The 254626-nt window shown below is 39.4% G+C and overlaps 4 protein-coding genes across 5 annotated transcripts; 1 reads left to right on the top strand and 3 right to left on the bottom strand.

The window, feature by feature from the left end:
* Positions 1-10851: 10851 nt before the first annotated feature.
* Positions 10852-25616, bottom strand: LOC131561050 (pancreatic triacylglycerol lipase-like). The gene is made up of 14 exons (XM_058810135.1): positions 25545-25616; positions 22236-22315; positions 21816-21864; positions 20900-21054; positions 20328-20453; positions 18545-18679; positions 17418-17526; positions 16171-16290; positions 15803-15922; positions 14024-14142; positions 13762-13891; positions 12671-12782; positions 12174-12341; positions 10852-10953 (listed from the first exon to the last, which is right to left on the bottom strand). The coding sequence occupies exons 3-14, from the start codon at positions 21862-21864 to the stop codon at positions 10890-10892; spliced, it is 1407 nt and encodes a 468-aa protein (XP_058666118.1). The 5' UTR covers positions 22236-22315; positions 25545-25616; the 3' UTR covers positions 10852-10889.
* Positions 25617-48550: 22934 nt separating this feature from the next.
* On the bottom strand, positions 48551-60615 carry LOC131561622 (pancreatic lipase-related protein 2-like). Its single transcript, XM_058810984.1, has 12 exons — positions 60567-60615; positions 59275-59429; positions 58177-58302; positions 57178-57312; positions 56577-56685; positions 55722-55841; positions 55485-55601; positions 53145-53260; positions 52083-52212; positions 51358-51469; positions 50168-50332; positions 48551-48842 (listed from the first exon to the last, which is right to left on the bottom strand). Exons 1-12 carry the CDS (start codon positions 60613-60615, stop codon positions 48779-48781), a joined length of 1398 nt encoding a protein of 465 aa, XP_058666967.1. The 3' UTR covers positions 48551-48778.
* Positions 60616-81850: 21235 nt separating this feature from the next.
* Positions 81851-100091, bottom strand: CCDC172 (coiled-coil domain containing 172). The gene is made up of 8 exons (XM_058810885.1): positions 100013-100091; positions 99748-99833; positions 96459-96575; positions 94899-95064; positions 92900-93001; positions 92098-92200; positions 82720-82807; positions 81851-81883 (listed from the first exon to the last, which is right to left on the bottom strand). Exons 1-8 carry the CDS (start codon positions 100089-100091, stop codon positions 81851-81853), a joined length of 774 nt encoding a protein of 257 aa, XP_058666868.1.
* A 19231-nt stretch (positions 100092-119322) lies between these two features.
* Positions 119323-252751, top strand: GFRA1 (GDNF family receptor alpha 1). 2 transcript variants are annotated; one of them, XM_058810560.1, is made up of 9 exons: positions 119323-119521; positions 120626-120910; positions 122386-122469; positions 201810-202149; positions 218478-218587; positions 224275-224409; positions 227481-227659; positions 249707-249757; positions 250470-252751. In XM_058810560.1, the coding sequence occupies exons 1-9, from the start codon at positions 119482-119484 to the stop codon at positions 250629-250631; spliced, it is 1386 nt and encodes a 461-aa protein (XP_058666543.1). In that variant the 5' UTR covers positions 119323-119481; the 3' UTR covers positions 250632-252751. The 2 variants fall into 2 exon arrangements, with proteins under 2 accessions (XP_058666543.1, XP_058666542.1); XM_058810559.1 differs by having other exon boundaries at positions 249701-249757.
* Positions 252752-254626: the final 1875 nt, after the last annotated feature.

Below are 254626 nucleotides of genomic sequence, written 5' to 3'. Positions count from 1 at the left end.
GCTGCATATTTATGATATGAAGTGGCTTAAGCGGATGAATAGTATAAAAGTTGTTGGGCATAATGTCACAGTACTCACCTGCTTGAAATAGTCTTAAACTATATTATAAAACCAACCATTGTGGTCTTGTTCACCTCTGTGCAAGATAAATTCAGATTTCACTGATACTTGGAGCTGTTCACAACTTGTCTGGATTGTATCTTGAGTGTTCTTGTGTCTTCAATCATGTCAAATAAAATACCTTAAAACTAATTTCTCTTTTTGGGTGCTACTATTCTTACGAAAATGGCTATAAAAAGAAACCTAATTTATTATGAAAGTGAGGCAGGCCAAGTTGTTGTGCTTGAATTTGGGTGCTCCTTCATGTGTGTGACTGAGCAGAAGTGACACCAGCCATCTGTATGGCTTTAGTTCACTTGTGTGCCCAAGGTGGAGCTTCGCTGCTGCTCATGGCTCAGCTTCCAGCAAAGCTGGTGTAGCTCTCTGGGTAAGCTGTTTGTTGGAGTTCAGGCAGAAAGACTTTGGGCAATACCAAAAGCAGATCAGGCGTTTTCTGTAATGATGCTGTCAGCCAGAAAATTAAATACAAAATCTGATATATCAAAGAGAGGTGTAATCTCTTAGGTTTTGTATTTTTAAAAGCTGTTTTATTGTTAAAAATTCATTATCAGGCCAATAAGCTGGCCAATATCCAGGTATATTTGCATGAGAATGTGTGTATTTATAGATCTAGGGTTCAGTAAGGTCCAGCTGCCCTGCAAAAACCCTTGCACAGCAGTTTGTGCAGTATAACATTTTCTGCTAACAGCTGTAGCCCGTGTCCCTCTGAAATTCAGCAGTGTTGGCACAGGCTCTGGAGGTGATTCAGTGGCACAGGTGACCTTGGTCCATGATGCTGCAAAGATGCAGAGGGTGAACTGAGAGGCTTCAGCAGCCACTACACCCAACTTCCACCTATTTGCTGCAATGAAGGTGTTTTACAAGTGCTTTATGACTATAATTATAAACACCATCCTAATAGGCTAGGTACTGTATTTAACTTGTAATGAACTTGATTTCAGCTAAACATTCAATTAATGTTACTAGTACAATGGGAAATATAATTACAGTCTTCAGAGACACATTAAGAACCAAATTTTGCTTTCGTTGTTCTACCACAGTGCTGAAGATTCCAGTGGAGTTTCATGTGTGTGCATGCAGAATTTGGTCCTTACTCTGGACTTTTCTAAATCTTAGGGCTTTCTCATAGGAGTGTGTTTAGATTTAAAGCTACAGCCTCATCTTGAGAGAAGGGATTTTGTGTAAGTTGTTGGTTCTGCAAAATCACCTAAGTCCTTACTGAAATTTGCAGATTTTGTATTCATGTGAATAGTTATGGAATAAAACAAATTGTAAAAGGGCCTCCCTGACAGCACTGTCCAGCTCTCTGGCTTAGGGACAATGGGTTCAGAATTCCTTTACTCAGTGCAAGAACTGCTTGGTTTTCAAGAGAGGCAGCCTGGATAAATTAGTGGGAAGTGCAGATGCTTTGTGTGACTGGAATTCAGGCCTGGTTGTTGCCAGTCTTGTACTTCATTTTTTTTTTTTTAAGGAATAAATTCTATTTTATTAGTTCTCATTCATGCCTTGCTGTGTTCTAACATTCAAAAGCAATTTTGTGGTGGAATCAATGCAGAGTCACAATAAGGTATTGTGCTTTTTTCCTTCAAGTTAGAGACTTGAATGTGAGTATTTAAAAAAAGGAAGAAGTTTCCACCACAGGCTGTGCACAGATGCAAAGATCAATTTCTTCCAGCAAAAACTGTCTTATATGGCCATCATTATGCCATATATTGAGTCAGTTAAGTGCAAATATTTTTCTGTAAATGTTCTGTATTTTCTTTAGTTAATGTACAATGGATTAGGTCAAATGGCTATGATTTTAAAGTAGTACCTGTTGTCTAATTTTTCAGGGATTGTAATGCTAGGGAAAGGTTTACTGGATGCCATATCCCAGGAGCTCTGGCCTTGTGCCCAGAGCAGAAGTTACTGGATGAGGCCATGGTGTTCATTACCATGCAATGGCAAAAAATTTAAGAAGTTGGTAGATTGCAGCCACTATGACCCTTCTATCAGTGTCCACAGGTGAGCTGACACAGACATGGAGAAATGAAAAATAAATCTCAGCTTGCTCTGAGAGTGTTGTGAGTGCAGCAGAGCCAAGACACCAAAGGAGGACGATGCCAGACGGAGTGTGAGGATATGGGAATAAATCACATGGACTCCATTTTCTTCATGGTGGAGAAAAGCTCATTCTTTATTCATGTAACTAGTTTTTATGCAGTTTTGCAGACCTCATGTGTGACTCCAGTTGGTCAGTAGCTTTCTTGCCAATTACTTTCATTGGTTAGTAACAAACTGTTATCCTGTATTGATTGATCACTCAAACCCCAGTGTGTACGTGCAGGAAATGTTGTTTGTGAGAGATAAAAAAAATGAAAACTGTCTAACAATGTAAAAACAATTTATACAGGTGCAAGCTGGTCTTTTACCCAGGAATAGGTTGTTATGTTAATGTACTGCTCACACCAGGATTTCTTTCACTTGGGAACTTGCAGGGTGCTCGCTTCCCTTAGAGGAAATGACAGAACCAGCCAAAGCAGGCCTGATATTATGAGGCCTTTTTCTTATAATTTTTCCACTTCACTGCAAGGTAAGGAAAGAAAGGAATTGTCTGGAGAGAAGTGTGAGCAGGCCCTGGATGTGCTGGAACAGAGGCAGTGGAGTGCTCCAGCAGTTCTAGGGATGGTTTCAAAGCAGAGGGGTGAGACAGAGCTGTGGCTGCCAGGGTTTGTTCAACTGCAGCAATCTAAGCAGTGAGAAAGGTGACTCTCCCTTTCCTAAGGGCAACAAGGAGTATTTCCTTCCCTTTGAGGAGTATTCTCTGCACCTCCAGTGGGAACTTCCTTGTGCCATCAGCTGATAAGGGCAGACACCAGGCTGAGCACATCCTCTTCCTCTGCAGCCTCGGTGCTTCTCACACACTTGGTAACAGCACAGGGCTGCAGCTACAGCTCTGCGGGAATGCATTGCTCAGAAGGTTTGTTCTTCATCTGTGACAATCATAATGGATCTGTTTTCTCAGCCTGTGCCTCCCCACCAACACTTTGCCTGGAAAACTATTGACTCTTCAAAATGAGTGGAGTTGAAGGAAATTAGCTGTAAGTACAGCAGAATCAAGCCGGTTCTGCTTGATGTATGCAGGAATTGTATCTAAATGTGTTTTTTTCCCCACAAGCAACATTCCAGCATCCTCCTTCAGATGATTTTCCCCTGATATTCTTTGTGTTGGCAGAGGTCTGGATAGCAGCACTGTCTGCAGGGTGTTGTGAACACACAGCCTTGTCCATGAGAAATTCCTTACACAGTGGGCAGGAGAACTGATTTGTCTACTCAGGAAACAAAATCAACATTTCAGCCTGATAATTGTGTAAGGCAGCTGAACAAGCAGGTAGCATCACTGAGGATGTTCCAAAACAATTTAAGATTAGTGTTGCAGTTCTTCTGTTTTGTCTTATGGGTGCAACACATGAGACTGAAGATCAAAAAGTCCCACACACTGATTGAGGATGTTCCAGGACTGAGGAGATGTACAAACTAGGCTGACCATATCCCACCAAAGGAATTTTAATTTCTCCCTTCAGAGTCAAGTACCATATACTAATTCAATAGCATATAATAATTCAATAGCATATAATAATTCAATAATTCAAGTAGGATATCATAATTGTTTTTTTTTTTTTTTTTCAGATCCATCAAGTATTTTTGCTGACTGCAACTGCAGCTCTGTCAGAGCATCACAGGAGTTTCATGTAGCTGGAAAGGACTTCAGGTATCAATCATGTATCACCTTCTGATGCAAAACAATATTAGTTCTGCCTGAACTACTCCCAACTTTTGTTTAATCTGATTTTAAAACTTGTGACGTTTAAAACTTCTGACCATTCTGGAATGGTGTTACCTGCTCTGGCAGTTTGTTTGTTTCACTGTCCTCATCTGTCTGAAGTCTTACATAATGTCAGCTTTGACTCTCTGTGGTTGTCCTACCCCTAGAGAACATGGAACAATTCATCTCATTCCTGCCCTGACAGCTTTTGACATATCTGAAGACCAGTTTCATGCATGCCCTGAATCTAATTATTTAATTAAATCCCAGCTCCTTCCATCATGTTTTATAGACCTGTGATCTTTTTTATGGCTCTGTTGGGAGCTTTGAGGATTAGGCAGTGTGTGCTGGTTTCTGGCAGATAAGCATCTTATTGCTGGGAGGAGATTTGGAAGCTGATGTTGAAGTTGTTCTGTGGGAACACACGTGAAGGGCTCGTGTTGGGAGCATCCCTGTCCAAAACAGCCCTGGTGAAGCATCAACAACCAATCAAATGGGACTGGGGATTTGAGGCAGTTGTGGTTTTGTCTTTTGAAAACATTGATTAAAGGCCTTCCTGTGTTTAAGCTGAAAGGTATGTGTTTAAACCTTGGGAGCTTGTTGCAGGAGCTGATGTTATACTGGCTGGGTGTATTTTGGGTAAATGGCACTCAGGAGGCAGCCACCAGTCATGGTGTGAAGCAGACTTTGAGTTTTCAACTCAGAGTGCTTTTAGAATTTGCATCATTAAAGCATTTTCCTTGAACTCCTGCACTGTGGAGGCTCTGATGAACTGCTGGTGCTCTGCAGGCCTGAAGTGTTTTTCAGCTGCAGGAAAAGTGCTGCAGTGAAAACTTCAAAGAGGGTGAGAAATCTCTGACTTCATGAATGACTTGAGGGGGAGGTTTTGGCAGGGTACATTGAGCTTTTTACTCTGAATTTAAAATGCAGAAAAATAGTCCAAGCACAGGAAATCAGGTTCCACTCTGAATTAAATATTAATTTCATCTGGTAGTCAGATTAAAACCCCCTACTTTTGACTAGATGTCAGCACCTCTGGGGGTCTAAATCTCCCTCACACACCCCTGCTATTAAAATCCCGGGCTTTTCTCTGTGGCTGACCTTTGGAAAATGTAGATCTAAATGGAGAGTTTTGGAAGACAGTGCTTTAGACTCAATTATTTAATAGCTGTTTTACTCCAGTTGATGGCTGAGGAAGAATCGCATGGTCTCTTGGGAGATTCCCAATGCTCACCTAAAGCTGTGAATGGTTTGATGCCAACAGTGAGTGATAAATCTTGTGCATCACTATTTCCTCTCTGCTTAACCAGTGCAGAAAGCAGAGGCGCTGTAAACAAGAAAACAGCTCACTGTAGAGCAAACTCTGCACACAGGATTTGTTTCATCTGCTCTATTCTACTCCTCCAAAGCTGAAATAAAGCATTTTTTACAGTCTCCATGCCCAAAATACCTCACAGGAACAAAGAAGATTATGGGATTGGTATGGGCAATTTGGTGTGCCCAGAAAACCCCAAAAGATCTGCCCTGTAGATGAGCAGTCCTGGGAGCAGCTGGACCAGTTTTGGATACTAAAGCGAAGCAAAAGCAACTGGAGAAACTCCTCAAATTTACTGAACCTTCTGGGGGCTTTTTGTCTGTGAAGATATATTCATCTTCCCAGGGTACTATTAGCATATTCACCTACATTTAAATAATTAATTTCCTCGTTATACGCCAACACTTAATTTTTTGTTCTTTCAGAATTATTGAAATCTGTGACAAGAGGTAGTGATATGAGGAAATGCTTGGTTTCTGGTTTGTTAATCAATTCCATAATATCTCATTCATCACAATTGCTTTATTTAATAGCACCAATTTCTGCTTTCAGGTCTTGACTTCCCTGTTAAGCATTTAAGTTTCAGAATTTTTTTTAATCTTTTAACCTTTATCCCTTTGATTTTTTTTTCTCAGCCTATAATTTATTATACAGTCTCCTGTCAGAGGAGGAGGTAGACTAGGTGATTTTTACTGTATTGCAAATTATAATTATTATAGTTATTTGCATTAGTAATGGATTCATTCTTATCACTGAAAACAATTCCATTATCTGATCAGACAGTTATCTTCACACTGTCCGTGCTCATATACTTTTATTAGGCACCTCTTTCTCTGTGGGTCAAAAGGAGAATTATTCTTTGGTGCAGTCACTCTGCTCTCCACTTTTAACATCTTTTCCTGGTTAAAAGGAAGTTTTTTAGTACCTTATGCAATACAAATATGCTGCTTTCTGCTGCTGTGTTTCCATCCCTTCAGAGGCAGCCAGGGAGGGCACATGAGCAATGTCCCCTCTGTCACAGCCACCAGGAGAGGATTCCTAATTCAGGTTCTGTGGGAGGGAATGAGAGGCTGGTTTTCATGACCCAGCAAAGATATTTTGGCTCCTTTTGGAATTAAAGCAAAGGCTTGAGGATCTACAGGCCTTAACGAGGGGAGAATCCTCCTCTGCCAAGCCCTGGGTGATGGCACAGGGGCAAACACATCCTCTCTGACTCCTGCTGAATTTTCTTGCCTCTGCAGGGCTACAAAAGGGTCAGCTGCACTGATTTCCAAACTGCAGGCAAGGGGGAGATGAGGAAGGCTGGAAGGAAATGTGAGGTCAGGCCACAGAATCCCCCAGGGGACCGAGAGCACCTTGGTGGGAGCTGAGGGTGGTGGAGAACCCTTGCTCACTTCCCTCCTGATGATTTCTTTCCCCTCATCAAAAGAGAGGAGGCTGGGGTTTGGGTAAGGAATTAAAGGTTAGTCTGAACCAAGAGTTTGTTTAATTTCTTTTTGAGCAGCTCCTGTGGTAGTTTCTGGGCTGTAGGACAGAGTGCTTCGTGCTGGGAGAAGGAAGGGGTGGCTCCTGCTCTTCCACCACCCCAGGCAGGACAAGCTTATCCTGTGTTTTACATCCCACATAATTAAGGTGATGACTGTATATATTCCTCCTCCATGAAGAACCTCTTCTGAGTGAGAAATGGTGCTGCACTTAGGGCTGCACTCACCTTCCAAAGAGGATAATCGGGACTCCCAGAGAATCCATCCTCTGGAACTGCACAGCCCCAGCTCAGGCACCCAAGCCACCAGTAATGTTCATTGCTGTTATTTTTCATGCGGAATTGACTCTTAGGTTATATAAATTGTATGCTAAATTACACTAGTGTGAATTATGAGCTGAACTAATGCATTACTGTGGAGGTTTAGATCCCTTTTTTTCCCCTTCACCTCCCTAAGTGGTTGGATGTGAAGCCGTTATCTACTTAATGCAATTAAAGGTAATATCTTTCTTAGGATAAACACACAACAATAATTCCATGGGCCAGAGCACAAGGAGGGACTTCAATGCAACTTTTGTCTTTGGCTCTCACAAAATAGAGGTCATCAAAGTGATGGCAAGTTCAAATACACAGTTGTTCCTGTGTATTTGAACACAACATTTAGAATAATTTAAAGAGTACTTTGGTTCTTGTTTCTGTTTGTCTGCAAGCACAGTTCAGAAGCAAGTGTCACATAGGGCACTGTTGGTATTTTTTGATTTAGAGCTGTGGAGCATCACATCAACCCTCTCCTTTCTTCCTCTGCCCTCTGCTGACCTTTTTTAACTTACCTTTCTCTTGCCTTCAAATTTTAGAAGAAAAATCGTATCTGAACTTATTATATAATTTCTTTGGTATTTAGTTCCAGTGAACATCTCTTTTGTCAAAGAAACTGCTCCCAGTTTCTATCAGCAACAAGATGGTAACAAATTTAACCTTTTTTCCACACTTTTTTACAACCACACATGGTATATATTTCTGAAGGATGAAGGTGGGGCAAAACAATGTGGGAAATTACACTCCAATCAAGGAGAAACAGCCTTCAAGGCATAACATGATAAAATTCCTATTTGCAGCCTCTGAGGACACATCCCAGGAAGATATGGAAATAAATACACAGCCATAACACTGTCAGCTGGGGCTAGGTGATGAAAGCTCTAACATGACAAACTAGATTAAAAAAAACCCTCCAGAGATTCGGGAAGGAGAATTCATCAATGCCAAATTAAGATACGCTCAAATATTTCTTGAAAGATGGAACCTCATTATGCTATTGATTTATGGAGCAAAGTAATGACTGTGGACAGCATTGTCTAAAGACAACAATGAGCACTGCAGTAATAATTAGAGTCACATGAAATCTTCAATTTTTATTTTTTTTGTCTGTTTCTAAGATGATTTGTAATAAAGGGGGAAAATGCATCGCACGCAGCAGTCTAAAATGTAATGGAAATACGTGGCCCAAGTTGTTCCCATATTTAAAATATTTAAAATTCTTCTTGCAATGCTGCCCACCAACAAAATAATAGTAATTTCTGGCAGGAATTATAAAACCTTAACTATAGCACAAAGCGTTTTTCACCAAATTACTCACTCTATATCCACAATTACAGCCCATTTTTTTTTCCTTATGCTGATAACAAAAGATACATTTTAAGATCCTCGCTGTGCTACTCTTCCTTTAATAAATAAAGTGAGCTTTTCAAAAGCAGATAAAAATCAAAACATTTCTACATTTAAGGATGCAATCAAAGACTTGCCGTGAATGGTCTGATATTAAAGTTTAAAAAAAAAAAAATCAATTTGCTGTGTATTTTTGACCATAGTTTGTCACAAATACCATTCCCAATAGATAAGAATGATTATATGGTAAAGAGCATAATTTATATATCTCAAGCATTTTGCTTTTGTCACCGCCATCGTTAAGGAATTTGACACGTTTGCAGGAGAACAATATATGTCAACTGAAATATATACCAATTAGCCCTAAATGGGACACTGAAATGAATGATGCATGTGCATGCTATACTTACAAGTAATAACATGTGGTTTAAAGTCGCTCGCGTTTTCAAACAAGAATTCTTTTTATGTTGTCATTTAAAAAATCTAATATTTCAAAAGGTCAGGAATAAATAGCACCATTAGCATTAAAAGCTAGCTAAAGGGAAAGTAATTTGTTGTTCATTTAACATTGCATTTTATGTAATAGCTTTGTAAAGTGTTCGGGAGGGGGGGAGAGATTTTACTCTGCTGAAACAGGATGACGGCAGCTCCAGTTCATTATTAAAAGGAGATTTTTTTATTATGCTATTGTCAACTTTAACGTCTTGATTCTGTTGGGTGTTTGTTAAAATTACACGGGCTGCTGAAGTGGCTATGGCAGAGGATAATGCTGAGAATATCATAACTGTCAAAACAATTGTGTAGGCAAGAACCTGCTTATTCCAAGATAATGGAACAAAAGACAAAGGAGAAACTCTTCTGCAGTGTTAGGAAGTTAATAACCCTGATGAGGTTTCCTCAGCAGGAGGCACTGAGATCAGGACACCAAATCCTAGGAGACACAAACAGGGAAGGCAGAAGGAAGCAGGGGATGCCAGAGGGATGGGGGCTACATGAAAACCCAGCATCAGACACCGGCTCCCCTGTCCGTGGCTATTCATAAACCCAGAACTGTTTATCTTCCTGGAGAGGGTTTGTGTGCTCCTCCAAGGACTGGATGAAGTGTGAAACCTTCTGTTCCTGTGGCTGGATCCTCTTCCTCCTGCCCAACTGCAGCCATGGAAAGCCAAGGAAGGCATTGCAGGAGCAACCCAGAGCTGGACTTAGCAGAGCCTGATGCAGGACAAAGAACTCAAATCCTTGTATTTATTAGGCCTGACTCTATCATTCTATGACTATAAGACTGACCACTTTTGGGAAAAACTGGAGACAAAATAAATGTCAGCTTTTAAGAGTCCTTCAGGACAGCATTGGCTGGGAGGAAAGCACACAAAGAGAACTCTGCTGTGTGCTTGCTGCTGCACGGGGAGAGAAGGAATGTGACAGGGGGAATATTCCAGGAATTCAGCAAATTCAACCAGCCTGGTGTTGAACATTTCCAGAGATGGGGCACCTAACACCTCTCAGGGCAACCTGGGCCAGTTTTAACACTCCTGTTATACAGAACTCCTTCCATACATCTAATCTAAGTCAAATAGTACCTTTTAATCTGGGCAAGAAGCAGAAGTGCAATTTAGAAGGTTTTAAAGCATAAAAGGAAGCCTGCATGTCTCTGACTAAAACTGAAATTGCTGGAGGATATTCTCTTCAGTTGTGTCAAAGCAAGGAGCACTTTGGCTTTTATATAAAGTACTTACTTCAGCCCAGAGCATGCCCATAGGTTGTTAATCTTCAGTGCTGATGTTTCTTTGTCTATTATTCACATCCCCTATCTCCTTCCCATCACCCTGTGAGGGCTGGCAGAATGCACTCAATTAAAAAAACAAACAAACAACAACAACAACAAAAAAACACCACTGTTTTTTTCTATACTAGAAAAGTAGTGCTCCAACCCAAAATAAATTGGTTTCCACCTCCACCACTACACAGAATGTAAAGCCCTGCTGGGGGTTGATGTCCTTCAGGACAGGGTGTTTTGGGTGAGGAAAGCTCACCCAGAGAGACCCAGGAGAGGTCAGGAGATACTGAGAGAGGGTCCCCAGGAGCAGTAGATGTGTGGAGCAGCAGATCCCCAGCAGTTCTGTGAGGTTTTATCAGTGCAGATGAGATTCCTCTGGCAGCAGAGGAGACAAAGCCCCCTTGTCCAGCAGAATGCTGAGGGACACGAGGCAGGATTGCATGGGACAGAAATGAATTTGTTTCTGTTACCTGCCCCCTTTCCTCTTGCTTGAAATTGTTTTGAAACAGGCTGAAAGCAGCGGAATTCTTCAACAGGTTTTGGCACATTCACTCCTAAAGCCACTCTAAAAATTCTGTCTCTAGAGAGGCATCCACAGACTTAACCTCTGCCTCCCAAACCAGCCAAACCCCACCCCAAACAACACACACCATCAGTAACACACATTCCAGTGTTTTCTGCATGAGTAGCTTTTATTGGCAGCAGGATTTGGGATCTGAACATGCTGTTAGCAAGCAGTCAGAGTCTGCAGGACATCCTCCCTCACGGTCTCAGAGCCACAGAAATGGAACCTGGGGAGAAAGGAAAGGAGAGGACCATGAGCTGCTGAATTATACAGGTGGATTTACACTGATGGTAACACAACCTGATCTGTCATCTCAGACAAATGAACAGAACAAACTTTGAGCTTCCAAATTTGAAATATAACTGCTGGGGAAAGCATTGATAGACTCTATTCCTTCTGCTTCATTGCCCACCTTGCTTTAACGTTACAGTTTTGGGGTTTTTCCCCAGATTTTGTGCTACCATCTCCATAGAGATGACCACAACTATTTGTGCAAAGGCCATAAGTCAGTAGAAGGGTGAGTTCCTATTGCAATATATGTTACACTATCTACAGAAATACACTTTGTCAGCAATGTGCTTTGGTGACTGGAAATTACAACCTGACTTAGGACCTCTGCTTCAAGGTGAGTTCAAGTGCTGCTTGGCTGTAATAATTTCACTTTGCTTGAAACTGTTTCCACCTCCCATGTTGTCTTTTAAGAGATGGAATTTTAACTGCTCATTTGAAAATAGAATAAATAAAATTTAAACTGTACCTCCTGTTCTAGATACCAACTCATTATGTGGATAAAATAAAATAACTGATCAAGAAAATGAAGGAATTCATGTTTGAAAGTCCAGGAAAATTACTAAAACTGGATCAGTAAACCATGCTTCTATAATCTGAACATCCATGTTGTGCTTTACAAAGTCTACAGAATTCAATTTTGGCCTTTTTCCCTCAGCTTTATAGGTAGCTTTTCAGTAGGCTCTGTGTTACTGTTCCTCATTGGAAAGGTGGATTTTTTATCACCATCCTCTTTCGTCAGTCATGACCTTTAGGGGTCATCAATACCAATGGAATACTTGGCTGGTTCCAGCTGACAGTGAATCAGACCCACAAATAATCTGTTTTTATGGACAGAAGGAGTTTGGCAAGAATGATGCTGACAGTCCAAGCCAGCATTAATTTTTCTCACCCAAAGGGTTTTACAGAAAGTTTGCTCTTCTAAAGCCTGGAGAGATTTTCAGTTTTTCTTTGAGGTTATTTAAGGCAAAGGGTTGAAGTAGCAGTGAATAGAACTGTGGATGAACAGTGTCTTGAAAGGAAGGAAAGAAAAGGTTTCCTTGAGAATCTTCTCCTTTTAATGCATTAAATAACTTTTCTTGTGGAAAGGCTTCCACTCCACTTATAATTTTGTCACCTATCTTCTCCAGTAACTTTCAAGACTTTCACAATACTTACTCTCTTCTAGTTTGCCCAGCTTCCACTGTGATGGTTGCAGCTCCCAGTTTAGGAAGAGTTGGGTTGACCCAGTTGTTGTTCCAAAGGAATTTAACCTTGGTAACTTCTCCTACATTAACTTCTGCATCAATGTAGGCTGTGTAAGTGTTGCCTGGTTTGAGGTTACCCCTGTGAAAAACAGCATTTTATGGATGTGAGGCATGGCAACATTTACTGTTAATTACCAGTCTTGTCAAAGGCTCTGCTGTGGTGGCAAGAGGGTAGGAATTCAGCAGAGAGACAACATTTATCCCATTATATGGCAGCAACATTACTGCCAGATTTCTGATGTAATTCATCCTAAATCATTTATTCAGAGGCAGCAAAGGCAGGTGGGCCTGAAATGCTGCCTTTTTGTTTCTCTCTTCATAAGACCAATTAAAACAGAATTATTAATTACAAATACAAATTAAGGGTTCTAGAAGAAAAGTTTCTTTTCTATTGAATTTTTAACTTACTTGGTGATCTGGTGCTGCTTTGTGTTCCCACCTGTGCCATAGAGGGCCACATTTACGTATCCTTCTAATTTGCTCTTTCCAGAGAGGGTCACAGAAACTTTGTACCTCCAAACTATGCAGAAGAAATAGAATTAGTTTGACTGTACCCAGGGAGAAACAGTCCCCAAAACATCAAATTCTAGGGTTTTTTTTCTTGTGCGTCTGTACAGTATAGTTGAGAGCAGAAAATATAAAACACCAGTGAATCAAATCTGTTATGTCCTAATGAGATCAACATGAGAAACAGAAGATGTTTGTGTTACTTTCTGGGAGAGAAAAAAAGAGAAAACTAGTCCATATTGTAGTAAATACTATACAGATCTCAGCATTTTGACCATTAAGGTTTTCACACCGAGTGAAGCTGGAAATAAAGGGGTGTTAGGGATAAATACAGATACAGAATCTAAGCAGCATGAAAGAATTCTGAAGCTCCAGGAAAATAATTTTTGTTGGTGGGAACTTCCTTTTAGAGTGCAATTACCAAAAGGAGCTCAAGGAGATTCTGATTTGTGCTTACAAGAGCAAACTAAGCAGTGTGTTGTGAGAGCTGGCATTTAGGATAACTGAGGCTGTAAAGGAGCTCATCTTGTCCATCCAACAGCTGTGATCAGCTTGTTCTTGGCCTTTGTCAAATGGAGTTTTTGGTATCTCCAATGGTGGAGATTTCCCAGCTTCCCTGGACCCCTCTTCCTGCATTAACCATTGTGTGATTTGTTGTAATTTTCATACTATTGTATGTGCCATTGTGATGTAATTTTCATTCTATTCAACAAGAAATTTCCTTTCTGCAACTTCTGTTCATTGTCTCTCCTCCCTTCTCCTTGAACCTTGCAGTTCTCCAAACATGTCAGTAACCTCCACTAGACTCCAGAGTTTGTCAGTGTCTTGTCCTGTAGGGCCCCAAACTGGCATTAGTGATGGGGCAAAAGAAGAAAAAGCATGAAGAACAGAAGAGACTTTGCACTGTGATGAGATCTGCTAAAGCTAACTGTCAAACGGGAAAAGAAAATTTTTATGAGGAGTAGGTAGCAATGGAAGCATTCAAAACTCACGAGGAAAATCCTTGGCCTCTCTAGTATTCAGGTAAAGTTTTGTGAACTCATTTTTAACCTGGTCCTTGAATCTGTCTGCATAGTGACCCATAGTTGGGCATCCTGCTTCTGGGCATGGGAAACAGCTTCCCTAGTGAAAACAAATACATCTATTAATAACATTATCCAGCCAGACAAGGAAAAGGAAAAAAAATTAGTCAAAGGATTTATTTTTAATAATGCTCTCAATAGGATCCATCCTGAAGCTCTGAGAAATACTTACTTCTTTAAAAAGATCATATGAAGCACAAGCATAGCCTAAAAATCCGTCAGGGTAGACGATACTGTCCGAGTAGTACTTGTAACTCCTCAGGTGATTGCAAGCCACAAAGTCCCGAGTTCCTGTGAAAAGATGCCCCCAGGTTGGTTCTCCTTTTCTCTTCCCACTCAAGGAAAGAAACCCACGTCACCGGGATGCATTGTTCCTCCTCAAAAAGCATCACCGGGATGCATCGTTCCTCCTCAAAAAGCATCACCGGGATGCATCGTTCCTCCTCAAAAAGCATCACCGGGATGCATCGTTCCTCCTCAAAAAGCATCACCGGGATGCATCGTTCCTCCTCAAAAAGCATCACCGGGATGCATCGTTCCTCCTCAAAAAGCATCACCGGGATGCATCGTTCCTCCTCAAAAAGCATCACCGGGATGCATCGTTCCTCCTCAAAAGCTCATCTCAGTTCTTGGAGAATCAAACGTGAGGTTGGAACCTTTCTCGCTCCGGATGCGCTCACCCCAAGGGATGATTCCCTAAGGGATGTCACTGGCTCAACAGGTACAAAATGCGAACTTGAAACGCTTTGTGGAACCGACTGTGCAGCCCAGCCCAGCCCCTGCCCCTCAAAAAACCCTCTTATTCAAGCAATCTGACCGAGTTTAACAATAGAAACCAGAGCTGCCTGCAGCAGGTCTTTTGTAGGCAACAGTTTCATTACCATAACAAAAGAAAACCAAATGAAAAGTATTTAACAGTGAACTTCCTAGGGCAGTGCAGATTTGCTCCAGCTGAGGGCTTCAAAACAAAATTATTATTATTTGGGGGGTACTTAGGAAAGGGAAACTCTTAAAATTAAAATAATGAATATATTATTTTCCTTTGTGTTGCCTGTATTTTCCCGACTTCAGGTTAAAAAGAAGACCATATACTACGCAGTTATTTCTTTGTGCTTTAATTCCCCATTATGATAACAAGTTTAGTCTATTAAAAAAAAAAGGGGGGCAAGAATGAAAAAGTAATGCCTCCAGCTGCATTGAATGAAACCTGGAGTAAAAAGCTAGCGATCGCAAATCAGAAAATGGATTCCCAGAGTTTAAGTTGTTTGCAGTAGTGTAAGAAAGAGCTCAGAAAATGTACTCAAAAATCTCCACAGCAGAAATCTTTGGGGTTTTATTTTTTTTTTAATCTTATGTGCAATTTAATTTTAGAAATATTCATAGGAACCCTCTGATACTTAGAGATTTTATAAGAACCACATTAAACAACAAAGAACAGTGTATTTGAGCAACTACGTGCCAATCTTTTTTTAGCTGCCTAAAAATAGGCACAATGAGATCACTTCAATGCAACTCCGGTTGTAATCTGTAACTTAACAAGGAATCAAATTAATGCTCTGTCTCCGAAGAATTTCAGCCAAAGACACTCTCCGAGGAGAAGCTGTGAGCATCTTTGCTCAATTCCACCAGTGCTGCTGCTGGGCACTTAGGCACAAAATGCAATGTGCTCTTAAAAGACCCTGCAAATGTTTGGCACAGCTCCAACAACTTTTGTTTCTGATATTAGATCCTTTAGAGGAAACACATTTTCCAGAGGCAAACCCTTTGTCTTGTTTATTTTTTAATAAGCTCTGGAAAAGTGGCATGTTTTGAGCATTGTAACAGCTTCAGTGCAGCCTGCAGCTGGTGGATAATACACCAAAAGCTAATGTAAAACACCTGAATTAAGGCAAGATAAGTGCCTGCACTTTGAGGGCTCCCCCTGCATTCATAATGCAAACAACACCCTTACCTTCCCAGATGCCATCGAGATCTACGATCTGTGAAATGGGGTTCTTGTCACAGCCGGGCATCTCAACTCCTCCGTTTGGATAAAAGTCAAGATGTCCTACAGCTGGCGCCATGCCAAAACCTGGAGCATTAGAAACGGGGGTAAGCAAGTTTTAAATGAATGTTGTCTCATACCTGTAGCTGCTGGCTCCACGTTTGCCTGTGCACGGTGCTTTAGGACAGGAGCTGTTAGTGACTGAAGTGGTGAATTTGCTCTGTTCTGCCCCAGAACAGCCTTGGTGAACAATCAGGACACTGAAGTGCCACAGGGCATAGATAATTCAGTGCAGTAAATAATACATAATCAGTAGAGTAGAGCTGCATACACACCTAAGTTGGGGATTGTAGGAGCTGTGTCTGTGTGGATAACGTCAACAAATTCTGCATCAGATTTATCCAGTCTGACTTCAATTGGAGTGCCTTGAAAATAAGGTTGTGCAGGGTCCAGTCCTGAGAGAAAAAGAGTAGTGTTATGTATGAATAAAGAAATGTAGTGTAGAATCATTTTACATATTGATGGTATATAATGAATGTCACAAATATAGCTGCCTGTGGTTCTTATATCTAAGTAATATTGGCATTAATAAAATGAGAATATGTGCTCTCAACTTCCAAGTGGCTTTTCTCCCAGGAAGTCACCTGTGGAAAGCCTATTAAATTTCACTGCTTTACATACTTACAGCAATACTGAATGCCAACACTTAGAATTAACTTTTTTTTCTTTTAATTGAACTTCTCTTTAATAACCCTGCTCAAACTGAGGTTACTGTGTCTGCATCCCAAGGAACTGATCCATCTGGGTGGTTTCTAGAGTTCCTTGCTTGAGAGTACTCAGAGGAATTTGTGCTGATAGCACCCCCTGCTTGGAGGTGTTGAAATGTTGAAGCCTGCCTATGTCAGGCTCCAGATTTTGGGAAAAACATCTCGTTTTGAAGCAATGAGCTTTGCTTTTGAACCTAGCAGAAAATGGAATCAATTTGCTTCCCAAATTGCTGCAGCAATTTCAGGTGCTTGTAAACTCTTGCAAATTGCACAGCTTTTGCTGCCTTATACTTGCATCTCTTCTTGTCCCTGGGCAGCTTATTTTGGGTTTGCTTTTAAACTGAATTTTTTAGACTATTAGTCCAAGTTTCACCAAGCCTGAAATCCCCAAGGAAAAACAACAATTGAAAAGGGTTTTGTTAATAATGTCCAAAATTATCTTTTATCCATGAAAGGCCACTCTGCTTAATGCACAATGCCCTTGGCATTGCCTACATGATGAATAAGGAGCTCAAACCCACAGCTTTAACCTCTGGAAGTACTGAATTTAAAAAATCCCTTTGCTGTAACATGTGCAAGGAAAATAATAATCACACTCTTTCCCCCACTTAGCACAGCCCTGCTCCTTGGGGTACAGTGTGAAAGGAGCATAATATTCCAATTGCCCTGACTGTGCTGCAACCCAGAGAAGCAATCACAGTGGGATGATTCAGAATGAATGTCACAAATATAGCTGCCCATGATTCCTATATCTAAGTGATGCAGGCATTAATAAATTGAGGATGTGGGGTTTGGGAGGTGGCTGCAGCACTGACCTGTGATTCTGCTGATGCCCGGGGACCTGCGGCCGGCCTCGCCCGCAGCGTGCGCTCCCAGGCTGTGGCCAATGATGTGAACATCAGCTGGGGAGTACCCGTACTCCTCCTGACAAAACAGCAGAAAACACACATTGCCATGCCCCTCTGCATCAGCAGACAGCAACAGGGATGACTTGAAAGGGGCTGGGAAACTATAATTTTTCCTGTTGGCTCAGAATCTCCTCTAGAGTTTCAGCGTCTCTTTGCCAGTTAGTTCTGTCCAACACAGAGATTTTTCCAAACCTCCTTATTTAGCTGCTGCCCTGGCTTGGAGTTTGTTATAACTCCAGACAGCTCTACCAAGAGTCCTGAGGGACTCTGGATCCTTCCAGAGGGCCTATTAAGGTTCACAGAATAAACCAGGCAGGAACTCTTAGTTACACATGGCAGGTTAAAGCACCACTCCAAGCTGGAGGAGGCCATGAGATGAGAAATGCCTTCAGCCTTTTTGGACAGGAATTCAGTAGCTGCAATGCAGATGTGGAGAGTGAGAGGTGGGTCAGAGCACTGCTGGACCCAGCACACTCTCTGGTTTTAGTTATTTATAGTTCTTTTATGGGAAATTTGTGTTGAAAGCAATTAGATTAAGAGAAGGCTTCAGACCAAGGTTCACTTGCCATGTGAAGCTGGCTGCAAAAGGAGCCATTCCCTGTGGTTTGGGCACTGTCCACCACAGCTTTCCCTGGGGCAGCTGGTGGGTCCTGCTTGTCCCCAGCCAGTGCTGCCAGCTGGTTTTATGGTGTTCCTGTGAGCTCACTGGTTGTCTCCATGAAAAAGAAGTTTGCTAATCCATTATTTCTGCATATTTAGTTTTACACTGCATTGTTAATATCTACAGAATAACTCTTTGGCTGTACTATGAGAATTTCCTTTAGCATTTCCTCTCCTTAAGCTGGCATGCCTTTCTGCTATCACATAATATTCTCCTTTTAAACAAAAAATTGCGCTGCTTGCTTTCAGCACAACTGACAGTGGAGTAGAGGACAATATTTTCTGCTGGTTACACCCGCATTTGTGAAAGCTCCAGAGCTGTATTTCTTTGACATCAGTATTACAGAACAGCTTTAGGAGCAGCAGTCTCTTACCTTGAGGACGTTCACAAAATAAGCGATTTCAGCGCCCACGATGCGGACGTTGTTGGCAGCCTGGGTGTATGAACACATTGCACCTCTCTGCCAGTTCACACAGATGCAGTTCACATCTTCCACAGTAAGCATCCTCTGTTTTGTAAAACAAAAGGAAAATCCGTGGTAAATACCGTATGGGATCAGTTCATGTTGGTCATTGTGGCTCAGCTACTAAAGCTTGTGTGAACTTGTGTGAGAATGATTTGAAAACCAAAGCTGTAGCATGGATGTGTGCTCAGAGGGGTTTGTGTGATCACACAATGCTGGAAGAGGGTAATATGTAATGCAGTAATCATTTCAAATACCCACAGCAGTATTTTTTACAGAAAGGAGAACAATATCAATAATGAAATGTTCAATTTTTATTTTCAAACAAACTCGGTATGTAACACTAAATAAGAGCTCTACTTATGCACCCATTCACTTCAGTGATTTGAAAGTACTACTTTAACTCAAATTCAATTAGAATATTTTTGATAGTTAAAATCAATAGTGGTTTTCTGATGCAGATTTGTAAGAAAGAGAATGTGTTTTTATAACATGGTGTATAAAGTGTTGGTGTTCATTTCAGATTTATGGCTCTATCTGGAAATATGTATATGCAGGCAGAGACTTTGCCACAGAATGAGAAGCTTTACTCTTCTCCATTGAGCTGGATTGTTTGGCTAAAAGTATTTTGTTTTAGCAGCTGAAGTATATGGCAACAACAGACAAAGGACAAAAGAGGCAATAAAAGTGTGACCATACCAGAAGTGGTAAAAATCAATTTGCAGATAGGATTGTTGCTTAATGGGAAGGGAAGCAAGTAACAGATAGACATAGGAGGATTGATGTATTCACAGTCCCCTTTGCTCTGCTCTTTGTTGAAAAGATTCACTGAGACCAATTTGTTTCTAAATATGAACTAGAGTATTGTGATAAAACTCAGGCTACCATAATAGATGAAGAATTTAAGGATTTATCTCATGCCTCTACATCCTGGAAAATTGATCAAATGGATTTAAGGGACAAGCTGAAAAATATATTGTGAGCTGAGCTATCTCATTGATTGTGAAGTTCCAGGAACAAACCTCTATTTTAAAATGCAAAATGTAAGACAGAAAATTATAAAAGCATCAATCTGCTTCTGATACTTGAAACAAATTATTAACTGACAAATCCAACAATCATCCATCCTTTTTCTTTTGATCTGGCATCAAAAAGAAGCAGGCAGTGGGAATGCAATAAACATGAAATACCTTGATTTTAGTTTCACGTTGTTCCTCATAGTGTTCTCATAAGTAAAACAGGAATACATTATTTTTAAAAATTGTATTTCTGTTCATGATTGAAAAACCTTATCCTCTACGTGCCATCAACTGTTATTTTGCTCTGTGCTGCATGACTCTGGGGCCTTGATTAGCTCCAGCAGCAATTAAAAGCATGTTTGGAGGACTTGAGAAAACCACAAGCTGGAATTGCACTTTGCATAGGGACAGAGTTAGGAAATAATTTATGGAATTAGCACAAAACTCAATAAAGCAAAGTGCTTTACTACATCCAGTGCTCATAGCAAGTCCTGGATTGAAAGCTTTATTTGAAATGCTCCTCTTAAGATCCCTTTGGATGCACATTTTTATGAAATTTTTGCTTTCTTATCGCTACAAATACCATGAGAAAAATTGGTTAGAAATGGGGAAAACAAACAATTTATATGAATGTGTTTATAAATGTAAACTAAGGGTGTCCCTGTTGTACCTACCTTGCACATGTCTGCCAACCAGGTTTCTTCTCCATTGTCTACAAATCCATGTACAATAAATCTGGTCTTCCTGCTTGCCTTAAAATTTGAGGCCTTGATTGTTGAATTCTCAACAGCAGACAGCTCCTACATTAATGTAAATTAAAAAAAAAAATTAGCATAGCTAAGAACTTAATAAACCTTTAAACCTGCTTTCTGTAAATAAGTTCTCAACATTGCAAAGACCTGAACTGTGCTTATCTGTGCAGGTGTTTAAAAGTTTTGCAATGTTGAACTCATCTGCAAGAATTCACATGAAGGTTCACGTGAATTCAAACCAAGCTTTGACACCCATCTTAAAGCAAACAAGACTTCAGTGTGCTTTCACTTTATTTGTGGAAAAAAGTTACCCCAAAATGCTCAGTTTCCCAGTAGTTCTCAGTGGGGACCCTGCCAAGGAGCTGGAAGAGGTGTTCTTTTGAATAAAGTGGAAGTTTGGCCATTTTTAACACTTTTCAAGAACACAGCTGGAGTCTGTTTAATTACAAGTTTTGCATGTGATGCACCAATGTTTAAACCACAACAGTTCTTACCTGAAAGTTATCCATGTTCTCTTTAGTGTACAGGAGGAAGTGAGTGTCTACACTCTCTGGTTTCCAGGGCAATTTGTAGATTGGCCTTTCTGCAGTCCCAGACCATGGTATATCGTCTGTGAAGCACCCAAGCCTATCATAGCAAACTTCTTTGCCTGTAGCATGAAGACCAAAAACAAAAAAGTGTGGATGAGCAGAGAAATGGAGCAGTCAGAACTAATAGCATGGCTTGGGGGGGGTCTTTTTTTTTATTCTAGAAAATCCCACAGTTTACAGAAATCCAAGACCAGCAGTTGCCCTATCCTAGATCTTCAGGAGTTGCAGTTTATCCCAAGGAGAGAAGCCACCCTATTTCTCATCAACAAAGTCTTCAGAGGACTCCTTTGTGGTATCCTTGGGTACCCTCTCCCAGCTGTTTGCTTTGCCCAAGGCAGAGACAGCTGATGAGTTTCTCCTGATGCCAAGCCAAAATATTGCTGATAATCAGCAATAATTTGAGACAGTGCTGAACAGCTGAGTGCACGTGGGAAGTCTTATAGCACACAAGCCAGTGTCTTCTGCTGAATACAAAGCTATGCCCTCAGTAGACTGCCTCCCCCCTTGCCCTGGCTTTTTTTTCCCATTTCCATCATTAATAAGAGTACAAGAAAGAATTCCCTATGTTTAGTAGAGCAGTAGCTTTGTTCTGAGATAGGAAACATCAGCTTTTCTTGCTCACTCTTAGGGCAGAATTCCCAGAGTGGGGAAGAAAGACAACACTCACACTCTCATCTCATCATTCCTCTATGGAAAAGTGAACCACATTAACCTCAATAAATAAGTTTTAAGGCACCAGGGTGTAGAATAACACCTAGAAAATAGGTGGAAAATACAGCAGGATAGAGAGGCAATACAAACACTAACCCCATATGCTTACCTTCTGCTGCGCTGAGCAGAAACAGGGCAAGAATCCAAATTCCAAGCATCTGGAACAGTGGAAAAAGAAGCAGCTAGGATTTGCTAACCCCCTCGTTTAGCAAGCACACTCAGCCCCCTGGTGCTGAATTTTCTCGAGGTGAACAGAGTTCTGCGGGATGCATCCCTGACTGCTGTGTGCCAGACACACTCTGTGCCAGTCAGCTTTGCTCCATTAGATATTGGGGGCCATAAATATAAAAAAGCATAACTTAAATCCAGGCTAATTTTTTCCCCTTCTAATCAAATGTACAGGAGCTTCTTTAGAATTAGCATGAGGATTAGAGAACATGAGCTGCCATTGCCCTCCACGCTCCTCTGCTGTGAGAAGCCACAAATCTGACAAGGTACAAGGAAAAAACCCCAGACCTGAACTACTTACGATGGAGTCTTGGAGCTCCTGCCACTAATGTGTGAACATTGCATGTGCTTTTATAGTCCCCTTTATCCTTGGAAAGGTTCCTAGAAAGATAGGAATATTTGTTTCAGATGATAGTTTATAGATAAACTGGCAAACAACTTTATTGGTTGGTTTCTCTGATAGCTCCAATATCCATGGACATAGATTTCTGCAATCAGTGAGCTGGCTCCCACAATATGTTTGGAGGTCCAGAGGCTGGTAATTCCCAGGCAGAATTACCTCTCTGGGTAATTCCCAGAGAGGCCCATGAAAGATAATTATATGGATGTGTGTGTCTTGTCTTGGCTGGGAAGGCTTTTATTTTTGGTGTTGTATAGTTGGGGTGTAGGAGATCTGCTGGGGGAGTTAGTAGAGAACCACATCATTTTTAAGCTCCAGTCCTCACCCTGTATCAAGTGACTTCAGATGTGAAAAGCTCCTGTGTTTTCTGGGTCTTTTGAGGAAGGCTTATCCCTTTTGGAAAACTCTTAGTGGGCTTGGTACACTCTTTTCATAGTGAAAGAGTCTGACCTTCTCCAGGCATCCCTTTAATTTCCTTGCTGAATGAAGTAGATGCAGGACAGTTGTGTAACCACTGGGATCCTTTCTGTACTGCCCATGAAACACAAGATTTGAGAGAAGTTCTGAGAGATTACTGAGATTAACAGTTGTGTAACCACTGGGACCCTTTCTATACTACCCATGTAACACAAACTTTGAGAGAAGTTCAGAGTGGTAAACTGAGAGCAAACACACTGGAAATATATACAAATGACATGCAGAATTGCCCTGGACACTGGGGTATGGCTGGAATGTTACAAAGCGCTGTAGATTGTTCTAGTAGAAACATAACTAAAAGGTGAAAAGCAGCCTGTGCAAAATGCACAAGACAAGGTCTGGCAACCCCTTGGACCTGTTTGTCTCTAGGAGAAGGCCCTAAGTGACCTCAAGAAGAAATGACACCTGAGCTGACTCCACTTAGAGAGTTTCATCAGCTTGGCTCTGCTTTATGTCCTTATGTTTGCAGAGTTGATGTTCCCTGATCTCCACTCTGGGAATGACCAAATGGACACCAGGTGTTCCACTGCTATCATCAGTGATAATGGAGTTTATTTCTTTAAACAGCTACATTTCATTTTTATTAAGATACCACCTTTGCTACTGATTTAGGGCTCAGTGTTCCTGTCTTTAGTTGAAGTGGGATTTTGGTTTGTTAATAGGTTTGTGTCAGTGGAATCAGCATATGTCCCAGTGCACTAACAAGATTTAACTCTTGTTCAAAATGACGGGGGAACAGTTTTTCCCACTTAATTTAAGAGCTGGTGGAAAAGATTTGAGTTAGGATTTTATCCATTAGTCTGCTGCTCTTATTCAATACTGTAATAATACAGGAGATGCTCTGTTTCTTGTGGTCCCACACTTGAGGGCTTTGGGAGGAGGATGGATTTTGATTTAAGAAAAGAAAAAAAGTAATAAATTAAGGCACAGCTATGCTTCTCCAGTCCTGAAGAAGGTATAGTCTGGAATAGGAAGCAGGCAGAGGAGAGACTGGATTTCTGGTGTTCAGGATGCTGAGGCTCTCTCTTGGGACACTGTGGAGCTTCCCAGCATTGTTCACTTTTCCTTGCCATGTGTCAGTTGCCTTGCAGGACTCAGAACTGCAGAGCTCTCTGGCTGAACCTCAGTCTTGTGTTTAATTATGCTTTAATGTTTTTACGCTTGTGTTTAATCAAGGATACAACAGGGCTGGGGTTTTTCTTTAAAAAAAAAAATCATTCAGAAGTCTATACTCATAAGTGTTTTCTCATAGTATTTCTGCCTCTATTTCTTAGAACTTTATCTGTCCAAGTGCTTCTATGCAATTTATCAAACATGGGGGAATGGGAGTAAATAAATTATTAACTCCTTCTTCATTAGCTCAGAGTTTGGGTTTTATACTTGGAAAAATATCCACTGCCTTGGTCTCTTACAGCTGCAGGAGGCTCATCATGCTGTGCTTTGCAGAGCAGTAATGGTCATTTTAAATGTGAAATGGTCACTGCCAGGTTTTGCAAAGCTGGTTACTCTAAGTTTCTCTTCAGGACTCTCAGTGGCCACTGCAAATGTTTGTGTTTGAAATTAAACAGCATCCAGGAGCTGGGATTCAGCGTTCAGTTCCTTCCAAAGAGGGGAGCAGTTGAGGTTTGCCTTGTCTGCCTTTCCAGGCAGGTGCAGTACAAAGGGCTGTGCTCACCTGCTGCAGGAATCACCTTGTGCTGCTCCTTGTGCTGCTCCTGCCCCATCCCAGAGCCTCTTCTGGAGGCAGGGCTCCTGTGTGGGGCTGCAAAACCCTCAACAGCAGCACAGGCTGCAGAAATGAGCTGTTTCAGACCTGCAGGGCTGCTCTCAGGACGTGCTGCCTCGAGAGTGTTTGATAATATCCCAGATTTATCTTTCAGTGTGGAAGGACTCAGCTCTTGCCTTGAGGAACAGGCATAGTGAGCCTGTGCACTGTTTGAATTGGATTTTAGTATCTGTGATTTCTGGTTGCTTCATAGTTACAAGCACAATAAACGTGGCTCAAACAGGAGAAACATTGACACGTGTGTTTGCAAAGAACTAAAAAAAACCCAAAGGGAACAACAATTTATTTTTTTTTAAGTTGCTTTAATTGTGTTTTGTGCCAAGATCTCCATGCACAAGGCTGAGGGTTTACTCAGCTGCCATGTACAGACCTTGGGCACCTCTAGCAAGGTGTGAGTAACTGAGGCTCTCCATATGCCACAGTTCCATGGCCACAAAGAGTTGACCTAGGTAGAAAAAAAACCAAAGCTTGAATCAAGATTTATCTCTTTTTGCCCAATGAAAAATGAAAGGGTGCCAGCTGTCACCTTGAGGGTTGTTAGCCCAACCCATAATCCCACTGAAGGCTTCCTAATAGCCTGCTGTAAAGATTATTAATATCTGCTATGAATAGCAACAAGGTGAATTTCCTTCTTTTGGGGAGCAGCTGTAAAATTTGAGGTTTAATATGCTTTGTCTCGGTTTGTAATTGTTTTGCTGTAGAAAAGCTAAACATTTCAAATTATTCATTGCTGTACTCTTTCCCAAACAGCTATTCCCTGGTGCATAGTCAAACATCTGATTTTTCTGATTTTTTTCTGTCTGAAGTGCAATGCCTTGTATTTTTCCTCATTGAAATTCACATTGTTGATTACAAACCACGTGTGAAATTTAAGACCATTTCTCCATCTTTTCTCACAGGGTTTTTTCAGGGTTTTGCCTTCTGACCTCTAAATGGGATACACTCACCTATGCCCATCTGCTCCATGTATTATATTGACTGTTTCTGCCCCCAGTCTTGCCCAGAGCAGAGAGAATATGGCTTTATTCCAGAGAAATTCAATTTTTGTAGTATTTCTGGGGTTGATTTCAACATCAAGATACTGTGTGTAAACATCATCTTGAGAGAGGTCTCCACTGCAAATAGAAGGAAAAAATGGCATCACTAAGTTTAACAGTTCAGAGATCAGTGAAATAAATCATATGCTCCATGTATTTTCACAATAGAAATTTTTTAACAATAGAAATTTTCATTTTTGGTGTTCTTTGGAAGAGCACAGGGCACTGGACCAGGGCTCTGATTGAGGAGAGGATGAAAAGCAGCACTGAACACTTTAAATGTGGCCATGGGGAGGTGACAGGAGTGAGACTGGGGCTGTCCCCAGAGCCACTGTGTCCTGAGTTTGCAGGGATCACTCACACAGAACTCATGGAAATGGAGTTGCCTTCCACTCCCTTTTTACAACCATCCATCTGCCTTCATGGTTCTTACTTAAGTAATAACTTCTTTCTTATCTGATGTGAAGCAGAGTATTTGCAATGCAGGATGAGTGTTAACACTGCTTAAATGTGTGGAAAGTATGTAGATTAATGATAGCAGCACTAAATACTGCAGAAAAATATTAATTTAATTTACCTGGCAACTTCATATTCTTTTGAGTTCCCCTGTGTGTCGTAGTAAACCAGGTTTATGTCTCCCCTCGTTTTCTTTACACCAGACAATTTGACAAATACTTTTTGTCTCCAAGCTGCATAAATAAAAACAAAAATAAATCCAGACTACCATTGGTGAGCTTGGCTGCTACACTGCACAAGTCATGCAGCATTTTCTGTCAGGCTATTAGCAGTTATTTACAGAAGCAGCACAGGTGCAGGGCTGTAAATCACATCAAGGCACTTTTCAAACTGGAGAACAACTGTAACAAACCTTCCCCACTTACTAGCAAAAGGCTCATCTGCTGCTGTATTTAAAAAATACTTTTGGTCTATCCTCTTCAATTTTTCTGGAAATCTGTCAGCATAGTGCCCCATCATTGGACATCCCTCCTGTGGGCATGGGAAACAGTTTCCCTAGGTAAAATAAGAGCATCAGTTAATGAGGAATATTGTTTTTCATGCTAGATCTTACGAAATTAAGGCTCCAGATGCTGTCCTGATCTTGCAAAGCTGTGGCAGTACTGTGTGTTTTCAAAACTTAGCACCAAAACCTGACAAACTTGTTTTAGATAATGGCTCCTGCACCCAAGAGGGTGCAGAATGAGAAGGTTTGGTAATAATGACCCTGTGTATGGTAATAGCTTGAACTTTGTTAGCTCAAATGTTTTTCAGTTGGATTCTAGTGCAAAATACAGGTCAGTTTTACCCTCCTAGTCAAGGGGGACTTGCCTGCATTCACAAATGGGGGAAAATGAAAGGAGCAATGTTCATAAATGTGTTTAGGTGCTCTAATCTAATTGGGCATTAGTGCCTAACACAAACTAGAGAGCAGCCAAGGATTCTGGAGGCTCTAAATGTAGAAATTAGTAGGATACATCTACCTAACTTCCATTCCCATTGCATAAAGGTTTGGGGTGGGAATTCCACAAGCTTTTATTTCTGTTCCCAGTATTTGGAGACACCATTTATGCCTCAGGATTCCTTCTCCAGGGTGGAATAGTGGAACTGCTGTGTGCTGTGCTCCCTCCCTCCCAGCCACTGAATGGGACCCCAGCCACCAGCATCCAAGTGCTGGCTACTCCACAGACCTGGAATATTTGCTTTGCACCTCAGCCCTTCCAGGGCTGAAACACTTACTTTGTTAAAAGCTTCATAGGAGTCACAGGGATATGCAAGGTACCCAGTGGGGTAGAGGACACTTGCAAAATAATACTCGTGGCTGCGTGAGTGGTGGCACCCCCCAAAGAGTGTAGCATCTGTTGGAAAAAAAGTTTAAAGTTTATGAGCTTTGATAAAACAACCTCCCCTTATCTTCTGCAAGAGTTGCCCTTGGCTCACCATGGACACAGCTCAGGCACAGAACGGAACAGCAGCATGGGCCTGTAATAATTTCTTTTTTGGTCTGAATTTCTAGTTGCAGGAGAAATTGCTGGTTTTTTGTGTTTTTTTTCTGGAGAATGGTGTACCATTATCCTAAGATTTCAAGTGAGGTGCATACTGGTTTGCTATGATGTAATAGTCCCTTTTAAGAAGACAGTCATATGTCATATATATACATATATATATACACATATGTATATATATATATATATATATATATATACATACACATATTATATATACATATATGTATATATATATATATATATATATATATATATATATATATATATATATATATATATGTGAGATGTCATAGCAATATACCATTTATTACATTTTAAGGGCTTAACAGAGCATAAAGAATCCACCCAACTGTCCAAAATCTCTGAAAACAGAGAAGTTCAGAGGTGAGGCATGTACAGTCCCTGGGAACACTCACTGCTTTTACATAATCCATGCCTTAGAGGTGTTGGATGTCCTTTACAGCACCTGCAAGAAACCAGAGGTGGTGCTGTCACGCTGCTGATTTGGCCTTTCTCAGCCTGGAAAGTCTCCTGCTGGAGTTGTTGGATCTGCAGACCCCCTCCTTCCTGCCTTTTTGGGGTTTGCATCTGATTTCAAATTAGAGAAGCAAAGCTTAGGCATGTATGACACCTCCTCTCCCTGCAGAGCTCTCTGTGGAGCACTGTTCTGCTCCAGCCTTTGTTGTTTCTTACTTGCTTTTAACTTAGGAGCAAACAGGCAAAAAGCAATTTTGTTTTCCTGTTTTCTCCCAGAGGGCAATTTTCACCATTCATGTTTCAGAAGTGAACAAAAATAAAATAATAGGTGTGTTGGAATTGCATGTTTACCTGCAATGATGGCTTCAAAATCACTTTGTTTCATCTCCGGAATCAAATCGGCGCATCCAGGCATCACAGTTCCTCCATTTGGGTAGAAGTCCAGGTGCCCAGTGGTGTTATACATTCCAAACCCTAAGACATGCATGGGAAGGTGTCAGTGCCTTGGTGCCCACCCCTGCAGGTGCCCCCTGGCACAGGAGCACTCACCTGCTGCAGGGAAGTGAGCAGCGTTGCTGTGGATCACATCAACAAAGTTGGCATCTGTGGGATCCAGTCTCACCTCGGGGGGAGTACCTTCAAAATAGGGCCCAGCAGGGTCTAAACCTAAAAAAAACACCCCAAATTTATTGGTTGAGGGAGAGAGAGAAGTGTTGTACATGTTAATAAATCTTTTGCCATGAAATCAGATGTTTCGTTTTGCAAAAGGCAAGCCCAATAATGATGTGAATTCCAAGCTATTTGATGTGAATTCCAAGCTATTTTTAATAGTGTTGGAATTGCATGTTTACCTGCAATGATGGTTTCAAAATCACTTTGTTGATTAAAAAAACAAAAAAAAAAGGGCAAACAGTATGGTTTTGTGAACCTTTCTGAAAACTTATTTCAAGAGAAGTAAAATTTTTTTTCAATAGATTATATAATGGCATATTATATTACTAGGAAGGAGGCATTTATTACCCATGGAGTTATTACTGGGCTCTAAAGCTGTAAATAGGGAAAACTAAGGGTAAAAACCACTGAATGATGGTAATGCTACAAACATGTTAGCTATGCCTGTCCTTCCACTAAAGAGTATTTCATTTAAACACAGAAAGATGTAATAATTACTCTGTTTCTGAGAAGCATAAATTTGGTCTGCTCTCATGACAGGTATCTCCAGCACTGCCAGTAATTTAATTCTAGTCTACAGACCAGTGTGTTGCAAGTTTTTTTCCCTTTAAACACACGCTGCCAGCTCTGCATCTTGGTGAGCAGAGTTGCCATTACCTGTTATCCGTCGGATGCCCCGGATCCTTCTTCCTGCCTCTCCTGCAGTGTGTGCTCCCAGGCTGTGGCCAATTAAATGGATTTCATAAGGGGAGTACCCGAACATTTTCTGAGCATTAAAGTGGTGGTGGTAGGAGATAAGAACACAGGCTTTGAATAACAAGCAAAGAGAAGCTCTGACATTATGGGCCTCTGGGAACATCTAGGCCGACTTTCTGCATAGCAAACAGAGGGGGAGTTCCTTGAGTTAATTGCTGTTTAAATCACACTAAGAATTGACAGAAAAATGATCCCATCTGGAATTTTACATGCATAGTGATGAAGGGTTCACTGCTGCAGTGTTGGCATATGCTTGCTGTACTCCATCACCCTGTGTGACAAAATATGGACCATCTTTCCCATTTGGATCAATGCCTAATGTCATCTTCCATAAAAAATTATCTTACTTTTTTCTTTTTTTATTCTACTTTGCAGCCCTTTTTTGTGACATATCTATTCTCCATGTCTATTTAGAATATATGAGCATATAAAGAGAAAGATTTTCACTGCCAAGCTCAGGTGGGGTAACACCCATTCTCCTCTTAGCCAGGCCTCAGCTCTACAAGGTCTCAAGATACACAAGCTGTACAACATCTCACTGCTGAGATACTACACTTGCATTGAAGGTGGAAAGAGAGACAGAGAGGACACATTCACTGAGTTTTGTAGCAATCAAAACCAACAAAATTGCTAATTGCTCCCATTTTTACATTAAGTTTTGTAATGCGTGTAACAGAATTAAAGCAGATCTGGAGAATGGGTCTGCCTTTATTGTTAGATGGCAGACTCCTCTGAGAACATTTTACTGCAGTGCTTCCATTTACAATGTAGCTGAATCTTTCTGACAATGAAACTCCTGACATTTTTAAATTAGGGAAAAGAAAAGGAAGCCTAAGCATAATTTATGCATTTTTTTAAGGGAAGAAAGGGTGCCCTAGACTGCACATGATGCAGAAACAGACACAGTAAAATAAGAAACTGAACACATCTTCAAATGACCTGATATTTACACACAGAGGAGAAAGATCCAGAAGCCAAATGTGTAAGGCCACACATGATTTTCCTGGGAAGGAACAGTAGATTTTGGTAAAGTGGTCTTTGAGCCTCAGGTTCTTGCAAGGTTGTCACTTTGCCTCACGGGCTCTGAACTTCCTCCTGCTGCACTTTAAGCTGAACAACTCCTGGCCAGGGTCAAGTCCAGTGCCAGGCAAAATTCTGATTTTCAGCAGCTCCAAGTACCCCTGAGTGTTTCTGAAATCAGTGGGAAATGCTGCTGCACAAACCTCGCAAGTGTTCTGCACTCTGCGTGCACAAGTGAACACCTGCCTTTGGGAGCATGAGGCTCACAGCCAGGAGGAAACTGCACAGTTTATGGTGCCTGCAGACAGCAAACATGGAATTATTATGTAAGGCAGCTCGTTTTGGTGGTGCTAAGCTGAGATATTAATGCACTTCTGGCACAGGTATATAATGCTGGGGAACTCTGGTTAGCGCTGAACTCGCCTCATTTCCGCAGCTTGCTGTAACATCATATGGAGATGTTGCCACCTACTGTCCCTAATTAATAGGCACAACTCCTCGGTCCCAACTTCCTCTGTGTCCTTTGAGGCTGTGGGAAGTCCTCACAGGGCTGATAATTAGTATAATTAGCTGGATCTCAGCTGTACAGCCCTGCCTGACCGTTCTGGCCAAGGTTCAAAGCCCAGGCAGCAGTGTCACAGCCCCAGCACTGCACTGGGAATGGCAGGAGCTGAAGCAGGGAACTGCACCAGGGTCGTTACCTGCAGAGCTGTTATGAAATAATAAAGGTGAAGGGTCCTTTACCTGCAGAGCTGTTATGAAATAATAAAGGTGAAGGGTCCTTTACCTGCAGAGCTGTTATGAAATAATAAAGGTGAAGGGTCCTTTACCTGCAGAGCTGTTATGAAATAAGCAACCTCAGCCCCCAGCACACGGATGTTGTTCACTGCACTGATGTAGGTGCCTTTTGCTCCCTCTTTCCAATCCACAGCAATGCAGTTGATGTTTTCCACCTCCAGTAATAACTGATGTGGGAACACACAAAGCAAAGTATTTAAAGAAACAAAATAGCAATCAGAGATTCAACTTCAACTGGACTAAGGATTAAAATGCAACATAATAATGAAGTTTCTCATTCTTTACTAAATGGGACTCTTCACTGTAGCCTGTACCACACTGAAATGATCTTCTTACAAGACAGAATGTAACAAGCCATTCCTCAAAAAAAATACCAATTATGAAAACTGTAATGAAAATATTTTACTCTGTATACCATTTTAATATTTGAAATACTTCTGAAATGCCATACAGCTGCACAGTAGATTCTATGTACAGTACTGTGGCTTTCTTTGAGGGATGTTGGTAGTTTAACTGAATTGTATAAGAAGTATACTGTCTTATTTACCAACTGGGATTAAAACTGTTAAAGTCATGTCACTCAAAAAAATTTGGAGGAGAGAAGGAAGGTTCTATTTCAGCAAAGCAAGCATTGGTCACTTTGGTACTGGACACAGTCCTGCAGAGATAGTGATTTTTCCAGTGGAAGAATCACATTATTCTGCAGTTACAGTTTTCTGTGAATAAGGTTCACTTAAGGTTTGAGATAGAACAAGGAGTGGTAACAAAAATTAATCCATGAAAACAGCCAAAGGTGAATGGCAAGGAAAAGAGAAGTGAAACTATAATGCATCCTGGACTCGCTCCTCTCCTGTGGGGACCATAAGTTTGTAGTGTAGAGAGCCAGAAAGAATTCTGCTTCTTTTCAATTGAAAAAAAGAGAAAAAGGAAATTTAGTATTTGAGATTAAAAGTGTTCAGAGATTTATGAACAGAAGTAGTGCTGTCAATTTGTGACTTAGAATCCAGTGGTGTCTTTCCCAACTTGGCCTTTTCCCTGCCAGCACAGAAGCAGCAGCAGGTAGAGCAGATCTTGCTTGTCTGCCAGAGCCAAGGTACACTCTGCTGGTTTTGTGGGAGCTTCCACATTTCACATTTGAAATGGTTTTTCCATCGGAGTCTGTAACCAAACAAAAAGCAAAAATTTTGGTGGTGTTCAGGTTGGTTTTGTTTTTCTCTAAGAACAAATAGTGGTGAGCCAGGGTTGTATTTATAGACTGAAATTTGAGCTTTACAGTCAGGAGGGCCCTTGGACTGAAGGAAGTTTCTGCCACCGGGAGCAGCTGTGATTTGGTGTCTGCACATGGGTAAGAGGCTGGGGACAGCTCTGCTCAGTTATTGCCTTGATCTGATCTGCAGGGTTTGTAAATGGAAACTCTAGAGGAAAACAATATCAGAGAGGACCAAGGGACCTTGATATGAGTGGGAACACTGGTGTGTGTGAAATTTAATTCTTGGTTTGTATCTTCTACAGCCTAATGAACTGTAAAATGCATGGTGGGCATTAATGCCTAAAGGATGCCAGGAGAGCTGATGGGAACCAGAGGATACTGTCTCATACCAAGCACATTTCTACCACCCAGCCTGTTTTTCCAGTGCTGCCAAATCCATGAATGATGAAGGAGGTTTTCCTATGTGAGGAAAAATGTGACTTCGGGATGGTCGAGGAGTTTATCGCCGAGATCACCTATAGGTTAAAAAAAATAGAAAGGTTTTATCTGTTCCTACTTTCAAATATTAAAAGAAGTCAGCTAGGCCATAGGCTCAGGACTAAAGGGACTCTACTTTGACAGGACAAAGTCCATGGTTTTTGGAACTCAGGGACCAAAAATCTCGTATTTCACAGTTCCACTATGGTTTCCACAGAAATTGAGCTCTTGTGGTTTTTGCTGCTCCCATACTCTGCATGCAGAACCCCCTTTTGCAGGATATGAAGCAACCTAAAAGTGCCACATGGCCACAGGGTGTCTCCTGGCCTGAGGTGATGAGTTTCTGCAGGGAGCAGCCCACCAGCTCCACAATTCCTGCTCAGCTTGTCCTTTGCTGACCTGACCTTTGATTCAGTGCTGCTGTTTCCAAGCTGCAGCCCGTTTTCCTCATTAGCCACTCCAGAAAAGCTGGAAGGGCTTCATGCAAGGGCTGCATGCAGCAGGGGTGGGGCTGATCTTCACACACCGCTGCAAGCTACCTAATTATCTATTTTTTTCTTGAGAATGTTATCTGTCTGTATTGTTTTCAGACAAATACAGGGGCTGTGATGTGAGCTCAGGGAGTTTGGGTGTGGAAGGGCTGTGTCCTAGATCACAGATATGCTAAAGTTTAATGGGAAGTAGTGGATGCTGTATTTTGATTTATTTTATCTGCACCAGAAGTGCTGAGGAACCTGCTGTTGAGTGTATCCCATGTACTTCAACCTTCCTCAGAGACTCAAATACATGCAAAAGGTAGTCTGCCATAACCTCTATCCTAAATTTCAGGAAAATACCAGGAAATTTCTTCTTCATTCATAACACTTTTTTTGTGTTTTACCCCAAAGTATATTCATTATTGTACCTTCAAACTAACTTCTGATTCTCACTTGTTTGCCTATGGTGACTGACACAGATTTTGTAACAAGTTAAACCAGCATTTTTAGGTTCAGTCAGCTTTCGATGTTAAAAATAAATGTCACCTGTGAGTTGTTTCCTGTTTCTCTGGTGTAGAGAGAGAAGCTGATGTTCATCTCTTCTGGGGGATCAGGCAAACCTGTCAGAAGCCTCCCTGGTACCCCAGACCAGGGTGGGTCATCTGTAAAACAGCCAAGCCTGGGGTAGCAAACTTCTTTACCTAGAGCAGAAGAAACAACTTGTTTATATGAATGACCCTCTTCTTGATGATGTATTTGAGACTAAAGCAGTTTGAAGAGCAAAAAAACTAAGGATTTATTTTCATGATTGATTTTGAAATTAATTTTTAAAGGTCATTTATGTGTCATTTGTGTGTATTGCCTCAAGTGGGAACACAAGCAGAGCTAAATAAACCAAGTAAAGAAGGATAAACCAAGTAAAGACCCACAAAGTGTTTTGGCACCACTTTCTAGGCTTGTAAAAGATTCAGTTCCTTTTTAAAAACAGCCTAGTAAGAAATGCTTGTTAGAGTTTCTCCTGCATACCTTCTACTCCAAAGCATTGTGTCTCTGTCATGGGAATGAAGGTAACCTTGTACAAAGAATGATGTGAATATTTCCTTCAATATAGTAATTTTTTCTAGATCAAGAGGGTCTTGTGCTCACTTAGACTCAACTTTTATGCTTTAGCATTGGTGTGCTGAGCACCCTCTTGCTGGTCAGCTCTTTGTATAGAGCAGCAATATAAAAACAAATCTTGCATTGCCTTGATAGAAGTAGGACATACAACTCTGAATTTCTCTGTGGATTTTCAGCACACAGTTATGTCTCTTGCACTCTTAAAAATAAATTTTAAACATAGCAGAGCCTTTTAGCATTAGTTCCATGCACTGTAACAGACATTGCCCTACAATGACCCACAAATCATTGAACAATTTCAATGTAAAGGGAAATAACAGTTATCATCTGCTATGTACCACTTCATCTGAATTCACCTTCTAGTGGCAGTATTTAAAGATACAATTTCTCACCTGCTACTGTGCCAAGGAGATAAAATGCAACAATCCACATTCCAATAACCTAAAGCAAATTGAATACACAGGTTAAGCAGTTGATTTCGAGTGTTTTATCCTTTTTAAAAAGAGTGTAACACAAAGAGAAATGCAAAGACCTTCACGTGAAGAGGGATAACCCCACACATTGGTCTGTGCACATCAGCCAGAAGGAGGCCTGGGGGTCCTGGCAGACACCAACTGACCATAAAAAATGTGCCTCACAGCCAGCAGCATCCTGGGCTGCTTAGGGGGAGTGTTCCCAGCAGGATGAGGGAAGGGATGTGGACGCCATGGGATAGAGAGAGAGGAGCAGCAAGCGTTTCTCACAGCAGCTTGTGAGAAGTTTTAAATAGTTGTAAGGGTGTGATAACTTGTTAAGCATAAACAATCTGCAAGTGGTGTTTTTCTACTTGTCTATTCTTCTCAAAGACTGTGTGAAGAAGATGTTTTTGTTAGTTAGCCAATCAAGTAGAATCTATCACATCACTCTACAAAAACTGCACAGTGCTCTTTAATAAACCTTCTTTACCCTTTCTACAGTAGTGCCTCCCACCTGTTCCTGTGCCATTCTCAGCACAGGAGTAACAAAGGGATCCTTCCCCACCACTCAGATTTGCTGTTCTCTGCACTTCCTGCACAGACAATACTGCATGCCTGCTGCTGCTGGCATCAATCAAATCACAGCACCCTGATTTTTTTTTCCTGCTGTGGTGGGAAGGATGAGAGGTGTGGTACAACAAGCACAGTGGTACATGTAACTTGTTGAAGTCTGCAGTCTTGGCAGCTTAGGCTCCTCAATGCAAGATAAACTTTGATCAGATTCCTTTTCTCTACACTTTCCTTACTGGTCTTTTCCATGGCAGAACTTCCATTAATTTCACCTCCTCCCCTCTCGTTTGCCTCAGTCACTTCTCAATTTCCTCTTTTAGGTGTTTCCTATGGCACCCACATCCCATTTCCAACATACTGCCTTACTTTTAAACCAAAAATCTGAGTTGGCACCCCTGGCCACTGGGATAGCTCATTAGAAATATTAAGAAAAAGTGGTAAATTCAGTAGTTATAACCTCACTATGTGCATAGCACTCTCCCAGGGATGTTTTTACAGATGTGAGAAAGGCAGAAACACCCCAGAGGTCCCTGACACTACAAGATGCTTTCAGAAACAAAGAAGAAACAATTGGGAATTTTACAGAATTTGTCCTTGAAGCTTGTGTGACACGTGTCAACAGGAGGAACGTGTGATCCACCTCTGTGCTTGTTTTTGATGGAAGTGGGATTACCTGGCTGTAATGACATGGTTTCCTAACAAAGCCAAACAGGATAGGTCAGAGCACTCTCTAATAAACTCTGAAGTCCCTGTTTGGTAAGAGCTTGTTTTGTTTGTGTGTTAGGGCAGAGGAGTGAGGATGAGTATCTCAGCAGTGAGCAGGAGCTGCAGAGAGCAGAGCTGAGAGGAATCATGACATTTCCTCAGAAATACAGTCCTAAACCTCATTTATTGGTGTAGTTGCCAGAGAGGAGAGTGGAAAGCAGAGAGGAAGTCTGGCAGTAAAACAGGAGGGAAAAGGGTCAGGAGCTATTCTAAGCAGCTGGTGAAGGGCAGGAACAGAGAGGTCCCAGCTGTTAGGCAAAAGGAGCAGCTCCATTCAGCTGGAATGTCTGTCAAGGTGCCCATCATCCTGACGAGAACCTGGTGACAGTGCAGAAAGTCACAGCTGATGTGGCTCATCAAATGAACTGGAGAGCTCCACAGGATTTGTAAATATTAATGGACAGCCCTCACTGAACCCAGGAGATGGTCAGTCCCTGTCAGGAACACTGCAGCAGGAGGGAGAGTAGAATTTCTTTTCAGACCCAAAATCTGGAAGTCAAGTAATGATTTAAGGAGATGTGGGAGATCATTGCCAAATAAAAGGGATCAGTAATTTCCTTTAAAGGATCTTCCTTTGAAGGCAGAAAATAGAAATGAACATGTGGCCAGGGAAATAAAAGGAGTAGCAGAAATTTTATCATCTGTGGAATGTTGATACATTCTGTAATTAAGAGAGATGTAGTTCGGGTAGAAGATAATTTTTTAGTGGGAAGCCTTTCTGTATCAGTCAACATTAATGACAAAAAATGATTGCAAAGAGGTTAAAAACCTATGCAAAAAGAGTTCAGGCAGCATGCAATTTGGAAATTCTTTCACTGGGCATTTGGGAGGCGTAGTGCTGAACAAGAGGAACTGGAAGGACTTGTTTGTGAATGAGAGCTCAGCCTGCCCAGGGCTGCTGGCAGGAGGCTGCTCTGTGCTGAGCTCAGGTGGCATCTCAGTGCACAGACAACATGCTAAACCTGCACTAAATATTCTTAAATTGATGTTCAGCCTAAGAAAAAAATAATTGCAAATATTGCTAGCCTGCCATCCTATTGTATAAAAGCTGCACTGGAGCAGTGGTGGCTCCTCACTCAGGACATCAAGGCACCTTCAGGACACTGTTGCTCAATCAGTGACTCATGGGCACAGCTGGGGCTGGGGAGATATGAGAAAGTCTGCACAAGGAGTGTCTGCAGTGCATTTTTCAGTCCCACTCATGTACCCACACACCTTCCTGAGGACATGCACACAAGCAGGCACACAGAGCCTTAGTGAGAAGCAAGGCCAAACATCAGGAGTTCTCTTTATCAGCATTTTAACCCAATGATTTCACTGCCATAAATGGATTTTTAAAAACATTTTAAACAACAGTTGTTATGTGTTGAATTGCTAAGAATTTTACTCACCATCCTCTTATAACACTTGTAATCTCTTTTTCTGGTGGGCAGTACCAGGGTACAAAAATGGCTGATGTTTTCTTTAATGAAAATTGGAGAGCTTTATGCTGAAATAAAAGGAATAGAAAAAAAATTAAAAGCCCATGGGTAACTTGGTAAAGTGGAAGAAATTAGAAGAAAACAGGGGGGCAAAAATTAGCAATATTGGTAACTGGGAATTAATGGCTAAAAGTTACACAGATTTCATAGGGAAAATAACAATATCAACATGTATAATGGACACTGGAATTAAGGAAAAATATTTGATGCATGAAAAAATTAAGAACATCTATTACCGCACCTGTGTGGGCGCAGCTGGTGAGAGAGAGACGGTGAATCTTGTATCTTGATCAGAAGGCATATTTATTAATATATGATATAATACATTATAGTTATACTAAAAAGAATACAGAGAGAAGTTTGCAGAGCTGCTTGCTAAGCTAAGAATAGATAGAAAAGAATCCCCAACAAAGCTGTGGCCAAGGACTCAGTCCCTGGGCTTGCACTGGTGATTGGCTCTTAATTATAAACATAGAAAATGAGCCAATCAAGGTGTTCCTGTTGCATTCCCCAGCAGCTGATAATAATTGTTTACCTTCTCTTCAGGGGCCTCTGGCCTCCCGAAGACGCAGAAATCTGAAAGAAAGGATTTCTGTGGAGAAATGTCTGCAACAAACATCCAATTTTTTTGTCTATCTTTACCAAAACCAGGTGAAATTCACAGCAGGGAAAAAAAGAATTCACAGTGATTCTCTGTTCAGACAATTGTTTTAGATCTGATGTAGAATAGCTGTTGGAGCTGGAAATTCAAAAATCACTGGACTTAAGTAACTCATAGCTGAGATTCTTTAAAAAAAGAAACTATTAAAAAAATTGGTAATTTTTTAAAGTTATTGATCTGTAGGAAAAGTCCAGATATATATTTTGAAGGAAATTAATATGCTATTAGGTAAAAAATTAGGATGAATGACCTGAGGAATTTCAGACCTATGGAATTTCAGTCTAGCATCATCCCGAGGCAGAATAATGAAATTCTCCATAGGTGAGTTTCTCCACTCACCCATGACAGAAAAATTGTAAAGAACTGTTAAAAGAGTAAGCTGTGTAATTGAATTCACTTACATGAATTCATGACAAACTCACTGACAGTCTTAGAAGATCAACATTTTAAGCCACATGATACTTGGATTGTAGGAAGATCTCTGCCACTTGATATTTTGATTAAGTAAAATTATATACACGCAACAATACAACAGTTAAGTAGATTAAAATTAAACGCATGGATTAAGTAGATTAAAAATTGAGTAATTATTGCATTTCAGGCTTTAGTTGGAAGAACTAGAAGGCAGCTCCTGGGTTTACAAGTACAGTTTTTGCTGCTGTGAACCATCATGTCATATAACTTATCATATGTCATATCATTATCATATCATATATCAGAGCTTACCATGATCAAGGTGTGATTTTGGTTCTTTAGCTTTTTAGCTTCAGGGGTTTTTTTACTCACTGCTCAGGCTGGATCATCGCTGCCAAAGGTTTCAGAGCAATCATTTTCTGGCATTACACTGAATTCCAGCTTTCAGCACTGATGTTACTGGATATGAGCTCAGACTGAAACAATGCTGACATGTAGGCTAAAGTGTAGTAAAAATGTACAGTTTTTGGATGTAGGATTGTTTTAGGAGTTTGGGGAATTAAATGCTGTCACTCTGCGTATCATGTCTGCAGATCTCAGGCGAACATTTGAGGAAGCTCTAGCTCAAAAGACCTTTGAAGCCTTGCTTGTGTTAGCAGTGACTTTTGAAGCGCCAAGGAACTTGTTATTCTTTGTTTCCACACATAAAACTGGGAGAGTACTACTTTCCAATTTTCAGGTCTGCTTTATCTCCTTCAATACTGAAGTTTAAGTTCTCTGCCTCCTTTCAGGTCCTTTTGATGTGTGGCGGGTTTTTTTTTTTCAATTTTTTTCTTGCCTTACCACTGCAACCACACTTCCTATATTCCCTGCACTGGCACCGTCCTTAAGCAGAGAAAATCTTTGCAGTTCTGTCTTTTCTGTTTTATTTCTTTCTTATTTTTCAGCAGTTTGGCTTAGCGTTCAGTTAAAATTGTAAATCAATACAAAGGAGGAGAAACCATCCAGAGTTTAACATATAAGCTTTGGATATAGGAGTTGTCGGTTAAATTTTTATTCTCACAGAAAATTCTTGCAAGGCTTTGAGTGTGAGGCATTTAGAGAACTACTTGCACACCCAAGTATATTGAACATTATTTTAAATTTTAAATGGTAAAAGAAAGAAAATTAAAAAAAATTACAATAGTATCTTTAGGCCTCATAATGGGGATCATGTACATATTTATCCTTTATTATATATGTGAATACCTGAATGTACAGTATAATTTTTTTAGCTGTTGAAAGTAATTTTGTTGTTCAGCCCACTCTATACAGGCACAGAAACAATACAATTTTTCCAAGGCACATCCCACAGTCAGTGGCTCAGGCACTCTGCTTGAGCAGACTATCAAATAACTATTAAATACTCAAAACTGGTGTGCAGAGTACTAAGGAAAATGCTGGTGGTATGGTGTGATAACTCAGGTAGCAGAGTAATTGGCATAATTGTTAAAGACTGAATTTCCTCTCCAGCTCCTCCCCATGGACCCAATGCAGGGTTCTGGATGAAGGTTCTGAAACTGTTTCAGTACAAATGAGCAAAAACAAGTAAAAATCATCTTGGCATTGGTCAGCCTCCCTTCCTGCTTGCTCACCAGCTTTTAGGTACAGTGAAGTTCTGCAGGATACTGGCCTTAATTGCACCCACAAATTTAATACTAGAGAAATCAATTTTGTAGCAGAGCAAAGATGTGCAGAACCTTTTGCAAATTTTCTTCCTCCAAAGCACCCAATACAAAGTAATAACCATGGCAAGGCAGGGCTCACACACATTGTCTGCTCTGGGTAGGAGATTTTTCTGAGTGCCAATTGACCTCTTAAACTGAATCTGAAACCGTGGACTGGGACATTGACCTGAATGACTCAGAATAGTGATGCAAATTATTTTCTTGAGGCATTTAATGCGGGAAGAGCTCCAATAAAAGGTTAGGTAGGTAAGTTGGAGGGTGCAGTAAGATTTAAGTTGTTTAGGTCGGTTGCTTAGAACTGGTGAACAACTTAGGAAATTGTAGAATAACAGTGAAGAAAACATATTTAATAACAAGTCTGGCTCCCTACTGTGCAGTATTTGCTCAGATTTCCTAAATAATAGGGTTCTCACCTTGACCCTACATGGTATTCATACATTCAAGTTTACAGAGGCAATTATGATAATTTAATCTAACTACAAGCATCATAAAAAACCCAAAACAAACCAACAACACAAGTGATTCAGTTTGGGGAAGTGGCTGTGCCAATTCTGAGCAGCCAGGGAGCCTTCAGCCACCACTGGCCATTTGTCTGTCCTGCCAGGGCGATCTCCACTGTCCATCTCCATGATCAGGCTGCTTTTAAACTCAGTCAGCTCCAAGACTGACACTGTTGTCCTTCTGTTGTCCATTTTTGAAGTGCAGAATAACCCTTGTCAATTACTAGTTCAAGTTCCCGTGTGTGCACAATAGTCTACCAAAAAAATTCTCATTTTTCACATTCTTCCACAAAACAGCTCTAGAATTCTTCCCCATTTCTATTCTCCCTTTAAATTTTCAGTGGTCCTAATAATGCTTAAATATGTAGCCTGTTTTATCCTCCTTTTTAATTTCTGTTGTTAATTGTGTTTTGATGCAGTTTCCCTTAAAAATGAAAGAAGCCCAGCCACCATCTGCAAATACTGTCATTTTGCTCTTCCTTTAAAAACAGGGATATATTGAGTCTCAGATTACCTTAGCCCCACTGAACCCACCCTGTTTTCCTAGCTGCACTGCATTGTCACAGCCCAGCAATTCTCATCCCCTACTGGGATTTCCTGGAATTGAAAAGTTTTAACCCTCCTAGCTGCTGCCCAGGCCCCTGTCTGAGTGCCGCTGTTTGCTTTTTGCATGTTCACCGAGTCCACACCACTCAGCCTGGCTCTTTTTAAAATAAGGAATCCTTGAAATCCCGACCTAGAGCTTGTACAGACGCTCATCCCCAAAGCCCAGGGATTTTTCAGCACTTACCACGGTGAATGCAGGAGGGGTTGGTGCTCTGCAGGCTCTGCTCAGCTCCCTGTCAAATCCTGGTGGCTGCTGGCCTTTTTCACTCGGAATCGGTGCCACGACAGGAGGTGCAGGCCTGCCCACACGGTGTCTAATTACAGGTTTGGGGTGGGTGAGTGAGAGCCTTGTAAGAGTGATCCCCTCAGTGCTGCCTATAACAGATGTTGCCTTTTCTTGTCTCTCCTTGTGTGTAATTCAGCAAGATTTTCCCCTCCTGAAGTTTTGTTAGTTTGAGGAAAAGCAGAACGAGGCTGTTTGAGGCCCCTCAGAGGGGTTGTTGTGTGTGACACTGATCCACCATGGAATTCTCTCCTGAGTTACCTGGTTATTGAGAGCTGGTGCTGCAGGTAATGACTGACCCTGCACTGCTGGGCAGGTCAGAGCAGGAGCTTTATTTCCTTCCTCTGGGTCCCCCCCAGCAGCCACCAGCTGTGTTTTTGTTATCTGCCTGGTGGACAGGCCTTGTCGAAGCAAACCCTTGTACATTTTCATACAATCAAACCTCTTTCTATATTTTTTACATTTATTTATTGTAATCAAGGGAAGACTAGCTTCTTTTAAAAGAAAAAAATAGGAAAAATAGTCTTAGAACTTAGGGGCAATATAAGTGTCTCAGTTTTTACTAGTGAAGTTCCTCTAGTTCTGTGTACCCACTACCATTTTGTCCTCTTAGGCCATGTGGGATTTACACTTTAGGTGTCTCTGTACCAAGTTCTCTTTTCAGCTGGCATGCTCTGGATATAACTGGTGTAAACTGACATTATTGTGATCCACCTAGATCAGAGAAACCACAAGCACTTTCATTCAGAGTCATTCCAGGAGAAGGATAGGGTGATGATAATCATGCCATTCATCTTTTCATGCCTTGTCCATCATATAAATCCCAGATTCTCCTCTGTGCTCTGCAGACTGTGAGTCACAGCCATGTCAGAGCCCAGTTCTTTCAGTTCCTGAGCCAGGCCTCAGGTCCCCACAGTGCTGTCTGCAGGATGAGTGCTGCCATCATCACCTGGCTAGGAAGGACTGTCACCCTTCACCAGGGAGTGGTGCAAGTGCCTGAGGGCAGGAAGCAGCTTGGGCTGGGTCTGTGGTTCACATAAGGAGCCAATTTGTGGTCCTGAGAAATGTGCATTGCCTGAAAGAAGATATTTCAGAAATTACACCAAAGAAAAAAAGTGTTTCTCCATATCCTGAATTGTATGTAAGGCAATCAGCCTGCCAGACATTGGAAAAACTGAGTCAGGAGTGTCTGTCAGTCCCTGTGGCACAGGGCACCCACAGGAGGGTTTGGGTCTGGCTCTGGGTCTTGGTAGAGTGGAGAAAGGCAGTGCCATATATGAAAATAATCATTAGAAGGAACTCTGAGAGGAATGTGGAGGGACCACTGGCCAGTAAGGGACTGCATCTCATATTTAATTTCTGCTTACACTGACAGTGTGTGTGTAATTTCAGATGAGACAGAAGAGATCCAGCTAATAAGAAATTCTTGATGCTTGAGTCTACCTTCACTGACTGGAAGATGGAGAATGGCAGCAGTTATGGGACACATTAATTGTTGTGCTCAGAACAATGCAGCTCATTCGATAGGTCTGGGATAGTGAGTTTGGGGAGCCCAGGAGAAGAGATAAGGAATGTCATGTGCCCTCGTGTGCCTCTTGTCAAAACTCAGGCATGAAACTCAAATGCAAAGCAGCCACTGAAACTGGTGCCTGTGTTCATGAGGAGACACCTTCAGAATCTGATGGACATCTTTGTGTGGTGATCAGACCCCTCTGAAACATTTTTTAGGGGACCAGGACTTCTGGATATGCTCAAATATTTTGCTGTTATTTCCACAGAGTCAGTCTTTGTGTGTGAGTGCTGAAACAGTGCCACTGAGTTTCACTGTCTGTGTGTTTCAGAGAGTATCTGAATCACACTGGTGTGATTAAATTAATGTAGGCTACAACAAATCAGAATTAATAGCAAAAGTAATTTCTAACCCATATTGTAGGCTTTTGAGGTGTAGCTCCTTTTAGGAGTGGTAATTTTTTCTGGGCCTGTTTCTATGTCTTAAAACAGATTTTAGTAGGCAGGAAGAAAAGTCTGGCTTTTGCAGCTGCCTCTGACAATGGGCAAGTGAACACATCCAGTGGTTTTATAAATACCAGCTTGAGAATTATCAAGGACATAAATCCTTTTTGGTAGCAGTGGCATTCACATGGGTAGGTAAAAGAGAATCAAAACACTCACTGAGAATCATGTTCTCTAAAGGAATCTCAGATACTGTGCTTCAAGTGCAGCAATATATAAATTACCATGGCTTTCATAGAAGGGTAAGTATATAAAACTGTGAAAGCAACTTTTTTTTGCTCTCATTTCAATTTTAGGTTGAAGATGGTTAATGAATTTCTTAGCTTGGATGGAGGTCATCTGGGAGCAGATTTGTGTATTCAATCCTCTAGAGAATTGCTAATATGTGTAAAAAAAGACCACTCAGCTCATTGGAGAATCTTACCTGCAGTATTTGAGTGGCAGAGCCAAGAATAAGAGATGTGCTTCATATTTCTATTGTTTAACTCCAGTGTTTTCTTTCTGGTCAAGTGAAAATCAAATTTTAAATTGAATTGAGACAAACTCAATTTACCTTAGTGTATCCTTTCCAGTATCACACAGCAGCAAATAAAAGAATGTTTTGGAACTTATAAATATTTATGATTTTCCATAATACATGCTGGCTGTTAATTAAATCACTCAAAGCAAGCAAAGCTAATATTAACTATTGGTTTTGTGAGCTGGAGATTTATGGAGTGTAGTATTTGAAGCAAATAGCACTAGAAAAGGGAGTTTTAGAGGCAGATGATGAAAGTGACCCAAGGCAGAGAGGAGTCCTTAGGGACAGCCAGATTTTCTTCACAAGTAATGGGCAGAATTAAAGGGAAGAGGGTGAAGTTCATTATTCTGAATGCTGTATCTCCTATTAATGCTAGAGTATTGAACTTATCTGAACAAATCAGGTGAGATAAAGGGAATAACTATAGATTTGCCTTGGAAATTGAGAGGCAGATGCAATTCTTGAATATGCATTTTGATAGAAGCATGGCTCTGAGCAGCTCACCTACAGCCCAGTGGCTCAGAACAAAGCTAATCCTCTGAACATCCACTCTTGGCCCCAAGCTTTCCTAGTGTCACAAAAAAAGGAAAAATCTCTGGGATGACTGTATTATATGCACTGCCAGCCTGTATTTGCACATATTGCTTGTGCTTCCTGTGTTGCAAGACCCTTGTGGCAGCTGGGAGAGGTTTGTGCTCCTCACACAGCCCCGTGGGCGTGCTCTGTTTGTGCAAGGGCTGGTGATGAGCCATGTTCTTTCTGGAAGTTTTTATATCCTTGATATTTGAAGATAAAGATTATTGGCTCTGTTTTGTGCTGGAAATATGCCACAGGAATAGATTTGGGCGTGCTAGCAACTTCTGCTCCCTGATTACTGGAAACAGAGCAACTTAAAGCAGCTTGGAGGCTACTTGAAATTACAAAGTCCCTGATACTGTGTAATGGCAAAAGGACAATGGGAAAGCCCCGAGTTTTGTAGAGACTCCACCAGATAGACTTACTGATAGGTCAGAGATAGGTCAGTTGTTTTGTGGCAACTCCAACTCCGCTCAGTTTTGGTTAGGGAAGAATAACTCAAATAAATATTGGGCACGTGCAAAGGTTTTTGGTTTTGCTTCTGTCCCAGCAGCCTATCAAACAACTGTGAGACCCAGGGGCTTCACAAAGTACCCTGACTGCATTAAAGTCTCAGAAAAAATACCTTCCAAAGGTTTTTTTTTTTTTTTTTTTTTCCGATCTTCTGTATAACAGACAGGTATTTGAGGACTGGAACATGTAGGAAAAAAAAACCAAAACAAAGATGAAAGACCAGAAGACCATGGAAGGCTTATTCCTGCAAAATTCTGGTTATTTTGCAAGGATTTTATCAATTTATTGTAGTGGATTACAGTAGCATGAAAAAAATCTGAAAAGTCACAGATTAAGATAGGATCAAAAGTAGGAAAAGATAAACTGCCCAATCTGAATGCTGAGGTCTCTGTCTATTATTCCTATTTAGTTAATTTCTATTATTGTTGTTATTTTAGTTCTGGACTCACAAACATTTGGGAGGGTCATTTTGATAGGCTGTGATTTTGGAAAGAAGAGAAACTGCTGTGCTATGCAGTAGAGTATTTTATTTTTGTTATCAGAGAATTCTGACAAAAATGGTCCTTGTTGTCTCTTCAGCACACCTGCACATATGCCTTTATGACAAATGTGTTTTCTTTTCTTTCAAAATTGTTTTTCTGTCACATATAAATGACATAAAGATAATGTAAGTGGACCAGATAGTTGATATTTTGGATTGCTAACTGTTGCTGTCCCTTTTTCTAGAAAAGGCTTAAGAGGTTTTTTTGTGTAGTTGTTTTTTGTTACCCCATTGTCCAAAAAGTGCCATGAGACAGCAAAGTGTCTGGGGCTGAAAGCTTCATAATGGCTTTCTTATAAATTTACCTTTGGCATAATTTTTGTAGTAAACACACGTTTAAGGAGTACAAAATTAAATTTGTATTGTAATTCTGAAGCATTTATAATTTGTCAAAATATTTAAATGATGTAAAAGACAGAATGCAAATCATAGTATGTCCTTTGAATCCCTGGAGAAATGAGGCATGTTTGATTTTAAAAAGCACTACCTTTCCACATGACATATGGAGTGGTGTGTCTCGCTTGACATTTTAAAGATTCAATTTAAATTGTTCTGAAAAGATGGCTTACCTTATTTTAAAGATATGAAAGAATTGCCTATCCAGAGCTTTGTCAAAGGCAGATTTTCTCATGAAATATCAAATCCTTGCATTATTTGGACTGGCACCATTAATATGAAGTGATAATATCCAAAAGTTTCATACTAGGAAGAATTTTAAATTTTGTATACAAGAAACAAGGAGGAAGATTATTTGCCACCAGCAACACACAGGTGCTGTCAGTGTGGGTTTTTTCACCTTTATCTCATTAAAAAAACCTCTCCTGTTCTGTCTAAAAATATATTAAACAAAGAAGGGCAGTGTTGATGTCTACTACACCAAAGAATAAAAATTAACTCAAGAAATAGCATATGACAAGAATGAAAACAGAACACAAGGGGAAGAAATTAATGCAATGTTCTAGTTTTAGCTGAAAAAGTTGGGTGACAAAATGCATCTTTTTAAGTGGTCTAATCAGCTGTGCCACACTTGTAGCACAAGTCAGCAGCCAAAATGTTCTCACATTTTGTCAGAACACAGTTGAAATCTATAGCTTAAAATTAAACAATATTAAACTTGTATTTTTGAAAGAATATTATTTATTATTCATAAAAACATCAAATTAGTTTTAGAATTGCAAAAGGGGCACAGTCAGGTATGGAGGTAGGAGAGGATGGGCTTTAAAGAAGTCTTGAGTCCAACAGGACTTTGTTTTCTTCCTGTGAGGAGTGATGCCTTACATGGCACTGATCCCACTCCTGTTTGTGCCATAAAACCCAGGGTTTTGTGATCCTGAGGAAAATATTTACATTTATTTTGCTTCAGTTCCTGACTGTAAGAAAGGCAAAAAATAGAGTCTCCTTAATTTGTGCAATTCTGGGGCAGAGAGCCATGCGTGGTTTATGGAGGATGTTCAAGATGTTGTAATTACCAGTTACAGATATTTCCAAACTGTGTAGAAGTACCTGGGGCTTTTTTATATCTCCAGGGGAGCACAGGAGAGGGAAGCCCCTTCTTGCTCAAGAAGAGAATGTTGCCAAGAAGTTTCCTTAAAGGGTACAGAAGGATGAATTTCCTGCTGAGGATGGTTTCTGGTCCCACCCTGCTCGTGGGGAGATGATAAATAAAGGGTACTTTGAGAAAGCAGACACCTGATTTATCAAATATCCTGAGCAAGCTCCTTCAGCAAACTGCACAGGAGGTGACAGGGTTGTGACATCTCAGGAGTATTGCTGCATCACACCTGATCATCAGGCACGTTCAGCCTTGTGTAACACCCCAAAACTTCTGGGGAACCTCACTGGGAGTGTTCTGCAAGAGCTGGCTGCCAGCATGGGACACCACAGAATTGCCCAATGTGATTGATACCCTCAATTTCTGCCCCCAAATGATAAACCTCGCATCAGAGGCAGAAATCTGTTGCGTGTGCCTCAGACAGCAGCCGGTAATTAAAAAATGAAAGAATTTTTGTGGGTAGCCTGTGTGGAAACAAAGGAACTTTAGCTTATTTTAGCTGATGCTGATAACTCTTAGTGGTCTGGTTTTGCTGACCAGTACAATCAAAGTGCTGACAAATTCGGAGTGGCAATGCTAATCCAAATGATGTAGCTCAAGTCTGACTTCAGCATTTTCACAAAGGCAAAGTAGAGGTGGAAAATTCAGTTTCACTGGCAAAGAGAAAATAGTTTCTTATTGAAAGCTGCCAGAAAATTCAAGTTCCTCAGTAGTACAGTACAGTTTTGATAAGGAGATGCCTGATTCAGGTATAGAAAAGAGTCCAGCTGATTATTAGTAACATACGTGTTTTCACAGGAATGTAGCTGCCCTGCATGGAGAAAAGGTGTCAGCACTAACTTGGAAATTGAGCTTTTATGGAGGGCTGGACTCAAAGTCTGTTGAAGGAGCCTCGTTAACCCTTTGTTGTTGCCTGCAGGGTCCTCTTGCAGCTGGTGAGGGTTGGGCATTCCTGGCCCTCAGCAAAGAGCCAGGGCTTGCCACATGCTGGGCTGCACAGTCCCACACCCACAGAACACTGACCTGGGAAGGGGAGAGAGTTTAAGGAAATACTTGTCAGTAAAATGGGACATTTTCAAGGCAGCTAGCCAAGATAATCAATATAAACCCTGATTTTATTTCATGTTAGGCCAAAGAATAAGTTTCAGTAGACTGAGGACAAAGAGTATGTTATCTTCTTTTTTTTTAATTGACTAATTATTAACTTTTAGGATGTGTTTGCCTTTTTGGTCAGGCTCCCTTAGCATCAGGAACAGGAGGGTGCTTTTGAAGGGAATTGCTCCCTCCATTTCTCCCACTTACCACACTTTGGTTTACACGGCAGAGTGGGATGTGTTGGAACCCTGGATGCTGAGAATTTTAGACTTTCTGTGCTGACAGGCACTGACTCCCAAAAGAACACTGCATTTGACCTGAGGCCATGGAGAAGCTTCCAAAATGGAATGACAGAACTGGGATTGTGGGTGTGGAGTTTGAATAGAAGTGTGTGATATCACATGGAGGAAAACTTAGAGTTTAAGGTTTTAGAATATGGTAACATATGTAAAGCAAGATGGAGGTTTTAGGGTGGAGGCTGGTCCTTCTTTTTCTTTCTTCTTATTCTTTATCTTCTTCTTCTTTCTTCTTCTTCTTTCTTCTTCTTCTTCTTTCTTCTTTCTTCTTCTTCTTTCTTCTTCTTCTTCTTTCTTCTTCTTCTTTCTTCTTTCTTCTTTTTTCTTCTTCTTCTTCTTCTTTCTTCTTTCTTCTTCTTCTTCTTCTTCCTTCTTCTTCTTCTCCTTCTTCTCCATGGATTTGGGTGGTTTTGTGTAATTGGATGGAAAAGTTTGCATTGTGGGCCATGGGTGATTGGTTATTGATTAAAAATAATTTAGGTGTAATTTCTTAATTGGACAGTTTATCCTTAAAATACCTTGTAGGGAGAGCTACACTGCCATTTTTTACCTTGTTAAAGTACTGTAGAAGTCACAGCTTGTGAGACTGTAACATAGATGAGAACGTATAAACATCTAAATCCAAACAAGAAATCCCATCTAGTGATTTAATCCTGACCTTGGCAGAAAAGGGGCAAAGAATCCATTAAGGTGAATGCATAAAGTGCATTAATTTTGGTTACAACTAAACAAGAGTTATGTTCCAAAAGTGTATCTAAAGTCCTGCAGATGGCAGTGGCAGCCAGGCCCGTTGGCTCAGGCTGGAGTCAGCATGAAGCACCTGCCCAGGCAGGTACAGGGCTGAACCCTGCAGAGCTGTTTCTGTGTGCTGGGCTATGTGCCATGGAGAGCCGGGCACATGAAATTGCAATTTAAGAGAAAAACTTCTACCTTTACATCATTAGATTATGTACTTACATATTCCCGTTTTCCCCAGATATTATTCTGACTTCTTCAGCTCCCATGCAGCCTCTGTCTGCATGACCCAGTTGCTTTTTCCAGAGGAACTCAACTTTTGAAATGTTCCCAGAAATTTCTGTATCAATGTAGTTCAAGTATGTGTTGCCTGGTTTGAAAGTTCCCCTGCCAAAAGAAAAGCACAGAAGTGATGCTCAATGTTCTACACAAATGAGGGGGAAAAGAAAATTTGACTATAGGGAATAAGGGAGATGAGCTGAGGGGTACCATGGGAGTTGGGGCTTTGAATGCTACTGCTGGAAAATTATGAGTTTTTTTAATAGTTTTGCTGAAATTCCTGTGCCTTTCAGGATGAAAACACTTATCATTTAGCACAGCCTTTGTCAGTATCACTGTGATTTATTCTATACATTGCTTTTGAAAAATAAGATCTATCTTCAAATAAATCCAAGTCAAAAACTTCTCTCAGTGTTTCTGGTTGCTCTCAACCATGAAGGAAATTGAAAATTATAGTTTACATTTGTGCCTTCTGTGCTATCTCTGTTCACTCTAACAAAACACAAATTGCAATGTGATATTAACATTGAAATTATCTGTGAGTTTATTGCTGCAGTGGTGTATTTATAAGCAAAGGTACTCCTGGTACAGACCAGTAATGAGGCTGTGTTCAAACACAGAGGAGGTTGGTTTTGTAATATTGAAGCTGGGTTGCTGACCAGCATCTGTTTATTGGGATTTAAATTCCCATTTACTGGAAAAGGCCAGGCTGAGTGGACAGGAATCCCATATTCCAGCACAATTCATGGGTGAGCTGCAACTTTCTAATTCACATATCCCCCAGAGGAGGGGATAATTGGATGACTGTAGATCTCTGAGCTCTTTGTATTCTCAGAGATCACCAAATCATGTTTGAGTCCCGCAGCAGCCACAGAGCTCTTGCCCACTTTGCTGGGCTAACATCAACCTCAGAAAACAAAAGAAAATACACAAAGCAAGAGGGACCAGCAATCAGATTTTTACCACAGTCTGCAGCACAGGGAAATTCCATCATTTATCAGGTACAAGTCTGTAATTTACAGTGTAAATCACAGACCACACAGAACAAGGTGACACGTGTAAGAAAAGCTGTGTGTACATTCCATGTGCTAACAGGGATAGAGCCACGTCTCCAACAGCCACATTAAACTTACTTGTCAATGGTATATTTTTTTCTGGAGCCATTAGTTCCAGTCAAGGCTACATCTATATTTCCCTTCATGGTTTCTGTTGCACATACTTTGACGTGTATCTCTTTTCGCCAGCCTTGGGAAGCAAAATCAAATGGATTACAGTTGTAAGGAGATTTCTTTCCTAAGGGTTAAATTTCTTATATGTTTCAGTGTCTCTAAGAGAGAGAAAAGGATTGCACAAACATGCTTATGAGCAAAAAACACCTCTGACAAATTGAAGTTCATTTATTAATTTTCCTACTTCCCCAGTCCTGTGGCTGTTTCTACATTAATCACAACTAAAACTGTATTTCTTATTGCTCCCTGCCATTTTGACTTGATGAGCTTGGCAAAAATATCATTAAATGCTCCAGTTTTATAAATTTTGCCAATAAAAACAATGCCGCATTTTAAAATTTGAAATTATGCACTTCCAGTATAAAATTCCTCCCAATTGCAGCTTTATAGAATTTTTGAGTCATCACGTAATAACCAAGTTTAACCCAAAGGTGAGCATCATTTGATCTGTTTTTACAATTATCTCAGCTTTCCAAAATAATGCTGGTATTGCATGTTCCTAACACCTAAAATTCTGGATGTTTTATTGAGTGCAACTCATTAACTGCAGCAGCTCTGCAGAAGTGTAAGGTCCTTTTACACACATAATTCATTGCCATTTTAGAATAAACCACAAAATGAGCACTTACGAGCATATGGAGGGGAGGGCCCGGTGTTTAAATAAACCTTTTGCTCTTCTTTTTCGGTTTTATGTAAAAACTTATCAGCATAATGACCCATCAGTGGGCATCCTTCTTTTGGACATGGAAAGCACTCTCCCTGGGGGGAAAATAAAAATGTGTGTTATAAGACATCATCTATTTAAATCTCACTTCTTAAATTTTAGGAAATATAATATAATATATAGGAAATATAATTTTAGGATATTTCAGCTTTTTCCCAGTTTGTTTGTTTGTTTGGGTTTTTTGTAGGTCTTTATTCTCAGTTCAGATCATATCTTCAATATTTATCACTGTGGTTTGAAAAGGAGTTGAGGTGGTCAGTCATCTTATTTCATCTTGTTGAAAATAATGAGAGAAACAGGTTGGACATCTGGCCTAATTCCTTGCAGGGACCATAAGTAAATACCACAAAAAGTGTTGTGCCTTGCTACCTGATCTGTAAAATCCAGGTAATATATTCATTTTTCATAGGGTCCACTGGGAGGTTTTCTGCTGGTTATAGGATGGAAAACCACATTTCCAAGTGTTGCTGGCCGAATATCTCACTCATACGGAAAAAAATATTTATGTTTAGGAATACTGGAATATAGGAAGGTTGGGCTTTCCATTTGGGATTGGTTCTGTCAGCTCTTTATCCTTTATTCCCATGCAGAGCCTTAATGAATTTAATCTACCTAGACAGATCAGACAATCAGATCAAGACCTTGACATCCATTAAAAGAAGGTAAAACAAGATAAGCATGAAAGCAGATTCATTGCAGTGGGAAAAAACAGCTCTGCTGTGTTTAGGCAGTTCAGTTTTGATATGTGGGAGGTTCTGTTCAAACTGGTATTTGTGGACCTTTGGCTATTTGTGTATTTGATGGAAAAAAGGCAAAATCATCATCACTTCTTTATTGTGAAATTGCTTGGGTTTGGGTATGATCTGGTTCTGAATGTCCCCTGTTCCCATATCCCATAGAAGTTGTTCCAGGAATTATTAAAAGAAATAATTAGATAAATCCAGATAAATCCAGACCTGGCGCTTACCAACACAAACTCTTGGTATGTGTCACACTGGTACCCAACAAATCCATTTGGAGTGATGATGCTCTCAGCATAATACCTGAGACTTCTTTTGTGTCCACATCCAAAAGATCTGTATGCTGGGGAAAAAAACAAACGAACAAAAACGCCAACAGGTAAAAAGTGATTAAAGCAATACACTAACATAAAGTCCATGCCAAAGAAACATTTTGGGGTCTCTTTTCCTCAAAAGCACTTGCACATATAGTGATGTCTCAGGTAAAAGAAGTAGCAATGATTAAAATATATTTACATTGGGAATTATTTGGTTTTCTAATAAGACAGCGTACTTATGCCTAAATATATTATTTTCTGTTGGAAAGAGGTAGTTTTTAACAGAGGTGGAGATGCACAAGGTGAAACAAGAAATATTTGGGAGTGTTCCTCTTTGATATTTCAAAGACTGGAATATTTCATAGCTACAGTTTTTGTAAAGCATACAGTAGTTACAGTGAAGTAGTTTCCCTTTTCTTACAGTTATCACAACATGCTATTCTGTAAAATCACAGTTTCCACTAATTTCTAGAATTAAAGGTAATTTTAGCAATTATTATAAATTCAGTGGCTTTTTGGTTTTTTTAAGCACTAGAAAATGTGCAGTCATTTGATAGCAATTCTGTGAAATCCTCTGAAAAGCAGGATATTTGGCAGCGTGTCCTTGATTTTTGTCAGAACTCTTACAAACAAGTACTTTTCCCCATCAGACTGAAATTTATAAGCAGCCAGTAAGGAAAGAAGGAAGTGCTATTTGGGCTGTATTTACACATCCCTTATAGCAAATGTTGTCTTCCTTGATTCCGAGGTCTCTCCTATATCAAAAATCCATATACTACAGTTAGGTTGTTTGTATAAAAATGGGTTTTATTCCACTTCAGCATGTGGTGGGGGCTCACCAAAGCACAGGGGCAAGTCTGGGAGGCACTGAAGTGGTTGCAGACTAGCAGAGGTTGTAGTGAAATCAAAATTTCCCCCAACTGCAATGTTTATGCATCTTAAAGATAGACCAGCTGGCGCTGACCAGTTGACACATTGTTCCTTCCATAAGAAAAGAAAAGAAACCTCACACTAAAATCTCTTTGAAAAGTCCTTGTTGTCTGTTTTTCTTGGAAATAATCTGCATCATCAAGGCTTCCTGAGTATGTTTTCTTAGTAGCTCCTTCTTTAATTCAGAAGGGTTTGTGCTTTTAAACCCTCAGCTCTTACAGCTGGCTCAATTTATGTTAGTGGCAAATTCACTTAACACCTATAGTCTTTCCACTGCATCAAAAACTGAAGGGAAAAAGTCACTAAATATTATTTCTAAAGCACTTCATGCATAAAAACACTACATAAATGTAAACATTAGCAAACAATAGAGAGGTTACCAAACAAAGTAAGGTTTAGCCAAGAAGAGGGAGTTAAGGCTGTCTCTATTTTTTAAGAGCTCCTTGAACAACCAACGCCATCTGCTCGTGTTCAATGAAGTTGGGTTTCTCCTTCATGACAAAACATTGCAAAGAGCCTTTTGAAATGTCTCTGGAAAAATATTGAATTTTTTTTATTTAAATGCAGACATTTTTATGCATTCCAGTTGGAAAGTGTTTTTGTTGCAAGTGACTTTGAGCACAGCCAGATTTCAGTTCTCTTTGTTACTAAGTTCTCAACCAGTTCTAAGGGACAGCATTTTTGAAAGCAAATTATTTAACTAGTGGTAGGGATTTCAAACCATTTAGCTGTGAATAACAGATGTTCTCATTTCTGTAGGTTAGGATCAGAAGACAGGATTTTGTGGATCTATTGTACTGGATCCCAGGGTAATTCTGATTAATGGTCCAACTCTCTTTGAAGAACTACTAATGGAGCAGTCATTTTATCATCTTTTATTTTTCTGACCTTGGACTGTTCTCTTTGAAGAGACTAAAGCTTGATGGCATGCATGAATCCCAGTATTATTGGGAGTAATATCTTCTTAGGAAGAAGGAGAGCTCAGATTTAAAAATACTCATTTTTGGATTATCCATGGATGAAATTTTACCAGTCCTTCATATGAAGAATTCCCACTGAGTTCAGCCTGTCAGCACAGTGGCAGGCTCTTAGAGAGCTTGTGATGCACAATTTTGCATGTTTTAACTGAAGTTTTCATCTAGAATTTGCCTTGTTTAGTGTAAAAGAAAATTGGAGGGTATTTCAGAGGCAGCTTTAAATGTTCCATTTTTGAGCATTGTATCCCTATCCCAAATATGAAGTATATAAAGGTCTTACCTTATCCTAGCCTTTGTTTCTTCCTGTAACTTATAATGAGGTATTACTTTAACATGTATTTACCTCTCATCAGGTCATTGATATCCCGAGTTGCAGGAGGCACACGAAGCTGCTTGCATCCTGGCATCTTCTTCCCACCATTTGGGTAAAAATCCAGGTGGCCACAAGTCTGAAGAATCCCTGGAGCTGAAATGCACAATGGATCCTGGCAGATCAGTCCCAGGTGTTCTGTAGCCAACCTGTGTGCCAATGGCATCCTTTCAATGAAAACTTACCAAATGAAAACTTACCAAAACTTACCAAAGTCAAAGAAAAGATGACCAGCATGAGTGTGAATTATATCAACAAATTTTGCATCTGAAGGATCCAGCCTAACCATTGTGGGGGTGTACTGGAAAAGGGGCCCAGCTGGATCCAAACCTAAATGAATGGAGATACATCTGATTGAGTAAATAATATTATCTGTATATCACCACACACTGGTCATGTATGCTATATATGTGATTACATTTCTGCCTTTACATTAAAAAATCCATTTTGAGACCCACAGCTAGAAAAACAGGCAGGGTATTAATAGAAAGCTGACTGAAGGCATTGCAGTATAGTAAAATGCTGATGGCAGCTTGGTTTACTTTTGGGAACAATGATATAAGAAGAGATTTGGCTTATTGGGTTTTTTTCCATCATTTTATTGAAAAATATGAAATCTTCATACGTTACTCTGAACATGGTAGATTTATTTATGAACTTTTATTTGGCAAGAAGTCTGTTTTTATTTCCAGAATATTTGTTGAAAATGGTATCCCTTCACTTCAGTGTCAGTGAAGTCTCTTTGGAGATATGAAAAACACAGCTCTGAGCCCAGTTTCCCTGAATTGCTCATGTGGCTGCTCACTGTGTGCATGGCTTAGACATAGCAATGCCTATGCAGAGAAAAGAGCTGACTGGGAGAGAAGGAAAGCAGAAATTAGTGAGTTTTTAGAAGAAAGCAAAGTGTGTCTCTGTCATGACTTGTGTGCCACCATGCTGGCTGGACACTTATTTATGACAAAGCAGCACATTGCATTCTGTGTTGTATTTTTATAAAGCAGCAATGATTCTTCAGCTCTCTTGAGTGAAAATATAAAGTTTTATCAGCTGATAAAACTGCAGTACCTGTTATTCTTCCAATGCCAGGCTTCCTCCTGCCTGCCTCCCCTGCAACGTGTGCTCCAAGGCTGTGGCCGATGAAATGGATGTTGGCAGGAGAGTAGCCATACTCCTTCTGTGAAGGTTTATGGAAAGGAGAAAAAAAACAGTGTGGGCATGCAAGTGACACTGCAGCATGTCCCCATGCAGGGCCAGGACATGGCCAGGTCACTGAGAGATGAGTGTTCTGGTGGAAAGTCACAGTTCTGGGTGATGAGATCTCTACCTAAAGAGAAGTAATTTCCCAATCATCCCACCCCTCTTCATTTTCAGGGTGCTCATGGCTATTTACCATCTTATCCTCATACACTAAATCTAGGGGATTTAGTTTTTCATTTCAGATTTTCAAACCTTTTGAACTGCTGAAAATTCATGTTAGTTTTTCAAAGTCAATTATGACACTAAAGCAGGTATTTTCATTTGTGTGGGATTAAAGCCCTTCTATAACATTTGGACCTGCTTTACTGGGTGCTTCTTGTTCTTCCTGGCTCTATTGAATCAAACCTAAAGGTGCCACCCTGAGCACAATGTTTATGTGGGCTGTGCACATTCCAGGGATATTTTTTACCTCGAGGAAGTTCACCAGGTACTCCAGCTCGGCCCCCACAATGCGCACGTTGTTGACGGCGTCCGTGTACAGACCACTGGAGCCGCCCCTCCAGTCTGTCAGAATGCAGTTCACATCCTCAGAGTGAAACATGAACTGGTGGAGAACAGGAAAAGAACAGAGGAGAAGGGAACAGCCATTAATCACAGCGGTAGCAGGGCATTTGTAAACTGTATTTTGTTATGTTTGTGTGATTGGTGATGACACATCTCCAGTAATTCCTACTGATGCTGAAGATCAACACAAGGAGGCAGAGTGGAACCAGTGATTAGAGGGCACCCACAAGCTTCCTTCAGCTCTTGTTCCGTTCTAGATGCCTTGGTTGGCTCTGAGGTACCAACTTCTCTTAATGACAGTACCCCTGTTACCAAAATAGGTCCAAGCTTTCTTCTTCAAAATTTTTATGCTTGGATCATCTAAAAGAATTCTCAAATTTGTTCTTGTTCAGCCCTGAAGTTCATAGATTATAACCAAAATATTCTATTTAGACATGTCTGCCAACAGAACTTTCTGATTTTGTATTTTATTCTGAAACAATTTCATTTTTGGAATGTGCCAGAGTAGAATGAAACCAATCTGCTGAACAAAGCCTTTTGGTTTTATTAGATCAAATGTGTCACTCAAACTGACACGTTTATTGTGACCTTTTGCTGAGGTGAGAAAACTCACTCTTTTTTTTCCCCTTTGTTATTGGCAAGGAATTGAAAAATCAATTTATTATAGCTTTCCCTGTGGAGGTGAATGCAGCAAAAGGGCATTAAGGAGAAGGCTGAGGTGCGCTGTACTCCTAGCCAGGAACAAGACAGTGGTCATGTGGAACCAGGCTTCATGCTGACTTTTGTGCTCCCTGAATTAACAAGAGAACAGAGGTGCAAATTTTACACAGGAATTTTAAGCCAGATGTGGATATTTAGGCTTTCAAATACAAGCAATATGACTATTAAAAATAGTTGTACCTACCCTGCAGATGCTTGTTATCCAGGGGAGATCTGCTCCAGCAAGGTGGCCGTGGATAATGAAACGAGTTTTCCTGTGCGCTTGGAAATTCGAAGCTTTTATAGTTGAAGGATTTGTAGCTGAAATTTTCTGTGCCAAGAGAACCAAACAACCAGCAAACACAACAAGGATATGACTGTTCCATCCCACTGTACATTTTGATAAAGGGCAGAGTGCCCCAATGGTTAAGGCATAGTTCTAGACCTGGAAAAGATGGGTCTTACTCCTCATTCCTAAACTGCCTTTCAAGTCTCGTTTAATCAATTAATCACTTCAACAAATGCTTCACTTCCTCTGGTTAATTGAATTAATGATACTGGCATCTTCTGCACAATTCTTTGTGATATGCTGGTACAACATGCCCTGTAAGATTTTATCAAACTTGGCAATGGAAATGCAAAGATAGCATCTTCTGAAAGGCATTATGTGGTTGACTTTGAAATTATACCTATTGTTCTTTCTTTTTTCCTTTGAAGATAAGACCTCAATTGCTTCATTTTTATTTGATGGGAAATCCCACCAGGCTTACAAATTGAGAGACTGTAGGTATTTTGGTGTGTATTGAGAAAGAAGACATTATTTTCTTTAAAAGAAGATCTGAGTACTAGCTCTGACATAATTTTTGTTATGATTTTGTTGACTTAAAAGGGGGATGTCATGCACTAATTAGCAGACATCTCACCTTCAGTGAAAGACTGATTTGTCAAAACCCCATAGGCCCTCAGCTGGAGGAGTTGGACTTGTTCTGAAGTGACTTAATAAACACCTCCATTGATTGTGACTGCCATTTACATAAAACCCCTTAATTCTGGAGCCTTTTACCTGTAATAACTTGTGTTAGAGGGCTGTGATTAATGTATGTTGTAAATATACCTGGCTGTTCAGGGAGCTGAAATGAGGAAAAAGGAAAAAAAGATAGAAGAAAATTATCATGTGTCTAATATACAATTTGAGGTTCTCCCAGGAGTCTTATGAGCAAAATATGTGAGAAAAGAAACTGTCCCTACAATTTATTGAATGTATTGTACACTGTCAGTATTTATAAACAAAGCATTTTCTTACTTGGTATTTCACCATGTTATCTCTGGTGTAGAGAAGGAAATTTGTGTTCACAGCATCTGGAGAGCTGGGCAAGCCTGCCAGTTGTCTCCCTGGGATCCCAGCCCATGGGGGGCTGTCTGAAAAGCATCCAAGCCTTTGGTAGCAAACTTCCCTTCCTGGGGTGCACAAAGAAAGAAATACTCGTGTTTGGGAATGTCACAGGTCCTGCACACGAAGCTGGCAGGAGAGGGTTTACACCAGGAAAGCCCAACAAGCCTGATTTGGATTGGGAGGGCACTTGTGAGCATTTTTCATTAAGGGGCTCAGTTGTGCTTGGGTGTTTGAGGTGAGGACTTGAACTTCAGGAGTGGTTCCTGCTGCAGACAGAGCCTGGAGCTCAGCCTGGTGAGCTCAGGATAAGTTTGGTTCAACATATTGTTAACACAGCCCTTGGAACAAGACAATAAAATCTTGATCCAGGGAAGAAGAAATCAGCTTTTGCTGTCAGCACAGGGTAGTCCTTTAGATCAGTTCTAAACTCCAGGGATTATCTAAATTGTTATTTCTTGTGCAACAGCTCATGAGGGAGCAAAAAGAAACCAAAACATTAAAATAGATACTACTTCTTGCTCCACAACAGACATTAAACATCTTCCTCATTGTTTTCATCACCATAAGATTTTAGTGGAAGCAATAAAGTGTAATTTGAGTGGAAGCCTAGAGCAAAGCACAGCCTCAGGATGTGTGGTCTGTGCCTGAAGGACCGGTTTCACAATTTCTTTTGTGCCTTTAATACAGTAATGGTGCAAATATGACATGCGGGTGTTGCCATTAATTGTCACCCTTCCACACTGTTATAGCACAACAGTTGTGAAATCCCAAGAAATTTTTATTGCTATTGAAAAGTTCATTATTTCCTGTCATTGAAGAGGTATTTTGGACATTGAAGAGGTATTTTGGACAATGACTATTTTCTTGTTCTCTGCATAGCACTGTGAAGAGTAGGTGCCTAGACTCTCATTACCAGGGTTGTAGTGATTTCAGGGTAGGAAATGTTCTGGAAGAATTTCAGTATCAATTTGCATCTAAAAATACCTTTCTGATTCCCATTCTGTTTACTAGCTGCAAAAACCTTTACAGAATTAACAAGTAATGAGTTAAATGTGGGAAAGACGTGACATGACTCAGTGGTCCTAATGAAGAATTATGTTAAATCCATTCCAATGAACAGGTTTTTTCTAGAATATAGATATCCTGGTGTAAGCTGCACATCATTTTTACTCTTTATAGAATTTATTAATGATATGTCTCACCTCTGGCTGCATTGAGAAGAAAAAGAGTAGTGATCCATACTGCATGCATCTGAAGTGAATAAGAACACAATTCAAACATAATTGAAATTAGAATCTGGAATTCACCCAAGGGTTCCCTTAACCCATTAAAACCCCTTGAAATTCAGTACTTCAGTCAATTACTAAGATCCAAAAAAGCAACTCCTCCTCAAAAATAGTGAGGTTTCAAAAAAATAGCTTTGGGATTATTTTTGTTTGCCATGGGAATTTTGCATGATCAGGATATCCTCTAGGAATCCTTAAAGATCATCTTCCTGTTCTTGACAAACAGAAACTTTTTTTCTCTGTACAGGTGCACTTTATGGGCATGCAAATTAAATTCTAACAAGACTTGCAACAACATATTACAGACTGAAATTTGTCCTAGGATTTCATAGAAAAGTTACTCACAGAACTGCCATCAATGATTACATTAAAACAAACAACCCAAGAACAAACTTAGTTTGTGCTTGTAAATCATACAGATGGTCTTGAAACTCATTTTGATCACTGCTATCAGCCATGCATGCTTATCAGCCCTCATCTGCCTGATCACTTAATCACCAGCTGATAGGTAAGCACAGGGGTAAATGGAACCCATCATTTACTCCAAGGTGAAGAGGGAATGTGCATTCTCACTACTACCATGAGCAACTTATCTTCAAAGGAAAATAGATAATTCTTAAAAAATCTAATGTCATGCCCACATCATCCAACCAGAGCCCTGCATCCTCTGAAATCCATAAAACACTGTTAGGAGCAAAGAGTTCATCCCTGTGAAGCCAAGGGCAGGTTCAAGCACGTCCTGCTTCCATCTCCTGTCATCCAGCCACTCACCAAACACCCTGCCCCTCATCACCACGATCCTTATTTCAGTCCCTTAGATGTCCTTGGCTCCAGTGCATTCCCATTTTACCTTGGCAAGGCTCACAGCAAGTTCTCAGGGTCAGCCTCTCTGCTGCTCGTGGCAAACCTTGCAGAAGCTCTTTGAGGAGCCTGGAGAGAAGCAGAACAGCTCCGTGCCTGCCCTCCAAGGGCACGTGGCACAGGGATGCTCACCCTCTGCTGCTCCACAATGCTTGCATTCCACACAGCTGCACCTGTGGCTGTGTTGGGTAATGCCAAAAGATATCTCCCCCTGTCAGCCTTTATCTGAGATAACACCAACCAGGTCCGACCAGTTGCTGCATGACCCCACCCACTTAATGCAAAGTTTCAAACAGGCTGTTATTGCCCTCCATTGGTTATTATTTTCCAAGCTAAAAATTGCTGGGAAGTGTGATGTAAATATTGAACAAACACAGGGCCTTTCAGGATTAGTGGGGCTGCTCATCTTGGTGTAAGACTGAGCTGAAATTGTGATTTAACATCCCGCTGATGGCAGTGGCAGAGCCCCCATCCATTGCATTCCACCCCTCAGTTTTGATAGCAAAACTGTTCTTCCTGGAGCTGATCCCTCTCTTAAATAACTTACAGTCTTAGGCAAAATGTTTAAATTTGTGTTTGATATCTAGGTCTACTGTTGCAACATGAAGACACAAACAAGATGTTTTAGGATGAGCTAGCATATGTTTGCCAGGTTCAAACTGTCACTTGAGAAAATGCAGAAAGAAGTATGAAAAATGATAAAAAAATTAAATGGCTTAGTCTGTCACTTGTTATTTGTTCATCTTGTAGATCTCTTATCTCTAATTTTGCTACCAGATGAAATACCTGACTTTTCTTTGAAAAGGTGACAAAAATGCTTTTAAAGAGAAGAGAATAGTTCCTGGGGCAGATTGTCACCACATTCAATCACCATGAATCTTCATAATTAAATTGTATTAATTGCAGTAATTTTATTTTTTAGTGTTTTGATAATGATGTCATTTCACATAGTACTATATTGTTGTTATACTATTATGTTCAGGTTTCTGATGAGACTTTCCTAGAAATCTTTGTTCCTGCAGGTGCATGTGGGGCTTCTCCAACCTAAATGATTCTATAATTTTGTGTAGATACAAATGAGAAACCTGCATCTCCACATTTTAGTGTTAAACCCTTTAAGTCAAAGGGTGACTACTGACACCTCCTATGACAAGGAAGGGGAGACTCCCTTTTGGTATAATCCTTTCCACTGACTGATGAGTTATTCCATATCTAGCACACACAAATATGAACTGGGTTAAAGTGGATCTTAAAAATGCTAGGTACAAAAGCATTTTCAAGGTTTTCCTTTTCTTTTTATAAAGCTAGCCTTGAAAGGGTGATTTCTTCAGCGGTATATTGTAGAAGAAAATATAGGTTCCAACTCTCTGTCCCTAAGAGAAAATTAAGAATCAAGGCTAGTATGGAGTTCATGGAGTTCCTATTAATCTCTTCAAGACTAAGTTAGTCCAGTAAAGTGTTGAATAATCATTAATTATGAAGAGTTATCCTCCACTCACATCATTCAAGTCTGTTGTTGGGTTGCAAATTCATCAGTTAGCCAGTTACCCACAGAAGTTAAGATGACAAAAATGAAGAAGTGCTTAAAAGCTGCACACACACAAAAAAATCTGCTTCCAAGTTATCCTAGGTCATCCTGAACAAAACTGGCTTCAGTGATGGGTTATAGAACTCAGAACTGTGATGTGTGGTATACTCAGATCTCTGATAAAGCATCACATTTGGAAGTACTTCATGCTTGCTTTTTTATATAATTAAGAATTCATTAGAATTTAAGGGCCCCACAGAAAATTAGTATTTAATCTTACCTTCTGATATAATATTGGCCCAAACTCTCATTTCATTCTATCCTCACCATTTCTTCACACTTCAGAGGGAAAGTTTACTGCACAAACATCTTGCTCAAACTTCTAAGTGAATCTAGTTGATTCAGTGAATTATTCTTGAATAATTTGAATTCATAGATTTTGCCTATGCAGTGTATTTTGGTGTCTATGTTCTCAGGGGAGCTCAAGGAATGTGAATAACTCATTACATTAAAAAGACTTTCTCAAATCTGGTATTATAGTCCCAAACCATACCTGAGCCCTCTGCTGCAGCATGGACTCAGCTCAATCTGGTGGTGCAGATTTCAGATCACTTACAAGATGCACTGACTTTGCCAAGTTAAAATTAAAGCGACAAAATATTAAAGGGTTTTTGATTTTACCCAAGATGAGGACATTACTGTCTCACATTCTAGATGTAAATGTGTGCTATGCAATTTTTACAGATCAATTGAGAACATTGAGAATCCAATGAAGCTTGACTTACCCAGGCTTTTCTCAGAACACATGAAGTGACTCTAGGAAGGTTCTTGCTGCCTCTCAGCAGCCAGGGAGACACCACAGCTCTCCTCCAGTGTTCAAGACAAGGTTACTGGGAGAGCAAGGTATCCTCATATATGTAACAAATTACTCAGAAGATTTGCTCCAGCTGACAGGCATGAAATGGGTTTTCTATGCTAGTTTGCTAATACCAGGAAAGCTCATAGCTCAGCAGCATTGTCAGACGTCAGCACTTCTGTGCTGGCTTCTAGAAATCTTTGCACTTTAATGGGGTTAGCTGCTTTGGTATTATCTGGGGCCTGGGGAGGAGGCAGCAAGCAACAAAATGCTGACTCTCCATCCCTGAGAAGGGCCTGAGGGTTTCTCATCCCTGAGCTTGTCCAAGCTGAACTCATGCACAGCTCTAGCACACCCAGCATCCTGTATCAAGCACTTTGGAATCATACAAATGTGAGGAGAACCATCTCCTTCCCTTTCTCTTCAGGGGTGCAGTGCCAGCTTCATTTCATGTCCCCTGTAGGGTAGAAAGAAAGGAACAAGGCATTTTCTGTTTGCTTTCTCCGTGATCCTCTTCTTTTCATCGATGACATTCAGACCTTCATCTCTGCTCTTGGCTGACTTCTTATATTTAATATTTTTTCTTATAACATGGGAAAATGATTGCTTATTCCATCAGGCTGGATAAGATGGACTTTAGTCTTTTGTTCTCCATTATCAAAAGCAGCAAGGAAAATTCCTTCTATCCTGAAGTTTTATCAATGAATGTGTTTTTGTGAGGGATAAAGTGGCCAAATGTGGAAGAAGGTTCTTTCTGCACCTAAAACACAGCTTTGTGCATTCTCTCCTAAAATCTCTCTTCTTTAGCAACATCTGTAATCTTACATGATGAGGTGCAGTGCATATAATATCCTACAATTCAAAAAAGGCCTAATAGGGATAATTCAGGCAAGTTATTGTTCAGGGCTGGTTATTTTATTTACTTTTTTCCTTTCTCTCAATATTAATTGCACCACTGTGAAGTCTTGATCTAGAAAATAAATTTTCTGGGCAGGGACCTGCCTATCTATGCACATTGCAGGGTGTATAATTCAGTTTTGTGTTTATGAATAATGTGTGAATATTATAGATAGCAATAGTAATGTAAAGGTCATCTTTTCCAATGTATCAGTTGTAACAAATTTGAATTTAAAAACTCTTAAATTCCAGCAACTATTTTTCTATTCATTCCAGCCTGCTTGGCTGCTGAAAAAGATATAAAGGGATTGTTATTTATATCTGCTGTGCCATTCTTATGATCGGACTTCTAATACTTTTATTGATGGCAATCCCAATGGGATGACTCATAAAATAAAATACTTCTTAGCTAAAGAAAGAGTATCAAATGTTAAGTTCCATTTACTTTGTATTTTAATCCCATCTAAACTAACAGTTGTTGCATGATTTATTTGTAACTTTCGTGTAAGCCCAAGTCTTTTTCTGATTTACATGGGGTAAGATCTGAAGTTTGTATCTTAATGAAGAAAATATATTTATTCCAGCAGTTATCATATATTTATATGTATTATAAATTATATATTTATACCAGCCTTAGTTTTCATCAAAGAGAATTCCAGGTGAATTACCTGGTCATCATTTTCTGTGATAAAACACTCTGGTGTTCAGTGCATGTTCTGAGGGCAATATTGAATTAAAAAGTACAAAATAGGGATCTAAGGAATATGATATAACAGAAAATTTTAAATCTGCAGCAAGGTATTTTAAGCCCTATGGGCACTATGTGCATTGATTTAATTTTTTGGGGTGCAAATTGCTAAATTACAGTGCAAAAAATGAAAATAAGAAATTACATTAATTTATACAACCTGTTAGTCACTATTAAATGGAAACACATAAGAAAAACCCCAGATGGTTCCATATCAGACCTTGGATGTGATATGGGGCCTGGTGTTTTTGGGTTTAATTGTCATTTTGCAGGTGCTGGCTCTGTTCCATCACAATCCCATTTCCAACACTGTTATGTTTGTACCAGTATAAATATATTCTTAAGTGCTTGTGGTGTGGCAACACCTGTGTTGCTTTCATAAAACCTTGTGTTGTTTTGTGGTGGCCTCTCCCCTTGTGACCACAGGTTTGTGTTTGTGCCCCACTGGTGTCGTGCCTGGCAAGGAGGGTTCAGTTTGGAGCTGTGATTTAGAGATTTGTTCCTCAGAAAGCTCCTGGAAATGCTGGCATGAGGAGAAGCAGCCCATGGATGGTTCCCAAAGTCTGCTTGGTGCCTCTCACTGGCTTTGCCACTCCCTGCACAAAAGGATGGCTTGCACAGGGAACACTCTTTTGTCATATTTGCTGATAAGAGCAGCAAGGCTGACTGTAAGCAGGAGGGCTTCTTTATTTTCCTTCTGAGTACTGTTTCTTCAGGCAACTTGAGTTTTTAGTATGCTTTGAGAAAACTATCATAATTTTATGAATTTGTTGGCCACTACTGGAATTAAATCCAGCAGGTTGGTTTCAATGAAACACTACCTTTGCCCTCTGCTATTTTTGGAAGGTCTTGCAAAACTCCTTTGAGAGAGGCCAGCTAATACAGGGTAGACTGTTGAAAAGTATCTAGTTTATAGCATCTTTCTGTAAATAATGTAATGAAAAGTATCTAGTTTATAGCCTCTTTGTAAATAAATTAATGAAAAGCTACAAGATGACATCCACTTATTTTGCAGGCCAATTAAATCACGTTCAAAATGTCTTCAGAAAAATTGAGCATCATCATTTTGATTTTAAGCCTTTTGGCTTTGAAGTTAAGAAACATTGCTTTTTAAAAAGAATTGAAGAAATCAATCATGAGGAACAGTGAAAGGTTTTTAAAGGGCTTCCCTAAATAAGAGTTATGAGGCAGGGCTGCAAAGCATGAAGTCATTTAAGCCTAAGGAATGTGGGAGTGGGATGTTGTAACCAGCACAGCACTCAACATTACCACACCAATTAGACTTAATAAGTTTAACTGGAGTGTTTCACAATGTGAGTCCAACCCAGCCTCTTTTTAAGTGAGCTGAAGTGATTGCCATTGTTTTCAACAAGCAAGGGTACAAGGCTGCACTGCAGTATTGCTTCCAGGGTTATGCAGCTGTTTCAAGGTGTGTGTAGCTGAACCTGAGTGCATGCAAATGCCTGAAAAAGCTGTCAGATTTCAGGGATATTTCAGTGATCTGGAACTGGACAGGCACTAAATGCTAAGGGTGAACAACTGGAGAATGAAAAGCTTTAGGGCTGGTTTTTGTGTGAGCTTCCTGCTTCTGAAAACCAGTTGGGTTGTTTGTGAACACATCACTTGTGGGTGATTGCAGCATGCAAGCCTTGATTTTTCAAGGAGCTGTGCCTGTTTTGGGATTATTCAACACTTACATCTTATGAAAAGAAATTACATCACCCTCCTAAAGTGCATTATAACAACAATGTGACATGCTGTGGAGTTGGTAACCATGAAGTGATTTCAGCAATGCTGCTGTGTGCAAAGGAGGAAGTACTGATTATTTGGGAATTTGCAACACCAGTTATGCACAATGTATGTAAGTGTTTTAAGCAACTATCATCTGCTTTTCTACCAGCTAGACTGCAGTTTAATTTTGTTGAGATTAATGAAAAACACCTAATGATCAAAGCTGGAATTCTTGACAGTTACCAGAGGTGAGAGTCCAATGACACCTGGGCTGTCAAATGGCACGGGGAGCCTTGAACACTGATTTGGGATGAGAACATCCCAAATGTTAGCCAGGATTTGGGAGCCAGGGGTTGCCAAAATCCTGGGGGCTACTGGCTATATGAAAAGCAGTCAGAGCCTGCATCAGAGGTAATAAAAAGTAAGGGGTCTGCAGACAGTTTGTGCCACTGCCTCCAGATATGAGCCTGGGCATCAGAGCCTGGCCCATAAAGATGCAGGATTTGGACAAGAAATCAAAGGCCACCCTAATCTCAGTTGAGGCTGTTTCATGGGTTGATTCTGAGAAAACGAGCTCTTTTTTTCTCTGAAAAACTTCCTGCCAGCCTTGAAAACACATCAAAGGGATTGTTCTTTATGTACTTGATGTCTCTTCTTTAAGTAATAATTCCCTCTTTGCTTTAAAATAGAAAATTTACCAGATGGCATAAGCTAATACTTCATTTAATTTGCAATTTATAACACAGAATAAAGGCAACATGGAACATAAAGGCCTTTTTAGTATAACACTGCTTTTAAAATAACTAGAAGTGCATTCACTGGCACGAAATCTTAAATACAGTAAAAATGTCAGTTCAGGATTCTTTGGTTTGGCCTTTAGAAATTTTCTCTGCTTTTCTCCCTTTATACCAGAAAGATTTCATGTTGAAGCTTTTCTTTTATCCTGCAGCAATACTCTATAGACAGTAGATATTTAATAAACTAAATTATTACTTCTTATGCACTGTCTACATGGGTGCTTTTTAACTCGTTTGCTGCACTCTGTGAGTCTGTATGATAGTCAGATATTTACTGGGCATACTTTTTAATGCCATTGAAATTAAGTTGTTCAAGTGATAAAAGAGAGAACTGTCTTCAGACAAGCACAGAATCCATAGACAGAGAGTGAGTTAGGCATGTGTTTTCAAGATTTGCACAATCCTCCTCTCCATTGTGTAAGTGCTGATTACAGGGAGCTCTGGCTCTCAAATAGAAGCAATTACAGCCCTCCCCATCTGCAAGGAGCACTTGCAAGATTGTCATTCACAAAGGCCAAAAAGTCATGGCATGTTTGGTATCCCATTATAAGATAAAATTATTTATTTCATTAATGATTCATTCCCCCTACCCTATTCATAAAGAAAAAGTACAGCAATGAACAACTTCAGGACAGTGAGCAGCAGGGGAGTGGCCATCTCAGTTACTGAACTGGGAGAGGGAACAAGCCCTGAGTTCTGCCTTTCTGGGCCATAAATGTTCATAAGTCTCAAACTGATGCAATATATATATATCTAGAGAATTGATAAGGAATGATAACATATCTCAAAAAATGATTACTTTGTAAAAAGAATCAGGGTCTCATGTTATTGGAGGGCTCCCTGAATAGCTGAAGTGTCCTTCCACAATCAGCCAGGTGTGGATGTGTAAATACCAGAATCTCTGTCCACCTCTGTTTTCAGTTGATTTGCAGAGACACTCTGGTTCCTAATTATGTCTGGTGATTCATCTGCTCCATCAGCCCCAGGAAGGAACATTTTCTGGTTCTCAGGCTGGGGTCTGTGCCCTGACAAAGCTCTCATTGTACAAGGGGTGAGACCCAACCTGCACCACCCCCTTCACTCTGCACTCAGCTGGGACAGGGAGCTGTGTGGGCACCACCCCTCCCCAGCCCTTCAACCTAAATGAAAAAACCCAGCCTACATTGCATTGCTGAGCACTTCATTACTGCCTAGAAATAGCATAGCCTCTAAACAACACATTAATTATCAGCTTGTCTCATTAGTTAATCCCATTAGACTGATATATGCAGGCATTTTATCAGTAGAATTGAAAGTAAATTCCTAGGAACATCACTTTTCTGGTTACATTTCCTGTTGTACAGTAGATCAAGAGATAAACTGAAAACACTCTTGCTTTGGTGTAGGGCAAACTTGGTGTCATTTCTTGTGTTCAGATCAAAGGGCATCTGGTGATGTTCAGGGTAGGATAAATGAAGTGTGTGAGATGATAGCACACAGAGCATGTTCTACTTCTACAACCAATTTGCATTACCAGTGTTCCTGGGAAGCCTTGCACGAACCAGGAATGCAAAATGCCAGGCACTGCACAAGAATCATGTCAAGATACTTGCAGCTAATCTTAAATTAGAGCAAGAACAGAACAACAAAGTGAGCAATTCTTCCCTCTGGAGTTTGCATTAGCTCTGAGATCCCCACCTGAGACACGACGGCACTCCATGGGGCTCAGATGCTGTGACTGCCACAGAAGTATCACTTTACTAACCCTGGCATTGCCACATCAATTCACCACCTGCCTAAAGGGAAAAGACTTTAAAATATCTACTTCAAATAAATTCCAAGTAGATTTAATTATCAGTTATTAATCTCCAAACTTATCTAAGGTCTTGAAGTACTGCAACACTCCATGACAGTTTAGAAATGATAAAAGATTATAACAGGCATGTATTAATCAGAGAATGAAACTCTTGAATTGAACTTTAACATCCGGGTCTCAAATGTGCTTGGAGTTTCCCATGAAGCTAATAAGTATGATTACAGTTGTAAAGCACCTGAACAGTGCAAGCATTTTATTACTCAGGACAGGATCAAATGCAGATATTTTATGCAGCACAAAAATGCTCAGAAGTTAATAGAGAGGGTTGTGAAATTGAGGGCCGTTTTGCATGCACCTTTTAACTCCACTTCAGAGTCATGTCCATCACCCTTACTGACAGAGGCATCACTGCAATACCCAGAGGGACATGGAGACAAAAGGGGATGATCCTGATCCTGATCCTGATCCTGATCCTGATCCTGATCCTGATCCTGATCCTGGTCCTGGTCCTGGTCCTGGTCCTGGTCCTGGTCCTGATGAGGAGCAGCTGGAAGGAGCAGGAGGGCTGGAGGCAGCAGAGCCTGACAGAGATGAACAAGCAAAGACTGAGACAGCTGGCAGCAGTCATTGCTGCCTCCCCACAGCTGCCAGGAGTTAATGGCATTCTCCAGGTAAAACCATGCTGCAGCATCCCTTAGAAGGATTTAAAGGAAGCAGACATGACAACTATTCTGATATTTTTGTCCTTTCATATTTACTGCTTCATGACATTCCTTCTGTGAAGTTTATTCTAGTTTATATCTGTGTTTTATTTATTAAATGTTAGAGCTGGTTGAATTTGTTATATTCGATGAACTGCATCTCCCTGCCCTCCATGAGTGAATAAAAACATGATGACTTATTTCCTTGCAGGAATCACAGTGAGAAACTACTTTTCCAGTAGTGAATCAGATACTGCTTGAAAATATCTTGGTGCTGCTCAGTAGAGCTCACATTCTACTGAAGCACCATGAACAAAATAAAATCTGGGAGTTTTGGTGAGTGGATGGCAGTATTTGCATGCAACCATACATCTACAACGTCAGCTGCATGTTTTTATTAGAGTTTAGTATATAAGGGTGTATCAGTGCATTCCTAAAGTGTATCCACACAGTTGGCATATTCCAGGATCTTCTGTCAGGCAGAGAGTTGCAATTTATGTTATTTGAATCCTTGAAGGGTATAAAAGATCTATTTATGTACATTCAATTCCACAGGAATAAACCAGACATGGAATAATAGGATATTTGAATATATCTGATGTCCTATATCATATTTGCTTGAATATCTTCCGAGAAGCTCAAAACTGAACATTTAGTTCAAATAATTGCATTGAAGCTACAGTTGGAGATAGCTATTTTAAAAGGATTTAACAGTAATTTAAATTTGTTACTTTTTGAAAGTAGCCTAGTAGTTGAGATAGTTTCTCTGGAGACTTGAGAATGATTATACACACTACACTTTATTTTTTTAAAATTTGTGCTATTTTGTGTTATAAAATAGAAGGAATATACACTGATTAAGTGAGTGCTTTCACTGGTCATAGCATAATTAGAGCCAGGAGTCAGAGTTAAAATTTCTGAGTGTTACAGAGAAGTAGATAACAGCTGATACTCCTACATATCCTTCAGTGAAAGCCAAGTAATTAGGATTTTTTTATTGATGCTTTTTTATTTTTTAATGCTAGGTTACCTCAGGGAAGTGAATTAACAGAACTCTTTATTTAGTTTCACAGCTTTGTTGTGCTCTTTGCACCGCCCCAATCCCTGCTGAGCCAATAATGCCAGCCTTGGTTTGTTTGTTCACCTCTCCTCTGGCGGATGTACATCCTCTGCTAAGCCACTCCTAGTCCTACAACTTGAGCCCAGCTTGCTCTCACCTCTTCTCTCCTTCCTACACATCACCTGCAAAACATTCCTGAGCTTGTGTTCCTGTGCTGAGCATCACAAGAATGCCCTCAGCTCTTCCCAGGGCAGCTGCAGCCTCACTGCAGGTGATCCTTGCTCCTGCCTTCATCAGGCTCTTGCTCTTCCTGCTGGGCCTGAAATGGGATTTTTAGCTCTTCTCTGAGGCCCTGTAATTTGTCTGTGCCATGAGACACCTGTTCACTGCCAGGTGCCATAAATAAACACCAATGCTTGCAGTGAGCTCTAATGGAGTATTTTAGCTGAAAAGTCTCTGAGCCTCCAAGAGAAGTGCTGTAAGGAGTTGCTGGAACTGAACCACCATCACAGAGGTAAATTTGAGCCAATTGGTGACTGTGAATTTTTGAAAATCATTGGATTTTCAAAATCTTGTGTGTTCTTCTGAACTTGGTGATGGTCTCTAGCTGACAAGTTGGAAAAACTTGGATGAGCACCTGGAAGATGGTACTGATGATACAGGTACATAAGGCAAACAGGAAAACAATCCCTAGAATTAGTGATCAAAATGAGAAAACTCAGATTGAAAATGTCTTTCTGAGGGAGTAAAAAAAGGATTAAAGGTTTGAAAAAAAGAACAGATCCTGTTGTTTTGGTCTCCTTTTTGTAACCAAGCAATAAGCTATATGTATGTGTTTGGTTATAGAGGTACAGGCATGAATATGAGACAAGGTGAAGTTGTGCGGGTTTTTTGGAAGTTCATTCTGAAAAGTCTCTCAATTTCTTGATATTTGCTACTGCATTTAGCTTAGTAATGTCTCCCAGGTAAAGTATGTGTGGTGGTAGAAAGCAGCAGATTTTTTCAATGAGCATCCCAACCATCACTGTTAATCCTCAGCCACTTTCTCATGAGGAGCAAGTTCACACTACCACCTAGTGCAATTCCTGTTCCAGTGCAGCAGCATTATTCTGTCTGCTGCCTTTCTTATTTATAGACTCTTGTGAATAATTAATCTATCTGGGGGATTTATTGACTGTAACATTAACTTTATTTTAATGAAAGAAACAGACACAGAACACATTGAATTTTCTTCCTGTAAGTTCTCTGTAAATAGTACCCTGACTTCCATGCTTTATCTGCCTATTTTCTCTCATGTATATAGCAATTTTAAGACAGTAATCATTCTGTACCACAACAGTACACGCCTACACCCCTGCTGAATTATGCAGCTGTGGGTTTATATGAATGAACAGGGGTTGCTTTGTACAAATACCCTGTTAATATTTGAAGTGTGATTTGGAAAAGGAGGGTAGATTGCCTTGATCTCATGTGCTATGGTATGTAAACCTCCAGTAAATCTCTAAGTTCACAAGAATTAGCATTCTGGTTTTAAAAAAGAACAATATAGATTACGCAGCTAATGTTGCTAATTCCTAGTGTGTACCTATTACTTTGGTGCTATTCTACTTCTTTCATGAAATATATAATTTTAAAAGCTATGTCCAATGGAAATTCTCAAATGATAAAGGAATTATTTAAATGAAATTCTTAAGGGCAAAAAATAATGTTGCTCCTTGCTATGGCAATGTAATAATACATAAAATAATAATAATGTAAAAAGAACAGACAAGCCTATTGTCCATTTACAAGGGACTTTGGTGTTTGAGTTTTCTTTATATTGGAATCCTCATTTGTCTCAATGAATTATTTTGTATCACAATTGGATATGATTACTTTTTAAAAAGAAGCTATACAAATTAATATTTTATTTTTATGTTTAATTCCCCAGTATTACTTAATGCTTTATCAGTAGGAAAAATATAGAGAATATAAGAGAAATTAAATATAGAGAATTAGTGTTCAGCAGAACTTTTGGAAAAACGCTTTCTTTAATACTAGCTATATTTGTCCTTGCTCAGAAATATAGAATATATATTTATTTCATATAAAGAATTAAAACAAATCTGTTCACAGTAAGTTCTGGACTAACTAAACTCTAAGGGAGCTACATACACTTTAATTCAATAAGCAAGTCTTTTTTTCATACCTCCCTCTTTTGTATCCCTTTCATTTGAAAGTCAGATCTATGGAGACCAGAAGCATCAATCTCCCCATAAGCACATAAATAGCTGAGGAAATTCACTAATCTGGAATTCCAGTGTGATTTGGGCAAAGGGATCTTACCTCCATGCAAAGCTAAATGTTCAAAGCTTAGGCCACAGGCTTAAAGGGACAAATTGCTACTTGATGGATAATTCCTTGGGTTTTAGCATGACTGGAAGGGGCTCAAATATGAGCAGAATGTAATCAGTTTATTTAATAATTTTAAGCTGTAGTATTGCAAGTATATCACTAGAAGCTGTATCGACCATTTCTGACAGAGTGAATGTTTCTAAGGGAAACATCAGCTGTGGTTTGCCCACCACGCCAGCAGTGGCTCTTTCTGTAATGTGCTATCTCTGATTTTGTTTTCCCTATCATGCTTCCATGGCAAGCAGGTGTGCCAGGGCTTAACCATGGGGGCTTTAAAGGAGTGACAGTTTGTGATTGATGGCCATAGAGCTCAGGTGAATTTTCTTTGAGCTGTTGGGCCATGCTCCCAAACAAGTTTCAAGTGGACTCCTCAGAGAGATTTGTGTTACAGCTAATTAGAAGAATGCAAAAAGGGCAAAGAGCTTCAGTATATTTTTCCTTTCTTGTGTTTGGAACAAAATGTGCTAATGCATAAATTCTACTGAATTCATTGATATGTAAGGAGGAAGTTTAGCATCTGCTTGGGATGATTTCTCTTAAATGATCAAATCTGGATTATTCATACCTGAAAGTCCGTAAAGAAAACACATTTGGCTGAGGCACTTCATGTACACCAACAGCATTTGAGATGAATTTTGGAGTGCTGAGGAACTTGGAGAGGCATGAATAACTTATGAGCATTTAAAAAGGACTTGTAGATAACCTGATATGATCCAGCTGAAATAGTGGAGAAGGGCAGAGGACTTTGGTGACAAAGATTTGAACTGTAGGAATACAATTTATAGGCTTGATTTAGGTCTTTGAGAGATTACAGATGTAATCGTACATGCTGATATTGTATGCTTTAACTGCTAGAGGACATTGAGCAAGCACAATATGCTGCTGTTCATTTAAAATAGCTGCCACTGTAGCACCTACAGTCTGAAACTGATGGGTTAGAAAAATAATGCCAGTGAGAAATAATCCTTCAGTGAGGCTGTTTAAAACTGTGTCTTCCAAAGATAAATGCTCAAAGGAAAGTGATGCTAGTTTTATGCATAACCTGATTTAGATCTAAAATCACCACAGATAAAATATGCAGATGACACAGAGGTTGACAGCATGACAAATATTGATGCTGAAGTTGCACAGAGTAACATGGATAGTTTGGTAAAGAGAATGAACCCATGCAATTAACTCTCTTTTTATGTATTCATGTACTGAATTGAATGTCTGAAAAATAATCAAATTTATAACTATGGAGGGGAGGATGGTATCCTTGAAAACAGCAACTTTGAAAAGTTCTTATAAATCATCTTGAACAACTGAGTCAACACACACTTCTAATGTGATGTGTGAGGCAAACAGGATTAACGTGAATTTGTAAATCTATTCAGGAAGGCAGTGTGTAGGAGTAGGGAGGTAATTTTTTGTTTATATAAGCCCTGATGAAGCCAGTACTAGAATATTGCTTACAAGTCAGGTGTCAAGTGTTTCTGACAGTGGAAGAAATGGAGAAGGTGTAAAAAGAAAGCCACAAAGATTATCTGAATGCTGGGGGAGAAAAGCCTTACTGTGAAGGACAGGATGAATGCAATTTGTTAAGCACATCAAAAAGGACTCTGAAAAGATAAGTCTTGATTGTAGCACAGAAGTAGTAACACATGGAAAATATATTAAAAGGCTCTTTTATGTCAAAGAAGAAAATATAAGGAAAAGCAAGGGTGAGAAGCTCCAGCAAACACATTCAAACTCTCAGTTAGATGAAGATCAAGATGCCAATTAGTCAGCAGAACAGGCCTGATACTTCCCCACTCTTGGAATCTTCAAGCTGAAGCTGTTTCTTTCCAAAGGATGGAGGGCTGCCTCACTAGGCTGATGATTGGTCTTGGACTCAATGTGTGATGCCTCCTCCCTGCACACAATATAGCTCAGAATACTCCCACCCTGCATGGTATTTATTTTTGCACAGAAACAGAATGGCCTTAGGAGTAATAAACACAAATATTTTAATGGTAATGTGTCCAACATCATTATGTACAAAACTGAAGAAAAAGGAAGCATTGAGCAGTAGCAAAAGTTGTTTTCTGATTATGATTATGAAATAAAAATTGTCGTACAAGAGGGAACTTTTTTTATTAACATGATAAACCCACTAGATGGCACTGAAGCATCCCTTTACAATTCTCACTTTGACCAATAGCCTCATTAGCCAACTATTTTAATCACTGCTAAAAGGAATTTATGAACCACGGTATGAAGAATCTAAGAGCCATAAAATTCTGATATTACATGAAAGGAGTTTTCTTTTTTTCTCTTTACTGTATATAATATACTGTTCACTGTTTATTTTGTGATTATCTGCATTATCTTTATGCACTTAAATGTTTGGAGGCTTTGTTTAAGGGAGCTTAATCTATACCAAATTGTATTAAATCCTCCTTAGAACATGGATTTCTGGCTAGGCATTGTTGTCTTCCTGCTAGAGTAAATTTAGTTGAATTAATAAGAGCAATTCTCTATTTGAAAGTGAAATAGAGGCTATGGGTTCTTTTCACTAGGACATGGCATCAAAACTGCCTCAAATTCTATTAATGCACAATAACAGGAATTACTGTTCCAGTAAGACACAAGAAATATGCTGTGTACTCATAAAAACTCTTTTCTGGGATTTCATCTATATAATAAATTATTTACAGGTAAAATTGATCACTTTGAAGCTGTTTCTTCCAAACAAATAGATGTTGCCTTTAAGTACTCAAGGCATTAAGTGGGAAGAAAGAAATCAGCTCTTATTTCACATTTTCCCAGAAATTTTTAAGATCTCCAGCTATTCAGGGTGACTGGCTTGTGGGAATGACAACAGGAATGGTAAAACGGATAAAATAAGGGAATTAATATTTAGGTCTGGTTGAAGAAATTTAGAGGATATATAGCATAATGTTTTAAAATTCAAAGTGATAGAGTATTATGCTCTCTGATAAAATTTTAGTCAAAATTTAGAAGAAATATGAACCTTCTGCTGATGGCAGTCTCATGCTGAAAAGACATTCAAGCCCTACAAATATCAGTGGTGTGACTCGAGGTGACTGTAAATGTCTGGATGTGCCTTGAGTTTGGCCCTTCAGAGAATGGGAGCTGGCATGTCCCCTCCTTGGAACTCAGAGTCTCTAAGTGTTTGTGACAGTTTGGGCTTTAGGAGCTTTACTTGTGAGCCAGGTGAAAACTGTCCTTCTGCAGAAGCAGGTATTAGTAAATATAATTGTTTTTCAGCCCAGAATACAGATGCTTTGCTACTAACAAAGGGCTACTAACAGCAGCCTGGTATAGAATATTAAAAAATGCATCTAGAATCTTGATCAACTCAGCCCCAAAAATTCACAAACTGAACAAGAAAATAATTGCAGAAGCCATTTGGATGGGGGGGCTGACAAATCCTAAGCAGAAACATAAGAATGATGGGAATTTGGAAGGTGGGGCTGTCACTACAATATGTAAGCAGTACACATCAGCTGCAATCAATAAAAGAAGCAGAGCTACTACTTGCTTAAATACTCCATTGACAAGCAAGAGGTAGGTCATTGGGCATTGGATCTGTTGATCTGTCTGATTCAATCATTGATCTGTTACCCAGTTACTCCACTGTAGTGCCACATTTAACTTGACAGAACTGGAACTATTTTGCTGGTCCTCTTTAGCCAGTATTTGTTTATTGCATGGTCATCCTTGAAAATGGGTGTGTAGCATAGCTGCTAAGCCTGCTATCTTTTTCATGGAAACCACTTGGAGATTTTTTTTATGAGGCCCGTGTCTCTTTCTCCAGCTCAGTCAGTGGTGAAATCCTTTTTTGGGTTACAAAGCACTATCAAACAGAAAATTACTTGTGTAAGCCAGCTGACTCGCTCTGCACCTGAGCTGAGCTGGGATGAGGTTAAACATGGAGCAGCATGACAATATAGAGAGATACCCACAGTTTCATCCAAAATCACTCAGGTGGATGCTGTGATATCAGAGCAGAAAGCACCTGAACAGGTCCACACAGATCTTGGTGTTTAATTTTTTTAGATTAGTCAACTGCAAAACTGTCAAGCTCAAAGCAGGCAACCAGCCCTGTAGCTGGAGACTGTCAGCTCCCTCTGTGACTGAGGACCCCATAAGCTGGGTCAGCTGAAGAAGAATATGGGGCCTCAGTTGATGTATTTTTCCCCTTGTCATACAAAAAAAAAATTCTCATTAACTCATTCTGTCATTCAGTTACAGATACTCTTTTTTATGAGTTTTTTTCCTTGCCGTTCTTCATTTTATGACATTAATTTGGCTCTATCAGGAGCTCAATCATATTAATGTCAACCAATTAGAGATAATTTGTGTGGGCACTGTTGCATTAGCTAACTGTAATTTCATTCTGTGGTCAGGTATTGTAGTGGTTTTCTTGTTAGTCTTTGAAATGTTCATAATAATGAATAAAGTAACATGAAAATGTAATAGCTTAAATCATTCTTCAATAAGATACAAAATAATTGCATTTTAATTCCTTTTATTTGCCTGGGTTTTTTTCCCCCCTTGTTGTAGGTGTTCCTTGCTTCACCTCTGGAGAAATAACATTAGGTCATGGGGGCAGCTTTTACACAGTTAAGCCATATGGTTTGTGTTCTGAGTCCTGGCTCTGGGAGTGCAGGTTCTTGGGTCTTCTGCTCCTCAGTGGGGTCTCTGACCACGACTTTGTCATTGTGCAACTCAGTTTCTTTGGCTCCTGAATTGTCCTTGCTATACTTCAAAGTCTTAAAGCTGTGATCTTGTAAATTTAGGGTTCAACAGATGCCTCTTTAGGGCCCTGTGTTTGGTCCTTACTCATCCTGGCTGGAAAGCTCTTTTGCAAAGTCCCATGATTTTTCCCCAGCTGTCTCCTGTCCATGGCCTGGCCTGATGATTATCCTGCTCTGTTTTTTCAAATGGATCCTGGCTTTTCCTTTGCAGAACCTGTTTGGATTAGGCTGGGAAGGCCTTGCACAAAGCATGGCTGGGAGCTGTGATTTGGTGACAAAACCAGGCTGGCCAGCTGTGTCTCAGGTACACAGGAGCACAGCAGAGCTGAAACTGCACTTAAAACACTTTTTGTGGAGGAGGTAGGACTTGATGCTTGTCAGAGCTTTTAATAAGTAAATAAAGTATTTCTCTGTCTCTCTTCACAAATGAGAGACTGTTTATCTGTTGATTCTAAGAAGCAACTGTTCCCAGGTCCAACACAGAAGCATAGCTAGTTTTCCCAAAGCCTTTTTTTCCACCTCTGGAATAATAATAAATAAAAATACATTTTGCTTGTACTATCTTCCTCTTTCTCATTAACTTTTCCAAGTATTTCTTTATCTGCAATTCATCTTCTTTTTGGTTATAAAAAGGAACAACTACATCCATATAATATGCAACCTGCACTTAAAAAGTTATTTTTATTATGTCATCTCTGAAAGAATTCACTTATTCATAATAAGTCTGTGTGTTTTCATGGCAACCCAGCAATTCTTTTCTTTCTTTTTTTTTGGTATTTATTAAGCATAACAAAAGATTTAGTTCTTTTGCGTTCATGATTTAAAAGATTACTCATACTCAGTTTTACAATTAAAAAAAATCCACAGAACGCAAATTTTTACTTATTTTTTATTTTGAGTCTTAAAAACAGAAGTACTGAGTTTGTCCAAAATTACATTACTTCTAAGACAGTGGTGACAAATGTATTTTTATACTTGGAAAAATTAGTATGCCTTACATTCACCTTGCAACGACTGGGTAAGTCTGGCATACTTTTTTCCAGAGCTGTTGAGGGATTTGTTTAGCCCAATAGGATTTGTATTGATTTCTGTTTCACTTTTCTTTTTTTTTTTTGGTGATCTTTATTCTTGGGTTTTTTTCTTATATTGATTCTGAAAGCTTTAGCCATTTGGGTTATTACAAATGTTGCTATATTTATGCTGTAATCCTACTACAATAATCAAGAAGTCTGACTTTCACAGACTTTCATGCACACACTTTCAGCTGGTTTGCTGGAATCTGAAGTCTCTCCAAAAAGCTTACCATATTTTTTTCCAGATTATTTTTTAGGTGATACAGGGACATTAGTCTACAGTATAAATTGGTAGTTATTGGATACCATTGCTCATTCCACAAAATTGCAAATATACATTTGAGGTAAGCCAGGAAGTTCTGTTTCATGTCCTATCTGAATATTTAATCTATATGGACCAAAGAGCTGTGTATGAGACCATTTCAAAAGAAATTCAAGGCTTTTCATAAATAAAAGCAACTATAAGTAGACAAGCACAAAGTTTAAAAAGAAGGTTTTCCTGGTTAACTGCCAAATACACTTAACATAAGCAAGTTTTTTTAGATGAAGAAATAATGATCAAGATAAACTCAGCCATTCTAGCAAATCCCAGATTTATGTTTCATCAATTAAACTCAGAACTAGCACTGCTTTAGCTGTCTGCAGATGTTTTGATATTATTTTGGATTTGATGAAAACCTACAAGCAGCAGTTGCCTAACTTTGGAAGTCAGAAGTCTGCAGGACTAAGTTGTTTAAAATCAAGCAATCCTAAGAGCTTCTTTCTTAGGGAAGAGACAAAAAAAAGTCTTATAGGGATGTCAGCTTCAACAGTACTGGTTATTAAGAATGATAATTCCAACCACTTGGAATTATGCTAGCTAACCCAGTGGATCAGAGGGCTCTTTGATACCAGTGCTGCAGATCAAACCTTGCCAAACTTCAAACTGCAGCTATATCTCAAGAGGAAAAGCTTTCTCCATCTAAGGCAGAATTTGGTCAGCTTCCAAAAGTGATTTATTCCTCCCTTCTTAATAAAACATCTTTTGCAGTTTTATGTGTGACAGACACTCGCTGTAGCTTGGAGGGGTCAGGGTGTAGAAAAACCAGCAAAGAGCAATTATCCATCCCATACCCAGGTGGGAAGCATTGAGAAATACTTGCACATGCAGTGGGATGTGATGAGCCCATGGCCACAGAGAGGACTGAGGCTGAGCAGAGTGAATGCTCTTACATGGTTTTACTGTAAGCACCTGAGTGAAAAAGTCAGTTCCCAGTGTGGGGCTGGGAACTGCTGTTACATTATACATCCTACGTGCTGGAGTGAATATTCTGATTCCACCCAAATTCTGCACCAATTCTCTAGGAATGTGGCCTTTTCATTTAGAATAAGGATTTATCTGCTCTCAGGTGCTGAAATTAAGCACCCAGTATTTTGTGGGTTGTGGGAGGGGGAGAAAATTTTTTTTTTGTGTTATCAGAAGGCAAGTGCCAAGTAATGGACTGTCTTACCACCATTGGAGGCACCTAGAGCTCAGTAGGTCTGCAAACCTTTCTGGACTGTCAAGCTGTGTTGCTGGAGCTGAGCTGTTTCAGGGAGTTCATTACAGAATTACGTTGTTGAGGAATAAATGAAATAGTCACAGCACCTGTTAAGAGTTATTGATGGTAATAGCAGTCTTCCTCTCAAATAAGACCATGTCGCAAACTTTAAAAATAGGAGACCATTCATGTGAAAAATAGTACCTAAAGAATAGAGCTAGTCATGTAGGAACTGAGCTTTAGGTGTAGTTTACCAGGTACTGTGATCCATGGGCCACAAAGAGGAACCTATGGAGGGACAGCTATTGAATAAAACACAAACCTTCCCTCACTTTTAAGTGAATCAAATTTTATTTTAATGAAAAGTAAAGGCAGATACAAAGTGTGAATTAATCAAACAGAAAATAGAAGCAAATCTGATAGAACCTGAGTAAAACAATTAAAAATTCTCAGACTTGCTTCTGTGACACTCCATATTATATGCCACATATAATTCATTTCTCTGAAGACTTCTTTTGTGATAAATTCTGGAAAAGAAAAAGAATGGAATTGTAGAAAATTAAATATTTTGAGTATAGCATTTTTTTACAGAGAAATTTTTAAACATTGGGACATTTTATTTTGCTTTCTGAAAAAAATAATGAAAAAAACCCCAAAGTACAAGTAAGTTATATTACTTCAACAGAAACTTGAAACTGATTATAAGAGTGAGTAATGCAAATTTCTCAGGACTGTCGTTCTGCTTGATGGTAGTGGCAGCTGTGTCTTTGAACACCTCAGTCAGGGGCTCTAAAATGAACCTTTAAAACTTTGTTTCTCAAAAGGGACTTCAAAATATTTTTCTCTTTGTATTGTGACACAGACTGACAATCAAGAAATTTGAATTTAGGATTGGCATTCAGAGAAAAACATGTTTTAGTAAGTTTTTGTAAGGAATTTGTGAGTGGACAAAATAAAATACTCGTTGAAAGGATGTTATTATCATCTTATTTCTCCATACTCCCATCTTCCATTTAACTGGCAGCTGGAGATAAAGGTTAATTTAGCTCCTAAATGCATAATCTTCTGCAGCTTTCAATAAAGTAACAATTTATGTAAGTCCCCCATAGTACATCTTTCTTGTGCTAAAAGCATATCTTTAAATTCTTCTTTGTGCTTTCCTTTTCTATAGAAGTTATATTCCTGGACATTTGGAAATAAGCTGAAACAAATGAATATTGGAGCATGTCTGCATCAAGAGGATATCTAGGCATGTGCATAGCATAAAAAAACTGCTTATCTAAAACCACTGCCAATCATCCTAAAGGACATCTTTAAAACTAAAATTATCAAACACTTAAAATATATAATGAAAATGACATACCATTTGCAGAATTTCAATTTTTGCTTGAAGAGTCTCACAGACACTTTCCCAACTATCATCTTTGCATTTTTCCAACTCTTTCTTAAGTCTGTGTCCAAAAGCAAATAAATTTTCAGGTCAGAGAACTGTTGCTGGGTAACTTATTTTTCAACTTTGGTCCCAATTCTCAATTTGACTTGTGTGAGAAAAGCCTCATTGATCTATTTCCCTGGTCAGGATTTAAGTTTGCTAGTTAGACAGATTTCTGGACTGTGTTGTTTCCATAAAATGTGAAAGATATATGGCCTCACTAGTCATCACATTCCTTATTTAAACACATGAATTGCAATGGTGATACTTAGAAAGTACCACATGTTGCTGTTCTTATCTCACCTGGGTATCTTCTTGTAGCCTCTGCTGTGGATAGAATTTTGGGTTAGATGGGTGCTGTGCTGCACCTGTGCTAGAATTGCTCCACACCCCTCCAGAAACTCCACAGCTTTTGTTCCTCTTCTCTCCCCCCTGCTCCCACTATTCCTCAGCACTTACTGTTTCCCAGTACTCTCAGCCAGGAGTTCTCCAACTTTTCTACAGTAAGGATTACTTTTAATATAGATATTTCTCCATTTAAAAGATAGTTTAGTCCTGCTAAAAGGAGATACCTCAGCTCTGCACATCAATGACTGTAGTGGTTTAAATTAATACTTGGTAGGCCCAGAGAAATCTCTGGCAGAGCTTTCAGTAGTCTGATAAATGCAAGGTGATGAGATTATACTGGGTCTTTTCATGGCTGTCAGAAGAAAAGCATAATGACAAAGATAAAGTTGTTTACCTTTAATACAGTTTCAGGAAACAGTCTGAATGTTCTGGAACATACAAACAGACTGAAAATATTCTGCTTGTCATGAAATAGACAAACCAATGCATTAGAGCAGGACCTTGTTTCTTCTGAAGTTGAAACAGAAGGTAGCAACTATTTTTGCTTTTATATACTATAATAGACAATAAATTATTTGACCTTGCTATAGAGATGTACCTCTTTAGCTGTCCCTAGTGCAAAGAGAGTTGGTTTTCTACACAAAAATGGCTTTATTAAAAGGTGTATATTTAAATAGAGGAATAGCTTAGTCAATGCCCAGCTTTAGAATAACAGACTAAGACTGGACTGGAAGTTAATTTTGCTGTTCCTGTGGAAGATGCAAATATCTTACCATCAATATGGAAAAAGCATGAGCTCTGTGTCCTTGCATTATAAAGGAGTAAATGTCTCTTCTTTCAGAAATATTTCTTATAACACTTACAGGAATCGAACAGGGAATTTTAAACTTGCTTCAAGAAATTAAATTTTCAGTTTACTGAAAACACTGTTAGTTTTCAGTTCATTTCATTGAGAGAAGTTCACTTCAAGGTCTAGGATCAGCTTGTGATCTTGATTAAATCTGCTTAACTTCATTGCCTTGTCTCTGCATTTTTTTCTCTCTGTGTTCTCTGCTGGTGTGATATTAGAACCCTAATTTGCTTGGGACAAACAAAAGCCCTACTTAGTTTAATTTACTTTAGGAAAAGACAGAGTGTCCTGGTCTCAGAGAAAATGCTGTCCCATTGTGTGTCACACTGTAAAACTGATGCACAGCCTGTTTGTCACTTGTTAGCTAGGAATGATTCCAGTCCATGCTAGGTCCACATTAGGGATAGAACGAGCAGAAGATCAGCAGTAGGAGTTGCTTATTTGTGTCTTGGGATTGTGAATTAATTTCTGTTGATGATGTGCTTTGAAAGTAACATTTTGTGTCTCGAATTAAAATTTTATTTCAAATATTTTATAAGACTTTTAACACTAGTGACAGCACAATTCCTTACATAGCATCGGGTAGTGGTGGTACAAGACATTCATTCAAATGTGGTGTTTAATTCTTACATTAATCAATTGATTCTGCTTTCAGGTCTTCCTTCTTTCTTATTTAGAAGCTAGATAATTACAGTATGTGCCAGGAATAATATACTCACAAAATTAGAGCTGTCTGTTAGGTTACAGTCTACAAAATTAATGCATTGGAGACGCCTGAGTTACTGAATAAATGATGAAGTTTTACCAGAAGGAATGTGAGACAATGGAACTATTAAAAAAAATGTTTAACCTGAAAGCAGATTCATTTTTTCATTTTACATTTAAGATAAGCAGGATATTCATATTCATCTTTCCATTATCAGATTGAATGTGCAAACCAATTATTCATGAAACTATACTGTCTCGATGGAAGGCAGGTTTTCTGTCACCTTTGAAAATGGAAAAAGATGTAACTTGTGCTAGAACAAGGATTAATTTGACAATTATACCCTTTTTATGACTATGAAAAAAGGCAGATCTTTTGGGAAAAATAATCTGAAAAATCACATTAGCATTTGGCTCCCCATATCCTTTGGTTTTGGTTTATTTTTAGCATTTTGTTCTCCTTGCTGACAATAAAATATAGCTTTAAAATAAGTCATTGCACTGGACTAACAGTGTCTTGGCAAGTCACAGTGTCACAGGCTGTAATGAACAGCTGGAGCTGAAATGCCACATTTGCAATAGCTAAACCTAGCCTTAAATCAAGTAGGTGGGAAAACAACATCAGCATTTTTTGGATGCTAGCTTGTCCTAGACCGAGCTCTGCTATCAATGGCCCATTTTCCATTAGTCGTGAATGCTAGAAGTGACAGAGATGAAGAAGGAGGAGATCACTGAAGATGATCGATTTTGCAGCTCTGAAATGAGCCCAGCTATTAAATGTCATTGGCATTTGTGGTTGATACACATTCTTCTTGAATTTCAGCTCTATATGCATGTGGCAAAGAGGAAAAATAATTTGAAATCAATACATGCTGGTATTATAAATTGAACTATGAAGAAAATAATGTTATTGTCAAACAGGTCTCTCTACAAATCATCTACAGATTCAAATTACTGGATCAAGACTTTAGTCTCCAAAACTTGCATTCCAAGAATAATTTTCTGTAAAGAGGTCTTAAAGGAGAAATAATTTCTGTAGAAAGTAGAGCTAATATGTGATTTATTATTTTTTTTTGTGGGGCTGAAAGACCCTACCTAATTGTTGTTGGAATTGCAGGAGGAACAGACTATCTCTTAGTTATGTTTAGCTGACACAAGTACAAATGTTTTCCATATTCTCCTTTTTGTCTTTGCCTTGTTTATGTCCACCATTTTATTTTTTAATCATAAATTGGAGGGAAAACATTGTGGTGTGTTATAAAACAGAATTGCTTGACACTGATATACAGAGCATAGAATCCATGGTACAAAATTAAGTTCTTTAAGAAGCTATATATAACTTGAGAGTGCATATTGTGATTTTCTGGGATTTCATTGTGAACATCAGGAGATACATTTATCAACGTTTTAAGATTTTATTGGGACTGAAGAAAAGTATTGAAGACTTAAGTTTATTGTCTCAAGCTTAAGTAGAGGCAAGACATTGAGGTAATTCTGTCAGTTCAAGACTGGGTTTAAATACTGTGTATGTTTCTACAGTGAGAGCAAGATTTGGCTGGTATTTACAATTTGCTGACACTACTAAACAGAATATGCTATTTATACAGTTGGAGAAGTCAATAAATTTCAGACTATTATCAATTGATTGAGGAAGAGAAAAAACAAATCCTAAATGGAATACAGCATCCCAAAATATTAAGTCAAGTACATGAGTTACACAATTAAATATAAAAGTCTGTGCTTGATGGAGCAGAAGGATAATAAAATTAAGCAAGTGATCTAATAGTAATAATAAAGTCTAGCAGGAAGGTGAAACATGAACACAAAGAAAGTACTAGACAAGATAACAATGGAAATCAAATGCAAATGAAAAGAAATTTATCTATTTTAAGTAAAATAAGAATTTTTCTGCTTTTGCTGTCCTGGATAAAATGTTAAGTGTAAAATACATAGTTACCAATTATTAAAGCTTGCATTTTGTGAATGCTGTCAGGCAACTATTGATAAGAGTAGTCAGAGGTCTTGAAAAGTGTGGTGGTATTTTCTGAATACATAAACCATCACAAGACATATTTAAGGAATATATAATAATAGGTGAATAAACATGGAAAGGTTAAGGCACACTAAATTAAATTGCACATCTAGGATGAGATTTGCTTTTGTGCAGACAGCAAACCAAAGTTGTGTGGATTATTTTTCATTGGAACTGTAAGAATGAGCTACACAGGAAAGAAATACACTAGCATGTATGTGAGATGTGAAATGAAATGTGTTTCTAAGGGTCAATAAGATTTTTATTGAAAAGCAGGGAAAGTAAATAGGGGTTCAATGGTTCTTCTAGTTCAATTTTCTTGATTTTTCTGCTGGACAAAGAAAATTAGATTTTAATGTGAGTATATTAATACGGCTACTTTATTGCTGAAGTTAATGTCTCTGTTATGTACTGCTTTCTTCATGTGTATAAAAGACTCAGAGGTAAAAGGGATTTAGAATTGTCCTTGTTTCATTCTGCTTTATGGGCTGTCCATGCTCTGCTCATCTTCCAGGTTGAATGAATCTTTCTTGACAAGTAGGTGAGAGATGTGTACAAAGTATCATTACACCCTCCTGGTATTTTTTTGGAAATAACTCTTTCTTTTATCTCGTGCACAGCTATATTTTCTTTTGATGTTTATAGCTGTATTTTGCACACACAGTATGCTCAGACCTCTCTGCTTTCAACTACCTGTTATAGAAGTCCCTAATTGTGTACAAGTAGATAAACTTACACTCTATACAATCATATTCCTCCTTTTTTTAGTGACTCTTCTGCAAGGTGTAGAGTTTAATTGAGATAGTGTTGTCTTGAAACACTTTCTATTCTAAAGACATTAATTAAAACATTAAGCAAGACCAACTGTGACTGTTGTTCCCTTTGAGTTCCAGAATTTTAAATTGCAGACCTATGACTGTTGTTACTATTACTCATTTCTTTACTTAATTTTTTTAATATGTCTTCCCTAGGTTAACTAGTATTTTTCCATATGGGATAGCATCAAATACTTTATAAATGTCTAGGTGGATGGCATTGGAATTTTCTTTGTCTAATCTATCTGTTATCTTATCAAAAAAGGCATCATTAGTCAGATTTGATCTGCTTTTTGTAAATCCATTCTACAATTCATAATGGAAAGCTATTTTAACATAATTCAAGCTATAATAGTTCCACTAGGCACTGCTATTAAAAAGAAAAGCTCAAAAAATCAATGAGGAGATTGCCATTGAAAAACTCATTTTGAACCACATATATTACTCCAGAGACTGATATTTTCTGATTATAAAATTTAACATCAAATTAAATTGCAAAAAAAAATTTAACCCACCAGAAGATTGCATGGGGCTTAGGCAGTCTGTTGTTTGCATGAACAATTTGTTGAGCTCTAAAGAATATATTTCCTGTATGATTTGTATGAAAGAAATTACTTTTTCCTTCCTAATTTTGGTAATAGAGTTTCTTTTTCTGGATTATGAAGAATAAAAAGGAATACTATATTTTTAGGATTTAGACACGTATACAAAGCTGTGAACTATTTACAAAGTAAGCAGATTTCATGCATTTCATTTCTGCTACTTCTTTTCTGAAGTAGAAGAGAAATTCAGGTTTCAAAGAAGAATTTTATCCTTATTCTACCTTTTAAATAGGTTGAAAGACATCTATTTTAGGTAGAAATGCTCTGATTTTAGTCTAAATGAACTTCAACTAGAATTATTTCTAGGCTGTTTTACTTAAGGCGACACAAAAATTTAAAATTAAAATGTGAAAGGGGATAAATAATTGATAGAGTAATTACAATGAATATAACAATGAAATGCCATGGTTAGGAATTTGCTGGTATCAGTTAGTCTCTGTTTGACTCCTGCATTGTTCCACTTAAGTGATGTTACTTGCTACCTGCCAGGGAAATGGGACTCCAGAGAGCTGATGCCAAAGTTCTTTCCTGCTGTTTTGTGTTTGAGGATGGCATTGGCAGAACAGATGATTAAAACAAGGCTTTTGATCTTAATTGCAGCTCTCTTTAGGGAAAAAAAAAAAAAAAAAAAAAACCAAAACCCAAAACCAAAAAAAAGAAAAAGAAAAGAAAAAGCCCTATTTTCTTAAAAATTTCTCTGAGTTATGCACTTGTATCATGAGACTTGCATTTTCCAAGGTGCCTGCTAATTACATTTGTGCTTAACATTCCAATTCTGGTTGGATTTTTTTCTGCATCCAGTGTGGATCAGGACAAGCCTCTACAGCAGCTCCAACAGCTGCTGGAATTACTGGTGTGTGCTTCTCGTGACCCTTTGCAATTCTTTGATGGATTTCAGAGAAATTTTATGAAACTGCAGACGTGGTATGGGGCATTTTTCTCAGATCAAAGATGAATTGCTGTAATTTGAATTAGCTGGCTACGCTGTTCAGCTGAAATGCAATTTACTTTTAGATATATACTTAATTGCAATGAAGATTCTTGCCTTGCCAGCTACTTTTGATATTGATTTTTAAGCTGGGACTAGGGATGTGATACAGTAACAGACTTGCAGGGTGATCTGGGAGCTACATATATCAGGTTATTGATGCTGACTGTCTCTCATGTTTGTTCTAAGGAAGCATCAAAAAAAAAAAAAAAAGGTATTTTTACCACTTCGTGTGATGTGGTTTCCAGCTCTGTAAGAAATAAAATCAGATTCTGTGCTATTTCATAGGGAAAAAAAAAGTATTTCTGACCCACATTACATGTGTCAAAATATTATCTTTATGTGTAATAAAAATGATTTTCAGTGAAAAACTAGAATTCTATTCTTGCAATAAACTCTGTATGGGGATAAAAAACCTGATCTTGTTAGGCTAAAAAGAGTTGTTTCTCAGACACAGAAGGTTCAATCACATTGATTTTAATATGACCAAAATTGACTCCTGTTAAGATACACAAGTACATGAGTGTGTCTCAAGAAGGAGAACCTCCAAGGATGAAAACTATGCAACCTCCCTAAGCAAACTGTGCCTCCTCATGATAAAAATGCTTTTCCCTCAAACTTACTCTAAATCTTCTTGTTTCAACTTCTGCTTTTTGCCTTTAGTTGTCTTAGTGTGCAGCACTGTGCAGATTCTGGCTCCATCCTCTGGATGATACAGAGGTACCAGAGAGTGATCAGATACCCTCCAGGGGACTATTTATATGCTGCACAATTTACAGTGTCTAATACTTTAAATCCCCTTTCATTCTCTTAATTCAGTAGTCCAAACCAAGAAGTGATGAGTAGGCTTTGTTAAATTAAAGAAAAAAACCTAAACAACTGCTAGAGTTGTATGAGTCTGATAAAGTTTGGGGTGGCTCTAAAGCAGTGACATAGAGAGGCAGACAAATGAGGATTGTCTGCTTGGCTCCACTGAAAAGCAGAATCTATTAGTGCTGACATGGAAATACAGCAGCACAGCTCTATTGCTTCTGGCATCTGAGTTAACTTTTTCAGGGCTATCTCTCTCTATGAAGCATTGAGCTTTTCTGATCAAAAGCAAGTGCAAGATAAAAATATGATTTAGGCAAATCTGTCTTAAACTTTTTCCAGTATCTGAAATGAAGAAAATGTTCCAATTTTAAGAAAATATGTTCGGTATATTACTAGACTTCAAGAAGGGCTTGCATTTTGTGATAGTGGTAATAGCATAGGAGCACTTTATTTTTTGCACTACATGCAATTATCAAATAATGTTAGCTTATCTCTACCATAAAAGGAGGCATTTCATGAAATAAGAAAATCTCATCATCCTTCTTGCCTTGGTTGTAAATGACACTTGCTGATTTTGCAGTTAATAGAATTTAATGTGTTTTATCCAGTTTTTCACCCAGAGAAAGCCAAAGTGTCATTCTGAAGAGCTGTGAATTAATTTTACTGCCTAGAAAGACACACATGGATTTGACTGATCCTTAGGATCTCAGTGGCAGAGCTGGGTATTAAAAGCATGATAATGCTGACTACTTCTGCACACAGGAAACCTGCTCTAGAAAATTAATTACAAAAATTTAGATATTCAGTGGCATCATGGCAGTAAACTATTCCAAGGGAAGTATGTTAGTTGGAAGGAAGCTGACAGCCTCGTGTATCACAACCCCAATATATCATGATTGAATGAATAATGTACAGGAGTGAAATATAATGTGCTGTCCTGGAGAATTGTTACTGTTATTATTATTTACACGGTGTCTTCTCTGTATATGTTGAATGCAAATTTTTTGCTACTGTATGCAGGATTGTGAGCTACTTAATTTTTATGCTGAGGGGATTTTGGCCATGTCTCAACACCATGCAAGAGGTTGAAGAGAGTTAGTAATAGGGCTGATATATCATTTTCTTTCAAAAACCAATATTCAGCAAAAAATGGGTCATTACCAAATCGTCTTTCAGAAAATTGCTCAGGGTTCTCTGCAAAGTTATAACTTTCCACTGAAAGTTTTCAGATAAAAAAAATCCCCACTACATTTATTTATTTTTGTCAAAAGCTTAGGGATATATAGGCAAAACCCTGTGATGGTAATATAAGTTGTGATTGCCTTTATTTTTGTTAGAGAATCTTGGTCTAGCTTTAGAAGGAGGAGTTCCTTTGCATTGCCTATTAATTATTTTTAAATATTCCAAGGCACTTCCTTCTGGAATATCACAAAATAGGAAAAAGGTGGTCAATTCAGTGATATGGGGCTTTCTGCATTCAGAGATTTAAAAAAAAAAAAAAAAAAGAAATTCTTTTCTGTGAAGTGAAAACCCAATGTTTCACTTAAGCAAACTGACAAGAAATGAAGTGTCACCACTCAGTTCCTGAAAAGAAAACTTCACTGTTAAGGGAGACTGTGCCAGGTCTTCCCTTCTGTCTTGGTTAAGTCTTCAAAATTTGTTTTAAACCAGCTTAATTAGAAGGCAAACTAGATAGCAGAGAACATAGAGAAAACAAATCTGCATTTATTTTCTCCAACAGAGGCCCCAGGTACCCAAGGGGGTTCCTGAGGCCAGCCCAGTCCATTGCAATGGGCTCTGCACAGCCAGAAATCAGTTTTCAGTTTGGCACTGGGCAGTTCCTCAGTGCTTTGTGCACCACCACCATTCCTGCAGGAGCTCAGCAGCTGATGCTCCACCCAGGCAGCTGCAGTTTGTTCTTGCTCTGGGTTTGACTGACACCCTGCTAACACTTGCAGCTTTGAGTTCATTGGGGTGTGGGTGTGAGGGTGAAATGCTGCAATCAGCAATAGGACTTGGGGCTGACTAATAAAAAATGAATGGTTCTGCTGATTTCAGAAGGAATGTTGTACATGGAAGGTAAAATAGTTATCAGGACTAAACTGCAGTTACACTCCTAAAATTAAATTAAGAACTAATTAATATGAGGCTTTTACCTTAAACATTCAGGATCAGTCTGAGGTTTTTCAGTGACTTGGACTTTTTCTGCTTCTAAATCTTTTGTCGTTCTTTCTGCTTCCCTGATTACTTTCTCAAGGTCTAAACATGAAATCAGAGTTACCCTATAAATATATATTAATCATCCATATTCAAAAACCTTCTACTCACTATTGTAAATTTATATTTTCTAATATTTCTTCATGAAACTTTTTGAAGGGTAAAGGCATCTATATAAAGAAAATTAATTATTTTTTTTATTATTGTAATCACATATTGCAATCTAGAAAATTTCACTCTTTTCCCAAACAATTTAGGACCATATTTACTGCTTTTCTTAGCTCTTACTGTGACACCTTACTTAGATATTGGTAAAAAAAATAGATTAAGCATTCATTTACATTATTTTAATTCAGATTTCAAAATACTCCCTATTGCTGTGATCACCCTTGACACAGAAGATTTTAAGCAATGTTTATGTTGACTTTAAGTTCTTTGAAACATTAAATTCTACATTTAAGTATATGACTTATCAGCAAAAGCAAAACTTTCTTTCATATTTACAGCTCATGATTCAGCAGATCTCTGGACCTCAGTATCAATGACATTTAAATTAAATTGCATTGAAAGCCATAATATTTGTTTTAATCATGTTTTAAAATGATGTATTACGTATTGTAAAAAGAAATTAAAATATTGTTACTACAATTCCTTTTGCTTAAGAAAATTGACAGAAAACATTTTTCAAAAGCATTTGTCAAGCCAGAAATAATTATCACAAGAAATAGTTATCAGGCACACCTTTGAGCTCACTTTGGAGAGTAAATAAATCCTGCTTTAATTCATTCTTCTGCAGCTGGAGTGCATTTAACTGAACATTTTTATGTTCCATTGACTCCATTTCTAAGAAAAAATACGTTTTAAATTAAAATGCATTGCAGTTTTAGCATTCATGATACAATCTTAAATATTCTTAACTACTTCTACCAATCTTCAGCTAGTCAAAAGAACCTTAAATATAAAACCACAATAAACTAAAATAATTCATATATAACACAGTTCACAGGAAATTATGTCATATAATGCATTCATAGCTATGAAAGAAAATTATTTTTTTAATGTTATTGAGCTGTTCAGCATATTTTATTGTCTGGGCATAAAAAGAATGTTTTGCTTTTCAGTTAATTCAGCTATAAAGAAAGGAAGATGACTGATTGAATAGGTGGAGAACAGACATCTCTCAGCAGGGCTGAAAAAAACCCTCTTCTTAGTATTTTTGGTGTTATATATATTTGAACCTTACTATTAGATAGCATCTGGAATTAATTGTGATTGTTTTTCTACCAATTGGAGGTCCTCCCATAACTTCCTTCCTTAAACTTTTCACTTCAGAGTTGTCAGTGTGCCCAGGAGTGTAGCAAGCAAAAAGACAAGTTGTGCCTCAAGAAAGGTGCAATTAAAGGATGGAACTGAGATGGCAACTGAACTTAGAGAAGAATTTTGGTCACCCTCCAGGTACTACTGATCATTTAACTGCCCAGCTCTGCCTGAATATGTAAAAAATTAAATGCTAAAAGTGGCACTTGACACCAAATGCAGACTTTTCAGTTGTAGATTAGTATCTTAGCCACAGGAAATAAGAAAGAAGGTGTTGCCAAGCGCAAGCTCCAGTGGACAGTCATTTTTCAGTATTTTTATAACAGACATGGGGAATTGAAAGTGCTGTTGCTTGGCAGATCATGAGGCTGGAATGGACTTTGAGGGGTCATCTACTGCATTCTTCTCCTGAAGGCAGGATCAGCTGTACCTCTTGTTTCTGAAAAATGCTGGTTTGACCTTTTTGTGATAACCTTTGGTAATGGGCACTCCTAATTCCTTTGGTAATGGAATCTTTTAAGGCAGAGAACTTCAGTTGTCCACCGTTCTTAGAAAGATTCTTAAGCTGTCAGACAGACTCTCCCTTATTGTGCTTTACGCTTGTTACTTTTTATTCAGTTCACTACAGGTATAGAAAATATATTTATTTCCTTTCTACAGGATGCTTATACAGTTGAAGACTGATACTCATCTTTCATCAGTCTTTTCCTTAATAGCTTAAATAGTCACAATTCTTTCATTTTCTTCCTTCTCATGTGCTCCAGAACTCTGATCATTCTCACTGATCCTATGTGGATTCTCAGCAGCTGGTCCACACTTTTTTTTTTTGAAGTTTAAGATCAAAATGAGATGCACAGCACTCCAGTTCAGAGCTTAACTGCCTCAAATAGAGTGAGGAATTATTTTCATGTGTTAGAGGTCAGGATTCTGTTTGTGTCTCAGTGTGGTGTTGGCATTCTGATGTCGTTGACTCATGTTCAGCCTGTGATCCATGACGACCCTGAATTCCTTGTGGAAGGGCTGCCCTGCAGTGTGACCCTGTGCTCTGAGAGATCCCTTACTCTGTACCTTAACTGAAAATCAAGCTACACTGTGGCAGTGAAGAACCAATCCTACAGGGCATCTGTGTATACAATTCTTTTGAAGATAAGGAAATGCTCAACCACAGGTGATTCTAATCCTAATTCCGTGGCTGTGGATGACTGTGAGCTCTGTGCTGGCTGAATTAGACACTGGGAGCTGCCCCTTTAGGTTGGCTCCTTCTCCTCACAGTCCTCACATCAGAAAGGCTGAAGAGGATAGGGAACAGAAGAGCCTTTAATTCTGCTTGGTATGTCAGACCACACTTTCAGTTCAGTGCTAAACAGCTGTATTTTATCGATTTGTGTTAATCCAAGATAAACTGGTTTTATATAAGACTTACCATTTTTCAACAGAGCTGCCTCATTCTCTAAATCATTTATTTCAGTCTTGACTTTCTTTTTAATAAGAAGATCCCTATTACTTGTTAGTCCATATTCATTGTTAAACTCTGTTATTTCTCTGGTAAAATTATCTTCCTCTTCAGTAATTTTTCTCTTTGCATCTGCCTGAGAAAAAGAAAGGGAAGGCTGAATATTCAAGTGAAAAAATGAAAGTCTTTGTTAAGTTAGACAGACTGAGACATACTGTTGTTTTTTTATCCTTAAATTTGTAGTAGGAAAGTAAATAAAATTTTAAAATGCAAAAGTAAAGAAAATATTTACTTTTTCTTATAAGAGCATGAAAATAAGCTACAGCTCTATCATTATGCCAGTTGTTTTAAACTTATGTTTTCCCTGCAAAAATGAAGTCTATTCTTGATAACAGCATTTAAAAAAAATTACTACATTATGATATAGACTTGAACCAGCAGATTTTCAGTTCAATTCATACTGAAATTCAAAAATTCTGTTTAAAGTCACTAGCATAGTATGGCAGCTCTTGTTTTCCAGCTTGTTCTTTAACTAAATAAAAGTGTTGTTTAACCCTCTGCAGAATGTAGATGCACTTTAACTCCTTTTATAACTACCAAGAATGCTATTGCTGATAGAAAATCAGAGATCAATTTTCTGGGGAAAAAATATTCAAAAGAGTAAGGTTATATTAAATTTCTTCTAAGAAGTCTTAATTGATGACTAAATTAAATAGAATTAAATTACCCCTATTTAGTACAGGAAAAAAGAAAAGCTAACTTATATATCAAGCTTCACACATATACTGGGAATACTGTGGGTGATGCAGAACTATGACTAAAGTTAAAAAGATATCTGCCTAAAGATTTAGGTTTAATACTGGTGCTTTGTACTGAATGTTTAAAATTTAGCTCTGCTGATTTAAAGAGCAAATACAGATGCAGTAAAGACTGCTCCTCTGTGGCATTTCTTCATATGTACAGATCCAAGAAGCCTCAACAAATTAAGAGGAAGGCAATATTCTGGTTAGCATCTGACAGAACTGGAAAACTTGTTGTAAGTAGCTACCTCTGAAGAGGTGGTGAGGTGTGTCTGGCATCAAAGAGATTGTGTGCCATGTCAGGATTGCTAAACTGTCCACATTTGCTAAAATGTGGTGTGGGCCTCCCTGGGGTTTTCCTTTGATCCTTTTCAATATTTTTTACTGTGGATGAGGCAATCCAATTTAAGGCGAGGCTTCCATAGCTTACTTTTACAAAGGAAATAATCTGTCAGAATTGGAGTTCACTCACACAACAGCAAACATTAAAAAATTAAGTCAAGAATATAAAATCAGCTTTGGAGATAAAATTCAGCATACACTATCTTAGATCATGGTTTAAATAAAATGTGAGAATTTATCTAAGCTTATGTGGTTACATATACTAATATAAAAAACCAATAAAAATTTCCTGATCAAGACATTAGCTTTTCCAGATTTTCAAATTTTAAAGCTGATTGGTATTGTACAGTAGAAAAGAGCTCTGTGAGTATCACAGCTGGAAACATACCATGATTTTAAGAAGACTGGTTCTTTGATTAATAAGTTCAGCTTTTTGTTTTTGTAAGCTGTCTTCACGTTTCTTCAGAATTTCTATATTGAACTGCTTTACAGACAGATGCTGAACCTTTCAAAAGGGAAAAAAAATTATAAAGTTATTGTTTAATTTTTTCATATGCTCTGAAATTGTACACAAGGATCTTGATCCAGTTTAAAAAGAGCTAGCACAGCTGCTGGACTGACAAAAGCATAACAGCTCCTTTTTTCCCTCAATAACCTTTCAGTATTCTGCTAAGATTTTGAGAAGCCTCCTTTCTTTGAAAGATTCATTTAGAGTGCTCTGTCTATCTAAAATGGCATTTTAAAATCTGCTAGGTTTAGAAGAAATTTTTTTCAGGAAAAATATTGACCACATGGGATCCTTCAGCCAACATAATTCACTGATCTCCATTTCACAGTGTAAAGCTCCTCATGAACCAAATGAGACAATAATATCAGAATAATATCTGATTATTCTGGGTTTTGGCAGAATGACTGTACATGTCATCCACTCTGCAATGTTACTATGGAGTATGCAAAGGAGAGTGGGATATTTTTCTGAGCACAGTTTCTGGAATTTTTAGCTGAGGAAGGGTGATGGGAATTAACTCACTGGTTATTGACAGTTTGATCATAAATCCCCCAAGCCCTAAACCTCAATTTTGCACCTAGGTTTATTTAGAGTTTTATTACTTTTAACCATTAGTTTATCTGATATGCAGGTATGCTGTTCAACCACTGCATTTTCAAAATTTGCTGAAGGCTTCTCATTTTTCTAGCACATCTACTGTATCATCATCCAACCAAAGTGCAGATATGTGGTGGGATAAACTATAACAATAAAAAATAGGAAGCATCTAAGTGTTGTAGAGTCTTAAAGGAGGAGAATCATTTATTTGATGGAGTGTCAAGTTCTCTTGACTCAGAGCAATGAATAGGGAAAGCAAAGTTAAGATTTGCCCACAGAGAGTAAAGGCACAGGGTAAGTATCAGGAATTAAATTGAGCAGACAGGCTGATTCACAAGTGTTTGTGTGTGTAGAAGCAGAAAAAGCCAAATAAGAGTGGTATTACAGTGGTAAAAATGTAAATATTTTAAATAATGCACATGATTGTGGAGAGGGCACAGATGAAGTGCATCTGATCAAAATAGAAAGATAGTGTAATGAAATGCCCAAAACTGCAATGTGAGAGTTGGAAAGGAAAGGACTAGATTTTTTCCTCATGCCCAATAAGTCCAGAATGCTAAGGTCAGGTCATGCTTGGCTCAGAATTTATTTCACATATGAATTCAAAGACAGTAGGTGGTCTTACATCACTGTATTTGCAAAACTGTACATAACTAGCTTTAATGTAGTTTCTCCAAGATGCCAAAATTTATCTATGCATTTGCAATCAATTTTTTAAAGAAGTCATTGAGCTACAAACAGCAAAATGCTGTAATTTGGGTTCTAATTACATGGTACCTGGTTTTAGAGAAGAGAGGGGAAAATTGCATTTCCTAGGACTCTTTGATTGACCACAGGCAGTGTCTGTGAAATAGATGTCAAAAAACTTCTGAACTCGGTCTCAGTACCTTGCTCAGGCATCAGCTGCTGAGCATGCACATGGTGGGATATGTGTGCTTGTAAAGAACTCCAGTTATTTGGTGTGGGATAAATTGAACAGCATTTGCTGAACAGCATTATTTAATATTATTTGAATTACATGAACTCTTGCAGACATATGTAAAGCTAATTCCTGTAGTGAAAAATAAATTATTTTAAATAATGTCAATAACTATGTAATCTTTAAACCTAAATACAGTCTGATTGAAATGCATTTTTCTATTCCACTATTTTCTGTATCATTTCCCATCTATAAATGAATCAACGTCAGACTAGGCAAGCAAGTAAAATGTATTTTTGTGGACATCAGTGAGAATATCATTAATACTGGTCAGTAAAGCACATAAAATTTAATTAGAAATAGTTCTTCAGCTCTTCCCATTAGTCATTTACAATAATGGCTCTACTCTCAGGACCTTCTGTACCTACCACATAAACCTTGATTATAAATCACAATGCATCAATAACAAATTAGTAATATAAACATAAAATTGTGATGTTCATAAATAAACTTATGAGTAAGACTACTGAGGACTTCACCTAACAAGCAACATCCAGATATAATCAGTGTTGGATAAATAAGTTACTATTTTAAAGCACCTTTGGGTTCTGAGATTGTGGCATGCATAAATGTGAGTGTCTGAATAACTGCCTGCATGATTATAGTCTCAATTTGCAACTAGTAAATATTTGTAAATTACTTCTATTCTGATCCCTTCTTAGCAATGTTGATAAATATATATATATATATATATATATATATATATATATATATATATAGTCTGTTACAGAAGGCAGAAGAGACTGTTTTAGAAAGGATGTTTTAGAAAGGATGAAAGTCATCCCCCAAACATTTATTTTCACAACTAGATGAGGCAATCTCCCAAAGGTTCTCGAAGTTGTTTATTTAAATGATAGGATCCAACAGCTCTGACTTCAAAGGAGGCTCCACATGCTTTCCTGCTGTGAACACACATTCTGTCAGCACAGACACTTAAGAGCACAGGGGAGGGTATTTAGACTTAATTTTCAGACACAATCAAATGGATTTTTAAATAATTTGCAACCACAGGTGTTGTTGGTGAAAAACTCTGCGAAATCAGTGGCTTGATCTGAAAATACATCTGCAGTTCAATTAAATGGAGAGATTAATAAAATCACTAAATAGATTCAGAAACTTTCCTCTGTCTTTGGTCTTCCTAGAAAAACACTTAGGGTTTGTAAGCCTTAACTGTAAGTTCACAGAAAGATCTTCAGTATATGACTCAAGATCCTGTGAAATAAATACAGGGAATGTTTCCATATATTTTCTGTGAAAGGCCATTAATAAATGGCATTGGGCAACCAAGGGATGTGTTCTGCATCTGTTCTTTTCTGGAGGAAAGTGCTGTAACAAGCTGCAGGATGTTGAAACAGGGTATGGCCCCAAAAGTCAGCCTGCCCTGACACAGCCCCAAGGGTGAGGTCTGTGGGAGGAAGGATGTTGATGGACACATTTTTAATTCAGAAAGGCCCAGTGCAGTTTTCCTCCATGCTGTGTTACTCGGCAGGTGAAGCACACTCCTCGAAAGTGCTTATTCCTGAAAGAACAGGTTGTGTATTTGTAAACATAACGTATTTCATTATTATGTACACTATAAATATGCCTGCTCACCTTGGTTTCTAAGTTAATTTTTGCAGCGCTCAGCTCTTCTTTTATTTGGGTAATTTTTTCATAACTTCTATTTATGTCGCATTTAGCTGCAAGACAACAAAAACCCGTAAGAGTATGCGCTCAGTTTGTAAATACTCAGCTGTTACCTCCTTACAAAAACGTGCTGGTGGCAAGAACCAGCCACGCTGGCTCTGCCAAGCTTTCCCTGGCACGAGTCCCCTCAGGACACCCCTGTGGGAATGGGGATGGCGCCCATGAGGCCAACCTTGTTGGATGAAGCTCCTCTTCTCCCTCGCCTGCTTCTCAGTGAACTGTATTTGCTGGAACAAAGCGTTCAGGTTCATTCCTGCCTTCTCCTCGGGCTCTGTGGGCTGTGTGGGCCGAGCTCTTTGTGAGGGCTCCGGGAGGGTCCCCACAGCGCTGCCCTCAGGCCTTGGCCTACCTGGGCTTGGGACAGAGGTCTGGGGACACGGCTGAGGGGACACAGGGACAGAGAGGGAGGTGAGGGTTTGCCACCTTTTTTTGCAGAAATGGTGGCAAGAGCAAGCCTCAAGCAGAGGGGAATGTGGGTGACTGGGTGGCAGAGCCCACATGGAAAACAGGGAATGGGAACACGCAGGCAGGGAGGCAGCACGGTAGGAGCTGAAGATGTTTGGTAAGGAATAAGATAGATGACACTGAATCATGTCAAACATGGGCACATCTGTCAAGCTGGTTCTGACTAAGGAACTGTGGGGTTTTAGTCAAACAGCTCTGACTTTTTTAATTCTCTAGGACCATGTGCTTGTTACTGGTTTTCCATCATTCAGAAGCTGTTTTTTCTCTGCTGCTTCCTTTTTCTATGCAGTGACCACCACCCTTTCTAAATGTTACATCTGCTCAGATTTACTAATCTTTTGAAGACTAATTTCTAACCTGAGAAATTAAAGAAATAAAAACTGCTGTCACACAGGAGAACATGGTCAAGTTGACTCTGTGGAACTTACAGTAATCAGACTGAGCTTGGCTGAGTCTCTCTATTCCAGTTAGTCCCAATAAGCAAAGATCACAACACAGCCCATTTTATGCTCTTCTGGAGCATAATTGTGTAAAAATTTACAATGCTCTGACTTCCTGCAAAGTTCTGGTTTTTATGTTACTGGATGGTACACCTGGAAATGTAAGCACCGGGTTGAAAATATAATTCACATTACAGGGTTTGCTTTTACATCTTGGGAAGGATTGACTGCATTCCCTGTGGAGAATAACTATGCGAAGTTTGCCTATTTGCTTTGAGGCAGAAAAAGCCTGGAGGAATGAAACTTTATAGATTTACAGCCTTTTTAACACTGAAAAATATTAGGATTATTGACAGTCCTGTGTTATAGTTTTGCTCAGAGGAGATACTGTCTTAGCATTGACTGCAGCAGCAAGTTCAGAAATTAGAAAATCTTTAACCATCAAAAACTAAAACAATATACATGAGAGTACAAATGTATCATTAATGAAAAGCCTGTTCTAAGTTAGCAGAATGCAGTAGAATTCTGGAAAAATCTTATAGCTTTTACTGCTTAAAAGGCACCATGTTACAGCTGGTTGTGTGTTAGAAAATGATGGTTTTTTTAAAGGAAAGACATTGCTCTAAGAAAGAAAACGTGGGTTCTGATGAAATTTAAAAGCCTGAAACTAGCACATTATGTTGCAGGAAATGCAATTATTTTTTTAAAATGGCACAAAGTGCAACTGAGGGCTAAGAGTTCACCAAAGTGAATTTAGAAAATGTTTCAGAAGTGAATCTTCCTACCCAAAGGCCAAAGGAAAAGCAGATGAGTCAAACGGGAACATTTGGTGATTGAGACAGTGATTTGTTACACAGGTCTGATGAGTGAAAAGTCATTTTACAAAATTCAAGAAAATGAACTGCTCTATCAGTGGATCAAGGAGAAAATAAAATGAAAAGCTTTCTTTGAAGTTTTTGAGACTTGACTGCTTTTGTGTTTGAAGCTGAGAAGGCTGCTGTAGGCTGGGATAGAGTTCAGTATCACTTATTAAAGGAACTACTGTGTTGTGTGGAGGGTGCTTCAGCAACTCTAATTATGGCAAAGGAGCTGTTCTCCCCAGAAAGAGGAGTCTGACTCCAACTGCACTTCTCACTGTCTGAGAATGACCACTCAGCACAATTAACAGTTCTCTAAGAGTTTCCTTCAGAAAAAAAATCACTGGGATAAGTATTTGACATTAAGATTCACAGCTTCTTGATTCCTGCAGCTATTTGTCATGTGCTTGATTTTTATAGGGTAAATTACTCACAATAATAACTCAGGATTATGTAAATTTAACCACACATGTGAAGCTGTAGCTGAAGTAGTTTCAGAACCAGGATCAGGTCCAGGATCAAAGGTGTGCAGTTGCTGTCTCCCATGGAAAGGGCATGAACCTGAATGTTTCAGGATAGAAGTAAAATGTGCATTACCTTCACTCAACTCCAACTTCTGCAAAGCATAAGATCTTTGGTAGATCACTAGCTGCTAGAAAGGTGACTTTAATTTCATTCTGTTGGTCATATCAGTACATCCTAATCTTAATCTATATCTGTATCTTAATCACTGTGCTGTAATCAGGTCATGTCTTTTTAGTGTTCTTCAAAATTACTAATTGCCCTTTGTAATCAGGCTGCTTGCTAATAGTAAAGTTTCTTCTACAAGTTTCTTCTCTTGTTTGTGTAAGAAGAAGAAAAGAAAGATTTTCCTTGTAATTTCAAGTCACTATAAAATTATTACTGTAACCTGTTTCTAAATCATATACACTTAGATTGTTTCATAAATTGTTTTTTTAAAAGCTAAAAAATAGAGGCAAAAGTAAAGAAGTGGCAGGGTAAAAGTCAGATGATACAATATGGTCTTCATCATAAGAAATACATAATAAGAACTAGAAATTGTAGGATTATAGTTACAAATAAATTTTGTCTTTTGGTCTTAGGCACTGTTAGTATTATTTTTTCCATATACAAACTACACTGCTTACTTTTGAATGGCTTTATTTATAGTAAACCTTACCAACCTACATCTCTCTGGTCTTCCTTTGCTCTTGGTGGTCTTTGTATTTGGCAAGTACTTTTGTCTACCTCACATGAAGGAATAAAGTCAAATTGTTCTGTGGCACAAATTCACAGCTGTCATTTTGCATTTTGCATTTGCATGGTGCTGAAGTGCTATTTCCTTTACAGGAAATAGCCTATATATATGCATGTGTTTATATGTTAAAAACAAAAATGTATATGAGAGCTCTAACCACTTGGAATGTAATGCTGAGCAGCAATTCTACTGGAGAGAAACCACAAACAGTGAGAAACCTAGTAATTATCATAAATCAGCATTAAAAAATCACAGACTTATTAAAAATTAATTTTATAATGCCACTTCTAAACAGCAAGGCTTTAACTCTATTATTTAAAACTTTGTTGAAATTGTTGAAATACAGCAAGCAGTGTAACTTGGTGGCATCAAATAAAGTGTTTTCAATCAAGAACATTTTGTGAGCTCTTGCTGGCTACTGAACTACCTCAACTACTTCTGAAAACCTACAGCAGGACAACAGAAAAGGGAAACATTAAAATGCAGTAAAAACCTATAATTTATGGGCCATCTCAAATTTCCTGAGGAACTCAGGCTAGAAACAATCTAGTTTTTATCTCTGGAAGAGTGAGAGCACACTGCTGATCCACAGGCTGGAAGCTCTCCATTTCTAGAAGAATGCTCAGCAAGGCAGGCATGAGTAGACATCCTGTTTCCTTCTCATAACAGGAGGAAAATGGACTACAAAATTCATGGAATAAAATTTAAAATAATGGAAAACTGGGAAATAAATCCCTGGAAAATTACATGAAAATTAGTATAATGAAAAATGAGAATATTTCTCTTTGCCCCAAATCCCTATTTACTTTTTCAGGTAAAAAACCTGTGAGTTAGTGAAAAGCTCTGTGTGTTTATTAAAAAATGTTAAGCAGTAACTTTGTACTCCCCCATTACATGCCTGGCTGCAATGGAGAATTAGTGATACCCTTTTCCACTTTGGTAGGAATGTAAACAACTTCACAACAGATGTTCTTTATAAGGACAAAGCCTGCTATTTGCATTGTGATATCTCTGCTTGAATCTTACATCCAAGATTTTGTTTAATTCCATCTGGAAAGGCTTCACTGGATCCCTTCAACTTACTAAAGCAAAGATTATTCTTTTATGGGTTTAAATCTAAGTTTTCCATTTTCTTTGGTCAGAGAACACACCACCTGCTTACTTTGCTGATTGGTAGCTGTGCTGTTATATAGGATCTGCATTGTTCCTCTGCTGTGGTTTAGAGTCTTAAATACATTTCAGTTGTTTCTTTTACTGGGTCAGGGAGTCTATCCTAAAACTTTCATACTCTGCTCTTCTGTTATACTCTGCTGTTTGGATAAGCAACAAATGCGGCTCTCATTTTGAAACATATATCAGAGCTTTTATTTATCTTGGCATAAGTGTAGTAACTTTCCTAATGAAGAAAAAAATTTCAGATCTGGAGTCCATATCACAGTACAAAACACATCCTTGAATTTGCATTTTCATAGTAAATTTTCTTAATTCTTTATATGGGAGATTGTAGTTTGCTTTACATCAATACTGGTTACCCCTAAATTGGCACCCAAGGGAAGCTACAAGACAAACAGTGAATAAATACTTCTTACATTGGAATTCTTTGTATCTTCCATTTATAAAAGAGGGTTTTTTAAATTTGGTATTAGCAGAAATGTAAATAAATTATCCATTATGTTGTAACATCCTGTAAGAAGATGGGTGGTAGCATTAAATCCTCTGAAAAAAGGGCTGTTAAAGAAACACTTTGAGGACTGGGACCTTCATGTAAAAAAATAATCTTGGGTTGAAATGCATTAAACAGTCTGTTGAAAAGACTCTGTTTTAACTGATTAATTGCAGTTTGTTTCCTATAAGCATATAATGCCAGTATGCCAACTGCTTTGTGTCATATAAATTTTACCTTAATCATAGAAAAATATTAATAAACACCAAAGGAGAAAGTAATAGTTTTATAATTAGCTAATCAAAGATTTTTTTTTCCATTTTAGTCAGTTCTCAGAAGTTCACATATAATCCTGCTAAATTATCAGGTGAGCAGCAGTCATTATTTCTTCTAATATATTTCAGATTTAAAAAAAAAATTGTTCTTAAAGCTCTATTGCTACTTGATGCTGCACTTGTAAGAAAAAGAGTATGTGCAGATGACTGAAATGAAATGGCTTTATTGTCTTTATTCATAACAGGAATGTTATTTAGTATGAAGTTAGATAACTTTTATCCTTCCACTGTATGCATTAAAGCCAAATCAATTTCTTGCACAATGAGAATAACTCTCGCATGAAACCAAGAGTTGTCCATTACACTTTTAGGCTTCTCTGCTAATAGTTTTTTCATAAGATGAATTTTGTGTTCTTTCCATCTGTGTTCTTTCTTAAACACATGACAACTTCCTTAGACATTCAGAAGCATTGGATACAGGCCCATGAGCTGAACTAGGCAGCAGCAGAAATTATTCCATATTCCATGCAAAAGCCCAGACCAAGAAAGTTTGAGGAAGGGCTGTCTCAGTTTGACTAAAACATAGACCCTGGATCTGGAAACTTGCTGCATGGAAGCTGCATGGTCTCATAAAACCTCTTCTCAAAATAGGGCCAGATGGTATTTTATTGTGACGAACTATTTTCTAAGGAACATTCAATTCTAATCATTCATTCTAAAAAAAAAAGTCATTGTCCCTACTGCCTCAAAATATCCTGAGCAGTTTTCAGAATACTTCTTTCCTTGAGGGTATTGTGGAAAATGTATGTTCTACCTGCAGGTTTTACAAGCTGCTTTGTAAAATCCAGTCTTATAACTGTATCTCTATAAAACTGGGCCCTCTTCATTCTGCACAGCCCTTTGCAGGCAGAAGGTACATATTTAATAAAGACTTAACAATGATAAATAACACTACGTAAACTTTACTGCCTATTGATCCTGGTGTTATGCTGTAATTTCATCTTTTTTAAAGGTGGCATAAAGAAAAGAGAACCCAGAGTTTGGTTTCTATCCCTTCCATATTCTTTCCCATTGAAGCTTCTGGAAGATTAGCCACCTTTAATCCTGAAATTTTCAAAGGCTCCATGGCACACATCTGCATACATCTGCCAGGACTCAGAGCATAGGCAGGATAATAAAAGCATTCCATTCAAGTAGAGTAGAAAGTCACAGCTGCTGTAGGCATGTATTATAAATTGTGCCACATTCATAAATTAATAATTTGCATTGTATTACAGTCACTTCTTTCCAGAAGCATTAAGCATGTCTATTCACAGATTGTGTGGAAAGTATATAAATAATTCTGCTGGGTTTGTCTTTTTACAGCTTGTCTTTTGAGAAAGATAACAGAAGGAAAGTGAATTGGAATAAGTGGCAACAATGTTACTCCTTTAAAAATAATTACACTTTTCTCATTTTGAAAAATAAATCAGAATATTTAAAATATCTACACTAAGTCAATTCTTTGAATACAAAATTAATATCCATAGTTGAGACAGCAGAGTTTATAAAAATGAATAACACACACTGCTTTCATATGTGTTTTCATGCATGTTTTGGCCTATTCCTCTTTCTTTGAAAATATCTATCATATCGAGACTACTGTTGATGATGTTTTTAACCCTGCTCTTCCACTGCTAAAGTAAATAAGTTGTCCTAAATGCCAGTTTGAAAGCAATTGTTGTTGTGAATGCTGTTAGGTCTCCCAGTGCTGAAAAAAAAAAAAAAAAAAGAAAAGGAAAAAGAAAAAAAGAAAAAATAAGGTGTTTAAGGTACACAGAACAATGGAATTTTTCCCAAATGAGCTATCAGCTGAACACAGCCTATTTACTGCCAAAAATTGGAGAGGGCTAAACAACGCCTATTTCAGGGCATTGGAAGAATCCTGTAATGCTGATTTGCACTGAATGCATTTGTAGGGATTTTATGCATATCTGCTCAATTCAGGGCTATCTCAATACAACTAAAGACTGATAATGCTATTCCCCATATTCATGAAAAGAAAGGAGGTGGTCAAAGAAAATGCAGGTGCGATGGTTTGACCTCAACACCAAGCAAGGTCTTAGGGAGTAGATTTTGAATGAAAAAAAAAATATATCAAGAACCTAGAAGTAAATGGAAAGTGGGAAAAACTACAACATGATCTTATCAAGGAAGGATTGTATCAGACTAACTTAATGTCTTTATTTGATAAGATAATTGTCCCAGAGAAGAGTAATGCAGTAAACCTAATCTACCTTGATCGAAATAAGGCATTATATTGTTTGGTGTAGAAGTTACTGAGAGTGGAAAAGATGGGCTTTAATGAAGGCAGTGAAGGTGGAAGAGGATCTGAGTGAAGGGTTATATTAAAATGTGGTTCTGTTAAAAATGAAAATATCAAAATGAAAGGAGTTTACTAGTAGAATTCCTCTGGGATTGATCTTGGCACTGATTTAAGTAGTATTTTTGAGCTTGGTGAAGGAAGGAGAATGGATATGGCATTAAGAGATGACACAAAATTGGAATGACTAGTGTATCAGAAAAAAATAAATGACCTCAAGGACTGACAAAATGGAAATCTAATAGTTCAGCAACTAGAGGGAGGTGCTTGGGAATTAATGTCATGTTCTTCTGGCATAACCTGGTGTCTTGATAATTGGTGTCAATAGCGAGGGGAGGAGGTTTAATGCATTAATCAGCTGTGGTGTGACCATGAGCCCCAGTTGTGTCATGGCCATGCAGCAGTTTCAGGGAATATTGGATGAAGAATCTTCAGTGAAGGCTGTTAACAAAGTGTTAATTTTGCTTTACAAGGCACTGGTAAGACAACTCAGAATATTGTTTACAGTTCTCATGACCCACATTGATGCACAGCAGGTGCAGAGTGGGCTGGTTTGGGGAAAGCAGTACCTGTTTTTGCAGCTGAGATGGAAATAGCTTATCTGGCAAAACAAAGCTTGAAAGGGCATATGGTTTTCTTTATAAGTATGTGTGGGGGTAGATGTGAGGCAAGACGACTTTTGTGTTAAAGGATAACACTATTTCAAGATCAGATACTTACAAACAATTATGAATAAATGACAAATTTAAAAGAAGGTTCTTGGCAATCTGTGCAAAGCTCTGGAACTGCTTACAGACAAGGTCACAGAGGCAGGGACTTGAACTACTTCCAGATGGAAATTTATAAATTAATAAAGGGTATGTGTGACATGGTGAAGAGATCATGTGTCAGAATATAAAGTTTGGGATATAAAACTTTGGATACCTACTGACATTGCCAGGGAAGCTTAATTGGAAACTCGTTTGTGTACTTTCTTTACACAGTCCCTAAAAAGAAATGTTTCTAACTGGCCCACATGCCAGCCCTTCTATTTTACGTTCCCCAGGACTTTTATGTTCCTTCTTGGTGCAAAGTATAGGAGAAAGGGACTGCTCTTTCTTAAATATTAAGATTAGAAGCAGGCAAAAATGGAGCAATTCTTTAGGAAGTCAGGTGTTAACTGGATTTAACCTACCTGTAACCTATGATCAGGATTAAATTGATCACCTGATTGAGATTAGGAAGTATTTATTCTCTAAATCATAGTGGTTGGGGTTATGGAGGGTATTGTATTCCTCTCTAACATAAACTGTCTAAAAAGGCATAAAAACTGCTGCCTGGAAAGAAATGCTTGGAAAATGGTAGTGCTTTATCTCATTAAATGTGTAGGGGCCCTACAGCAATTAGGCTCCTAACTCACCTGTCATAGGTAAGTGGATACAATCAGATGGGGTGTAAATGTACTGTATTTATAATATGTAATTCTAAAGATTGCTTTTTATACAAATATGGGTCCTCCAACTATAGGCCACATAGGACATAATTGTATAAGAAATCTACTGAGTAATTCAGTGTTTATTATTGACATCCATATCTATGCTTGTAGTGGTTGAGTTGACATCTTTCTTGCTAACTAATAAAAACAAGATACTTGGTTTATCTCCATACTGCTTCTTGTATTCTGAATAAGTGTACTTTGAAATAATGCAGTTCATTTTTCATAACCTCTACAGTGGTGTCAGTTCTGAGATGAGGTTTATCTCTTGCAATCTGGGAGGTTGAAGTTTAAGAGGGTTTTTTTTCTTGCCTTTTTTTTAAAGCACAGGTTACTAAATGACAGTATAATCTACTGCCACTCAGTCTTTCTCTCTCACATTTCTTGTCAAAGAAAATAGCAGATTCATAAGTCAGGTCAAATCAAGTCTGTATCTGGTTTTTTGTGTCTTGTTTTGGTAAACGATCTTTTAAGACAAATTATAAAAACCTTATAAAGTCATTATAAATATTAATATTATATATAGACATTAACTGGAAGGTAAGTTATCCTTACCTCACCTTACCTTTAGGCCTGAGACATCTATAGAAAATTCATGTCTCTAAACCTGCCAGTCCTCCAAAATCCTCTTGTGTAATTTTCTGTGAATTAAACAAATGCTCAGTTGTCTGCTAGTGATGCAAACTGCAAAATCACCAAATTAGTTTTTCTTTGTTCTTCATACTGTTGTCTCTGAGGAGCCCAGAGTTACAAGCCATGGAACCTTGTAAGAAATAGTTGGCAATTGCCTGGAATACAGAACTTTCCAAATTCAACCCCTCATAGACAGAGAATGGTTTTTCCCACACTTCTCAGTCCCTTTTGAGTACCATCTGGAGCAGCAGTAAAATAAAACTAAACTCCTTTCATTATCATCTTTGATACATAAATCCAGTTGAAATTAGCTTCTCCCCCCACCCCAATAAATTGTGTGATTAAATTCAAGCAGAAAACTTTTGTTGAGTCATTGTTGTGGTTTAACCCCAGCCAGCAACTAAGCACCACACAGCTGCTTCCTCAATGGGATGAGAGAATTGGAAAGGTGAAAGTCAGAAAAGTGTGGGTTGAGAAAGAACAGTTTAAAAACTAATATCAGAATAATAAATTGGAATGAAAAGGAAAATAACAGAAAGAGATAAATAACCACCCCAAAAAATAAGGGATACAAATGAAAAACAATTGCTTGCCGCAGACAGAATTCTGCTCAGCCTGTTCCACAGCAGCAGTCCCCAGCCAGCTATCCCCCAAATTTATATGATGGGCCATGGTACAGAATATCCCTGTGGTCAGTTGGGGTCAGCTGTCCTGGCTCTGACCCTTCCCAGCTCCTTGTGCACCCCCAGCCTCCTCACTGATGGGGTATAGAAAAAAATTCCTTGTATGGTGTAAGCACTGCTCAGCATCAACTAAACATCAGTGTGTTATAAATGTTACTCTCATCCTAAATCCAAACTCAGCGCTGTAACTACTAACTCTATGTGGCCTAAACCAGGATGGTCATTTTAAGTTGGCTTGTTTTAAGTTTTAGTCAGAAACACAGGATATTTGAAGGCAGCTTCATTTTAAACATTTTAGATACCATAATACTTCTCTCCTATGTGCCCTAACCTATTTATTGTTGTTGTCTAAATTATTGTCATCAAACATTTATTCTCCTTTTATTCCTCAGGAAAACTGTGATACAAACATCAGTGCTTTCAAGCCTTTGTTTCCTGATACCCACAAAGTCCTGCTGCTAAGCAGACCCCAGCCTCTGTTGGCAGAAGTCTCTTACCTTTGTGAGATTTTACTTGTGTGCTGCACCAGTGTCCCAGATCACCTCAGATGGAGCAGCAAAGTGTTTGGTCACCTCCCTTTCAAGGAAACCTGAGTGGGGCTGAATTTACAAGTCCACCCACAAGATGGAAAGCAAACTCTACTATGTCTAACTCCAAGGAGTCAGCACAGTATTTCACTGCTCGTTGTAATTACAAGATACTGGATTCCTTTGCAAAACTGTTGGATTGAGACCTTGAAATATGGTAAGAATATGGTGATTTGAGTTGAGGAAGAGGGTATCCCATGGGCTAAAAGGAGTTTTAAATGTTTTTTTTTTCACTTTTAGCAAAGATCTAAACCTCAATTTTAAATTAATATTGACTGAGCAGTCAGTAAATTTTCAGCTTTTCTTCAATACAGTGTCTGTGTGCTGAAGTGAGCTATTTTAAATGTCTGAAAAAGTATTGCTTAATGCCTGCAAGCACTGTCAAAAATCAATAATTTTGAAATTTGTGCTATTTGTATTTTAGGGTTGGCATATCACTTTAATTCAATCTGTTTACAGTAGATTAAAGATGGGTATGGATAAGTGTCAAAAAGCACATAAACATGTCAAATTATTTTTAATTATAGAAAGAATATAATTTTGATATTTGAAATATTACCTGGATCTTTATTGAATCTCTGCAAAAAATGGGCAAATTCAAAAATCATAGGAAATAGCATGGCTTTGATGATGACATGGAACTTGTAGATAGTGACAAAGTGACAACTATTATCTCAGTTTTTTTTTACCATATTGAAAATATTCTAAGAATAAGAAGAATTAAAGAAAAAAAAATCAAAAAATTTCTGACTAGCTCCAGTCATAAAGATTATAATATAATCAAATTCAGAAACCATTATATTAATCTCAATTGCTTTGGATTTTTGCAATTCTGTGAACATCATGCTTACATTTCATACTGGCAAGGTGCCATCATTGTACATGTTTAAACAAGTTTGCATTATTTTGTTATAAATAGTGTTCTACTGAATAATTAAACAAGTCAAAAACTTGGAGGGGTCACACTGTGAGCATATAGGTAATTTGTTACAGCTTTAAATTTACTGTAAAGTATTTACACTTTATCTTAACATTTTGTCTGCAAACAGTTTTTTCTTCTTTCATAAATTAATAACTCAGAAATTCCTATGAAAATGAGTTCATCAGAAACTTATTCCTTTTCCTTACTTGGGGCTGAATATTCCTAGTCTTTTAGCCATTTATAAAGTAAGTTACATATCTCAAATGCTCCTGTCTACAGCCATTGCTGAGTTCACAAATATGGCCTTTAGAAATGTTTCTCAGGGATGAATTGGGTGTGGAGAAAATGGTAATTCCATATCCATATTCCTCACAGAGGGACAGACAGAGTGTGGAGTCCTTCACACATGGTTACTTTTACTGCTGAGTTAGGATACACTTTATTCTGGGATATTCAGAATACATGTAAATGACTTTCAGGACCAAATTTAAAAGTCTGCATTGTTTCTTCTTCACATGAATTATGCCTGCCATTGAAACTGCAGGACAGATGCAGACATGCAAAAATGCTTCCTTTATTGGTGCTCCCAGCAGGTAACTCCATCCATCCAAAACAAGTGCTGTAGATTTAACTGTGCATCACATGATGAAACCAGGGAAACTCCCTGAACAGACAGAGCTGTATTCATCCAATGAGTGCTCACAGAAAAGGGAAGAAACTGCAAATACCATCAGCTGGGACTCTGGTTTTCAGAGTCTGTCATGTTCACTGCTCTGGTGTGTGCACTGCTCCTTCAGAATTCTGCAGCAGTAGCAGAGAAGCCAAGTAATGGGATTATGGGGTATTCAAATAGAACAAACAGGTCTTGATTTTCAACACTGTTCCCATCTGATAATCAATTGGATTAAGGAGACTTATCTCATCATAAGGTTCTTCCTAAACTATATTAAAAACAAAAAAAAGTGTTAATTAAGGAGATGTTCCTGATTCAAGAAATATTGCCTTTTCATGCCATACTTATTCAATACCTTTTATGATTAAGCCTCTGAGTTCAAATTCTGATCTGTTTTTTCATGTTTTTCTGAAGCTTTTGCAGCTATTCTTAAAACTGAGTAAACAAACCAACAAATACCTCTTCCCATCCACCCCAAATAAAAAAAAAATCCACCACAAGCCAAACCCAAAAAGCAACTTATAAAAACACACAACCCCTCCTTAAATCCCAACAAGGCACAAACCCCTCCACCTTCCCCACAAAAAAAAACCACAAAGCAAACAATACCCCCCCCAATATTGCTGCTCTTTTAAAGGTAGAGATACTGTGACATGCAGGTGACAGCAGGTATCTGAGAATAGTCAGTTTTGGTTTCTCAGTAAAATTCTCATGGCATTCACAGCACTAGTTTCTTCCACTTCCATTTTTCCTTGATATCCTTTCACCTCCAATATAAATATCTTGTGACTTTTTGTCCCCAAAATTCCTTACCTCAGAGGAAGACTGATGAAACAGAGATTACAGAAATTAACACTGACAGAGTCACTAACCTTTAGAGAAACTTCCAATAAAATTACAGTTTTGGTGATACCATCAGGAGAAAAATTTATTTCACTCGTCAGGGCTATTCTAGCAAACGTACAGAAAATACGGCTTTGACAATCCAAGATGATAATTTTGCCTTTGGTCACTAAATTCTAAAATGGCTTTAACCTCCATACATATTTTTTTGACTTCCCTACACAGGGCAGGTGTCAGGGCAAATTTGGTTCCACAATTTAGAAGACGATATGTACAGTAAGTGAAAGGAAAATGTTCCTCTCTGATTTAATTTGCTTTGCTCTGTTAGTGTGTGTGCATCTAGTGTAGCATGAACAGTGAAAGCTGAATACCCACCACTAGAGCTGTGCGTGTTTGAACAGAAAATCTCACATTTACACACCATTTTATACACAGAATTTTCATCACTTTCAATTAAAAATGGGAGGAAAATGAATCCACGTGTAAGTGAAGCAGTATGCAAATACAAGATACCAACATTCAGATTTTAACATGGATTTTCTCAGATCAAGCATCTGATTTCAATGGTCTGAAATGCTCATGTAGTTATGTTTTTAAAGCAGTGTGGATCAGATATTCTTACAGCAATAGACAATCAGGATAAGTAATTTCCTAGCTCTAGTTTTTCTGCAAAAACCATGACATAGGTTCATTCATGTAAAGACATTTTATGTAGTATAAGGTAGGGTTACCTGTCCTGTGGCTCAGGATCGAATGGATTCCACTAGCCCAAGCTGTATAATTCCAGTAATCACTGGAATTTTTAAGACAAAAGGAAGGTTCCAAGTTACCAAACCATAATGTGGCCTTGGTTTAATCACATTGGTTGTCAATGTCCAGGGGATGCTAAAGGTTGATGCTGCTGATGCATTTCACAGAATCACATGGAATATTCTGAGTTGGAAGGGATCGAGAAGGATCACTGAGTCAGCTTTTAAATGAATGGTCCATATGGGATCAAACCCACAACCCTGGCCTTATAAGCACTGTACTCTGACCAACTGATCCAAAAGCTGAAGTTTCAAATGATGCTGTTGTAGCATCTGAATTGTATTGCTCTAGATTCCCTGGGCACTTGAATTACTACTACTTAACAGATTATATTTAATTTTTTGGTAATCATTTATGTTTTTACGTAATGCATCACATCGAGTCTCCGTGCTGCTGGATCCTCCTGTGCCATGGAATTCTGTGCCTTGTTTCCTGAAAGGCAGAATCCCTGTCCACGCCAGCCTGCACTGTCCCCACCAGCGGCTAGGGGGAAGTATTACCCCATTTTTAAAGTAAAAATCCCAAATCCAGGGATGGCTTTTCCTAACAACCCTTTTCTTACCAGTGTGGGCAAATATCAGAGCCTATGCCTTTAGATCACCACTTAAAGTTAAACGGAATCATTTCTATCAGATAACTTCACAAATAGCTGCAGTTCCATCAGCATTTTCATGTTTTCTGGGGTAACCAGTGTGTTGTGTTTCTAACTGCAAACTCTGACTTGCATTGTACTCTTTTGGTGTTTCTGTACCTATTCTACTGAATTTTGTAGCTTTATTTGCTTTATTTTTATTCCTTTCTTTTCTTCTTTTTTTCTTTTTTCCTCCTTCCAGGTGGCTTGATAGTATATCAGCACAACTTTTGGTGAGAACAGGGAAGAAAGAGTTTAGGAAAAACTTCCTGGCCAAGAAGAGCTGTGGGAATTCACAACCAGGTCTGATTAAAGCTCGGGGAGAGGGGATGGGGGATGGCAGACATGAAACCTTGACTTTCTTTTCTTATACTTTTGCATCAATTAAGTCACTTAGTAATGTGGATTGCACCTCCACGTGTTTTTTATTTGACTTCTGTGTGAATGCTCATTGCTTACTTTGCTTTTGTTTTATGTTTTTTTTTTCTGATACTTACTGAAAGCTCTAAACCCAAATAAATGACAGGTTCAGTAAAAACTCAATCTTGCTTTTGTGCTGCAAAAGCCCATTCAAGGTTTCATAAGCCCCTCAAAATTGATTTTTGGAGTGCTGTTATTTAATCTGCCCTTTACAAAACTTTAATGCCTTGAGCAAATCCTTCTTGCCTTATTCCCACCAAAAGGCACTTTGACTTCATGGTAAGCAGATAAATGTAAGACAAAAAATGCAGTTCAGACTGTTCCCCCAGTCCCTAATAATTCTCTAACTCTATTATCCCTTTCTCATTATTGAAGAAAGCCTCCTGTGTAAACACTAGTTTTTGTGCTCCCACAGCACAGAGACTTTTTCCCATCACTAGCTTGCTCTCCCCCACCTGCTGGATCTGACTCATTAGTTCAACTTTAGCTTTGCTTCACCTCTTCACTCCCCTAAGAATCGTATTTAAAGTTCATGGCCCTGTTCTTATTCTCAGCATACTTTCCCTTCACATACCTAGCAGCACTGCAGATAATTCTGTGTAATGTTCCCTGGGCTCAGTGGCTCCAACTCCAATATTTTCTTGCAGGGTTCACTCTTTAAAAGGAGGTCTGTGGCAGAGATGGCAAAGGGAATCTGCAGGCTAACCCTGGGCCAGGCAATGGATTAATTCAGCCTCCTCGTCAGCTCAGGGGTACATTGTCATCTGAGCTGCTGCCAGCCAGAACAACCCAACACAATGCTCCAACACTGCAGCCTTTGCAGGTGGAACTGCCTTTGAGGGAGGCACCTCTGCATGGGAACCTCTGAAGAGTTTGCTGTCATTGGTTCACATGCAGAGGAGGAGGCAGAAGGACAGAATGCAGCAAAGTTCTGATTTTGCTGTGCATGCCTGGCCTCCAGGAGCAGGTGGATGCTGTATCCTGGGGTATCATCCAGCTGTATCCTGGATGGATACAGACTGCTGTTTTGCATTCAGAGCATTTGGGCCCAGGCTGCAAGGTGACAGGAAGCTTAAAACTACCCAGTGTTACACTTACCTCAACCTACTTAGAAAGAAAAGGGTTTGAAGCACTAATTTTACTGAAGTCTTAGTGTCAAAGAACACTACTATCCACATTTCTTTGCCTTTTCTTTGTGAAAAGTTTCCAATGAAGTATAACAGCTTCCAACTAGGAAGAAACCAGTAACTACAACTGCATAAAGACTGAATTACTGGCAGTTAATGCTGGCAGCAACTAGCTTGGACTATTTGGTTCTGCCTTCCACATTTTTGTACTGTAATGGCCTTTAAACAATAATGCAGGGGTGATTGTGTCATCATCCTTCCTGTAATGAAGTGTTTGTCCTCACCAGCTGCACCTTATGTATGTTATATTAATTGTTCTGAAACGTTTTTATAAAACTTGACCAGCAGAATATTTAAAAAAGCTTAAATATCTTTAAAGTATTTGCATTAAGTACTTCTGTGTGGCTTACTCTTACTTTTCTTTTATCTGAAGAGTTTCATGAGTTGAGTGATTGACAGATACAAATTGTAAGGCAGACCAGACCTTGGTTTGACTGAAATCAACAGCAAAACATTCAATGACTTAATTTTACCCCAGGGCAAGTAAAAGGCAGTTGGAAAACACTGTGCAAAGACCCAAAGGATTATGACTCCAGCCATAGAGTGGCTTATGGAGTTTTTTGTGCAACAGAAATTTATAAATAATTCCATATATGAAAGAGAAAAATAAAAAAAAAATAATATCTGCTATGGAAAAATGTCCTTGTGGTTGGTAAGGAGCTGTCTCCCACCTACTGTCCTGGTTAAGGAGTGTGTAGCAGTTGGATATTCTGAGCAACTGTATGCAGCATGGACTTTCTTCTTGGATCTTGACCTTTAAACATGGTTGCATCTTAAACTTTTTTCCTCGATTAAAACCTTTTAACCTTTTTTCACTTTGGGTGGTAGTTTTCCAGAGATGAGTCAAAATACTGGCAAGAGGAGTGTTTAGATAGTTTTGGATGCATGTTTTCCAGCTGTTTTTGTTATTTCTGAACTGTCAGCGACATTTTATTCAACTTTTAACACTTAAAATGCGAGTTCAGTTTTACTGTAACAGGAAACACCCCACAAAAGCTGTTTTATAGCAGCAAAAGTAGTTACTAATGCAGAGATTTACAATGTGTTGCTTTTTTAAATGCCAAATGTATGTATGTGTGTTTGTATGTATGTGTTGTATGTATGTGTTTCAGGACATTAATGGTTTTGTAAAAAGTGGCCTGGATTTCAGTCTTATTCTTAGTTGCTATACACTGCTGTAAATCTGTAGCTATTCTTGACTTAGGCTTCTAAATGGCAGGAGAATTATGCTACCTTTGTGTTAGATACACAGATAACTTCTATACAGAGCTTATCTGTGTGCCTTAATGATGTCAAAATTACCAGTGAAGAAGTAATCATCTCTCTGTATCACTCAGCTCAATTTCTATTGAAGTGTTTAGAAGACCAACTTGTTTCATTAAATACCAGCGATTTGAAAAGCTGAAGCTGTCTCCAATCGTCAATGCTATCACCAGCTTAGCACCTTCTAATTACCCTGAAATACTCCAGAAATCTGGTCATTGTTTTTGTTCCTCCAGTTACATCCTTGTATGTGCAGCAGATAATAGACTTCGTGACCATATTATAGTATATGACTCTTCACATTAAACAACCAAACCACAAAACTTGGGACTTAATCAGTTTCAACTTGATATCACTATTATACTTTAGCTGAGAGAACCGGTACTTTACACAGGTTTTTTTGGGTTCTGTTGGATTTTGTTTGTTTTATTTTTATTGAGGGTCATGGGTTTTGGGGCTCTTTTTTTTTTTTTTTTGGGTATAATGCAAATCCATCTGTTTAGAAAAAGTGGCAAGAGAGGGAAAAAAAAAAAAAACGAACAGCAAAGCAAACAAAAATAAGCCCTTTCCATTTGGGTTCTATGAATGTTGTACTCTCAGTATATCCTGGCATATGCTAGGCTTTTAAATAAGTGTTTTGAAGTACCTTTCAACAGTTTAGCTCCATCTGCCATCCAGTTTTTGCTATAAAAGTGGCCAGCCTGATCATCTCCCATCTCATGAGGCGACTCAAACTCCTTTAGGCAAAATTTATTGCAAGGAGAAGTAAATTCCTTGAGTCGAATGGGCCAAATAGCTGGTTGACATAACTGCCAAGGAACATATACGCTGACTTCTTTTAAAAATAGAAAAAAATAACCCCAAAACAACTTAACACATTTGATCGCAGCCAGAACATTAAAACACCTGAATCAAATTTTCCACACATGAAAATAAGGAAATCTGGAAGCTGAAGCTATTTTAGGCTAATTGCATTTTGTTGGGTTTCGGGGGAGTGGTACATAGTAGCAACTGCGGGAAAACCACTAAATAGTTCTCTGTTTGAACCATCTGTCACGAATATGGGACATATGTTCGCTTTGTTTATTCAGGAGCCAAGTGGAAGCCGATACACAGCGCTCGGCCCCGGCCGCGGGCCGGAGCGCAGCGCGCACCGCGGGGACGCGGGGCGGGGAAGGACGGGCGGTGCTCCCGCCGCCCCGGGGCCCTGCGGGACGCCCCGGACTTCCCCCGCGGGCGGCGGGGCCGGCAGGGGGAGGCCGCGACCGCCGAGCCCCGCGGACGGAGGGCGGGGAGCGGAGCGGAGCATCCCCGCGGGGCCGCCGCCTCTCCCCGGCTCGCCCGGTGCCGGCGGCGCCCGCTGGGATCCGCTCCCGCCGGGGAGCGCCGGGGCCGAGGGGGAACTCGGCGGAACCGGAGCGGCCGCGCCTCCCGCCCGTCCCAGTTTTCCCTGGCAAAGTTTGGCTGCCGGCAGCGCGGCCACCCCCGCTCCGCCCCGGCGGCGAGCGCTCCGCGCAGCCTGCGCGCCCCGCGCACCGCCCCGGCCCCCGCGTCAATAAAGTTGCGGTCGGGGGGGTGAAAAGGCGAATTGCCCCGGAAGGGGCTCGGGAAGCCGCGGCTCGGGGCTGTCAGAGGCGCTGCCAGCGGGGCTGGTAGAGCGGGGCTGGTAGAGCGGGGCTGGTAGAGCGGGGCTGACGCCGGCGGCTGGCCCCGGCTGCGCGGCCGGGGGCGGGCGGGCGCTGCGGGTCTGGTGTGTGCACCCCCTCCCGCCCCCCGTGCCTCTCGGTCCCTCCCTGGGAACAGGCGCTGCCCACCCAAGGAGGCGACCGGCGCTCCTGCCCCGCCGCCGCTCACTCACACAACACATCACCGACACACACACATAAACCGTGCGTGCGCCTCTCGCTCCCGCACTGGAGTCAGCGCTTGTGCCTGCAGGTTGCTCAGACCTGAAATCTAAGGGAAAAGCTCAGCGTTTGCGTCGCTGCTCCTGCAGCCGGTGGTGGTAGCGGTGAAGAGGAGAGGCGGTTGTGGGATTTTTTTTGCTTGGTGGCTTTTTTTTTTTCCTTCCCCCTTGAATTCAATGGATCTGAACTTGGAGCCTTTAGACCTCGGCGGTATTGGAATATCTACATGCTGATCATCTTTGTTGTGACACATCAAGTCGTTTGGGGAAACCATCCGAAGACAGCAAGATGTTTCTCGTTCTCTTGTACTTCGCTTTGCCCTTAGTGGGTAAGTTGCTGGTGCCTGATTTCGGTCTGCACATCGCTTCATAAAGCAAGGCATAGGGTTTATGGGACCGGGAGCCTGATGCTTGTCAGTCTATTGTTTAGGCAGAACAGTGAAGTTTCCAGTAGTTTTAATGGCTCTGCCTCACATCAGTTAGTCCGGTCTACATAAAATCTCTGTAGGTTACAGACTTCGGTACTTGCCTGTTTAGCCTCTTGTTAAATTGGGTTCTCGCAAGTTACAGGGAAACTTTTCATTTAAATAAAATAAGGCTGCCTGGGGAGGGTGGGGGATGACAAGACCAGCTGAAGGATTACCTCTTCACCTGAACCTGGCAACCTGCCCGACTGGTAGTGCTTTGCAGCCCAAACTGGTTTCCTTTCCACAGGAGAGGTTTGCGTTTCCATCCGCATGTGTCTGAGGGAGCATGACGGGGGCACGATGGAGAGGAGAGAGTTAATGCAATTTGCTTTGTTCTCCTGCAAAAGCATCATACGTGGAGAGAACTGGGGAGGGGGGAGAAGTAACAAATTCTACCTTTATGCATATAGAACAAGCAAAAATGTGCACAGCCTTTAAAAAGTGACTGACGCAAAGACAGGTTAATATCAATCAGTGAGGATACTTATCTCTCTGAGCGGGCTGTTCCTGGATGTAAGTGAAATTACAGCAAAGCTCTTGTGGAAAGTGAGGCTGAATATTTAACCCCTTAGTTAAACCCTGGAATGGAAAGCTGATTTGTTTCACCAAAATGGATCTATGGAATAACAAATGCTTGTTTTATCAAGCACATTAATCCCTCCGGGGTTTCTTTCATTTTTCTGTTTCCTCATACATCAGCCGTTAGGGTTAAAAAATACTGTTTCCTTGGACTCCCCGAAAAGTGGATCTAAGCCCATGGAAACCCTGTGTGCTTTTTCCTAAGGCGTAGCATGGAGCCAGGAGGTTTGCAAGGTGCTGCCCCCGGGGTTGGCCGCATGTGCAGCGTGAGGAGGTGCCCCGTGCCTCCCGGGTGCTGCTCAGGATCTGGGGTTCCGGGCACCCTGCTCCCCCAAAGAGCGCGGGTCGCTTTGTGTATGCTCTCCATAGATGTACTTTTGTCCGCAGAAGTGAGCGGGCTGCCTGGAGGGGAGCGCCTGGACTGCGTGAAAGCCAGCGATCAGTGTCTGAAGGAGCAGAGCTGTAGTACTAAATTCAGGACACTGAGGCAGTGTGTAGCCGGCAAAGAGAGCAACTTCAGCCGGGCCACGGGCCTGGAGGCCAAGGACGAATGCAGGAGCGCCATGGAAGCTCTCAAGCAGAAATCCCTGTACAACTGCCGCTGCAAGAGGGGCATGAAGAAGGAGAAGAACTGCCTGCGCATTTACTGGAGCATGTACCAGAGCTTGCAGGGTACGTGGCGAACGCAGAGCCCCCAGCGCAGGGTGCTGGTGTGCGGCTGCCCCCGAGGCTCGGCCGGGCTCCGAGCCCGAGGCTCTGGCCGTGTCCCCGCGGCTCTGGCCGTGTCCCCGCGGCTCTGGCCGTGCCCCCGAGGCTCTGGCCGTGCCCCCGAGGCTCTGGCCGTGCCCCCGAAGCTCTGGCCGTGCCCGCAGCTCTGGCTGTGCCCCCGAAGCTCTGGGGCCGTGCCCGCAGCTCTGACTGTGCCCCCGAGGCTCTGGCCGTGCCCCCGCAGCTCTGGCCGTGCCCGCAGCTCTGGCTGTGCCCCCGCGGCTCTGGGGCCGTGCCCGCAGCTCTGACTGTGCCCCCGAGGCTCTGGCCGTGCCCGCAGCTGCCGCCCCTGGAGCCCCGCGCAGCTGCGGCTCCGCTGCCGGGCTGCCAGAGCCACAGCCAGAGCTTCCTCCAGGGACCCAGTGACCTGCCTAAACCGCAGCCAAAGATAGGGGCACGAGCATCACAAAACCAGTCATTTTTGGAGACATTCTCCTAATCATGTTAAAACTCCGTAATTAGGACTCACCTAACAGGACACTGGGACTAGTTTCTTAGCCTTTTTACTGAAAGTTAAATATAATGAGAAGATTGTTTTAAGTGAAAGTTAATGTTTTCCTTTCCTGTATTTACTAGCAGTAGTCCCAGAGGCAGAAAAAGCCCCAAAGTTTATGGTTCCTACAGCATGTAGATGGGCCACTTAGAAGAGATACGGCAGTGACTGACTCAGGACTGCTCTGTTACTCATATTCATAAGGCAGATTTCTCTTAGTCTGAGAAATCTGATGTCTCTCACAGTCAGGTCTTCATATGAGACACATCATTTTTGGTCCTGTCTTGTTGTGGCCCTGGAGTTGAAGGTGCAATCTCTCACTTCAGTGTGCTCCCCTTTTAACTTTTTTTTTAAGTTGCTTCTGCAAAAAGGGAAAAAATCCCTTTCTGTTAATTTATCCGTATGTTTTAATGAGTCCATATATATTTTTTTGCTGAAGGTAATAACAGACGTTTTCTACATCATAAAAAGTTTCTCTTCAGCAGCATCTTGTCAGCAGTGTTTCGTACCAGAGATGCTAGTTTTTGGCTGTTAGCTGAGCTTCTCTGAAAAAGAGCTCTGCTGTTATGGTGAATGAAGAGGAGCATCCTTGCTACAGCTTCTCTCCTGCTGGCATGAGATGGGACAGTCCCTGTGATGTCACAGGCTGTCTGCAAATTATGACCTTACCCAGGGAGGAGGGAGAGAAGAGCTCAAGTGACAGGGAAAAATAATTAGCTTCTTTCAGGTGTTTTTAGAGGTAATTATTTGAGAAGAAGTAGCCATATAAACTTTTTAAAAGGATTAAAAGGGAGTACTTTTCACTGTTATGGAGTAAACATAAATAAAAAAATCTTATCCTGAATTCATGTGTAAGAAAAACATCCAAATATTTTTTTGTCCTTAGGAAATGACTTGCTTGAAGATTCCCCTTATGAGCCAGTTAACAGCAGACTATCAGACATATTCAGGCTAGCACCAATGGTATCAGGTAAGCAGACTTAAAATTCTTTACTTGACACGTGATTTTGTAATTGAATTATGGAACTTTCAAGCCGTACTCATAAATAAAAAGAAATTATAATGGCTTCGTGGTTTTAGGAAGCTCATGATATAGTTGCACAAAAGAAAAGACTAATTGGTTTTGAAATGAAAGAATGCTTGGCAGGATGGCAATTTGTATTCTTTTTGAGTCATTCTTGACAATAAATGCTAAATTTTCCTGTAGGTGGCAATCTGATTCCCTGCGTTCCTAATTTACAAATCAGTTCCTTTTTGGGAGTTTGGTCAGTGCAAGTTACCTCCTATTGACATTACAGAAGATCAGAAGATAGATCTTTCAAATGCTTGCATAAGGGAATGCTTTATAGTTTCATACAGTTTTTAAAAAAAAGAAAATTCAGAATTAAAGCTTGTCTTCTTTTCTGAAACTGCTGCCTTTTTAAAGAGCCTATTCACAACTTCCTCCTTTTTCTGTTTTTTCTTGTTGCTGTGTGGCTGCCTTTCAGAACTTTTTTGTGCTATTTTGAATATGTTGCATGGGTATTAAACAATGGTGTTGGTTCTTTACCAGCCTAAGCTGTTCTTATGTGAGGTCACATTTACTGAAAACGTGTTTTTTTGGGAGCATTCACTGAGGTTACAGATTGGAATTTCATTTCTTTTTAGGAGCTTCAAAAAGTCTTTTTTGAGGATGCAGTCTGTACTCTGGATTTTTATTTGTTTAGCTCCATAAAACATACCAAATGTGCACAACTCAGTGTATTAAGTTGGATAGTGCTGAAGCTCTGCTTAAATGACATGATATGCATGAGCATTAGGAGATGCCTCTTTAAAAGAAAGGGGGGAAAAAGACCAAAGAGAGTGGCTTGACCAATTTTCAGATGTACTTACACTTTTTAGGACTCAAAGTCCCATTAAAAGCCAGGGGTACTTAGGTTGTTAAGTATTTAATGGTACAGATTTTCAAAGGCATATAGACACATAAAATGTAGATAACTGCCCATTGGGATTTTCAAAAAGGACTAAGTGATTTAAATAGGCGTTGGATGCCCAGGCAGTTTTGAAAATTTTAAGTGCTTAATGCATCTATAGGTATCTTAATGCCTTTGAAAATCGTCCCTTTAGTCACTTTTCAATATGTGACTTATCCCATACATCTTTTGATGAAAACATTGTCTTGTCCTGTTTGGTGAGCAAGCCTGTTGGAGAAATGGTAGAGAGCAAAGATAAATGTCTGAAAAATCTTTATTTCTTTTATTTTTTATTACTTAAAACTCCAACTTAATATAAAACCAAGACAAAATCAGTGCAGAGGAGTTCTGGGCTGTTTTCTTAAAGTTTATGATCAGCCTGCCTGGGGCCAGATTCTAACATATCTCAGCAGTTTTGTGATCTCCAGAGGAATATCCTATCTGCATTCTGCCTTTCTGTTGTTTTTTTTTTTTTTTTTTTTTTTTTAGGTTCCCCATTTACTTGCAGAATAATTACCTTAAAAATGTAATTTTAATGCACCTATTCAGAATAACAAGTAAGATATAGTTGCCTACAGATGATGTCCATCTTATCACAGTTAGAACTCATCCCATGTTTTCAGTGCAACCCAAATTGCTGCTCCCTTGGTCGAAAATTTCAGGTATACAAGGATGGCAGGCCTAGAATTCATAGTGAGGAACAAACAAAAGTTGTCATCTAGAGTAAAAACACCAGTATTTGAAAGTATTGTCAGCTGAAAGAAAAAGATTAGCAAAAGCATTTTTCTCATTGTCATGGTTACTATTGCATTACATTCTTTAAAACTCCTTAGCCTTACAGGTTTTTTGCAGAGCTCTGCAAATACAGCAGAACTTCATAAAATTTGATTAAAACAAACAAAACAATCCCTGTACAAGTAGTGTTGGCAGGGGTTTCATAACTGGTGTTCTGCTAATGTGGTCATTGTGTTTATAGATGTTGCTGCAGTGTTCACTCCCATTAGTTTTGTGTAATTAAAAGCAGCAATTAACTCTTTCATACCACAAAACCCATTCTGTGGTCCTGTATTACTTGGACTTATATCAAAGGTATTGTCTTTGCCACCTTTTGTATTTATTTTTGTGGTAGTGTAGAAAATCACAGTAGTTTTCTTTCGTGCTATGTAAAAGGGGAAATCATTGGCTGAGATGACTGTTTTGTGTCAGATATGTACACTTTTGTAGTGTACATAAGCCTAAAAAATGAAGGATAATTTTTAAAACCAGTTAAAGTTGATGTAATTCTCTTCTGATGTTCAAAATTGCTTTCCCTACGGAGACAGGACACCACATTCTCTTCAATTCAAGCATCAATATGTTGATTTAGGAGAAAAATCAGGAATATATGGCTAAACCTGTTACTAAAATCGAGTCTTCCTAGTTGAAAGACTGGGCTGTCTTGTTTTTTTGTTTTGGGCATATCTAGGTTTGAATGTTTTTTTAACTACCATGTCAGATGTGGTGGTTCTGCCTCAAGGGTGTGAATTTCTTCCTGTTAAGCAGCTCTTGAAATTGCTGAAGACTTGTGTGTTAGTTTTGGAGGGTAACAGATTTGGGTTAGCTATTATGATGTAAAGATTTTGCTTAAACAGACATTTTTGCTTGAACCTTTGCAACTTTTGAGAGGTGAAAACATTTTAAGGCCATTGACTTCTGTCACAACTACAGTAAATGCAAAATCTGTTGATTGGATTTCAGAATTGAGTTTCACACTACATTAAGGGGTGATGCTTGAATTAGTAACTTCTTAAAGCTGTCTGTGGCTTTTTACTACCTGGAGAACATTTTGCCTCTTAAATTTGAATTGCAGTTGACATTGAACTTTGCCACTGGAAGAGATGTTATTATTTTGGTATTAGGTGATACAGTATAGTGGTCAGCTCAGGCACCTTGTAAGAAAATATCTTGCATAAAAAATGTAGCTGTACATATCTGCAGAAATATTTAACAAAGTAATGTTTCTGAAATGTCTCATTCACTTCAACAGAAAAGGGAGAGCCACTCCATCTGAATAAAATGCCTTAAGCCATGTCTGTGAAGTGGTGTAAATAGAATTCTCAGTGTTAAAAAGAGTTGGCTATTTAGATCAATGCATTTAGGGTGACAAAATCCTCTCCTCCCATGGATTCACTTCTGAGTTGCCCAGTTGTTCATAGGCTTATTATCCCATTGTTCAGCTTTGTGAATCTTCTTTCTTTTACATCCATTATGTTTAGAAATAATCTTAAAAGAACAGGCTGCATGAATCAGAACATTTGTTAGAACACAGAGTGTTTGCTGTTAATCTGTGGAGAATTGGTTGGTTACATGCTGCTAGTTAGGCCTTGTTTCTACTTGCTAAAGCACAGGACTGGTAGAAATTAATTATTTTGCCACTATTCTTAGTGTAGTAAACTGGTTTTGCAAAGTTCCTTTTGCGTCATTAGCAGATCAGAGAAAGAAAATGACATACCATCAGATGAGCCAAAGGGAGTGTTCTGGTTCTGCTGTTCTCATGAGAGGCTGTCTGATCTAAAAAATTTGGGAATCTTTTGCTGTAGAAGATGTGGAAGCTCATATTTAGAAAAGGGTGTATTTTGTGTTTGTTATAGTAAACTTCTAAATTAAAACCAAGAATTCAGTAGGCAGCACAGCATGTTGGGCTTCTTCCTGGAGTGTATCGTTCCCTGTTAGAGCTCAGCACAGGAAGGTACCACCTTTGGTTTGCCCACTGAATAAGCTGTAAGTGCAGACAGGAGCAGTTATGGTCAGTAAGGTGGCTTTTTATTGTGTGGAAAAAGTTGAGACTATACAGTCAGCAGTGCTGGGATCCCAGGAGTGAGTGTGTGTGTGCTGGTGGCTGTGGGATGCACAAGGATGGCTCTGGGTCTCCCTCTAGCATCTCTGCCTTGCTCAGGAGACTAGGTTTTGATCAATGGTTTACCTAACTTCCTTTGAGTTTTTCAAAGTCTTTTAGGCATCTTGTATAATTTATTCACAAATCACTAAGTCGATTGTGGGGAAAGAATGAATCCAGTGTGCAAAACACCTTACTGAGGATGGGACAGACTTTTCCCTCTCCCCAGCATAAAACCTGCTCTGAGTATTAATGGCACCTATTTGCCCCCTCCCCATTATATTTTTCTTCTCAGGGCTGGGGTAGGGACATCACTGACAGTGAACTGCTGGGTGTTTCCTTGGAAAAGTGTCCATCAGCAGAGGTGGAGGAGGAATGTTGGGGCTTTTCAATCTGAATCCCCACAATGCAGAGAAATAGAGTTTCCTTCTCTGTGTGCTTCTCCTTGTATCTTCTGCTCCTGCTATTCTGTTGAATTAGAGCAAGCTGTGTCATAGTGAATTTATATCCCCAAAACTTTCATTACCCCCCAAAATTCTTTTAATCAAGAATGGAGGGTTTCCCTGTTCATTTTTGGAATTCTTGATCTGATGTGAGAGCTGTGTTCTGGGTAACAAGTCCCTGACACTTTAATTATTATTTACTTCTTTTATTCCTACCTGGTAAATGACTTTTCATTTGTAGAATCCATGTATGGCCTTTTTTATATTGTTTATCAAAAAGATAAGTTAGAATCTCTCTGCTAGCCAAGAGATTCACTGCTTTTTCCTTTTGGGGTTTGTACCATGTGAATTAGTGGCTTTTCCCATGAATTAATACTGTATGACATCTCCAATTCCTGTTGCCTGAGGCCTCTAATCCTGTTTCTGTTCCTAAATCTGCATGCATTTCAAATGCCACGTATTTTTCTAATTTAACACTATGTCTTTTTATGAAATTTCTGTAAGATTATAGGAGCTGCCACTTTTCTACAAAGGCAGTTCTAAAATATTTTTAATTTAAAAATATATTTTAAAATGTTGATTTCTGTTGACTCTCTGCGATGCTTTTATTAGCTCTTACCCCCCATGTCATTACTGCTGAGTTTAAAAAGTTGAGTTACCTCATGTTAGTTACCTTGTGCATACACTCGAGTTCACAAACAATAAACCAGATCATGTTAGGCTAATAGGAGTCCTGCAATCTGATTCTGTTCCCACTGAACTAAGCATAATATATCAAAATTTTATTTCATTATGATGCCTTCTGTTTCCTGTTGTATTTTTTTTGGCTTAGTTCTGATTTTCTGATACGAGGTCAAGCTCTCTGATAATAGAAAAGTAAAAACTTCTTATATTTAGCCTACGTTGTTACACACATAACTGTATTTTAAAATAATAGCCCTTGAACCAATATTTAATGCTGGTTTTACACAAAACCAGTCTGTCTGTTTTTCCTCAGTGAGAATTTGGGCCTGTTACAAGAAGACAAACTAACAGACAAACCAGGCACCTATTTTAGCTGTGTTTAAGAGAATGAAAATAGTTTGACAAAAATAAATCTAAGCATGTACAGTGTTTGTGTTGTTTGACATTTCTGAGTGCAGATTTTCTTTGCAGAGGCAACTAGGCTGAGTTCCAGGCAGATAACAAGTTATCAGGGTGCATAGATACCAGTTCCTGATTTCCACTTCTGCATTTTTATAATCAGATTGGACTTCACACAAAAGAAAATCACTTTGGTGACTGCTGGCTTGCAGAAACTCTTTGAATATCCTGTTTTCTGCATTTCTTGAAGCTAGATTTGATTATGAGAGGGGAATTAAGTACCTTGCTGAAGTAACTGATTGGCTGGCCTGTAAAGGCAGTGCCTTCACTCTTTACCTTCAGCAGGCCTTGAAAATAGGAATATGTAAATACTTTCAGTTCCTTGGTCAGATTATTGGAACCTTTTTGCTAATTTCTTTGAAGAGCTGTAAAACAGAAGATAAGGTCTTGGTTCCTCAAGTGTTTAAAATGCACAGCTTTGAGCAAATGTATTGTTTCTGCTTGTCCTGTTAGTCTAGACAGGCTTTGTCAACCTGTTTTAACATGGGATACAAGATGAAATCCATTCCATGGAAGGAGGAAATACCTGATTGAGCACAAAGCATTTATGCATGAATATTCTGCCTCTCCTTTAATGCCAGGAGTAGTAAGGGAATAGTTAGGAGTCTTGAAGGAAACTCAGTGTTGGGCAGTGTTTTCCTGAGGCCTCAAAGGGAAGTGTTTGGGTATAGCTGGTTGAGCAAGCATGACTGTGTGTTCATAAAGTACCTACCTGATTACCAACTATATATAATGTATGCAGTAAATCACATCTTTTCTAGAGTAACATCCTTGGAGAATGGAACTGCCATCCCTTAATCTGCATCTTTGCAGGAAAGCCTCACTTATGGTGTGGTGGGTCAGACATTAAATGAACATATATGTAGATATATTTTTTGGCAGCAAACTGTGTATTCTTGCTGCCCAATAACAGGCCAGCTTTCTGGTTCACTTAAGTGGCACTTGAGTTTCTCTGAAAGAGGAGCAAAGGGCAGAGGAGCTGCCAGTGGTGTTGGTGTGATTATGAGATCAGGTTGCTGAGGAGGGAAGCAGAATGAGGTTATATCTGTTGAGAGAGGCAGCAGCACTCCAGGGGTGCAGTGAGCAGGAGCAGGCAGGGGCTGCTGAGCACCTCAGACACACAGAGTTGGCTGGGTTCCCTGTTCTGTCGGGTGTCTGCAGACTGCTGTGTCTCAGGGTGAGGGGTGGCACACACTGAGCCTGCTGATGGAGCAGCTGCATGGTGAGAGTGAGCAGAAGCTGCTTGGTTCATGTGGTGACCCCACTGCTGTCACTGGTTCAGTGATAAAGGTGGTGTGAGGGTGGAAGAGAGGGCTGCACTGAGTGGGCAGATTTCTATGGCAGCCTTCCTTGCAGGGCTTCCAAAATGCCTTGTGTGAAAGCAGTTTTCCCTGGTGAAACCAAAAGAACAGCATCCTGCAGCTTTCTGTCTCTTGATGGCACAGCAAGGTGCAGTTTATGGCAGGTGTTCTGCATGCTGGCTCTTTACGTTTGAAGATATTTTTAAACTTTTTTTTTTAATAACCCTATTTGTATTGGACTCTCAGAGATATCTTTGACAATCTTGGAGAAGTCAATGCCTTCTGTCAGGAGTTGACAGTATGTTAAAAATGCTAAGAGTGAAATGCTTGTGTGTGATGAAATAATGATTTCTGGATTGCAAGGCAGATACTTATTTATGATAAGTATCTAACATTTTTTATTTTAACTTGCACATTATATTGTTTTAACCTTAGAAAGGAATGTGTTTACAGCTTTGATTTTTAGAAATGTGACTGGTTTTGTTCATGAAATGTAATTCTGTAATTTATGTTATTTTTGGTATTATTTTTATATTCTTGCATTTTCCATGGATGAAACTAATGCAGCAATAATGCTGTCAGTATAGTTACAGCATTACCACAATTAAGTTATTTTTGGAACTGTTCTTTAGTTGCTGCGATGCTTTGACAATTTTTCCAAGTGTCAGGCTATTGTCCTGTACAATCTGCACTCAGCTTGAAATTTAACATGAGAGAGGCATGACACAAAGTGTAATGGCATAGAGATAGCTCTTGCTGCATAGAAATTTGCAGAAATGATAGGTTGTAAAGAGACTTGAAGGTATCAAACAATTTGAATAGAAGCCCATAAATAAAGATGAATTTCTGCATTCAGTGGTTATATGATTTTATCACTTTCTGATGTCCATAAAATGCATCTTCCCATTAGCATTTTGTCATGCAGCTGATGAGGTTCAGAAGTGTTAAAAACTTCCATGCTCTTCCTTCTAAATGCTGCACCCTAAATTCAGTACTAAACCCAGAAATGGCTGTTTCCTTGTTCTTTCTCTGCTGGAGACAGCACAAGGATTCTTCCTGCTCCCCAGCCCCACAGCCTCCATCCCAGTGCAGGTGTTTCTTGGGTTTAGCCCCGGCTCATGTTAAGCGCTGCTGCTGCCCTGAGCTGAGAGCCCCAGCTCTCTCCTGCCTGGACGTACCTTTTCCATGCACTGCCTTCCCTTCTTGGATTGTGGGCTTTCGTCTCTCTTTGTAACTCCCCCACCCAATCCCCTCCAGCTGCAGGGCTCCAGGGGTTTCTTTCTCTGTTACTGCAGCTCTGCTTTCCACTTTGCTGCCCCTCAGCAATCTGGCTGCGCTTTCCCCATCCCTTTTGGGACATGGTTGTCCCCAAGCAAGCTTGTTCCTCTGTCCCTCCCCTGGTCCTCAGCTCTGTCCCACGTCTCTGCCCTGCAGGGCAGCAGCTGCCTGGGTGTTTCACCTGTGCTGGAGGACTCTGGGTCCCCACTCCCTCTTGGGATGGCTCAGAGCCAGAGCCATGCCTGCCTTATCAGGTCTACTCAGGTCTAAAAATTGGTTGTTTTTTTCATAACATTTGTAAGAACTTCATATTCATTGCTCTGTCAGATTTGTTCAAGTATGTTCTATGGGTTAAGAAATCGCTGGGAGCTGCGAGGTGTAAAGAAGATAGAGACTGGTATTTAATTTACTTAGATTTCCTTGAAAAAATATGATTAAAAAAAGCAAATACAGCTCCTGTCATATCTCTAAGCATTAGGCTGTGACATATCTTATCTTATTCTGGTCTCATAAAATATCTAGTGTGTCATGCAAGTAATATAAATAAACATGCAGTGGACTTGAAACATACAGGCAATTAAGTGCAGTTGATGGCTGGCAGTTGTGTGAGATAATTGAGCATCTCAGGATTCTCTGAATGGGAAATAACTCATCATTTAGGTTAGCTGGCATCCAGATTATTTATTCAGATTTAGAAATGAAGCAGGAAAGAAAGGAGCCATCCAAAAGCTGTTATATATGAACACATGCATTGCATTTGACTGTTTGGATGATACCACATTGTGTTTACAAATGACTCTGCACTTTGTAGAGTCATCTTCTTTTCCAGATGGAATATTTTTAGGATTAATGATTAAGTTTTGCTGATGTTTGTTGTCACAAGGCCATAAACAAAGTTAAGTAAGACAACACTAGCATTTGGTAGTAGCTCCAAAGAATTCTTGCCTCTTGCAAATAGAGTGGAATGTATTCTCCACAGCAGTGGCTTTGCATTAATGAATGCTTAAGCAGCAGATTAAAATTTCTGTATAAAAAAATAGGTTAGGATTATATAATAACATAAGTCTGGGATATTAATAACAGTAAAGATGATTTTATTGAGCAGATTAGGTGCAATTAAATCTCAACTACAGAATATTTAAATACAATACCAGATCAAAACTCAGTCCCTGCAGCTTTACTTGCTTTCCTTCACACCTACAGGATCAGCACCTGACAGCAAAGTAAATTATAATTTTTATTGTTGTTCATTTTCTATTGCCACGGGAATGTACATCATGTTATCCATTAGGCCCTAGACAGACATGTCTTTTCTCCACATACACAGTTATGAAACAAGACATGATTGAAGACAGCAAGGTGTCAGCTGTATTTGAAATTCTATTAGAAATTGATGAATTTGCTTGTCAGATTTCTTTAAAGGATTGCATGGGTAAGAACTGCCTATAGTGTTCTCATAAAAAAAAAGTCATGAAAATTACAGCTTTAAAATCAACCCATATAGACTGAGAAATGGTGTCAGTTCTTTCTCTCGTAAGCTATTACTTAATTTTAGTCTCCTAAACAGTGAAATAGAGACACAAACTTGCAGTGGTTGATAACACTCATGACCTGATGAAGTAAACTGATTTGATCCTCTGAGAGGTCAAACTGTGTGTGTTTCTAAGCAAACATTCCCCAAGGCTGCTGATGTGTGAGATGTCTCTACCCCTTGCCAAACATCCCACCTTTGCAAGAGAAAATTAAAGAAGACTTGCAAAGAAATGTGGTGTGTTAGTGTATAAATCTTGTCTATAAATTGCTGTGAGAATTGTTGAACACAGTGTTTGATGATGTGTTTGGGTGGTTTTTTTAATTTTTGCACATTTTAAAAATACCTAGACAGCTCTTTTTGGGTTGGGTAGAAAGTAAATTTATTAACTCTAGCTGTGTTAATGTTTAGAGAGAAAGACGTACAGTGTTTTTGAATTTGATAAATAAGGAGCTATTTGAATCTGACTTGAGGCTGCACTTAGTTTTTTAATACATTTCTGCTGTATAACTAAAAATATCTTATCTGCATGCCCTTGACCTTTCTCTGAGAGCTGTGAGAAGATTCAAAAGCATAAATGAGAATAAATTTAGTATTTTCCTATTTGAAGAAAAACAGTGCCACATGCCTTAGCTCTCTGCAAACGGGGCTTGTCAGTCCTGCATGGCCAGTGTGGCAGAGCAGGGAGCCCTGGAAAAGGAAAGCAGTTCATTTTCCATTCCTTGCTCAGTTCTCCTCCTCGCAGGAGGTGCCAATTACAAAAAGGATTTCTGTAGCTTTGTTCTCTCTCCCTGAACGTTGCCCTTCCTCCTTGTTGTGTGTAGCTCCCCATGCAGCTGTGAAAGTCCTCTCAAGTAATTTCCCTCTGTGTTTGAGCTGGTGACTCAGAGGTGAGGCTGTCAATATATTAAAGACATCCTTAATGGCATAACTACAAACAGTGAATAACTTGAGCTTAATGTTTTTATTTATTTATTGAAAACGTGTTGGCATTTGAGTATCCCAGATGTCACAGGGGTATTTCTGGAGGCAGGTGGCTTGTTGTGACACCACTGCAGGCAGCCACTCTGCCCTGCTCTTACCTGCTGTAAATCACTCACTTAGCAGGGCACAGAATGGGTGCACTTGTGGAGCTGTCATTTCTTGTGGGCTTAGGTACTGCATTGCTGGGCAGTAATTACACACTCTGATAGTAGCTTTCATTTATGCTAATTGCAAGTAAGCTTATAAACCCCTCAGATTATTAAAAAGAGATCTATCTCCTTCCTGTGGCGTTAAGTCAAGGATTTAAATGTTGCAAACTTTTGGTCCTGCTTTAAGGAGGAAAATGTCACCATAAGAATCTTCTCGATATTAACACTTTGTCAGGCTAAGAAAACAGGAAACCTGATGCTGTTTTGCCTTTCAAAGTTGTGTTTGTAGCATTGCAACTGTATATACTGATTTTAATAATTATTTTTTGTAACTCAGTGTTTTAAATACGTATTTAATCCTACATAGACATAATAAAATTAAAATCATGCTTAAAAGGTAATCAATAAGTGACTATAGCTAGGATACTAATAGGAGGCAGGAGTAATTGATCTCAAATGTTTTCTCTAGAGCTGTTTCTAGTAAGATCTTCGGAAAAAAAAACCATCACTGATTTCTGTAATTCGGGCAGTATGCAATATCTGTTGTAGACTGTGAGAAGAAATGTAATTTACAAGTTACAGAATTAATTATTCCGTTGTAAAAAGAATAATGTAGAGCCAACAGTTAGCTCCCCTTGAGCAGTGATGCCTGCTAATTGAAGGACTGCATTGTAAGAGTCAATACTCAGGCTTGTAGTGTACTCAAAGTGTCTCGTTCCTGTCTTCAGCCAGCCTGAGAAATGCAGTAAGTAATTCTGGAGCTGTGGTGAGCAGAGCTGCTGCCCACTGCAGCTGTCAGAATGGGAGATGGGCAAAGTGCTTGCAGCAGATAGATGGCTCCTCTGTCTCCTGAGCAGGTTGTTCTTCTTCTGTGGAAAAGTGTTGCCAATAGATTAGGGTGACAATTCATAATGTTCCTGAGCACAAATGCTCCGTGTTGAACAAGATCACACTGTCAAGGAGCGTGTCAGAGAGAATTAAGGTTTAGAACTTATCCTTCCTCGCGCCTTTCAGAATTTTGAAGGTCTTTCTAATATTTGAAAAATGTTCAAACTCAGAAAACGTTGGTACTTCAGAGTATTACTTTACAAATCAGCTTTTCCCCAGATTGTAGCTGAGTGCAGTGGTCTAATTCTTGGTAATGACTTTCTGTTGTGTGAAATGATCCAATTGCAGCCAAGTATTTTAATAAAATTCTAGAAATTACTGTGCATATTTTGAATGATTTATTATACGACAACAGGAAAGCTAGAAAGGGTTTTTTTTAATGGTGTTAACTTCTCAGACATGTACTATTAAGGTGTAATAAATGTATTATTTTGTTGATTTTTAAAGAGTGGTAAAAGTATTAAAATACATCTCTAAATCACTCTACAGCTGCTTTCAGAGACAAGGTTTTGGCTAGCTGCCCAAAGTGCTGAACAAAGTGGTATTTGGGAGGAAGAAAAGGTTTCTTTAAAGTATTTTTACCACTGGAGGACTCCTGCTGTTCACATTTCTGTATGGTTTGAAGCATCCCTGATCTGTCTGAAATGATTGAGTTCACCTGAAAGGTGTGTAGGGGGCTGTGCTGGTATTTGCTGTGGAAGACCATGCTCATTTTAATTGTCAAAGGAAGTGTTTGTCCATTTCACATTATATACCCAGGTTGTTTCTCTTTGCACCCAGCAGCAGCTTGAGAAGCTGTGAGGTTTGCAGAGAATGTGGCTGAGTTCATTCTCTGGACTGTTCATCCTTAGTTGTTTTAAGACTTGAGTGAGTAGGTGCTGACAGGACTCCAGTTTTTTTCATATTAAATGTAAAAGCAGAGCTAATGTATATTTGGCAGACACAAGAACTTTGAGGTCAGCGAGTTAAAGCTTTAGCTTTTTCTCTCCTATACAAGTTCCTTTCTGATGCTGGCTTGAAATGGAATTCAGACACCCCTGTTCCAGGATGAGGTATCACAGGATCTGCGGAGTTGGAAGGGACCCACAGGGGTCATTGAGTCCAGTTCCTGACCCTGCACAGGACAAGCCAAGGATCCCACCACATGCCCAGGAGTGTTGTACAAATAATTCTTGCTCTGTCAGGCTTGGTGCTGTGTCCACTGCCCTGGGGAGCCTGTTCAATGCCCAACCACCCTCTGGGGCAAGAACCTTTTTCCAATACCCCACCTAAACCTCCCCTGACACAACTTGAGGCCATTCTCATGAACCAGTGACCCTGATTTTAGCTCAGTGGGTCAGAGCATGGTGTTAGCAACACCAAAGGTTGTGGATTTGATCTCTGTATGGGCCATTCACTTAAGAATCAGACTTGATGCTCTTGGCTCCCTTGCAACTCAGAATATTTTGTGAAATGCTGTACCAGTGACTAAGGTCACCTTTATTGATGTAGTTAAAATCTGACTAATATGTGCATGGCAGGGAAAGTTAAGGTAGAAACACATCTTGAATTCTGGGCCTTGCTGACTGGGAAGTTTCTTTTCATAAATCATTCAACAGCAGGTTTACTGAGAGGAAGGTTAGGAGGCTCATTTGTGTAAACTTCCAGACATTTCCCCAGAAATAGCTCTTTTCCATTGGAAAAAATGCAGTTATCCTAATTTCCTGACTGTACTCTCTGTTGGTTGTTCTGTGAGACTGCATTTAATTCCTGTTAGAAGTTTTCAAAACCTTCACTGGTGGCAGTTTGTACTGTGCAGGAGATGTGTGAACATTTCTGTTCCCAGAGCTGGCCAGCAGTGTGCAATTTGGGAAGAGCCAAACCTTTCTGTTTGTAATTCAACATGGTGCCCTTAAACCATAGGATTTTAGGTCAGCATATGTTTAAAGGCACTACCATCATAAGGCCAAATATTCTCAAAGCAGTGTGTTGCTCTTTTAACCCATATCACAGTTAATAAACTGTTCCCAAACTTGCTTAATCCTGCCCCAATTCTTCTGTCTGTATTTGATGCCTCACTCAGCTCAAGGACATGAGTTGGAAAGAAACAAAAATGCACGAGTCCCATCTCACATATGGCATTCAGAGGCCATTTATTTTATTAGAGTTAATAAAGTGAATTGTACTTCAGATAGACAGCCATGCCACAGTTTTATTTAATAAAACAAACATGGAAGAAGCAAGTTGGATTTGCTTCATAAGGAAAATCTGCCTTTTGTTGTTTAGAGGATGTATCCTGTGGTGACTGTCATACAGCATTAATTTTTATGCTGTACTTAGAATTTAAATACCTGCATTTTTGGCAGTTTCTTTTCTGCACTGGTGACAAGTAAATGTTGAATAATCAATTGAAATACAATTTTAGAGAAGTAACATCTGGAATGAGGCAGACAAGTAGAAGGGAAGAAGACAACATCTTGCGTGTGAATAGAACTAAAATGTGTCAAACTCTGAACTGGAGAACTTCAGGTAGTATGAAATACATATTCAAACAGAAAATCCTGTTTGTTATCACTCTCCTTTCATTTGTATCAAAAACCTACTCCACTGAGTACCAAAACTTGAAAGCTGCCAACATATTCCTGGAGGAGGATGTGTAGTGCCTGTGTTTGGTGTTGGAGAGAAGGAAATGACCACTTTGCTTTCTCACCTGGCAGAATGCCACGAACTCTGGTATTGTGTTACATCTTTATACAATCACTCCTGATGTGTAATGGAATATAAATGTTTTTCTGTTTGTTGTTTTCACTCATTGTCATTTGGCTGCTAATGGGAATCTTGGAGACACATTAAGGAGAAACCAGGTTATACCAACACCAGTCAAATTGTAGCAGCTCTTTTGCAAGCTAAATAATGATTCTTAAGGACACTTGGCAGAGGGAAAAAAGTGATGTTTGCATGTTAAAACCTGCTTATTTCATCAGGTCACATTGTTATTTGAAGAATGTATTTTGCAGTAATTAAGTAGTGTGCCAATTACTTCTTTTAATTACAGATTATATTTTATTTGTGAGGATAGCATCAGCCACTGTGAAATTGGCTTCTCGTTGTTTTTCTATTCATGTATGGTGGAACACTGGAGCAAAATACATTTTGTATTATTTTGCTGTTTCATCTGGAAAGAATTTGTTTTAAGCTGGAGAACCCATATCCATAGCGTTAAATTATGACAAATATGTTTTATAGTTAGCTGCTGCAGTGTTTTCTCTTGCTTTTAGTCACAGGATACCATTTACATTCTGTTATCAGGGTCTCATTATGAGCACTGTAGGCCCTCTGCTACCATTGAGTCTCCAGTTGTTTTCCATCAGAGTTGAATCAAAATCAGCTTCACTGGATCAGATTTTTGGTCCTTCCTTGGGCAAAATTTTTTTGCTAGGATCACGTGGAGCTTTCCCAAGCAAACTGCAGGATATATCCAGTCTCAACAATGATGTAGCTTTGTGTATTCTAGGTTGAAAACAGCTTGTCTGTGTGACCTTGAGATGTTTTGATTAATTGCATCTTTTGGAATTCTGTATGTGTGTTGTGCCTGCTTTATTCACACATAAAAAGGGACACAGCTATTACCTTCCCTCTTAAGTTATGTGAGGAAAGAGAATTGTGTTTGCCTTCTGTAATATATATCTAAGCTGTGTGTAACATTTAAAGAAATAGTTTTTCAGCCTTTGGTCTAATTCCAGATGTTATTTTTCATTACTCATGAAAAATATGGATTAAAACCTCTCAAGAGTTTTTATATTGGCTTTTATGCAGTAGTCTGATGCCTCTGACAGATAATCTTAGGAGATACCTTCCACAAAACAAGACTTGTTCTTGATAATTATTCTCACATTATGACTACTTTAAGCAACCTGATAAGGAGAGTGCATCATGCTGAGGCAGGAAAATTCCTTCCAAGTAGAGGAGATTTTCCATGTGGGCAGCTCTTGAACTTAAAAGCTCCGTAGTTATTTAAAATGTGTAGGATGCTCCATGCTCTCCCTTACACTGATAAAGGTTCACCTGATAGTAACACATGTGTGCCACTGCTCAATACTTCACTTCATGATCTGTCTCGTGTTGGTCAAATCTCAAAGACCCTTTTAGACCCAAGACAGGTTTTAATGGAGCACTTCAGTGTCCTGTTTGTGATGCTTGTCATGCATCTTGTGGGCATTTTAAGCACTGCTGTGATCATCATCTGACTCTTAAAATTGGTGCTCATTTCAGGAGAGCAAGCAAGCTTTAGACAGTTATGGTATAAAAGCTATATGCCTTGTTCTGTCAGGAACAAACAGAACTGAGACCTTGCATGAAATTAATTTATAAATGCAGTGCCTGAATTTTACAGAGCAGAATTGGTAGCCTTATGTTTTTCACCTAAACTTCATGCTACAGATGGAGGGGATTATTTATGTGGAAAACTCAGTTTATAGCTCAGCAATCAGACAGCAGATGTATTTTCCTTCATTACCAGAACCTCAGAAACATCTTGTCCTGTTTGTAAAACCATCTACTTTATGAAAGTTAGAAGGCTCTGAAACAGAACAAGCTGCTCATATTTGTAAAGCAAGCAGCTGCTAGATCCAGAGCTGATGCTCTGGGAGAGCAGTATTCCCATCTTTGTTTAATTGATAGTGTTGGCACTTTTCATGCCACCACTCTGAAAACACTGCAGCTTAGAAGTCACTCTTGCCTGGCTTTGTGCTGGCACACACCCAAAGGAAAATTAAGACAGCTCTCCTATGGCTGTTTCAGTTCAAGATGCTTTAGTCAGCTGAAGTACAATGTTATTTTTTACATGCTAAAGCAAATTTGAGTGTATTTATCCCAAATATGCTTTTTAGGTACCTGAAATTTCTGGTTTATAAATGCTATTTTTAATATATTTCTCTCTGATACCAGTCATTCTTATAATTATAAAACCTGCCTTCATAATTGAAAAATATGTAGCATAAATCTTTGGGTATTTTTAAATGTTGAATTTAAATTACAACGTTTAAATCAAACATTGAACAATTATCAAAGTCAATGAGCTTTCTTTGCCCGGCTTTGGAAAATATATGCTTTCTGAATACCCTGTGCACCAATATTTAAAAGGCTATGTATTATCTGAGAAAACTCATGCAGAGAATCAACAGCTCTACCACAGGAATTGACCAGCATAGTACTGCAAACAAGGGACCTTTTGTACCTCTACAAGTGCAGAACAGCATGAATTTTACAACTGCTGAGTGTACTCCTAAGTTAATTACCATTTAGAGTCTAAATAAAATAATTCTCTGTTTAAAAAAGTGTGTTGGAAAAAAGTTTACTGGCCTATAGCATCCTATTATTGTTTATTCAACTCTAACTGAAATTGCAGTCGGAAGTCAGACTTGAATCACAAGCTGTGGGGAAAAATGCATCTTTTCAGTAGGGCTAATTAATTTGAGTAGGAAAAAATGCTAATGAGTTCCTCAATGTATATTTGAGCTGTATAGACACACCCTGTGGTGCCAAGGACCTATATTTAATAAAGGGGCTGAGAGCAGTTAAATGTAGCCCATTACAGGATCTAATTGAAAAGAAGCACCCTGGTTGTTTAGGAATTGTTTCAAACAGTGCCATGAGCAGTGTGCACAGCCCTATTTAAAGTTTATATTTGCTGTGTATGCCACAGCTGATGGTGTATGCAGACTGTAGGAATTGCCCTCTAGCAGTGGGCACTGATTCCAGTGGTCAGCCCATTGGCTGAGGAAAGGTGCCACAGGTGGGATGAGGATTCTTCATGAAACGCTGACCTGAGTGATTAATTGTGAGGAGGAGGAGCTGCCAGTGTTTCCCCCATAGCTCACAGTCTGCAGTGAACCTGCCCCAGCTCTGGCTGTCACTGCACAGTCCCCTGCACCTCTGGTTATGTCCAGGCTTGACACAGATCAAACTTCCCAAGCATAACTCAAAAAACATCACAGTGTTTTTTTTTCTCAGGTACCTGGCAATTGCGATTCCTTCCTCTGCTGACTTTTAATTATTATTATATTTTTGCCAATACTATTGAGCTTTCAAGTATTTTGCATTGTTTCAAAGGAGGTTTGCTTCCATATTAAGCTAAATAAAACTCATCAATAGTGTGCTCGATGCTTATTACTTTGTGTAATCACTGCTATAGACTGTATCAGATTTATGATACTCAAAAACCCTTCTCCTTTCAAAGTACCAGATCTTCTCAGTCATTGTCTGGTGACTTCCAGAGCTGTCTTTGTTTATAGCCAAAAAAATTCAGAAATCATTTTGTAGGCCTTTGGAGAAGTTCCATTTCTGTCAAGCATTTATTATTTTGCTTGCTGTGTAGTTGAGCACATTGTCTCACGCCTTGCCACATAAAGCCATGCAATGTAACTGATGTGGACAAATTGAGCATGTTATAGTTTCTAGGATTTGGAAAACATACTGCTTTCAGGAATAAAGAACAGCTTTGAAAGGTTTGTAAAATGGCCATGTTCAGTATTTACTTCTGGCTGGATTAGGCAAAAATAGAAACGTTTCCAAGTTTAAAAAAATTAATGTCTGTGTTATTTTTTAAACACTTCAACACAAAAAATGTTTCTTTTGCATAGACTGGAAAACAGATGAAACAAAGGAAGGGCACATGCATTATTTGCATTCCTGTTCTTTCCTTCTGTTTTGTTTCCAGGGCCAGCACATTTTGGTGTTTGTGTTTGAAGGCTTATGAGAACTGCATTAAAATCCCCAAGGGACTTGACTGGCCGTATTATGAGTTTAATGCCATTATTACTGTTACTAAGTAATCCTTAAGTTTCCAGATTTAGAAGGAGAATCTGTTTTAGGATGTAAACATCTAAGAATGGGAAAGAAAGAGGTGAGGAAAACTCACTGAATCCTAACTCTTGGCTGAGGTGCCAGTGGTTGGGACAGATGGGGGTGAAGGGATTTCTTAGCATTTAGCTTTTGCTGCGGCTGTCTTTGGTATTTCCTTGCTCAGGAAGAGCTGTGATAGTGTATGTGTGGAAAACAAAGCTGGTCTCATTAAACGTTGTGGGGATCATCTTCCCACAGACTTGATGAAACCATCTGCATCTTGTGGTAGCACTGGACAGAGAATTTGCTCAACAGAAGAAAAAAAAATTAGCTACTCACTGGTTCTGCTAAACTTCCTAAAGTCACCATCAGTTTGTATTTCTCTGCTCTGTGAAATCTTTGATGTGGTGTCTCATCCAAATGAAGTTGTGTGGGTTTTATTCTGTCTTTTGGGATCTTCCACTTCCGTTTCATGCAGCTGTCTGAGTTCTAGACCTGTGGCTGTGTAGCAGGACTATGTCACCTGCATCCACTTGAAAAATGCTTGGGTATCTGATGTATAAACTGATTCTTCCATTAAATGTGTGTGTGCTTGGTAAAATACTGAGAATTTTTCTGAAGGAAATGTGAAAGATAAGTATAAAATCATTATCAACACTGTTACCATTTACACCAGTAAAACTTTCTGGGTATTGATTTGGGCCAGAGCATGACAATAAGGACTCAATACTAGGAACGGAATCACTGTCTAAGCTTTTATTGCATTTCGCATCTAGAGATCCTGAATATGCAATATTTTGGTGCCAATTTATTACAGTGATGATTGCTGCCTTCTAGATTTATTTTTAAATAAATAGTGTGTTGAACTAAATGCTGGGTGACAGGATGTGCAGTTTTGGTTGCCATCCTATTTGATTTGAGGGCTAACTTGCTGCATACACTAACTAGGACCTCTGAAATAACTAATGTATTCTCCATAGGGAATATATAGATGTGATTTAATTACCAGCTGTCTTGTAAATACAGCTGAAAGAAAATTAGAAAAAAAAACCCATCTGTGAAGTTTAGCAACTTGAATCCATTGTTGTTTTGGGACATATCAGCTGTGCTGCAGAAGTATTTCCCCTGGCCTGTGGTTTTGGAGAAAGAAATGGAATATCTGTTTTAAACAACAGGGTGCTTCAGGAAGATGGTCTTATTATAAATGCATATTTGTATTGGTTGTGGCTTTTTTGCATGTGTTTTTGTCGTCATAGGAGATGTCACAACATTGTTTCTTATTTAATGAAGCAGTTTCTTTTTCAGTGACATGACTTTGGGAAAGATCTCACTCACAATACAAGCCTTTTTGGAGAAAAATTTTATGACAGGCCATGCTGGTGTGCTGCATCTGTTATACATGTGAACTTTGTCCTGGTTCTCAAGAGTGTTTGGCTCTTCTGGAGAGCTGCATTTACAGAAACCCTTTTCATGATGGAAACTGTAAACTATTGCCTTTCTGTCTGATCTGCAGCTGCTTCACATCTTCTTTGTTGGGTGTTCCTTTGATGCAGCTTCAACCACGATCAAATTTGTTGGTGACACAAAACCAGATGGGTCAAGAAGGGACGTGTGGCCAGGCCAGAAATGCAGTGACCTTGGGAGATGAGAAGAACAGGGGGCCATGGGGAGCAAAGAAAGATTAACTGTTCATAAATACTGAGTTCTGTAGGGCAAGGGTGAAGAAGGATTAATATTGGGAGTATTAAGGGAAACTCACTTTCCAGATTGTTGTCTCAGTGCTGCCCTAACATGTCTTTTTATGAAAACAATCAGTTCAGACTTCATACTCCTAAAATAGCACAGATGGAATGAGGGAGAGCTAATGCACAAAATGAAAAACTTTTGAGGATACTGCTGTAATACAAGTAATTTACATTTAACTCTCAAACAAGTGACCTTGCCAAGGTATTTGGAAAGAAAAGTAATATATATTGCTTTGCTAGACTCAGATAAGTCATCAGTAGCTGCTAGAGGGATGGAGTTTAATATATTTTTATAGCCCAGAGAGTTTAATAATACTTGAATTCCTTATGCCTGAATTGCATGTATTGTAATTAAAAAGTAATTCAATTTCAGAAATTCTAAATATATATAAATTGTGGTATACTCATAATTCTAATAATAATATGCCTGGTTCAGAATTTGGCTTATAGTTTATGAACAGAAAAGAGCATTGCACTCCAATGTATTCATTTAAAAACACCACCACTAAATAGGGCTGTCTTGTAAATTTTGTATGATCCATAACATTGAAAACCTTCCATAAAAGTTGTAAATGTATTACTAGTTCACTGCTATTTTTATTACTCTGTTTTTGCATGTATATAATCTGTTATAAGATCGTAGCTATAAAGCATTGCCACAAAAAGCAATCATTCAACATAAGCAAGTGTATGTGGAATTTCTTTTTGGTCATATGTTTTCTCCACATTTCTTTCAGAGCACAGCTAGCATTTATAGCTCTTGAAAAAGAGAATCATACTATAAAGATTTGAAGAAGGAAAAGATGAAACTGTGTATGTATTGTATATTGCGTTGTATTGAAAATGGGAAGTGATCTAGGTGTGATATTCTGAAGCTTGTGAATTGCAAGGGATGCTAGTAAAATGTCTAGAAAATGAGTCCTGACAGCACTGGGCTGAGATAATGGAAAACATCTTCAATTGTACAGATTGTACAGGATACTTGGAGACAGAAGAGATGCCAAAGCAGAGCAAATGGCAGGTAGAGGCTTGTTCCTCATCATAAAAAATGAAAGGAGTTCAAAAGTAAAAAAAAAAAAAGAAAAAAGAAAAAAGAAAAAAAAAAGAAAAAAGGCAAATCTGCTAACAACATGCATCAAAACACATGATAATTCAGCAGGGAATAAATGAGCAGTGCTGTCATAATTGGTTTCCATGAGACTAAAGAAGACTTGAATGCCCAGAGGAAGAACCACAGAATGGTTGGACCTTAAAGCTCATCTTGTTCCAGCCCCTTGCCATGGGCAGGGACACCTTCCACTATCCCAGCTTGCTCAGAGCCCCATCCAGCCTGGCCTTGAACAATTCCAGGGATGGAGCAGCCACAGCTTCTCTGTACAACCTGTGCCAGGCCCTTCCCATCCTCACAGTAAAGAATTTCTTTCTGATGCCCCATCTGAACCTGCCCTCTGTCAGTTGGAAGCCATTCCCTCTTGTGCTGTCACTGCATGGCCTTGTAAAAAGTCCTGACTTTGCTTCTCTGTGTCCTTGTGAAGAAATCACACTGCTCCTGGGGTTGAATACCCTCAGTAAGGGCTTTAAATGCTGGGCAGAGTGCTTTGCCAGTAGTGAGGCTGTAAGGTGATACTGAGCACTGATACTCTTCTTTTGCATTGATCCACATTGAGATGTCCAACTTCATCCTTTCTTCTTTTAAACAGATTCTGTGCCGAAAGAAAGGCACATGAAAATATCTGTGATTTCTCCCAAATAAGATATGAAAAAGAATAAGGTTACTTAATGATTTATTTTTGTACAGATGACACATCCTGAGCAATGTTTTTAAGTGTGTTTAGGCCTTCTTTGAAAGCTGGCAGAGTTTTGTATCCTACATTGGGGACCAAAGATTCTTCTCCTGGGCTCCCAATTGCAGCGAAGCTGGGAAGTGTTTTGTAACACGCTCTGTGTGTATGGGAAGAGCTTGTTCTGACTTTGTGGAGTGCTGTATTCAGTAATTCTGCACACAGAGCTTCCTCAGTCTCTCTCACCCACTGCACTCTGTGTGTGTGTGTGTATTTATACATACCCCTTATCTATATCCATCTACAGATCTATAAGCAGCTGCCACAGGCACGTTGTGAGCAGAGCAGGGTGCAGGCAGTGGGGTGGGACAGGCAGGATGCCTTCAGCACATCTGTCCGGGCTGGCCACCTCTGCAGCCACACTGCCTGGCTTGCTGCTGCTGCTGGGGCAGTAGGAGGCGACAGGGCAGGCAGGAATTGGGTGTCTGCAACCGAGATAAAAATGTGCTAATCACTTTTTGTGAGATAGTGTTAAGTATTGTGATCACCCATGTCCCTATGTGAAATTATTTCTCCCACTTGTTCACAGCCCCTTATCTCTCATCCCTAAATTATATCACCGATGAATTCCTTTTAATACAGCTGATTTCTGTCATGAACCTCAGAAAATCATAGTGAAATCATTTGCAAAAGGATGATCTTTCCTCTGTTGTGTCATCTTGTATTATTTCCCTCTGAATCTTGTTTTCTAAAATGAACTGAAAACGTGGTTGTCTTTTGGGGTTCATGTTTTTATTTTATTTTGTTTCTAAATGTGTCCTGTTCCATAATCTTTCTTCGGAATGATTGTGTGGGTGGAAAAATAGTTGAACAGACCTATTAAGAAAAGATGAAGAAGCTTGATCAGTTGCCTAAAATGTTTATAATGTCTCGATTTTATATCCTATCTTCTTAATTAGTTTTGTGAACTACACTAATTCTCACACTGAGGTTGTCTGCATATTAGAAAGCATCCAAGTGTAAAATAAGCATTAGGCTGATGCTCTTATGCTATTATTTTAGAAATACCTTTTGGTTTATTCTAAGAAAAGTGGTTTGCTTGGGTTTTTTTATCTGAAGTTACAGCTTTTACAGCTCCGCACTCTGTGATACAGCATCCTGAGTGGACTAACCAAATTAACATTCTAATGAGTGTAGTTTATTTTGGAAGATGGTTTATCATCCCGTTTTGTACCTTTTTAGATGATTTCCCACATTGCAGTCAAATAATTAGCCAGTTTTGGGGAACATTTGAAGTAGATTTAATGTGTATTGTGTTTAACTTTGTACAGTTGAGCAATGTGATCCTCTTTTCTCCAGATCCTGTACAGAAGCAGTACAAGCATTCATTCTGATGTAGCCTTTAAACAGAAGAAATGGTTCCATTCATGCTAAATCAGGTTTTGGCTTTTGTGTGGAGACAATCAATAAAGTGATGGGATTCTCCTTTTGTTGCATGCTGTTAGCATTAGAAACTCACCCAGGGATACAGCTTAATGCTTGCTTACTTTGCAAATGTGATTAAACTCTGACTTAGATAAAAGGAGAATGAGAATAATTTTGTGGTAGAGGCAACAAAACATGGCATGAAGTGCACAGATCCTGTAAAAGAGCATGTGGAACTTTGTAATACGTGCAAACTCAAAATAAGGCAATTCTTGGAAATGATTAAGTGCAGGGGGAAAGCTTGGTTTGGGATTCACGTCAGTTTGGAGAAAGAGGAAAGTTTTCTTCCTTTTCCATTTTATGTACCCCTCTGTACAGGGTAGAAGTTTGAGCTTTGCTTGGTTGCAGTATGGAAGGAGGAGATAACTCCTTCAGCAAGGAAGTCTCCTACTTCATCTGATCAAACTCATCTGACATACAAAAAACCGACTTTGTGTTCCTGTCCAGCAGAGCTCTTCCCCTTTCTACTCCAGATTCTTGGATTGTGTGGCAGAGAGTTTGGTATCCAAATGTACAACTCAATTTACTGAAATTTTCTCAAAATTGGAGAGTAGCATTTTCTCTTTGTCCAAATTGCTTGAAATCATGTGTCTTCTCTTCTGAGCTGCACTGTGAGGATTCATGTACAGGAGAGAGAAAACCAGATCTAGGCTGGGTTTTTAAGCCTTGCAGTTGGACAGAGGAGGTGTAGTTCATTGAGAACTGCATCTCTGTTCCCAAACATGAATGACCTCTGAGATTTTGTCACGGTAAATCTCAATTTTCTTAGAGAAAGCAGTTGCAGTGTTTGGGTATTCTCTTGATCGTTACAGAAATTAGTAGATCTTGGGTGGGAGTGAAAATTAATTACCGGAGGCGAAACGTGAGGGTGTGAGAGTGAAAGCTCTTGCAGAGAATGGAAATATGAAAAACTTGTAAACTTATGCTGACAAAATATATCTGAAACAGACAATGGAAATTTAAAACAGATATTAAAAAAAAAAAAAAAACAAGCCTAGAAAAACCCCACAAAACCTAAAGAAATCCTGTAACAGTGTTGTAGACAGCTGTCTGTCGTTTGCTGGACATATATAAAGATAGAATTCTTGAAACAACTTCTCTACAGCAACTTGGGAAAGAGTCCAGGAAAGGATATTTTGTCTTCAAAAGACCCATATCCCTATGCCTAGATTTCATGTTCCACATAGAGTTACCTATGATTTCTTGCTGCTAAGGTCATCAAATTTCACATTGCTAGCATTTGTTTCAGAGAAAACCATTTTCAGAAGCTTTATTCAACATGCAAAAAGCTTGTGCTCATGCTTTTGTACTGTCTTCTTTGTTTGAGACCAGTCACTTTATTGATACAATAATGGATCTTTGGACAAATGAATCCTGATTTATTAGTTCCATTGATATTATTATTGCATAAGAACATAGGAGAAAATTTTATGGATTGGGGTTATTTCAGTGCCCACTTACAGAGAGATCCTGAGAGAAAAGCTGTGCTCAGGATTATTCTTGTCTAAGCCTCCTTTTATTTGGTCACAGTTAACATTTTGGGGTGTTCTTGTGAATAGAGGGATGTTTTTGTAAAAGCAGAAATGTGCTTTTGTAGAGTGAATTGTTCCTCTGATGTTTTTAAAGGCATTTTTGGGTTTGAGGAGTGGGCCATGTCAATCTACAGCCAATGTCACCTTTGCACAGAAGATTGAGACAACTTTTAGTGCTCACAGAGCATGCAAGGCAGCATCTCCCAGAGATGGAAGGTACACTTGGCCATTAAGAAGGAAATGGCCCCGGTGGACAAAGGACTAAATTTGTATCCTTGGCTGTTTTGCCCAGCATATCTCCTGGCTGCCCCCTGGCAGTGTGTTTGCTAAGCTAGATGCATAGGTATAAACATATAAATAGCCAGATGCAGGGATATAAATTAATGTGCATTAATTTATATCCCTGTAAACTGATTATAAAATGTACATACTGAAGTCCACGCTCCTTCCTTGGACGTTTCAAAATATTTGGATAAGCCCTGAGCGACTTGGTTTGATACTGCAGCTGATCCTGCTTTTAGCAGTGCTTTGTATCCAAACCTCAAGAGTCCTTCCAAGCTGAGTTTCTCTCTGATTTTTATGAACAAACAATCAACAGCATTTGAGAATATGCGTATACTGCATTTGTTAAATAAGGGAAAACTGCTTTTCCTAAATGGTATCTGGGTGTAATATACAGATCTCATTATGCTGTAATATGGCTTCACTCTGTGTATGAATAACAGATTGCAATAGAAGGCCAGTTCTTCGTGGCTGAAAGTGACTGCAAGTCCTGCCACCCACAGAGGGGAGGATCAGAATTCTCATTCACAATTCATAGTCTCTGCTGCCTTTTGCTTTATGGAGTCCCTGTGCACAATTGGTAGAAAACATTTTATCAAATCAGATTGGGCCTGAGTGTTTTCCATTGTGCCTTCCAAGGACGTTGCAAGAGGCACAGGGAAGATTGGGATGGCCCATGGTTCTCCTCTTCCCCCTGATCTGCTGTGTTTGATAGATCCCTCAAGGAAGGGGCTGTGCTGTGGTGCCAAGGACTGATCCACCAAGCAAGTGGTGAAGATTGCAGATCCGTGACATCCCTTTCTGACATCCTTTTAAGATTAATAAATGAAATACCAGCTTTTGGGAGCGGATAGCTGTAGGCATGTTGATGCTTTCCCAAAGATTTGGGAAGCTGGTACGTTAATTGGATTAATTAAGTAGTGAAAGTCCTCTTCATTTATATGGCTATCAAAATGCAGTTCATAAGAGTCTGTTTATTTACACAGTTGTCTGTCTGTCTCTTGAAAGTCAGGATGTATCAATGATTACTGGGGGCATGTGGCATGGGAAAGAAGGTGCTTACTGTTTGTAGGCTGCACATTTTTTATTTCCAGGGGCTATGTAGTAACTTTTTTACCAACAGAGACTTTCTGTTTAATGTATGGAACCCAACATCCTGTGAGGTGCATTAGAGGTTACAGTTAGTTGAGGTTGAACAAACAAAACTGAAAAGGGGATGAGGCTTGTTTTTTAATGAAATATCTGTTGTGGAAATGCTTATCTGTTGGGACTATTTCTAATTGGCTTGAGCCATCTAGTCAGCTTTGACTATTACGTGTTTCATAAATTAGAAATAACCATAAGCAGGAGGGTAGACTGTACTTTTTATGTTACCACAGTACCTATTTGTACTGTGAAAGTCTTTCTGTGTGTAAAACACAAGACAGATTTATCACATACGATGATAAAATCTAAGTGCGTAATTTGTGAGCACCACTGAAGTGCAAAGAATAAATTTAGGTTTATTACTAAATAGCTTGCCATACTTTGTACAATTAGCCATTCTCTTGGTAGGAGTTGCCAGTCAGTAACATGATGTGCTGTTAAGCATAATCTTCTGAAAATTTCTCATAATTGGAAAGTCAGAATCATTTTTTTAAACACTGGAACAGTTGTTGTTATACTGTTACGTTCTCTCATGATTATCTGACAGCAATTTTCCTATTGGAAGAAACACTACAAACACTAAGGAAAACATTCTAAAAATTTTTACTCTGTGCAAGGCAGTGCTATATAAAAGCATAGAAATTCTGTCATGGTTTTCTTCTCTTTTGGGATGCAAGGCAGTTAAGAGTTGTTTGGCTTGATATACAGTTTATTGCTCTCACTATTTTAATTCAATCTTTGCTTAGAACATTGAAAAAACTACCCAAATAAAGCTGGTGTTAGGTTCAGCAGGTGTAATTGAAAAGTTATAAATACAATTGCTTTCTGAATGACACATTTCACAGTTGTGTGCTGGATGTTTGGCAGTATCACATAAAATCAAAAATTTTTATGTGGTGACAGCTTAATTCTGAGAAGAAATATCAGGAAAGCAAGGAAGAGTGGTGGAGTTGTGTTTTAATGAAAGGGCCGTAGCCAGGCCCATGATTACTGCTTTTTGAGAAACTTGAGAATTTTGAAAATTTCCTGTCTTTGTCAACATGTGCATAATTGCTGGAGTTATGTATTGCTTTGCTTGGGCCTGTAGGATGTTTGTTTTGGAGCTTCCCAGAGCTAGAAAGCCCAGAGCATGAAGGCCACTTTGAAGAGATTTCTTTGGCTCCAGATGGAAGTACCAAAATTTAACAACACAAAAGGTGACTTTAGCCTGCTGAACAGCGACATCAGTGTTCATGTTCCCTAAAAACGGTGAGCATGTGCCACTTCCAGCTGCAGCAGCCGCTTCGTTCTTACTTCAGAGGCAAGGCAGTGGCTGAGCCTTCAAAACTTCAAAATTCTGCTGAATTCAGAGCTCTCTGTGTTGGTGACTTGGTTTGGTTTCTGCTTTAATGTGAGTGTGAAACAGGAATCCAGCTATGGAGGGGGTGTTCCCAGTGCCAGTGAGGAATCTCCAATTAGGCACTGTTGCCAGAAGGCTGTGGAAGACCCCATAAATACATGTGTAAACTGAACTTTCTGTTAATATCCTTTTATACAACAGCCATCAAGTGGATGAAGGAGTCCAAGTGGACTTGTGCTTTCCCTGAATCTGGAAGCTGTGTGAAACTTCTCTTGCCCTTGACTCCCTGGAGGTTTCTTTCTCATACCCCTAGACTTATACAGAAGAATCAACCCACTTGGGTGCCTTTTTTTACCTTAAAACACCTTTTCAGAATACCAGGAGGAAACCATTAGCTTTCTGTGCTTCAAGAGGCTCTGAGGAAAGTTATGCTCTCAAATGCAAGCAGGAAATGTTACTTCTGCTGCATTTCCTGAAGCTCTGTAGCCAAAGCAGTGGATGTTACAAAAAGATAGTAAAACGTGTTTTTGAAATGAATGAACATTTTTGTTATTATCCTGTTCCAAACATGTAACAGATATGGAACCAGATACTCTGGGGTCTCCCAATGTATCACTGCTTCAGTAACCTGCATTTATGGGTGGAAGAAGGATTGAGAAAGTTGTGAGTGACTCTTGCAGTCAACATATGTGCATCTGAAGCAAAGCAATATCTCGAGTTGTTTACCTGCCTATGGCAAGCAAGAGTCATTCTGTAATCTTATATTTAAGGAGTGGACAGATGCTGAGGCACTCTGTGGTTCAGCAGTATCAGAGTTTAGAATATAAAGGATTGGGAGCAGGTGACCTTTGATAAAACATTGTAAAAAGCTTCCCCTGAGTAATCAATACGTATTTACGGCCTTAATTTTGTCTTGAGGTTTTTTTTTTGGCATCTCTCCAAGAGTTCAGCTCCCCTCGTTTTTCAGATATCCTTTATTTCCCAAATGCCTGTCTGATCTATATTGAACAGTTATGGGGCACAGTAGGGGAGACAAAACCACCCCAAGTTCACATGCCACAAATGACAAAATTTATGGCAAAAGATTTTAGTGGAAGGAAGGTGGAAGGAAAGCAGAGTTTTAATTATGTGACAAGAGGGAAAAAAAAGGAATTTATAAACCATTTCAGGCTTAGCGGTGTAGGAATCCATGTATTAATTTACTGTCAAATTGTTGCTGGAAGTGTTGTGTAGCAGTGGGAGCAGGGAGGGGAAGGCAGGCTGGTGCCATCCCTGGTGCTGCAGGGAGGGGAAGGCAGGCTGGTGCCATCCCTGGTGCTGCAGGGAGGGGAAGGCAGGCTGGTGACATCTCCCTGGTGCTGCAGGGAGCAGGGAGGGAAAGGCAGGCTGGTGGCATCTCCCTGGTGCTGCAGGGAGGGGAAGGCAGGCTGGTGGCATCTCCCTGGTGCTGCAGGGAGGGGAAGGCAGGCTGGTGGCCTCTCCCTGGTGCTGCAGGGAGCAGGGAGGGGAAGGCAGGCTGGTGACATCTCCCTGGTGCTGCAGGGAGCAGGGAGGGAAAGGCAGGCTGGTGGCCTCTCCCTGGTGCTGCAGGGAGCAGCTCAGGGTGATGGGGCAGAGCCTGAGGCAGGGAAGGAGCCTGCCCTGGATGGGAGCTCATGCGTCTCGCTCCCCCACTGCAGCAAGAACTGGAGCTCAACTCTCCTGAGGCAGCATGTCCTGCATCGCTGCCAAATCTGCTGCTTTTGGCACCAGTCTCACACTTTTATGAGTCATCTATCATCCTTCCATTTTTTTTTCTTTCTGGTTGTTCTATCACCATTGTGGAACAACAGATTTTTCCCCTCCTTTTTCTAATCCTGCCCTTGCTGTCTGCTTTCAGGCTGCTGCAGGAGCAACATGCTCCCGCTCATCCATTGCTGCCCAGTGATGGGAACTTGGCCCGTGGTCACTCTCCCCAGGTGCTGGAAGGGGTCCATGCAGCTCAGCTTCTTCCCCATCCTTTTTCTGAGGAAAATAGCTGGCCTGTTCAGGTGCCAGAGCATGTGTTAGCATCTAGGTTAACTTGTGCTGCTGTGAAATGTGTCCCATTCTGTATGTGTGTATCATCCATTTAGTGGGGAAGGGGGCCTGCCAAGGGCAGACTAGGACCCAACCATCTCGTCTGCTACTGTATGAATTTCAGCTATTACAAGGTAGAGGAAGGGCTGCTGAATGTCCTTTACTCACAACTGAGTCTGAAGCTGTGGTCCAGCCCTTAAACATTAAGAGAAGCTGCCAGTGCTCCTGTAATTGTCTGTGAAACTCCTGTTTTGACACACATACCGTATTCTCATAAAACATTAAGATACAAGTTCAATATTCATTTCAGCAAACAGGAGAATTGAATTCTCTCTTCATTAGCAGTGCATGAAACTGTCTGCTGGTTGGTTCAGGGCTTTGATTTTTATTCTAAACCCAGATGGAAATATTTGCATAAGTCCTACAGTAGTCCTTTGTGAGGGCTTTTTCGTTCTTCTCGCCCCAGTTAATACTGCAAACTTAAGAAATCCTCTGAAATTAATCTTTTCCATTATGCCCATTTCTGAGTATTACCAATATGACAGAAAGACCCAGAAACCACAGCCCCGGCACCGCTTTCCAGCGGGCTGTGAAGCCGCAGCGATTGTGTGTCGTGTGTGTGTGTGTGTGTTTATCTCTTTTGGCTGGCGAGGCCTTCCATGTTTCCCCATTTTTATTTCCCCTTTCCACACACTCCTTCGCAGCTGCTGTAACCAGCCCTGGCCCTCTGGCCAGCGTTGTGGCTGGGCAGGCTGTGAGGCTGCTGCTGATGCCTCTCCGTCGGCCGCTAGACCGGGCGCGCGCGCGGCGCTTGGCATCTGCGCTCCCCTCACTGTCGGGCAGCCTGCTGCCACCTGGTACCCTCTGCTCCTCACTTCGCTGCTGTGCTTGGTGCTGAGCACTCTGCAGAGGAACCCTGCCTGGGCCAAAAGCACCCCCAGAGCAGCTTCTGCTGGTGGAAAAGGGACAGATTTGGCGGGTTCGCGCTGTGCGCTGCTGGAGGAGCAAGATGTTGAATAATGTTTGTTGTTGTTTCATTGAAATTCTGCTTACAGCTGTAGCTGTATCTCTTAGCCTGCCTGGAAAATATCTTGGAAAAAAGTGATTACTTTTGTTTTTCTTTTTTCATACAGCAGATCCTTGATTTTCTCCCTGAGAGCCCCTGTGCTTGGGGTTGTCTTGTCTCCTACTACTACTGTCATTATGAGAGGGGAGTCTGTGTATGCTTAGTTCCCTTTACAGGGGGTGGAAGCACTTGCTGAGACAAGGCCTGAAGGATCTGGAAAAGGGAGTATTTTTTTTTACTCCGCTCACTTTATTTCATTGGTATTTATTTTAGTAGTAAAATGTAAGTGAATTCCCTTTTTTCCCCGGCTGCTTATTTTTATCCTACCAGTGATTTACCTTCATTTTTATATTAAGTATGGTGTCTGTAGAGTATTTACTTGTAATTGTGTGTTTGTGTGTGTTTCACTCTAGAATATAAATAACATCCCGGTGTCTCTTCAGTTTAGAAATTCTGCCAAGCTGTCACAGAGATCCTTTCATGATCCATATCCTTCTCAAACTCCCTGCCATTGGTTTTTAAATGCTGGGGCCAGTGGACCGTAAGTTTTAGAGTTGCATTTGTTAGAGATGCCATTTTGCATTCACTGAGAAAGGGCTGTTGGGTTTTGACACCATTCCTTGTTGCCCTTCTCTGGTTTTAGGCCAGTGTGAAATGTATTCAGAGTGTGTTTTCTGAAGTGTAATAATAGATATGTAGTAGCCTAAATTGGGAGGCTGCTTGGCTCTGTACATGTGTGTACATGTGAGCAAAGCCTGTATCCATCTGGAGGTGCTTTCTGCACTACAGCAGCACAACACAGAAAATCAAAAAAGGACTAAATATGTGTGCAGCAGTTGGTGGATTTGGGGTTTTCCGTTTCCAGTTGCCCTACATGTGGCTGGCTTTAATATCTTCTGGCGACAGCTTTTATGACACTGTGGGTCAGAGTGAAATTGATATCTACTTCATCCTTCTAAAAGCATATAGATGTAACATCCTTTGGACCAAATCCAGTCGCTCTTCCCCTTGGAGTGCAAGTGTTGAAAGTATGGAAGACATCACAGCTGCAGCGTTCGGACGTATGGGATAGGTGCAGGCAGTAGAGAGCTGGTGACCTCCAGGGAGCTCTTTTCCCAGTGCTGTGCTGAGGATGCTGAGAAGGTTGGCAGTGGCAGTGGGGGAGCCCACAAGCATTACAAATCCCTGGCCAGTGCCCCAGCACAGCCTCCACATAGCAGGCATAGCTATGTCATGGCTCCACAGCTGTTCCACCCCCTGTGTGACACTAAATAAGCTGAGTGAAGCCTCCCTAATCCCTGCACTGAGCTTTGCCTCCTCAGGGGAGGAGCTCTGGGCTCTCTGACCTAACAGCCTCTCTGTATAAAATTTCTTGGTTAATATCAACAATATCCTGATGTCACATCTGATAATTCTGCAACTCTGTTCTTCAAGCTGACTGACAGCAGTTGTTTCCCTCCTTTATTTTTGCACCTCCCTGGCGCCACAGTCCTGCTTTTGCCCATTACTTACCATTCTCCTTCCATCACATTATTTTTTCTCAGTACTCCTTCTAAAATAAAAGCTTGCATACCCGAACTAACTAAAAAGCTGGACATATCCAACTTTTTTTGGGTTTTTCTATTAGTGGTATTACCCAAATCAGGTTAGCCAACTTGAAAATAGATTATGGAAAAAGACATTTCTGAGTGGAAGGAGGTGATGATATCCATGCAAAGGAGTTAACAGCCATACAGAGCAGTAGGAATGATTCTCCCCGAGGCCCAATAGGTTGTTCTCACTTGTATTTGTATGATGCTCAAATGAAAAAAAAAAAGGAAATATTTTCACTTCTCTTTAAATAAACTTCTTAGCTGGAGTTTTGTCATGGCTGCACGTCACCCACTATAGCTAGATTTGCCTGACTTCTTGTCAAGTCAGGGTTTATTTGTACAAAACTAATTTTAGAATTTTCTCTTCTACATAAAATGTTAGGGTTGTTTTTTCCCTTTGATTTAATTTGTCAGTATCATGTAGCCTTTCTGCCTCTATCTCTGTATCCATTTCTAGTCAGCTTGTGGATGGTGGCACTGATTTGACATTTGGGGATTATTCATGGCTTTTAGGAAAGTAAAAAAGGCTGACAGTCACTGGCTGATTGGTATGATAGGAGAGGTCAAATTTAGGATCAACATCACTTTGTGTAAATGTAAATAAAACACCACCATGTATTTATTTATGTGTAGTATGCTGAATTTGGACTTTGGTATACAAATGAATTAGAGATAGAAACACTTGAATATTATTTGAACTCAAATATAACCCATACCAATATTTTTTGAATGGCAGAAGCAGGGTTTGGGTTTGGTTTTTTTTATAATTATGAGTACAGAAAGTATGGATTCATAACAATGGGAGGTTTCAGTAGAACCCAAAAGTCTTGAGAAAAATAACTATTTTCAAATTGCAATAATTCTACCAAGTTGCCTTACCATTTGTTTTCCATAAGTATGTAATAAGAAAACTCATTGCTTTAACTGCCAAGTGTAGTTTGTACCACTGGTGTAAAAAAACCCAACATTATTAGAGATTCCTGTTTCTTACAGGGAAATTTATGGTGTGTGCTACCAGAGCCAGACTCTCTTGCACCATGTGAGCAGATATTAACTTGAGACCAGCATCAGACAACCATTTTTGTCTTTCCCTTTATTTGAAATATGACATGCACAAGTATAATTTGGCTTAAGAGACCAATTTATGCTAGAAGTGCTAAATAGTTTTTCTGTTGGCTTTAGATGAGTTACACTGAACACTTACCCAGTTGTCACAAGGATGAATCCATCTAATATAAAGTAATCCTTTATTCATACCACATAACACTTTTTACTGCTTTACTTTACTGTAGTCAGGTCTCGGAGAGAATCTCTCTAAGTAATCCTTTGAGAGAGGGGAGCTGGTGACAGAGCTATGAATTCTCTGTGGGCTTAGGAATTCATCATTAGACTGTCTGCACTCATTTTTCTAGGAAAAATAGTAATTTCTTGAGAAAGAGGTAGGAAGTAAATTAAAAGAAAAAAAAGAAACACAAAAAAATCGACGCACACTTTGGGTCCCCAGTGATAGCACTCAACTGCAGAGGCTTTCTTTCCATGTGTTATGGATACAAGTAAACAACTGGATTATTGAAATCATTGTAAAACCACACATTTTTTGCCTTAGAAGTGGTCCAGAAGAATATGAAAAGCTGCAAAATGAACCATATTTTGATACAGTATATACATAAACTTTTGCCCATTGATAACAGGTTAGAATCACTTCAAATCCAGTTTCACCTACAGATCTGCTAATTGTTTAAAAAGGAAACTACAAATTATATATTCTTGAATCATTTAGCGATACCAAAATACAGATCAGAATTCTAATTTCTCTTTGTCAGTAACAGATAACATAAAGATAAAAGCTGTTGTAGAATATGAATATTAATTTTTTAACCATATTGGAAAAATCTTCTGACTACATAGGCCTGTGTGTTAGAAGCAATATTATGGGAAGCAGCTGACTGAATCCTATTAATTTCGATGAGAGCCAAATGACAGTCTGTATGGACCTCTTTGAAAATTTGAGACTTAGTTCTTTATTCTTATTTCTTTCAAACTGTTGTAGAAGACTTTCATGTATTCAGTGGACTTTCAAAGGCAGACATGTATAGTGCAGTTAAAATACTACAATTTAGTAGTATTGCACTGCCTAAGTTGTCATTTCCTGCAGAGTAAAAGAGTATGGTTAAAACACGTTGTTCTACGTGATGCTGCAAGATTTAAGACTTCTGCTTGTTCTCAGTGGAACTGGTGAAAACTTTAATGCCTGTTGTCAAAAAAAAAATCAATTTAATTTTTGAAACTTGAATCTAAATCTTAGGTCATGCTTCCTTTATAATTACACACACTTACTGGAATGGCATATGGTGAAAATATATAGAGCTTTGTGATACAAAAGAAACGAGGAGAAATGCTAGGCTTTTATGTTGATTGCACCTGTATGGGGGCTTTATAACCTTACAATTTGTATCATTTATAGATAAAGACTCAACATACCCCTAATGTAACTAGTACTGCAAAGCTTTTTTTTCCCCCTTCTTTCTGCTGACTGAATGATAGGTAAAGCAATTTTCAACAAATGTCTCCCTGTAGGCTGTCATCATGGAAGCGTTGTAATCCTGCATTTTAACCTTAGCACTGGCGACTATCCAGAAATTATTTCATTTATGCCAAACTGAGCACAGAGCACTTGTTCTCTTACTGTATGGGAGGAGAACAAGCTTTAAATCCCAACATTCCCATTGTTCTATCAGATCTGTGTTCATGAGGATGTAGCAAAAGTGAAATAGTCACATCTTCCTTTGTTTTCTTCTCAGTTAAATTAGGGGAGTGAAAATCAGAAATCTCACAGATGACTTATGTGCCTACTTGACATTTGTAGCTTTGGGAATGTTTAGTGTTGGAATCAGATCATTACAAATAAATTGTACTTCATTATATCCAAGCTGTTTCCTCTTTAGTAGTTTGGTTTGTTTTAAAATTCACATGCAGCCTTGTGCAGAGACTCAGGTGTTAATGTTACTGCCTTCTATAAAACTCTTTTTGTGGTTGTTTTATGCATGTCTCTTAATTCTTTAGTGTGGGCTGAGAGCTTTTCTTTAAAAAGAAACATAGAACATAAATGATACCTTAAATTAAGCCTGAATTTAGATTTTATTCAGGATCAAGTCATGAATAAGCCTGTTCAGCTCTGGCAAGGTATAGAGCTTCACAGATTGTCTATGCCCACTTTCCTAGATCTTGCACACCTAAAATGCCAGCAAACAAAATAATTTAGAACTGCAGGTGCACATTTAATTTAATCTCTAGAAGTATACTTGCCATATTTAACTAGTTGGAAGATATATTTTGAATTAAATTCATAAAATCAATTTTGTCTTCCCATGTGATTTGCATCTCTCTATCAGTAAACACAGTAATAACTTAGAGGTGGAGATAAGCAGGTATTTGCACAACATTCTGTTGTCCCATACTTATGAAATCCATGGTGATATACTTTGTTGTAAGTCTTTTGCATTTTCACATACTGAAAATGCAGTTTTGAGTTACTCCCCAGCTCTGAAAACCATCATTTTCAAACTCTTGATGAATACCCTTGTCCTGTGCAAGGTATTCTGCACTACAGCACGGTACAAAAAACAACTTCAGAGAGGGCTGTGCTGCTCCATCCTTTTATTGCACAGTGGGACAAGGAGTTTTCCTTGCAGACCTTCTTGGAGACAGAATTCAAAGGAAATAATCTTACCCACAAATAATGCTTTATGTTAGAAAATGATCCACTCCTGGAAATTGTTGTCACATCGCAGTGGCTCAGGCAGCTGATATTTTCAGCTCCTTTTCCTATTGGGTTTTTTCCCCTTCTTTTTTTCTTTCTAAACCTCTCTCTTCCTGTGAGAGGAACTGTCACTCATGCATTAAATGGTTCCTGGTTAGGAAGTGCTTTTCCACACATAGGATATTGGCCTCAGAGTCACCACCCCACATTCTGTTCTGCATTCATCTATTAACTGAGCAACCAGAAACTTTTAATTACCTTCATTTTAAGTATAGGTCAGAGTTGTTGTAGAAGAACCAACTATTTGCTTAAGTATTTAAATATGGATTTCTCTAGAAGTCTTGACCTCTGTGGTTTCTTTGGCTTCATTTCCTCTTTAGTTTCCAGTTTTCAGAGACTCAGCTACACATACATTATCCACTGTAAAGTCAAATATTTTCAGTCAGTTGGTTCACTTACTAAGGGTACAGATGCCGTTTTGTCCAGCATTTTTTGTGGTTGGAGTAGTGGAAGTACAAAATTGTCTCAAGAAAAGGGGCATTGATAAGGGTCAGAGCATTGGCCTCTGCTGCTAGAACCTTTCAAGCAATCAGGTAAAAAAAAACCAAAAAAACCCAAACAAATTTGCAGCACATGAACAAAGGAGGCATTCCAGTGACTGAGACTTTATGTTATCTAATGGCTTACAGAAAGATTCTGCCATGTATCTGAAGTGTGGGAGCACAGAAATTAAGAACAGTGTTCACAGGCACACAAGTGCTCAAGAGATGACCTTCTGAGATTTGGTAAGGAGAGAAGTAAAAGCATGTTTAGTAAAAACAGAAAGGAAAAGAGAAATGTGGATATTGACAAGTCCTTTATTTAAGAGACTTCAGATGTTCTGTAGCTGGAGAATTTTCCGTGAGTTTCTTTCATGCCAGTGTTTGGTTTTTGTACATGGTGAGTCTGATGAGGAGTGGCTGAGGGAGCTGGGGGTGTTAATCCAGGAGGAGAGGAGGCTCAGGGGGACCTTGTCCCTCTGTACAACCACCGGACAGGAGGTTGTAGCCAGGTGGGGTTCAGCTTCTTCTCCAAAAAGCAGTGACAGGACAAGAGGAAACAGCATCAAGTTGCCCTAGGGGAGGTTTAGACCAGATATTCAGGAAAATTTCTACACCTGCTGGGTTGTAAGCACTGGAAGGATTCAAAAGCCATGTGGATGTGGCATTTGGGGATGTGGTTTAGTGATGGACTTGGCAATGCTGGTTTAGTGGTTGGACTCCGTGATCTGAGAGGTTTTCTCCTGCCTAAATGATTCTATGATTTCTACTGTCTGAAGTGTATAATTCACTAAATATGGCTGGGAAAAAAAGGCAAAGTTTCACTAATAAGAATCTTACATAGACTATTAAGTTAAAACTTCCAGGAGACCTTATTAGTTGCAGGGGTAAGGGTCAGGTCCCTTTGTGGATATATCTTCTCTTTGCATTCAGCCTAACAGCTTTAGGGGACATTAGCTTGGAACTGAGCAATATTAGCAGAAACAATTCTGCTGCTCCTGCCTGGTGGGAGCTCACAGATGCTTGTAATAAAAATTGTTAAAAATTGTTTCATTAGTTCGCAAAAAGCAGATTTCTTGGAATACTCTACCTTCTTTTGCCAAGAATTTTTAATTTCTTTTATGTTCTGTATTTGACTAGCACTAGCAGAAGCTACCTCTCAATTAATTATGATAATATATAGGACTTAAAATGACCACTCAGCATTTTTTCCATTTGCATGATGAAAACAAAGCATAATTGGGTTGAAAACAATATGGTATTTAATGCCTTTAAGTGGCACATTTTTCCAGAAGATAAAGACATACCAACCTTCTAGAATTACATAATATCACAGGCATAAGTAAAATTAATCAGATATGCCACGTGCCCTCATATTGTAAGTGCAATAGCTCATTTAGCTGTTAGCAAAACCTTGCTTAGTGATGCATCGATAATTAGAAACTGTCACTGTCTGTATATGAATAACACTTTTTCTCCCTGTTGCTATTTTGATATTTGGGGTGGGGGGGGTGTGTGTGGGGGGGGGGGGGAAATCATCACATACCACATTTCATCTGTCCTGGAGTACAAACATAGTTGGACACTTCAAGATGTCTATGTAGAATTTTAAAAATATTACGAAATGAAGTAAAATTACACACATGTATTTTTATCCAGTAGGCAGATGGGAGGGGTTACTCTTGAGGTAATGCATCTGCAAAGCAGCCTCCTCCATGTACTGTTTAATGTAATTAGTGTTCAGTTTGGTAGCATGCGTGTTAGAAACAAAAATTTTCTTGTTTTCTTGTCTTGTTTGTACTTAAACCTGCTTAAAGGTCAGTGGAAAGCCATTTGCTGGTGACTTTTTGACAGACAGGCCTCTCTGAGCTCATAGCTGTTCATGCATTAGGCAGAATGAGCAAAGGGAAGTTTTGGAATCATTAAATTGCGATGAGCCTGGGCTACAAACAAGGTGGACAGTCCTGAGAGATGACAATCTCTTTTAGTGTCCTTTTCTCAGATCAAAAGGGTGTCTGTGCAGACCTTTTCTGAGGGCACAGCTGCTCTGTTCTCCAGGGTGTGTTTTATGTGCAGCAGCACTTTGTGCCTGGCCCTCCTCGCTGCCTCTGTAACTGCATTTCAGCTGAGCATCAAAGGAAGGACAGGACATCCATATGGACAGGTTTAGGGTCAGGCACATTGCATGAGACTATTTTTATTTCGTGCTTAGAAGCTTATCCTGTTCCTTATAATAATTTTTATATAAAGAGCAGAATCTTGACTAAACTGTTATTAAAATAGTCCCATTTAAATCAAAGCTACTGTAAACATCCAGCAGCTCTGTGTCAGTGATATCCAGATTTTAATGACCCACCTGTGGTCTTCAGTTGGAGTAGGTGGAAGAATTTCCATTTTCCTTCAGAGAGTAGTGGACAGTGCTGAACATTTTGTGGGTGACTCAGCCTTGTTTTTCCACTAAAAATGCTGGTGGTGAAGATCTCCATGTCTGTAGTCTAGACAAGACAAAAACCCAAGTGACAATTAGATAACTCTGTAAATGAAGATAAAACCATTTATCTGGTAAAGTCACATAAAGCCCTCCATGCTGAGGAGAGGACAATGCAGAGCTGATTGGGGATATTTACATATATTCAGATTTATAAACAATAGCCTTTAAAAAAATTTTGTTGACTCTGTTTTTCAGTCTGCTCACTGTAGCCATTTCTCTTTGAAGCAGCCTGTTTATATGGAGCCCACATTAGGATATTGCAGTGCACCAGCAACTCCAGAGGCTGTTTGGAAGCTCACAGATAGTCCTTAGTGAAAGTGTGCACATTGCTCAGTGGTAACTTCACATTAATTACTGGTAACACCTCCAGGGAGTAGGTTGCACTATTTCCAAAGGCTCCTTTATCACTGGTTTACCCCACAGAGGATGATACACATTTAGAAAGCTCTCAATGAGAGAGAGACAGCCTCAGTGCTACAGAAGTGCAGATCACCTGAGGTGTATTCCAACCACTGTTTAACTGGGAATATCTGGGGACTCTACAAATTTTAGCTGGCACTAAATCAAAAATAAAATTGGGGTTTATTATGTAAACTTAACTATTTTCCATTCTTTTTTAATGGAAATTTAAAATATGGAAATAAAAGTGTAGGACTTCAGAAATCCCCAGGACAGCATGCTCATCTGCTCTAGATTCCTGCTGTCTCCAGGCTGGTGGGATTTCTTAACTTAATGTAAAGAGCAGCTGCCTGAATTAATAGGAAATGTATTAAAGGTGCATGATGTCATGGACTTACATGCATACATATATAAATGAATAATTGGATGGCTGTAAGAATATGGACAGAACCCTTGGTCTCAGGTGGTTCCTTGACACGCAGTGCCAAAATATTCACTCCCACACATGGGCTCTGGAGGGGAAATTTCCTTTTCCGCCTGTTGTGTGTAAAATACGACAGAGGATTTTTTTTTAAACCCTGTGCACTTTGTTATTCACAAGCCATAAATATTTATGGACTGTGAGAAAATGCACCTGCTACTTATTGCTCCATGTGAAACAAAAGCCCAGGAAAGAAAATGCTGTAAACCAAAGGAGATGCTGAAACATATTTTATCAATTACTGATAATAATTAAAAACTAAAATGAACTTTTCTCAGAGACAAAATGAAAAAAAAAAAAAGATAGCAGCAAAGTTAAGCCATCCAACTGAAGAACCTGGCTCCAAAGGCTCTACTTAGTACAATTCATGAACAATAACTACAGTGCTATCTGAAATAGATGATGGTTGAGTAGATTGGAAAAGTAAACTCTCCTCAGTATGTTTTCAGAGATGATTATGGGTAATCTGTGTAGAGAGACCTCCTTGAGGAGCCCCATTTATTACAAGGCTAAGGGATTTTATGATCTGTCTCACATGAATTGGCACATGACTGTGCACTGCTTCATCCATTTATCTGAGAGACCTCTTGGTTTAGATTGCCTGTGTCTACATTGCATTCAATGTGCAAACATTTGAATTAAATTTGGAATTTGGAGCCATGGAGCCTCACTGGCATGTGAAATACTCCAGACTGCAGAAGTACATCTGGGAACTTGGAGCAAAACCTTTCTTGAATGCTAAACTTGTGCTGTCTTTGCTACATGATTCTCAATACAAGAAATAGCTTTTTGAAGCATGCTGTGGAAAATGTGCTTGTTTTTATTAATGAAATACCTACACTAAGAATTCTCAATGTTTACTAGGATGAAAATCATTGGGTTTTAAATTAAGTGACAGTGTTAGAGTGAGATAACTTCTCAAGAGTTTCATAAAATAAACTTCTTTTTCTCTCAGATTTTAATATTACCCATAGGTCAGAGGGAGCTGTTTGCTGTCTCTAAGGTGGACAAAGTAATTTCCTACACAGGATTTCTGTAGATGGAGCTGCTGCAGTGCTGCTTTGGTTTTTTTCCCTTTTATTTTTATTTCTTTTTTGCAGCTCTTGCCATTTTTGGTAGATGTGAATAGTCCTTCTTATACGGTAAAAACAGGAGGTAATACTGTGTCTTAAAACAGGAACATGAATGATTGCAGTGTTTCAAAATCTATTGTGCAGTCAGGGAGCAGCAGTGTGCTGTGATTACACCTTGCATTTGCCAGGAGCACCTATAAACTGCTTAGAAAACTTGAGTTATTCTTGTTTTGGCTTCTGAACGTTTGTAGTGGCACCTAACAGCCCTACAGTAGTACAGGGCTTCTGAAATGGTAAAATCCAGTCTGTGAATTGTCTCTTACAAGCAGGTGATGTCTGTATGCCCATGGGGAATCTCGGAAATCCTGCCTGTGACCTTGGGTGAGGCTTCCCCAGAGTGACAGAGCTCTGAGCTTTGATGAGGTTTTTAATAGCAGGTCTGGTACAGCTGGAGTTGGCTCATTGCTCCTGCTGAGCACACTGGGGTGAGGTCTGATCAGACCTTGGTAAAAATTAGTGATGCTGGCAAAATTAGCTTCTGGGCCTTGAAAAATACTAATTGAGTAGTCTTCTAATAGTACAATGTAATTCAGCTTAAAGAGCTTAATCAGAATCTATTACATGCTGCTAAAGTGGCTCAATAATGGAAGGCTGATTCATAACCATCATAATCACTTCATTGCACTTTTAGTTTAGATCTGTTTTTCTTCTTGCTTTAGTGCCCAATAGAGTCCTCATAGCCAGAAAAACCTTTGAATTAAATGTTTGTAGTATTAAAATTTGGGGTTGTACCTATGAAATAATGAAATAGTAAAAGTGTTACTTGCAGGGCAGTACACTTTGGGTTTTATTGCCTTACTTGCATTTGTGGTGTCAAAAAGAAATTTTGACCACTGTAGTAAAAATTATTTTTACATATTTTCTATCATCTTGCAAAATTCTGGAGTTGAACTTTTTTGGGGAAGAAGCATGTCATTTTTGAGAATGTTTTGCATGGAATTCTGTTTCTGGAACTGTTGTATATCCATGCTCGAATAACTGATCTGAAATATTTGCTACATGACAGTGAAGTTGGCCCATTCCTGTAGTCTTTGTTCAGGTTTCACAGCTTTAATTTTTGGCTCAGTTTCAATGTTCAGAGGTGCAAACCAAAGACAGAATCTTTGAGGGGGCTCAGCTGGTGACCATCAGCCTTGTTCTTCAGGGAGGGCAGAGCTGAGTTCAAAGCTTTGGATGTGCCACTGATCCATTGACTGCTCTCTCTGCCTCAGTTTATCAATCTGCTTGATGGGAATAAAATAAATTCAGCTTTCCTCCAGGACAAACTGTGTGTGCAAGTTCATGAAAAGGACTTTGAATGTGTACAGTGCTGTGTAGGTGAAGTAACCTGCTATGGTAATATATTGGGACAGAGTGGATTAATTTAACTAATCAATCTTGGTTTAAATAATTTTACTTTAAAGTAGCCTCTATTTGAATAATTGATTCAAATTTTGCTTTGAATGTTACCATCTCATGATTTATCTGAAGAAATATTGATTTCTAGTTGTTAGTAAGCATTGATTTTTCAATGAGATACACAGTGAATTAAACTGATTATTTCTGTTTAGGTGGGGAAGGTTGTGAGTGGTTTTTTTTGTGTCTGGTTGCGGGTTTTTTAAAAAACCCTTTGAAGGTGTCTCTCTCGTGGAATGATTTGCTTATATGTTGTAAAGGAAAAGAACTCCAGGCAAAACTGTTGTGGACAGAATAAGAATTGGCTGAGTTAAGGTGCTTACTTCCTTTTTCAGAATAAACACAAGGATTATGTTCCAGTGGCTAACTTCAGGTTGAAGGAAGTATTTTTAGAAGTGATACCTGAGAAGGCATAACACAGAGTTGTGTTTTGGAAGGAAAAAAACAAATATATTTTGTATATTCAGTGTTGTGGTGGCATGCAAGAGCCCTTGGGAAAAACAAAAAGGAAGAGTAAATGGATTTGTAGGAAAGAGGAAAAGAAAAAGAAAGTGTAGAAAAATTAAGTAAGAGGGAAGATGAACTAAACCTTGGAAGAGTCAGAACCTTGAGCCTAATGTAGAAAGTAATGGTTAACTTTATGTAATTCTTGTTTTAAGGGTGACCATTAAAAGTCATGGTCAGTGGCCAGTTACAATGATCAGTGCAGGCAAGGAGGGTCATTATTTTAGCAGCTGTATTTTAGATGTATTGGAGTGTGGAGAATAAGACCTTGAACTGGAATTTGCTGTAAGTGATGCAAAACCTTGGACAAGTATTTTAGAAGATTGGAGAGGACAGAGTGCATATTGGAGATATCACAGAGGAGTACAGTGACAGTTTGAGCTGTGATCGAGGGATGGAGGAAAGTGTTGAATGGGCCATGAAATTTGAAATCTCGAGAATCGAGGAAGGTTGTGATGTTGTCAGCAGCAGTGGCAAGGAGGGGAGTATTGGAAGGAAAGATAAGAAGTTCAATTTTCAGAAGGCTGACTTTGACATCAAAATTGTGTGTTTGAGAAGCAGGCAGAGAAGGGAGATAGCCTGCAACGCAGGGGAAATGAGAGATGCGAGTGGAGATTGGTGATTCATCAGTGTCAGAATGGTGCTGGAGGCTGAAGGCAGGTGAACCTGCTGAGACAGGAGGTTCAGGGAGGAGGAGATTTTCCACTGGAGATCAATGGAAGCAGAAGGAGGAAAAAAACCCAACTTGGATGTGTCAACTCTTACAGTGGACATCTAAAGTAGGAGAGAGGAGGTGCTGCATTGCTCGGCCTCAAATCAAATACAGAAATGGCAACCTTACTGATTTCAATTTTAGAGTGTCTTATAAATATATTTCAACAGGACCAGCTATTTACATGCATGGAGATAATTTGATTAGAGGCCTTTGAGAGAAATAGACATGTATTACCTTTAATTTGTGGAGCAAGCACATCTTAAAGAGCTTTTACACGATCAGTTACCCTTAGTCTTAGATACCTTATAGGAGGACTGCTGAGCACATCCAGTAAATCCATAATTCCTTCTGAGATACTAAATATTATTTTTAGTTTAAACATTGGGAAAGAAATCATTTTTAAAGCTTATTAAAATGTTATGTGAATATTTTTCAAATATAATTCATATTATCACTGGTGCATAACTTTTCAAATGAATAATTCATGGCAGCTGTAGTCACTTTTGATAATCTGTAGTGGTGTGTTATGTTGGTTCTGCTGAGAGATTAACACTTACGGCCTAAGGAATAAAACCAGAGAATCTAATCCATTTGTTTGCCTATTCACAGTGTCAGATATTTTCTTAAATTAAAACCTATTAGTTTGAATTGTGAATCTTAAAATTGAATCCCTTTTAGCTCATTTTAGACTTCTATAAAACAGGATTTTGATATATAACGTATTGCAGGCAAATAACTATGGAGACTATTGATTTTCAGCACAGTTTTTCTACCATAGACACTGAAGAATGTTTCTAAGAAAAATTTATAGGATATTAAGCAGAGAAATGGTTTTAAAAGGCTATTGGAAGACCCAGGAAATGGGATAGACCCTGTCTTTAATTGGTTGTTACAAATTTTCTGAAAAGCAGCTGAATTTGAAATGGTTTTTCACTGCCCGTTATGATAGCATATCTAATATAAAAATAAGGAAAAATGTAAATGCTGTTTTGGTAATACTCATTTTACTCCATCCACATTCTGTTGGTAAAAGTATGCATTTAATTATAAATAGTGGTGTAGGAGAAGTTCAGGTTTCCCAGAGAGAACACTGAGATATATGTAAATTACATACTTTATGTCTGTCTGACTTCTCCCATTTATGATCAATTAAGTTTTAACTTCTGTAACAGAAATGTTAGTGATGTACATTATTGCTTTTCTTGTGGGTTTCTGTCTGAAAGCAATGGGGTAGCTACTGGTAGTGTCTCCTGGCAATCTCTCAAAGTTGGTTTGTATAGTAATGTGTAATGCAGCTATTGCAGGACTTTGGGTAAAATGCCAGGATTGTCCTTAAGGATTAGAGTCTACTCATATTAATAAATCATTCAAAATGTAGGATGTCTTTGTTGGGGTTTTTTATTTTCAAGTAAATGCTGTGGTTTAATTACAGTGAAGTATTTCTTAAAGGAGCAAATTTTATTCTAAAAGTTATTACTTTAATAAGCAATGAATAGGCAATTAAATAACTTGAATCTGTTTTCTGAACCAGAGTTGGCATTCAATGTATACTTGAAAACCACCAGCAGAAACAATGAATCAGATACTGTTTGCAAGTTTTGCTTAAAGAATAAAAGCTAAACTTTCTACAATCTGAATCAGAGGGATCATTAGAATTCCCAGTGGGTCTTGACGTTGTTCTGCCTCTGCAACACTGCCTCCCAACCTGGTATGATTTTGGGATATAGTTCCTGATTGCAGGCTGAAAGAGAAAACTTCCATAAAAAAAAGAAAGAAAAGAACAAAAACCAAAAGGCCCCAGTATTATTTGTGAGTCTGGTGTAATGTGGCTAAATCAGAAGTAAATGTATAATTAACCTTTTTTTCATGATAAATTAACATTAATTTTCTCAGGATTAGTGTGAAATAGCATAATATAGGACAGGTTTAGCATTCAGGGTAAGTGTCACATGGGACCTTTAACACTCTTACAGGATTAGTGCAGCCAGTGATTCATGCTGTTACCATGCACACGGAAATAGTGTGCAGCTTCTGGCCGTCAAAGAGGCTTTCCTAATTATCAGCTTTTACAAGTGAGCATAGAAAGATTAGAATATAAATATGAGGAAGATGGCTTCAGAGTTCTTGAGGGAATAAGATAAAATACACTCTTTCCCCAGTGAGCAGCTCAATTTTCGAAGGAAATTTTGCAGTATTGTTTGAGAATGCATCATTAGGAAGATAATTAATGAAAAGGTCTGTTGTTAGGGTCTGAGTGAGTGTGGTGTCTTTATGTTCATCCCTCTTTTTTCTTTTACAAGGGCATTTCTTCCTTGTCTTATTAATCTGAGCATTCTTTATGCAAGAAAAACGATGAATAATTTTTGAAGGCTGGGAAAGAAGAGTTGAACTTAAAAAGCACTGGTTGAAAGTGTACAGCTTTGATGATACTGAGAAACAGGCCAGCTCTGTTTAGGTACTCAAATACAGACTCAGTGAATTAATGTGCTTAATGTTTGGAATCCAAGAACCCAGAAGCAGAATGCTTTTTCTTAAACACTTGAACCAAAATAGGAAATGAAAACACAGATGCTTTAGAAGTATCATTCTGGTAAGTCCTATTAACGGCCAGAAACTCCTCCCCCAGCTGTGGACTGTGTTTCTCTGCAGCCTGGCCCAGAAAGCTGTGGTTCAAAAGTTAAGGACAGATGCAATTTGCCCTGCCCTGCTGCTGCTCCCCAGAGGGTGCCCCCAGACAGGGATGGGGCTCACCAGCAATGTGCTGAAACATTGTGCAATGTGAACGCAGGGGTAAGTCTGAGGCCATAGATGAGAGGCACATTTTCCAAGCAACTCACTCCACCTTCTTTCCTTGTTTTCATCTTTTACTGTAGATGCAACAACTTATTGCCTGTAATACACCAGCTCTCTGCTCAAAAGGGGCTCCTTTGCACCTCCTTTGCCTAAATATCAGTCCATGCGTGACCGTGTTTACAGGGGACTTAAGATGAGGGAAGAGATGAGGATCTGACTCCATGTTTCAGAAGGCTGATTTGTTATTTTATGATATATATTATATTAAAACTATGCTAAAAAAATAGAAGAAAGGATTTCATCAGAAGGCTAGCTAAGAATAGAAAAGGAAGGAATGATAAGAAAAGCTTGTGTCTCGGACAGAGAGTCCAAGCCAGCTGACTGTGATGGGCCATTAATTAGAAACAACCACATGAGACCAATCACAGACCCACTTGTTGCATTCCACAGCAGCAGATAACCATTGTTTACATTTTGTTCCTGAGGCCTCCCAGCTTCTCAGGAGAAAAAAATCCTAAGGAAAGGATTTTTCAGAAAATATCACGGTTACACCCATGTAGGACGTAACGTGGAAACACTTGAGCAATACCTGAGGAAGAAAACATGCTTACAGCCAATACACTGTTAATATATCAAATACAGCATTTTACAGCCTGCTGAGCTCTGCTTCATAACTCAGAAAGAAAAAATAGTGGGGTTCATGACTTTTCAGTAGATATAAGATTGCAGATAGTTCGGGCCATTAATCCATGTCAGGCACCAGTCATCTGCATGCTCCTGGACATACTCTGTTTTGCACACAGAGGTATTGTTCATATAGATTTCAGCGGTTTAAAAGATTACTCTGGGTTTTGTGGAAGTCCTAAAAGTTTAGATGCTGCCTTGTGGACCGCCATATGTCCATAAATCTCAGACATCTGGCAGCCCAGCTGGAACTGGTGTGCACATGAGGTCTGATACAGCCTTGCACAGCAGCCACTGGGAAGTGCTGGATTCCCTCCCTCCACATGTGCTGCACAGCTGACTTGTGCGTGGAAATACCCTGAGCTGCTGGGCTGGTTCATTGCACATGGACACCAGTACCTGCAATTTGTCTTTGTGGGTTTTTTCTTTCTCTAGACCCCGATACTTTGTGCTGGACAGCTTGGGTGAATTTAAATGAGTAATGTAAAAATGTTTGTTCCTATGTAGTAAGCGTGGGGGCTCAGGCCTTTGGAGGCAATGGCATTTTTTCTGCTATTACAGATTGTAAATTCAGAGCACCTTTTGGATCTCAGTGCAGTTTTTCTAGGTTTGCATCTTAGAAACAGAGATCAGCATGGGAACTGCTCAGTGGGACTTCCTTTTTCATTGCTAGCCTGGATATTCATATTTACCAAGAAAACCAAGAAGGCTGAACTTGAATGGGCTATGTGTGTAAAACGAGCCTTTTAGTGCTTAATGTATATTAGAGAAATTGTTCAGGAGCGATTTATCCATAGGTTGTCTGTGCAGTGCTTTCAGTGACAGCTCTGTCCTGGGTTATCAGCTGTTGTAAGTGCCAGTTGCACAAAGGCATATTTAACTTGTGCACTCGGTTTGCTTTGTAGTCAGATTTTGCATTCATGAACAGATACAATTTGCTTATTGTTTGGAACAGTTCCTTTCCTTTTATGTAAATTCCTTGTCTTTTCTTAGACTCCCATGCCTCTATTACATGTCAAGCAAGAGTCTGATCACTGGACAAGATGTCTGTATGTGAAATAGAAACTGAGTGTAGGAAGGGGCAGCTGGGCTTTGTTGTCTTTTAAATTAGAAACTTGGATGGAAACCGAAAGTGTTAGGCATGGATGTTCTGCTGGAGAAGGGCTGGATAGAGCTGAATCTTTGTAGGCAGTTTCTTTCTGAACCCTGCCCAGGACAAAAGCTACATACAAACAAGAATCCTGGTAATATGAGGATGTTTTAGATGAAACCTAACAAGTTGAATGACATTCTGTGTGTAATTATCTGAAAACCCACAGGCACACCTACACATAAAGTTCAGCATTGTTTATATGGATGTATATGGGGTAAAGGTCTTCATTTTCATCTTGGAGTGCCAGGGAGATGGTTTTGTGTTGTAATTAAGTCTTCATAATATCAGGAAGAAATTGCTGTGCTCCAATCTGAAAATTCATTGTGCAGCTAAATGCTCCTCTTTGCATAGAAACTGTTCTTAATTAATAATCCGTTTGATGGATTATTAGTGCCAGACTGGATTGGCATCTGCACTTTGGACATGATGTACCTGATTGTACTAACAACTTATAACAGCATGTATCAACTGCTGTAATTGTCATGTTGCCACTGTTTTCTGCAGATGTAAAGATACATAATTCAAGCTGACAAGCCCAAAGATTTTATTGGAATGACCTATGATACCCTAAGTTCTCATTAATATACAGCCAAATGCACAATATCAATTAAGTATAAGATACAATCTCAGGCTTTCTTAGCATTAGCAGCAGTTAAAATTAGTAATGCAGCAGAAGTTCTTATAATTTTATTTTCCTGCCATATTGAAATGAAGAATTTTGCAGATTTCTTAAAAATGTGTGGTTTTGAATAGTAGGTTCTTTTTTGTGTTTTCGATTCTGACATTAGTATGTGGTAGGAGTAAATAGCATTTAAAATGAAGCCATTGTTTATTCACAAATCAAATAAGCTACCGACAGCTGCCCTAGTGGCTTCCTCATTCACTTAAATTAATGCCTAAGGCCTTGGGGTGAATAGTCTTCTGGGGAGAATGTGGGCATTTATTTTCGATTTCCATTCAATGTTGGGTCTTTTAATGCCAAATCCTATTTAATGTGCACATGTTATGTTGAACTGTGTGCAAATTTATTCTATGGACAACTTGACAGAATTCATGCTATTAAAGTCACATACAATTCGTACTCAAAAAATAAGGTCTGTTCTTTGGAACAAGCAGTGTACAATTCTGTCTTTATTTTAGTTTAAGATTGCATAGCACTGAGAATAAGTCCTACACAATAGCAGGTACTTTTTAACTAAGCTTGGGGTTTGGTGTTTTGGATTTCTTCCAAGCCCTGTGCATTTAATCAGGATTTTCTTGTGCCCTCAAGTGTTGAGACAGTGCTGTGACTGATACAGTTCAAGAACTTGAGGGGGAGGGTAGTTTTGCTAGGTTCAAGTATCTACCTTTTTAATTTTTTTTATTATTATTTTTCCCCCTTACTTGGAAACTGCATAAGCATATTTGGACACTGATACTACGTCAGGACAGCAAAATTAATGAGGCCCTATGTCCACATAAGGACTAGACAAAAAGAAGATGAGAGGATGTAAGAGTTATAATGATTCTCTAATGTAGTGGTCAGCCTTCTCCTGGGAAAGTGGAATACAGTTCCAGTTCTGCTCCAAGAATTGCTTTTGCATTTAACAGAAATAATTGAATTGGATGACTGTCACTGTCTCATTTCCCGTCCTGGTGCCGTGTTAAAATGACCACATTTTAACAGTGCACAGTTTATTAAGCAAGTTCAAATAAATTCCAGTAGACTTTAAGCTTCTTAGGTCTGAGAGAGAGAACATTTCCTTTGTGGATTTTGAGGGACATTGTTATCAACTAAATGGAAAACTGCTTTGCCCATTAGCACTGAGGTTATGGGCGAGTGCAGAGATTGAACTTGGAATGAGAGAGGCAGTCTGGCCATGACCAAAGGCCCGAGGTCTAACCTCAAACACTGGAAAGCTTTGGGGCTGTAAATAAAGTGCTTATGGACTTTGTGGCTCTCTTTAGTAGCAGGGGTCTGGAATTTGGTAATTCTGGATTAAGTGCTTAGTTTCCAGCTAAAAGCCAGCACAGATGTGCTTCAAAGATTGCTGGAAAACTGGTTCTAGGTGTCTGCTGGGAGAGAACTGTATTTGAAGTTGAAAAAGAAACCAAGGGCCGAAAGTTTGACCTGACAGCCCCTCAGAGGGGATGTAATTTTCCTTTTTGCATCTGTAACTTATGCAGCTTTTGTTTATGAGCTCCCTCTAAGCCTAGATTTGACACAAACTTCTAAGTGTTAATCTCTAAAAGATTACACCTCTTTTGGCAGCTCTTTGCTTCTTTGCACTTACTTCTGTCTGTATTGTCAGATTTGCATACTCCTGAAATGGAAGGTGAAGTGTCCTTCTCCAGTTGTTTCTCTGCCTTCACACTTCTGCCTTTCCTCAGCCCTTCTGGACTGGGTAAAGATCACAACCCCTCTACTGTTTAATGTTCAATCTTGCTTTATTTTGTGGAGCTAGAAAGGAGGGGTCCCAGCTACTGCAGACTCCTCTGGCTCCAATTCTGCACTTTTTTTCCTTTAAAAAGTGAAGCTGGTGCTAACCTGTGCTTCAGGTCTGAGATTCCCTGGTTTACAGCAGCATGAAAATGGCATAACTTCTGAAAGCTTTGCAGCAGCCCTGCATAGTTCTTAATAGCATCCATGTTGTGACAGGAGTGTTGTCAATTTTAGGGTTTTTTTCCAAGTTAAAAGCTGTAAGCAACAGCTGAGAGGTGGTTGTATGCTTTCCTCTATTATTTTTGGGGTTGGGGTTTTGATTTGGGTCAAACATCTCCACCCCAGCTGCTTCAGAAAGGCAATTCTGCATTTGCTTTACCTGCACTTTGCTTTTGGGAGGCTATTGTTGTAACTAAAGGGCTGGGAAAGAGTGGACAAATGAGTCAAGCCTGTGTTTGTGAAGACAGGCATTTCAGTTCCTCCTCAGAACAAAGTGGTTTTCAGAGTTGTCATATTTCCCCAGCTACCACTAACTCAAGATGAGCTTGGTTTGTTGAGTATCTCTAGAAAAAACTGCTTTTTTTTGAGAAGTATGACATAAGGTAACTTCCTATACCATTTTGCTCTTAATTTTTGTTAAAGTTTGTATTTTGAAAGAATTAATGGCTGCAATTCCCCTCTTGCAAACGAGAGCTTCCAGCTCAGCCTGTAGTGGCAGAATTGTCTGTGCTTGCTGAGATATTAATTGTTCTTGCTTGATTTTTAAAATATTGTTATGGTGTCCAGAGAAATTGTAAAAAGTGGGTGCTATAGAGTAAAATTTCATACTTTTAAAAAAAGGGAAGGAAAAAATGGTGTGATTTGAACACTTCTTACATCTTCCATAAATCGTATTTTCATACTCAGCATGCTGTGTGATCAAAATGATTATGTAATATTTTTAGGTATCTTCTAGGCAGTGCTTCTGCATATTATTTGAATACTTTTCTAAATTACTCATATTGTGTGATCCATCATCACCTATTCCTTACCATTTGTTTCTGTGCTAGGTCAGCATATGTTTACACATTTTCTGCTTTCATCACCTCTCCTCTGTTACTCCATCCCAAAAAACTTGGTTCTTCAAAGTTTATCTCCTTTGTAAATGCATTTGAGGCCATCCTTTTTCCATTCTTGAAAGTTACTTTTGTCAGGAATGCAGAATGCCAGGGCATGGATGTTGAAACTTTAACAAGGTCAGTTAAATATTGACATTGTGCCCCTTGCTTAGGGTCGTTCCCACTGGGGACACTTTGATGTTCCATTTGTGAGCTGTGCCCTGCTGTCTGCATTTCCCTCTGCAGAGATCCTTGTCAGGGGTAGAAATTTCCCCTTCATGGATGGAAATATGTCATCTCTCAGCCAAAAATTGGTTGACCACCAGCCTTCTGGTGATTAGAGCTGAATTTTCTCTCCTTCTCTGGAGGACAGAGCTGTTTCTTTCAAGTTTTCCAGCTAGAAGTGTTTCCTATCTTCAATTAAACAATATGAGTATTAAATGGCCTTTTAAGGCAGTGGGACAATAGAAAATATAAGTCAATGGCACATCAGTGTTTTTATTGATAAAATCTGTAATATTCCTGGCTTGGGTGAGAATCAGTTTAAAACTCCAGAGCTTCCCTGCAAGTTGAGTTCCCTCCCCACTGTTTCATCCTCTTGGGAGCCTACGTGCTTTGGATCTGGACATAAGAAAAGGAAATTACTTACAGCCACACATCTCAAATAAGAAGAATACTTACCTGCCTTTAAAAGGTGTTTTCAGAGTGTGAAAATCCTGGGTTCCCCTGGAGCTGGCCTCAGTGTCAGACCTGCAGAACCTCTGGAAGGCACAGTCAGTCCTTTTGTGACACTCGCTGCAGTCCCTGTGTGCTTAAGGAAGGTTGGACCAGATGGTCCTTCAGGGTCACTTCCAGACTGGGCTGTTCTGTTATCCCAGATGAATTCCAAAAGGAATTTGCCCGAATTTACCTGTTCCTTGGCAGTGCCTTATTTGTTCTCTGGGCTCAGTGGGGATTGAGTCTGGCTCTGTTTGTCCCTTGGCCTCCTGCCCCTGGCAATGTGGCCTCTCTGCACCCTGGGAGAGATGCTCAACCTCTCACATGCTCTCTTGTGTTCTGGAGCCAAACCCAGCACATCATGATACAGATCTTTATCAGCTCATTAGAGCTGCTGAAATGGGAAATCTCAGAATGGACTGCACTACAAAAGGAATTAGAAATTTGCATTAGCTCTTATCCAACTACCCTCTCATTTGCATGCACAAGTGATAAATTCCATTTATTCTCTTGCCTGGGATATTGATTTTCTTTTAAAATTCCTTTTTCAGGATCCATATCATATTCATTGCTCTTATATGCACCTGTTTAAACACAACACTAAGAACCCTTAGGCTTGATACAGAGAAAACAAATCCTTTGTGAATTTTTAATTAACCTATCTATATGATTTGAACTGAATAAACAAAATTTACTGCATATATTTCGATTAACTGGCCTTTTGTATTCTCACAGATCTAAGCAAAACCTTTCTGGGAGAAGACTCAATTAGCATTTTGATCTCTGTTTCACTTGAACAATTCAGGCTTGTTTTTAAGAATGTAGTCTTTTGTCTGCAGATAAACACAGAATTAAAAATCTAACCTGATATGTCAACTAAATTAAAATTGGACAGATTACCCTCACCCATCAGACATCACCTGCAGGGCATGGTTTCTTCTTGCAGCCTGAGAAATTCAGCTCCAACGTGGCTGTGTGTGGTACCTCATTCTTGAAGTACCACAGGGAAAAGGGTTTGTGGGTCCTTGGGTGCATGGACACAATCCAGACTAGGATTCCACATCAAAGGAAGATGGGAGTGTATGTTAAACTACCCTTATACAGGAGTAATCCCTTCCAATCCTTATACTTTTGTTTTTGTTTGTCCCCTTTCCGAAGACAATGATGCAAAAGAAGTTTCTAAACAGATGAAAGCCTGTAGGTGTTACTGGGAGCACCTTTCCATCAGGTAAAAATGGGCTGGTACAGATCCATGCACTGCTAGATGGAAATGAAAGTATGAATTTCTATAAACACAAACAATGTGATGCTGTTTTAAACAGTGCTCTCCAAGATACAGTTACTCTTCCAACAGAGTGCAGCACCTCATTTACTCAGGCGTAAATGTTGTTTTGTAATGGCAATGTCATTCGTTCCAGTGTTCCTGTGTACACATGTAAACAGATCAATTCATTTTGGGGTTTAATTCATCTTGTTTTCTCTGACATGTTACAATTTAAAAGCAGTAATTAAACAAATACATTGCATTGTATTATGTGAATAGTCTTAATATCCAAGTGGCATTTTCAGACAAAACTGTGATAAATATGGTGGCAATGCAATGAACGCCAGTTGTTTCTCCTACAAAAAAAAAAAAAAAAAAAAAAAAAAAAAAAAAAAAAGAATCCAGTAACATTCATTGACTTAGATTAGCCTTTGGGTCTAGGAATAAACATCCCACATCCACCTCAAATGTAGGCAAAATTCAGTTGACTAATTCTGCAGGCAGTTTATAAACACAGTTTGATAGGTGTGTCCTTCTAAATCCTTTATCAAATCAAATGTGTGTCACACAGCATGACCTAACGTAGCTCAGAGCAAACTAGCACATGCAGAACTCACATATGCAAAAGAAATTCAGTGTCTTTGTTTGTACCTTGTCTGCCGCTCTCTATCTTTTCATCTTTACCATAATGCTAAAGATGTTCACACTGGCAGTCCAGAGCACTTCACCAATGCTGTCAGTAATCAAAGAGCTTTTGACCTTTCCAAAAAGAAAAATCCTACTGAGGTTTGCTTGTTTGTTTGTTTTGGGGGCTTTTGAATTCAGTGTGAAGTGCACAGATGAATAAAGGTTGAGTCTTGAGGCCTTCTACCAATTCAGAGTTCCCAGTAACCTCGAATGCCTTTAGAAGATTTTTTTGGAGTAAAACTTTTCTTAAATAAACTGAGACCTGCATTTTGGTAGACCTCTGAAAACAGACTGTTTTGTATGTGAAGTGTGTTTCAAGTGTCACATCACTAAAACTCCTCCTGTTGTCCTTTGTGCCTCTTTCAGCCACTCCCTTGCCTGAAGTGCAGTTATCATGATGAGAAACTCTAAAGCAGCGCTTTGAGGTGGGGGTTTTGGCCCAGGAGAGGCTGTTCTAATAGCTCTAGAGCTGTGTCTGAGACTTGCAAACTCCTTGGCTGGTGTTAAGCTGCTTTGCTTTTGTGAGCATCCCTTTTTGAAGCACGGAGAACATCAGTGTGAGCATCCCTGTGGGGTTTCTGGTTGCTGTGGCTGTCGGGATCCAGCTCACAGCTGTAAAACCTGCAGCCACTCTGCTGTGTAAACAGTGCTGCAGAGTGATTTCAGAACACTTCAGTTTATAACCTTCTTTGAAAACCAGCTCCCTTAATGACACTTAAACATGGGTTCCAGATGTGACAGTTAAATATACCCAACCCTTGGGAAATTAGCAGCGTTGTTTTTTTTTTTTTTCTTTATTCATTACTAAGTGCCCTCTGCCATTTTTCACGCTCTCCCTCCAATTGTCTCTCAGTCTCCCTCTGTACTCCACATTACAGCAGACACTGCTGTGCTTTGGTACTTACATTCTCATGAGGGAGTGGAGGAACAGCATTATCAACTCACTTTCTGTAGCAGCTGAACAGTGTAAAGTCTCTCTGCACTTATGCTTGGTTGCAAAATGCTACTGGAGCAGTGTGTTGAGTTTCACATTCCACGGGATACCCAGTGTATGTCTGTGTGGATGTCTCCATATGTTGATGCATTTATGCACAGCAAGGACATGATCTGTTAAATGTCATTTTGGTAAAAACATGCAGTTTTGGTCAGTAGAGTTTTTGGGGTTAGTTGGTTGGTTGTTTTTTCATTCCAAGTACAAGGATCATTTACTGAATAATCTCAAAAAAAGGGCAGCTTTGTAGCTATGAGTTCTGATCATGGATGGAAATATCTTGTGTCATATCTCAGCCACAAAGTGGTTTGCCTTAGTTCTCAGAGTAGGTTTGTTTGAAAGCTGTTCTTGAAAGTAACATGTCATTCCAAGCTGGAATACTGAAGAGCATACAAAGAGAGTTTTTAAATAGTAGTTCCGTAGAAGAATATTAATGGCAAATAGGAATCTGATTAGCTCCTTATGAATTGTTACAGCGTCCAAGACAGTGGAATAATATTCTTGGATGCTAATGAATGTTACATATCTTTGTTCTGTTGAGGCCATGTTTCACTTAGCATGCGCTCTCTGTCTCAGGTTGATTGGGGCACTGACTGTTCCCTAGGTGCTGCAGCTAATAATTAAAGACCCACAGAGCAGAGCTGATGCCACCAGACGGGGCTCTGCCAGTCTCTGTCATTAACCTGTTGCTGCAGTTTGGCTTCACACCCTCTCCTGTGGATGTCCTGCACCCCACTCCCTCCTGCCTGGAGTTCTCACTGCAGTGCACACCTGGGAGGAGGAGTTCACCTTACTGAGACCTGTTCTACTCAAATATTTCATCTGTTTTTCTGAAGCAGTCCTGGATTACATGCCATTGAGATTGCTTCTATGCAGTGCAGCACGAAGCTGAATCTCATCAATCTCTCTTTGCTTTATTCTTTCATCTTTTTAAATCTATACTTCAGGGAACCACATTTTAATAATGAAAACCATCGCCATGTTTATCAAATTAAAGCAGACAGTGACCTGGCCATCTATTAACATTCATAATATTCTTAGGACTCAACTTACACACATTCATGTTACCTGCTTAGTAAATTAGGATCCTGTAACAGAATTAATCATTCATGGTTGTTATTGACATCTGCCTTTGTGCTTTCAAAGAGAACATGTTAAAATAGTCATTAATTAAAAACAGTAGGCATAAGAATAGCATAAATCTGTGTATAGCTAAATGCCTAGTGGTCCATACCACTCTGAAATTTCTAAATGTACAGTGGTTTAAAGACAGTATGTGTATTTTTAAAAAACTGTACCATGGGCATTGATTTATAGCCCAGTTAAAATAACAGCTCTTACAGTAAAGTAGGCTTAAAAGTAGTCTTCGCCATGCTGTATGACGTTGTGTAATAGTTTATGGTTTCACCACTGGCAAGTGAAGTGTTCAGCCTCATGGCCATTTTAAGAAGAAAAGACTTCAGTGGGATAAGGCTTAATTTGAACTGTCCACATTTGAAAAAATTTAACCTTGGCTTCCTCTGTAAATGTTACTGGAAACTGTCAGACTGGAGACATGGCTTTGACTGATTAATTACCAACTGGATGAAAATATAAGTTTCAAAATTACTTCAGACATCATTCAAGACTGGTTGGAAATTCTCGACTAAAATGCATGAAAGAGTTGTCTTAGCAATGCATAAAGTTACCTTAAAAGCTTTATTAGAATTTGGATTTGGGGATCCACAAAAAATAATTCTTCTAATATTTAGGACATTATTTTAAGGCTTGGGACAATGCCTAGGTCTGTTTATTTGCAATGTTAACTAAGACCTTAGGATAAATCACATTTTTGTATGGTGTTCTGATTTTGTTCTTTTATATTTTACTGTCCCGAAGCTCCCTCCTCTGCCTACAAAATCTTCTTTTTTTGACCTCTAAACTCTTGTGCCTTGTCTTGCTTGTCATTTTTTGTTTGTATCTCCAAGGCACAAAATTTACCCATCTGTATGTTTACTAAGACTCCATGGTAAAAAAAGGGACTTGTGTGTATAGTTATATTAACAAAAAGAAGGGGTTTTTTCATAGTAGATTCATGAGGGTTTTTCATTCATTTTCTTATTGATACAGATGTTACATAATGGGACAAAGCCTTACAACTCATACTTGTCACTTTCCAGGCTAAAGCTGGTTGGAGTCTAGAAGAATGGTATGATATTTTAAAGGAAAACTTAAGATATTAAAAGAAAATTTTGAGAAATTCCTAGCAAAATGAAGAATATAATTCAAATCCACTACATAATTTTAATTTACCCTAATGACCTGTAATTTCCTTTTTTTGGACATGTGGCCCCATTACATGAATCACATTGACATTGTCATGATAAATTACATTCATTAAAAGGATGCTTTTGTTACTCTAGTTAGTTTACAAATCAGTATTTATGTTCTATATCTAGTGATAGTGCTTTACAAAAAAAATATCATTTTATGGCAATTTTTGTTTTCCCATTTGGCTGAGCTAAACCAGCTTTTGTTAAGATCTGACATTAATTTGCAATGTTGTTTCAACAGCTAAATGGAGCAATTCTTGAATTAGACATGTAACAGTCCATACCACAAAATATTTAGAATATATCTAACACTACTAGATCAAACACAACTTTTTAAAATTGTCTTGCTTGTTTTCAGCTATTGTACTGGAAACTGATTTGCATAAATGTATATTTCTTACTTTCTATGGGCCAAATTCATAAACCCAAGTTGATTTTTATAGCTGTTTGTTTTTACCAAGTCTGTAAATCTTGACAGGTCTGTCCCAGTGAGTGATACAAGTTTCTGTCCAGATGATTGCTGTGCCATGTGATACCAGAGCTGAGATACCCATGACATCTCACAGTCAGGCAGCCAGGCTTTAAAATTTTCACACAGCACCAGCTGACCTGTTGTTGAATTGAGAAATTTAACTTATTTATCTCTTTCAAAGTCGAAAATTTGTCTATTTGTTACTGTATTTATACGACTGAAAACATGACCTAATAAATATATTATTGGAAATAGCAATCATTAGGGCAGGTTTTTACAAGTTTCTCTGGTGATGGTTTTGTCTAAGTTTATTTTCCACTAAAAAGAAAAAATATTGTTTAGATACAGAGTAATTGCTCCATTGAGCCTCTTATGATTTATGCATGTGTTAGGGATTTACGAATAGAAAGATTTCTGCAGTGAATCAGAGCAGCTGTCCATCTATCCCTGTCTGACAGCAACCAATAAAGCTGCTTTTCAGGACATTTTTGACTTTCTTCCTCTCCATTGAACTCACTGGAGCAAGATGGGTGTGTATGTGACATGGGATCAAATCAATTTGCTGTTCATACAGGTGTAGACAATGCTAATTAAGAACTAAATCTGGAATTCTGCTTATAAATTCAGTATTTGTGTTTGAGTAGAGGCTTTTCCATGGGCACTAGAACAGACTTCTTTCTCTGTTTAAAATACAGATTTCTGTTATGCATTGCTTATACTGACAAAGAATAAACACCATCCTCATTTTCTCAGTCTGATGCTTAAGGAGCTGTAAATTAGATTCCTTGTTCTGTGTTGGTCTTTTCTAAAGATAGGAAAAGTCTATGAAATGAGACAGAACTTGACATCTCTTAGAAAAACAGAGTTACTCTGAATTTTTGAGTCTAATTGCAAGCAGAGAATAGTTCACTGTATACACCAAGTACATCAAGCATTTTTCCCTCAAAATTCTTGGGAAACTCCTGGGCTGGAAGTTTAAAATAAGCATAGGGCCTTGCTGCATGCTGACACTGAAGTGTTGAAAGTGATTCCTTCAGTAGGTATTATCTTCTGTCACTGTTTGTGAGAGTGATGGAGATGATCCACATATGAATCATGTTTATTACATAATGCTCAAGAGCTGTTTGGGAACAAGGCTGCTGCAAGATAAACCCTGTCCTGATGAAGTTCCAGAGTAAATCACCAGGATGGGCAGAGGGACAGAGTGTGCAACGGTGAGGATGTGATAACTGCAGTGAAGGGTGTGATAACTGCAGACACTGCTTTAGTTCTGTGATTGATTGATTTAATTTTACTGAATCTGCATGCTGGTGAACACTTGTTCTCTTCTCTTCAATGTCCACTGTAGATATGTTTAATCAAGGAAAGGGAAGTAGAATGAAAAGAGAAGTTTGCCTGACATTGATAGAAATCCTGTTTGGAGAAATTGTTCAGGAACAGTTCATCCATGTGAAAATATGATCCTTGTAAGACTGCCAAGGTCATTGAGGCCTGTGGAGAGCTGATGAGTAAATGCTGGTCACGCCTGGAGGCAGCTTCAGCTTATGAACTCAATTCTTCAAAAAATGTAAAACAGTTTTACAGAAAAGAATGTTTGTCATTAGCCTGTCAAGGCTGTTTCCCTCTTGTTTTCTTGGTGCCCTTTTCAACAACTCTGTGTCCCTTTATGTACCTGTCAGCTGCCCTGGGTGGGTAGGAACGGCTGAAATGTTGGTGCTGGTTTGCATTCTGCTGGCAGGGAGGTATCTCAGCCTCCTCCAAGTGCAGACAGAGCCCTTCTTAATGCAAGGCCTCAGCAAAGTTAGTTTTGTAGCAGTCCATGGTGCTCAGGCTGCCCAGACTGATGGTTATACCCAATAAACTACAGCAGTGTGGCCACCTCAGTGAGAGGAGCCATCCTGCTGTCTGCATGACAGTACATGAGTGTTAAAATACTCAAATCTTCATGCAGAAACAGCCCAGAGTCTTTAATGAGAACAGTACTGGTTATTAGAAAGAGGAATCCTTTCATTGCTGGTCCTCCATCATCCCAGCTAATTTGCTATCAACCATTACCATATTCAGAATCAAATACACAAAATATTTGGTGCAACTTCAGAGTATCTGCTCCTCTCCTAGACTCACTGGGTGCCTGCAGACAATTCAAAAAGAGTTCATTTTTTTCACCACAACTTTTGGAAAGCCTTACTGCATTCGCTTTAGTGCCAATGTGTCTTCAATCTGTAGTATACCTTGATGTTTGAATTTGCACGAGTTAACATCCCTTCAGCATTCATATTTTCTTTGATCCCCTTGCTTATTAAAAAATGCAAATCTAAATTGTATCTTATTAATGTGCTTCTTTGTGCTAAAGCTGTGGGGGGTTAAAATCCCAGCTTTGGTAACGTATTTGGATTCTTAATGTGCGAAGTGCAAAGAGAGCTAGACTTCTGCAGGCCATATTTTCTAATCAACTGTTATGAAAGAGATTTTTTATTGTGTTTCTGTTTCTTGCTCTCATGGAATTTACAGGAATAAAAAGAGTAATGACTTCATTGTTATACAAAAAATATTTTCAACCATGGATATACATCCTTAGTAATATGCTATAATTTCTCAAATATGACGGTGAGAAATCTTGGATGAAATTTCAGAAAAATATGTATTTGAAATATAGGAAAGCCTTTTAGCTGCTTGACTTGAAGTAAATACTTTTTTTTTTCTGCTGTGGACCAAGTACATGGATTTTGTAGTAGTAAACAGTGGTCACTCATTTTTCCAGTTAAATATAGTAGCTTTTAGGAATTGAGTGCATCCTTTCACTATAAAAAAAAAAAAAAAAACAAAGAAAAAGAAAGCAAATGCTGTAAAATTACTGATGCATTTAAGGCCATTAAAGTGCTCCTTATATTTCCTTTTTGCACAACTTGACCTATTCCTGTGCCCTGGTAAAAGCTTAATGGCTTTTTTCTTAGCGTTGCTGCTTGTTTCTGAATTGCTTTTTGTGCATCTGCTTAACTTGTTGGGAATCTGGGTGGGTCATTCTTACTTGAGATTCAGCACTGCATGAACACATCATAACAAAATGTAAAGCATCATGTGAGGCTGATTAAAAGAAGGCAGGGAAATGTCAAACTGTTATAGTGCTGTGTTACTTCTTCACAACTTAATTTGCAGCAAGCTTTTCATACATATAAAACTTCTTCAGAAGTAGTCCAGTAATTAATGAATTTTGGAGATCTGTGTGGATAAAGACAAACTGTAAAAGTTGATTATTTAATTTTTTTTAGAAAAGGAAAAAAATTACTTTAGAATTATCATTAGGAAACAAATAACAATGGGAATATTTATGCAAATTGTATGTTTGTTGAAGCAGCTAATCCTTGTGCTGTTTCTGCAGTTGCTGCAACTTTAGGGTATTTAAATTCTCAGTAAATTGTTGTTCGTGATAAATTGTGCTTCCTTTACTCCTTCCTTTACTGTCTCATTCCTATTCCTGCTGCTTCAGAAGCCTGAGGGATCCTGCTGTGAAATGGGAATGGCAGGTGTGGAGTTGATAGCCTGGTCTAGAGCCTATTCTAAGCTTCTCCAAACTCAGACGAGGAAACTCTTCTAATGGCCATTCTATCATACTAGTCTACATTAATTTGCCTTGAAAAGAATTACTGATTAGGGATGGAAAAAGTGCTTCATCCAGGACCTAGATCTTCTGTGTCTGTAGCCAGGCTTTGCTGAGTTTCACACTCAGGGGATCATTTAATGGCTGTGGCCCTCATCCGAGGGTCACAGATTACATTTCGTGCAGTATTCCCTGGTTCCATCTCTTTTCAGCTCCCTCCAACTCAGGGAATGAAGGCTGAGCAGACTGACATTTCTTCCAGGAGCCCTTCAGAAATGGAAACTGATGCTCCTGGCACTGTCCCTTCACTGGCTTCCTGCGATTTTATAGATGAATGGGAAATGGTAGGAGAGTGGGCCTGGAGCTCCCCAGGCTCTGGCTGCCTGGCAGCTCTGTGGGGGTAAGGCTTTGGGGAGCTGACCAGTGCTTCTAGTCCAGTTTTCACTGCTTTCCTGAACAGATAAAACAGCCCCTATTTGTCAGGCTCAACAGACTGTCATTGCTGGGGACAGATGCTGTGAAAAAGCCCCTTGCTGATCTGACTGTCAAATATGGATTTTAGAAATCCTTCCCTTGCTGGACCCACAGCTGTGTAGCACTGGGGATCCTGACTCAGGCATCCCCTTTGCTGTGGGCAGTGAGGGGTTTGCTTTGTGCTGTTTTTCTTCTCATTATTCTGTCTCTACCTGGATTTGGTGTTTCTTTGGCTGCATCATGTTCTCTACAGCAGGAGCTTCAGCCACTGCTGCCCCAGCTCAGCTGTGGTGACCAGGAGAGAAATAGAGAGAGATAAAGAGCTTCCTGCTCAGGAAAATGGGAAAGCAAGCAAGCAGTTTCCTGCATTTGAGATTCAAGAGGTCCTGATTTTATTGCTTCTGGTGGTCATGTCCATGTTTAAGAGGGCTGTCAGGATACTGGGATTGTCCTAAAACAGTGGCTTTGTGATCTCTTCTCAATAAGGACACTTTGCTCAGAGCTTGGGGCTTTCAGGCTCTGGAAGTGTGAGTGCACGCTAGAAGATCCATGGAAGGGTCTTGTTGACATGAAGGAAAAGCTCGTGAAAGAGAAATGTCTCACAAACATTTTTGTTTGTTTCTAAAAAAGACATCACCAATGAAGATTTGGCAAACTTTATGATAATAAAGGCCTGATTTACCAGAATGCTTCAATGGTGAGACAGAGCTACCAGAAATCTGCTTTAACTTCTCAGTTGGGGTGAAAGATTTTTTTCCTTCTCCAGAGGAACAAAATCACCCCAAACAGACAGAGTCTGCCAGTCCCTCTAGGCCTCACTCCCATCTTTGTGTTTCCCCTGGTGACATGTGTTTATTGGAGGTGAAAAGACAGATTTTTGTCCATGAGAACTGCTTTCTGTATTGATGAAAGGCCATCTAAAACTATACAACATAGCTTAGCAAGCAATTTAGGAAGGTAGTTTTAAGTTGTTTGACCTGTAACATGTGGTATGTCATCACAAGATGTAGCATAAAAAAAAATTCATTTTTAATTTCAAGTTAAAAGTGTGTCCTCAATGGAAAAGAAGAAGAACACTCAAGAAATGTGAGGGTTTTCTCCTTCTTATTGCCTGATTAAATTATTTTTAGTCTACTTAATAAACTGAAGCTGTCACTGAGCCATTAGCAATTTGAGAATTCATGGAAGGAAAAAGAAGCCCAAGGGGGTTAGTGAAAAACTAACATAGAACTTACTTTATTTTAAAAAAAAGCAAACCAAAAAAAGTATATATACATACAGACTATCAATAAAAGAGACCTAGAAAAAAAGCCCAGAGAATTATGATCCAGTTCCCAGTGCTTGGAAGCATGATAGAATAGGATATTAAAAAAAAATGATTTAAAAGTATCTAGGGGGATGTAAGGTGATCAGGAGGGTCAGTGTGGATTCATTAAGAACAAATGTCAAAGCAGTGTAATATCCTCTGTGACAGGGTAATTGTCATTTGTTCTGAATTGTATGTGGTGTTTAGGTTAGATATTAGAGAAAAGAAATCTAACTTTAAAGATAACTAGACACTGTATGGAATATTGTGGAGGCTGTAACCACTGGGAGACTGGGACAGATGGTTTGAAAAGGATGAACTTATTTTGGCTTGCCACAGTACGATGTACTCAATAGCCATTACAGCTCTCAGACCTGAACTTGCCTGATCTGCCTAAAATTTCAGTGCACAAGTTTTGACCTGCTTGGTAAGATACTTGACAATGAACCATTCCCTAATTTATTTATTCTTGTTTGTGGTAGGAAGGCACAGCACTCTCTTTTTCTGCCATTTCCTATGCTAATCAACTGATGCAGGTTTTTATAATTCTGTGACGGCTCTTCAGCACTGGCCAGGGCATTCTTTTCAAATATCTCTATAAATCAGCAAACCTCTGAGTCCTTATGGAACCTGCTGGGTGACAGTGAGATGAGTGGGGCTGTAAGAGACCTGGTTATAGGGGTCAATTACAAGATCATTTACTGGTTTAATCCATTTTTAACTGGATTAAAAAAAAAAAAATCCACCTCTGTCAGTACTGCACATTTCATTTTGTCTAGCATTTGACCTGGAGGCCCAAAAGTACAAAACTACAGTGTCACCAATTCCTGCAGTTGGAAGTTCTGCTTTTATGTCCTTTTTTCATTCATTCTGCGAGAGCAGGAAGAAATGAACTTTATCTATTGTGTGCAGCTGAAATACAAACCCAAATTTTGCTTTAATCCTCACTCTTACTCATTGCTCTTGTAAAATAATGAGTGAATACACCCCATTTTGCTTAAAGCAACAGATCTATATCCAGTTAATTTGTGGATAAATATGGGTTTCTGCTATTGATGTTTCTTGATCCACACAAAGTGGTTATATTAATACTGAAACATTATTAATCAATAGGTAGCTCTTTAAAAATACATCACTAAGACTAGCCAATTACCTTTAAGTATATATCAAAGGCGACAGAGCAATCATGGTCCATTAAAGAGTTCCAAACATTTTAATTATTTTTATCTTCAGTGAAACTTAGAAAGGATGTTTAAATTTCTCATTCCGGCCTCAAAAAATTAGGAAAACCTTCCAAACCGATTCTTTAGGTTTTCAGGTTTTTCAGGTACAAAAATGTGCTTAATTTTAGTCTCCTGAACTGAAACTACATAAACTGTGTATTAATTCAGATTATTTTTAAAATAGTCTGCTCTGTAGGATCACAGAAGTAAGCTATAAAGAAATGTCATTGAAGGGTATGCTTCTGTTTGGTTTATAATGCTAATTAACTGTATTGACTTTCAGTGAAATGGAAATTCTGACCAAAGCATACAATCTATCTGTGGCCTCTTAGAAATGTGTTCTTTTTTCAAAGAATTTAGGCTGTAATTTTGGGGAGCAAAAATTGTATTTTTTATATCTTGTTGAAAGATTAAATACCCATTTTAAATATAAAAAACCTACTGTGCCCTGTTTATGGAGTCGCACTGATGCTCCTGCTTTAGGAAAGGAATGCTATGGCTGGAGTATTATGTTGTACTGTAAAATCAGATGGGAAACTATCTTTTCCTTTGAGATTATCATACCATTCTTCACATAAATTTCCTTAGCTAAGAAGACTATTTCCTCTCTGGCTCCTCTCCCTCAGCACTTACCCAGCACAAGCAATCTATGGAGAATAGCACAAGGTGTAGCTGATTGTCATTCAACGCAAGTGAAATCTTTAGGTGAACATTAGTCACTCTTTTAGACATGTTAGCTTGAAGTGGAAGCAGTCAATTACAGAGCAGAGGCTTTATGGCTACATTATTACCATCATACTATTAGATTTTCGTCAGCAGCATTCTGTTTGATCGATCTGTGCCAGGACATTGATGGATAGTTTTGTTCTTCAAATGTCAAATATGTGGGACTTTTGTGCTTTATTTATTTACTGGTGCCCTGCTGTATTGTGGATATTTCGCTTTTCTACATCATTCTAGTTTCAACAGCTAATCATGATTCATTTTATTTGAAGTTTTGGTGTTGATTTCAATAGCATTCTTAATCATTCTTTCTTATGCTCTTGAATTACAGAGGGAGCTGTGCCATTGTATTGGACGTGCACTTAGTTGGACGTGTGAAAGTTTTCCCAGTGGTAGAGCAGGAGCTGCTGCTGATTGAGAAATGTGTGTGTACCCAGTGTGTAATGAATTTTGAGATTCTGTTCTCTCCTCAGTGCTTCCATATATAGTGCTTTTTCTGGGATTGGGGCTCTGTTATTTTTTGTCTCTCTAACACATGGCAGCAGCATTAGAACGTCACTAGCTTCAAGATGCAGGTTTAGTTAAGCTCTCAGGCTTTAACATGAGTACTATTTTTAACTGAAATATGCATTTTTAAGTGTATTCAGAAATAAAATAATGCTGTTGATACTAATCAGGTATATAAACAAATCCATTTGTGTTTTAGATGAGGATGAAGAAACGAGTATATAAAAACAAAGAGCAAATATGTGTGGAATGGTGTTGATCTCCAGTCTCCAACAGGGCTAAGAAACTCCTCATCAGCCTGTTCGTGAGGGACACTGACTCTAAGCAGTTCAACTATCTCTCAGCATTTTCCTAGCAGAGTTCCTGAATCAATCCTTCGAGAGAAAGAGTAGGACAAGACTGGGAAGCTGAAGGTTACCAAAGTTTTCTGCTCAGTTTGCGAAGCATTGAGGTTTGCAGGCAGCAATTAGCAATGCAGAGGTTCTGCACCCACAGCCCCAGTGACTCAGGCAGAGCTGCAGTCATGAACCAGAGCTGTGTTTGGGCAAGGAGGGGCAGAGCTGCAGTCCCCATGTCCCCACATCACAGAGTGACCAGTGGGCAGTGTCCTGTGTGGCACTGCTCAGCTCCTGGGAGCTGCCCTGCTGCTGCTGCTGCCTCTGCAGCACTGCGCTGGCTGCACCCGCAGGGAGGGAATGTGTTAAAACATCAACAGTGTTAATACTAATGTTGTCTTGAAATGGGTTCTTCACTTACTGAGACATGTTCAACATAATTTGCCTATTTGGAAGCCATACATCACTAGTCAATTACTATTTCAAACCCATCCATTTTAGTCAATACTGTGCAAGCATCCTAGCAGGATGTGGGTTGGGATCTCAATCTCGAGATAGGAATTCCTGGCAGCAGTAACACTTTTTACCTGATCAGGCAGGAGTATGAATGTTGAAAAAAAGAATTTTTTAAAAAGTGTTGTAATTTTGATTACAGGAGCATTATAAACTCTTGATTCATCTCTTATCCATGTCCCTCCAGTGTCTCTTGGACAGTGCTGCTGGTGCTGTATAATTATTATTCTCCACTGCAGAATTGGCTGCATTTCAGTGGTGTGCATGTGTGTGAAGTGACTCTGAATAAAATAGTCTATTTAAATGTAAATAGTGTTGTCATTCTACTTAGTGAGGCTCACTCCTCGCTAATTAGGAAGACATTCATTTGACTTAAGTATTTGAACACCAAAATAATCAATTTTGTTATAACACTGCTTTTCTCTCCCAACTGTGTTTACTTCTGTCTTGTGTACCTGTGTATTAACATATTTGCAAATGTATATACCAAATAAAAACCAATATATTCTATATGTATTTGAGAGTTAAAAATGGAGCTAAGGAGAGCATTAGCTGATGCCCAGGTCACTATAGCACTCAATCAAATGCTTAGTAGATTTAAATGGGTTTCAAAGACAAGATAAATTTGGGCATAAAATCTGGATTCAGAGTTTTTTTAAGTAAATGGAAGTCAAAATATTGTGTTCAGTGTAGGGACAGCATCTCAAAAAATAGACACAAATGCTGTTAAACATAGTTAGCAAGTCAAAATAATTTTATTTCCTCTTTGCCTTTTTTCAGAAAGAAACACATTTTTACATTTGGAAAAAAAAGAAGTGTTGGCCATTTATGAGAGCTAAGGAAAGGTAACCATACTAGTTCAGGAGGGGGATCTGTGGGGAACAGTGGGAAGCCAAGAACACTGAAGATGAAACAAAAATGAGTTTTTTGTCTATTGGCACGTGTTGGACGAGGCATAAATGAAAGTGACAGGTGATTTAGATGAGACAGTGGTCTAATTGTTAGTGTGGTGTAATCTATTAAATATCATAATGATCTCAGGTTAACAAACCCCCAGTTGCACTGTAGCTAAGTGACATATACACAGCTGATACCTTCCTTTTGTACTGCTTTATCTTCTGGGCGCACAGTAGGATGGGGACCATCATAACCATTATTAACTCTCCAGGGCAGTATCATTGAAGTGACTTATTTCCAAAGTATCTTGTTTCCCTTGATCCATTAGGTACACCTGCCCCAGTGCACACGTCTCCCTGTCACTGGCTCTGGGCTCAGAGTGGGACCTCAGATGGAGTGACTGAAACTCACATAACCAAATCCATCAGCAAAAAGTTAGCACTGCTGTCCTCTTCACACTGTGGTGAATTTATTTGTATTCAACAGGATTTCACTGGGACCAACTGATAGGGAAAAGAGGAGCAGCTGGTGGTGGATTAATGGAATGAGGCTCATATTGTTTGGTCGATGGGCCAGATAATTGCCCCGAATGGTTTTCACTGGCAGCAGGGGAAGGGGGGCTGAGCTGGTGCCTCCCCAGCTGCTGTGGGTTTTACTGTTCTCTGTCTCTACTGCTCTCTCCATGCCATGATGGCACCCTCTGCCCCACCCCTGCTGCTGCTGCTGTCACTAGCTGAGCATCTGCCCCGTGTCTGTCACTGCTGCTTTCACTGGGCTTTGGCCTCTTCTCTCTCTTGTGCTGGTGGGCTTTTGTCATGACCAGTGAGACATCTGTGATTCTCCCATCTAGGAACAGTGAAGATTTCCTCTTGTTATTCTGGACAGATCTTTCCCTTTCTCGGCCTGTAAGTGTTCTCTGAGTTATCCCATCAGCTGCACTTGTCAGACTGGATTCACAGTCACCTCTCCAGCCCACTGTCCTTTCTCAGTTTCCTTCTGAAAGAGGGACACTGCAGAATAAGCAGGATACTTTTTCTACTAAGGTTTTATATACTTTGACTTTTTTTTTTTCAGGTTATAGCCATCAAGAGCAAGCTGCTGTCAAAGATAAGCTAATATATACTCCTGCAGCAGGCAGTCAATGTGTGCAAACCATCCCTACCTACACTGCTATTGCTCGAGGCTGGAGTAAGCTATGCTTCAGCAACTCTTGAATTAACAGGTTTTGTCTGTCTGTAGCAATCTCCTGAGTACAACTTGTACAGAAATTCTTGGTCAATGATTTGGGGTTTTTTGGTTGTTTTTTTTTTTTTTTTTTGCGACCTCTTGTTTTGTTTTTTTCTTTCCCAAATCTGCGAATCAATAGAACGAGTTTGGATTTCCAGAAAATGTGTTTGGGTTGTGAAGAAAGAATATGAGGGGTACTAACTTAAAAGACACGAAATGGGAGAATGAGAGTCTTCAAGAAATTAAAAAGCCATTGTTAAGAGGAAAAGAGTAAATTTAGGAAGAAAACAGGGGAATTATGTTGCAGAAAGTGCTTGATAACATACCATGAAAAAATTTTAATGGGATGCATTGGGAATACTGAATAGCTGTTCAGAGAGGCTGTGGAGTTACTGAAAAACCATGTGATTCTGATATCAGATATGAATACTTGCTTTATCACGTGTATGACCTTGTATTTTTAGAATTTCCTTTCTGCCCTGACAAGGTTTCCTTCCTTGTCATCTCCTTTCTCTGCTTCAGCCTAAATGCTGCAAAATCTGGGGGGCTTTGGGCAGACTTAGCTGAGAGATACATAAAAGTATACCTCTATTGACGAAGAAATTCTTGGCATGTAGTTGAAACATTAAAATATGTATTGGAAATGAAAAAATGTTGAACCTCAAAACAGGCACTGTCTTTGCATTGATAGCAAATATTATGGCTGAGACTGAATTAGGACAAGATGCAGAAAATTAATAACAATTCGGTAATATTTTGCAAGATCAAAACCATATAGCCAGTTTATTAAATAGTTCTAAAATTTCTTGTTAGTATTTCAAAATCCAGTTAAAGTTCTGAAGTTTTTCAGAAAGAAGGTTTGGATGTTTTGCTTGATCCTTCATGAAAGTTTGTTTCTTCTTAAGTTTTTTTTCCTCCTTCCATCAGACTTAATGTTTATATTACACTGAGTTCAAGTATTTTAGGATCAGCCTTAAATGAGACACAAACATTTGGATTTTTTCTCAAGCTCTTGTGAAATGACACATGAAACCAAATAGTACTGAAACATTCTTGTACATATATATGTGTGTACAAATGTGTCTGTATGCATCCATGTGAGGAAGACCTAGGCCATTTTAAAGTAAGAATATTTTGTGCAGTCAGTACATGTAATTGCAGAACTCCTCTGATTCTGGTCCACCAATGTAAAGAAAGCAAAATCTCATGTTGAATTTAGTTTCACCAAGTGTAGCATAGTGTGGTTAGAAAAAGCCAAGCCAAAGACCAAGCCAGAAATCATTGCTTGTCTGGAATCTGTGGTTGTTTCAGGTTTGGATGTCAAAGATAAGAGCATATCTGGCCCCTGTGCTGTAGCTGGCAGGGCTTCAGGAGTAAAGCAGTTGTGAGCGAGCAGAGAAGGGACTTTGGAATTTCCTGCACTCCTGCTGTGTAGATTCAAACTCTAAGTTTAAATAATGGATGAAGCTAAGATTATTATAATTGATCATTGTATGATTTATATGGAGTAATTATAACTAGGTTGAGGAAGAATTTTCAAAAGCTAGTTTCCTGGTAGCCAGAGTCATTAAATAACAGTGTGCTGCCAAAACAAAAATTAGGTGGGAACGTAGCCACAGAGTTCAGAATGTCTGTCCTCCACCTGATTTATGACTGCTCTGATGATGACACTATCAGTGGTATTTTCCTGTTACGAGCAGTAAGAGCTGTTTCAATTGTTTTTCTTATCTTTCTAACTGAGCTCCACATTGTTTTAAGTGTAGTCAGGCATAATAACTGGAAAACTGTAAAAATCTAATGCATAACAAAACGAAAAGGTGTAAGAGGTTGAAAAGGTTAATTAAAAGTGTAATGATTGCATTTACTGAGACAGTCCAATTAATCACTTTATTCCAGTGGTCATGTGATACAGAAACCATTGCTCCAGAAAACTGATTCCTACTGCTGGGATACATGGTCTGTGTTCATTTAAATTTGTATTTTTCTATAAATGGAAATTTAACTTTTTATTTTAAACTGCTTTTATTTATTTGAAATTATTTAAGTAGTAGCTAATGTTTAACCCTGTGTCCCCACATAATACACTCTTCCAGCCATGCTCCCTCTGAACAGGATGGGAGCATTGCCCCCTTGATACTTGAGTCTTACAGCCCCACGGGAGGTTTTCTTACAGCTTAATGGGCTTGTAGGTATAGAAGAAATGAGGCACTAGAAATACATCATTATGTAATGTGATCTCTCTGAAACAGAGTATATGACCAACAAAGTGAATTCTCAAGTGTCAACAAGCGCAGCTAAATGTGGGTTTTACCACGTCAACTGGAAAAAAAAGGCAAAAAGAACCTTGAAGGATCAATTACAAGGGTCATAACCTTGTATTATCTGATTTGCTGTGATATTCACACAAGCTTTATTGGAATGGAACATAAATTTGAAAAATAGTGAGATTAGAAAGGATTGCAGTGCTAGAGCAAAGAGCTCAAAGCTTTCTTCTGGCTTATTTTGCTGGGGCAGCACTTTAGAGGGAGCCCATTATAAGCAGGAGAATAGTAGTTATGTTAACATGGTAATTAATCAAGTCTGAGGAAAAGAGGAAACAAGTTGTGAATTCAATTCTGTAGTAATAAAAAGAAATGCTGAAAGTTGCCCTGTAAATTGGCATGACTTTGGCAAAACAGTCCCTCACTGTGTCTTGAGAACTTGTGAGCAGTAAATCACTTCTCATGGCAACCGTGTAGGTTTGAATGTTTTCACAGGTTTATTCTCTATTTCCGTGTCTTCTGGTTCTTTCCTAATTCTGTTGACTTAGTATTTAGCTAATAATAAAATACTGAACTGTAGAAGACGAGAGCATATGCAGTAACACGTTTGCACTCTATTTTTAAGGGGAAATTAATTAGAAGAACTCAGCTGAAACTGTGCTGATAGCCTTCCACATCACAAACCCAGCCTCTCACTCAGCACAGAGCATGAATTGTGTGTGGAATGACTGAATCCCTCACAAAAAAAAATTGTATGCTGTACATGGCCCCAGTCATGCATAATCCATCCCTGGTGTTAGTGTAGTGTAGATAGGTTAAAATGATCTTTACACCCTAAAACTCTTTAGGGTAGAACTGAAATCATTGGTGCAGTAATGTGAGAAACAGTGGCTGGATCAGATGCAACAACTGTAGTTTCTTTGTTTAGCAAGTCTCTGGCTTTATTAATGTGGTTCTGCCTCCTAAGTGAGACACTTTGGACAGAAGTAATGGTAGCTTTAAAGAGCCAAATTCATAACTTAAATTATTGAAAATTCAGAATAGCTGCAGTGAGCAAAATGACTGCGCTGGCATAAATGTAATGTAGAACTGCTGTCCTCCGTGCCATGTGGAAAATTAGGGACCCTGGCATAACCTTTCATGAGATTTGTAACAGAAATGAAAGGTGATAGATCAGGGTATTTGTGAGTGAGGACAGAATTTCAGCAGTGTATGTTAACACTGGGGAGCAAGGTTTCCTCTCCATCTCTGCCCTTGTGGAACTAAAATTTAAAGCAGATCACTGTAGGTTTATAAGACTTTCCTCTTACATAAGTTGTAATTTGAGCAGATGTCCCTCGGCTAACCCACAGGGCTCAGCCACCTTGGAGTTTTCTGCTCAGCTTTTCTCCATTCCTCCCCAGTACAGAATTTAAGTGTTAAAGGAAATAGTAAGATATAATTTCCCCCTTTTTAATCAATACATGTGCAGCTTATGAATTGCAGTTTCACTGCAACCTTTATTTGCAGTGTCTGTGAAATGCACTAGGTAATGGTTAACTAAAGCAGGATCTAAGTCAAAATATAGGCAAGAGCTCTGTCGAGTATTAGAGCCCAGATCAAGTGGTGAACTTGGGCAATAAAAAATGCAGCATTTAGAGAATGTGGTCCCATTAGTAGAATTAAACTTCCAGGACAGATCAAGAGATAAATGTATCCACCTGAAAGTCAGAAGCTTCTTCTTTGAGGTGATACCTAAAATCCTTAGAGGAAGATCAGAGTCTTTATAAGGTACACAGAGAAAACAGTTTTAACAACAAGCAAACAAATATAAAAAGGAACAAGAAACTCTTTACTGTGAGGGTGGCAAGGCACTGGAACAGTCTGCAGATTGCCAATGCCTGGAAATATTCAAGGCCAGGTTGGATGAAGTTTGAGCAACCTGGTCTGGTGAAAGGTGTCTGGAAATACAGAAGGTGAGCTTTGTTGGAAGGCTTTGGGCTGGAGGAGCCAGACTGAGCATCTGCCCACACAGCAGTCAGGGTGTGCTCCTGGGAGCAGCCAGAAATGTCATGGGCCCCAGCACAAGGGGTCCTGGTGCTTCAGCCACTAAGGAAGGGATCAGAACAGTCCTTGAGCGAGTGTCTTTGCTCTCTGCTCATCTCTGCAGGATTTCAGAAAGCCTGGGAGGGTACCCTTCCTGGGGGTTTGGCAGTACCTTGGTCTGGAAGGAAGGCAAGGGGGTGTGCTATAGAAAGGGTTATGGATTTTTTGAAGGGATTAGAAGTAGGGAGTGCAAGTGGGATCATGCCTCTGCAGGCTTGTGGAGTCTTCTTCAGGGAAGGTTTCCAGTCATTGCTCTTGTAAGAGACGAAACTCTCCTTCCTGGGCGCAGGCCAGCAGCCAGCAGTCTGCCTCCCAGTGAGAGCTCTCATTCTTGGGCTGAAGCATCTTGCTCCCTCTTTGTTTTGCAATATGCACCATTTCCTTGTTGAGAACACTCTGAAGTGAGATGGTTTGAGAGCCCTTCTGGGAAATGAGAACAGTGTTTCTGAGTCTCTCATTCCACGGAAGGCGTTGAACCAAAGTCTGCAGGATCCCAGCTGATGATTCACCAGTGGAGTCTCGCAGAAACAAACAAAGGCCAGGGTGTGTTGGGAAAGGCTTCAGACACAGCAGTTGTGCATAACACAGCAGCTGAACACTTCCAAACATAACATGGTAGATGAACTCTTCCAAATCATGCCTGTTGGTTCATGCTAAGCGATTGTTCCCAATCTCTAAATGGCCTGGACAAGAGACACTGTTTACCTCCTCCAGTAAGTTTATGGGGTTATTCAGAAGAGAATTCTAGAGATCTAGGCAATTTGTGTGATCAACAACTTAATGACTTACCAGGAATGTAAAATGTTACAGCTTTGGGTTTTGGAAGCTGAAGTCTCATTTTGGGCAGTTTTTTTTCCTGTATAGATCTTTCTGCTGCTGTAGCTTTGGTTGTACCTTTCACAGGCAGCAGTCTCATCTTTGTCACCTAGTGGTAGTATTCTGAAAGCTCTGGTCACAGCTGATAATATATTAGCTTTAATTTAAAAACTAAGTCACCTGCTTTTTAAGATTATGGAAAAGGTTTGAATTAGGCCAGCTGTTTAGTAAAGGCTAAGCAGAAGAGAACTTCAGAATAACACTATCAGTCTCAGGATTTTTGGGGATGACTTTTATTTTCTTCCATTTGGGATTAGAAATAGTGTATTGAGGAAAACAGTAGTTTATTTTAACCCAGATAACAATTTTTCCTATGCTTTCCTTACTTTTTAATCTGCTCTTCTTACAAAGCCAAAGTACTTTGGTGAACCCCACGGCAGTATTTTTGTTTAAGTGGGATCATGGCCCTCTTCTTAATTTTGGTCAGGTTTTGGTTCCTGTATGCCATATTCTGCACCTATGTTGGCGTAGGCCCATACCCATGTGGTCACCTCTATCACTTTGCAATTTTGCCTTCCATCACATTAGCATTTATTGCTCTCTTTACAGAATTCCCTTCACTATATCCACTAGAAAACCTACTAATGCTAATTACTTCCAAAAAGTAATGGTAATTTTAATGACAACCTCAGTAAATTGTTTTTTATATGCTGTAAGAAATTTGAAAGCTAAATGTCCATTTTGCTGCTTAATAAGAGTCTTACAGAACAACTAATATTCCTTGTGCTCCTTCTGTCTGGTGGGAGCAGAAGTAAGAATCTCCCAGTACCCATTGAGAATCCTTTTTTGAGTACCATGGGGTTGGCTAGCAGGAGTTGAGGAGACACAGGAGTGTGATGGTGTTCACAGGGGTCTTACGTTGAGGGAAGAAACAAGGATCTGACTCCATGTTTCAGAAGGCTTGATTTATTATTTTATTATATATATTACATTAAAACTATACTAAAAGAATAGAAGAAAAAGTTTCATCAGAAGGCTAGCTAAGAATAGAATAGAAAAGGAAAGAATTATAACAAAGGCAGCTGTCTCAGACTCTGTCCAAGCCTGCTGGGCTGTGATTGACCATTAATTATAAACATCCAAGATGGGCCAATCAAAGATCCGCCTGTTGCATTCCACAGCAGCAGATAATCATTGTTTACATTTTGTTCCTGAGGCCTCTCAGCTTCTCAGGAGGAAAAAATCCAAAGGAAAGGATTTTTCATAAAAAGATGTCTGCGAGACAGGAGGTAGAAATGAAATAGAAATGGAGGTGCAAGGAAAATAAAAGATGAAGAGGCTGTGAAAGAGGGTGAAGCATGAGGAAGATCAAACAGGGTAGAGGAAGCCCTGTTAAGACTTGAGGAGCACCTCTGGATGAAAGACGAGGCTTTTTGGCTCTCTTTTTTTCTGTGGTCTGTGGGAGATGGAGTCCGGGACTGCTGCAGCTCTTGCAGTGTTGGGCCAGGATGGAATGATGCAGGAGGTGGCAAACATCAAAGTGGTTGCACTGCAGTCCAAGGCCTGCTTTTTCACCAGTAGAATTGGTCAGAAAAGGTGCCACATGTGCTCCATGTGCAGTAGGAGGGCTGGGGGTGCAGCTGAAGGCAGGTCAGTGTCAGTGCCCGCTGGTCCTGCCCCAGTTTGTGTGAGCTGCCTGCTGGGACGGGGGTTTGGGCATCCCAGCGCTGCTGCTGTCCCACCAAGGCTCAGCTCCTGGCTCTGCTGGGCTCTGCCATCCCTCTGCCTGCCCCCATCAGGGCAGCATCCCCAGTGCTGATGGAGGCTCCTGCTGGGAGGCAGCAGCAGCATCCTGGTGCCTCCAGCTCAGCTCTCCTGGCCCCGTGCTGCAGACAGGACCCAGCGCCTCGCTCACAGCCAGCAGGCACCACTCATCCCCCTGTGAAGTGACTGCCCACAGGTTCTCTGCTGGTTTGGAACGAGTGGAGGGCTCTGTGGTTTGGCAGAGGTTTCCAGAATGGGCCCAGGCAAAGTGGGTTTGGGAGAGAGGAAGCTCTGGGCTGGGAAATGGTGGTGCAGAGAAATCTTGACTGGTCTCAGGCTCCTGCGCTGACTGCCCCCAATCCATATCCTAATGCCCCAAGAGAGGGCAGAACTGAAAAATATCTCCTTACACAAACCTTTCTTGAAGGATTCTGGCATGAAAAGTAGCTCTGGATAAGATCCATTTGCTTTTAAAGTAGTCAGTACCTGGTAAGAGCCAAACTCCTGCCTGTCTTAATAATTTAAGCTGTGCAGAACAGAAGCTGGGTGAAATTTTGACCTTATAAATTACTGCTGCATAAGTAATCCTCAGGAACACTCCCAGTGTTGTTAACTGTTTGTAGTTACCCCAGGACTTGGGAATAATTCTGCTTTTTTGCAATAGAAATAAAGCATTAAATATGTTGTAGACTGTCAATTCTTCATTCAAATGTGATTTAAAAGCTTAAGAGAAGTTGGTATTAATGAGAAGAGTTGGTTTAGACAATCTGGTTTAATTCAGATGCAGTTGATGCACCTCTTCTACATTTATTCTTGCTTTTAAAAGATAAAAATAGTTTGTATAATGTTACAAGTATGCCAGAAACAATAGTTAGAGACATATATATCAAAATAGAAAAGGCAAGGGGCACAATACAGCCAGGGCTGGTTTAAAAAACAAAACCCCCCAAACCAGTCTGTATTCAGAGTTGATGTGTAGAGAAATGCGAGTGTTGGGCAGATGTAAATTGAATGACAGGTATGAATATGCATAACTATAGTTTGTGAAGACTTTGCACCTAATTCAACTTTCACCCAAGATAACTCTCACTGCTGTTTGCACTGTCAGTGACTTGGCTTACGTTCTGCCTTTTTAAAAAAGATTGATTAACCTGTCCCTTCTGATTTTTGAGATGCTTGTATTCACAGTGCTTTTTAATTCTGTAGCAGCATATATGGATACTGTAAGCTGAAGTCTGTTCATATTGCAGTACCCCATTCGGAGCTGTTCCACAGAATTTTGTTTTAAATGGTGGAATTCAGCAGTTGACTCCCAGGCACAAATAACCATGTAATTACTCTGCAATCACATAGTAATTAGCATATACTATTCATATATTGCATAATTATATGCCCTGCAGATTACATAGTAATTATATTTGTACTAAACATATAATTCTATATACTGTATAAAAAAAACTTTGAGAGTTCATAGTTAATATTATAGTTGTATGCTAATGTAGTACAACATTTTATATAAAAATGTTATAATTTTATGACAGGGTTGTGTTTTGGGTGTCTCTTCTGCATCTGGTGTTGCATAATCTGTTATAGGCTGCTATTAAAAGAAATGCTGGGCTCTTAATTTATAGTCAAATGCTGCATATTTACAGTTTTGTAATTTATGAAGATAAGATGCAAAAGTTGCCATTTTGTTGTGCAAGCAGCTGAGACTGGGAAGGACTTGGAGTGTGGTTGTTAAATTACAAAATTTAAATGTACAAACACACTGAACACAGTAACAGCACGCTGCTAGAGTGAAACACAAATCTAATGCTCCTTAGCTCTGTGTTATTTTGGGGTAGGTAAGATGCATGGGACACTTGCAGGTGATCTGTTTGAATAATGGGAAGTGTGTGCAAGGAGCCAAGGCCCATCTTGGGCACAGTGTGTTCCAACAAATGCAGCACCTCAGTGCAGCATCTCAGCCACGCTGCTCCATACTTTACTGCTGAGGAAAAAGAGAAAAAGATGAGTGGCAGTGAGTTGTAGGAGGACCCTGGACTGAGTTTCTGAGTAAAGGTGAAAGATCTAGGGAAATAAAGCTTTCTGTAAGACCAATTTAGAGCTTTAGATCATTTAAAAAGTTTTATCTTTGGCCAGTCCCCCCAAGAGGTTACAGCAGATTTCAGATATTTGCAAAATGTTTTGTTCAGCTTGCAAATTCTGTAGCAGTGGGAAATTAATGTATTTTCTTGGATCTCTGATGTTGGCATTCCTAACATCCAAAGCACATTACAATTATTCTTAATTGAATTTTGCAATCTGATGCCAGTTGCCTTAGTTTTCAAGCAAACCATCTATTAGGTTTTAATATCTGGGTAATGTATTGAGAAATTAAATGTGTAATTATAGCCTTAACTTATATCTGAGTTTAATTTTTACTATAATTTCTTGTAGTGTGTATATGTGTGAGAAAGGGACATCCTTGTTTTAAAATGTTTCTTTCACAGTCACTTTTAATTTTATGTTGGCTTCTTCAAACCTTGTAAAGTTCATAAATTTTCCAGGGTTTTCAGGTGGCATTTATAGATCTTATAACCATACTTTACCTAAGTATGGAACTTGTGGGTGGCCTTAGAGAGCTCCCAGACATGAGGCTGCACCTGATTTTCTTCCTATTTGGGTGGGCTGTCCTCAGACCTCATGTAGCACAGGGCATGTCTTCTTTACTTTGTGCCTATACACGGATTAATTTTAGATGATGTCACCTGAGGCAGGCACGGCATGTCACTGAACTTGTTCAAGGGAAAGAACTGGGAAATATCAAAGCTTTACAAAACCAGAGTTAGAAGGCCATGTTCTCACTGTGTTCATATGCCAGATGTGTGCTTTTAGAGAAAGAGAGCTGTTTAGTGAGACCAGGTCTTAACCCAATACTCACCCTGCATGTCTGCTGTGAAGAGGATGAAGTACAGCTTGCCCAGTGTCATTTATTCTGCCCTCACAACATGCCCATGCTCTTGTTCACTTGTTCAACCATTACCCCAAGAACCAGAAGGACTGGTCCCCGTTCCTGGTACTGAAAGCTTTGTATGCAAGAAGTAATTGTATTGAGGGTCTCGTTAACAGTGAAATAACCGCAAAGCGCGAAGTGCAAACGCGACGCCTTTCTCACTGCTGTTGTGTTGCTTTTTCCAGTGGAGCCAGTGCTCTCAAAGGGGAACAATTGCTTGGATGCAGCCAAAGCTTGCAACCTAAATGACACCTGCAAGAGGTTCAGATCTGCTTACATCACCCCCTGCACCAGCAGCACGTCCAACGAGATCTGCAACAAGAGGAAATGCCACAAGGCGCTGCGGCTGTTCTTCGACAAGGTGCCCCCGAAGCACAGCTACGGGATGCTCTTCTGCTCCTGCCGAGACGTGGCCTGCACGGAGAGGAGGCGCCAGACCATCGTTCCCGTGTGCTCCTATGAGGACAGGGAGAAGCCAAACTGCCTGAATTTGCAAGAGTCCTGCAAGAAGAATTACATCTGCAGGTAAGGTGGCGCGCGACAGGGGAGTGATTAATGAGGTACCAGGGAAAACTTGGTGGTGCTGATGGATTTGCCAGGGCTAAGGGTCGGAGTGCCCACGAAGGAAAGGGATGAGTCAGGGGAAAAAAGCAAATGCCTCTGACATCCTTAACAGAGTAACAAAAGCCCTCATTTGCTTACAGTGTGTGCCTTCTCCAAAAGTGGTCACAGCTACTCTCTCGCATTATGGAGGAGTCTTTAAACCCCCAGTTTAATTTTTACAGGTTTTTGTTGGAAACATTGTGTGTCTCTATGAAATAATGTCTCAGTATAATTTTTATGTCCCATTAGTGACCAGGTAAAAATAGAATTTTTATTACAATGGGATTTATTTTCATTGCCCATGTGAGTACTAATAATTGGGAATACAAGCTTCATGTTGGACTTTATAAATAGTCACAATGCACAGAGTACTCATGTGTTTTTAATTCATTGGAAAAAAGGAGTCCACATTTTAGACAGAATCCCACTGTCTTCATAGAGCTGTTTAGCTTTGAAATTGTCTTATCTCCCCTGCCCTGAGCAGAGTGCTGGGCTAATACAACTGGGGGGTCATTGATTCACTGACCTGATTCCCAGCCTCTTTCCCTGGGTGTTCTGGCAGTGCAGAGCCCTGCTCCACGGGACGAGCTGGGTCCTTTCCCCTCCTGGGGTCCCTGCAGGTTCTCACACAGAGCTTACTCAGTGGCAAATGGGCCTCCTCTGCTCTCAGGAAATGCTTTGCTCCTGCTTAGCATTGTGTATGTTTATATTAGAGCATTGTTGTGCTAATGTTGTATTTATGAAGTCGTGCCCGAGAATCCTGCTCGTTTCTAATGTGTAAATTTCTTGTAGATTATCCAATTCTGTGAATTAGGAAACAAGGGAGATAAACACTATTGTAAAATGTCAAGGACACTGAAGATAAGATCTAAATCTTAATAAGTGCTTACTTATGCTTGGTAAAATATTTACTTTGAAGTTTGTTTATGAGATTTCCACTGCTGGTTTGAAGCTTTTTGCGGTAGCACTTCAGTGCCTGAGTGTTGTTCAGAGGTGAGCAGTGTCCTGTCCTCCATGGCTTTGGGGGAATCTGGAGACACATTTCCTGCTGGCCACAACAGGAGCAGATGTAAATCAGAGCAGTCTGACTTGCATTCAGCACCTTGATTGCTGATGCAGGTTATGAAAGCTGAGTATGTGTAGCCTTGGAACAATCAATTCTTTATTTCCATGTTGCTCCATTAGTATTTTTGCTTCTATGTGTTCCCTTCCCTATACACAGGTCCTATTAATTAGTAGAATTTACTGTGTTTTCTGCCAAACTGCCAGTGAAATTGGAGAGATGATTTTATAGAGAGACTTCTCCCTGTTATTTGGGTTATAGTATTCTGGAATTAACTTGTTAAATTAATGCCATTACTTCTCTCATGACTGTGTTTTTCTTTGGTCAGCTTTGATCTAATGTTGTCTCAGCAGTTAAGTTTTTTATGGCATTTTGTTTAATTTAACTTCATGAGTCTGGTATTGCTCTTTCTCCATTGCAACATTGCTGGGGAAAGCTTGGTAAAATCTCTGCCTGAAGTTGCAGCCAGCACTGATATGAAAATGGATTTATTTGTAAATGAATAGTGGCTTCCTTTGCTTTAGAGCATCAAAATTAAAAAGTTTTGGCTCTTCCAAGGCTCAGTGAGACCTGGCTGTGAGGGTGAGGAGCAGCACTGGTAAAGGGAATGGGTGGGCAAATCCCTGCAGGATGTAGGGCAGGCTCAGTGTGGGCAGACTCATTTAAGTCCTGTGGAGGTAAATCCAGCTTGGTGCCTGTCTGAGAGTCCCCTCACGTTGTGTTACAGCCTCCTGGGCTCTCTAAACTGCTGGTGGTTTGATACCTTCCCTCCCTGCTGTCATGGAGAGGAGGAATTGGCACCAAAGCTGTCCCAGCCTATCAGGCAATGAAAGACATTTTGTCTCTGTGACTTGTGCACTTAGAGGAAATTGGTGAGATTTGTTCCCCTTGTCCTGCAGGAAAACAGGGACTTGGGCAGGGCAGGAAAGAAATGGGAGATGTCCTTGCTGTTGTAATTTCTGGCACTGATGAATATCAGTCCTTATAGTAATTCCAGATATGTTTAGAATAACTAAAAGCAGTAGTCAGTAGGTGTGTAATTCTGACTCTGATAACTTCTATTTCATTTTGAAATCAGAGAGAGTATCTAAATGGCAGAATAATTTGAATATATGGTCTGCCTACTGTGAAACCAGGTAATTTAGAAACTATTATTTGCATCCCTATTACACCTATTAAAGCCTTTTCGTAATACTAGGGGTATTATGAACAAGGGGTGCAGGTTCTAAAGGTTTTCTGAAAATATGTTCATAAAATGGTTTATGAATGCTGCTTACTCAGAAATGCAAGATTTGAATCTGCCTGTACTCTGTATAAAACATCAGCTGGGACTGTGTAAAGTATTCAAACATTCAGTTTTGAACACTGTTTAAAAGCTTTATGCTGGTGTACATATCACCAAATCTGTTCTTGAAGCAGAGTTAAGAGCAGGGAAACAATCTGGCCAAACCACAGGCACCACTAACGTGGTAGGATGCTTTGCTTTTTTATTATTTCTTTATTCAATTCATTAATCTGTTATATAAGAAATTCTCAATCGAGGGATAAAGAGACCTGAAATGTCAGGAAATGCAAATAAGTTCTGACTTATGTAAACAGTCCTAATTTTCAACTTCATCAGAATGCTGAATGGTTCACTTTCATTGTCATTTGTTTGCTGCCTCTTCTTGTACCCCGTCCTTATCCAGCTTTGAAACAATTGTAGTCTCTCAGGCATGTCTGTCAATGCTCAGTGAGGAGAAAAGCAAAAAAAGAAACCAAAGAAGAAGCCATTAGAGTTCTTTTCTGTTGTGAGCATAAACAAATCTTCTAAGAAAAGTCAGTGTACTATCAAAAACTTTCACCAGTGATGTCCTGGAATAGCAAAAACCTCTAAAGAACCTTGTGATCTGATCACTTCAGCTAACAATTACTCTTCAGAAAGCTGACTGGCATATTTTAAGAATATCATCCTGCTGTAAATGCAGGGCAGGATGCTTCATATTTGCCACTATCACATTTGACAGTACTGCAAATACCATTTTGCTTGAGTAATGAAAGCGTGAGTCATTAGTTTGGTCTTTTTAATAACCTGTGTCTTGAATTTGCATACTTGGGATTTTTTCTTGGATATGTTTCGAAGACACTGACCAGAATGATAATGATACAGACACATTACTTATTGAAATAATGCTGTCAATCCATTCATGTGCTGCAAAGATCAGAAAAGAAGGGCAGCATCTTTTTGCTAATAAAAGAAACTGTTGGGAGCATGTTTCTTGTCCTTCACAATAATTATACTCCAAATGACTGGTCAGATCATTGAGGTCCATTTTGAAGCTCAAATAGCCCTAAAGTAGTTCTTAACTAATTTCAGAAGACAGTATCTTCTTAATTTTTTTGCCTTAATTCTGAAAAAGGTACATATTGCTCTCTGCAGCTGTTTGACACTGAAAAAAAATAGAAAAATATGCTTAACATGTTTAAATAACTTCTTCATGTGGGGTAGGGGAAGGATAATAATGAAATATTCAATTAGGTTCTAGTACCTGGGTCATCTCCTTGAAAATACAGTGAGAAATGTTTCCAGCACTGTGTGTTCAGAGAGTCAAATCTTTATAAATGTGCTTTCATTGATGTGTTCTTACTTGTTGACCAGTTTTTGGTTACCTGTCCTATCCAATCTTAATTTTGTTGCAGCCACCCATTCAGCTCTGCATGCAGGATGTCTGATCTGCAGGTATCAGAGCATTCTGTGGGGATATGCAAACATTGTTGTCAGTGCAGAGAAGAATTCATCCACTGGAAATGTTAGAACAGAAGCTCATCTGCTTGCTGCGCTTCCTAAAAACATCAGAAACTTGCCAAGGAAATAATTTTCCTTTGTGATACTCTATTGAACACTTTTAATGGTAATTTACTGTGGAGAGGGAGTCACTGTGTCTGTGCTCCTTTTCTGTGAGGCATGTGAAAATTTGCTGAGTGCAAACCCTGTCTGCACCCTTGTGCTTCTGCACTACAGTCAGGTGTGTGGTGAGATGTTATAGATGTGCAGGCAACCCTTTTTGTCCTGCTTCAGAATTGCTCCAGGAGGGAACAGTCCTCAGTTCCAGGATTAACAGGGAGCAGTGCACTGGATGGATGTGCAGGAGGAGATGGAAGAGGTAAAAAAGAAATTTGCCCTTTTCTTCACATTTTCTATTTCTTATACTTCTCCTTCATTTTTCTCACATTTTTCCCATTGCTTTTGCCCCTCCTACCTCGTCCCCTTGCTTAGTCTCCTTTCATCTCCTCTTCCCAGATCTTACTGCAATTATCTGACTTTCAGCGCCTCTGTGACACGTTTGAATTCCATTACAGCCACTTAGGGTGCCTCCTCTCCTCACCTGCTTCTCTGCATGTTATGCTTTTCCTCCCTCAGTATCCTGCCACGGTCTAGTGATCATCTGTAATTCAGCAAATGAGAGGGAAAACAGAGGTGCTGCCTCCCTTTCTGAGCCTTGGAGCTGATCTTGGTGACAATTCAGCTAGTCAGATAAAAGCCTGAGCGCTCACTCTCAGCCTGGCTCTGGTTTTGCATGTTAAAAGGGCACTTGGTGGGTGTTTTTATGAAGGACACAGTAGCATTGCTCACTTTGGGATAACAGAGCTGGGTATGAGTCCCTGTGGGGCATTTATATCGATTTGGCACTTGGGGCACTCTGGCGACTCCTTGAGATGATCAGTTTGCTGTGGTTATGTAGAACCAGGGCCACAGTGTAGTTTGTGTAATGCTGTTAAGGACATGAAGAAAAGGACACTCTTGATTTCTAGAGAAGTGCAGGGTGTGCCTGCATTGTGTGTTTGGAGACTGAGTCAGGGACTGGGTGCAAAACCTGATTCACCCTGCAGAAGGTGTAGGATGCTTGCAGTGCAGTAGGGTGAGCCTGAACTCTCTGCACCTGCACTCAGGAGAGTTCCTGTGTCTCTAGAATACCAAGTGGTGCAGAAAATATTGTAAATCTGCTTTTTGGCCCATGCCCACAAGCTCACCTCACATAGCCTGAATTTGGAGAGTGATTTTTATACATATATGTATATACAGGCATGTAAATGTATGCATATATGTCTGTGTTGCTGGAGGTTTAGTTATTTAAGTGGAAAATAAAAGACAAAACAGGTGTTCATTAATTTTAATGAACTAATAATGAGGCATGGTGACAGTTCAGAAAATTCAAGAAAATGGGGTCTGAGGGGAGGTGGGAAAGAAGCTGGAGTATTCTGCAGGGGAAACTTGATGGTGTTGTGGAATATGTGTGTGTGGAACTGCTAGCCTGGAAAAAAATATTAATGCAGTCTGCAAAATAAGCAAAAACCTTTCAAGAAAGGCAAAGTAAAGATAGAAAATACTGCAGTATTGTATTATTTTCTTCCCTTTCTTTACATGATTCATTACTTTGATGTCTTCTGTTAGCAGAGCAAATAGACATAATATTGCTGTCCCTTCCCCCTCAGAAACAAAGGTAACTTCAAATTTCTTCCATCTGAATAAAACTCAAAATGAATCAAGCAGTTCCTCCTTATAAGGTATCCATAAATCCCTTTGGAATCAGAAAAATCCAAACATCCTGCAAAACAAGACTGCTTTGTCCCTTCTGAAGTGTGCATGGATCTCATTCTGCAGTGCCCAGATCTGCTTGGCTGGCCCTCATTTATTCTCTCTCTGGTCAGCCTAGGAGGGGCTTGCAGATTAAAAGCTGGCTGGGTGATTGACATTCCTCCAAAAGCAGGAGAGACACGAGGATGCAGTAATTAGAAAAATGGCTCAGCTTCAGTCGTGCACCCAACTTTGCTTGGCTTCGTGCTGTAGCAGTGAAGAGAGTTCATGCTCCAAGAAGCAGTAACTAGACAGGATTTTATGCTGAGGTCCCTTGTCAGGCAAGCTCAAACTCTCCAGGCAGCCTCCCTGCAGTCAGGTAGATCCTCTGCTGATCAGGTTAAAAATAACCTGTAGCACTGAATATTCCATATTACCTCTCTGCAGGGCTGAAGGAGTGGAATAAAGAGTGTGTGTCTGAGCATGCAACAATCACAAAATAAACTTGGATGTCAGTGATCCAGGTTTTATTTGCTCTATTTAGATACCCTGCTTCCATGTCAGTCTCTTTCTAGGAAAATGACTCAGTGAGCTGAGTGAGGTACTTGTGGCCATTTCAGCTCCAAAAACTTGGGGCACTTGTATCTAAATCCTTCAGAGAATTGTTTAGGTTGGAGAAAACCATTAAGAGCATCAAGTCCAGCCATAAACCCAACACTGCCAAGCCCACCATAAACCATGTCCCCAAGTGCCACATCTACAGGTCTATTAACCATTTCCAAGGGGTGGTGGCTCCACCACTTCCCTGGGCAGCTGTTCCAAGGCTTGAAAACTCATTCTACGAATAAGATTTTCCTAATACCCAATCTAAACCTTCTCTGGCACAACGTGAGGCCATTTCATCTCACCCTGTCACTTGTTACTTGGAACAAGACCTTGCTACAGCCTCCTCAGGTAGCTGTGGAGAACAATAAGGAGCATTTCCCTGAGTGTTCATTTTGTGTGAAAACCCTTATTTTATTAATTTAAGTGGAAAAGAAAAGCTTCCTGTATAATTTAAGAAATAAGAAGACTACAGACTTAGGAACATGAGCCAGGGTGGGGGTTACAGCAGGGCCATTTTGTTTTGTTCATTTATCGGGGCAGGGGGGAGAGATTAAACTACTTATGCTAATTAAGCAGTTTCACATGTGTTTAGTCAAAAATACTGAAATCCAAGACAGTTAAATTTGGCATTAAATTTTAATAGAGATCTAAATTTGAAGCTACTCATGTCCTTACAGTTATGCAAGCACTTAATTGCTTTGCTGGATGGGGTTCCACCAGGAGTACTGCTACTGCTGACTTTTTGTATTGTTAGTTGAGAGACTTCTGTAGAAAGGAGTTTAGCATCCACTGGTTTGATGAGTAGTTTCTACCCCCTGATCTATTAGATGTAGAAAGTGTAGAGAAGATGTGTCATGTACACCCAGACACATTTGGCTAACTTGCTGTTTCTGAGGCAAGAAAGGGTGTATATATCATACAATAGCATTTTCTTTAATAAATCAAAATGCTTTTTTCATTTACCTCAAGCCATGTATATGCTACAGGCAAGAAGCTGCTCTGTGTTTAATGTAAATAACAGATCTATTCTATCAAGTCCATTCCCAGTGTACTTCCTCTGACATCAGTGACTTCAGTGGATTTATTCCAGGGGTGATTTTGGCTCTTCCTGTTCTGTGTAGGTAAATCTTCAGGCAGTGCTAATTAGGAGAATGTCAACTGATTTTACCATTCCGTTATGCTGGACTTTGTAAAGGTTATTTATATCATTCTACATCAGGGCCCAGTGAGAGAATATTTCTGGTGGCAGTTCATCTGTTAAAATAGCTGCAAGAAAATGTAAGCACTGGAGCTAAAAATAAAACTTTGTTTCTCAACAGAGCAAGTGACAGCCACATGCATATCTTCAAATTTGAGCATTCTCATGTTTACTGAATAGAAATTACATTGCTTTAATTATGTTAATAATCACTACAGTGTTAGTGGAGTAACTCCTCTAAGTGGAAGCGAGATGTAAATGTGGCAGTGCCTGCAAAGACTTCTCAGCAGAGGTGCTGGTTGTTTCCTGTGGTTGTTTCCTCTGCTTTAATGATCTGCTGGCTTTAAAACAAGTGACACAGAAGGGGTGTGTTTCTGGTGTGTGTTTACTGTTGATGATAGATTTTCTGAGTGAGCTGACTGTGACCCTTGTCTAAGGTTATTGAGATATGACCTTACATCAAAAGATGTTTGTGTTACATTAATTTTTTTTTCATGCACATTCTGTAAACCATTAAAGGAGGCTTTTTTATTGTAAAGCACATACTACTAAGAATCTGTGAAATTCAAGCTTTATTTGAATATTATTATTTGAATATTTAGTTCAATTTATTTTGTTCCAGTTCAAGCATAAGTCACAGTGGTTGTCCTTTCAGTTATGATGCTCCCTTTGCCAATTAGTCATTATGAAAGGCTGGAAGTGCATCTCAGTAACTGGCCATCATGCAGCATTGCAAAATATTTTTCAGAATGAACAGTTTGTTTCAGAACAACCTCTGCAAATGTCTGGGTGTATCACAGGCTGTCAACTCCTGGCCTCACTTTTTTTATCTGCCTTGTGTGTTCATGTTTTTTTGAGTGGAGTCAAAAAAAAAAGTTCTTAATCCAGTACTGGTAAAAATGGTTTGTTTTGCAATTTTACACTACAAATCAGTGTTCCTGTACTATCATTATATACCCATATTACTTCTAAAAGCAAGTAAAACATGTTGAATAAGATCAATGCTCTCTTGGCTTGCTGCTGCCAGAACTTCTTGACTTGCTGTTTGGTGGGGCTGTTTTGTGCATGAAAAAATGGATGCACATAAAAAAGACTCTACTCTGCTTTTATCTTCTGTATTTCTGATTTCATATTTGTTGTCTTACTCCAAGAGCAGAGCAGTATTTAGAGTAGCTCCAGGATGGGTTTCAGCCATGCTGGCTGCCCACAGTCCCTGCTCAGCTGAGTGCAGGGACACTCTGGGCACTCTTTCTTTCCCTGATGCACCCCTCTGACAGAGGGACACAGAGTTGTTTCCTTCAGGAATGTCACCACACACACCACTGAGAGATTTTCAGAGGCAAAGAGCATCCCTGCATAACCCCAGGAAACCTGATGTTCCACTACATCTACCAACAGAAACTTTTCTGGTGAAGAGAGAACTTGTATTGTACTTTTTAGATTATTTTCCGTCTCCAAACTCCCATCAGTTTCATGCTTGAGCTAGTAACAGTCTATTATGGTTTATTCAAGTGGTTGCAGGGAACATTATTGCCATGGATGTCTTTCTCAGGTACTTGGGAGCACATCCTTTCAGTGTGCACTCACAATATAGTTATTCATAAACACTGAGGCGTCCATGCCACGCTCAAGGACTTGCAGTGGCACTGCTTTTCCTTGGCTTGCTTCTTGAGAGTGACAGTGATTTTCTTAGGTTAGCAGCCTGTAATTCAGACTATTCTGCTCGCCCAGCTAATGAAGTGAGAACAGCTCTCCCCATAAAGCAGTTCTTTCCTGAGTAACATCCTGTCAGGAGACACTGAGGCTTGGGCATCTTTAAAAACGCCAGTCATTTTTATTTTGAAGCTTCAAATTAAACAGCATAAAGGAAATTAAACAAACAACATACAAATTCATGATAGCTGGAAAGCAGCTGGTGGGTTTGTTCATGTTATTGGAGAGCTTTGGTACAGACACAGGTAGACTAAATAGAAATCTTAGCAGCATCCCCTGATAAAATCACTGGCTGACAATTCAGCCTGTCATTTTGTAGAGGGCTCTGACAGAAGTGTTTTCTTTGCAGCTGGGAAGACAGAAACACATTATGAATGCTTAAGGTCGATGCAAGGAAACAGAGCCCTGTAAAACATATTTAATATAGGTTTGATTTCCTGTGGAATGTTTTCCAGATGTTCTCTCCAACAGGCCTCTAAAAAATGATGTGAGGTAATTTTTTTTTTTTTTGCAAACAGAAAGAGAAAATTCTGTTTTGTGTCACAGCATCTGAGAATCACTGTTCTAATTCCTTATTGCATTACCTTGAGGTCAAGATTTTCACCATATTTTTCAAAATCGGTTTTATTACACAAAAGGTCAGTAGTATATAAATATTTATATAACCCAATTTCAAATAAATCATACTTGTTTAGAATCACATTTGAGCTTAGTAGTTTCCCTTAAACCCAAAGGAGACCTAATATATTAAATTAAAATTACTCTCATGCATGATCTTGAGTCACTTAGAGGATTTAATTAACATTAATAAACTATGGCATTAGTGTTTTGTTAAGTTCTTTTGATTTTCTGTAGCAGATACTGTGTAAAAAGATCTAACTGGTCTCCACCAGATGATAGGAGCAAAGGGAAAGGACAATATTAACAGAAAATGGTATAGAACTTATTTTATTTTGCTTTCCACAAAGTGTAGTAAAAGAACATGAATGTAGGGTATTGATTATCTAATAGAAGAATAGAAAGAATACAATGTTTGTACTTTTAATTTTAAAATACAGATATGCATAGGTGGAAATGCTTTTCATTTTACATGACTGAATTTCAAAGAGTTGGATCTCCATTTTCTGGGGTGTTGAATGTCCAGGAGGCCCCTGGTAAACAAAAAACCTGAGCAGTGACATAAATGCTGGCAAATGTGGAGGGGACATGGTAGAGGCAGAGAGCTGGGAGGAGTGTGGGTGCTCCTCTGGGGGGACCAGCCCTGGTGGCTTTGTGCCTGTGCCTGATGCTCTGAGCGAGCCCTGCTGCTGCTGGAAGGCATCTCAGTGAGTCTTGGGTGGTCCCTGGTGTTTGTTCCTGAGTCTGGTTATCCCACAGTCCAAACAGGCTGCCTCACTGTAATTGGGCATTGTCCATGTTTTGCTTCCAGATGTACAACACAGTTTAGAGAGGCAAGCTGAACCCAGAATCAAATATTTGCTTGGGTTTAGGCTTCCAGACATTTAAAATAACAAAACAGCAGCAAAACCAGATAAAAATCAGCTTATTTCAGTTAGTAGCTGGTATTTGGGATCTAAAATCCTGTAATGGTTTCTGCCAGTGTTGGAAAAGATTTGGATCAGCTCATGTGAGAGAAACTGCCTTCAGTACTCAGGTCTTGGGAGGCAAATGGTTTGCCAGGAGAAATTTACTTTTTTAACCTTCCCACTCCCCAGAAGGTACAAAGGCTGAGCTGGATGTCAGGATTCAGCATGGGATGGGGACTTCCTGGGGGCTCCAGGGACAAGCAGGACAGGACCTTTTAGGCTGGGTTCATCCCATCAGCCCAGCTTGGGAGTGGGACATCTCCCTGGGGACAGGATGGGACATCAGCCCGTGGGCAGAGCTGGCTCCATGGGGCCCATGGCTGGGCAGGACAGGAGCATCAGTGACTCAGGGCCTGGGCTCTGTCATTGTTTGAGAAGGAGGGTAGCAGCCAAACACAAACCAGCCTTTGCACTGGAAAAATTTAGTGGGGTTGCTGTTTAATAAATACATGGGAAAGTGACCTCTTAAATAAAAATGTTAAAATTTGTAGTTGCTCACAGGTACTCAACAGTGTGTTTAGATAGCTAAGGAGGTGTAAGATTTATTAATATTGCACAGCTCTGGTGTTCTTTAATGAAAAAAAGATGGGTCAAAACTACTTTACTATGTGCAGAGAGAGTAATCTCTCGTTATGGAATTCTTCTGAGGCTTTTTTCATCCCCCTGCTTGATAGAGTTGCTTATGTGGCCTTTGCCTCATTTTCTCACTGTTTATGAAAGAAAGAGAAAATGAAATGCTCCTCCAACAATGAAGCCATTAGTTTGGCCACGTACCAACCCTTGTAACCAGCTCTTGCATCCCAGGAGGAGCAGCACCACTCCAGCTATAGGGGAGTGACTTGTAGCCAGAGCAGGACACTGCAGTTGACCCTCACGACAGAAGAACAAGTATTTTGACTTGTTGTTTTTTTCTGTAATGGTGCCATTTATCACCATGACACACATTCATTGACTTAGTCTGGCTTTTTTCAGTGTGGGATTTATACCTCTTTTCTGTTTTGAATATTGATGCAGCACTTCCCTTACGTGACTGCACTGCCAAATGGTGTCTAGACGCTCGAGCAGCTCTGACTAATTAGTGTAGTCACCTCAGCCTCTCAGCTCTGGCATTTACCTTCTCTTTATGTTACTGCTATAAATAGGTGCCCAAACACCAGCAGCAGTGCAAGGAGAGGCGGCAGTGAGCATGTCCAGAGCTCACCTGACATCCCTGAGGTGGGCACGGGAGCGCTGGCGCCTAACAGGGCAGGTGGCTGTAACCATTCACTTGGACATCACAACCTGTGTGTGGGCAGCAGCAGGAGGCCTGAGTTCAGTGTCTTGCTTGGTGTGAACATCACCAGGAGAGAGGTTTTTCTCCTCAGGGCTCAGCCCTTGTATACCAACAATACAGTCAGAGAGAAAAAAAGAAGAGAAATCAACACCTGCCGTCCCAGTGAGGTTGGTGCTTCTTGAGGAGGAATCTGGTTCAGAGTGTTGCTTTCTGGTAGGTCATTAATTTGCACCAGATCCAAACTAAAAATTGTAAAAACTTTCTGCAACTTCACAGTTCTTATCATACTTTTAGATATTGCACCAATGCTAAAGCAGAATTGACCAGCCTTAAAGAGGGAGAACTGATAAATATCAAAGATAACTTCAGGACATCAAAGAACTTTTGCAGAACCTTGAGAACAAAAAGTAGTGAAAACCTAATCAATGTTGCCTATGCAATGGGTTGTGCTAATATAAAATTAAATTGCTTCAAAAATTATATGCAGATTCAATACAATAGTGCTATTAAAAAAGCTTATTTGTAAGCAAATGTGAAAGTTTTGAATTATCCAACTGAGTATTTGAAGAGCCACTATCATAAGGAGAGCAAATTAACTTTGCTTCCTTTGTATTTTTAACTGTTACAAATTATTTTACTGGTTCTAATACAAAGCATTAGCGAATAGCAGGTTTGGGATTTTTTCTCTTCTTTTCAGAAAGGCTGTTTGTTGTTTGAACAGATTTTCTTTGAATTTGCTGATGGGATTATTCTTACTTTTCCAGCTAGTGGTATACAAAATATTTAAAATAAGCTTTCCAGAACATCTTCAGGTTTTCCAGGGGTAAGATAAGACTAATTTAATTTGTGGGGTTTTTGCCCTACAAAGAGATGACTTTTTGTTGTTGTTTTGTTTTTTCCTCTTCCTCGGAGGAAGATTTCTGAGCAGTACCATTTATTTATGCAAAGAAAAGAGATCACATAATAGATGTGGCCGTACACAATGAGGATTTTGTGTCAGAAAAATAAATTAATAGTTCCTTTTAGATGTGGTCCTGTTACATGGTATGAACAATATAAAACTGTCTCTCTCCAGCAGTGAGAGATACATCTGTGTACACCACACATGTAAAACTGTGCACATTTGAAGGTACATGAGGCAAATTCTGTTTGTTCTCTGGGTAACAAAACTGCTCAGTCATAGGTTAGGAACTCTGAAGTTGCCACCTACAGGTTGCCTCCTGCTGAAGGAGCACTAATTCAACACAGTGCTTATTTTTTGATAGGACTGCTATTATCAGATTGCTCTGGTTCTGCATCCGTAAAAGAATTGTCTCTTTTACCCAAACACTTCTTAATATTCATGTGCAATCCTTTAGGATTAATGGTTCTCATTAGGCTAATTTGTCTTTCTCTCTGGATAAATAGCAGTACCACTGTTTTGGTGCTCACTGATGAGCACATTTCCATCACTGCCAGTCTTCTGAAGTGTTTGGGGGTAGATCTTCAGTGGGTGTTAATCAGCAGATCTTCACTGAAAGTATTGCAGTATTTTATGGCAGATGGAAGTCTCTGCTTTTATTTCTGGCCTTAACTTCATCTCCAGTGCAAATGAATCCTCATAAGTATCAGGTGTAGTTAACAGCCCAGGAGAGGGTGAGAGCTTGGGTTGTGTGAAGTTTGGATGACTGGCTAGGGAAGGGTTGTGTGATGATGTCCAGCAATGCTCTGAACTGTGTTTGACTTATGAAAACTTAAATGTGCAATGTTGTCACATCATTACTTTTTATGACCACAAAAGTTCTTCAGAAATTCACATGGAAATCAAGGTGTATGCAAAAGAGATCAGCAGAGCTGTCTTTAGCCTCCTTTTGGGTATACAACAAATAAGTTCTTTAGGCAGGCTGAGTAGTAAATGACTGGGTTTATTCCATGGTTATCAGTCCTTAAAAACATTTAGAGAAGAGGAATGTATTAAATGATCTCTGGACCAGTGCACCTAATAACCTAAGGGAGAACTGGACATTCAAGAAGGATAAAATGATTGCAAGAAGTGTTTTCAGGATTACCAAGATGCCGATTGTATAATCCATTGCCAAAAAGATTTATTTGTGGTCACATAAATAATGAAATTTAGATCTGAGGAGCTACTATGCAGAAGGCTTGCCCTTTCTACCATGGCAGAGGTTTTTCATACTAGATAGATGTAATAGGCTCTATTCTGTTCTAAACCTGACTTCATCCAGGTATTAGTAGAATTAGAAAAATCCTTGGAAACTGTCAACTCTCTTTGTTCCCAGTTGATCCAAAAGCTGGATTTGAGCCACTATCTTAATTACTGACTGGGAGAGGAATCACTGCAGTGACAGAGGGTTTCCTTTCCCAGATTTTCTTCATGGTGCTGCCATTTATCTCTTTTCATATATTGAGACCCATTTCCTCTCAGCCTGTCTCCTGGCAGGCACAGTATTTATTCACCAGCTAAGTAGGAATTTCATGTAAATTTAGAAATATATATGTGTGTGTGTATATATATATGTGTGTGTGTGTGTGTGTGTGTGTACACATATATACACACACACACATATAATTATGTGTGTATATGTATGTATGTATATATGAATGTTTGCTAGAGAGGTTGACTTCTTAAAGCTAATAAAGGCAACTGGGTACAAATTTCCGTCTCAAGGTTAAGTGGTTAAATAAGGCAAGAGAGGGAGTGAAAAGCTTAGGGTTGACTGTGGCTTGAAGGCAACCATGGGTTTGCTGGTGTCAGTACAATTAGAGAGAGATGGAACTAAAATAAGGCCATGAGAACAGCTCTCATAAATTCAGGTATAGGTTGCATGGAGTTTATTTATAGGATGCTTTCTCAAACTAAGCCTCTGAACCTTTTGATGTTTGCCCATCGTTACTTTCAGGCCAATTAATGATGTGTATCCAGTCCCATTCTGGGGTAGGTAAAACAATAAAGCAAACAAAGATAATTAGTCTCTGGAGCATGTAAACAAATAAAGTAAATCACTTGCAAATCACTTGTTTCTGCTAACTTTTGTGGGGTTGCTGCAAAACTGAAAAAGATCATTTATATTGCAAATCTGCATAATGCTGGAGCAGTAATGAAAATTCATAGATTGTACTATTCTGATTTTGAGAGGGCTTTGCAAAGATTAAGCATCTTATCCTGAGACATTATGTGGGTTGTCAGATGCAAGAGAACATTTTTATACCTATTTCACAGAAGAGACGATTGAAGTTGGGAGATGATTTTTTTTCCATAGATAAAGGAGTAAATAACACTTTGTGAATAAACAAAAGTCACTACTCCAAGATTATAAGGCTAAGATGGGCAGGGGAGTGACTGTAGGATGCGTGACCTTGACCCACCGCATCAATGCCTTGCAAATTTTAGAGACCTGAATGGGAGCATTATGTGGTCTTTAAACCACAAATTTAGAAGAGATCCCGTTGGTCCTTTTAATTTTCAACAGGGTAGTGATCAATTGATCATAATACAGCTTCACTCCTGGTCTTAAAGCACCTCCTGCGTGGGATCAGTGCTTTCCCCTCCTTGGCCGTGGGCTGGCTGAGGTGAGTGAGGATAAAGTGGCCACTCAGCAGCAGAACTCCATGCAGAGCACACTTTGCTTTCACCTCAGCCCTGGAGCCAGTACTCTGGAGTTTGGATAAATGCAGGTTTTACAAGAACAAACAGATCTCTGTGGCTCTGGGGGTGAGGGGCCTGTGCCAGCTGGTCCTGCCTGCTGCAGGCCAGGCCAGGGCAGGGTGAGCCCACTCTGGGAGCGTGGAACACCACCAATGCAGGTCCTGCTTCCAGGCCTGCAGGAAGAGCCTTGCTTGCTCTGTGAGCACAAACATGCAGCTTTGTGTAATCAGTAAAACAGCAGAAACTGTGCTCTGAATAAAAGACTCCAGTTAGAGTTCAGATCCAGGCAAAATGACTCCTCATATGATAAAATCAGTCTTTGTCTTTTTTTCTTGGCATGAAAATGCAGAGCATTTCTTTTAGTCAAGGGCAGGCATTTCCCTGTTGTTCTGTTCCTTTTTTACTGTTTTGTTACGCTTTTTTGTTCTGACTTCAAAAACAGATTCTGGAAAGAGATGTGTCTTAGAAAGAGACTCTCAATAGCTGAAACGTGTCCAATATGCATTTAAGTTAAAGAATATTAAGCCTTGTCCAAAAAACAGAGTGTGTAAAAGGTAAGAATGCCTTCAGGCTTCACTTTTAAAGATACACATTTTTCTTCCCGTTGCAGATCTCGCCTTGCAGATTTCTTCACAAACTGCCAGCCCGAGTCACGCTCTGTTAGTGGCTGTCTGAAGGAGAACTATGCTGACTGCCTGCTCGCTTACTCGGGGCTCATTGGTAAGAGGGCAGGGAAGGGTGGGGGCTTGCTCATGAGAAAAAAACCCCAAACTGCATTTGGAAGGCCTGTGCAAAATAAAAGCTGGAATATAATAATGTATGATATGACACCAGGCCAGTTTCTGCACCTACATGGAGCAGCCCTGCTTTGCCTTACAGAGATTCTTGGGGTAAGCTTGTACATGGCAAGAAAATTAAGGATGGAAGGTAAGGGGAGAAAGGTGCTTGAATTTGAAATAAATGCAAGCTTAAAAGGTAAAGCTTATTTAGAGGGTTGAATGTAGACAGGAGTGAAGAGTAGGAGGTTAACAAGTGGAAGTGCAGCTTGCTTGATATTACAGCTGTCATCACAAGTTTGGGTAAACACCTTCAGAGAAAGGTACCTGAATATGAGATATGAAACAATAGATCAATCCAGCCTTTTATCAATTCCAGCTGCTATTCTTTCCATGATACCCTTCTGTCCACTCTTAAGTGTTTTCAGAGATGTCTGTCAGTGAGATGAGCTGAGACCAAATCTGAAATCCTCTTCCATCCCCAGCGTAGTTATTTTTGTTTGTTGTCACCTTCCCGAGTGTCAGCAAGCACAAGGATGCCTTTATGGAAGCCAGATTCCACATGCCACCCTCAGCATTTGATTCCTGAAAGAAAGAGATCATGTCAAGAAGCTGAATGTGTGGTAGAAATATCATAGTTGGGCAATAAATAATAAGTGAGTGTCAAAACTCTGAAACAAATAAATTTGAAAGGCCACCAGATAAAATGGTTTTAAGCTTGCAGCCTGCACCTGCTGCAGTGCAGCAATATCCCCTTCTGTTGGGCATGAGGGTGCCAGCTGAGGCCCTGAAGCTGATCCTGCTGTTAAATAAATGTCTCTGGAGATAAGATCGAAATGAAAATATTTCTAGAATAGGTTGGGTTTGCTGAAAAATGACTGAAAGCTATCTTCAATGGCTTCTTGTTACCATTCTTATTACTCTAGCAGCTAACAAGTGAGGTAAGCCCATGTGGCAATGGAGAAAATGAGATGTGATGGCTTCAAAGGATATTCTTCTACCACGGAAGAGATTAAGACAGTATGCAAAGGCTATAACATCTGAGCAGTTATGACAGCCTGTCATTTGACTCTCAAACGGAGAATTGAATAGTCTTGAAATGTGATCTTGTCAATGAGATTAAGAAGTCTGGCTGCTGGCAAGGAGTAACTGCTACTCACAGATACTTCTGGCTAAGAGCTGCCAAGTTCTTGCTGGACCCTGAGAGTTTTGCTGGCCGTTTTGTTGGTTTCATTTTTCAGTTTAATCCCCAAAATGACCCAGTTCCTCTTGTGAGGTGTTCTTGCGTTACTGGGGGTGACCATGCTGCAAAACACCATCACACATCAGAAATGTGGAATGGGGGCCTAAGGAGTTCAAATCAAAAGGAGATCTGCTTTTCAAAGGGAAAAATGCACATTTTTCTTCCTTCCTGCTGCCCGCTGGAGACTTGCAAAAGAGGAGCTGACTGGTATTATGAGAGTTTTTGCTTCTTAGTAGTAATTCTGCTAAATCAAGAAATTACCAAAACGTTTTTTGTGCTGAAGCAGTAAATTCCTGCTTCTGATATGAATCTGCTGTGAAAGTGGAGTAAGGCAGAAATCAGCAGTATAATCGTTCAAATGTCTGATTAATAGATACAGAACACAAGAAGAAGAGTTAGACTGTGGGTAAGAAGATGCTGCAGATCCATTCGTCCATCAGACCTTCAGGATCTCCATTTAATTAAGATAAACTATTGTTCATTAAAATAAAATATTATTTCATTTAGCCATTTCATTAAATGGAGCAAAAATTGCGCCTCCCCAGAGTTTGATCAGGAAACTGAAGCTTCTCTATGGAAGTTACAGTGAATGTGAATCTTTCCTCAAATACAGGGATGTAAATGAGGGTTGACTTCACTGAAATTAGTGGAATCCCACCTAAAATTAATGACCCTAAATGGAAATAGAGCCAGTCACAGCTTTTGTATGAGGTGCTTTATTAACAAAATGGAGAATAGTCTGTAGAAGCTGCTTGAATATTTGCATCAGGGTGCTATGTATATAATTTTAAAGATGTGTGCACTTTACAGGAAGTTGAAAATCTCAATTCATTGCTTTGGGCTCCTTGTTGTAGTATAGGGATAAGTTAATATATTTTTTTATTTATCAGAAAAATATAAAAAATAATCAATGTAAAAGGAGACTGTGATTAGCCACATTTGAGTCAGTGCTTTGGTTACAGCCTGGCTAAGCCATCTGGAACCTTCTGCACTCCCATATGAATTAAGATTTGCTCTAAGTGCTAACTTCAAGATCTGCTTTAGCATTTGCTTTCTGACACATTTTCCCTTGTCTTGAGCAAAATCCATCCAAGTTCCCTGTTATTCCCAGGAATTCCATGAGAGTTTGTGTGAATAAGCTGGACTTGCTTTAGGCCAAAGAAACTTGAGCCCCTTGTCCCTTCTCCTGGACTCACCATCCATCTCCTTGCTAATTCACCCTAATTTGGGCAATGTCTGGGCTGTGTGGAGGCCAGCTCTGCTTTTGTCTAAATTGTGGAGGTCTCACTGCTGACCTTTGAGACATCCCAGAGCTGTTTGACACCTAGAGCTCAGAAAACCAAGCGTGTCCTATTTGACCATGGTTTCTCTGATCCCGTAGTGTCCGTCAGCAGAATTTCCAAGATGCCAGCTAGTGGAGAGGGGGGGAAGGGAAAGGCACACACGTCACAGGGAAAAAAGAAAATCCACCCCAGGAAAGCAAGCATATAATCTGCTTGGCTTCACATCTGCCCCCAGGTTTAAATGACAGACTGATTTTCTACTAGCTGCTCTTTCAGCCTCTCTGTTTTTGCTGGATGCACAGTTTGTGTGCTGTGTACACACTTTCCTTGTCCTGTCTTTCCTGTATTCATCAACCCTAATTGTACCTTGGTATCTGTTACACTTTTAACCTCTGTCTTAACCCATTTTAATTACCTTGTTACCTCTTTGTGATAAGAAAGTCTTACCTCAGTGACCTTTTTAATTTCCTCAGTACCTTTTTGTTTTTTCAACCCTTCACTAAGCATTTGCTAATTAGAATTTTTTTTCAGCCTACTATTTTTTTTCCATTTGCAAAATCCTCTTGATTTCCTCTTTCTCACACTTCTTTTCAGATCATGTTGCAAGGCTGAAATAATGTTCTGAACCACCACATGGATGAGGGAGAGACATTTTAATGTGTTTTATTTTAATTTAACATCATCCCTCTTCTTATTTATCTACTGTCCAGTTTTCATTAACAATGCAAATTAAATTTGCCTATTTTACTAAATTCTCTATTTCCACTTAATGAATTTTGAACCATGCTGTTTACTCATGTACCAATCTCATGTAGGATTCAAGCAATTATTAGTGCAGCTATCTGTTAAAAGCTGCAGGAAGCCAAAGGTATGGCATAGTAGTCAAATTTAAGAACATCCCAAAACGAGAGAAAAGATGCTTTTTGTGAATCTCACAAAGGGACCACATTCATTTTCCCATCCATTACTGCCTTCCCCAGGCCAGCCCTAGTGCCTGTTGTCCTTTGTCTCCCATGTCACATATGAGGCAGTTTGCATGTTGATTTGTTCATTTCCCAGCACTGCCTGGTGACTGAAAGGCTATTAGACATCACTCTGTGATTTGTGCTATTTCTAATGTTCCTTTTTTTAGCTTATGTTTGATAGCCCTTTCCCATCTGTTATTGCAGACTGTTGGACCCTGGACCTGTGGACCAAATTTTCTCTCCTCGTGTACACTCTGGGTCTCTAACATTTGTCCTTCATCTATTCCATCTTCTTAATGACTACTTTGATGTCAGTTTTGAGGAGATGTGATCACATTTCCTCACAATATATGACCTGTCCTAGGATTGCAAATTATCCAGTGAGGAACATGTTCCCTGAAGCAGCTGGCAGCTGTTCAGGTCTGGAATACCTTCCCCTTTTTATTTAATTTTTCTGTTTTGGTCAGACAAATAAAATAAAGATTGAAACTTCTCAATCCTTAGGACAGTTTGAAATATCTGACCTGCTGGGGTAATGCATTCAGTGACACTACTGGCTTCAGCAAGTGCTCATCATACAGAGGTTCCCTGACCCAGATGAGTGATGAACGCTTGCTGTACATCTTTCAGGACACAAAATGCCTGCTTTGGTTTCATTTAATTTAATTTAATTTTTGGTTGTATTTCACTGGCATATAAATGGAAGAATATTTACCCAAGAGTGTGTAACAGAGTTAGAATGGCCCTGTGGTTGGAAAGTTGCTGACAATTTTTAGGAAATAACCACTTCTCTGACGAAGTAGTGAAACAGCAAGATTAATAATAATTTATTACCAGCAAAGAATCTGCTGTACCTTTTCATGCATGCTGATTTTTGCTTTGTTATCACCCTAACCCACTCTACTGGCAGGTCCCTCATGATCATCCTGGGTTAACACTGCTCCAGGATGTGCCAGGGCTCCCCTCAGCATCACCAGCATTCTCCTTGCTCATGCATTTCAAAAATGTTTTTCCAGTCTGGCTGCAGAGTGAAGGAGGAAGCACAGGTCTGGTACCATTTTAGCCATTTATTTGCAGTTAGAATTAAAATGAGAAAAAACACAGGTGAGAAAGGAAAACCCTAGAAGATTTTTAAGTGCAGCTCTAAGGACAGTCCACATGTGTTTGATTTGGCAGCAGAGCCTTTCAAAGAGGAGCTCACCTTCTCCCAGCTCATCCCTCCCTCTGCCACGGTTTCTACCTGTCAGTTCTGCAGATGCAGCTCTCTGTGGGAATCCTTTTTGGAGGGAAGAAATGTGTCTTCAATGTGTGAATCATGTTACAGCCCCTAAAGTGATTGCATTCAAACAGCAGAGGGTGTGAAGTGCAGCACAGGGCTGGGTGTCAGAGGCTGAGGAGCCAGGAGCTGTCAAATGTGTGGGTCAGAGCCCTGCTGTGGGTCTGTGTGGTGAATCCAGCCCCAAATGCATGACTTTCCAAGGCTGTTTGCCATCTTAGGGTGGAAGGAATGTTCCAGTGCTGTGAAACCCAGAGCACCGGGAATATTTCTCTGTCTGCTCTGGGGTGCCCTGACCCCCAGGGGAGCACTGACTTTGACCACCATTCATGGAGAAAGTTTCTTAGCAAGATAGACTAGAATCCACAAAAGTGTGCAATAGATTATAGCGAGCAGTGTAGGTGTATCACTTGGTGAGGAATTTAGGTTTTGGGATTTTTCGTATGTTGTGGATGGAAGGGAGATGAAGGGCACAGGGTGTCATCCTGGGTTTATTCTTCATGCTCCTTCCTTCTTCATGGGTTTGGGTGGCACTCTGTAATTGGGCAGAAAAGTCCCCATTTCAGCTCTGTGGGATCAGTTATTGGGTTAAAAGGGAAAATAATCTAAGTGTCAGCTCTTAATTGGATAGTTTAGTCTTAAAAGACCCTGTAACAAGAGATTGTTGGCCATTTTGTGCCTTCTAAAGAAAAGCTGCTAACTCACAGTAGTGAGACTGTTTTACTGATAACAAATAATAAACATTTGAGTCTGAACATGAACTACCCTCTCAAGTGCCTTCAGTCCAGACCCAGAGGAACCCACAGCTGGTACCCTGACCCAGTGCAGAGGTTGCTGACAGTGCTGTGCTTCACTCCGTGCCAGGCACCGTGATGACCCCGAACTACATTGACTCCAGCAGCCTCAGCGTGGCCCCGTGGTGCGACTGCAGCAACAGCGGCAACGACGAGGAGGAGTGCAAGAAATTTCTCAATTTCTTCCAGGACAACACATGCCTTAGTGAGTACAAAATTAGGTGTCTTTCAATGTGTTGCAGAGTGTTTTCTGGAATTCCTTTGCTGCTTAAGCGTGTTACGACGCATCGAGGCCGTCACTTTGCACTTTGTCGAGCGGGGTTTTGTTGTAGGTGTAAAAATTAAAAGAATGAGCAAATATGCCTGATGCTGTGGTTTGTGGCCATGATTTCAAACATGAGAAGATCTTGGAAAAATAATACCAAAACCCCGAGTTGTATGATATTGAAATATGTTTACATCACAGGTCATATTTGGAGCCTAACAGTCAGGCAGCATCTTTACTATGGAATTGCAGCACCCGAGGAGTTTCTGTACAATTTAAGAACTTCATATAAAAAAGACATGTAGTTTAGGATATGAAGGATTTGCCGTGAGTAAGTATAAATTGGATTGTACTTGCAATTTACAGCCAACTTCATTTTTTTTAGGATATTGGATCTCAGATGCCTGGTTTTAACACAAGCCTGGATAGAAACTATTGTAAAGATTTTGTTAAATTATTGATTTTTTTTTTTTTCTGTCGGATTCACTTCCAAATTAGGGACTGTTATAAATTTCAGAATGGCTCAGTGGAGTCAATTTTGGCAGGTTCTCTTTTCAAATTTCCTGTCTGCCTGGAGCAGCATAATTGGATGATGTGGAGTGTGCATCAGAGTTTTAATTTCAGATAAATGAGGAGACCAAAAGAGCTTGGCTTCCCTAGCCTAGCAGAACAGAACTTGAAAGGATACATGATTGTCCTCTGAAATTGCATTAGCAGGGCAAACCCAAGGAGGAGAAGGGATTACTTCACCTGCAGGACAATGTTGGCATAAGATCAAAAAGGGAGATATTGGCCATACATATTTAGGCTTGAAATGGGAAAAATTTAACCATCAGACTAAAGTTAAGAAATAGGCTTCCAGAAGTTTTGAGGGTGAAAGTAGTTTTAAAAGTCATATTTCATCAGCTTATGCAAAGAAGTACATATCATTGCTCCTCTCCAACACAGTAAATGATCTCAGTGGTCCAGAGTGACCCATCCAGCCCTACAGACTTGAGCTGATGGTGGGGCAGGGCTCAGTATTTTACTTGAGGGTCTGAAAATTCCCATTGGTAGCTTCTCAAGAGGAGCATTGCAGTGAAGGCACAGGGAGCTCTGTGCACAGAAACCTGAGTTGCTCTGGGATACACTATTTATTAAGCTTCGGAAGAATGAATCAATTACTCAAGTTCATTTAACAAAAGAAAAAGAGAAAAGAGTTCAAACTTTATGAGGGGTAAAATTTAACAATATACCATCAGACCTTCAGGCCTAATGGCAGTTGCCATTTATATCTATTGCAGTAGCTCAGATTTTATTCATTTGTGAATGCATTCATTTCTAGAGTGTTGCAGGTTCCTTTTGGAACATAAAGACAGAGCGATTCCTTGTCTTTTTTTTTTGCCATCAGTACAAAAGCTTTAATGAAGACAAATCAAAGACATTGGAGGTTACTGGGAGACAAATTATGTCATCCTAGCTGCAAGATAATGTCTTCTTCAGGGAGAAATTAAAGGTGTTTCTGGATTTTCTACAAAGTTTTGCCTTTCACATAGAATAGAAATTTTTAAAAATTCTTATTTTCATTAGTGAGCCTTCCATTGCCTGGAGAATATGTCATTAAAATCCTTCCCACTTCTTTTATACAACGCAATAACTTCTTTTTCCACAGTAGGAAGAAACTAGGAATTTCTTGCTAGTCTGTTTTTCAATATATTTCCCCTTGAAAATGGAAAACAAACCTGTTATTTGGAGCATTTACAACAATGATCTGGTTGAAGCTGCTCATTGCAGTGGGGCTGGACTAGAAGACCTTGAAAGGTTCCTTAAACCCAAACAATTCTGTGATTCTGTCATAGAATCATAAAATATTTCAAGTTGGAAGAGAGTCATAAGGATCATCAAGTATGATTGTATGAAATAACTGAGGACTAATTGTAAAGGCCACTTGTTACTTTGAAAACTGGAAAGATTGCAGGTATTTCTGTGGCCATTCTTGCAACAGTGGAAACAAAGAGTTACTGTGATTTTAGGGAATTCTGTTTTTTCTATTGCCTTATTCATGTATACACAAGAAAACTTATCATATCCCTCTTCCCACTTTGTCTCCATCAATGCAGCTCATTCTGGTGCTTTTTACAAGTTCTTCTCTTTACATCTTGAAGTTCTGAGAACTAATGTCAGAATAAAATACATCTTTTTCAGAAGAAAATTACATGTAAATTATTTTATAAGGCAAGGAATGGCACTGAGAAGAAGTGTTAATAACTTCCACATATTAGTCCCCAGTGAAATTGTTCGATTTCTTGTACAAAGAATTTGAAATAAGAAATCCTCAAATCCTTGTTGAATCCCCAAAGACCTGATTAAGAACTGTTTTTCTATTTGTTTATAAAAAAAACTCCAACCAATTTACTCTTGCTATAAACACACTCTTTAATCCTGTGAAACTGTGATAAGCTTTTTAACTTTTATATTCTAAAGTTTTAGTTTAACCATGTTTTCCTCATCCAATTATGCAGATTTTGATTGAAAATGGTAAGGAAAAGATTGCGTAGTTAAACTATTTTGTAGTTATAGGCATATTAGTTTTACTACAACAAGCTGTAGAAATAAATATTTATCCAGTTCTCTGTTTTTAGTTTGCTCTGTAGCTTCACTTGCCTGAATTAGGACATGACATTCAAACTGTATTTTAAATGTTGAAAGTAAATTTTTGAGTCTTTGGAATGGTAACAAATATGATTATGGTAAATCTTAAAACTTCTGTCAAGAATTACTGGAAACATTACAAAGAAGAGGCTGCACCAAATAATTATGTGACCCCCCCAGATTTTCCATTCATGTTTCTGATAGGTTCAAAAATAAGACACATTTCTCAGCATAAAATCGAGTTTCTACAAATACACATTTAAAATGCAATAATAATAATAACAGCAATAAAAAACAACTCAGTTCTGCCTTTTGCCTTTTTTTTTTTTTTTTTTTTTTTTTTTTAGAAATAGAAAATTGCCTGTAATTTATTTTCACAGAAAATGCAATTCAGGCCTTTGGCAATGGCACTGATGTGAATGTCTGGCAGCCAATCTTACCAGTACAGACCACTACAGCCACAACCACGACAGCTTCCAGACTTAGAAACACAGGGTCAGAGACCACCAACAACGAAATACCCTCCCACAATGATTCACCAGCATGTGCAAACCTGCAGGTAAGAGGGTATTGTACTTCTTGTTGTGCATAAATGAAAGTTTTTCATAGGCACCTGTCGAGGAGTCTCGCACTGCCTAACTAGATGCCTGCCTAAACTGGAATATCTGTTTATTCCCATGGTGTAGCTGCAAGCTGCATATGTTGTGAGCTGTCAGACACTCTTATTTTAAATCAGGAACTTGCATGTCTCAAAGTGGACTTTATTGCCTCTCTGTCTCAGAAACAGGGGATGGTATTTAATTTCTTATCACAGGTTTGAATATGAATGTGGCACTCTCCAAATCCTGCCAGGATGTGTCAGATTAAATTAATCCCTTGAGTACTCCTAATTCAGAGAGAACCCTTAATGTGAGCTAGCATGTCCTGCTGCCTTCTTTCTTATGTTATTGGTATTAAACTCAAGAAGGTTTTTTGGCTGAGTAGGTCTGGATATTATAGAACATATGGTGCTGCAGCCTACATGTTGAAGAAGCTGGACAAAGATAAACTTTTGAATCTGGCACTCTGCTGAACTGAGGTTGAGGTCATGATGTGATTTTGGGCAATGGCTGCAGTGACTTTCTTTGACACTTAAATTAGGCTATTGATAGTGGATCATTGATCCTGGATTTAGAGGCTCACCACTTGCTGAAGACAGTTTTTGCAGCTCTTTGAAAGACTGAAGGACTTGGGCAGGAGAAGACAAGCAGAATCAAGGCAGGAAGAAGTCAGTAGGAAATGTAAAATGGAAACATCCTTAGGCCGGATTGGAATCGGGCTGTAAAAATTTCTGGTGGTTTAAATACAAAATTAGGTCAAGCAGGGATAGATCAGCTTGTCCTGTTTATTTTTGTCTTTACAGAAGGAAAATTGCTATGTGACACAAATATAAGTGTCCAAGCTTTAAGGTCTCAGTTGGTATTAAGATAATTTTTTCTGTATCTCTGGATTTCACTGTTAAAGCATTGATTTTTCACTATAAAAAAAACCACTTTGTTTTCTTAATATTAAATAGTTCCATGTCCACTGAACCAGAAATATTTTATTTCTGAGAAGTATGTTTTGCTTAATTTTTTCCTGCACCGCTCTCTCTCCTTCATCTTTTTCCAGTTCCTGCATCTATTTTGCATTGGAAAATTGTATCTGTATCAACATGAGGGACATTTCAGAGTCACAAAGTACAGGGGGTTAATGATAGAGGGTGCTGAGTTTAGGCCCTTCTGTTTTAATTCTTTTTTTCGCATTGATGCATTCATTATTATTTAAGCTTTGTAAGTTATTGATAAAAGAGACAGTTCGAGGCATATATTGCTATTTGCAATAGTCATTTAAACAAATAGGATATGCTGAAAGAAACACAGCCTTTTAAACCTGAAACTTGGAATATCTTGCATTTAGAACAGGACCTTGATGGGATATTGAGTCACTTCATGTTATATTAAAAAGTTGTGTTACGGGAGAGATCACATTTTCCTTCAGTGTTTGTACAGCCCCCTGTAGAGTCAGGCCTCCAGATGCTACCAAAGTACACATAATAAATAAAGAACTGAAGAAATGGCAAGTGATCACAAATCCCATTGGATTCACTTGAATTTGCAAATGTTCCTTAGGCCTGAATAGATGTTCTTGTGTTTTGAAAATTACTTAAATTCTTCCCTGTCCTTCCTCCTGTTACTGTGGCATTTTGAAGTGACATCCCACATGAGTTTATCAGCTCTGGTTTAAAGCTGTGCAATAACTTCAAGGGTACCCCCCCAAAGTACTTGGCACAAGAAATAAAGGTTGTTATGGAAATAAGGTTCCTTTAAATAAATGATCTCTGGTGTTTGGTAGAAACTGTAGATAAAGTCTGCACTAAAATGTCACTGAAGTTATGTGAACCAAGCAGTTTTATTCCTGTGAAGCACAATATTCTATGCCTACCACTTCCTTCTGTCAGAACTGAAACACAAAGAACAAAGCTCTAATATTTTAATGCATTTTTCAAAAAGTAACTTAAAAACAGAGCCAAAAAAAGCCCACAATTTTTTTAAAAAGAAACCTATGTTTTTTGGACAGTATGGTGCCACTTTGCATGTGAGACTTAAGCCCTAATGCAAATTTTATAAAAGAACTGGTATTCATATTGCACTTGGAGAAGGGTATTCATTCCAAGCCTCTCCTCCCATGAAAATATGCCTTTGTAATGTTTTCAAAACATGAACTAGTGCAGCCAAAAGCTTTTTTATGTGCTTAGCAGCTGAGCTGAAAGGTTTCTAAAAGGCAGTATAGCCTGAACGCTGTGAAAAGTCAAATTACAAGCATCAGTCTCAGCACAAAACGACAATGGCAGAGGAGGGCTAAGGAAGTGGTCATTGAGATGCAACAGGGCTGGATATTCTAGTTAGTGGGTTAAAAAATACAGCCAAGGAAGAAAGAGCAGGAAGTGATTGATTAGTATAAATTGCCAGTGAAAGAAATACAGCAAGGGAAGAAAGCTCAGGAAGTGATTGATTAGTATAATATGGCACAGAAATGAGCAATACTAACCTCCCGGGGCTGGAAAATACAGGGCACTAACCCAGTCTGCCAGGAGCACCACTGACTGAGCAATTTTTGATACATTTCTCTATGAATTGTTCAGAATGGTCATGTGAGGAGCAGGAGTGCACCCCTGGTTTTGTTGCTGTGCTGTGTTCCCCTGCACAAGCAAACCTGGGAATCTGAAAGGTAGTGAATGCTTGAAGAAAATATGAGATAATTTTGTTTACCTGTACTCAGTATTTACTTCAAAAACCTGTTGAAGATTTGGAATTTAAAATAATGTTTATTTAAGTGATGCTGCTTAGAAGTTGTTCTTCATTTGAACTTACCATTGCTATGAGAATTTGCAATTCATTCTATTATGGGGTATTGTCTTATTTCAGATTGATACAGCAAAATGTTCATTTCTGATATCTGCTTGCTTTATGTTTACATATGCATGGATTGTTTGAGATACTCTTTTTTTTCTTTCCCTCAATTAAATCAGCATTCTATCTTTGCCAGGAAGATGCTTGATTTATCTAAGAATCCTTTAAACTCTTTTTACGAACCTGACTTCTAACAGAATTTGCTAAACACAGTAAATAGTAGCTAGGTTTATATGAAATGCTAAATTTAAGTATATTTGAAGTGCTTGACATCTTGCAAAGAATCCTCAGCACCATATAAAAATGACATAAAGTATTGTGAACAAAAAGGAAGATGAATCCCAGCAGCATGTTCCTTATACAGGCAGATTTTATTAAGTAATTGCCAACCCTATAGTTTATTTTCCTGGTGGCTTCACTCTGATGTTTTCTATTTAACTGACATATATGTTAATCTTTCATTTTCAGTCATAACTTGCATTCAGCATGCCAGTCAAAAAATGGTTCTGGTCTTCCAGTCTCATGTTCTACCCCCACTGCCTGAACCATCGTGTTGGATTAGTTGAAAGGGACAAAAGAATGAGTTTGGATGTGTACTCACACCATGTATTCTTCAAAAAAAGGCTGTCTTTGCATTTAGGAGAGATGGGTAGAACTGAAGGATGATAATGAAATGAACCTCAAGTGATAGACTGGACCAGTTGTTCCGGGGTCATTGCAGAGATAAATAAAAAACTCAGACTCCCACACTGGGTTTCTATAATATTTTAAAGGATGTTTTGCAAAAGACAAAAATTGTAGAAGTCAAGATGGTTAAGGACATTTAAGTAAATATATGCATCAAAGTCTTGCTAGCTAGCTCTATACTTTGTTTTTTCATATTTATTATGTCTTCCTTTTGCTTTGGATAGCCAGCATTCAAAGAGAAATTAAGATTTTTGTGCTTTTGAAGCATGTAGCAATGGGGAGGTATAATTGAGATCCATGACCCTTTGGACTGAAGACAAGTCCAGTATGTAGATGTTGTTGTAATCTCAGCAGCAAAATTTAAAAACTATGAGATACAAATTGAAAATATCAAACATCTTGTGGGGAACATTGGGAAAGAGAAATCTGGATACTTAAATATATCAATTCTTTCTATTGGCATGTAAGATTAGTGGGTGTTTTTAGCAGATGTGGGCCATAATGCAAGCTGCTCTTCCACAAATTTGTGTACTACTTGTGATTTTTAAAAAATACTTCTAATGGTGAATCCTAGGACAAAAACAGGAGAGAGGGCTCACATTGCTCTGAGGAGAGCAGGAATTGAGTATGACTGAGACTGAAAATGACTCTGCTTTTGCCCTGTAGATCTGTCTGTGCAGACCTACAGCACTGTGCAGGGAGCTGCTCATCTGGTGGGTTAAGTACACTCTCTAACTGCTCAGTGTTGCTTCCCAGGTGCTAAATACCGTTATTCAAAGCATTATGTAGATGTTTGGAGAGGGTTAAAAGCTCCAGCGCAGCATTCTGAGGATCAGGACACAGCAGGTGTGCATCTCCAGGGGCTGGTAATTGGGTGGTGGGTGAGCATGAGCTGGAAGCACAGGCAGTGTGTGGGTGAGGGAATGGCACAGCTGCTGAGATGGAGCACTGGGGTGGAGACAAAGCTTGTTATCCCCTGAGCACCACTGCTAACTCACCCATACACCTGGCACCCTCTTTCCCCCATCCCTCACACAACCTGTGAACTTTTTGTGATATTCAAGCGCCGATTTTTCCAAATGCCCTGCCTGCTCCAACCCTTGGGAACGTCCTGCTTGGACCTCTTCCTCTGGGCATGCCAACTACACAGAAAGATACAGTCTGGGGCAAAAGATGGACAACAATATAAAACTCCCAGTGCTGTGCCAGAACCAAAAGAAATAAGAAAAAAAAAAAAAAGACTTAATGTTTTCTATGAAAAGATTTAAATCTACCTCCTGTATTTCCAGGATTAGCTGACATAATGGGGTCAGCCTGCTGGTAAGAGTGATTTAGAGAACACTTATTGGCAGCTTTTCTGTAAAAAAAGCAATGTCTTTAATTTGCTTTAGTGGCAAGTCCCTTGTACCTAAAGAAGTCTTGAGTGCTTTGTGTATACAGATTAAGATCTGACAGCCAGGGGTAACTTAAAGTTTCATCTTTAATCTTACACTTCTAATTCAGGGAGCACTAAATGAAGTTCTGTTTTGCCACAACAGATACTGCTTTGTCCATTGATTTAATTGGTTTCAGGGAGGTTAATCCTTGTTTTCTTCAGCACCATGCTGGAGTGGGTGCTCAGAAAGTGTGGATGTACAATTCCCTGAGACTGTGGTCATTTACTGCATGACTCTTGCCAGATCCAGAGGAGGTGAGGGGAACATTGTGGAGACACGTTGGGGTTTTCAGTCTGTGTGGAAATCCTGGTGTTTCCTGGCAGGAAAGCAGCCCCAGCCCAGCTGCCGTGCCGTGGATCCCAGTGCCACAGGCTGGTTTGCAGGGAATGTGTGTTGTGTTTGTGGGGTGCCCCATGGCAGGAAGGAGTGATGCATCTGACTCCATGCTCTTAGAAGGCTAATTTATTATTTTATGATCTATATTATAGTAAAGAATACTAAACTAAACTATACTAAAGAATGCAAAAAGGATACAGACAGAAGGCTAGAAAGATACTAAAGAAAACTCATTACTCTTTCCAAAGCCTTGACGCAGCTTGGCAGTGATTGGTCATTAAGTAAAAACAATTCATAGCAGAAACCAATGAAACAAAATCACCCGTTGGTAAACAATGTCCAAACACATTCCAAAGTAGCAAAACACAAGAGAAGCAAATCAGATAATTATTGTTTTCATTTTTCTCTGAGGCTTCGCAGCTTCCCAGGAGCAAAATCCTGGGCAAAGAAATTTTTCAGAAAATATGACAGTGACAAATGTGCATACACATGGTTGTGTGTTCATGGTATGGTCGTGTGGGTGCTCCCACTCAGAGCAAGACTGAGCTTTTCACCCTCTTTGCCAAAGAATTGCAGGACCACACAAGATAGGTTGTTTTCAAGTTTGTTGAAATCCTGCTGAAGTTAAAGATGTGCTTCATACTGCTGATGAATGTCTAAGTGCAGGGGAGTCCTTTGCCTCCCTTTAGAGCAGAGAGGAGCAGTGAGAGGATGTGGCCAAGGATCCAACCCAACAGCTCAGACACATCAGTGCTGCTGTGAGACATCAGCCATCAGTAGTCAGGAAAAAATTGTTCTCATTTACCGGGCATGGTTGAACTTCTGAGTTGAACATCAGGCCCCCTTACAAGATCAGTTATGATTTGTGGAGTGAAATAAAGGCTAAAGCTTTACAACAGGAAAGTAATCCTGTTGTTATCACCAGTGCTTAACACTCAGTCTCTTTGGCATGGAGATCTCTCTGTAAGACTGGACCTTATATTTAATGATCAATACTCTGGTTTTTAATGCTTGAAGTTGGATGTAATAAACTCTTCCTGAAAGACAGTGACATGGTTTATGTTGCATATTAGAATTACAGTTTAAACTGTGGGTTTCTTATTAGCATGCTTTTCATGAGACCAAAATATTGTGCATGTATACTGCTGAAGAGCATAATACTTCAGAACTATTTCATCAATGATAAAATATTTTATGGTTCATTTAAAAAAAAAAGTTTTAATAGTCTGAGTGTCTTTAGTGTATTATAATAATACAGCACTTTATAGTAGACTGTAAAACTCCAGACTACAGTTTTAGGAATTGTGCAATTTTGTTTTATAGTTTAATAATTGTTCAATTGAAAATGAGTGTGAGGTTACTAAAAACCAATTTAACGACTTAAAAAAATACAGCTTTGTGAAAATGCACTGCACACTTCTACAGAAAATTGAAAATTTTTTTGAGAGATTATAGTTTTAATCCCCAGAAAGAATTTTGGAAATTATTGCTACTAAAACCAGATTTGCATTTGCAGTGTTCCCCTAAGCTACAGTTGTTTCTGTGTTATACATGAGTATCCTCTTAGAAGAATACAACAGAAATACAAAGTACTAGAATAAACCAGAATCTGAAAATTGGATCTCATCAGATAAGCCAAATCAGACTATTCATAGCCCTTGTTATTACTTTATGTGATTCTTCATCATATTGAAGGTATTCCTAATGTCAGCCAACTCTAGTTCTCAGTCAAATCCCTAGTCCATCAGGTATTTCCCTTTTAAAACAGATAGCTCACTACAGTCTGCAAAAAACAGCCATAAAAAGCAGTACAGTATTATAAATTAATTTTAAGGCATAACTACCACCAGTAAAAATTCTAGGTCATTGCATTGTGATGGTACATGTTTAATCATATTGTCTTTGGAAGTAGAGTTCAGAATATATTGTGCCTTTATGGGACCTGACAAAGTGCTTTGTTTAAGACATATTGTTTGCTATTAGCAAATATTAGGTTTTAGTCATGGCTCTGCTCCCATCTCTACTTGCTGGAGTGAAAGAAGCTCTGGTTATGCCAGCAGGCTGACCCTGTTCCCAAGCAAGAGTAGGCAAAAGGAATTTTTCCGCCAGGTTTTTAATGGAACAGAAATCAAGAGTAGAAGCCTTGAAATCTTGAATTTTTTTTTTTTTTCCTACAGAAATAGCTCTCAAGCAGTCCTTATTATACACCAAAATCATACTAGTTATCCCAGAAACTCCTAATGAAAAAGTAGTCTTGGCCTTAAAAACCCAATTAATTGCTGTTAACTTCAGTGCAACTATCACCTTATAGCCTCTACTTGTTCTGAAAACCACATAGTGTATTTAAGTGATTCAGAACCAGTAAATACTTCACTATTATAAACTATGTTAATGCATTAGGTTATCCTCAAAAAAATGTATCCACAAAGATTCATGAGGAAAACCAAAGTAAAAGGCTTTATCAGATATAAATATATGAGATAATGAATACAGTTGTCAATAGAGAGATGTTTCTTGCTAAGGTATGAAAATAGCTCAGCAGTTGCCAGAATTGATCAAAATTTACACATAAAATCTTTATCAGTTCTGCCGTTTTTGCAAATAATTGTTCTTTCCTAGGTAAGCAGAAGGATCTCACAAGACTTCTGTAATTGAAATGTACTTCTAAACACTTTTATTGAAGTAGTATTGACAATTTTGTTTTGTAGTATGATGGCTTAGGACAAATGACAGTGTGGAGGCTGAATAATTCTGGGTAATGGAGCATTTTAGTCACAGATGCAGAGTTTTATGAATTACCTGCTTTCTCTCTCTTGAAGGGGGATGGTGCAGAGGGGGTGAGAGTTTAGGGGAGCAGGGCAGCAATTTGTTGTACAAACTCCTCATTCCCTGGAGGGGAAGGCTCACTAACAGAGGGACCTGATGAGTTGTGCACAATCCTGGTGCAGGGTCAAGGGGTTTGCCTTGTCTCTGGTTCCCTGAAATCCCCAGAAGCGGGAGAAATGTTCCTGGATTCTGGAGCAGGGGTGTGGGGCTGCCTGCCCCAGAGTTTTTTCCCAAAAGTGTTTTTCCCTGAGATTTCTGTGACTCCTGGGTATGTGAGTGGGTAGATAAGAGCTCACAGATGGGAACTACATTCACATTGTGCTGTAATTTTCTCATTTACTGTCACCCTTGGTGGCTCTTGAAGCCTTACAGACACTACTGGACACTGTCTTGGTGATCAGAACGTTGTTTCTATAGATGAGCTATCTGTTTCCTACAGCACAGCAAACCTGTGCTCTTTTTTAGGACAAGTGGTTGGTCACATTTTGTGTAAACCTACAGAAAAGTGTCGATTGGAATTCATGGTCTTATGCTCACTGGCATATCTACACCTGAAACATCTGAAACCTCACTTCCAGTTAGCCATTAGTCTTCATTAGATCCTTTTCCTGTCTGTTTTTGTTAGTTTGTTTGGTTTGTTTGTTTTGTTGTTTTTTGTTTTGTGTGGTGTTTATTTGTTTGTTTTCCTTGTGGTTTGGGTTGTTTTATCCTCTCTTCTTGCAGATCCATTCTGTAATGTTTGGACACTCAGCTGCCTCAAAGACTTAATTTGCTATGAAACTTATTTATATTATTTTTCTGTATTTCCTTTCATGATTTAATGGCTAAATGCAGATTCAGGGAAAAAAAAACCCACCAAAATCTGCGCCAGACTGAGCTGGAAGGGTGTTGAGGCTGTGTAACCCTGCAGTAGTCTCTATGCTGGGCTGGGCTGCCCTAGGAGAAGGGACACAGTGGAGAAGGGCACAGGGGGTTGTGGCCACACTGGGGTGCAGCTGGGATTGGAGTAAGTTTGCATTCTGCTTTGGGTGAAATGTCTGAATCAACCCTGCTTCCTTATCCTTGATTAAGGAGGATGCATTGCCTTCCTCTGCCAACAGCAAACCCAAGCACCTGAAGTATGTTTATGCATATAAAGTAATTTGATTTTAAAGAGGCAATCACGCGACCTAATCAAATTCTGCTTTTGTTTATACACTTGTAAAAAGGGAATAACTCCACAGTTGTGTATATTGCAATAATCCTTAAGTGTACATTGTAATTATCCATTACCCCTTACATGTATGCACACCATTCTTTGATATTTCTCTGTAACCCAGAGACTTAACATTCTTAAAAAATAAACTACCCAGACTCTCAGTTGCCATGTGGCAGATATGATCAAAATAATTTCAGGAATAATAAAGAAGACTTTTTAGGAATAGTTTATTCTGTGTTACCACCAGTGGAAATTTTAGTGCAATAATAAGTAATCATTCTAACCCATACATTGCTGAGGAGACAACATAGCTGCAAAAATAGTACAATGTTGAAGGGCTAAAATTTGGAACCTTTTCTATAGCATTCATTAATTTTTCAAGTAATCAAGCCAAGTTTATAGGACAGAAAATTAAACACAATCTTTTAACAAAATTGACTAATCTATACTCTTAATTAAAAAAAATTAATTACAACAAAACAGCTGAAGAGAAATTTTTGTTCTGCTTTTACCCTTTCTGCTCATTTTACTTCCAGTCTTCACTACATTAGTAATTGAATACTGGAAATAAATTACACCCTTTATCTCCTACTTTTTATGCCCATGACTCCTAATCAGCTGATTTACCTGAATAATAGATCTTTATGTTGCATCAAACCACCTACTCTACAGCGTTTTTCAATTTGCTGTTGAGTTCCTGAACATGAGACACTGTCACCCATTTGAGCTCCTTGCTGTCAAAATCAATAGGAGTGCAAAATGTTTATTTTTGTCAGTACTTTGGAGGAGAGCCTGACTATTTCACACCAAATCCTGTTCCAATCAGTGAACTTGGCCCAATAATCCCACCTCAGGTTAAGCCCTCCTGCGTGTTTAGCTCTGTTTGTGAGTCATGGGTAAACAGACTGGTGTGCATAACACAGAATATTTTTCATAGGTTCATTCAGCATGCTTCCTAAAGAATTATAGGATTATCCTCCCTCATGTCTTTCTTAAAATAGAATCAGGAATTCAGGCAGTAATTTATTAAATACTGCATTACATGGTGCTATAGTTTTCCAGATTGACACTTTCAGAAGCCTCAAGAAACCTCTGATTCAAGGCAAGTTATGCATTACCACATGACCCTAAACATTTGGATGTTCTGAATTCATCCTCAGATTTGAAATGTGTGCATTTGAATTTTTTATATGTGCGGCAGGTAGGGTATTTACCAGGCAGGCTCTAAAAAGCTACCTGCAACCTTGAGTACCTAATTTGTGCAGAGTTGGATAAATGGGTATATAAATCAGGTGTGCACAGACAAAAGCAAAGCAGTTACCAGAATCTGTGAAAACTCGTTCCTAAATTTGTGCCTTCACAAATGTAAAAAAGATGATTTGATCAGAAATGTTCTGATGGTATTCAGTATGGTTTTTATGAAGGCTTACCTGCAGTAGGAAAAGTAGTGCATTAACAGTTGCATGTATCTTGCCTGGTCTGTGGTGATTTCTGTGTTGCTGTTCTGCACACCTCAGTCACATATGCACTGCCATTGTCTGGTCCTCAGGGTGAATTTTGGGGTCTGTTCCTGCAGAGATCTAGCTGCTTGTATACAGTTTCAGAATCCAAATGCAAATGCACTGGAAAATAATTATCCCTTTTTTCATATTGGTTTTGAACTTTGAGAAATTCTTGCAACTGTTTGCAGAATCCTGCTCTCATCAAGAGTTCCTGTTAATTTTGATTAAAGTTTCCTGATTATTCCTAAGGACTCAGTCATGGGCATATGCAGAGAAGAAATTCACATTTTTATAGGCACAACTAAACAGGTTTAGATAAAAAACACAGTCTGTGTATACCCAGAGAACAGCTTAATGAGAATACTTAGGAATAATTAATTAGGCAGAGGCTTTTCACCTTCAGGCTGGTGGCTCATGTTATATTTAGTGCCAGTGCAGCTCTTTGGAAAGTGCCCTCAGTGAGAGAGCTCTGCTCTCTGGGAGCTGAAGAGGGTCCATGTCACAGGCACAGTCCCTTAAATGCCAGTTGGCCTGGCTTCTGTCCCTGTAACAGGGGACTGGACCCTGGTGTTCCATGGACATTTAGAGAGAGCAAATGGCAAAACTTCAGCTCCGCATCGTGTCCATGCCAGCGAGACACATCTGCTCACATGTGCTCTGCAGGCCCCTGCTCATCATCTGCTGCCCCTTGTTCTGTGCAGAGCCTGCTGGAGTGAGCTCCATCCATCTGTGCCCAGCAGCTCAGCCGTGGCACGTGTGCTGCAGCCACTGAATGGGAGCAGCACAGATATCCCAAATCCCTCCTGAGGATGCTGCTCTCAGTCACTAGAGAGCCTTGGCCTGTCTTGGCCACTGAACGTGGCATTTCAGCCCACTTGATTCACTTCTGACTGGGACAGCTCAGGGGTGCAGAATCAGCACTGGTGTCCAGACACAGCAGCAAATGTGAATGCACAGAAGGTACTGTCTGCATCACACCCATCCCTTGTTTCCAGCAGTGCTGTCATCCTGTGACTTTCCACCCTCTGATCTGTAGGTAGGAGTAACACAAGAAGCCAGACTGCTGCTGTGGTTGGCACACGCGCCGGTGTACTTTTTCTTAATGCTTGTATTGACACTGAAACTTGCTAGGAAGACAAAGCTGATGCTAGTGAGGTATTAGATGCATCTCAGTAGGTGGATCACAAAAAACCACCCCTCACTTGCTCTGTTTTCTACTTTAGCTCCGTCCAGAACTATTAATAAAACCATTATACATTCAGAGAAATATTTGCTGCCAACAATCATCAGTTGAGATTCTCTTCAGACAGCATTCCTAAAATGTTTTTCTAGGTGAAATCATATAATCTCTATCTCTTGCATTCCCCCAAAGGATATTAAAATTTGGTAGCACAAGGCACCTTCAAGATTTTTCTTGTAGTGTTTGCAGTAAATTTAGAAAAATCTGAGGCTAGAGTGGGACTGTCCCTTTTTGACACAGCAGCTCATCTCACAGAAAAGAAATGAAGGGCATAGGAAAACATTCTGCATGCTTTGTGATATTATAAACCTATACCCCATTAATTCCCCAGTCTCTAATGAGGTGCACTGCCTGAGGTGCAAATTAGTGACACTTTTGTGCATTGAATCTGTCCTGTTCAGAGAAGAAGTGCTTCAGAACCACCTCCTTATTTCCAAACTGCTTGTCAGTATTGACCTGAGCTAGATTAAACAAGCTACCTTGGAATTTCAGTCTGTATATCCCATTAATAATCCCCTGAACTATCCAGTCTACCGCAATTTAATTCTTCAAAAAGTAGGCAGACTAGTCACAACTAAGCTTCTAAAGCTACTTCCATCTTAGTATGGAAACATTTCAAAATATACCCCAAGTGATGTTGATCTGCATTACTGACATTATTAGCATTCATCTGTTTTTATTTTCCAGTTTATTAAATGTAAACAAAAATTTGAGCCTTCTGTCCTTCTGTGAAGAACTTGTGTGATGAAACAAAGAAGGATTATATCCCGTGAATACAATTTTGCATAATCTGGTAATCATTTGCATAATCTGGTCATTATAGGCACAGTTTTATTTTAGTGGGGTTATAATTGTTAAACATCTAACATTCACACTACTTTTTTGTGTGTAAGAAAATTTTTTCAGTGATGGAAAAAAATCCTCTGTGCTTCTTACTTTTCAAATTTCAGGCCAGATATGCAGATGAAATTAGGAAGTTGCTTTTGATTTCCAGTTGGTACTGCCTGGCAAGTGGAGAAATTCCTGTTGGTGTGGTGGGCAGTAAAAATAAGGCACCTTTCAAACAATGCCAAGGTTCTGCAGAGATCTCTTACAGGAGTTTCTGTGCTTTTCTGAATAGCTCATTAATTACAGTGTGGCTGTTTGTGAGAGCATCATTCATGTGTAAATCAGGGATATGAGGAAGGCCACTCTAATACCATCCATTAAAGTATGGTCCACTGTAGGATAACCCATTAAAGAGAATTACTGTCAGGGTTTCACTGATAGTATTTCTGAGAAGGGGTGATTTTTCTTTCCCTCACTCACTTCAGTAGGGGGAGAATGAATGTTGGATGCTCCATCAAAGTCTTTCACAAGTATTGAGTTTTAAGATCCATTTTGCAGGGGCCTTTTAATAACATTTAGGAAGCTGACAGGACAAACGAAGGTCTAGCTTAGCTAATGGAGATCTGTGAATGAGACCAGTTGGATTTTTTTTTTTCAGTCATGACTTAAATCTGTTGAAAAATACGCTTGGCTTAGAAAATAAAATGCTAGTAATCCAAATTGTATGATACTAATTCACTTTTTTTTTTTTAGAAATTAAAATGCCTCCAGAATTATTAAACAGGGATGATAGTAGTGAATTTGAACACTTTCTGCAGACATCTGAAGGGTTTTATTCTAATGAAAATAAAAATAGGTTGTCATAGACATTGCTAGCAGCTATGCTTGAAGTTGTCTTATATTTCATATTAAAAAAGATCTAAAACATTAATTATTTGGGTAAAATTTTCATGTTATGTGTATGGTTCTAGCTAAATTCTTGAGGAGTAGCTACCTATCAAAGCCACAATACACCATAACCTGGGTTTTTTTAAAATACTCGCCTTGCTAGATTTGATTCCACAATTAAAAAAAGAATTACATATTTTTATTCTGAATAGTATTGTCAGTGCTAGAAAGGAACTGAGACAAGTACTGCAGCAAGTTCACTACAATTGCAGCCCTGCCAGTTCTAAGGATGCATCTGTGCGCCTGAAAATTCAGCTACAGGATTAGAGAAGAGAGTGAATGCTTTAATTTTTTATTTCAGTGGCACTTCTGGAGAGCAGATTGTGCCAAAAATGCGAAATTCGCTAATTAATCCAAATCACAGCTGTTCAAGAGTGGATTATTTTAAAAGAAGAGAACTACCCTCTGAATTATGCCATGATTTAGTGGGACTTGGGTGCACCACCACACAACTGTGGGAATTCATATGTTGGGCTTGAAATGTGCAAACTAAACAAAGGGAGGGAGGGAGGGATGGACACAGCACAGTGGGTGCTCAGATAACTGGTTTCTTTTACCTTTATGTGCAAGGCTTCTTCACTGTTACTTCATTGTAGCCTTTGCCTCTCTGTAATTGCAGGAAGAGTCACTCTTTACCTGAAGTGTTTTCACCCTTTTAAGGCTTTCTGTGTTTTTTGTCTCTGTGCGTGTAACCATGCCAGTACTCACAATGCACACGTGCACACACGTATTGTTAACAGAAAGTCCTGAACATTTTGATGCACTTAACAAAAAGCAGATGCTTATGGTCATTCCCTTGCCTTCCCTTTTAAAATTTATGAGTGAGGGCAGTGCTCAGAAAAGCAGCAGTAATGCTGGCTGCTCAGGCTTGGCATGGCACGAAGGGAAGCTTCCTGTCATGCTGAGGCTCAGCCTGGTGTTCAGGCAAGCTTGCCTGATCTTTCCTTCCAGCTGCAGAACCCCAGAGCAGCAGCCCTGCTCCTGCCAGGGCACAGAGGCAGTGCCTGACCTTGTTTGCTCCATCCCTTCACCTCCCTTGTTTGCTCCATCCCTTCACGTCCCACAGCTCCAACTGGGAGCCTCAAGGCTGAGCCATCGCTGAGCATCCTTGCTGAGCATCCCTCCTGCAGCTCTGCTCTTGGCTGTGGAGGCTCCCTCAGCAGAGTCCTGCTGCAGCCTGTCCTGGGTGTGATTGCAGGGAGGGAAGCTCTCCAGCCTGCAGCAGGCACAGGGAATTCTGCCTGCCCTGGAGCCCCTGCCCAGGCACTCCTGGAGGTGTTGCAGAAGCCCTGCAGGGGTTTGGTGCCTCTTCCCAAGGCTCATTAGCACAGAGCTGCTGTGCTCCTGCAGTAGCCCTGGCTGAAAGCTGCTCAGGGCTGCTCCCACCACACTCCAGGGCACCATGGCTAATCCAGGAGGCAGCAACTTCACCTGCTGCCAAGCTGAACAGCTTTGTTCTGATATTCAGACACGCGGGGCCACATGCTCCAGCCTGGAGAAGTGTTGTGGGATCTCTTCCGTCAAAATTCCCCCCTTCTAACTGGGACTACAATGGCTTTGTGTTCCTGCTGTTTTTCTTCAGGTGCTCTTCACTGTGCAGCAGCCAGATGCTACCAGTACCTGCTGTCCACGGCACTGGGTTGATCTCTGTGGTGAATCACTAGAGAAATTCATTTTAGTAATAAAATCCAAAACAACTCACCTTTGGATTACATGGATGTTTAGTTTTATAATTAGAGAAAAAACACAACAACCTAGGCAGCCTGAGATGTTGAGATAACCTAATAAAACTTATTCAGTCTCTGCTTTTTAGTATTCTGTTCCCTCCTCTGCCTTTCTTAATGCAAAAATATTTGCTTGCAGCAAATCCATAAAAAGACCATATTAGGAGAATTGCATAATATCCCCTAAAAATAGGAAGGAAGAATCTGGGACTATAGAAATTCATTTTACTCAGCTAAATGAATGACTGAACAAGAAAACAAAATTGTTAGCAAGTTACTGTACTGCCATGAAAGGTAAGTCAGCTCAGTTGTCTTGGCTGGGTATCATATTTTGTGCTGTGCTCACTGGGAAACTAATTGCTTGAAATAAATATTTGAAGATCTCCATGTCTGGTCCTTGTAAGCTGTTTGATCAGTTTGGTGTTTTTGATAGGATCTGTTTTTTATAAAACCTTTAAGATTGCTGTTAGGCAATTTCAGTGCCATGTTATCCCAGCCAAGTAAGTGCAGTGAGAGATGGAGCTTAATGAGGTCTCATGTTTATTAACATAAGGATCTTGGAATGGTCTAGCAATAATTAATATAATATAGGTCATCTTTCCTTCCTTCCACACTCTTTTCAGCCCATTTTGGGATGATTACTTCCAATTCTTACCCCTTCAATCAAATTTTCTAAAAATTTGCAAATTGAAGAAGTTGAAGGGAGTTTACCCTCTATCCATATCAGACTTTATAAACTCTTCTGCCCATTTCTTAGATTTCTGAACTGGTGTCTGCTGCTGTGTGTGTTTCCATCTGCATCTGTCAGTAGCCCCAAGGGTCTGCAGTGTCTGTGAGACCAGAGCTGGTTTGAGCTGTTGTTCCTCTGCAGTCTGGGCAGGAGATGCTGTTCCCAGCCCACCTGGCCCTGTCCAGAGGGACTGGGTGCTTCTCCCTCCCTGCTGACTGCAGAGCTGGCTTCAGCACAACAAGGACCTACCTTTGCCCCTCTTCCAGAGGATTCCTGTAGATCTTCTCTTTCCTGGCCAGAAAAGAAACTGCCCTGCTTTAAGGTTGCTCTCTGTTTATTGTTTCTCATGTTTAAGTCCTCAAATCCAGCAAGAATTTATTGATGTTGAGGGATAAGGGAAATGCTCTGAAAATCCCCTCAGTGTGTGTTTTCCCAGTGCATATTTGGGCACCGGGGAATGCTTTGTTTACTTAATGTGTCTCAGCTTAAAATCTTGTGATTTGCTTCTTTTCTGTGCTGGGTGTTATCTGTGTAGCTCTGGAGCATAGTGCCAGTAATGTCTTCATGATGCTTGTTTCTAGAAGATACTTTCTTCTCTCCATAGTGTCATGACAGAACTGCAGTGCTTTTATGCAGAATGACAACTGATAATTTCATGCCCCGAGCTTGTATCTTGAGGGTTGATTCAGCAGAGAGGAAAAAAAAAAACAAAAACAAAGCAGAGAGAAGATCTGGCTGCTTTGTTATAGGACAGTGCAGAGCTGCTTGTTTTTATAGCTTAAATAGCTCTGCACTCTGGCTGGATGGTATGGGTTTCAGAATTACCCTGTGCTGAATTGGAGCTTTATTTCACTAGCCTGTGTCTCTGACCCACACTTTTCTTATCTTCCCCGTACAAAGTAATTATACTCCAGTGTGGCAGAGTACTCCTGTGCTAATAAGAAAATACTGTTGTCACTTGTGATAGATGAACCATCCACTTAGCGAGCACAGAAGAGTTAAACTGATTGCATTTTTACAGTCTGTGTATTTCTCTGCTTATTGTTTGTGTCCTGCTGTTGGGGAAAGCAGGTTAGTTGCATAGTAAATCTCTCTAATCAACACAGGAGAAGAACAAAAAGAACAAACACTCATTTGTTATGGCTACTTTAGAAGTGTGGTCATTTGAAGGATGCATTCTGGGAGATTTGTCCCTCTTCTTCAGAAAGGCTTGTTAATATTGGCATAACTAACCAAGATTTCAGGAGAGGACAAGGGCTTACTCATTAAAATTAGCTGTATAAACAGTCTACCTAGCACATTTCTGTCCTAATGATGCTTCTGTTGCCTCTCCCTGTCCAAGCAATACATTCCATAAAGCTCATAAATAGCTAAAGGAAGGGGCTGGGTTCTGAATTTGGGTGCTCACTCTGTGCCTGTTTGCATTCAGAGCAATGCATTCAGCTCCCTGTACATCCCTCTCCTTCCCTTCCCTCCCTCCCATGAAAGCTCACCTCCATTTGGAGACATCCCCAGTCAGAACTTTTCCTTGCTTTGGGGAACAGAAATTGATGCTGTAGTGAACATATAAAAATCCTGCTGGGTGACAAGCCCTGAGTGTGTGTGTGACTCCTGGTGAGGCACTGCTGCAGTGCTTAGTGCTTTCATTAACCATGCAGTGCTGGGATTTGCAAAGCTGCATGCATAATTGCAAGATTGCATTTCTGGGCATAAATTCAGGGCTGTAGTGTCTGCAGAGCACAGACCCAGAGGGATTTGGGAGATGGAAGGCAGGGAGTCGTTTTAGGAGGATCTTATGATAATTATTAGGTGCAGGGCAAAAGAAGACTAATTAGGGGCATACAAGTAAACTCATCTAGGACCAGAAGGAAACATGGAGGTCCACAGAGTCTTCTGAGGGAGAAATGTCTCTATAAGCAATATTTCTTTCCCTTTTCAGAAAACTAGTGGGTCATTTGCTAATCCTGATTTAACTCTCTTTCTAGGAAAGAAGTAATATTTTGCTTCTCATAATGAGATTTGGGTTTTTTTCCTGGACATACTGTTGGTTACTCTGCCAGCCCCTGACCAAGTCCAATATTTTTGTTCTAATACTGAAAGCTAAGGGTTTTGAGATCAAAACAAGGCTTATATGTGACTAGCAGACATGATACTGAAGCTTATCAGGAGGTGCTTAAATACAATTATCTCTAAATACCATCTATTGCTTGAGATGTGCTGCTGCAGTGAGGAGATTCTCTGGGAAGAGGGGGTATTCATTTTTAGAAAACATAAAAGCTTAAGTGAGGTCAAGCCCGTTGGCTGTATGGATGCAGCTTTGCCAGAGTAGCTCACATTAATGAATTACAATTCCCTGCAAAGCTGGAGTAAGTGTCAGCCCATTTATGTAACTTTGTTTTACAGACTGAGATATGTCACAGCTCAGTGTGTCATTAAGTAAGTCATTAGCAAATGCTATTTTTCCTCAGTAGAAAAGAACTCATACATCTTCGTTAGCCACTTATTTTAAGCTGATTTTCCTTCACTGTTTTTTTTAAATCATCATTTTTATCAGCCCAGCCCTGCTTGTTTTTTTATTTAATGATGGAGTCCCCATAGATTTATTTTAATATAAAGTTGTTTATCATCAGATAAACAGCTGTATATTAAAATTTTTAGAGAATACAAATTTGAATACAGACTACTTAGCCATTTGTGTGTGCTCCCTTACTCCTGTGGAGTTAGGTACTTCCAGAACATTTGAAAACACCTTCTTGCCTGCGTGGTAGGCAAGCTGGGTACCTGAGATGGGATTGGCAGTGAATCTCTGGCATCTTGCATAATGAACAACTCTCAATTCCCAAATTAACTGGTGGTGCAGTTATTCCAGAACTGTCTGCAGCTGTACGTGATGGACACTCATTTCTCTTGTTTAAATTTTTAGGATAATTGAAGATGTTAGAAAGTAAATATTTGGCTGCAGAGGGTATCCTCTTTAATTCAAGTCCACATCTCCCAGTCTGGGTCTGTTTCCACCAGGGCTACCAGCATAACCTCTAAGCTCTGATTTTATTTTTAATCTCTGGTAAGGTGTTCACTCACTGTAGCACAAAGAAAGAATTCAGCTTGGTGTAGAGCTATTTCTGCCCAAGACAGGAAGAATTTTCCCCTTTGGTTTTAAGTAAAGGACATTCACTAAAGCACTCTCTTCAACAAGTAGGTTTGGGTTTTTATCCCATTATTTGTGATTTAGTGGTGCTCTGTTGTATTCCAGTAGTGCAGCCTACGCCAGTATTTCCATTATAACCCATTCTCACAGGTTTATAACTCAACACTAAAAATGTACTCTTCCAATTTGAAACTTGGCATATAATGTCTCATCTCATCCTCAGAATGACAGTTTTTTCTTTCTGTTTGCCTTCCTCGCAATAAAAGGTTGCATTTTTGTTGTATTTTTAAATAGAAGATACTGTCCTTTCTGTTTTGATAAGGGAAAAGCCTGTCTGATTATTAAAATTGCTTTTCAGTGCTAAGAGAGGAGGACATTTTAATAGAGGATGCATGTGAATAAGTGTTGTTGATGTTACAATGTCTCCAATAAGTACATGGATGCAAGAGAAGTATCACCTTCCAAATGAAAACCAGACAATGTTTATCAAAATGATTGAAAAGGGGCTTTTATGGTGATTTTTTTTTTTAGCTTTTGATTTTACCCTTAAAATAGTGTTCTCGAAGGTAGATATCTGCACTTATTGTTTTCAGGCTGAATGAAGTAAAGGAAGATTTTACTGCATATAGGCAAAATAATGATGTTTTTCTCTTTACTCATTTGATAAACACAGTAAAAAAGGCATATAAATTCTGACTTTGGTGTTAAGACCAACTACCAGGTGTAGACCTGTAGTTAGCACAGTGCTGTCAGTCCACAGCAGGTGTAAGCAGTGTTTCAAATAAACAAACACATGGGAGTAGGAAAGTTAGCAATAAGTGACCAACTGAGAAATAAGAGGCTTGTATGATTCTTACAGCCTACACCTTTAGGATCTGAACCTCTGATCCAGAGGCTTTATCTGAAGCCTCACATTCCAATTCAAGGTAGTATGGGTCTTATGGACATAGGAAAATCAGGATTTAAATCTAGTTTATCCTTCTTTACCTGTCTCCTTGAAGCCGGCATTTAGGAGTTGAAAGGTACCCCGTTGCCCTTAAAAGAAGTTTTCTGTCCTCTACAAACACAGCATGAGGGCTTCACTGTGATGCTTCTTTTTGTTGTAAATTTACTTCCAGGCATTTCTTTTTCCATTTAGACAGGTAAATTTATGCTTCCCATAACCACTTTAATGGTGCTAATTAGTAGAGAGGGTATGTGAGAAGGAAATTTTACAGAGGATGTTTGTTAGTAAATTGAGCTATTATTTTATCATATACAAACACAATCAACATGTATTCAGTATGTATTATTACTATAGCTAAGCTTTCTCTTAAATCCCAGCTGTTTAACTTTTTCAGTTGTCTGTAATGTGTCATGTATCATCAAAAGCAGAGGATGTGCTTCCTAATATGAACTTCAGTTGCTTCATTTGAATTCTAAAATCAGTAATTAGGTCAAAGACTGTTTTGTATCCATTGGCAGAACCAGTGGCTCTCAGATATGAAGTAAATATCAGTATGTGGAACTGAATTTTTGAGGGCATAAAATCAGACTGCTCAGCACTTCTCACATCTGCTTTAATCCAGGCCATCACTGCCTAAACCAGTGAGATTCTGCACTGCAAAATGAAAGCAGCACTCTGAGATTCACATCTTTGTTTTTTTGCAGGAAATAAGTTGTAGGTCCCACTAAACTTCCAGGTGGAGGCACCAGATGTGCCCAGTGCAGTCAGGAGTTTTCTAAACCCATGTCTTCTCTTACAAGAACTGATTTACTTCAGCTCGGTTACCTGCCATAAAAGGGTGCTTGGTTTGTTTCTGGAATTTACAAAAGAACTGATGCTGAGAATCACTGAAGTGCTCAAGTCAGCACTGTTTATTGAGAGCACCTTCCACACCTTGGGGATTGGAACTGCCCTTGTAGAAAAGCAGAACACACCCAGCCCAGACTTGTTCACTTGAGGAGTGGAAATATTACACACCTCCTGCTGCTGGACAGAGTGCAGGCTGCTGCTTCCAGTGTGGATGATGTCACCTGAAATGCTTCTTGCTTGAGTCAGTGTTCTTTTTGCAGCCTTGTAGAGGAGATTCTCTGGCAACCATGGCACATATTAAAATAATATTTATATTTTTATCATAATATTTGGGAAAATTACAAGAATCATTAAAGATAAAATACTCCTGTGTTGTATATTTTCCTAAAACTGAGGTATATCATAGATTATTTGTTAATATGCAGTAGTATTATGGTCATTATTAACTGTCACATTTCATTTTTTCTCATGAATGTCCAGCAGCATTTTTAAGGGGCCATAGAAGAGATAACATGTTCTCTGCAGCTGATGGCACTCATCATTGTAATTACTAAGTACCCTTAGTTGACTGTTGGAAATTTTGCTCCAAATTCAAATGAGAATGTGAATGTTATTGGAAAACATGCAGTTACATTTGCAGTTTATTTGCTAATAATGTGCAAATCGTCGTCAAAATTATAGGATTATGACAACTGATGCAAATTTATCTAAGTGCTTTGTGCTGCTGGAAGTATAAATTATACTGGGAATAAAATTTGTATTTTTTCATAGGCACAGAAGAAGCGAAAATCCAATGAATCTGTAGATACAGAGCTCTGTCTTAATGAGGTAAGTGTGGATCTTGGATATTTCACAGCACAGGTGCCTCCCCATAAGAGAAGACATTCTGAGTCTGTCAGGATTATCATGGGCTACCTCACACTTGTCTTGTCAGTTTTCTTGTGTTTGGATATTGTAATGCATTAAAGAATGATCTCACTTAGAAGTTCAGAGCTGGGCTCAAAGTGCTCTCTGCTGATTTGATATTTCAGTACCTGTATGGTACGTGTTTAGGCAGATCCCATAGTAAACACCACTGCACCTAGCAAGGTTACTTACTTAATAATCTGCACCCATGGATTAAATTTTATTTATTGTCATTGTTAACTTGTCAAACAAATTTGTTCTGTTGACTGTAGAGAAGGTGCAGTTTCTCTAGGGGGTCTTGCTTTTGCTGTTATAAAATAAACTGGCATGATAAGCACAGATCCCTAAAAAAAACACCTCCGTACTTTTACACATGGAACCTTTGCTAAAGTAAGAATATTTAAATATTCTTCTCTTTTTTGAAGTGTGCAGTACTGGTGTTAACTAATTTCAAAGTACTGTCATTGCGACATCTGTTTTAGCGCCCTTTTTATCATTCCATTTATGAGATTGATGTGCAGGTATCAGTGGAGGGCGGGACATGGGCAAACAAAGGACGAGTTTCATGAAGTGCTGAAATGCTTTGCCATGCAAATGCTGTGCTGGTGACCAAGGAAGGTGTTGTGTCTTGCAGAACGCTCTGGGGAAGGACAACACGGCGGGCGTCTCCACCAGTCACATATCCGCGGAGAATTCCCTGGCCATTCCCACCAGCTCCTACCTAAGCACACAGCTCACCCTGATGGCACTTGCACTCTCACTCTCTTTGTCCCTAAGCTCATCAGTCGTCTTGTAGCTGCGTTACAAAAGGACAAAAGTGTTAAAAAAAAAAAAATCCCCCCCCCCCAAAAAAATAAATCTGTTTGCTGTCCTCTGTTGTTTATCTGGAATTCCAGGTCTGGGAGCTAAGCTGAGGCACTCCTGCTAGAACAGTCTCAGTCAGCTGGAATTTTATTTTTTTTTTCTCTCTAAAAAAAGCTTCTTGTGATATTTAGAGGCTTTGTGAAATACTTGGTGCAGTGCTACATTCCAAACCCAAAAGGCTTTTGGGCATGCTGTGTTTTAAAGAGACAGTGTGTAAATTTGCCTGTAAAGCGACCTGGTTGGATTATTTGAATAATTATTATTTTAATTCTGGCTTTTACCTGAGAAAGAAGATGATGGTTTTCTTAAAATCTTGTTTGTCTCATTGAATGGTTTTGGTTTTCAAATTGATTGAACTTCAGACTATCAAGGATGCCAGGCTTTTGTCTAATGGTGAATGTTCTCCCAGAGAGTGGACTTTATGAAACTCCTTCATTTGATAAATCGCTACTGATGTTAAACTCTTTCAGTGTGTTAGCATTTTCCTCTTTAAATGTTTACGTACTGTAAGTGATTCTGCGTTCCCTGCTGAGAAGCCATTCTAATTCACATACAGGTGTAATGTATGTCTTTCAGTTCAATTCTCATAGAGTGTGGCGTAGAACCTCCTAACAGTACATATATCTTTTAATTATAATCATCTAGCCTTAACAAGAGTGAAGATTCTTTACATTAGCAAGATGCAGCCATTGTGAAAGCTTGATAAAGATACATTTCTTTAAATATGAGGAACAAATATTGCTACAGGGTTTCAGCTGTACAGTCTATGGTCTTCTATGCTTCCATTGTGATAATATAGTCCAGTTATTATACTCTTTGTTTAATAAAAAAATGACATACAATTTATTTGCTCTGCTAAAACATCATCATCTGTTTATACATACCTGATAATGTCAGATCGAACAGCTACAGGAACTTCATGCCTTACTTCTCTTATCAAAACATTGTAGAGGGACAAGAGGTAGTAGGATATCATTTAAACCGTTTTTATTTCTCAGAACTGCTAAAGCCAACACAGAAGGATGGTTGATCCAACTGCAAGGCAGCATCCTGCACATGTACCCATGTGATAGGCTTTTCTCACCCTGGTAGTTCCTACCACAGACCGTGGCATTGCTGACATGATGAACTGTTTGCAAGACCAGATCCATAAATTAATATAATGGTTTGGATGGCAGTGTTACCAGTAGACATGATTTAATGGCTTGGTTCCACCCAGTGGCACTGGCAGCCTGCGCTGGCTCATGATGATTTCCTGCAGTATCTAGAAGGAATCCTTTAAAGCTTTAAATGTCATCAGATAGGCAGCATTTCTCCTAAGGGCTGTCTTTATACCTTACTGTGATGGCTTGTTGACTGTTACAAGCAGTTATGTCTAAGTGATCAACAGTAATCAGTTTTGGTTCCTCTTGGAAGTAGAAGATAACTTCTGCAAGCAAGGAGTTCATCATGTTGAATGTACAGATTCACTCTGAGACTTACACAATTATGCCCTGTCCTGCACTGAAATGTCCAGACCAGTTATTTGCAATACAACTATAAAGTACAAATTACTATTTTATAAACTGCACTGAGGTTTGAGTGTGCAAAATACACATCTTGCTAAGAGACTATTAAACCTATTGACGAGTTCGTCTTTTGAGATTTTTCTTGGCTAATAATAAACACTTTCATAAATTTTGAAATTCATTTATGTACTCTTGATTATGGTCACATAACACAGGTTTCAAAGCGATTTGCATGTGATAGAATTCTACAATACTCTGTGCCACTGAACATAACAAATTAGACAATATTACTTTTTAATTCTGTGTTGATAAGAAACTGCAAATTACTTTCAAAGGCAGCAGAGCTGCTTTCGGAGAAGAGATATATAGACCATCATTACCAGCAAAGCCCATGTGGTTCCTGTTGCTCTTCTTGTAGAAGATAATCAAATTACTGAAAACTAGTGGCAGCAGAAAAAAGATCATGAGATTCATGATTTTTAAAATGAATCAAATTCTTTTATGTCAAAAGGAGTTGATAGTATAACCTATTGAAATGCTAATGAACACAGCATTTTAATTCAGAAGTCTGACATTATCCAATTAAAAATATTTTCAAAACAAATTCCTAAACATTATGATTATTAAATCCATCTTTGATCCACAAATCTTTCTCTGAAATACCATTTGTATTCAGCACATTAAACATTTTAGCCAGTATCGGGAATTTTAATAATCTCCCAGTATAGTATATATTTTTTGAAGATTTTTTTTAATGTTTGCTTTGGTTGCAGTATCTCTCTTGCATTTAATACCAATTATTAGAGCTTTGACACTGCCTGATCCAGAGTAAAAATTATTGATCACTTATACTGTAAATAACAACCTATTAAGCTTCTAATTACAGAAGAAACTGCTGGTTATCTGAGTCAGTGAGAGTTTCCTTTGGAAATTAAATTTATATGTAGTAGAGGAAAAAGTGGTGGTTTTTACAGGTAGCCAAAAAAGCTCAACAGGGCACTTAAGCTTTTTGTCTTTTAAATTAAAAATATACTGAAGTCATAGTTTAAAAAATTAAATTGCTTATTAAACAGGCAGAAAGTAAAAAATACCCTTATGAGTCTGACACTTTACAGGCATCATCATGCAAATATTGGAGGATTTTTCAAAGTTGCATGTGGTGTGGATGATGTCAGTTTAGCATGGTGATCTTGTCTATGAAGTCACATGCTACAATATTGAATTATGCAAATTGTTTAATTTTTTTTCCCCTTTCAGTCACTAAAATATCATGTGTTGAGTGCCTAATGAACAAGCCTAGCCTGGACTTTATACAGCCCTTTAAAAGATTAATTTTATCCATATAACAGTAATATAGGGACTGTCCAAATAAAGATGTACCTAGAGATGATCTACTGTTCCAGTTGTAAATCTCACCAGTTCAGTTGTGTGTAAATTAAACCATGGGCTACCATAAACACATCCAAATCATCTTGTACTGGAACAGACACTGTCATCAGTATTATTAACAGCGTGTTTATGCTTCTTTTTGAAAGTAGTGCACACAGAGGTAAAATTGAGACTGAACTGAAATGTATGGCTGAGGTTTTGCAGTAGTCAGCGTAACTCTTCATTCCTCAAGCTGTTCCTGAAGGTGAACCTTTCAGATATTTGCACGAATAATAGCAGGAATAGCAGCAGGTGAGGGTTTCCCTTGTCCCAGTGTGGGTGGTGGCACCTCCAGCAGGCACAGCCCCAGGGAGTGACCATGGAGGGCCTTGGTCAGTGGTGAGGGGTGCGGCCCTTCCTTCACTGACCAGGCTCCCTGAGATCCAGCTCCTTCAGGAGGATGGGGCTGAGGTGCTGACCCTGAGCAGGAGCTGTCCATCTGTCCATCTGTCTCCACCAGGGCACTGGCCACTTCCCATTGAGCAGCTTCATTCCCACCGTGTCAGTAAGAAGAATTAGGAGGAGCTGGAATTCTTAATCATTTCAAAGCATGCCTAGACAGACTCTTGTCTGGAGACCTGTTCCCAGGTTTTGTGGGGGTTTTTTTTGGGTTTTTGGGGTTTTTTTTTGTTTGTTTGTTTGTTTGTTTCCCCCCAGTGAAATTACGTCCCTCTAGAGACCCAGCGTTTTGAACATGAGTGGTCACAATTTGTTGCAGTTCAAATTGGTAGACTGAAAACATGAAAGTATCTACTTTTGCAAAGCCTGTGCCACGAGGCTGGAGATCAAGAAAACAAAGCAGGAATCACCTTGAAATCTCAAGTTAATTAAAATTTTCAATTGTTGGCTAATGACTGTGATATTTCCATGGAGTAAAGATGGTGAGAAACCAGTGAAGTAGAAGAGCAAAACTCAGAACAGCTCCCTGAAGGGACATAAATCTTATGTATGTCAAGTGACAGGAGTATCTCATACTTAGGTTCTAATAAAA

Source organism: Ammospiza caudacuta, chromosome 9, assembly GCF_027887145.1.
Source record: "Ammospiza caudacuta isolate bAmmCau1 chromosome 9, bAmmCau1.pri, whole genome shotgun sequence".
NCBI lineage: Eukaryota > Metazoa > Chordata > Aves > Passeriformes > Passerellidae > Ammospiza > Ammospiza caudacuta.
This window is presented reverse-complemented; position numbering and strand designations above follow the sequence as displayed.

Bases quoted from the DNA above. Each gene is read 5' to 3' on its own strand.
- LOC131561050 (XM_058810135.1), bottom strand. From the start codon at position 21,864: ATGCTTGGAATTTGGATTCTTGCCCTGTTTCTGCTCAGCGCAGCAGAA. The intron at 21,055-21,815 runs GTAAGCATATGG...TTCATGCTACAG, and splicing joins TCTGCTCAGCGCAGCAGAAG to GCAAAGAAGTTTGCTATGAT. The intron at 16,291-17,417 runs GTCAGTGCTGCA...TTTTTCTCTCAG, and splicing joins GGGCATCAGCAGAATCACAG to GACTGGACCCTGCACAACCT.
- LOC131561622 (XM_058810984.1), bottom strand. From the start codon at position 60,615: ATGCATGCAGTATGGATCACTACTCTTTTTCTTCTCAATGCAGCCAGA. The intron at 55,842-56,576 runs GTACTGCAGTTT...CCATTCATTTAG, and splicing joins TGGCATTGGAAGAATAACAG to GTTTGGATCCAGCTGGGCCC. The intron at 50,333-51,357 runs GTAAGTTTAATG...TTCTTTTGGCAG, and splicing joins AAAAAATATACCATTGACAA to GGGAACTTTCAAACCAGGCA.
- CCDC172 (XM_058810885.1), bottom strand. From the start codon at position 100,091: ATGAACCTGAACGCTTTGTTCCAGCAAATACAGTTCACTGAGAAGCAG. The intron at 99,834-100,012 runs GTTGGCCTCATG...GTTGTCTTGCAG, and splicing joins GAGGAGCTTCATCCAACAAG to CTAAATGCGACATAAATAGA. The intron at 92,201-92,899 runs GTGTGCCTGATA...TTTCATGTTTAG, and splicing joins TCTCCAAAGTGAGCTCAAAG to ACCTTGAGAAAGTAATCAGG.
- GFRA1 (XM_058810559.1), top strand. From the start codon at position 119,482: ATGTTTCTCGTTCTCTTGTACTTCGCTTTGCCCTTAGTGG. The intron at 120,911-122,385 runs GTACGTGGCGAA...TTTTGTCCTTAG, and splicing joins CATGTACCAGAGCTTGCAGG to GAAATGACTTGCTTGAAGAT. The intron at 249,758-250,469 runs GTAAGTGTGGAT...TGTGTCTTGCAG, and splicing joins CAGAGCTCTGTCTTAATGAG to AACGCTCTGGGGAAGGACAA.